General features: G+C 42.9%; 6 protein-coding genes across 15 annotated transcripts in view; 2 read left to right on the top strand and 4 right to left on the bottom strand.

The window, feature by feature from the left end:
• Nucleotides 1-13,425: 13,425 nt before the first annotated feature.
• LOC123764658 (very long chain fatty acid elongase 7) lies at nucleotides 13,426-37,201 on the bottom strand. 3 transcript variants are annotated; one of them, XM_069302573.1, is made up of 9 exons: nucleotides 37,181-37,201; nucleotides 34,956-35,591; nucleotides 34,018-34,313; nucleotides 32,901-32,981; nucleotides 30,228-30,284; nucleotides 29,463-29,568; nucleotides 22,849-23,021; nucleotides 19,132-19,266; nucleotides 13,426-15,349 (listed from the first exon to the last, which is right to left on the bottom strand). In XM_069302573.1, the coding sequence occupies exons 2-9, from the start codon at nucleotides 35,020-35,022 to the stop codon at nucleotides 15,188-15,190; spliced, it is 1,077 nt and encodes a 358-aa protein (XP_069158674.1). In that variant the 5' UTR covers nucleotides 35,023-35,591; nucleotides 37,181-37,201; the 3' UTR covers nucleotides 13,426-15,187. The 3 variants fall into 3 exon arrangements, with proteins under 3 accessions (XP_069158674.1, XP_045608589.2, XP_069158675.1); XM_045752633.2 differs by lacking the exon at nucleotides 37,181-37,201 and having other exon boundaries at nucleotides 34,956-35,888; XM_069302574.1 differs by lacking the exons at nucleotides 32,901-32,981; nucleotides 37,181-37,201 and having other exon boundaries at nucleotides 34,956-35,889.
• Nucleotides 37,202-51,024: 13,823 nt separating this feature from the next.
• Nucleotides 51,025-193,475, top strand: LOC123764749 (very long chain fatty acid elongase 7). Of its 6 annotated transcripts, none has more exons than XM_069302569.1 (9): nucleotides 51,025-51,142; nucleotides 181,458-181,590; nucleotides 181,809-182,104; nucleotides 182,833-182,913; nucleotides 183,524-183,580; nucleotides 187,554-187,659; nucleotides 188,136-188,308; nucleotides 190,040-190,165; nucleotides 191,486-193,475. In XM_069302569.1, exons 2-9 carry the CDS (start codon nucleotides 181,503-181,505, stop codon nucleotides 191,774-191,776), a joined length of 1,218 nt encoding a protein of 405 aa, XP_069158670.1. In that variant the 5' UTR covers nucleotides 51,025-51,142; nucleotides 181,458-181,502; the 3' UTR covers nucleotides 191,777-193,475. The 6 variants fall into 6 exon arrangements, with proteins under 6 accessions (XP_069158670.1, XP_069158671.1, XP_069158673.1 ...); XM_069302570.1 differs by lacking the exon at nucleotides 51,025-51,142 and adding an exon at nucleotides 115,673-115,780; XM_069302572.1 differs by lacking the exon at nucleotides 51,025-51,142 and adding an exon at nucleotides 118,411-118,431.
• LOC138351005 (serine-aspartate repeat-containing protein I-like) lies at nucleotides 51,523-61,160 on the bottom strand. Its single transcript, XM_069302477.1, has 3 exons — nucleotides 61,119-61,160; nucleotides 51,922-52,317; nucleotides 51,523-51,774 (listed from the first exon to the last, which is right to left on the bottom strand). Exons 1-3 carry the CDS (start codon nucleotides 61,158-61,160, stop codon nucleotides 51,523-51,525), a joined length of 690 nt encoding a protein of 229 aa, XP_069158578.1.
• LOC123764753 (very long chain fatty acid elongase AAEL008004) lies at nucleotides 71,073-80,041 on the bottom strand. Of its 2 annotated transcripts, none has more exons than XM_045752850.2 (9): nucleotides 79,945-80,041; nucleotides 79,119-79,177; nucleotides 76,770-77,065; nucleotides 76,501-76,581; nucleotides 75,226-75,282; nucleotides 74,416-74,521; nucleotides 73,766-73,938; nucleotides 72,079-72,186; nucleotides 71,073-71,464 (listed from the first exon to the last, which is right to left on the bottom strand). In XM_045752850.2, the coding sequence occupies exons 2-9, from the start codon at nucleotides 79,174-79,176 to the stop codon at nucleotides 71,435-71,437; spliced, it is 909 nt and encodes a 302-aa protein (XP_045608806.2). In that variant the 5' UTR covers nucleotide 79,177; nucleotides 79,945-80,041; the 3' UTR covers nucleotides 71,073-71,434. The 2 variants fall into 2 exon arrangements, with proteins under 2 accessions (XP_045608806.2, XP_045608805.2); XM_045752849.2 differs by having other exon boundaries at nucleotides 79,930-80,020.
• LOC123764750 (very long chain fatty acid elongase 7) lies at nucleotides 92,893-114,036 on the bottom strand. Its single transcript, XM_045752848.2, has 8 exons — nucleotides 113,895-114,036; nucleotides 107,837-108,132; nucleotides 100,792-100,872; nucleotides 100,460-100,516; nucleotides 99,056-99,161; nucleotides 98,218-98,390; nucleotides 96,811-96,936; nucleotides 92,893-96,468 (listed from the first exon to the last, which is right to left on the bottom strand). The coding sequence occupies exons 1-8, from the start codon at nucleotides 113,959-113,961 to the stop codon at nucleotides 96,184-96,186; spliced, it is 1,191 nt and encodes a 396-aa protein (XP_045608804.1). The 5' UTR covers nucleotides 113,962-114,036; the 3' UTR covers nucleotides 92,893-96,183.
• A 3,234-nt stretch (nucleotides 193,476-196,709) lies between the features above and the next one.
• The window catches only part of Dpit47 (DNA polymerase interacting tpr containing protein of 47kD), a 17,638-nt gene continuing 4,347 nt past the window's right edge, over nucleotides 196,710-210,000 (top strand). The window contains exons 1-7 of one of the 2 annotated variants that reach the window (XM_045752845.2): nucleotides 196,710-196,760; nucleotides 199,685-199,884; nucleotides 200,087-200,219; nucleotides 201,969-202,130; nucleotides 202,724-202,926; nucleotides 206,094-206,270; nucleotides 207,774-207,883. In XM_045752845.2, coding sequence (XP_045608801.1) covers nucleotides 199,708-199,884; nucleotides 200,087-200,219; nucleotides 201,969-202,130; nucleotides 202,724-202,926; nucleotides 206,094-206,270; nucleotides 207,774-207,883 — 962 coding nt within the window. In that variant the 5' untranslated portion in view covers nucleotides 196,710-196,760; nucleotides 199,685-199,707. Of the gene's footprint in view, nucleotides 196,893-199,684; nucleotides 199,885-200,086; nucleotides 200,220-201,968; nucleotides 202,131-202,723; nucleotides 202,927-206,093; nucleotides 206,271-207,773; nucleotides 207,884-210,000 lie in introns of both variants that reach the window. The other variant, XM_045752843.2, reaches the window with a different exon arrangement.

Here is a 210,000-nt window from a genome sequence, read left to right as displayed (position 1 = left end):
GTGGGAGACCTCGACACGTACCTATCTTGAGGTTATCTTGAGATGATTTCAGGGCTTAGCGTCCCCGGGGCCCGGTCCTCGATCAGGCCTCCTTTTTTTTTTTGTTATACATCTCCCAGGAAGCAGCCCGTAGCAGCTGTCTAACTCCCAGGTACCTATTTACTGCTGGGTGAACTGGTGCATCAGGGTGAAAGAAACTGTCCATTTGTTTCCGCCTCCACCCGGGATCGAACCCGGAACCTTAGGAATATGAATCCCGAGCGCTGTCCACTCAGCTGCCAGGCCTAAAGCATATATACGCAGGCGAGGAGCCACAATAACGTGGCTGAAATATGTTGACCAAACCACACACTAGAAAGTGAAGGGACGACGACGTTTCGGTCCGTTCTGGATCATTCTCAAGTCGATCGACTTGAGAATGGTCCAGGACGGACCGAAACGTCGTCGTCCCTTCACTTTCTAGTGTGTGGTTTGGTCAACACTAAAGCATATATATACACAGGCTTCCTGTCCCCGACAACGGGAATTTTTATAAGTATTATTGTACAGCTGACGTGCTTCGCTAGACACATCTGATGTGCTACACTTGCTACACCTCAAATGGTACAATAGCTGCTCTTCAAATGGCACACTGGCTACCACTCAGATGGTACACTAGCTACCACTCAAATGGTACACTAGCTACCACTCAAATGGTACACTAGCTACCACTCAAATGGTACACTAGCTACCACTCAAATGGTACACTGGCTACCACTCAAATGGTACACTAGCTACCACTCAAATGGTACACTAGCTACCACTCAAATGGTACACTGGCTACCACTCAAATGGTACACTAGCTACCACTCAGATGGTACACTAGCTACCTAATACACGCCGTTGTTCCAGTCTTCTACAAGCCCGAGTCATGGCTACCAGCTTAGCCAATCATGTTTGTCCTGGGGGGGGGGGTGTCCTGGCTAATTCGTGCGTTCTTATTGGCTCGCCTTAATACCCGTTATTTTGCGACATATTATTGGAAGCAGCAACAGTGTCTTCTGTCCGATGTTGACTTTTCGAACACCAAGCTTGGGGCGGGAATTTTTCTTGCCCAGACAGGATTCTCCATCTTAGAAATCCAAAGAATTAAACAATTTCAATCGTCTTTCTGCTCTAAGTATCAGTTAGTTCAATGCCTATTATGACGCAGCTGCTGCTGTTGCTTACAAATACTACGTCTACCGACGTAAATATTTACTAATTTAAACAAAAGCCGCCAAAGATTGAGGAAAGAGGAACAGGTTCGTAAGTGCTAGCGTAACTGCTTCGTGAACCTGGCCCCAGGTGAGCAGAGAGGGCAGAGCAGCAGCCACAAGTCCTTGCCAAACTGTCTTTTTTTCCGGGGGGGGGGGGGGAATTGAGGGAGGAGTTAGGTGGGAGGAGTGGCTGTACCAGTCATGAAGCTGGTGAATTAGGCCAGACCTTGAGGACTTCCATTTTTTCTTTGAGACTTGTTGGGAGCTGAGATGGTGGAGGCTCGCTATTGCTGGTGCATGTTGAGGTGGCCTTCATGAGGAAGTCTTGTACTCAGCAGGTGTCGTATTTTGACTCCGGCGGTGGAGCTCCTGCTGAGATTTCGTCGCCTGAGGAGTCCTTAACATCCTTTGTTGGTGGTTATGTGTTTGGTCTCACAGCCTGAGGTAGGCTCGGGTGTCGTGGATTACCGGTTGAAGCTTTTTCAGGAGCATTGGTGGTAGTTAGTAGTCGCTAACTACTCAGCAGTCTGCGAGCGTGTCTGCTGAGAGGGTGATGGTAGAAGTGCTGGGAGCTGGAGAGGCCTTGTGTGATAATGGGGTCCAGGCTGTTGGCTAGGTACAGCGCGGTGAGTGAGCACAGTACGTTGCTGTTTTAGATTCACCTTCTCGGAACAAAAAGTTTTCGAAGTAGCACGGGCTATAGTGAGCCCCGTAGTGGACTTACCGGGCACAGGAGCGGGGCTAAATATTCTCTACTGAAGACAGTGATTGATTGATGAAGATTAAGCCACCCAAAAGGTGGTACGGGCATGAATAGCCCGTAAATGGTGGCCCTTTTGAGCCATTACCAGTATCAATAGATAGTGGAGATCTGTGGAGGTGCGACTGCACCCTGCGTGACTCCCGTCAATGAAAACAGTAAGGGACATGAAGTATTTATACCACCGGGAGGTTAGGGAAGGAGTTAAAGGTAAGAGGCATATGTCAAAAACCTATACATACAGTTAGGTAAGGAGTAAGGAGTAAGGGTTAGAAGCATTTATCAATAACCTATACATACAAAGATTTGACGGGAGACATCTCCCGTCACGCAGGGTGCAGTCGCACCTCCACAGATCTCCAGTATCATTTCTTGATACTGATAAATGGCTCAAAAGGGCTTCCACTTACGGGCTATTCATGCCCGTGCCACCTTTTGGGTGGCTTAATCTTCATCAATCAATCAATCATCACAAAGATTTGTCATGTGTAGTGGGCATAGCGTTGACTCGGTCTTGTACTCACTCTCATGGTGGGTAGAGTGAATTGTTCCGTCATTTTAGTATTTATGATTGGTTGTTACAACTTTTATGTGAATGGTCTCAAGAATGTGTAATCGTCTTACATTTTGAGTTTTATCTAATAATTAAGTAACTCAGCATTTCTCTTCTTAGGGTGATGTCATGGGCTTGTCTCATATGATTTTTAGGGGCACCCAGTTGAATGACAAGTCAAACGCCTCGTCAGCTTGGTCGACGTCATACCTATGTACTTAGATTGAACGTTACATCCTCCGTGGAGGGGGGGGGGGGGCAGGTGTACATGTATAGCACCTTCGACTGCTGTAAAGGGTTCTCAGTTGGCTTCGGGGTATTTTTAATGAGGAGATCAGTGGCCTTCTTTGTTTTATCCTATATGATGATGTCATCATATATGACATCATATATGGGGAGCGGGGAGAGAAGATGGCGGAAAAGAGAGGGGTTGATATTAGGAGAGAGAGAGGAAGACAAGAAAGGTGGAATTGAGACAGACAAACATGCTTATATTGCTATGTATTATGTCTATTTCACCTCATTCTCTTCCCCCCATTTGGCCTTCTGAAAGTCTCCTTTACTCCCATACTCCAATCTTTTTTCCTATATTACTCCAATCATCTCACCTGTCGCTTCGCTCTCTTACATTATAAATTGACTTTATAATGCCACCATAAAGTGGCAATATAAAGTCACTCTGTTTACTTTACACTCCTTGACAACATCCAGGACCAAAACATTGCCACATTTATTAGTTCCTGATGTGTGGGTTGGGTGTAGTTCCAGATGTGTGGGTTCGGTGTAGTTCCAGATGTGTGGGTTCGGTGTAGTTCCAGATGTGTGGGTTGGGTGTAGTTCCAGATGTGTGGGTTGGGTGTAGTTCCAGATGTGTGGGTTCGGTGTAGTTGCAGATGTGTGGGTTGGGTGTAGTTCCAGATGTGTGGGTTGGGTGTAGTTCCAGATGTGTGGGTTGGGTGTAGTTCCAGATGTGTGGGTTGGGTGTAGTTCCAGATGTGTGGGTTGGGTGTAGTTCCAGATGTGTGGGTTGGGTGTAGTTCCAGATGTGTGGGTTGGGTGTAGTTCCAGATGTGTGGGTTGGGTGTAGTTCCAGATGTGTGGGTTGGGTGTAGTTCCAGATGTGTGGGTTGGGCGTAGTTCCAGATGTGTGGGTTGGGTGTAGATCCAGATGTGTGGGTTGGGTGTAGTTCCAGATGTGTGGGTTGGGTTGCAGTTCCAGAAGTGTGGGTTGGGTGTAGATCCAGTTATGTGGGTTGGATGTCTTATTTCCAGCCCCGCTATTGTATCTTTGCTGTACCCTGCTTGTGTCTCCATGGTTATCTTGAGGTTATCTTGAGATGATTTCGGTGCTTAGCGTCCCCGCGGCCCAGTCCTCGACCAGGCCTGATTTTGTTTCACACCTCGAGGAAGCAGCCCGTAGCAGCTGTCTAACTCCCAGGTACCTATTTACTGCTAGGTGAACAGGGGGCATTAGGGGGGTAAAAGAAATTCTGCCCATTTGCTTCCTCCTCCGATGGGGAAATGCACCCATGAACATTTTTATATAAACATTATAGTTATTAGTAATGTTTGTGTTCTCTAGAAGAGCGGACAGCAAGAGGGACATGACGGAACTACGTAAGTGGGTGTTAGAGTACAACAAATGGGATGCTAATATGGCATTAAACCCTTCAAAATGAAAAAAGTGCATTCAGAATGGTTATGAATAGATTCAAACCCAATTAGGTAAATACTGACGGTATAAAATAGGTTTGTAGGCCTATAGAATAGATTTGGTGGTAATATATTGAACGTGTGATCGCTATAGAGGGTTTCAAAGGCAGTTTAGACATGACATCTGAGCGAGGGTGTGTGCCTGAACTTAGACATGTTTCCAAGGACAGCGACTAAGGTAAGATCTATAAGACTTTATCCTTGAGATCATTTTCCACTAGATGTCCTTCACTATCCGATGACGCTTGAGAATTATTTTTTGTCGAAGCTGCAACTGCGTCTCCTAAGAGCTTAGCAGAATCATCATTACCTCGACACTGCTCATTGTAAAGCCTGATTTAGAGTGTTGATCAGACCTCACACTAGAAGTTGAAGGGACGACGACGTTTCGGTCCGTCCTGGACCCTTCTCAAGTCGATTGTCTTGTGTGTGGTCTGGTCAACATACTTCAGCCACATTATTGTGACTCATCGCCTGATTTAGAGTACTCTCTTGTGGCAGTTATGTTAAGGCAAGGTGAAGTATCATGACCAAACTACACATCAAGAAGTGGAAGCAAGGAAGAAATTATCAGGAGAAGGCGCCAAGCCACCACGACTATATAGCATTTGGAAGGGGACAAGATATAAGGATTTGGGATGAGCCCTTGGAAGGGGACAGGATATAAGGATTTGGGATGGGACGAGGGGGGAAAAGGAATGATACCTAACCAGTTGGACGGTCGGGGATTGAACGCCGACTTGCATGAAGCGAGACCGTCGCTCTATGTCGTCCCCTGGAGAAACGACGGAGTTTCGGTCGGTCGTGGACCAGCATCAACTTGACACGACTGATAATGGTCCAGGGGCCAGATTCACGAAAGCACTTACGCAAGCACTTACGAACCTGTACATCTGTTCTCAATCTTTGGCGGCTTTGTTTCCAATTATTAAACAGTTAATGAGCTCCGAAACACCAGGAGGCTGTTTATAACAATAACAACAACTGAATGGGAAGTTTTCATGCTTGTAAACTGTTCAATATATGTTACCAAAGCCGTCAAAGATTGAGGAAAGAAGTACACGTTCGTAAGTGCTTGCGTAAGTGCTTTCGTGAATCTGGCCCCAGGACGGACCGAAACGTCATCGTTTCTCTATCTTCTGACATTGTGGTTTGGTCATTATATCTACAGCCCCGTTGTTGTGACTCATCGTCTGTATAAGGAGAAAGCGCTAAGCCAGAACCATTATATAGCACTTGCGAGGGATATAAGAACAATGAATTGGGATAGGACAGAGGAAAGGAATGATGCTAAATCACTTAGACCATCGGGGATCGAACGCCCCGACCTACAAAAAAAAAAAGCGAGATCGCTGTCGTACCGATCTGCTCAAGTAGCTGCTTGTCTCACTTCCTTAAATTTTTCAGATGTATAGGTTGGGTGTTAATTCGAACCCAACAAACAAATTCGAACAAATTCGAATTAATATTTGTGAATAATATTCCCGCGTGAGTGGTTCTGGCGCGGGTTGGTTGCTTGCTGGGCTCGGGGATAGTAGGTAGCAGGAATGGGTAGAGGGACGGTGATTGGTAAGGGGTAGGGAGGGGGGGGGGGGAAGGGGCACATGCCTACCAGTCCAGTTGTTAGTTGGAGGGGGGGGGGGCGTTGGGCAGGTCTGCTGTCCGCACTTCAGTAGTCAGCAATGTAGAAATACGTCAGCAGACTTGACCTTCACTTTTTTCATTTTTTTTGTTATGGGTCTAGGATTCTGCACTGTCATGGTATAACTGGTTTTTATGGTGTACACAAAAACTTGGACACTTGAGTATTAGCATAGAGGTGCGCACCTCTTGTGGAACACTAGAGCAGAGTGGTGGTGCTCCTTCTAGCCTGTGGAACACTAGAACAGAGTGGTGCTCCTTCTAGCCTGTGGAACACTAGAACAGAGTGGTGCTCCTTCTAGCCTGTGGAACACGAGAGCAGAGTGGAGCCCCTTCGAGTCTGTGGAACACAAGAGCAGAGTGGTGCTCCTTCCAGCGTGTGGAACACAAGAGCAGAGTGGAGCCCCTTCCAGCCTGTGGAACACAAAAGCAGAGTGGAGCCCCTTCCAGCCTGTGGAACACAAGACCAGAGTGGAGCCCCTTCCAGCCTGTGGAACACAAGACCAGAGTGGAGCCCCTTCCAGCCTGTGGAACACAAGACCAGAGTGGAGCCCCTTCCAGCCTGTGGAACACAAGACCAGAGTGGAGCCCCTTCGACCGTGATAGATACCAAGGCGCATCACAGTTGGCCTAAATATTTTATTTACTCATAACAAGTGGATAAAAAGAAGTACATTTGAGAGGTGAGCTCATGTCTTCACATGACCCGCGCTTCATGTCTGAACCTGGCCTAAGATGGTCTTCTGGCGTCTTCATGTCTGAATCTGGCCGTTGTCTTACACATGCTCGAGACGTTATTAACATTTCCATTAAAAAAATCTATTTTCGTCCACTCGATACCCGAAGGTAAATGAGTTATGCCGCGCCCCAAAATACATGGAAATGGGATGATAATATCAGCTTCGTATGTTGGTGTAATGGCAGAACCTCATCCGCCAGTACCTCATCTGGCCCTCATCTTTTTCTACCTCATATCCCTCCATCTCCCCTCCCTCACACTGTTATCTCTCTTCCCTCTTTCATCCATCTCTCCTCCCTCCCTAAAGCCCACTGCAGGCTGCTCCCTCTTCACTGGAGTGTTTAATTAAAGATTTTAGATAATCCAGTACAGCATCAAAGCCGTAGTTATTCCTATGACCACCTGTCGGGCCAGGCTGTGACGAGGAATAATTCCGCGTCATGTAAGCCAGCTCCATCTGCTTGCTTCATCTCCTGCATCTGCCCACCTGCCCACCTGCCCACCTGCCCACCTGCCTCATTCTCACCTGCTTGCGACTCCTTCAAGACACGTTGCAGCACCCACACACACCTTCTCGGCTCTCTTCCATCTCTGGCCAGTCATCTTCCGCCACCTTCCATTCCATCTACACCGGCCATGGCTGCTCCTTCACTTCTTAATACTCCTTCCAGTTGGTGTGTGTGTGTGTGTGTGTGTGTGTGTGTGTGTGTGTGTGTGTGTGTGTGTGTGTGTGTGTGTGTGTGTGTGTGTGTGTAAGAATGAGAGACAAGGGGGATGTGAACCAATACATATGTATATTACGAAGGGAAAATGTATACATGCTCTAATATGACTCTTTGTGGCAGCTGGCGTGATGTTCAGGGCACGCTCCCTCACACCTGATGCCTCTGTTCACCTAACAGTAAAGAGACGTGGGCTGCGTAGTAGTGGGGAACGTCAGTGGTTTTGTCCAAGCAGGTGTTGTGTCCCCCGGGGGGACTTAGCAAGAGAGTGTTGTCACCCCCTGAGATTGAGAGAGAATGGGTGGTGATTGGACTCTTCCTGGAGTCGACTTTTGAGTACAAGGATTATTCATATTTCATTTTCTTTAAAGTATGTAGTGTCATACTGGCGAATATTCCAGGTATAAACGGGCTATAGAGACCTGTATATATGTATATATATATATATATATATATATATATATATATATATATATATATATATATATATATATATATATATATAAAATATATATATATATACATATATATATATATATATATATAAAATATATATATATATACATATATATATATATATATATATATATATATATATATATATATAATAGTCGAATGAGAGGTTGTAGAAATGTCGTGTGAGTTATGTACCCGCATCAGTAACTCACATTAAGGCGATGTGTCAACGAGAAAATCAGTAGAAGTCACGATACGGATATTAGACCCTGCACACTGGGTACTTCCCAGCAATACTCCTTAAAACAACTCAGCCAAGACATGCTGAAGAGCAATGCAATCTGAGATTCAAATGAATCCTCTCTAGGGTTCCTGAGGCTTCCACTGAAGCCCAATCAGGGGTTTCACGTATTGCCCCCCTTCTCCCCCCCCCCCTCCTGCACTCTGTTTTTTTTTCAAGCGTGAGTTATGAAATGCGGCGGGCTGTCCGCCTTGCTGACACGTTGCCACTTGTTTTAGCTGCGTGCTTGGCGTAGTTCTTCAAAATGTGTTTGAACACAGGGGAGGAAATGAATAATTACAAATGCTTTGAAACACTCATATTTGCACGCACGAAGGCCTGCGTGCATGCTTTGTTGTTAGTGTTTTGCAGGCACACACTGTCTATCTTTGTGGATAGATATTGTGACTCTTTTTGTTTATGCATATTTTCTTTTGTAGTGGAGAAATTGTGACTCTTTTTTTATGCATATTTTCTTTTGTAGTGGAGATATTGTGACTCTTTTTTTATGCATATTTTCTTTTGTAGTGGAGATATTATGACTCTTTTTTTATGCATATTTTGTTTTGTAGTGGACTTTTGTGGTCAACGTTTGATCTTGGAATTATGTTTTGTGGGTCTTGGGGTCCCCTCGAAGCCGCGTGTTCTGCCACAATTCGTGATATTTCTATCCATCACCTTCTCTATCCCCTATTCCCGCTCCTTCTCCCACTTCAGTCCCAAGTCAAAACCTGCTTTTCCACATATCCCCCTCCTCTCCCCTCACTCGTCTATCCAGCCCCTACCCCTACCTCCCCCTTCCCCTACTTACCTACCCCCACCTGTTGGCTCCGCCCACTATAACCAATCCTCTTTTTTTTTCAAGAAATGTCCTCTTCCCCCCCTCCCCCTCCCCCTCCCCCTCTTCCCCTACTCCTCTACCCCCCCTACTCTCTCAGCTACCCTCTCAACCCTTGCTCTACAACCCCTTTCTCACCCCACTACCACCCACTACTCCCCCAGACTTCAACTAACGTGCCATTATGAGTAACTGAGTGTCATTATGAGTAACTAAGTGCCATTATGAGTAACTGCGTGCCATTATGAGTAACTGAGTGCCATTATGAGTAACTGAGTGCCATTATGAGTAACTGAGTGTCATTATGAGTAACTGAGTGCCATTATGAGTAACTGAGTGCCATTATGAGTAACTGCGTGCCATTATGAGTAACTGAGTGCCATTATGAGTAACTGCGTGCCATTATGAGTAACTGAGTGCCATTATGAGTAACTGCGTGCCATTATGAGTAACTGAGTGCCATTATGAGTAACTGAGTGCCATTATGAGTAACTGAGTGCCATTATGAGTAACTGAGTGCTATTATGAGTAACTGAGTGCCATTATGAGTAACTGAGTGCCATTATGAGTAACTGAGTGCCATTATGAGTAACTGCGTGCCATTATGAGTAACTGCGTGCCATTATGAGTAACTGAGTGGCATTATGAGTAACTGAGTGCCATTATGAGTAACTGAGTGCCATTATGAGTAACTGAGTGCCATTATGAGTAACTGCGTGCCATTATGAGTAACTGAGTGCCATTATGAGTAACTGCGTGCCATTATGAGTAACTGAGTGCCATTATGAGTAACTGAGTGCCATTATGAGTAACAACATGCATTAGAAATATTGCCGGAACGAAGCTGGATGTCTCCAAGAGGCACTTGGGCAGGTTCTTGCAAGAAGTGCCGGACCAACCAGGCTGTAGTGGATATGTGGGCCTGCTGAACGCTTCAAACAACAGCCTGTTGGACCAAGTTATCACAAGTCGAACCTGGCCCTCAGGCCGGGGCTCGGGAAGTAGAAGACCTCTCGAAACCCTCTCCAGGTATGTTCCAGGTATGAGTATAACTGTGTGCCAATATTCAGGCAAACAGTCTCTATGGGGACTGTTTAGATAGTCCCCATAGAGACTATGTAGACCATTGTATATATATATATTGATGTAATGAATAATTAGAAAGTAGAATTTTGTACTATGGAATTTGGACCAACCAGAAAAAAGGTTTTGTATTTATTTTACTAATAAAACCTAATTTAATCTTTCTAGGCCTAATATACACTACCTGAGGCTTAATATAGTACGTATGTAGACTATATTAGGCCTAGGAATGTTTAAGTTTGCTTTTTAGCTTCCAATTTCCTGTCGCTATAAAGTGAATAGTACCAAAGTCTACTACGGGCTCACCATAGGCCGTGCTACTTGGAACTTTTTGTTCCTGGTAGCGAATCCTAAACAACAACAACAACCAAAGTCTAATAGTCCATATACGACTATGTATATGTGAATGGTTCACACAGTCACATAAAGTACTGTCTAAACAGGAGGATGGGTTGCCTTTATGAGTAACTGTACGCCATTATGAGTAATTGGACCCCACTGTGAATAACTGCATAATAATGTGAGTATAACTCATGTTATGAGTAAGTTATTACCATAATGAGTAACCGCACGCCGTTATGAGTATAATACATGACATTATTTGCAACTGCATATGCCTTTATGAGTAACTTCTTGCAATTAAAAATAACTGCATGACATTATGAGTATAATCCATACTAGTGAGTAACAGTATGCAATATTGAATACACTGTATGAAACTGTATACATGAATCCATACTTGAGAATGAAGGTCTCTGTCATACGCATCAGAATGAACAATAAATTCACCTGACTGACATATATATGAGTTTAGTGAATACATTTCTCTCTCCAAAATAGGGTGCAGCCAAGTCCTATAGACTAACTGCCTATAGGTCTATAAGGTAGGAAACTATGAGGAGAAAGCGCCGAGCCATTACGAGTATATATAGCACTTGGAAGGGATCAGGATAAGGATTTGGGATGGGATAGGATGAGTGAAAAGGTAGTTACTATTTTCATTGGCCAAAATGCATATGTAACTACCATTGTGGGAGAGAAAAAATGCATAAAAGGATTCGAACAGTTCAACTACTGAACTACCAACCAATTTGCAACCCACACAACAGCTACCTAAAACCCTTGAATATACCCATGTATATATATATATATATAACTACCAGCTAGGTGAATAGGTGCATGAGGTGAAAGTACCCGTGCCCAATCATTTCGAATCTGGCACGGAGGTCGAACCCTGGATTCTCGGTTTGTGGGTAGAGGACGTAGAGCACCGTTTTAGTTCCGTCTCTAAAAGGAGAAAGTTCTGAAAAAGAGTTTAGACAGAATGACTGGACTTAGACAGGGATGATAGTGAACTTAGACAGGGATGACAGTGAACTTAGACAGGGATGATAGTGAACTTAGACAGGGATGACAGTGAACTTAGACAGGAATGACAGTGAACTTAGACAGGATAACAGTGAACTTAGACAGGATAACAGTGAAGTTAAGAGGCCGGTAGGGAAGAGGACACATCATGGTGAGGCGGCAGTGATGTGTGTGCACTGTTTAACAGTGATATTTATACAACATATCGTTTATCTTTATTTGGTGGAATTTATCACGATACAATAATACAATACAGTATCACGATACAATAATACAATACAATATCACTATACACTATCCTAATATACAATATCACAAATACAATATATCGATACAGCAAACATGTTGTTAAAGCCTATGACAGGAATTCTGAGGCAGCTGAACAGTTTGGTTAAGAATGACTCCCGTTGTTCACGTACGTCCCGTTGTTCACGTACGTCCCGTTGTACACGTACGTCCCGTTGTTCACGTACGTCCCGTTGTTCACGTACGTCCCGTTGTACACGTACAACCCCCGTTGTACACGTACAAACCTTCGTTGTTCACGTACGTCCCGTTGTTCACGTACAACCCCCGTTGTACACGTACAAACCCCCGTTGTTCACGTACAAACTCCCGTTGTACACATACAAACTCCCGTTGTTCACATACTAACTCCCCGACTTGGGATAACTTGGTCCAACAGGCTGTTGCTTGGAGCGAACCGCAGGCCCACATATCTACTACATCCCGGTTGGTCCAGCAATTCTTGCAGGAACTTGTCTAAATGTTTCTTGAAGATATCCATCTTTGTTCCAGCAATATTTCTAAGGTTTGCTGGGAGGGGTGTTGAACAGCTGTGGACCTCCGATGTACAGACAGTGTTCTCTGATTGTGTCTATGACACCTCTACTCATCACTGGTTCTATTTTGCATTTCCTTCCGTACCTTTCGCTCCAGTATGTCGTTATTCTACTGTGTAAATCTGGGACCTGGCCCTCTAATATCTTCCATGTATATATAATATTTGATACCTTTCTCGTCTCCTTTCCAGATACATTTAGAAAGCGTTTAGAAAGTCCCAATAGTTTAGGTATTTTATTGTGTCAATGTGTGTCGTATATATTATCTGCGTTGCCTGTAATTCAGAGATCTATTTTGCTCTGAAAAAGGGAAGGGAGTACTGAGCAGTACTCAAGACGGGACAGCACCACGTACCTAATAGGCCAAGTTGCCTAACGAGCCAAATTTTCATGAAATTATCCAATTTACACAGTAGCACAAACTTACCTGGTTACAGTAAAGATTCTGAAACTTTCCTGCTTACAATACCGAGATACAAACTGTATTGGTTACAGTGAAAATATCCCAACAAGGGTCGACATACGGGGAAGTTTTTTCAAAGTTATCATCAGTTATCAGCAAGTACAGTTATCATCAGTTATCATCAAAGTACAGTTATTATCAGTTTTCACCCTGCCTCAACACGTATTCTCGCTCGAGACTAGCATCATTTTGTCTTTATCTAAGAATATTATGAGGTCGTATTCTTACTGCGGGGACAGGAAGCCTTTACTTAGGCTCGTAGAGGTCCCCCAAAAGAATGCAACCCACAACAGTGCCCTGACTCCCGGGTTCCAAAGGTTAGCTGAATAGAGGCATCAGGCGAAACATAACTTTCCCAAGAGTTTCTGTATCACCCGGGTATCGAACCAGGGTTTCTCAGCTGCAAGGCGAGGGCGTATGCACCTCTGTGCAACAGGTCTTTTATATAATGTCCTATAAGGGCAACTTATTCCTTACAAAAGCAAGATATTTTAATATATTTCTCAATTATTTCCATGGATACTGGCCCCAAAGTACACTTCAACCCACATCAACATTAGAGAGAATCATTAACAACAATTCATCACTGCTAAATAACAGAATCTTCTGATGATTCTCGCCCGAAAATTGGCTTACAGCAAAACGATTATTTACAAATATAATGTACCACAATGCAAAGTTAATTTGAATTCAAAACATATTAATTACAGGAAAACAAAGCAGTGCAGATATTGTCATCTAAATTTATGATATCATCATATAATTTTACATTTCTTTTCATAGATCTACACAATTTTGTGCCTGCATATAGGCCTACACAATGTTATACCTACACATATAATAATCAAAGTCTCAGGATTACACGGAACATATAAAAAAATAGATAAATATATTTGATCTTACTGAGACAGGTCGTTCCTTTAACACCATTGTCTTCAGAGTTAAGTCGCTGGTCAAGACATGTCAACATTCCCTACACTGAACCATAACAATACTTGCTAAGGACTCAATGAACAACACTCCTATGTAAACCTACTCGGACATAGATTCGAACCCTCGTCACGGCTCGCGTAGGATTTGTTTACTCCTATGTAAAGTTGGAATACATTTTGTATTTTAATTCTTGTAATCACAATAAAGTTGATGAATAAATTGATCATGTATAATACACTAGAATTTTGCAACTTTAGGTAATTACCATATATAGCAACAATGTAAATGCAGTTTTGCTTTATATATATATATATATATATATATATATATATATATATATATATATATATATATATATATATATATATATATATATATATATATATATATATATATGTCGTACCTAGTAGCCAGAACGCACTTCTCGGCCTACTGTGCAAGGCCAGATTTGCCTAATAAGCCAAGTTTTCCTGAATTAATATATTTTCTCTATTTTTTTCTTATGAAATGATAAAGCTACCCATTTCATTATGTATGAGGTCAATTTTTTTTTATTGGAGTGAAAATTAACGTAGATATATGACCGAACCTAACCAACCCTACCTAACCTAACCTAACCTAACTTTATAGGTTAGGTTAGGTTAGGTTAGGTAGCCGAAAAAGTTAGGTTAGGTTAGGTAGGTTAGGTAGTCGAAAAACAATTAATTCATGAAAACTTGGCTTATTTGGCAAATAGGCTGAGAAGTGCGTTCTGGCTACTAGGTACGACATATATATATATATATATATATATATATATATATATATATATATATATATATGGCTTCTGTGACTAATATAGCTTTTAATTGCATATTTTATATGATTACCGTTGTAATTCCAGTTTTGAAAAGCCACCATTCACTGTACAGGTGCAAGCATATAGTGCCACTATTCAGTTCACGGGCATCAGCATGAGAAAGCCACTAATCAATGCGCATGCGGAAACATTCGGAAGCCCCCTACTGAATGCGTGGAGAAGCCTCAGTGCGCAGGCGCGCCAGCATGTAAACAAAAAGTAATCATTCATTCTTAATACTGAGCCACACTGACAGAATACACAGAAACCACACTGACAGTCTTCACACTAGAGAACACCGACTTTCTTTATGCTAAGACGATGCTAAATACTACATCATATCAGGCATACAACTAAATATATATATACATATATTTATATATATATATATATATATATATATATATATATATATATATATATATATATAATATGCGTAAGTATAATGTGTTTCCCTATGTTTTTTATGATTATTTTTACACACACACACACACACACACACACACACACACACACACACACACATACATATATATATATATATATATATATATATATATATATATATATATATATATATATATATATATATATATATATATATATATAAAATGTGTGTAATATGTGAAAGAATGTCTGTCGGAAGTTGAAGGTCAGACGCTCTGGGCTAGCCTCACTCAAATATATATACTGGTAAATGCTGCTGGGTCTGGGTGGGTCTCAAGGTAGACTAGAGGGCTCCCGACGATTTTTGAGCGTCTTGTTCTGTCTCAATTCCGTCACCTTGCAGGTCATCTCGGGGACATCTCTGGGCGGCCCTCGGGGCGACGTCAGGCCGTTTGCGTAGCACCCCAGAAACCCATTCACGACTTTATTCATTTCCTGTGAAATAAAACACACAATGAAGATGGTTGTAGAGTCACGCTTTGATTCACACACACAGATCACAATAACGTGATGCATCAAGGTATCCAGTAAGTTCAGTAGAACTTCGGTTTCAACCCTTTTACCCTGTCGTAGCTCAGTCGATTAAGGCAGTGTCTGGGATGCTCCCGGACGCAGGGTCGAATCCTCGTCACGGCCTTTGTGGATTTGTTCACGCTTTGATTGTTTCAAGCGAAGATTGGGCCTATAATTACAAGAGTTTGGATGGATACAAACAGCTGCAAGCCTCGAATTGGCCAATTGTTTTTTTTTTTAATTTCATTCCTGGGAATAACGGAAGATATCAACCAGCCAAACACACACCGAAACTACGACGTTGGTACAACGTTCGAACAAGTTTTAACACCTCCTAACCAGTTATAACAACCAATATAGCAAGTTGTAACAACGTTCTAATACGTCATAAACACGTTAAGCCAAGATGTAACAACTTTATTACAAGTTGTAACAAGCTGAAAATAGAGACATTTACGGTTTGTGTTTCCAGGGATATACGCTTGATAGTCTGTTGACCTCTGTGTCTATCACGGGATAATGTGTGTGTTGGAGAAGGGTACATTATGTTCGTTGATATGAGGCTACTCGTTAACAACTGCTCAACACTTTAGTAAATAATTAAATGAAGTGAAGTATTTAAATAGTTTGTCGTAGTGTAGACGAGATTATTAATGCTCACAAAATGACAACTGAGTAAACACGTCTTTTTAGGCCTGAATCTTAGTTAATCTAAACACACACATACACACACACACACACACACACACACACACACACACACACACACACACACACACACACACACACACACACACACACATGTGCACAGGTATCATTTGGGAGATGAAATACTTCAAGAGTCAGAGAGAGAGAGAAAGACCTGGGGGTTGATATCACGCTAGACCTGTCCCCTGAAGCCCATATCAAGAGGATAACATCAGCGGCATATGCCAGGTTGGCCAACATAAGAATGGCCTTTAGAAACTTGTGTAATGAATCCTTCAGAACTTTGTATACCACATATGTCAGACTAGTCCTGGAGTATACAGCTCTAGCATGGAGTCCATATCTAATCAAGCATAAGACTAAACTGGAAAAGGTTCAAAGGTTTGCCACCAGACTAGTACCCGAACTGAGGGGTATGAGCTACGAGGAGAGACTACGGGAATTAAACCTCACGTCGCTGGAAGACAGAAGAATTAGAGGGGACATGATCACCACATACAAAATTCTCAAAGGAATTGATAGGGTAGATAAGGACAGACTATTTAACACAAGGGGCACACAAACTAGGGGACACAGGTGGAAATTGAGTGCCCAAATGAGCTATAGAGACATTAGAATTTTTTGTTAGTGTCAGAGTTGTTGACAAATGGAATGCATTAGGCAGTGATGTGGTGGAGGCTGACTCCATACACAGTTTCAATTGTAGATATGATAGAGCCCAGTAGGCTCAGTAACCTGTACATCAGTTGACTGACACTTGAGCTCTTTGGTCCCACCTCTCAACTGTAATGTATTCACCTAGTTGTGCTTGTGGGGGTTGAGCTCTGGCTCTTTGGTCCCGCCTCTCAAGTGTCAATCAACTGATGTTTATATTCTGGAGCCTATTGGGTTCTATCATATCTACATTTGAAACTGTATGGAGTCAGCCTCCACCACATCACTGCTTAATGCATTCCATCTGTTAACTACTTTGACACTGAAAAAAATTCTTTCTAATGTCTCTGTGGCTCATTTGGGTACTACGTTTCCACCTGTGTCCCCTTGTTCGTGTTCCACCCGTGCTAAAGAGTTTGTCTTTGTCCATCTTATCAATTCCCCTGAGAATTTTGTATGTGATTATCATGTCTCCCCTTACTCCCCTTTTCTGTCTTCCAGGGACGTGAGGTTTAGCTACCGTAGCCTTTCCTCGTAGCTCATACCTCTCAGTTCTGGGACTAGTCTGGTGGCGTACCTCTGAATCTTCTCTAACATTGTTTTTGTTTAACTAGATATGGACTCCAGGCTGGAGTTGCATACTCCAGGCTTGGTCTGACATAAGTGGTATACAGGGTCCTGAACGATTCCTTATACAGGTTTCTAAAGGTAGTTATTTTGTTGGCCAATCTAGCATATGCCACTGATGATATCCTTTTGATATGGGCTTCTGGGGACAGGTACTGTGTGATATCAACCCCCAGATCTTTCTCTCTATTTGACTCTTGCAGGATAACACCTCCCAGATGGTACCTTGTGTTTAGCCTCCTGCCCCCTTCGTCTAATTTCATTACTTTATATTTTCCTGAGTTGCTTTATAGTACCAATTTTCTAGACCATTCCTCCAGTTTGTCCAGGTCGTCCTGTAGTCTCTGTCTCTCTTCATCTGTCTTGATTCTCCTCATAATTTTTGCATTATCAGCAAACATTGAGAGGAATGAGTCTATAGCCTCTGGAAGATCGATTTGAAACAGGATGGGTCCAAGTACAGAGCCCTGTGGGACTCCGCTGGTGACATCTCGCTACTCTGATGTCTCCCCTCTCACAGTTACTCGCTGTTTCCTGTTGCTTAGATACTCCCTTATCCACTGGAGCCCCTTACCTTTTACTCCTGCCTGTTTCTCCAACTTTTGTAACAGTCTTTTATGGGGTACTGTGTCACTCATTCCCATGGGGGCTTCAGATTTGACTTCCCTTACTTTTGACTCATTCAAGGTGAATATCAGGTCGAGTCTAGCTGGTTCGTCATTGCCTTTCATTCTTGTGGGTCCCTTGACATGTTGGCTCAAAATGTTTCTTGTTGCCACTTCCAAGAGTTTAGCTCTCCATGTATCTGCACCAACATGTGGTTCCCCATTCTTCCAGTCTATCTTGCCATGGTTGAATTCGCCCATGATTAAGAGTCTGGATCCATTCCTACAGGCATTTGAAGCTGCTCTCTCTCTATTATATTATTGGTTGCCATGTTGTTCCTATCAAACTCCTGTCTATGTCTTCTGTCATTTAATGGAGGGTTGTAAATGACTGTTAGTATTATCTTAGGTCCACCCATTGTCATAGTTCCTGTTACATAGTCTCGAAGCCCTCACAGCCAGGAATTTCCATGTCTTTAAAACTCCAGTCCTTCCTTATCAGCAGGGCCCCTCCTCTCCTCCTCTCCCACCCCCTCTCTTTCCTTACTATATAGTAATCCCGAGGAAAGACCGTATTTGTTATGATGCCTGACAATTTTGTTTCTGTGAGTCCTATTACATCTGGGTTTTTTCCTGCACCCTTTCTGCCAGTTCACTTGCTTTATTAGTAATCCCATCTATGTTTGAGTACATCAGCTTAAAGTTCACTTTACTATTTCCATTTTCACCCACCCTCCCCACTGGTGTAGGAAGCTGTTCGATGAGCAGGGCTACGTGGGTAGGCTCATCCTCCTGTGGGTTGATACCAGGGGTTTGGAGGGAGCTGAGGTGGGGGATGGAGGGCTTAGATCTTGTGTGTGTGTGTAATTACCTAAGTGTAGTTACAGGATGAGAGCTACGCTCGTGGAGTCCCGTCTTCCCAGCACTCTTTGTCATATAACGCTTTGAAACTACTGCAATGTATGTGTGTGTGTGTCTGTGTGTGTGTGTGAGTGGAGACACGCCACGATACATAATTAATAATTTAATAAAAAAATAGTTATTTTCAGAATACTTCGATGGCGATAAAAAAAAATAACAGTAATCCCTGAATAACCTGTAAAAACTTACCTGAGTTCTGGCCTTGGTGCTGGCCCGGATATACGCCTGCAGGTAGAAGTTTGAAAACAGGAAAAGGAACATCACGGAGGTGCCAAAGATCCACCAAGTTATCTGGTAAGGCACAGGGCACTCGATGAACAGTAACTGCAAAATGGAATCATATCCGTTATGACGTTGTTCTTAAAAATATTTCGAGACTTAGAGGACAAGCGTATCCCTAAAACCCCATTGGCTTAGCCCCGAGGGTGCGCGCGTTCAACCTTGAAAACTCATTGACTTAACTCAAAGAATATTTATCTCAAAGAATATTTATTTGGTGACATGAACACGGAAAGAATTGTGTCATCTTGGGCTCTTACCAACTCCTGTCTTACGTGTTCGGAATAAGATGCGAAACTTACTCCTACGTTACGTTTGCTGAATGCTAAGTTTAGACCTGGCTTACGCCTGCTGAATACTATACTACGCTAAGCTCAGACTTGCCTCTCGCTTGGTGAATACTTAGACCTGCCTCATGGCCTGCTGAATACTGTGCTAAGCTTAGACCTGCCTCACGCCTGCTGGATACTGTGCTAAGCTTAGACCTGCCTCACGCCTGCTGAATACTGTGCTAAGCTTAGACCTGTCTCACACCTGCTGAATACTGTGCTAAGCTTAGACCTGTCTCACACCTGCTGAATACTGTGCTAAGCTTAGACCTGCCTCACGACTCGTGAACAAGACAGGACGCTTACAGATCCTGTCGGAACAGTGTGACAGAAGGCAGGAAGTGAGGGTTGTCGAAGAAATACTTGCAAATGTGTTTCTTGGAGTGGTTTCAAATGCATTAGTGTTTGCAAGACTGAAGTGTTTACAAGACTGATGTGTTTGCACGACTGTAGTGTTTGTAAGACTGTGTTGCCGCAGTCAAACATCACCTGAGAGTCCGAGATATTTGAACAGAAAATGGAGAGTTGATTAAGAGCACTAGTGATGATTGATGATGCTATGTGGTGATTTGGTTGATGATTCCTGCAGTGTGTCTTTCAAGCGGGGGGTTCCAGAGAACCTTCCTCAGGGTTACATTGGCTGCCATAGGTTCAAGGGACGGCGCTAATGCCTCTCACAGTTGATATAGACCACTATTACATGACCTTGGCTGCCATAGATGACAGTCACCTGGTCACTCACTGTCACCTGGTCACTCACAGCTCGTCACTCACAGTCACCTGGCCACTCACAGTCACCTGGTCACTCACAGTCGCCTGGTCACTCACAGTCACCTGGTCACTCATAGTCAGCGAGAGATTGTGTGAGGAAGCGAGAGAGTGTTACAAACCTGGTATGACGCGAGGTATGACGCAGGGTATGACGCGGGCTATGACGCAGGGTATGACGCGGGCTATGACGCAGTTTATGAGGCTGGGTGTGACGCAGGTTATGACTCAGGGTATGACGCAGGGCATGACGCAGGGTATGACGCAGGGCATGACGCAGGGTATGACGCAGGGCATGACGCAGGGTATAACGCGGGGTATGACGCAGGGCATGACGCATGGTATGACTCAGGGTATGACGCAAGATATGACGCAGGGAATGACAGTCGCCAGAACTAGACGGAATAAGGGGGTCAATATACACGTATATCATACACTAGTGTACCCGGCAGTGCCCGGGTCGACCGGGCATCACCCCACTGAGACACAAATCTTAGAAAATTGATAAGAAATAATGACCATAGAAACATATAGTCTTGCAGTCTCCGTGGTGTAGTGGTAAGACACTCGCCTGGTGTTCCGCGAGCGCTATGTCATGGGTTCGTATCCTGGCCGGGGAGGATTTACTGGGCGCAATTCCTTAACTGTAGCCTCTGTTTAACGCAACAGTAAAATGTGTACTTGGATGAAAAAACGATTCTTCGCGGCAGGGGATCATATTCCAGGGACTTGCCCGAAACGCTACACGTACTATAGTGGCTGTACAAGAATGTAACAACTCTTGTATATATCTCAAAAAAATATATTGCTCTACAGCACTGTAAACCAGCCCTTACGAGGAGTGGATATATACGATATCGTATGTGGTACAGTGAATATAAAAGTGAATGCAGTCAAACAATACAGTGATTGGCTTATCGAATAGACGTGAGATTAATTTACAGATTATTTAATAGGTTTTAACTCATTTTTTGTACTATTTTGCCGTGTTTCTCTGTCCTGGAATGCTGCCTTAAAAACGGGGAGTCTGGATAAGGATTGTGTGATGTAACCGAAGCACTCAATCGTAATGTCGCCCAGAAGGTCTTGTAGTACTGCAAGACAACCTCTGCAAAGCAAGGTGCTCGGCATGTGCAATATATTGAGATTAGTGGCGCGAAACCAAGGATACACACACACACACACACACACACACACACACACACACACACACACATTCAGAATCATTCAGAATCTTGTACACCACATATGTAAGACCAATCCTGGAGTATGCGGCCCCAGCATGGAGCCCGTACCTTGTCAAGCACAAGACGAAGCTGGAAAAAGTCCAAAGGTATGCTACTAGACTAGTCCCAGAACTAAGAGGCATGAGTTATGAGGAAAGGCTGCGGGAAATGCACCTCACGACACTGGAAGACAGAAGAGTAAGGGGGGACATGATCACAACCTACAAAATCCTCAGGGGAATCGACCGGGTAAACAAGGATGAACTTTTCAACACTGGTGGGACGCGAACAAGGGGACACAGGTGGAAGCTGAGTACCCAAATGAGCCACAGAGACGTTAGAAAGAACTTTTTCAGTGTCAGAGTAGTTAGCAAATGGAATGCATTAGGAAGTGATGTGGTGGAGGCTGACTCCATTCACAGTTTCAAATGTAGATATGATAGAGCCCAATAGGCTCAGGAATCTGTACACCAGTTGATTGACGGTTGAGAGGCGGGACCAAAGAGCCAGAGCTCAACCCCCGCAAGCACAATTAGGTGAGTACAATTAGGTGAGTACACACACACACACACACACACACACACACACACACACACACACACACACACACACACACACACACACACACACACACACACAATGACAAATGGAATGCATTAGGAAGTGATGTGGTGGAGGCTGACTCCATACACAGTTTCAAGTGTAGATATGATAGAGCCCAATAGGCTCAGGAACCTGTACACCTGTTGATTGACAGTTGAGAGGTGGGACCAAAGAGCCAGAGCTCAACCCCCGCAAGCACAACTAGGTGAGTACAACTAGGTGAGTACACACACACACACACACACACACACATACACACACACACACACACACTCAATATTCAATACACTGTGAAGGTAAACCCATATTGCTCAATCTGTGTTTAGAAAGAAATGGTTTAGAAATCAACGACTATGAATGACGTGGGAAGGTGTTTGTGTCCCCAACCTAGCCCTCCTGTGTCCCCAACCTAGCCCTCCTGTGTCCCCAACCTAGCCCTCCTGTGTCCCCAACCTAGCCCTCCTGTGTCCCCAATCTATTCCACCTGTGTCCCCCAACCTATCCCATATGTGTCCCCAATCTATTCCACCTGTGTCCCCCAACCTATCCCATATGTGTCCCCAACCTATTCCACTTGTATTTCCAACTTATCCCACATGTGTCCCCAACCTAGCCCACCTGTGTCCCCCCAACATATCCCACATGTGTCCCCCAACCTATCCCACCTGTGTCCTATCCCAGCCTAGCCTCACACAGCTCACCTGCAAGGAGTGTACCATGACAAATATGAACTGGACCATCTGGAGGGCGGTGAGGTACTTCTTCCACCAGAGGAAGGGACGGACTCGGGGCCCCATGGCCGCCAGCAGGTAGTACGAGTACATCACCACGTGGACGAAGGCGTTCAGGAACCCCATGAAGCTACTGTGGCCACCTGTAGAACAAAATAACATACACACAATAACAGGTTCCAATAACGTGTTAAATAAACATTTGATGCACAACTTAACCCATCGGAAAAAATGTGAAAGTGATGACATTTCAACCCCCGACAAGCATTTGTGTGTGTGTCCTCGTACGAAACCTGTACATCTTTCTTCGATTATTGCGAAGGGAAATGGTTGCTGTGGCAAACAGTTTATGAGCCTCTGAGGTTGTTTATAGCAATAATAACCTTGGGTTGTAGGGGGGGGGGGAGGTTTCTCTGATCGTACTCTGTTTAATAATTATCGTCTAATTGTAACAAACTAGGCTGTTGTAAGAATTATCCAGAGTGGTTTATCGACAAAAGAGAATGGGAAGCTGAGCCGCATGGTGACCTGACCCCCAGGGGAATTCGCGGTGGAAATAACCAACGCTTTGTTCATAGCTGCGTATAATGAATCATCCTATAGTATTCAGTAATTTAGAGAAAATTAGCCTTTATTCATTTTGCATTAAAATTGTATTGTATAATAGTACTGGATACAATATCAAGAGTATTCTAATTATTGAGTTTAAGTCACCATCAGTGACGTCACGAATCAGATCTAACTTCTAAAGCGGAGTGACCGGCGGTCATAGGTCAGCAGGGTTGACATGTCTAATATTTCTCAAAGTTTTAATAACCATTTTTGTGATCGGGAACAGCTTTGCCGTTAGATGTTTGTGTAATCTAATTAAAGTAAAATAATTCAACCAGTCTGGATCAATTAAGTACAACAGAGTTTAATTGTTATAACTTAAACCTGGCTAGTAACTTGGTAAAACTTTGACTATGCGGAAGGATACAAGGTTCTAGTCTGGGGTAGACCAGACAAGGAGGAGATCAGTGTGATCTGCCGAGCAGCTGGGAGAGGTCAAAACATCTTACCTCTCCCCAAGACCAGCCCAACACCGAGAGCTGGAAAACATAGAGGTATAGTTGCTATGGTTATGTATAGAAATAGTCTTCTCATTTGCCATTCAGGTCAAGTAGGGAGTGTTAAAGTGATAGGGAGTGAACACATTTAGATTTTGTTTTAGTTTTCTTTTAATAAATTAAATTTGTTAATAATTTGCATTTTTATTGTCTCCATTTGGTTATGTGTATACTTGTCCTGGTCACGTGGTCCACACGAGGCAGAGTTGCATTGGGCGCCGATTCTAACATCGAATCGGAATTATCATTACCGTGTAATTTATTCCACACTCAAGGTCATCGTTTATAGTGGGGATCAAGCCCCTAGGTTGATTAATTAGCGTGATCGATCCAGACCTCGATCATTGCTCTTGTATTACTGGTCTGGTGGTGGCAGCAGAGGTGACTCTAGGGTTTTGTTCAGAGCTTAGGTCACGTCATACTGGGTGTAGAATCCTAAGTCGGTCAATCGTCTTAGGACCACGTGGCGTGGAGTTGGCTTTGTTAAAAGTTTTGGAGTCCCTTGGTTTAGAAATAAAAGTAAGAATACGGGTAGAGGGAGTAGAAGGTAGAGAAGTACAGTGAGAGGTACTCAAACCCGTGTTACATAATAGTCGATTTGATCGAGGAAAGATGTAGAGGTTTCGTCAGTGAACACGAAACCTGTATATCCATAAGGCTATGGACCCTTATCAAGACTCGATTTGATAAGGTCACCACAATAACTTATTGAGCAAGTAGCTAGAATAATTTAGTATTTGTAAACTTTTAATTTATACTCAGAGAGAGGCTGGGTGTACTGTAGTGCCTCGCATCTCGAGGTATACCCTATAAAGAGTCTACTTTAGCCCTGGACGATGTTCAGGACATCAATAGGTTCTGGTGGTGACTTTAACAACCCTTAAGAGGCTAGGGTCAGATTCACGAAAGCACTTACGCAAACACTTTCGAACCTGTACATCTTTTCTCAATCTTTGGCGGCTTTGTTTCCAATTATTAAACAGTTAATGAGCTCCGAAGCACCAGGAGGCTGTTTATAACAATAACAACAATTGAATGGGAAGTTTTCATGCTTGTAAACTGTTTAATAAATGTAACCAAAGCCGTCAAAGATTGAGGAAAGATGTACACGTTCTTAAGTGCTTGCGTAAGTGCTTTCGTGAATCTGGCCCCTGGTTATCGACCCCTAAAGCCCAATACCAATCCAAATCCAGGTCCTCGAATTTCCACAAGAGGTCCAAACGTCGAGTGTAAACATGTGCGGTGAAACGTCGGTGTTGTTGTTATAGACTCAGCTACTCGGAACAAGTTCCAAGTAGCACGGGCTATGGTGAGCCTGTAGTGGACTTACCTGGCACAGGAGCGGGGCAAGTAGCACGGGCTATGGTGAGCCCGTAGTGGACTTACCTGGCACAGGAGCTGGGCAAGTAGCACGGGCTATGGTGAGCTCGTAACTTACCTGGCACAGGAGCGGGACAAGTAGCACGGACTATGGAGAGCCCGTAGTGGATTTACCTGGCACAGGAGCGGTGCTGTGCGGTGAAACGTCATCGGTGACGTAATATATAACTCGTCGACGTGCAATTTCGTGGTTTCAGGGCAGACTACACTATGCGCTACGTTATCCCGTTTTCCATTGAGAGAGGAAGCTTGTTAAGTTTACCTAAGAGTCCCCTCCTTCCCTCGCTCCCTCCCTTAGGTCAACGGCTGATCTTCCTCAGGATGAAACCCATAACAGTATTCTAACTCCCAGATACCGATACGTGTATTGCTAGGTGAACATAGGCATCAGGTGGAAGGAAAAATGACACCCCTGGAAACGTCTCTCGCGGTCCGGAAATCGAGCCAGAGTCCTTGCGGTCGTGAGCGCATTTGCATCAATTGTTCAATATCCCGATTTCTCTATAAATTAATGTCAAAAAAACGTTCGTAAAAAGACGATAGAGACTAATTGCGATAGATATTGATTTATTTTTCGTTCGACCAATCAGAATGAAGATAAATATGGTTTATCTTAGCGTTTAGCCAATCACTGTGAGGTGACATGACCGTTTGTCAACAGTGTGACGTCACATGAGCGTTTGTCAACAGTGTGACGTCACAGACAGTGTTGAAGGACCTTGTGACGTCACAGACAGTGTCGATGGACCTTGTGACGTCACAGACAGCGTTGACGGACCTTGTGACGTCACAGACAGCGTTGACGGACCTTGTGACGTCACAGACAGCGTTGATGGACCTTGTGACATCACAGACAGCGTTGATGAACCTTGTGACGTCACAGTGTCGATGGACCTTGTGACGTCACAGACAGCGTTGATGGACCTTGTGACGTCACAGACAGCGTTGATGGACCTTGTGACGTCACAGACAGCGTTGATGGACCTTGTGACGTCACAGACAGCGTTGATGGACCTTGTGACGTCATCTACAGTATTTCACTATAAGTCTTCCTATATTTTTGTTAACCCGCGCTCGTCCCTTCCATTGTTATGAATAACAAACACTTCTGTGTCAACAATGACCAACGAGGCCCTTATCTGTACCATGATCATTGACTTCTTGCATAAACAACAAGGTGTTTAGCCAAACCAAAGACGAAGATAATCTCGCGAGTCTGAAAACACTCACCATCTTGAGTGCTGCACTCCACCTTGAGGCGTCAAACTGCACACCAGGAAACACATGACAGAATCAACGTTGATTCAGAATCAGCTGAATTGACGTCGTTTTGATTCTTCAGCGAGGAATATTGAAGGTCTTGTGGGTTTGTGTTTGTGTCTATGTCAGCGTGAGGGTGTGTTCTTTTCTCTCTCTCCCAGTGTTGGAGGGAGGTGGTGGTCACATACAGTGTTGGAGGGGGTGGTCACATGCAGTGTTGGAGGGGGTGGTGGTCACATGCAGTGTTGGAGGGGGTGGTGGTCACATGCAGTGTTGGAGGGGGTGGTCACATGCAGTGTTGGAGGGGGTGGTGGTCACATGCAGTGTTGGAGGGGGTGGTGGTCACATGCAGTGTTGGAGGGGGTGGTGGTCACATGCAGTGTTGGAGGGGGTGTGGTCACACCCAGTGTTGGAGGGGGGGTGGTCACACCCAGTGTTGGAGGGAGGTGGTCGTCACACCCAGTGTTGGAGGGGGGGTGGTCACATCCAGTGTTGGAGGGAGGTGGTGGTCACACTCAGTGTTGGAGGGGGTGGTGGTCACACTCAGTGTTGGAGGGGGTGGTGGTCACACCCAGTGTTGGAGGTGGTGGTCACACCCAGTGTTGGAGGAGGTGGTGGTCACACCCAGTGTTGGAGGGGGTGGTCACACTCAGTGTTGGAGGGGGGGTGGTCACACCCAGTGTTGGAGGGAGGTGGTGGTTACACCCAGTGTTGGAGGGGGGGTGGTCACAAGCAATGAAGAAAATAATCTTTCAGAATGAGTCATTTGATGAATTTAAGATAATAATGTAATGTATTGCTCTCATATTCTACAAAAACAATCCTACCACAACAACACACTCCACCACCACCACCACAACACTAACACATTCCAATACCACAACAAGAACACATCCTACCACAACAACACACTCCACCACCACCACCACAACACTAACACATTCCAATACCACAACAAGAACACATTCTACCACAACAACAATACACTCCACAACAACAACAACAACAATACTCCACCACCACAACACCACCTCCACCACAACCACGAAAAAGCTCAGAGGTATACCATTAGACTAGTCCCAGAACTAAGAGGCATGAGTTACGGGGAAAGGCTGCGTGAAATGCACCTCACGACACGGAAGATAGAGAGTAAAGGAAGACATGATCACTATCTACAAAATTCTCAGAGGAATTGGCAGGGGGTAGTTGAAGATAAACTGTTTAACACGGGTGGTTCGCGAACAAGGGGACACAGAAAATGAGTGCCCAAATTAGCCACAGAGACATTAGAAAAAACTTTTCCAGTGTCAGAGTAGTTAACAGATGGAATGCACTAGGCAGTGATGTGGTGGAGGCTGACTCCATACACAGTTTCAAATGTAGATATGATAGAGCCCAGTAGGCTCAGGAACCTGTTCACCAGTTGAGAGGCGGGACCAAAGAGTCAGAGCTCAACCATCACAAGCACAATTAGGTGAGTACAATTAGGTGATTAGGTGAGTACACTCCACCCAACCTGTCCTCTAATAAATTAAGACTGAATTTGGCCGTTTGCCCGTATGGCCGAAAATGGCCGTACGAGTTTACGTCCTGTGAGTAACTCCTCACTCTCAGGGTGATGTCGTCCTGTCCTAAAATTCTCCACCACTGGTGGAGGAAGAAAGGGTGTTGGGTGTCGTCCCTGACATCCACCTATGTCAGGGAGACATCCACCTATGTCAGGGAGACATCCACCTATGTCAGGGAGACATCCACCTATGTCAGGGAGACATCCACCTATGTCAGGGAGACATCCACCTATGTCAGGGAGACATCCACCTATGTCAGGGAGACATCCACCTATGTCAGGGAGACATCCACCTATGTCAGGGAGACATCCACCTATGTCAGGGAGACATCCACCTATGTCAGGGAGACATACGTGCGAAAAGCGACACGTCATTGTTAGAGGACGGGTCGCTCCACCACCACCACAACAACACAGTCATCACAGCAACACACTCCACCACCACCACAACAACAACAATCTTCAACAACACACAACACACTCGACGTGTTATAGGTGGGTTGATCTAGATCCTTACACCATTGGCTAGGAAAAAGCAGCCGAAATCAGACGGCTGACAATTGATAACTTGTTTCGCACCGTCTTCAAATCTTTCTGTGTAGTTTGTCAGATAAATTACTTATTTATGTAGAAGGTATGTGGGGGGGGTGGGTGGGTGAGGGGTCAGTGAGTGACCGCACCAATGTGAAAAGGGAACGTGTTGGCAATGAGTGACCCCCCAACCATATGTAGAAGGGTCGAGTGTGGCCAGCAAGTGACCTCACCAACGGTGGGTGATGTCAATGAGTGACCTCGTCAACTTGTAGGAAGGTGGGTGATGTCAATGAGTGACCCCGTCAACTTGTAGGAAGGTGGGTGATGTCAATGAGTGACCCCGTCAACTTGTAGGAAGGTGGGTGATGTCAATGAGTGACCCCGTCAACTTGTAGGAAGGTGGGTGATGTCAATGAGTGACCCCAACAATACCAAAGCGACCTAACCAGCTCTCACACCTGAGGTCATTTCCTGTTCACTAAATTCCCCGCCTGTGGGTTGCTTCCCGGCTCCCCTTGTTAGGTTCCACGGGCGTCTGTTGACATTTAGGAGGTTCTGGTTCTTATGAAGTTCCTGAGATAACTACCCCACCACGACCAAGACAACAACACAGACGCCATCACCATGGCAACACAGACGCCATCACCATGGCAACATAGACGCCATCACCATGGCAACGCAGACGCCATCACCATGGCAACGCAGACGCCATCACCATGGCAACGCAGACTCACCAGGCTGGTAACGCAGACCGTACCACATGTTGACAGGCATCAGGGAATGGTGCACGACGTGCAGTGCAGAGATGTGTTCATATTTCTTGTTCAGCAGGAAGAACACCTGGGGGGGGGGAACGAACATCTTAATGAACATTGATGATGAAGTTACGACTACGACATGTTCTACAGTTTCTACTACTACGACTACATGTTGTGTTCCCCTTACTGATATTTCTATTATTTCTAATGAAGCTACTTATAACTATATTTCATTGGGTAATGTAGACAAAGTGAGGAAGTTTGCAGTGATGAATACAGTGAGTATTGAAGATTTTTACTGTGATATGGGGCAGACGGGGAGGGTTGCAAGTTACAAGGAGCTTAGAGCAGGTAAGCTGTTGCGAATGGGGTTGCGATGGTGGTGGGGAGGGGGAGGGGGGGGGATACCAACATCCGGACTGACCCGGAGACCGCCGGGTTCCCCATTTAGTACATCTACAGAGAAGAATGTGTCTATGCGAGGTAGGGGGAACGAGACGCTTGTGGCTAGCTTCATTAAACTCTACCGGATTACTGGTTATTTTATCGAGTATAATAGGGGCGTCGGGGGTCGCCATATTCCCCCATATGTATAACGCACTGATGTCATCAGGGGGTCAGACGCCGCCCCCTGCTATAGAGGCAGAGACGCTTGATCCACCGACCAGTCCAAGTGGATGATTTGACACGACAGGAGAAGGATGTATTATGAGGAACATTAAGAAGACCAGGAAGACTCACTGTGTCGAGGAAGTCCGCGAACTTGGAGACGTAGTACCAGTAGGCGGCCCGCAACATCTGGAGGGGGGGGGGGTAGGGATTACTTCTAGGGATGTGGTCTTGTTGCTGCATACACAAATGTTTGTGTGCATACGCTGGCATAAACATACGAACTCTTGCAATATGTGGATGTGATATAACACACCTTGTTATATATAACACACTAACACACACACACACACATACATACACACACACACACACACACATACTACATTAATTCCATCACCCAAGGGGGTTACCCCGACCAATATTACAACTAGGTGAGTACACACACAAACACACACTTTCACTGCTCCCTGCCCATCACTACCCCTCACTCCCCCCCCCCCTTCCTTATTCTTTCCCCTCCCTATCCCTCTGCATCTCTCTGTCCTCAGTCCGTCAGCCCACCACTCCATATCACCCCCTTCTGTCCCTCTCCCCCACAGCCACTCCCTCTCACAGAGCACCCCCTCTAAATTCCCTTATATCCTCTGAATCATTTTCAGCCTAACTCACAACTAATTCACAAGCACAACTTCATCCCACTCATATTTACAACTCACAACTGCAGATACAAATACGAACAAGTGTGCTCTGAGAACTCAGGAAACAGTGTGTCCAAGAAGAGCCTTTAAATATAATATACCAATACGGATGGAGTTACAAATAAAGCAGTGACATCAAAATAATAGATCAGAGAAAAAGCCTGATATTATTGCAATAGTGGAAATCAAGACCAATGATATGATATCATGTACAATATTTCAAGCACAGAATACCAGATAATAGGAGAAGACAGGAAACTAAGGGGGAAAGAGAGAGAGAGAAATGAACTCCTTGTGAAAAGACAAGGAAAGTTTGAGTAATTTGAAGATGTTAATATATATGTATAGACAGGCTACATCGCTGGAACTATGACAGCAGACGAAAAAAAAAGATATAATATCTCTTGGTAACATACAACTAGTAGACGCCTCAGATATCAATATAATGATACAAAGCATATACAGATGAGCTGTAAAGGGGGCAGCAACAGCACACAGAATGCAAGTAAAACTATTAATCATAGAGAGAGAGAGAGAGACAGACAGACAGACAGAGACAGAGAGGGAGGGAGGGAGGGAGGGAGGGCAGAACAGACAGACACAAACAGGCAGGCAGCCAGACAGACAGACAGACAGACAGACAGACAGACAGACAGACAGACAGACAGACAGACAGACAGACAGACAGACAGGGAATCGAGAAACGCCCATGTTGGTAAGAAAGATGTGGAAACACCTCACCATCTGGTGTGTGGGTTTAGTCTTCACGGGGAACAAGATTTGTGGAGGTTCTGGAGAGGAACTTTTTTACTCGACACGCTAAAAATTAAATAAGGGAAAGTGGGAGAAATGCATTTACGTTACTGGATCTGATCTTCTCCAAAATAAAGAAAATATATAAGACTTTGAACATGAAATACCACTAGGAGGCCGCGACCATTGTGTCCTGGTCTTTAACTTATCTATTTAAAAACAATGGATGTGATTCAAGGGTTCAGAGAAAGGAATGGAGGCTACAGGAAAATGAATTACACCACAGCAAGAGAAAGAACTTAGGAAACATGAAACGGAAGCAAGGACTTATGGAGAAAAGAGTCTAAGGAATAATAAGCCAGAGAGAGATTCATGCTAACAGTAAGTGTAAAAGATCTTCGAGGGAATACGACAAGTCATGATTCAATAGACAAACCAAGAAGCAAAAACGAAAATCACGAAGGAGTGGAAAAATACTGTGGACAGAGAACAGAAGAAAACCGCCATAGATGCAACAGAGCCAGGCACGAATTCGAAAACCTAAGAGTATAAATAATATTTTTAAAAAAATTTCATTATATCCAAAGGAAAGAAACAACCAAACATACGACATAATCATAAAATAAGAAAAAAAAGTCCATAAATGCCCAAGTGACTAGATATCACACGAGGGGGGGGGGGAGGAGAGCTGCAGGATAACTGCAGATGAAATAAACCTATGGAACCAGGTGTCATACTATCCTCGGTGAAATGTTATCTGCATAGACCCTCAGCATACTCAGTATTCTCAAGATCGCAACACTCAGTGTTGGAAGTTCTTGGAAGTTCTTTCCTTTGGAAGCTTATTTTTACACTTCTGCCAGTTCTTGGAAGATGGTGAACGTGGTGTCAATAAGGAGAGAGAGAGAGAGAGAGAGAGAGAGAGAGAGAGAGAGAGAGAGAGAGAGAGAGAGGAGGCACTAAATCACAGACCAGCACCACTAATAAGCATTCTCTACACGGTACTCGTAAGGATAAGAATATTAAAACACCTGGAGCGGCTCAGACATATAAACGAACACCCACATGGCTTCAGGGAAGGGGAAATCCTGCCTTAGCGACCCTTCAGCAGTTCCATGATAAAATCACGAAAATAAGACAGGCTGGAAAGACAGTTACTGCGCATTTCTGGACTGTTTTTATGTTTTGTGATTACACACGCCCTTATATAACTGTTTCCGTTTAAACCATAGAAGCACCCACACATATCCCGTTTTCATTTAGATGACACACGAACGCACAATGCTCAGACAACCGATTACTTTGGTTTATTTGCTGGTAATGGCGTGAGGGGGGGGGGGTAGCCACTCACCCTCAAGGCCTCTGGACTGTTGGAGAAGTCACATGTCTGGCAGCGGTAGCTGTAGGTCGTAAGCCATCCTGCCATTGCGACCTGTAGCCATTATGGGAGGTTAATATGTGGCTTATGATGAGAACAATGGTGATGACTTAGGATAGGGGAATGATGAATGAGACGAGGGGGGTTGTTCAGTTATACTTAGCACTGGATCAGTGGTATTGAATGAGTAAAGGAGATATTCTCATGGGGACAGAAGCCCTGGTTTAACCCTTATTAACAGAGATTAGCATTTAACATCATCACAACATAGGTTCGAATCCCTCTCACGGCTCCTACTGATTTTGTCATCGAAACATACGAATATCCAAACCTGTGTGGTGAGTGCACACTCTCCCGAACACCAAACTCTCTTCCTGTACGTGCGTTCGAATCTCTCTCTTATGGAATTTTTAGTTCCATTGGAAATAAATTGGGGGCCATACAGTGAACTCGAACTCGCGGCCCTGGACTCCCCCATACACACAGAAATCACAATAGCGTGATGCATCAAATGAACAAATCCACAAGGGCCGTGGCGAGGATTCGAACCTACTTCCGAGAACATCCCAGACGCTGCCTTAATCGACTGAGCTATGACATGATTCATCCACATTCATTACCCACTGTACCATGATGAGCGAACAGTGTCTCAACCAGACGTTATCACTGACTTATAACTTGATATTAAATTAGTGCCTAATACAGTTGAATCCACTTCCTGAAATATAGCCATAACAATGGATATACATTTCATAAGTTTACCATCAGAAAAGACCAGGATTGGTCTTTCCTGAAGGTAAACCTCCATTCCAAAACGTTTTGGAATAGGGTTCTTGATTCATAGAACAGAGTACCAGGATTCGTAAAAGACGAGATAGGCTGGAGTGTTACCAGAGCAGGATAGATATATGAGGTAGGATAGTTGGATATTAAGTCCATCGTCTTCTGAAGCGTCTCACCATCGCCACCTGACTCACCTCTCCTCCTCACCTGACTCACCTCTCCTCCTCCTCACCTGACTCACCTCTCCTCCTCACCTGACTCACCTCTCCTCCTCACCTGACTCACCTCTCCTCCTCACCCGACTCACCTCGTACAAGAGCCAGAAGGAAATAACGACCTGCAGGGCGTTGTACACCACCATCACTGGCCGGAGACCCGAGACGGGCCGCCTGTCCTCCATGAGTTTGGGCGCCAGGCAGGTGACGCCCAGGACGTAGCCGACGGAGATGATGTAGGTGGGTAGCGGAGACTTCATCAGGAGCCAACCATCCTGTCTGGGGTCAGGGGGCAGCTGGGTGGCCACCAGCAGGTGGCCATACACCAGACTAAACAAGGTCGAAAGCATACCCCATCTGGCGCATTCTCCAAGCTTGGCCAAATTTTCTGAGGAAGCAAGATTGGAACGAGACCGAAGCTTATTTGGCATACAAACATTTATAACCTTCCGCTCAGTTAACGTATGTTTAATATTATTACTAAGCTCTTGGGAAAAAGTTTCAAGGCCTTGACAATATTTTCAAACCCAGAAAAATGTGGTAAACATAACACATTCTTTGGGCGAATTTTCTCACTGCATATATTATTATAATATGTACGACGTGCTTTGCTACGGCAAACTTCCAAAAAACTCAGTGGATAACAATGCTTGAGACCAATAGAATCAATATTCTTAAACTCTTCATCTAAGAGTTCAGGACTAGTAACCCGAAGAGCTCTTAGATACACAGAGGAAACAATAGATTGTTTCACATTGTATCTATGCCCTGAGAAATAATGAACGTAAGAAAAATTATCGTTGGCTTTCTTTATTTGTTTATCTTATGTTCATTATATCACAGGGCATAGATACAACGTGAAACAATCTATTTTCTCCTCTATGTATCTAAGAGCTCTTCGGGTTGCTACTCCTGAACTCTTAGATGAAGAGTTTAAGAATATTGATTTTATTGGTCTCAAGCTTTGTTATCCACTGAGTTTTTTGGAAGAGGAAGTGGAGACAGATATAGACAGTCAGCAAAGTAATACCTTCATGGCCTTGTTGTTGGTGTGGGTGGTCGGAGAGGGCCCTGTGCGTGCTGGTGGAGGGGGCCATGTTGATGAAGAGTGCGAACCACGGCTGGAAGATTGACTCAGGCTGCTGGAACGTTGACGAAGGCGGCTGAAAGATTGACTCGGGCTGCTGGAACGTTGACTCAGGGGGCTGGAAGATTGGCTCAGGCTGCTGGAACGTTGACGAAGGCGGCTGGAAGATTGGCTCAGGCTGCTGGAACGTTGACTCAGGGGCTGGAAGATTGGCTCAGTCTGCTGAAACGTTGACGAAGGCGGCTGGAAGATTGGCTCAGGCTGCTGGAACGTTGACTCAGGCTGCTGGAACGTTGGCTCAGACTGCTGGAACGTTGTCTCAGGGGCTGGAAGATTGGCTCAGGCTGCTGGAACGTTGACTCAGGCTGCTGGAACGTTGACTCAGGCTGCTGGAACGTTGACTCAGGCTGCTGGAACGTTGACTCAGGGGGACTGGAAGATTGGCTCAGGCTGCTGGAATGTTGACTCAGGCTGCTGGAACGTTGACTCAGGGGGCTGGAAGGTTGGTTCAGGCTGCTGGAACGTTGACGAAGGCTTCTGGAAGGCTGATTAAGGCTACTGGAAGGCTAATTAATGCTGCTGGAAAGTAAGACATGTATGAAATTGGTTTCAATAATGGTAAACGGAGACAGAAAGGGACAGGCAGGAAGAAACAGAAAGCAGAAGGAAAGGAGGGGGTCGGGAAGGAATAGAAAAGGACAGAAAATGGAAGAAATCGGCACGAAGAGATAGGTAGAAGTACAAGTAGCAGAAAGGGCAAGAAGGGACAGAAAAGTCCTGAAAAAGCCGGAATGGGCAGGGTGAAGGAACAAAGAGACAGAAAATGATACGAAAGAACGGAAAGAACCGTCGCTAGAAAGAACCGTCGCTAGAAAGAACCGTCGCTAGAAAGAACCGTCGCTAGAAAGAACCGTCGCTAGAAAGAACCGTCGCTAGAAAGAACCGTCGCTAGAAAGCTATATAGTGTGATCTAGAAGTACACTCTTCCCCCCCCCCCTGCGCTCAATCTATGCTAGTATGACCATTACTGAATGTCCAACAAGGTTGACTTATTGTGTTTTTTTAAGATTCGCTACCTGGAACAAAAAGTTCCAAGTAGCACGGGCTATGGTGAGCCCGTGAGGATGACTTGTCTCCTACGAGCAGGAGCTCATGCTAAACGTATGCAATGACAGTTTCAATGCTCAACACACACTATATATGTGTCCTTTCACGACCAAATATCATATTCACTCCAAACATCTATCTATACCATTTATGGGCTATTCATGCCCGTGCCACCTCTTGGGTGGCTTAATCTTCATCAATCTGTGATGCCTTGGAGATGGCTGTTGACAAAATGGGTATTGTTCCACTTCTGCTGCATGGTTGACAGCTTCTCCTCCGTATCAACCTACCCTGGCTTTGCGCCCTGGAGAGGCCACTCCAGAGCGCAACTCCAATCTCCCTAGGGAGAACCCCAGGGAGTGAACCCTAGATAGTGAACCTCAGGGAGTGAACCCTAGAGAGTGAACCCCAGGGAGTGAACCCCAGTCGGATGTCCCGACTGGGGTTCACAAAGTGTCACAAGGTGACACCTTGTCACAAGGTTACAAGGTGAAGGCATATTGTGACAAGACAACCCCAACAGCCTGGTAACTCCAGGAACCCCCTTCTGTTGTGACGCATAACGTGAAAACGCTCAGATATATCTGTAATGTCTTGACATTTCTTGCAAAACATATACAATGCAATTCACATACGAGATACCTCCATAGATGCCATGTTTAAGTAGTCTATAGAGTCACATGTCAACAGCCATGTTCTATATTCCTGTCAACATTAGTCTAATGTATCCTTGTGCATAATTAACTCAATTATCACTGTGCCTTTCACCAAAATATTGAGAACATTGAATAGCATTTATATAAGCCCACTTTATGTCGGCGATGAGTCACAATAACGTGGCTAAAGTATGATGACCAGACCGCACACTAGAAGGTGAAGGGACGACGACGTTTCGGTCCGTCCTGGACCATTCTCAAGTCGATTGAGAATGGTCCAGGACGGACCGAAACGTCGTCGTCCCGTCACCTTCTAGTGTGTGGTCTGGTCATCCCACTTTATGTCGTCAAGAAACGCAATCTTTACCTGTAGAGAATCACCATACAGTCGGCTATAATACTCACCGGTTTGTGGTGAAGTCACAAATGGCTCGAACTATTCTGAATCTGTGGATTTATCTGATGTATGCTCTCTGAGGGGCGGCATGTTATGCGCTCTGAGTGGCGGCACGTTATGCTCTCTGAGGGGCGGAACGTTATGCTCTCTGAGGGACGGTACGTTATGCTCTCTGAGTGGCGGCTCTTTACGCTCGCTGAGTGGTAAACAACAAGGTCTGAACGCAAAGGGATACTTCCCCACATTGTAAATCCCTTCTGGCCTACTCTAACACATACACAAAAATAAATATTATAATCCGTAAATGTTTATTCGTCATATTGCCGAGAATCCGCGTAAAGAAATGCATTTCCCGTGTGAGCGGCGGAGGTGTTGTGCGACCCACTCATCTCCAGGGCCACAGCAAGAGCAACAGTCGTTATGTTTATCAATAGTATGGTCAAGGGTGAGCATCCTTGCAGAGTTGTGCAAACAGTGCATTACACTTCAGCCCTCACGACGCTTGCCTTCAATATGACGTATCTTGTAAAGAGGTACTTAAGTGAGGACGTAGATGTACTTGAAAGAGATAATTTACTGAGGACATAGATGTACTTGAAAGAGGTAATTTAGTGAGGACATAGATGTACTTGAAAGAGGTAATTTAGTGAGGACATAGATGTACTTGAAAGAGGTAATTTAGTGAGGACATAGATGTACTTGAAAGAGGAATATTAACACTTCGGGTATATGGATACTACCTCTAATACCCGGGGGAGTATAGTAGCCGTTCTTGGGGACACGTGTGTCTCTAGAGGACACGTGTGTTTCAGGCACACGTGTGTGTCTGTGTGTGTGTGTAATCACCTAATTGTGCTTCCGGGGGTTGAGCTCTGGCTGTTTGGTCCCGCCTCTCAACCGTCAATCAACAGGTGTACAGGTTCCTGGGCTTATTAGGCTCTATCATATCTACACTTGAATTATGGAAACTGGGAAACTGTGTGTGTGTGTGTGTGTGTGTGTGTGTGTGTGTGTGTGTGTGTGTGTGTGAATTCTGCATCAATGTACACAAAATGGGATACGCATCACATTCCATTTTCTATGAATAACGTAAACTATTATTTCAGGTGTCGGGGACAGTAAGCCTGTTTTTAGACCTATCCGGGTCACGCAAAGCCTATGCCTTTTTCCTAGGATACAACCCACAACACTGGCCTAAACGAACAGTAGCGTGAGATGAAAGGAAAAATTGCACAACCGTTTCCATCCTATCCTTCGTGACAGTAACAGCTCCATAGACGGCAAAATATACCTATACCCTGAGATGATTTCGGGGCTTAGCGTCCCCCGCGGCCCGGTCCTCGACCAGACCTTCTCCTACCGTATTGATTAGTGGCAAAAATAGACATTTTGATAATAAGAAAGTCATACCATCTTCAAGGTTTCACAACCACCTGTTTTTCGACGTGTTTGGCGTTCCACGTTCTCTGTAAATATCTATCTACACTTGTCCTCTATGTTCCTATCCTGCTAATTACTTCAGTCATCTTTCGTACGAATTGAGTTTATTTTTGGTTGGGAAATTCCGCTTCGTTCACAAGCCTCTTTTCCGCCTTTATGACGGGAATATATATATATATATATATATATATATATATATATATATATATATATATATATATATATATATATATATATATATATATATATATATATATAATGTGAGAAAGCTACATGAACGCGCAAGCCATATATCACTAAGAACTCTTTGACCCGGCCAGGATTCGAACCCATGCCGTCCAGGATCACCCCTAAACGTACACAGTACCGTGACCACCAATGACGATCATTGGTGCGGTGGTCACGGTACTGTGTACGTTTAGGGGTGAGCCTGGACGGCATGGGTTCGAATCCTGGCCGGGTCAAAGAGTTCTTAGTGATATATATATATATATATATATATATATATATATATATATATATATATATATATATATATATATACATATATATATATATATATATATATAATATCGTACCTAGTAGCCAGAACGCACTTCTCGACCTACTATGCAAGGTCCGATTTGCCTAATAGGCCGAGTGATTTTCTTTATTTTCAATAAATGGTTTCCTTTTTGCTTATTTTTAAATATTATTATTATATTATATTAACATAAATTATTGACTTAATTCTGTTAGTTTAGGTTCGGTTAAGATAGGTTAGGTTAGGTTAGGTAGGGTTGGTAAGGTCCGGTCATATATCTACGTTAGTTTTAACTCAAATTTAAAAAATATTAAGTCATACATAATGAAATGGATGGCTTTATCATTTCATAAGAAAAAAATATTGAAAAATGTATAATTCAGGAAAACTTGGCTTATTAGGCAAATCGGGCCTTGCATAGTAGGCCGAGTACGACGTTCTGGCTACTAGATACAACATATATATGATACTGAGATATACAACGTCTACAGTGGGCATATATATATAGGACTTACAGATATACACCGGCCTCCTTTAGGCACACATTAGGCTTACATACAGGTATATAAACAAACACCTGAGTGTATATATATGCCACCAACATACAGAGACACGTATAACACATGATCGCCACGAGGTCACATATATTCCAGCATGCAGAGAGCTGTCAACCTTACTTTTTTCCAGCAGTTACCTCGCCTTGACCACTCAGGTTATTGGTGTTGGCCATTTTAACGTCTTTGTTGCAAAGTGTGACTTAATTAGTGTATATAAAGTGCGTTGGAATCTTGAAGTGTTTAGCTGTCACAAGTAGTTTACACGTACTAGAGTATGTAACGCCGTTCAGGCGAGTACGTAAGGTAGTTCAGGAGAGTACGTAACGTCGTCCAGGAGAGTACGTAACGTCGTTCAGGAGAGTACGTAACGTCGTTCAGGAGAGTACGTAAAGCCGTTCAGGAGAGTACAACCGTCAAGATCTGTTATTTAGTAAAGTCAAACTATCTAACAAAGTTCCATTATATAGAAAAGTACTCTATAGTAACTTTATCTAGTAAAGCTATGAAGTGCCAATTTTTAGTAAAGTTCCATTATTTAGTAAAGTTCCATTATCTAGCAAAGTTTTAATAACTATTAAAGTTTTAATAACTAGTAAAGTTTCCTTTTATAGTAAAGCTCCACGATCTAGTCAAGTTAGATTATCTAATGAAGCTAGAGTATCTAGTAAAGTTAATTATCTACTTAAGTAAAAGTATCTGGCAAAGCTCAATTGTCTAGTAAAGTGCAATTATCTAGAAGAACTACCTAGACAATCTCCTTTATTGAGTAAAGTTAAATTATCTAAGAAAGTTCTATGTTCTAGTTAAATGAGTAAAACTAAATTATTTAGTAAAGTCCCATGAACTAGCAAAGTAAAAAATTTCTAGTACAACAAAATTATCATGTAAAGTGTCATTATAAAGTAAAAAGTAATATTCTAGTAAAGAATAAAGACTTATCCAATAAAGTCAAATTATCTAGTAAAGCTTCATTATCTAGTAAAAGTTCCACTATATAGTAAACTTCCTCTATCTAGTAAAGTTCCACTATCTAGTAAAGTTTCAACATCAAGCAAAGTATAATAATTTAGTAAAGTTTAATTATCTAGTAAAGTTAAATTACCTAGAAAATTTTCATTGTCTAGAAACCTTTCATTTTCTAGAAAAGTTCCATTATCTAACAAAGTTATTTAGAAAAGTTCCATTATCTAACAAAGTTATCTAGAAAAGTTCCATTATCTAACAAAGTTATCTAGAAAAGTTCCATTATCTAACAAAGTTATCTAGAAAAGTTCCATTATCTAACAAAGTTATCTAGAAAAGTTCCGTTATCTAACAAAGTTATCTAGAAAAGTTCCATTATCTAACAAAGTTATCTAGAAAAGTTCCATTATCTAACAAAGTTATCTAGAAAAGTTCCATTATCTAACAAAGTTATCTAGAAAAGTTCCATTATCTAACAAAGTTATCTAGAAAAGTTCCATTATCTAACAAAGTTATCTAGAAAAGTTCCATTTTCTAGTGAAGTTCCAGTATCAGGTAAAGTTCCACTATCGATTAAAGTTCCAATTTTTTGTAATGGTCAATTATTTAGTAAAGTTTTTGTAAAGATAAAACATGTATGTTCTCTATTGAGTTAATTAACATCCACGAGACTGATGAAGAGTCAGGCCATTGGAGGCGTGTACTCACCTAGTTGTGCTTGGGGTGGGGTTGAGCTCTGGCTCTTTGGCCCCGCCTCATGTGGTGATGAGTGAAAGAGTGTATATCATGGGCGATGTGAATATCGTGATGAATATATCGACACGAAATTGCAACACGAAACTGGTTCGAAATTTCTCATTCGTTTCCCTGTTTGTTTTTCTGATTTTTTTTCAATTAATCTCTTCACATAACTAATCGTAACTTATCATTTGAACTAATAATTTCATGTTTTTATTGTCTTGCTTTTATTTTAATTGTTGAAACTTCATTCTAGTATGTATAAGGATTTGTAATGAAAGTGACACGTATAACACATGATCGCCAGAGAACCAGAGAACCACTCCCTGCAGGCGTGGTTCAGGAACAGGCACTCACGCTAATTACACCACGGGAAGTAAATACAGACACACACGCTAGTCTCTACACCAAGGGGAGCTAAATACACACACACACACTAATCCCTACACCAAGGGGAGCTAAACACAGACACACGCTAATCTCTACACCAAGGGGAGCTAAACTCATACACACGCTAACTACTAAGCTACGGAGAGCCAAAGAGATATCTTCCAAAGGTGTGCTGGCCACGGTAGGCTCCGGAAGAGACCTCAGACGCCCACTGCCCCAGCGACGGGGGTCAACAGATAAAAACGGTCACAGAACAGGAGCTGGTCCTGTATAAAAAGTGGTCAGTGGGAGGCGAATAATGTCGCGTTCATCCTTCTCTTGTAACTACTATGACGTAAGGCAAATTAACCCATTCTGAAGATCAAAGGGTGCAAATGGGTCCTGCCTCGTATGGGTCAATATGGCTCTATACTGTATACAGAAATTGCGTGTATAAGAATACAACTCCATAGGGATTCTAACCACTATTATCTTCTACCTGGAGTCTTGTTTGCTTATTTAACTGCATGTTATCGCGATAAAAGTCGCCGTAAACACATCAATCTTATCAAAATTGTCAACAATCTTGTTAAAAAAACTGGGGACAATACAGGAAAACTTCAGCAAGATTCACCTGCGCCCTCCCAACTTAAAAAAAAAAAGTAGGATATAAAAAAATAATGTTGCTGAACTGACCTGCCTCACCTGCTTCACCTGAAATACCACTTATCTATTAAAGGTTTTTTATGTGATCATAAATTATTAGATACAGTTTTTCTTGATATAACTCGATTTTAGATTTAATTTGCTGTTTCCTGTAGTCACACATCTGCAATTTCCTATGTCATAGAACACTGCTGAGATCCGCCTCTTCTAATTTAGCTAACTGTAGGACAAATGTTTGTAAAAACAGACGTAAATATTCTTTCTTGTGTTGTGTATTTTATGATTTCCTTGTAGGTTAACTTAAAACTTCTCATTTTCAGTTTATGTAAAGAAAACGTCAATGCAACGCAAGAGCAGTTTCATATGCCAGAAAACTATTTCTTATTTGCCATTGACAATACCGAGGTGGCTGGGTTACCCGATCCTCCAGAAGCCTTTGAAAAGGCTGAACATCTAAAGCAGTTCACAGCATTTCTGAAGACCGAAGTCCTCATTCCACTGTCTAGACATTCTTCAGTCAGTGGGGCGAGGCAGCGAGCTGCTGGAGTCCTTCCTTTCTCCTTTTCGACCTACTAACTGTACGGAGTCGGTCGTGTGGGGCTGCTTCTTGGCAACATAGGACCTACTAACTGTATGGAATCAGTCGTGTGACGCTGCTTATCATGGTATAGATATTATACATTATTCACTCATTCACAAAAAATTAATGAGATTAATGTTTGTCATTTACGAAGAAAATATGAAAATAAATCCATCCTTGTTTAATCCAACTAGTATCAATTATTTGTCCCATTTTCGTCTCTGTCGCAGTCGACTCACAACCAAAAGGTCCCGGGTTAGATTCCCCAGGCAAGACGAGGCGTTTGGGCAAAGTTTCCTTTCACCTGCTACCACTCTTCTCCTATCGGTATACCCGTGAACCAGCCATCTATTACAGGTTGAATCCCATAGACTTAGACCATTCCGCATGGAAATAAGTATTCGGCAGAACAGACCTATCTGAATACACAGAAAACATCATTTAGATCCTTCTATGGAAGAATTTCAAATTTCTTGAGTTGTAATTTCTTGAGAATTTCTTGTTAATTGATATTAACAACTGAGAAGTAATTTCATTAGGAAGCAATTGAATAATCTTGAGACATGTCTTGACACTATTTTTCAGCCGTCACTGTCTTGGTTAGATGTGGTTGTGAGTTTTGTGATCACAACAAAATTGACAACAATTTCTCAGAATGGAGAAACTTCTTGAAAACATCGAGACGCTGTGAAATGCGTAGTGACATCGTGGGGGCGGCATAAAGATATCATGAGAGGCATAACAATACCATAAGAGGCATGACAACACCATGAGAGGCATAACAACACCATAAGAGGCATGACAACATCATGAGAGGCATGACAACACCATAAGAGGCATGACAACATCATGAGAGGCATGACAACATCATGAGAGGCATGACAACACCATGAGAGGCATCACAATACCATGAGAGGCATGACAACACCACGAGAGGCATGACAACACCACGAGAGGCATGACAACACCACGACAAGCATGACAACACCACGAGAGGCATAACATGAGAGGCATAACAACACCATGAGAGGCATGACAACACCACGAGAGGCATCACAACACCATGAGAGGCATCACAACACCACGAGAGGCATGACAACACCACGAGAGGCATCACAACACAATGAGAGGCATCACAACATCACGAGAGGCATCACAACACCACGACAGGCATCACAACACCATGAGAGGCATCACAATACCATGAGAGGCATGACAACACCACGAGAGGCATCACAACACCATGAGAGGCATCACAACATCACGAGAGGCATCACAACACCACGACAGGCATCACAACACCATGAGAGGCATCACAATACCATGAGAGGCATGACAACACCACGAGAGGCATCACAACACCACGAGAGGCATCACAACACCACGAGAGGCATCACAACACCACGAGAGGCATGACAACACCATGACAGGCATCACAACACCACGAGAGGCATGACAACACCACGACAGGCATAACAACGCCACGAGAGGCATAACAACACCACGAGAGGCATCACAACACCACGAGAGGCATCACAACACCACGAGAGGCATCACAACACCACGACAGGCATCACAACACCACGAGAGGCATGACAACGCCACGAGAGGCATGACAACACCACGAGAGGCATCACAACACCACGAGAGGCATGACAACACCACGAGAGGCATGACAACACCATGACAGGCATCACAACACCACGAGAGGCATCACAACACCACGAGAGGCATCACAACACCACGAGAGGCATGACAACACCACGAGAGGCATGACAACACCATAACAGGCATCACAACACCACGAGAGGCATGACAACACCATGACAGGCATCACAACACCACGAGAGGCATGACAACACCACGAGAGGCATGACAACACCATGACAGGCATCACAACACCACGAGAGGCATGACAACACCACGAGAGGCATGACAACACCACGAGAGGCATGAAAACACCACGAGAGGCATGACAACACCACGAGAGGCATGACAACGCCACGAGAGGCATGACAACACCACGAGAGGCATCACAACACCACGAGAGGCATGACAACACCACGAGAGGCATGACAACACCATGACAGGCATCACAACACCACGAGAGGCATGACAACACCATGAGAGGCATGACAACACCACGAGAGGCATCACAACACCACGAGAGGCATGACAACACCATGACAGGCATCACAACACCACGAGAGGCATGACAACACCACGAGAGGCATCACAACACCACGAGAGGCATGACAACACCACGAGAGGCATGACAACACCACGAGAGGCATGACAACACCACGAGAGGCATGACAACACCATGACAGGCATCACAACACCACGAGAGGCATGACAACACCACGAGAGGCATCACAACACCACGAGAGGCATCACAACACCACGAGAGGCATGACAACACCATGACAGGCATCACAACACCACGAGAGGCATGACGACACCACGAGAGGCATCACAACACCACGAGAGGCATCACAACACCACGAGAGGCATCACAACGCCATGACAGGCATCACAACACCACGAGAGGCATGACAACACCACGAGAGGCATGACAACACCACGAGAGGCATCACAACACCACGAGAGGCATCACAACACCACGAGAGGCATCACAACACCACGAGAGGCATGACAACACCATGACAGGCATCACAACACCACGAGAGGCATGACAACACCACGAGAGGCATCACAACACCACGAGAGGCATCACAACGCCATGACAGGCATGCTGCATTACAGACAGCATTAAAACACAGATTGGAAATATTTCACCAATGTTTACAGAATAGTTTATGCCCAAGGAATCCACCGTGCTAACATAGCATCAACTATTTGAACAGAAAAGGTGGATCTACTCCCATTTCCGGAACGTAATTGAACAGCTGCATCGTTAAACACAAAGGGGATCAACTCTCCTTGAATATCTGAATCGTTGAACACAGCCGGGGGGGGGGGGGGGGGGATATCTCATTTCCGGAACATCTAGATCTTTGAACACATGAGAGACTTACTGTCCTTGAAGAGCCGGATCGAATTAATGTTACGTTGCCGAGCGACGCAGTTTTCAATAACAAGGAAGTTACTTACAGTAACAAGAAAAATCTAGTTTAAGGAAGTGACCCCAAAAAAAAAATGGTTCTAGGATTGGGGCCTTTTCCTCGTTGGGGCGTGTCAGTCAAAGGTCACTCGTTCGGACTCAGACTTACAAAAACTTGAGAAATGGCAAAAGAAACATTTTATAAAAAAAGTGACACGATTATCATACCATTTGTGGATTTATATATATATATACAGGTTTGTGCTGTCTTATAGTAAGATTATATAACTGTCTTTCACCTGCGTCTGTTGTCAAGTACGTTTTCACTACAGCTTATAGGTAAGTTATTTGAGTGTAAGTTTTTTTACACAGAGGTCATGATTTCTGGTTAAAACATCATGACCAAGTGACAGGGTTGATGTTCCTTGTGATGTTGTCTGCCAACCAGGGTTGTCTCCGCATGATGTTGTCCTCATGATGTTGTCCTCATGATGTCCTCATCAAACATAGTCGCGTTCACTCCCATCAATTTTCAGATTACCATTTTAATTAATATAAGTAATTATTATTTTTATTGTTATTGTCATCAACGCAGTATTGTAATTTTTTTTTATGTTTTCTATATTTGTGGACAAAAATATCTTTTACGACTAAGTATTTTGGTCCATCATAAAATTTACGTATATAATTATTTAACGTTTGGGCAGCTGTTTATAAGGTATCAATAAAGTTCCTCGGGTTTATATTAAAATTAAATATGGGTACATAGGTTTTTAACTTATATTAGCTGATTTTGAGTGAAAATATTATATAAGATTACTTACTTGGATAGCGTCTTAAGGCAGTCACACATTTGTAGCGTGACTATAGTTACGCTATAGTCACGCTACATAGTTTGACGGGGCCTCGTAGCCTGGTGGATAGCGCGCAGGACTCGTAATTCTGTGGCGCGGGTTCGATTCCCGCACGAGGCAGAAACAAATGGGCAAAGTTTCTTTCACCCTGAATGCCCCTGTTACCTAGCAGTAAATAGGTACCTGGGTGTTAGTCAGCTGTCACGGGCTGCTTCCTGGGGGTGGAGGCCTGGTCGAGGACCGGGCCGCGGGGACACTAAAGCCCCGAAATCATCTCAAGATAACCTCAAGATAACGCCCTTAGTGTGAAAAACTTTTGAAGTGTGAAAAGCAATTTGTGTCTTTATATGTTTGGTTTTGCTGGTTTTTCTTGCTATATCCTCACATTTCTTACATATATAACTGAAAACTCACACCCCAGAAGTGACTCGAACCCATACTGCCAGGAGCACTCTGCTGGCGTACAGGATCCCTTAACCGCTCGACCAACACGACCGGACAAAACGTGTTCGCATATATATATATATATATATATATATATATATATATATATATATATATATATATATATATATATATATATATATATATATATATATATGCCTGAGTGAATGTATTTTTATAATAGACTACAATGTCTTCTCTTGGGGGCCGATTTTCCACCTCTTGAGCCTGATTATCATCAGTCAGATGGCGGCTTAGCTTCTTACTTACGATTTCGTTGAATTCTGCGTTGCTGTAATCGTTGTTCACGACAATTTGGCGGATTCGTTCAAGTTCGTGGTGCAAGAGCTGCCAAGACGAGCATGTACGTATAGCACGACCTACATATGCATTGCAATTCGTAAAATGCATTTTGCATTACACAACCGGCAATGTGAGACCTCTCCCACACACCTACCTTGAGGTTACCTTGAGGTGCTTCCGGGGCTTAGCGTCCCCGCGGCCCGGTCGTCGACCAGGCCTCCTGGTTGCTGGACTGAACAACCAGGCTGTTGGACGCGGCTGCTCGCAGCCTGACGTATGAGTCACAGCCTGGTTGATCAGATATAAAACATCCTTAGAGAATATGCCTGCTTTCGGTAAGATCGAAAAGATCCAAAAAGCAATTACAGATTAACCAATAGGAACCCAGCATTAGCAAATTAAGCAAACTGGTATTAGCAGACCTGCCACTTGCGGCAATCCATCACCATACAGGAATAATAAACGAAGCCGTTGCATCCGCACCATCCCCCCACCTGCTTCTAAAATGTCATTCTCAGATTAGTTCTTAGGCCACGTAAACCACCACCACAAGCAGAGAAATTTCAGACCAATTTCCTTACTCTAGATAAAAGATCAAATATTCAAAACGAGCTTAAAGTTCAGACTGGTGAATCACATGGAAATGGAACAAAAGTGTAACATCAGACAACATGGATTCAGAAACCACAGAGAGGGCCCCATACCTTATAGACCTGAATCTATGATCTTATAGACCACGAAAATAACGAAAATCTCTGAGCTTTATCTTATAAAAAGAAAAACTTTCGAGCTATAACGAAAAAAAAATGAGAGATTAAATATAGTGCTAAGAGGTGTTTCGAAAGCTTTCGACAAAGTCTGGCACACAGGTCTAAGATGCAACACGTCGGAATTAAGGCTTCTACAGAGACTTACTGCCACAGTATCTTCTCTTGAGGTTATCTTGAGATGATTTCGGGGCTTTTTGTGTCCCCGCGGCCCGGTCCTCGACCAGGCCTCCACCCCCAGGAAGCAGCCCGTGACAGCTGACTAACACCCAGGTACCTATTTTACTGCTAGGTAACAGGGGCATTCAGTGTGAAAGAAACTCTGCCCATTGTTTCTCGCCGGCGCCTGGGATCGAACCCAGGACCACAGGATCACAAGTCCCGCGTGCTGTCCGCTCGGCCGACCGGCTCCACAGTATACAGCTTCAGACAAACAGAACATCTAAGCTCAGCATTGGCCGCTACTTTGATGACATAATCGAACTGACAATTCCCTGGAAACCCAAACCGAAACTGACTCTTATTTCCCGCTTGTTACAACTTGTAAAAAAAAGTTGTTACATCTTGCCTTAACGTGTTTATGACGTATTAGAACGTTGTTACAACTTGCTATATTGGTTGTTATAACTGGTTATAGGAGGTGTTAACACTTGTTCGAACGTTGTACCAACGTCGTAGTTTCGGTGTGTGTGTTTGGCGGGAAGTGGAGTACAACAGGAAAGGTGCCTATCCCCAAGCCTACCTTGAGGTGCTTCCGGGGCTTAGTGTCCCCGCGGCCCGGTCGTCGACCAGGCCTCCTCAACATTGGGAATACATCACTTATGTGGATGATATAACTCTATCAGCCGACCTGGACAACCAGTGACGCTACTGGCCGACAAGACGACGACAACAAGACAAGTCTATGAATAACAATGGACAAGGAGCATCAACAAACAAATAATATACATTGTTCCAAATAATACACATTGTTCCAAATAATACACATTGTTCCAAATAATACACATTGTTCCAAATAATACACATTGTTCCAAATAATACACATTGTTCCAAATAATACACATTGTTCCAAATAATACACATTGTTCCAAATAATATACATTGTTCCAAATAATACACATTGTTCCAAATAATACACATTGTTCCAAATAATACACATTGTTCCAAATAATACGCATTGTTCCAAATAATACACATTGTTCCAAATAATACACATTGTTCCAAATAATACACATTGTTCCAAATAATACACATTGTTCCAAATAATACACATTGTTCCAAATAATACGCATTGTTCCAAATAATACACATTGTTCCAAATAATACGCATTGTTCCAAATAATACACATTTCACATTATACGACATTTCATTAAGACATCACATTTCACATTCACATTACACATAATAATACACATTATAAGATCCAAATAATACACATTGCCAAGCAAAGTCCAGACCCCGTTATCTTTGACACCCGCCCAGTCCAACATACGAATGTAGGCAGAACACCGGGACTCAAGATTAATTGAACAGGAATCAAAATCCACTTATATGACAGCACAAATAAAGCAAAAATAACCTTAGGAGAACTGAAAAGATTCCGTAACCTTGACAAGAACACCCAGGTACACTGCAACCCGTGCTCGCAAATTCGTATAGTCAATATTGACTTATTAGATAAGTGCATAGGTGATATACTAAACATAATAGATACCCTTAAAAAGCTTCATAGAAAACACCGACCTTACCTAACCTTGTTAGTATGTTAAGATAAGCATCTTATAGCTTCGTAATTACAATTGTTACTTAACCTATTATAGGTATAGGTTAAGTAATAATTGTAATTACGAAGCAATAAGATGCTTATCTTAACATACTAACAAGGTTAGGTAAGGTCGGTGTTTTCTATGAAGCTTTTTAAGGGTATCTATTATGTTAAGTATGTCACCTATGCACATATTTAATAAGTCAATATTGACTTATTAAATTTGCGAGAACGGGTTGACCAAACACACAAACATCGTGTCAGCAAGGCGGACAGCCCGCCTTGAGCTTGCAGATCATCTGTCTTAACTCACAACATTAACTCGCTAACATTATTAACGTTATGAGTAACTCACAACGTTGTAACTCACTCTTTACTCAAGTCCACGTCGTTCCACTTTGACTGGACGATAGAAGCGACGGTCTTGCTTCCTGCAGGTCGGCGTTCAGTCCCGCGACCTGCAAGAAGTGATTGGCCACCATTCCTGTCCTTCCACCTATCCCCCAATCCTTATCCTCATCCTCTCCAAGTTGCCATAACAATCGTAATAGCCCATAGTACTTTCACCTGAGTCCCTAACCTCCACATTTCCAAAAACTTTTCCTTCAACCGCGCCTCTTCATCTTCTTTACTACCCCCCCCCCTCCCCCCTCCACCAAAAAAAAAAAACACTGTAATAAAGATAGCCGGTGTGGGGGGGCAACATGATATCAGATCCCCACCCCCCAGGCCACTCCTCCCATCGGTCGACCCCGTCCTACCACCTCCTACCCCCATAAGAACACTTTGGAGGATACGAACTAATACGGAAGTCAGTAGTGTTTATGGTCCTTGTGAGGAAGCATTGAATTGGTGGCACTCCTCAAGACTGGTGATTCAGTGCCAGTATTCTGACATTTTCAACTCCAAGATTGCCCTTAACATCTCAGTGAGAAGGTAAATTTGTAAGGTTACTGTATCTGTTGTATATTGATTAGAGGGTAATTCTGATATACGTAGTGACAGAGAGAAAGAGAGAAGAGACATACCCGGAGAAGACGGCACCAGATATAGACAGAGAGACAGACAGGTACATACACACAGAGGGAGAGACAGAAGGAAAGAGAGAGACAGAAGCAGAGAGAGAGTGAGTCAGACACAGGCAGACTCACACAGAAAGAGATATGTTGACAACAAGAAGACAGGCACACAGAGGGAGGGAAAGACAGACAGCTGTGACAGCAAGATCAGCTGTGACAGCAAGATCAGCTGTGACAGCAAGATCAGCTGTGACAGCAAGATCAGCTGTCACAGCAAGATCAGCTGTGACAGCAAGATCAGCTGACAGCAAGATCAGCTGTGACAGCAAGATCAACTGTGACAGCAAGATCAGCTGTGACAGCAAGATCAGCTGTGACAGCAAGATCAGCTGTGACAGCAAGATCAGCTGTGACAGCAAGATCAGCTGTGACAGCAAGATCAGCTGTGACAGCAAGATCAGCTGTGACAGCAAGATCAGCTGTGACAGCAAGATCAGCTGTGACAGCAAGATCAGCTGTGACAGCAAGATCAGCTGACAGCAAGATCAGCTGTGACAGCAAGATCAGCTGACAGCAAGATCAGCTGTGACAGCAAGATCAGCTGTGACAGCAAGATCAGCTGTGACAGCAAGATCAGCTGTGACAGCAAGATCAGCTGTGACAGCAAGATCAGCTGTGACAGCAAGATCAGCTGACAGCAAGATCAGCTGTGACAGCAAGATCAGCTGTGACAGCAAGATCAGCTGTGACAGCAAGATCAGCTGTGACAGCAAGATCAGCTGTGACAGCAAGATCAGCTGTGACAGCAAGATCAGCTGTGACAGCAAGATCAGCTGTCACAGCAAGGTCAGCTGTGACAGCAAGATCAGCTGTGACAGCAAGATCAGCTGTGACAGCAAGATCAGCTGTCCCAGCAAGGTCAGCTGTGACAGCAAGATCAGCTGTGACAGCAAGATCAGCTGTGACAGCAAGATCAGCTGTGACAGCAAGATCAACTGTGACAGCAAGATCAGCTGTCACAGCAAGGTCAGCTGTGATCCTGTCTTGGCAAGTCCCAGCTCTACCAGTCCTCCTGGGGGACAAGAACAGGCACTGGGAACATATGAGAAGTCACGGTTTTAACAGAATTATGCACAAGGAAAATCACGATAACGTAGTGAACCAGTCATTAAATACTGAGGCTATACGACAGAATTACCACTGGTCACCTCAGGCACACAGTTTCAAAGTTTCAAAAGTGTCCCACTCGGACACTTAACACATGCCAACTGCTTTCTGCGGAATAACCAAGACCTAATCCAGCTTAGGATGATCTCTCTAGCACCCCTTGAGCCTCCCACTAATGAAAATATAAGACTGCAATCCATTCTTTTATCCAAAGCTAGAAATATACTAGAAATGAAAGAATCAATTTGGTAAACAAAAGAGCGTCTTAGAAAAAAAATTTTGTTGACATGTTGACTAAAATTAAATGTTGTGACACATTTATTAGACCTATGCATTTCAAGATGGCTTCTGCGGTTATCGATTTAATACATTTTCCTAACATGCCCAATTGGACGTTAAGCTAATTAGGCGAAAAGAATAGCAATAATGTTTGAATTTAGGGCCAATTTAGATACCACTCGAAGCCACCCCACCCGTTACCACCCGTCCTTTGCAACACAGCCGATGCAACTGCTCCGTTACCAATATGATGAAGATTCACACCAGGAGTCCGTCAGGCATCAACGCCATAGAGGTGACCTTCTCCAAGGTTAATCAAACTATCGTGCGTAGTGTTATGCATCTAAAGCAGCCAATAGCATGTGGCCGCTAAATGGCTCGGCAAACATGTTTCAGCTTCGCAGCACAGTGGGAAAATTTTTGAACAGTGTAAACCAATGAAAATTATCGTAATGGGATAGTTACACTGAGAGGTGTACTCCACTTCTGGGGTGTATATATATACACTGAAAGTTTACTCTAGTCCTGAACAATGTTCAGGACTAAAGTATGCACTTACGGATTGGTCACAAAGCGAAATGGACACTGAGAGTATTAATTGGGAGCCCCCCCCCCCCCCATCGAGGCATTAAGCATGAAATACCACACTTGGGGGGGGTGAGTGTTCATTGCGTATTAATCTATGATTTTGTGGTTGTTATGAAAGATGTGGCAAGAGGAGGAGGAGAAGAGAGTAGGAAACTAACTTTCCAGAAAGGCGCACACCGGGGGAATTCTTCAAGTTCTAATTTCCTTGGAAGCCTCTCTAAGACACCTCAAGGCGGGCTGATGGACGTCATGACTAGCCAATGCAAAGGAGTTGAAAGAAAATGTATACCTTCCCTGGTATAGGTTTAGGAGGCCTGGTCGAGGACCGGGCCGCGGGGACGCTAAGTCCTGAAACCATCTCAAGGTAACCTCCCCTAACGGATAAAGAAGCCAAGAGAAACAAAATGCCCATTTAATATACAATGTTTTAGAGACAAAATTGTGAAATAAAAGAGCTTGAAAGAAATATAGGGAGCACCGAACAGAGGAGAACCAGAACATATAAACAGAAGAGGGGAATCAATAGACAGGAATTGGAAGAGCAGCAGAGAAGCAGTATGAGAATGATATACCATACAAAGCCAAAGATCAACCTAAACTACTTTATAGCCACACGAGGAAGATGTCACTAAATGAACACGTGATCAGGCTACGCAAAAGGGGGAGGAAAGCTCCACAAAGAACGATAAGGAAGTGTGCAAAGAACTAAATAAAAGCTTCCAGGAAGTTTTAAGATTAAATCAGAACTGTCCCCAGATCTACGACTTGTAGTGGAACATGCGCCACCAGAAGAAACACTAATCACAATCGACTTGAGAATAGTCTAGGACGGACCGAAACGTCGTCGTCCCTTCACTTTCTAGTGTGTGGTCTGGTCAACATAAGGACATTATTTAGAAAAAAAGGGGACACAAGGTGGAAGCTGAGTACTCAAATGAGCCACAGAGACATTAGAAAGAACTTTTTCAGTATCAGAGTAGTTAATAAATAGAATGCATTAGGAAGTGATGTGGTGGAAGCTGACTCCAAACACAGTTTCAAATGTACATATGATAGAGCTTAATAAGCTTAGGAATCTGTACGCCAGTAGATTAACAGTTGTGAGGCAGGACCAGAGAGCCGACAACTCCCACAAGAACAATTAGATGAGTACAACTAGGTGAGTCCATATACAATCCCACACACACACACACACACACACACACACACACACACACAAACACACACACACACACGAGCTAACAACATAAAAGATTCTAAGGAGGATTGACAAATGAGAGAAATAAGCACTGTTCAGTGTGAGGAACAGTAGGAGGAGGAGGAGACACAGCTGGAAAACCAGATTAGTCACAGATATCAGAAGAAATTAGTTTAGTCTAAGAGTCGTAACTGAGTGGAACGGATTGGTTGGGGAAGATGTCCAAGCCAATTCGATTCACAATTTTAAATATAAATATGATAAGAATATGAGAATACAATTATTGTTATGATTCTTTTTATAAGAATAGATTCAAAGAAGCAAAAGGAAATATCAAAAGTACATGGAAAGCCATCTCTAACCTTCCAGGATCTAAACAACAATCCCATAACAAGCTGATAAAACTCTCCAAAGATGGTCACACACACTTGCAACAGACTTAGAAACTCTCCAAAGATGGTCACACACACTTGCAACAGACTTAGAAACTCTCCAAAGATGGTCACACACACTTGCAACAGAATTAGAAACTCTCCAAAGATGGTTACACACACTTGCAACAGACTTAGAAACTCTCCAAAGATGGTTACACACACTTGCAACAGACTTAGAAACTCTCCAAAGATGGTTACACACACTTTCAACAGACTTAGAAACTCTCCAAAGATGGTTATACACACTTGCAACAGACTTAGAAACGGCAACTGAATATAATAGATAATACATAATATAATATATAATAGAACTGAATATAATATGGAATCTAAGGCTTCGCTCTGAACTATATTTGATCGTGTCTTAATGACACTCATCAACATGTAGCCATCAATCACATAACCTCCCCACACTCTACCATTGTGCCACTGGGCAGCATATTGGAACCTCTCCTATTTCTTATATACATCAATGATTTGCCAAATATTTGTAACATTCTTATTCCTGTCCTATTTGCTGACGATACTACCTTCCTCCATTCACACCCCAACCCACACACACTAAACACAATTATAAATAACAAATTAAAGACAAAATCACTCATGGATGTCAACCAACCAACTCGCATTAAAAATAGGAAAGGCCCACTACACTTTAATTGGAAGTAAATCATCAAACCAAATTCACCTTCAGATAGACAAATGTTAACATTAGCAGTAAAAATGATGGAAAGTTCCTTGGCCTATATATAGACAAGAGACTCAACTTCAGCACCCACATACAACACATAACCAAAAAAAAGTCTCAAAAACTCTCAATAAACTTTCTAAAAATCAGATATTATGTTCCCCACTCTGCTCTCCGTTACTCACTAATCTAACCCCTATCTTACCTAAGGTATCTGTGCACGGGATCTCAACCATTGCAAATAACCTCAAGCCAATCATCACCCATAAAACTTCTCCACTATCAGAACTATAACAAACTCTCCAGACAACACACAGCCCCTCTGGTTAGTGCCCTAAACATGCTGAACATACACTCACTCCACACATTCTCTTGTGCTCTTTACATGTACAAAACCTCGTTCCTAAATGCTAATCCTGAGCTGAAACTCCTTTGCCTGTTAACTGTTGCTATTCTTCTTCTCCCTATGCGTCTCTCTTCCCTCTCTGCCACTCTTCTTCTTCTGCCTCTTCCCCCATCCCGTCTGTCCCTGAACCCTCCTCTGGGTTCAGAGACAAGCTACTGGGTGCATGGGCACTGGGTCACGGGTACTGGGTCACGGGTACTGGGTCACGGGTACTGGGTCACGGGTACTGGGTCACGGGTACTGGATCACGGGTACATAGAATCAAACGTAACTACAACCCGGCCAACCTGAAACACCAATCAAAAAATCATAACCAGGCCAACACGCTCTGATTTCCAACCAGATCAAAGTGCCTTCAAGGTGATCAGGTACAAGACCGGTACGCTAATATTGTATGCACGAAATATGACACGAAACCCGTTGTATTACATTAATACAACGCAGAGACTCCAGACCGATGATACCTGATTGGTTGCCGGCATCAAACCCGTGAGAAACTGCCTGAAAAGATTACTTAACAGTGGACTACGTTAAGGACTGAAGTAGACTTGCCTATCGGTCAGTAAACTATTTTGGTATCCTCAGTAACTCTTCCTCCTCCCCCATACGTTGATAAGCCTTAAGCTCATCAGTAAAGCAAAACAAAACTCGAGGTTTAAGGACATTATTGACCGTCGATCAATAAAGGGGGAGGAACGGGAGAGTGGTGATGCTGAAGGTGGAAATGTAAGTGTGGGAATGTTGACCACTTGACGCCTGGCTGTAAAGTGTTGACCACTTGACGACTGGCTCTAAAGTGTTGACCACTTGACGCCTGGCTGTAAAGTGTTGACCACTTGACGACTGACTGTAAAGTGTTGACCACTTGACGACTGGCTTTAAAGTGTTGACCACTTGACTGGCTGTAAAGTGTTGACCACTTGACGCCTGGCTGTAAAGTGTTGACCACTTGACGCCTGTCTGTAAAGTGGTGACCACTTGACGCCTGGCTGTAAAGTGTTGACCACTTGACGACTGGCTGTAAAGTGTTGACCACTTGACGCCTGGCTGTAAAGTGGTGACCACTTGACGCCTGGCTGTAAAGTGTTGACCACTTGACGACTGGCTGTAAAGTGGTGACCACTTGACGCCTGGCTGTAAAGTGTTGACCACTTGACGACTGGCTGTAAAGTGTTGACCACTTGACGACTGCCTCTAGAATGTCAGGTTACAGAGCACGATAAACTGGCGACAGAGTGACAGGGGGGCTTGACAGGGGGACGTGACAGAGAGGCGTGACAGGGGACGTGACAGAGGAGGCGTGACAGAGGAGGCGTGACAGAGGGACGTGACAGAGGGACGTGGTAGAGGGGACGTGACAGAGGGACGGGACAGGGGGACGTGACAGATGGGCGTGACAGGGGGGGACGTGACAGAGGGGCGTAACAGAGGGACGTGACAGAGGCGTGACAGAGGCAGCAGGGAGGCCCAGGCAGACAGTGTCACCTCACCCGACAGGTGAGACATAAACGCAACACCTTTGTGAGAGGAAAATTGACACACGCGAGGGAATTATCAGGCGAAATCGGCAAGCCATTACGACAACATGTCGCTCGGAACGGATCAGGATAAGGATGTGGGATAGGCCGGGGGGGGGGAAGATTCTGCTGATGTGGTTTTTGAACGCTAAAACAAGATCAAATCAGCTGAAACAGAACACTGCCAATGACAATGACATTCCCAATAACAAGGAAAACATTGGTCCTGTGATTGGCGATCATGATGCCATAATCTACCGTCAAAGTGATTGGGCACCATTCCTTCCCTCCGTCCTATCCTAAAGCCTTATCCTCCTCCTCATCCCTTTCAATTTGTATATACTGGTAATGTCTTAGCACTGTCTCTTGATACTTACCTCAGGACAGGACTCGGAAATAAGAGTGCCCAGTCACTTGGACTACAGGGGGATCGAACGCTGATATGCAAGATACGAGATCGTAACAGAAACTAGCGGCCACTACAACACTAGTCAACTAGTGTTGACTGCTTTGCAAGGATGCTAGACAATGCAACACGAGAGTGGGTGAGCTTCTAAGCATTGAGAAAGGTACGGAACGGTGTGAGGTTGTGGAACATAACTGTGGAACAGGAGAGAATGTTTAACAACAAATTTAGAAAAGGGGGGAACTGCTGGAACAGAGCTGAGACGTTATAATATCTCTGAGGACATGAGAACAGTTCAGGAGTGGGAGGGAGAGGTGGGAGGGAGAGAGAGAGAGAGAGAGAGAGAGAGAGAGAGAGAGAGAGAGAGAGAGAGAGAGGGAGGGAGGGAGAGAGAGAGAGAGAGAGAGAGAGAGAGAGAGAGAGAGAGAGAGAGAGAGAGAGAGAGAGAGAGAGAGAGAGAGAGAGAGAGAGAGAGAGAGACAGAGAGAGACAGAGAGAGAGAGAGAGAGAGAGAGAAAGAGAGAGAGACAGAGACAGAGAGAGAGAGACAGAGAGAGAGAGAGAGACATATTATACAGTCATCCTACAGTTTCTTTCATCAAAAACAATACTTTTCAGCGCGCTTACAACATTCTACAAGTATGGATGAACTCGGTCGTGGTGACAAGCACTTGTAACAACATTACTTATCACAATATTGATGTGCTTCTTGTGGGGGGGGGCAAGAACACAATTTAAAACATGTTGCGGAACTAGAGGTGCTTCTGCTGAACACCATGTTAAGGGTGTTTGGAGACGTGACGACTATTTTGAAAACCTAAACCCTACGACCAAGGTGAGAGGAAGCTCAATGATGTTTGCTAAACACAGCAACATTAAAGTACCAACCATATACTTATACAACCATATACAACCAGCACAACTACTCATGGGCTAGACGGTAGAGCGACGGTCTCGTTTCTTGCGGGTCGGCGTTCAATCCCCGACCTAATGAGAACTATTCCTATCAAAATTCCTGATCCTGACCTCCTGCAAGTGCTATATAGTCGCAATGGCTTGGTGCTTTCTCCTATACATTGCCTTACCTTACCGCATATACAAGACGGGCTCAACTTACCTCGTGGAATAACAGTGCCCAATCACTTAAGACTACCGGGGATTGTACGCTGATATGCAAGATACGAGATCGTTACATAACCTAGCGACCTAGGATGTCTTAGGCACTGTCTTAAGTCTTCATCTTACATTTCTTGCAAGTGACTTCAAGTGGTTTTGTAAGGGGAAACATATGCTTTTGTGTATGTAAATGTATTAAGTGGATATCTGTCTCTCTGCTAGAGATTGGAAGCCAGACGCCCGGGGCTAGTCTCTCTCACTTTGCAAGAAATGACAAATGACAATTTCGTGACAAGTGAGGTCGACAACAATGCTAACACGGAGACAGAGAGAGAGAGAGAGAGAGAGAGAGAGAGAGAGAGAGAGAGAGAGAGAGAGAGAGAGATTAGGCTAAACTGATGAGTATTTAAAACACGTGATGTCAGCGATAAGTTTCGTGTCTTACGGGCAAACGACACGAAAGCGTCTTGTGTCTTGCACAAAACAATGCAAAGTGTCTTACACTTTATTAAGCAAAAACAAAATTTCAAATGCATTTTCGACCAGCTACACAGTGTGTAAAGTTTAACGTAAGATGGTGGGTGTGAAGTTATCCCAGAGACAAGCAGCGGAGAGGTACAGACTATCCAATATCTTGCAGTAACGACCGTTCCTCACGACCTTGTAATGATGACCATCCTCGCGACCTTGCAATAACGACCAGACAACAATAACCAACCCCATAATGTATTCGTTTATCAAGTGTGTGAAAGGGAGTAGGGGGGGGGGGGTGGAGGAGGGAAGGCCTTAGTAGTATAGAGTGTGGCCCGCCCGTTGCCCGCCCGTTGCCCGCCCGAGTGTGGCCCGCCCGCTGCCCGCCCCTCCACAGGAGCGGGTGCAGGTGGTGGTGGTGAGTAGTCATGTGGGCACCTCCAACCCCCCCCCCCCCCCCCAACATATGTGGTACTAGAGCTCTCACCACACACACAGCAACATGCCTCGTGCTGGTTCACCCGCGTCTTCACCTCTACAGGAAGCACCACAATGACCACGTGTCTACACACACACCTCAAGACAGTCTCCGGGGTCCTGGCTGCCTGTCCCGGACACCGTCAGTGTCGGACCCACACACAAGGAGGCCTCCCCACGTGGCCCCGACCGTCCACAAGTGGTTGGGGCACCATTCCTTTCCCTCCGTCCCATCTTAAATCGCTATCCTGGCTTGGCGCTTTCCCCCTGATAATTCCCTCCCTCCCCAGTGTCTCCTGCTGGAAGCCCGAAGGTCCCCCTAGCTGTTATCGCACACGTCGCAGTATTGTAAGATTAACAATCCGTTAAAAATACGATAGCTTAGTACAAATTACAGCACCTTAATATTGACGGTTCCCACTATCGGCTTTGATAAGGTATATTGGCTGGTATTAATAACCTCGTAGAGCTTTGGGGCATTTAAACTGTTTGATGAAAGATGTACTGGTTTCGTCAATGGAAGCGTAAATGCGTTTCATGTTGGGCAAAAACAGTTGCATTGTTGACGGAGTGACTATAGATCATCCTCATCCCAACAGGATTACACACACAAGAACATAAGAATAGAGGTAACTGCAGAAGGCCTATTGGCCCATACGATGCAGCTCCTATTGATAACCACCCAATCCCACTCATACACGTGTCCAACCTACGCTTGAAACAATCAAGGGACCCCACCTCCACCACAGGTGTACAATTATTATAATAAATTATACTAAAATATTATAATTTACACAGCAATGTCGATAACAGTTTTGCCTTTGGTCACATTCGTAGATAATAATTACATTTGTAATTGCCAATTATTTAATTATTTATATAATTTTGAAATAAGAGAAGGGGCCAAGGCGTTATGATAGAGTGTGGGACTGGTGTAATAGACATTGGACTTGTGTCATGTTGTTAGGACTAACGTGACGGAAGGGAAGGGAATATTCAGGAGAAAGCGCCAATGTTGTTGTTGTTATAGATTCAGAGCTACTCGGAACAAGTTCCAAGTAGCACGGGCTATGGTGAGCCCGTAACTTACCTGGCACAGGAGCGGGGCAAGTACCACGGGCTATGGTGAACCCGTAGTGGACTTACCCGGCACAGGAGTGGTGCTGTGTGTGAAAAGCGCCAAGCCATTGCGACTATATATAGTACTGGGAAAGAATCAGTATAAGAATTTGGTATGGGACGGGGGGGGGGGGTTACAAGTCCAATTTCATTTGCAATTGCAAATGAAATTGGACTTGTAACAGCCTGGTCCTGCAACAGACCTGGACTCGTGCGATAGAGTTCGGACTTGTATAAAACAGATGGGATAAATCTGCTGGAACTTGGACTTGGATAAAACAGATGGGATAAATCTGCTGGAACTTGGACTTGGATAAAACAGATGGGATAAATCTGCTGGAACTTGGACTTGGATAAAAAGAACGTGGAGTCAAATGCTACATTGACCGATATAGCATTAGACTTGAGAATGGTCCAGGACAGACCGAAACGTCGTCGTCCATTCACTTCCTAGTGTGTGGTCTAGTCAACATATTTCAGCCACGTTATTGTGACTCCTCGCCTGCATTCAAATGCAACTAGACCCTGGGTGTGTGCAACAAGGCTTTGTTGCACATGCAACTTGTGCGAAAATCAATGAAAATAATGGCGAGGGGAAGACGTGTTGACCTTGAGGAAGGGCGCCTGAGGGCCCCCCGGGACTCTAGGGCCCCAACAAGGGGGCCCTCTGCCCCCCTTACCTAGCAGCAGGTGACCGGCAGGCGCTGTTAGCCTGGTAAGATCCGGGTAATTAACTCAACCCGTTCTCCCAATAGCACGCCGTATTTTGACGTATAATCTTTTGATTACGGGCTCGCCATAGCCCGTGCTACATGGACACTTTGTTCTGAGTAGCTAAATCTGAAACAACAACAAAGTATAATCTTCCTAAGGCCAAAAAAAAAAAATGGCAGCGGCTCGCGACATTGACATACTGTCCCGTTTTCTGTTTTGGGTTCTCTGGTAGGTTAAAATAAGGGGGCACTTTAGTAGGACAGTTTCTTGACGTTGGGAAAACGTTTAGGAGATCGGGTTGAATAAACACCCTCCAAACGCACGAACATTTCGGAGTGTTCGAATTCATTGGTTGACTTCGGGACTCGGCACCACACACAGGGTCGTACAGACCATCATTTATCATGATGATTCTGCAATTAAGTTCTGCAATCATTATAATTTATTATCATTATTGACAAATCAGTAGGAGCCATGAGGATTCGAACCTACGCACTTGGTTTTCTCGTTGACACATCTCGTTAATGGGATTTCTTAGCGATTTATTATTATTATTGAGAAAATTCATTAGGGGCTGTGAGGTGAGCTCGAACCTTAGATCACGGCATTGCCAAGCCGCATACTCTACGTTGTTGACAATGCCAAGGTCGTAGGTTCGAGCCCACCTCACAGCCCTAGTGGATTTTCTCATTGATATATCACTTTAACATTATTGTTTGATTATTATTATAAATACCGTAAGGTTGTTGTGGTGGTGTTTCACAGGAGTAGTCCAAACACACCACCCTGAGGTACATCACCATGAACCGTAGGGGGGGGGGGCAGAGCTGTATACCTCACCTCCGTAACATCAACCTTGGGTAGACAACAACAACATCACTCGCATGCCGGCAGGTACTGGTTGTGCCCAGTCATGCTACCAGGGATGAGCCACGGGACGCGTGGGCAATGCCCAACATGGGTAGCTATGGGAGTCACGGCGTAGTTTAGATCCGGCGTCATGAAACGTCAGTGACGCCCCGAAGCGTCACTGACGCCACGAAGCGTCATTGACGCCACGAAGCGTCACTGACGCCACGAAGCGTCATTGACGCCTCGAAGCGTCACTGACGCCTTGTTGGCGTTCATTGGTCACAAGGAGGGGGGGCGTTCTAAATTCACGTACCAGCGGGGGTACGTGAATTTAGAATTCTTGGGGATAAGGTACCAAACGATATCACCTAACGATAGGAATTTTAACGATATTTTGCCCTTAAACATTGTATATGATGTTACAAATGTGTAAACCTGAAATGTTTTCATCACGTAGAATGTGGTCTGTCTACACACGTTACATTGTGCATTCTTCGGAGTCATCTGTCCTCCCCAAAGCAAATCAGAAAAGCCTAAGAATTAAGGAAATTGCTTACGACCCAATGGTCCATATGAGGTATAGCCCTTTCCTGAGGCCATGAATATGAGGTATAGCCCTTTCCTAAAGCCATGAATATGAGGTATAGCCCTTTCCTGAGGCCATGAATATGAGGTATAGCCCTTTCCTGAGGCCATGAATATGAGGTATAGCCCTTTCCTGAGGCCATGAATATGAGGTATAGCCCTTTCCTGAGGCCATGAATATGAGGTATAGCCCTTTCCTGAGGCCATGAATGTGAGGTATAGCCCTTTCCTGAGGCCATGAATATGAGGTATAGCCCTTTCCTGAGGCCATGAATATGAGGTATAGCCCTTTCCTGAGGCCATGACGAAGCCTCAAGGAACCTAGAGGATTCAGTCGAATCCCAGGTTACAATTCTCTTACCATGTCGTGGTGTAGTGGTCTCAGACGTTTGCCTGGGAGTATCCAGAGCATAGGTTCGAATCCTTCTCACGGCTCCTACTGATTTTCTCAAAGAGATCAATGTTTCCAGTCAGGTTTGCTGATATAAGAGTCTTCGAGATATGTCAGACAGCGCTGTCAGTATTCCTGGACGCGTGTCGTAACTGCCAACTAGAGAAAGTGTGTACAGATGTGTGTGTGTATTTCCGGGAATAATGAAGGAGCTGGGTAGTGTGAGCGGCCCTCGGGGACTGGACTGTCGGCTCCAGCAAGCTCCTTGCAGTATCAACACTCCCATATTGCCAACAGTGAGGGGAAACATCAACGAGGCAGTTGCTGCTGCTGTCATATCCTCATTAAACACCGGTCTGTCAGCCTATAAAGAACTCTACCCAGTGGGCTCATTACCCAAAAGTAACGTTTAATTCAAAGTCGAATCGACAGCTACAAAGGACATTCTTGTCTAGACGCCCCACTGGGGGACGTTGGGCCAACAACGTTCATTCAATAGTGAATCAATGTCAATATCTCCGTCTCCACGTCACTCAACCATGTCCCCCTCCTCTCTCCCCTGCGACAGTAGTCCCAACTAGAAAAAAATATATAAGCCCCGTAGGCTGCCAGGAAGTCGAGACGGGGATCCGGCAGACTACGCTGCAAGTGGGCCAATCAGACGACGCTCTCCTTGTTCATCTGCCATGGTAGAGCGGCACGCTGACTTAGAGGTCATGGTCGCTTTAGCAATCCCTGAAATACATTGCGGAAGGACAGACTCTACCCACAACGCTACAGCTTATTTCCACAAGTCCCGGATAATGGACCCTGGAGGGTAAGAGAGAAAATAAATTCAAATTGAGAGAGAGAAACATACAGAGACACAGAGAGAGAGACACAGAGAGAGAGAGAGAGAGAGAGAGAGACAGACAGAGACACAGAGAGAGAGAGACACACAGAGAGAGAGAGAGAGAGAGAGAGAGAGAGAGAGACAGACAGACAGACAGAATCCTTATCCTCAAGTCGACGACCTCTCCCGGATATAACCCAGATCCAAATCCAGCTAAAAAAAAAAAAACACTTCTGCTCCGGTGAATGGTAAGCACCGTACACTATATACACAGAGACCAAAGTAACACAATACACAGGACAATGTGCTAATCACTACTAAACATCATGCTAGACAATGTGCTAAACAATGTAGTACATAAACAAATCATGTACCTTTACAGTCTACTAAAAACTTAGCTTGACGTGTGTGTTGATAATTTCTGCACCAGACAACCTATTACAGATAGAGAACGGGAAGGAGGAGGGTCCAGTAGCTGAAGCCCAACTGCCGCTAGCACTTATACATGAGAACATAAAGGTAAGGACACACCCAAAGGCAAACATACCCATCTGCAAGAATACATTTGAATACACAACAACCTGCTTGAGATGGATGATAGCAGAGTGATATCTTATTGACGTCACGGATGATAATGTCCCAGTGATATATATATATGGGATGCTGTTGATAGTCTTGCCTCATATTGTTTCCTGTGTCTCGGTGAGGCTGCATCTCTGCCTCTCAGCGCATCACCCATTGACCATTAAGTAATTATCAAATTAAGACAGCAAACCTGGATTTTAACACGTAAATGGAAATTCAGATCTATGAGAAAACTTGTGTTATTTTGGCAATGCCAGCAAACTTGACACGGACATATTACGTGGGCTTTCCCGGGACACGTTTGGGAAGCAATATGAACCTGATTCCGGATCCGGTAGGTGGTCATAGAGTGGACACTGCAAGCCTGAATGGACATTCAGATATACCAGTCACATCGTACATAAGTCGATTCGCCAACGGACTTTTGAAACCTACGTACAGAATTAGCTAGTACATTCTACAGCCCGTTCTCTAAACGAAGGCCCAAAGTCCATTCCATGCACCCGGCAAACCCCTTGTTTATGAATGAAAAACGCAGCACGTCCTCTACTCAAGTCCAGCGGTCGACCCCACAGACGCATTCATAATTTTTTTACATGCTATTCATTCAAAACAGGAATTTTCTCAAATATAAATTAATATTATAATATATTAGCATATTGTGCATATATAGCGTGTCTTTTTCAAGGTTAGGTTAGGTGTTTAGGTTCTGTTGGCGATTATTTGTATTTGTAGTACGTGGGTGAAGCATTTACAGCGTTGTGATTCGAACAAAATTCGTCAGTGAAGCAACTGTTCCGGAAGTGTTCGAACGTCATCAGTTGTGAGTCGTGTGTAAACCGTTTTTCATTCATAAACAGCGGGTTTGGCGGGTGCATGGAATGGGCATTGGCCTTTGTTTATGAGGACGGGCTGGATAGGGACAGGCTGCTTCCACAGACTTAAGGGCTTACCTGATTGAGCCTTAAGGAGGCTTACCGAAACGCCTGGATCCTGTTTGAACTAATTGTATTATGCTTTGAATCTCGGGAATGTTGTTTTTATAGATTCAGCTACTCGAAACAAGTTCCAAGTAGCACGGGCTATGGTGAGCCCGTAGTGAATCTCGGGAACCTTCGGAGATCAATATAAACCTTGGGAGGGAAGGAAATTATCAAGGGAAAGCGCCAAGCCATTACGACTGTATAGCACTTGTAAAGGGTCAGGATAAGGAATTGGGATGGGACGGTGAGGGGAGGAATGGTGCCCAACCACTTGGACGGTCGGGGATTGAACGCCGACCGGCATGAAGCGAGACCCAACAACCGTCTTGAGGTTTTGCAGCCTGTTGTGGGTGGCATCCTGGGCAATGGTCAAATGCTGCATATATCCCAGGGTATACTAGAGTTTCCCACAAACGCCGCCAGGGGCAGTACGAGGAAAATATCCGCAAGGAGACATGGAATTAAGAGAGCGACTTGCTTGTCGGAGCGGCGGTAAGTTAAGACAAATGATCCTGTCTTGCATTACGCTCCTTGCAACGCTGCTGATACCAGCGAGGGACACTAGTCATTGTGTCTTAGTGTGGTCTTATCTTCTTCCAGCATCTTCGTCTTCCAAGGCCAAGACACTAGCGCCGCAAGGCCACTACAAGGAGTGGGCCGGAAGGTCCCAGGTGTCCAAAAAACGGTTCACACCCAAAGTAACTACATTATTTATAAACCTATCCTTTTCTGCCTGCTATTAATCCGTTTTGCCGTCCTTCCTAGTCTTTCAGTACTGCAACTACTAGTTCTCGGGCTAATGAAACTAGTAGCCGCAGAATCTAGCGGTTATAATGGTGCATTGTTGGTAATGATGGCATCCTATGCAATGGTCAAATGCTGCATATATCCCAGGGTATACTCGAGTTTCCCACAAACGCCGCCAGGGGCAGGCGTTTGTGGGCTGGATTATGTGATACCTTGTTTGACCAAGCATTGGTGGTCGCTATTCTTTTTTCCATGGCTATTAACCTGAACTAGCTACTAGTTCTGGGGGCAACTACTTGTATCATTAGGTATGTATATCTGTCATTACTTTTGACGTCGTAACTAAAAGTCGCTTCATTCTCGAGTCACAATTGGGGGATCCCGGGGCCTATGCCCGAACTGGACAGAAATGGTTGGGCACTTTTCCTTTCATCCCATGCGTCTGTTCGTCTAGCAGTAAATAGGTTGTACCCGGGTGTTAGGCAACTGTTGTGGGGTTGCATCCTCTGAAGGGTCGGTAGTTCCACTTTGGGGGGGGGGGTGACCCCGATACACAGCCTATGTATACATATACACAGGCTTCTAGTCCCCGACAACGGGAATTATATTATTTCCCCTCCTAATGCCACTACCATTTGTCCCTTCCAACTCTAAGGTTCGACTATAGCCGCTTTGGCTATTGTGATGCGCACTCTCTTAACTGTAGTATTGTTATATCTATAGACACACCACGTGATGACGGCACCTGAGACTAAGACGGCAGTTAGGATATCGGTTAAGACAGCAGTTAAGACAATGCAGTTAATCAAATTAGTCAACTCCTGCTATCGGGGCATAGATACCCGTCATGATCTTCGGATTATCAATTATTAAACGAATGTGTATTTCTATGACAATGTTCACAATAATTTAGCGCATTTGCTAAACTAGGAACTTAAAGGACCAGCAGAAATCCCCAGGTAACTAGGAATGAAAAATAGGGTCTCGGGTAATCCCCAGAACTCTCCGCTACAAGTTGCTAGCCTAAGGCGGCCACGCCTAGCCCCCCCTCCCCCCCAGGTCTCCTCCTCCCTGTGTTCGAGCCCGAGTGCTGGACACGGCTTCGGCCACGCGAGTTGAGCGGGTTCCCTGATCCCCGAATTGGGAGCAAATCTTACTGTCTATAAGAAGACCCGTCGACAGACCGGTAACTGTTCACGACGATCTCTTAAGAAAGTTAATTGTACACTCTCCTGGAGTACAGTTTGGTTCCTTCTCGACTCATTCAGGAATTTCGGGTTCGAATCCCGGGTGGGATAGAAATGGTTGGCCACGTTTCCTGTCACCTAATGCACCTGTTCACCTTGCAGTAACTAGGTAACCGGGAACAACTGTTGTTGTGTTGCATCCTGGGGGGGGGAGGGTTAGTAATTCGACCTTGGCGGAACCTGGATACAAGCCTAATAAACATTATGTATTAAATACTTTAGTATTTAATACATCTTCAGGAACATGTATTCAGTTATTAAGAACAAAATTACTTAAGTGATTCCCTGTCTTAATCCTTCCTTCGTGGTCATACTTTGTCAAAAATACAAATATTTATATACATATATGCGAACAAGCTTGAATGGGTCCCAAGCCAATATGCAACTGAAAATTACACCCCAGGCAGCCCGACCTCCAAACAAAGATCCAAAAGTGATTCCATCCACCCGCCAAACCCCCTGTTTATGAATGAAAAGCAGTTTACACACGACTCACAACTGCTGACGTTCGAACATATCCGGAACAAGTGCTTCACTGACGAATTTTGTTCGAATCACAACGCTATAAATGCTTCACCCACGTACTACAAATACAAATAATCGCCAACAGAACCTAAACACCTAACCTAACCTAACCTATACCTATATATACACAATATGCTAATATATTATAATATTAATTTATACTTGCGAAAATTCCCGTTTTGAATGAACAGCATATTAAAATTTATGAATGCGTCTGTGGGGTCGACCGCTGAATGTTGTATGGATGTAATGTACTTAAGTCGAGGACGGGTTGATTTCTTCGTAAGTAGGTTTGCTACGAAGGTTCCTAAGTGCCCGCTAAGAACGCGCCAAAGAGCGATTCAGAGAAGTAAACTTACGAAGATTTCTAAGTTGTTCACTTAGGTCTCGCTAGATGTCACTAGGCTTTTAGTTTGGCCAATCAGAGAGAAGGTAACATTTTTCATCTTACAGCTGTAGCCAATCACGACGCTGCCATATCGGAGCTTATCCGTGACCACTTGCGACATATTTACGTCGAATTTTCTTATAAAATTAGTATATTTCGAAGTAAAACAATGTTTTTTCAACTTGTACAGTCAGCACCGACATTGTAGTATACAAATATGTTACATTTTTTGTTTACCTACGTAATTCTAAGAGATAGTGTATAGCTCCCCTTGTCGCTCCCAAGACTTGAGAAGCGATGGTATCTATTTACATATTTATTTACCTAAATTTACCCAAGGGTCACTAACTATCTAGTGGCCTCGACGAGGACAAAAAGCCAGGGGCTTGTGAAGTCCCGCCAATTGTCCTAATGATATTTTCTAGCTGGATTTTGGCAGGTACGGCTTCAGCGGGTAGGCGGTTCCATGGGTTTTAACCATCTGGGTAAAAAAAAAAAAAATCTGTTTTCAGTCCTACTTGAGAGAACATACTCTCCAACACTATGTGATTGTCCTGTTATCAGTGACTTCATACCAAATGGTATGAGGCACTTTGAGCTCTGTAATTACATCATACACTCAGGAATATTGGAAGATATTCTTGTGCTGCTCCCAGATTTTGCCCGTGGAGGCTATAGCCTGGAAACACAAACTGAAACTGTCTCTATTTTCCGCTTGTTACAACTTGTAATAAAGTTGTTACATCTTGGCTTAACGTGTTTATGACGTATTAGAACGTTGTTACAACTTGCTATATTGGTTGTTATAACTGGTTAGGTGTTAAAACTTGTTCGAACGTTGTACCAACGTCGTAGTTTCGGTGTGTGTTTGGCGGGTAATAGATCAGCCTTTAGTATTTTGTTCTCTCCTAATTCCATGTATGGTGGCCATCCTGTGAGGTGATGATGAGCTTGTAGCTGGTTTTTGATCTACACTGATCCTTCATACAGAATAGGGAAGCAGCACATTGCTGTGTATACCTAAGCGTGTTAAAAATATTGCTTGAGAGGAGTCTTTTTAGAAACTAGTAAGAGTAGTTATAATATAAAGTTTCCATGATTCAGTGCTTACCTTTTGTGGTTTCATGTTCAGTGTTTATTTACTTTACTGGTATAGTATCTTATTATAAAACTAATTCTACTATCATAAAAGACATTTACTTCAAGTTTCAAGCAGAGAATGCATATATAACCAACACGAAGGACTCTTCTTCACGAGATTCGCCAACTAATAATCTTGTTATATTAAAATCGATCCCAGTGTTATGTAGTAGAGAAAAATTGAGTTATATCCAGTTTACGTAAAGCTACGAGTGCCTGACAGCACACTTAGATCCCGGACCAAACTTACGAAGGATTTTCGACTTAGTGTAGCTACCTGAACACCGACGTAGCCGCCAAGAAGTAAAACATTCGTAAGTACCTTCGTGAATCTGGCCCATGGACGTTTGCTGGAATTTACTAAATTAATGTACAGTTTTGCCTAATCTTAGTAACTGTTTGGTTGTATTGTAGAGAGGATGCCGCTTTTATTCACAGCCACACAGGACGGAGGATCATACCTTACCAAATTGTAGGTTTACTCTATTTCATGAGGTCACAGTATACTACAATCATATTTACATTTTTAGCGAATTTTTAAATGCAACCGTTTACTGCCACACAGGACAGGGACAAGATATTCAGCTTAAAAAATTCTCCCCATTCTTGCTTGGAGTCTTTGATAATTACTTTGTTCCCCTTTCGTTGATATAGACAAGCAAATTTAGAATTGTTAGAATGTCTTCCAATGCACCAGATTCTATGACAGTATTGTACAATAGGCTAGGTCCAAGATATTTTACAGTTTGTCAATAATGTGTTCTAGTGACTGCCTTAAAGATTTCACAGTTTACGAGCTGAATATTGTGGTATTTGCTCTGCCTCATTAACCTGTTAGGTGTCTATAGCCAAGACGAAATTAGGGAATCTATAGCGCAAGTCGGGATTAATATCCAACATGTCTACCTTAACACTGATAACCCAACCGTGAGCGCTTTTTACCCATGTTGACGAAGTGCGTATTACAAAACTTTGTAAAATAAACCAAAGAATTTATTTGTAATCTTTATTTTTCAACAACATATGACCAGTTAATTTAGTCAGGAAATTTTTGGTTGACATTATAGATATCTTAAGTTTAATAAACAAAAATTACAGTTCTTTACAATTGCCCAAGGACAAATTTTCGCAAATATTTAACAAACTAAAATTTAAAGTGCACCGTAATAAAATTTAAGACCTAAAATAAATTAAAACTAGAAAACAATAAAACTGAAGCCAGTGGACCAAATTATCCAGACCTACCGAGGATACAAGACAACTTTTCACACTAGCTAATTTCAGAGAACAGTATCAGGGATAATTAACAAGTAATAGAAAGACTTAAGGCTCCATCGCAAACAGTCTATGCCACTTAGTCCTCCTTAGATACAGTCCCCATCGCCTGCAAAGAAGAAAGTTTTAGACTGCAATCTTAAGAAAGTGAAATAGATCTACATTAAAGTTGCATCAAGGTGACACCGGTTACCATTGTAGTGTAAAGGTTTCCATACAAAGTCAGCGTTGTATGGAAACTAGTACAAAGTTTCACGATGCTCCTACGTTGAATCTTTTGAGCCTAGATACTAATGGGCCACTTTAAAGATTACTTTCCTTCGAGGTAGGATTAGGAACCTTAGTAACTTCAGCTCCATTGAACTATTTATATAAAAAAAAAATTAAAATACCGGCATGAATAAATTGACAAACCAGTTTAGTATATGAAGCAGTTAAGACGCTTCAACACTGAATTTTATAACAAATGATTAGGATTCTTGCTGCTTTAAGGTTTAAAGATAACCAAGATAGTGTGGCTTCGGTTGCTAGTCCTAAAGTGGAAATTTAAGCTTTAGTTTTAACAAACTAGTACATTTCCTCCCCCCGTCAATTCTGGAAAACTTGAGACTAGAAGATTTAAGCTTGATAATTTAGTATAGTAAATTTGAGATACTCATTTGGCTACCAAGATCGAAAGCATTTCTACTTTAGGTAAGAGTTCACAGTTACCCTGGTGCTTACCGTGTAGCTGCTGTAGAAGAAGTCTGCGAATAGTGCCAAGAACCCTATAGCGACGACGCCGACCCAGTGGGCTACGATGAGAGGCGCCTCGCACTCTATGAAGAGCATCTGCAACACAACCTCGCACTCATTAGAGCATTCAAAGATATATTGCGTCATCCCAAACTTTAAATAAAGTATATAAAAGATCTTTTGTTCAAACAGGGGTCTCAGATTTCCCCCCCCCCCCCCCCCCCAAGTCATCTTCAGGTGATCTTTAGGCAAACTACATCTACCTCCAGTACCAAGTGTGAAGAAACGGACGTTACTGTTTAATAACTTTGTTTTTAACAAAATTCCTGTATTAATTACGTTGTTACAAGCTCTAGATTACCCCAATTACCCTTCCCCCAACCTTCGGGAGATGGGGAAGGGTGCCTAAGAGGGCAACCCGTAGTGGACCCCCCCCCCCCTCCCATAAATTGAGGGGGTGTGTCACTATGGAAGACACCACTACAGCTGACCTTTACGCAGTATAAGGGGGCCATTAATAAGGTCGCGAGGCAGAAAACTTAATCATTTGGGGGATCTATTGATCCCGAGTATAAACTATGTAATTTACCGTTATGACAAATGATAAATTATCTAGTCTATACCTAGAGGCCGACTGCCTTACAATCTTGCTTTAATGACGCGATTTTGCTTAGAGTTTATTCATGTCTAAAAGTGTCCCACGTCTTTTAGGGAAGACTTTAAAAAAAACTATGTATAGACGAATGAAGTAATTAATGGAGGGCGCGAGTTCCAGCTGCCCTCATGCCACATTATCAAGCTCTGAAGCTTTAAATCTGTAGTCTTTATAATAGCCGGACCAACCGGGCTGTGGTGGGTATGTGGGCCTGCGGGCCGCTCCAAGCAACAGCCTGGTGGACCAAACTCTCACAAGTCGAGCCTGGCCTCGGACCGGGCTTGGGGAGTAGAAGAACTCCCAGAACCCCATCAACCTGGCATCAACCAGGTAATAGGAAACTAAAACGTTAGGTACCATTCCTAAATTTTCGTATCCTTATTTGAAAATTTGTCATAGAAGGCTTGCCTCAACTTCATTTCCAAGCTTTTAGGGCGCCTCTACACGCTCTTCAGTGGCCTGAAGGACCTTATGGGTTTAAAAATTTTAGTCCAATATGCTTGTGGAGCGAACTTTCCAAATAGAAAAAGGAATACTAACGTTAGTTTAAAAAAGCAGAGACTGACCACTCTGAAATACTTAATCAAAGAAATTAGAAATATACAGAGACTAACAAGTTAAAATACGGTAATATTGAGGGGCGTTTATATCCAAGGAACTTCTGGTCTAGCACTTTATTAGTACAAAGTTAAAATAATTTGGACTTAAGAATTAACTTTAATCTAGTAGCATTAAAGAGCATCAGACTAACCAAAAGTCCGCCAAGTGTTTTGTACTAGCAACTTGCCAAGTTACCGTTATTATCCAAAAAACAAACATTGAATACCTTTAGGTTACTCACCTGTATTTAGAAGTTACACTAGTATGTAGCACCCCAGCCTTTGGGAGCGTAGAGTTTTAAAGGAGCAAAACTCATAACTGGACATGTAAAGTCTTAATTCCTTTACGATATTAATAAGACCAAATTTTGAACAAGAGTGAGCGTGCTAATCTAGTACTGAACTAGTATCAAACACTTGCCAAGAGAGCTTGTAGTATCACAATTATGAACTGGACAATCTGGAGGCCGGTGAGGTACTTCTTCCACCAGAGGAAGGGACGGACTCGGGGCCCCATGGCCGCCAGCAAGTAGTAGGAGTACATCACCACGTGAACGAAGCAGTTGAGGAAGCCGAAGAGGGTGTTGTGGCCACCTGTAGTACAAATTAAATCAAGTTTAATCTATTAGGTAGAGAGCTTACCGAAGGATTTAAGGTTTATATATATATATAATCTCTAGATAGGTTGTTCTAGAAAGCTTTACTATACTTCAAGTTAAGTTTCTGTACAGCTATGTACATATTAGTCAGTCTACGTTATGTGGTAGCGCAACAGTTCAAGACTGAGGTAACTTAAACAGTTGGCAAACATAAATAAAAACAAACCAATGTAATACCATACAAAGTTTTAAAAATAAAAAAATAAAAAAAAGACCAATTTATTCTGTACATTCTGCGTAACGGTATATTCACTTTCCAGAACTTTAAAAGTATCCGTCCTCAAATTCTGCAGCCAGTAGCTCCTGTTGTGCCCTCTAAGTCGGGTTGAGTACCAACTTCAGTAACCTTACCTCCAAAACACATCTGCACCTTTATGTTTTACATTTATACTCTGTACATGAAATAACTCACCTGGGTAATAGCGGACACCGTACCAGGTGCTGACGGGCATGAGGCTGTGATGGGTCATGTGCAACAGGGAGATGTGGCTGTTTTTCTTGTGCAACACGAAGAACAGCTATAATGAAAGTAAAGATTAGACTTTAAAAAGCTAGACAGTTTTCAGCAACATTCACACATGTTATGTGGTGGAGGCAGACTCACACACAGTTTCAAATAGATATGATAAGAGCCCAGTAGGCTCAGGAATCTACACCAGTTTCTTGACAGTTTAGAGGCGGGACCAAAGAGCCAGAGCTCAAACCCCGCAAGCACAATTAGGCGAGTACCTACTTATTGTATTTATGGCCGTCATCTTTTTATACAATCAAAGAAGATAATTTAGTAAAACTTTTCAAAATAAATGCGTGAAATGTTTATCACTTATAATCCCACTAGACAAATTCAGTTTAACTGAATTTACCACAATACGTCACTGCAAGAAAGTTACTGAACCTGAAGTGAAGACAAGTGCGGGTCTAGACCCGACAAATATTTTACCTTCGTAGAACAAGGCTTGGGAACTTTAAAGCACTGTTAAGGAATTTAAAGCTTTACTCGACAACTTTCCTTGGCGCCTCCAAGCCCGTGGGTTCTCTACGTGTTGTACGTATTCATTTATTTATACAATATATTTACTAGTAATACAACGTAGTGCCCGCGAGTTTTCCGAAATATGCAACGTTTAAATTTAGTACGAAGTACAGTAACTGTCACGACATTTAGACATTTCCAAGTCTGCAAATTAGAAAATGGGGGTTGGAGGGGCGGCTATGTACTCACAGTATCTATGAAGTCTACGTGCTTTGAGAAGTAGTACCAGTAACAGCAGTGCATCATCTGTAGGCAGAAAAATAAAAGGTAGTCAGTTTGATACCACCTTCAAAAAAAGAAGAAATTGAACGCCAGCCGAGAAGAAATTTTAGTATATAATCAAGATTTTCCAGGCTCGCCAAATGCTTTGTATTAATTGGGGTAACTAGGATAAATACAGATATATATATATAAATATATATATATATAAATATATATATATATATAAATACATATATACAGATATATATATAAATAAATACAAATATAAAATGCCTTTTAAAAGTTTAAATATCCCAAAAGTGGGAGGCACCAGTGCCGAAGACTTGGGTACAACTGCGATCTACAGCAGAATTAAGGTATTTATACTTTAATCTCACTTTAGTTTTTAATCAAACTTATGGTCTAGAGTAAATATTTCCTGGCTGGCGAGCAAGCAAATGCGGTAGTTCTAACCTCTAGAACTAAACGAGTCTAACATTGAAATATCTAGACCAACACGTCAGGCGTTTAGCCGCACGCACTTCTAATCTAAACCACGTTTAGAGTGCATGGAAAAAAATTTAGTCTTGCTTACTTGTTTAAAGTGAAAACATGCCACAACTTTTCTATGCAAAGTTTAAGAATTAAAATTACAAGAAAATTTAGTACAAGATAATACAAGATTTAAAGTTTTGCAACAGTTTATCTAATGCTCGTGCTAAAGTTTCTGCATAACACTTGTGGGCCTTATTTTAGTATTACTGTTATTCTGATTAGTCATAACTGTTAAGATCACCTTGACCAAGGCAGAAAGTCTTAAGCTTAAATTATATTACTAGTTTAAATGAAGGTCAAGACGGCAGGACCAATCTTTGGAAAATGCCTATCTGTTTACGGGGAGACTTTCCACCTTAAAACAAATTTGTTTATTCTATTTAAAAAAAAAAGTTTAAGTTACTAGAGAGGCATTACAAGAATCTGTAATTTATACAGCGTAAGAAAAAATCCCAGCTATGTACAGCTTTAAAGTAATATGATTAAGTTTTACAAATAACTAGAGAAAACGAGAAGTTTTGAAGATTTCAATTTTAGAATGGCAGTCTAAGACTACCTCAAGTTCTGCACTGCAAAATATTTTTTTAAACAGTTTTAGAAACTAGCTAAACTATCTTAGAAATTTTAAAGTTAAAGTTCCCCCCCCTTCTTATTTTAGCCGAACTAATTAATCTATATCTAATCTTTTAAAAGGGGCAAGAGACTCACCCTTACGGCTTTAGGATCGTCCGAGAAGTCACATGCTTGGCAGAACACCGAACAGTCGCCAAACCATCCGGCCATGCCACCCTGGAGAAGAGAATTTGGGGGGGGGGGGGGGGGGGGAGTATTTCACTTTCTGGTCACACAATGCAAGTTAAAGCCACTTTGTTTAAAGTCCTTATATATCACTTAAAATGCTCATTAGTTTATGTATTGAGAACGTTAACTCTTACGAACTAATACTTTACAAAGTCCAGACAAATACAGGAACTTGCCTCATAGAACATCCAAGCAGAATAGACGACCTGGATGGCATTGTAGGCCATCATCACGTTCCTGAGCCCACTGAACGGTGCCCTGTGCTTCATGTAGAGGGGTCCCCACCAGGTAGAAGCAGCGATGTACACAAAGGTAGCAAATAGCGTAGGCAGAGGAGAGGTCATCAGGAGCCACGACTCCTGACGCGGGTCAGGAGACAATGTTCTCGCTATCGTCATCTCACCGTAGCCGTAGCTTAATGCCGTCACCACCGCCGCCGCCATCCCAATCTTTTTCAGCTTTGCGAGCTCATCTGCAACGTTTCCAGGATTAGTATTTTAAGGCATTTAAAAATGGAGTAAAGTGGCCAGGTTACCAACGATCAGTATGGTACTAGACAACTGGAAATGCTTAGTGTAATAGCATGTCCCCCTGATGTGAACGCTGGTACGGATAGCAATTTAGTACCAATAAAGGAGAAAATGTCAGGGCCGTTGGACCCTGTGCCAGGGTGCCAGTCCAGCCACTGCTCGTGGTGGGGTGGGGGGGGGGGGGAAATGGCCCCGTGCAAATTGCTGCAAAGTTTGCAAGTCATGTATGCATCGTTTCAGTCCGTCCTCCAAATAAAGACCCAGAAGTGATTCTACGCACTTGCCAAACCCCGTTATGAATGAAAAACTTTACAGTACTACTGTTTACGTTCGAACACTTTCGGATCAAGTGTTTCCACCGTCGAATTTTTCTACTACAAGGCTACAAGTGCTTCACCCACGTAATACAAATAATAGCCAACAGAACCAAGACAATTTACCTATGCATAGGTATGCACAATATGGCATTTTAATTTGGGAAAATGCGTTTTGAATGAACATGTTAAATTTTATGAATGCGTGCGAGGTCGACCGCTGGATGGAATGTACTTTAGTGGAGGATGGGCAGGCTTTCCACCCTGATGCCACCGTTCACCTAGCAGTAAGTAGGTGCTACGGGCCGCTTCATGGGGTGGGAAGTTTAACAGGAGGCCTGGTCGAGGACCGGGCTGCGGGGACGTTAAGCCCCGAAATCATCTCTTTTAAGACGATGAGAAAGTATGCATATTAAGTTAGTTTGCGGGCGTTTCCATTATATAGTTTGAAATGGTGTGCCCTTTTTTTCCCCGTGGCAGTTTTAGATTCAGCTACTTTGAACACAAATTTCAAGTAGCCCGGGCTATGGCGAGCTCATAGACTTGCCTGGCACAGGACCGGGCCTGTAATTTGGGGATTGCCGTGGTGCTATGTTTATTTTTTGTACTTTTATACCTAATAAATCAAGCGTTTTGTTTAGAGGTCCATGTGTTGTGTCCCCGGCCTTCAGGTCTGGCGTTTCGTGTTACTGTGGCGAGTGTTCAGGCATTTCATTTTTGTAATTTTCTTCTACCGTATCCTGGTTTGTGTACTGTTGTGCGGGTGTAAGCCTCCTCCCTCGTGTCGTGTTCCCCTCTGTCTCATGTTAGTCATTTCTTTTTGTACCGCCTTTTTTTGCTCCATCTCCGGGTTGGGTGTCTGTTTCGCTGGGCATGTTCTAATGTTTTATTCGGACGCTTTGTTTCATATTGTACAATACTAGACTTATGAAAGTCTCGTTAAAACTTAAGGCTTTATGAGCTTCGTGTCTCATAAGAGCCAGTATCCTATGTTGAAGTAGGAACGCAATATTACATTACAATAAACTTGCCATTTATGAGTAGTTTAGGAATTAAAAATTTGTGGGACAAGTACAAATTGTAAGTACTTAAAAAAAAAACTTCAGTGCTAGCTTAATTATAGTACAAGTCGCCTAGATAACCGAACTATTACAGAGTTTTCAGCTGTCGATACTGCTAATCACTGAAGTTAAATTTTAACAAAATTGCCGTTTCCACCGAATACTAGTTAAAAAGATCGCCGTGAGCCCCAGAGCTTTTTATTCTTAAAGGAGTTTAGTTAATTTTTAAAACATTACATTTGTGAGCTAGTAAGCTTAATTGGTATTTAAGAGACCACGGCACGATGTGCTATAATTACTTATTGCAGTCATGGGTAAATTACCCGTTCTTCAGGGATTGTGCTCGACAAGTTCAGATTATCAGGTTTTAGTACACTAGTTTTAGTAACTAGTAATTTTCTAATTAGTAAAATTATTTGCTCACACGGTAAGCAAGACAGTCAAGACTTCATGAAGGTATAGAAGGCCTAGCCCCCCCCCCCCCCTTTAGTACCTGGTCGATTACTCGAACCAATAGGAAGAAATTTCGGGAACCGTCTCCAATCACTAAAGAAAGTCAATAGCAGCCCCTCTACTAGCAAGAGTCGGCAAGTAGACCACTTTATTTATCCACAACTTACCTTCACGTTGAAGGATTGCGCCTTTGACAGAGTCCGCGGTACTGTGAGAAGATGCCATCCTGGGAGACAAGAAAAGTTATTAATTTTCTTGACTATTCACCGAATTATATACTGGAACCTACTCCAGGAGGTAGGGGTGACCCTGTACCAAGCATAGGTCAGGTTCTTGGACTAGGCAAACTACTTTACACATCTACAGAATTTTATAGATATAGTTACTAAGGTTTGCTAGTGCTTTTTTTATTGCACCCTGCAACCGTGTCAACTATGCCTCTAATGAAGTATAATGTGCTAAATTGCTTCCGTACAGTGACGCCTGTAAGGTGTCATTTTGGGGAACTTTTAAGACATTTAGGCTTAAAATTCGTTTAAGTTCTTCACATTTATTTGGTTCTCAGATTTCTTTAGTAAGCATTTTTTTTTATTTTAATTAAAATTTATCATGTTCAACAATTTTCTAGGTTTATGAGCAAGTAGGCAAACCGCAAAATAGTTACTCCTGGCCTTGTACAAGAAGTTTATTGTACATGAATAACTTTCAGGCGGTTTTTGAACTATTCCAGTGGGAATGTTTAAGTAATAAATCTTTTGCCAAAAATTTAGAGAGATTCCACTAGCCAAAGGAACGAGAGAGTTAACTACCAACGCAAGTTAATAATTAGGGCAAACTACTAACTGAACTGAAAACCGACATTAAAGCCAGTTACTAAAGAACCCTACACCAACTGCTTGGAAACCACTTTCAAAACATTCACTCAATAACTTCAAGATCATGTCTATATACTTCCACCGCCTTGTTAAAAGCGCTCACCTTGCAGCGACTTACTTGATTACAGAAGGAGAACCGTTCTCTTGAAGATGACTGGAGGAACTGACCTGTGACCTCCGCCCAACCTCAAGATGTTGGCTAACAACTGGATGAAGTTCGAAGTTTTTTCCTCCCCCCCCCCCCCCCCCACAAACACACACACACCCTCCATTTGCTCAATTCCAACATTCGAAACACACTCTCGTAGTTCTCAGTGTATAAGATGCAGCCCCGTCCTCATAAACAATGGGCTAAAATCGTTAATACAGCCGCCAAATTACCTGTTTATGAATGATTAACACCTATACACGATTCAGAACGAATGACGTTCGAATTTTGAGCTAATGCTTTGTTCGCGTCCGCCGTTCGAATGGCAACTTCTCTAAACGCTTCCCTCACATACTTTATATTCAAAATAACTGCCAACCAATCCTAAGCACCTAACCTGCCCTAGGCTACACAACTCTACAATACAATTTTAATAAACATTAATACTCATTTCTTTTAAGAAAAAGTCGATTTTGAACACACGATCATGTTAACTATTGTAAATATGTCTTTAGAAGCGGTGGTTAACTTGCACAAGCCGAGCCTGAGGACAGGGGTACAACCCCCCCCCCCCCCCACCCACAACCTTGCAACCTATCCTCAGGCTCGGCTCGTTCAAGCTGTCACCCCAGTCCCCTAATATGTATTCGTCAATTGTACTTTGCAACCGAATCGGGGGTTGTCTAAAAAATATATAATTATTAGAGTTCTATATATATATATATATATTTAAGTGTATGGATGGTGTGTATTCTGAGTATGGATCGTGGCGTGAAACATCTTCACTTCTCACTGTATGAACTAAGTCATAACCTGGATACTGATTGTGATTAGTGATAATCTTTACGATAATGAAGATTAATCTAATCGACAATAGAGACCATATTGAAGATCCGTTTATCAGTCACAATGCCTACAAAGATAACTTCACTACTCACAAAACTCGGGTTCTGAGGTGACCTCGGGGGACCTTTGCTGGGTCCTTCATACCTGTTCTATACCCTCTTAGTCCAGACCACATCTGTTGATACTATAATAATCATCCATACTAGTAACAGCTTTATTACTAGCAAGAATACTATTAACGTTAATAACATTACTAGTATTATTACTAGGGCCAAGCATAATGGTACTGGAATGGATGTAAACAATAGCTTCACCTCTGTCAACAATAACAGACACGACATGAGTGAGACCACCTTTGTAAACACCTGTGAGGATATCAACTGTGGTGATAACACCTTCATCACTGATAACATCAACAAGGCTACCAGCAACATCACCAACACTACCAGCAACACCACCAACACTACCAGCAACATCACCAACACTACCACCAACACCACCAACACTACCACCAAAACCACCAACACTACCACCAAAACCACCAACACTACCAGCAACATCACCAACACTACCACCAATACCACCAACATCACCAACACTACCAGGAACATCACCAACACTACCAGCAACACCACCAACACTACCAGCAACATCACCAACACTACCACCAATACCACCAACATCACCAACACTACCAGCAACATCACCAACACTACCAGCAACACCACCAACACTACCAGCAACATCACCAACACTACCACCAACACCACCAACACTACCAGCAACACCACCAACACTACCAGCAACATCACCAACACTACCACCAACACCACCAACATTACCAGCAACATCACCAACACTACCACCAACACCAACATTACCAGCAACATCACCAACACTACCACCAACATCACCAACACTACCACCAACATCACCAACACTACCACCAACACCACCAACACTACCACCAACATCACCAACACTACCAACAACACCACCAACATCACCAACACTACCAACAACACCACCAACACTACCACCAACATCACCAACACTACCACCAACACCACCAACATTACCAACACTACCACCAACAACACCAACACTACTACCAACACTACCACCAACACTACCACCAACATCACCAACACTACCACCAACACTACCACCAACATCACCAACACTACCACCAACATCACCAACACTACCACCAACATCACCAACACTACCACCAACATCACCAACACTACCAACAACACCACCAACACTACCACCAACATCACCAACACTACCAACAACACCACCAACACTACCACCAACACCACCAACATCACCAACACTACCACCAACAACACCAACACTACTACCAACACTACCACCAACACTACCACCAACACTACCACCAACATCACCAACACTACCACCAACATCACCAACACTACCACCAACATCACCAACACTACCACCAACAACACCACCAACACTACCACCAACAACACCACCAACACTACTACCAACACTACCACCAACAACACCAACACTACCACCAACACCACCAACACTACCACGAACACCACCAACACCACCAACACTACCACCAACACCACCAACACCACCAACACTACTACAAACACCACCAACACCACCAACACCACCAACACTACCACCAACACCACCAACACTATCACCAACACTACCACAAACACCACCAACACCACCAACACCACCAACACTACCACCAACATCACCAACACTACCACCATCATCACCTACACTACCACCAACACTACCACCAACACCACCAACACTACCACCAACACTACCAGCAACACCACCAACACTACCACCAACGAAGATCCTGTGTAGAGGCAGAGAGCAGAAGCAGTTGTTAAACCCATTGCACACAAACTTACCGAAGGCTTGTTGTTGTTGTTATAGATTCAGCTACTCGTTCCATGTAGCACGGGCTATGGTGAGCCCGTAACCTCTCACTGTGTAGTATGGCTCGTTTATAATGATGATCGCAGTTAGGACTGCAGCTCAGGTAGTGTTCAAGTGTGATGAACTGAACAGGTGTAACAGCCAAAATTACTAATTTATTTCGTGTCTTCCATCCATACTCTTTTTAATTCACCTGATATATGTATATATTAACTAAACACTCTTCGACGTTTTTACGGAAAATCAAATTCTATACCAAAGACAATGTTTTAGCCAAAGCAGTATTACCGCCTTGACGAGCTGGTGGAGGAGGTCGAGCTTGTTCAGTACAGAGATCTAACTGAAGAGTTGCCACCCCTGACCGGCGCAAGTAAGGCGACCGAGGACCCCCTGGACCCAGGGCATAAGTCCAGTTAGGGTGTCTAGGGTTATGATGCGGAGGTGACGTTTCTTGTGGATGCTCTAGAGGGGAGTATGCCTACTCTGAAGCACGGCAGCATGAACCGTTGTCGGTGTGGCGCTGAGGCTAACCGCTATGGGAAGACTGGCGGCTCTTTCTACGTGTGCAACTTTTGTGGCAGGAAGTAACATATTAAGCCATTGGCTAGTCCTAATTCCCTACGTTCAAATTTGTAGATGACTACGATCTGTTTTGATCGCGTTAAAGTTGCGTTTATTGTCGATTTTGGAAACCCAAAAATTCTGAAGGTTATTAAGGGAGTAGTGTAAACATTTCTGGCCTAGAATACCAAATCCCGGCCTTTGTTATAAGCTTATTTGTTTCACAAGAACAGTAACAGCGTCAAAGTTATCAATGATCTGTACACATGTGACGTGAACGATTGGTGGCTCAGGAAACTTCGCCTCTGGTTCTTACTGAGGTCTTGCAAGTGTTTATCTCCGTCAGGATCTGCCTTGTCCCGGAGCCTCCACAAAGCCACCAATTGGCTCAGCTCGTCACCGGGGAAAATATTGATCATGCTCAACAGCGTCAAGCTACCAGACGATGCCATTAATGCCCTGAAAAACAAGAGTAGAGACTATAACATGTTCATCTATAATTGTCTTAATGACAGGCCCTTGGAACTGCCTAAAACTCTCGTTTAAACCTTGACAGAGACCGGCGGAGGCGTAACGAAGGTGGAAAGCCTGGAAGGTGTTAAAAAGAACCTTGGCGATTTACTGGGAATAACACCAAAGCGAGCGTATTGCTCTCGCGTGTAAATACAGTTGTCTGAGGACTGGGAGATAACTGACGTACTCGCCCCAAGGTTTTATCGGAAGAAAATCATCAGCCGACGAAGTGCATCATTCGTTTACTACGACGTTTGTAAAGCGAGTAAATTTTCTATATTTTGCAAGGCAGCAGCGCCTCTCGCGCCCGGCTATTGTTAATTGTAGGTCAAGTATTTCGACTCTGCCGGTCAGGAGTTTAAATAGGTTTATACTCAAAATATAGAGTTGGATGACATAAGCCAGGATAAGGAGGTGGACATAAGCTAGGGTGAAGAGGTGGACACAAGCCAGGATGAGGTGGACATAAGCTAGGATGAAGAGGTGGACATAAGCTAGGATGAAGAGGTGGACATAAGCTAGGATGAGGAGGTGGACACAAGCCAGGATGAGCAGGTGGACATAAGCTAGGATGAGGAGGTGGACACAAGCCGAGATGAGGAGGTGGACATAAACCGGGATGAGGTGGACATAAGCCAGGATGAGCAGGTGGACACAAGCCAGGATGAGGAGGTGGACACAAGCCAGGATGAGCAGGTGGACACAAGCCAGGATGAGCAGGTGGACATAAGCCAGGATGAGGAGGTGGACACAAGCCAGGATGAGGTGGACATAAGCCAGGATGAGGAGCTGGACACAAGCCAGGATGAGGTGGACATAAGCCAGGATGAGGAGCTGGACACAAGCCAGGATGAGGTGGACATAAGCCAGGATGAGGAGCTGGACACAAGCCAGGATGAGGTGGACATAAGCCAAGATGAAGAGATGGACATAAACCAAAATGCAGAAGGAGACACAATCCTGAAAGGTATTGATCGACTCTGTCAGCAGAGCGTTGAGAATCCAATGTGCAAGAGAAACAAGAATAGTCTTGCCAGAGGTGCAAGTGCCGAGGTGAAGTTTGAAGTAAAAATGTTGCACGAAAATGTTGTTCTATTGAAGAACATCGAGAGAGTCCGATGCAACTGTGGTGTAACGGCTAACCCTTACTGGGTGCTTGGAGTCGAAGAGTATTACTGTAATTTTTGTGGCATCCAATAGCACCTCTCTAAATAGGATAAATCAAACCATCTGCTTCATTCACACTTTAGGACTCCAACAGACCATAACAAAATAGTAAGATGTGCATTTGTTGTCGATTTGAGAGATCCTAAATTTGTTAAAATTGCTAAGCAAGTGCTAAAAAACCTCTCAACTTCGGAACGCGTCCAAAAGCCTATGTTCAAAATCATTCTGTGTGTCAGACAAATTGATGAAAAACTGGTAAAGAAGGAGGTATGTAAATATACCTAAAGTAAATGGAACTTGCATACATATGCTTCTAATAGCGATGCATTATCTTCAGAGATTTGGCGACCTCTGGCCCGTGGAATTAAGGAGGCTGTGAAGTGGGTCGGTGCTTCACTTGGCAAGGTAATTATCATGAACTAAGGCACGAGGCTTTCCGAGGATGTCTTAAAGGGAATTTACAACGCGGACCTTCTCATAACTAACGTAAATTATCTTGATACGAATCCCGAATCACCCGAAGTTATTGTGGAACAGTTGACGGAGTGCAACACAATGTGCTTTGAAAAGAGAAAAGAATAATTAAAACGAATCAGTGACGCAGTCGGCATTGTGAGAGCAATAGCCTATCGCCCTAGAATCACGATCAAAGTATCAAAGGACTTACAAGTGAGCAGGATGCTACTCACCAACAACTTGAAGTGTTCTGAACTCGAGAATAATCAAGTCTCCCTCTACTCCGATGGTTCCTTGACAGAAGTGACCTTCGGAGTTGTCTGCCAGATGCACAAGCCTACCAACAGGGCCTACTGTTAAATCTAAATGGAATATTTCGATTCTAAAGGCAACGAAATACTTGAGGTCCTCACTTAACGAGTTAGATGTAAACAGAATCGTCGTTGTAAAGAAGACATGTGATGTTCATTCCACGGAATCGAGGAGGAACTTCACTTGCTTGTAGGGTCGGCGTTCGAGCCCCAATGGTGGTGGTTGTTGGAGGTGGTTGGTGGTGGTGGTTGTTGATAGGTGTGGTGGTTGGTGATGATTGTTGTTGGTGGTGATGGTTGTGGTGGTTGTTGTTAGTGTTTGTGGTGGGGAAGGGTAGTGTTGGAGAGTGGTAGTGGTAGAGAGTGGTGGTGGTAGAGAGTGGTGGTGGTGGAGAGTGGTGGTGGTGGAGAGTGGTGGTGGTGGAGAGTGGTGGTGGTAGAGAGTGGTGGTGGTGGAGAGTGGTGGTGGTGGAGAGTGGTGGTGGTGGAGAGTGGTGGTGGTAGAGAGTGGTGGTGGTGGAGAGTGGTGGTGGTGGAGAGTGGTGGTGGTAGAGAGTGGTGGTGGTGGAGAGTGGTGGTGGTAGAGAGTGGTGGTGGTGGAGAGTGGTGGTGGTGGAGAGTGGTGGTGGTGGAGAGTGGTGGTGGTGGAGAGTGGTGGTGGTGGAGAGTGGTGGTGGTAGAGAGTGGTAGTGGTAGAGAGTGGTGGTGGTGGAGAGTGGTGGTGGTGGAGAGTGGTGGTGGTGGTGGAGAGTGGTGGTGGTGGAGAGTGGTGGTGGTAGAGAGTGGTGGTGGTGGAGAGTGGTGGTGGTGGAGAGTGGTGGTGGTGGTGGAGAGTGGTGGTGGTGGAGAGTGGTGGTGGTGGAGAGTGGTGGTGGTGGAGAGTGGTGGTGGTGGAGAGTGGTGGTGGTGGAGAGTGGTGGTGGTGGAGAGTGGTGGTGGTGGTGGAGAGTGGTGGTGGTGGAGAGTGGTGGTGGTGGAGAGTGGTGGTGGTGGAGAGTGGTGGTGGTAGAGAGTGGTGGTGGTGGAGAGTGGTGGTGGTGGAGAGTGGTGGTGGTGGAGAGTGGTGGTGGTGGTAGAGAGTGGTGGTGGTGGAGAGTGGTGGTGGTAGAGAGTGGTGGTGGTGGAGAGTGGTGGTGGTGGTAGAGAGTGGTGGTGGTGGAGAGTGGTGGTGGTAGAGAGTGGTGGTGGTGGAGAGTGGTGGTGGTGGAGAGTGGTGGTGGTGGTAGAGAGTGGTGGTGGTGGAGAGTGGTGGTGGTGGAGAGTGGTGGTGGTGGAGAGTGGTGGTGGTGGAGAGTGGTGGTGGTGGAGAGTGGTGGTGGTAGAGAGTGGTGGTGGTAGAGAGTGGTGGTGGTGGAGAGTGGTGGTGGTAGAGAGTGGTGGTGGTGGAGAGTGGTGGTGGTGGAGAGTGGTGGTGGTGGAGAGTGGTGGTGGTGGAGAGTGGTGGTGGTAGAGAGTGGTGGTGGTGGAGAGTGGTGGTGGTGGAGAGTGGTGGTGGTGGAGAGTGGTGGTGGTGGAGAGTGGTGGTGGTGGAGAGTGGTGGTGGTGGAGAGTGGTGGTGGTAGAGAGTGGTGGTGGTGGAGAGTGGTGGTGGTAGAGAGTGGTGGTGGTGGAGAGTGGTGGTGGTGGAGAGTGGTGGTGGTGGAGAGTGGTGGTGGTGGAGAGTGGTGGTGGTGGAGAGTGGTGGTGGTGGAGAGTGGTGGTGGTGGAGAGTGGTGGTGGTGGAGAGTGGTGGTGGTGGAGAGTGGTGGTGGTGGAGAGTGGTGGTGGTGGAGAGTGGTGGTGGTGGAGAGTGGTGGTGGTAGAGAGTGGTGGTGGTGGAGAGTGGTGGTGGTGGAGAGTGGTGGTGGTGGAGAGTGGTGGTGGTAGAGAGTGGTGGTGGTGGAGAGTGGTGGTGGTGGAGAGTGGTGGTGGTGGAGAGTGGTGGTGGTGGAGAGTGGTGGTGGTGGAGAGTGGTGGTGGTGGAGAGTGGTGGTGGTGGAGAGTGGTAGTGTAAGATAGGACTTTGTTAACACCAGGCGGAGATTTGTATTATGATATGCATTACTAACGTAACGAAACTTTCGTGTGTGTGTGTGTTCGTTATAAGTTTATTGAATAAACCCATATTGTTTTTGTTTTTAAATTTCACAGCTATCAATTACCCTTCCCAGACGGAAGGTTAATTGATTGTTAATTAACTACACCCTATGACATCATTGCCCTATTAAAAAACTTTCAGCCTTGCATCAATAAATCTGAGGTGAACACCCTTGTGTTCTGCACCCAATAGCGAAAGTCGTTTGGGTGGAAGAACGACCCGGTGGAGTGAGATGGGCTCACTCTTAACCCACCGAAATATCATGAAGAGTGATTGATAAAGATTAAGCCACCCAAAAAGTGACACGGGCATGAATAGTCCGTAAGTGGTGGCCCTTTGGAGCCATTACCAGTATCAATAGCTGGTACTGGGAATCTGTGGAATATCATGAATCTTGGCGGTGGCTTTTATACTTACGATTCAGCGCCTGTATTGTTTGCCTGTATAGTCACTCCCCGACGCACCCCCTTTGTTGCATGATGTTGCAAGTGCTCAACTGTATCAGTAGGCATCCATCAGTCTCAGGAGACTATGGAGTTGCGCTCTGGTTGTCGGTCTGGAGTGGCCTCACCAGGGCGTAAAGCCAGGGTAGGTTGATTCGGGGGAGAAGCTGTTACCCAGAAAGTGAGATATGCAGACTTAACCGTATATCATAATGCCTTATAGTATTGATGGTGGTTGAAGTCTTCCCGGATTGGTGCTGTCTTTTGAGAGTTACTTATGTTGATCTTGTTCTGCTCGTCGCTGTACAGATAATGTCTATATTTTTTTTATACTGATTACTGCGATTTGGATTCGTAGTAATATCGGGAGAATATAATTGCTACACAAGGGCTTTCTCCAACCACTTAGGATGGCTGGTTGGACGTCGGTGAACTGTCACTGCGGTGAACTTTTGTTAGTGGCCCTCAGGTAAGTAATTCAGGTAAGATAAACTGGTTTAGAGATGTTATTGATGTAGAGAATGTACAATGTTAAGGGGTGAGTGTCAGTAGACATTCAATTATCATTATACTGTTGTCTCAATAATTGCAGAGGAGTTTTGTGGTCATGGACGGAAGGTCAAAGTTTGAATTTGAAGCATAGTTTGAATTTTAAATAGTCATACCAAAACGTGTTAAATGCCCGTTTCTATGTCTTTTGCGATGAGTCGCCTTAGGTATTAAAGAAAACTGTCTTGAAGGGTAGACTCAAACATAGTGGCAGGGGAAACTGTCTTGAAGGGTAGACTTACACATCTTGGCAGTGATGGCTTTTGATGATAAGAGATCTCTTTTTCTATCGGGAAGAAGAAGCCTGCGCTATTTCTGAACTTCACCAGATTATTTACTTTTACTTTTATTTATTTATTAATATATATTATCAGAGTTATATAACTCTGTTATAGTTATATAGCTGCCCGAAACGCTTTGCGTAATAGTGGCTTTAGGCATTGCATGTACTAGCTCTATCTATAAAGCCAACAAACTTTGTAAATCTCTTTATGTATGTACCTTACCTAAATAAAGATTATTATTATTATTATTATTATTATTATTATTATTATTATGTATAAGTCATTCTTATACAGCCACTGGTACGGGAAGGTCCTTAATCCTAATTTTCCCCGGAATACGACCTCACCAAATCGTTTAACAACCAGGTACCCATTCACTGCTGAGTGAATAGAGGCTACAGTTAAGGATTGGCACCCGGTCAATCTTCTCTGGCCAGGATACGAACCCTGGTCAAATAGCTCGCAAAACACGGGGCGAATGTTTTACCACTCCACGGGGACTGCTAACCATTAATAGAACCAGAAGCAGTTGCCCCACATACTGTGTACCATTTATTGCTAGGTGAATAGAAGCATCAGGTGACAGGAAACATGGCCAACTGTTTCCATGCTGGCTGGGAACTTAACTCGACTCCCTCGATGTGAGCCAAGGACGTAGACCACTGTGCTACAGGATTAGAAAAGTTTCTAATTTCTTCGGATTATGTTGAACAGGCGCATGTGGCCTCCGAGCACACTGAACAGGAGCATATGTTGCCTCAGAGCATGTTCAGCCTTATCTTGCCCTAGTATGGCCCCGTTTAGTTTATGAAGTTCAATGTTGATCAATCATTCACTCATGCAAATATACCCATAAATATTTCCCCACTCTGGTCACAGTGATCCATATTTGTGATCGTGACCTTCTTACTTTTAATCAGCCAGTCATAAAACATGTAAATCCACCTCATTTCCTTCTAAACCCACCTCATATCCTTCTAAACCCTCCTCATATCCTTCTAAACCCACCTCATATCCTTCTAAATCCTCCTCATATCCTTCTAAACCCACCTCATATCCTTCTAAACCCACCTCATATCCTTCTAAACCCACCTCATATCCTTTTAAATCTACCTCATATCCTTCTAAACCCACCTCATATCCTTCTAAACCCACCTCATATCTTTCTAAACCCACCTCATATCCTTCTAAATCCTCCTCATATTTGTTAGTTGTTTGACGCTAACAAATATTCACGTTTTCTATGTAACGGAATCGATAGGTTAGGTGGATAATTGCTTGTATTCGTTCGTTTCTATTTGGGTTAAAAGTTTGGATTTTGTTTTTTACAAAGAGGCAAATCAAGAGAACTCTCATAAACCCAATGTACCTTCTTGTATATAAATAAATAAATAAATAAAAATGTTAAATGCCTTTTTCCACGTCTTTTGCGATGAGTCGCCGTTGGTATCAAAGAAAACTGTCTTGAAGGGTAGACTTAGCGGCAGTGATGGCAATATGACGATACAAGGTCCCGTTTTCTATCGGGAAGAAGAAGCCTGCGCTATTTCTGATCTTCACAAGATTATTTATTTTTATTTGTATTTCCGAGTGTTGCGCACTGAACAAGAGCAGGTAGACTCTCGCCTTCCTGCTCAGGCAATATGTCTGCACCTCCGGGCGCCAAACTCCATCAAATTTGCTTCACGGGCAACTTTTCCCTTCTAAAAGTCACTTTGAAGTGATGCTATTCACAGTGAATGAAAAAAAAAAGTTTTCCTGAATAATATTAATCTTACTTTACCTGAGGGGCCTCTAACACTCTAGTGACCTCGATGAGGACAGGAAACCGGCGGCTTGTCAAATATCTTCCCCCCCCCCTCCCATTTGTCCTGACGTTTTCTTCTAGCTGGTTCAGCAGAATTTTGGCTTTTACGGCTTCGGCGGGTAGGCAGTTCCATTCGTTTATAACCCTGTGGGGTGAAAAAGCTTCCAGTTTTCAGTCCAACATTGTGGCTTGTTGAGCTTGACAAGTATATAGATTATATGGATTAGGCCTCCAATACTAATTACATCACTGTTTACAAACACTGCGTCCCCTGAGCATGAGTTTAATCTTGACTAATTCTGGGTCAATGAAAACGGAAATGTTTAAAAATAGTCGATTTGCTCTAGTTTTCATCCAAGACGAGTCTTCAAGCTGTTTTGCTGTATAATGCGAGTGTATAGCTTCTTTTCATTTGATTATGCGGTCCATATGAAGAAAACTTATGACAACATATAATTGATTGTGTCGGGGTACAGGCAGCCAGAGTATTCATACCCCGTACTTATATCGAAGTCACCCCACATGGTTGAATTACTGAACCCGCCCAGAATGCAACCACACAAGCTGACTAACTCCCGAGTACCTACTTATTGCCATGTGAACAGCCGTATTAGGCGATAGAAAATGCGCCCAACCACTTTCGTCCCGCCTGGGATTCGAACCCGGAATTATCTACGAGTCGAGAACGAACCCGACTGTACTACCGGGGAACCTAGACCATTCTCAAGTCTATTGTGAATGGTCTAGGACGGACCGAAACGGTGTCGTCGTCCCTTCATTTTCTAGTGTGTGGATTGGTCAACATACTTCAACCATGTTATTGTGGCTCATCGCCTGCATATCGGGCACCTGCCTTCCCTACATGAAGCCGTTTTTGATTTGTATAAAGGTTGGCCAACATCAGTGGCAGCTTTGTGGCGACTTGAAGGTGGTCGGTGTGGGTGTGGAGGGCACACAGTACTGTTTTTTGAGATATATACAAGAGTTGTTACATTCTTGTACAGCCACTAGTACGCGTAGCGTTTCGGGCAGGTCCCTGTAACACGATCCCCGCCGCGAAGAATCGTTGTTACAACCAAGTACACATTTTACTGTTGTGTTAAACAGAGGCTACAGTTAAGGATTTGCGCCCATTAAATCCTCTCCGGCCAGGATACAAACCCATGACATAGCGCTCGCGGAACGCCAGGCGAGTGTCTTACCACTACACCACGGAGACTAGTAAACCAGACCCCTGTTGTTGTCTTAGTGAGTGGGATGGTCGTGCGAGAGCTTCCCACTATGTCAAAGACTGGCCACTCACGCCATTGGAACTCGGGTTAAAAAACGTTCACCATCCTCTATTTACTTAATTAAGCCAGGTTTTGTTACAACCCTGACAAACAAATGCCCAACCACTTGGTCTGGACGGTCTCGCTTCATCGCTTCCGTCCAAGTGGTTGGGCAACATTCCTTTCCCCCCGTCCCATCCCAAATCCTTGTCCAGACCCCTTCCAAATGTTATAGTCGTAATGGCTTCGCACTTTCTCCTGATAGTTACCCGACACTTAAAATAATAATCTACAATTTTAATTATTGTATTTGAATTTTGCACGTCAAAATGCATGATAAACAGCCTAATTAATCTCTAAAGCATATCACAAAAACAAATAATGGCCAAAACCGGAAATGATTAGGAGCCTGGAGGAACAGCGTTGTTATGTACTGCACTAGTCACTCCAAGAAGCCAGCCTAGACAAATGGTCATACTAGGTTAGTTAAAGCCGCCCCCACCTACCATTTGTACTAAATAGCAGTGATCGAGTTTCCATTACTTCAGTGCTATATATAGCTCTAAAATTCAATCACTAAAAGTACATCTTTTTGTTTTTAGGAAGATTCATTTTGCCTAGGCCACAACTGTGACCTTGTTCCAACCACGCCACAAATACTGTTACCACGAAGGACCATAAAATAAAATAAAGTATATTGTACATTTTACTTAGAAATTTCACACTAACAGGCATCTTGATACATTAGCGAGAGGGCACTTGCTTAAAAGTACACAAACTAATAAAAAATTAGAAAAATATAATTGTAAAAATTTATTAGAAATTGAAATGCACTCGCTAATTTTTTTGGGGGGGAATAAATAAACTATGTTTATTTTATTCCATAAACTATCAAGCCATTTTTCCACATTAAAAAAATTCACAGATCAATATTAAACTAAACATCAAATGAACGTAAAATTAACAATATTGGCTCATCTTTTTTTTTTAATTAAGCACTTTTTTTTACAAAGATTTGAGGCTATCCAACCAGCCCACAGATATGGAAAAGTTGTCATTTGGTGATGTATGGTTATTTACACGGCATTTTCAAATTATGCATTTCATGTACCAGACCCTTCTACGCCTCTAAGGACAGCGAGCCCGTAGCTCCGTTAGTTCTGTTGAATGAATTATTATAAAACGCAGTAATGCGAGTCATAATATGTAATAATATGCAAGAATAATCACACACAAAAAACATATGATTCAGTTATTCGCAATTATGCACTACGAATTTTATTCACCTGGACCGTAAATTTAAAATATTAATATAGTTCAAATTTTCTTGATCCATTATGAAGATTAAACGGAAATTCCCAGAAAATTTTGATTTTGTTTTCCTAGTGGTTACTTAAGCATATAATTATATATATTGTTTGCCCTACTTCATATCCATAAATGAAGCTGCGGATATATTTTTGGGGGGGAGGACCTCTTCAACAATATACTTCAAAATACAACCTTCCCTAATATATCCGTAATGAACTAGACCACAACACAAACCTTGGTACAATTTCATAAACAGTACAAATACTTAATTGATATAATTGTAATATGAATTACAACCCAAGATGTTATCCAAAAATTATACTTTTCTGAACTATTGGACAAACTTGCAAAACTGAGCTGTTGCAAGTAAAAGCACTTCTTATACAAATAATTTTGCAGATTGGGGGGGGGAAGGGAAGGGAAGGGAACTATCAGGGGGGAAAGCGCCAAGCCATTACGACTATATAGCACTTGAAAGGGGTCAGGATAAGGATTTGGGATGGGACGGGGGGGGCAGGAATGGTGTTCAACCACTTGGACGGTCGGGGATTGAACGCCGACCTGCATGAAGCGAGACCGTCGCTCTATCGTCCAGCCCAAGTGGTTGGACAGGGGGGGGGGGGAGAGAAAAGGCAGCTACCAAACTTTCTTAGGCTTATTACAGCACGTTCGTTAAATAATGCCTAAGATGGCATATTAGGCCTAAGATTACTTAAAACAGGTTAGATTAGATTGTATAGTTCCAATTTTCCGCAAGACATTTGGAGTACTAAAATGGTATGAAATTACATTTTTACCCCAAAAGCGTAAATGTTCATTTTCGACTAGTTAAAAATTTATTTTATTTGACGGTACAGAGGTCGCATGGTAAATACAGGCTCTAAGATGCAAAGCATTCTGGCCATAATTGTTACAAGTATTATCAATTTTGGAGGATGGGTAAAGGTTTTTATGTTGCATCTCAGCCATTAAAACCTCAGCTAAACCTCAGAGGTTCGGTTCAGTTCATCTCAGATGACCTGAACCTCACCACCACTAGATATGAATACAAATGAACACTTCCTTAGTCTGGTGAGAACCGAGTAAATATATACTTTTAATTTATGAATGAATTTTATATGACAAAAGGAAATTATTCGATATACTGTATGTAGAATACACGTCCTTTTGTATGTGGACGACGCTTCCAGGTGTATATTGCTTCACCCCAGAAAATAAAGTTTACATACAAATGTGAGACAAAATTATAGTTTGTTTCAAACAGACCCGCATATTTGAAAATATTGAATTAAAAAGCACACATGAAACCATTTGCATATGTGAACTCCTCTTGTAACAGTTTGGAAATTGTAGCAAAACATTGTAAAGCATGAATCTGAAGTATGCAAGTACTCGGCTACACGTACGTACATACACACACACGCATTGACAGTTGAGAGGCGGGACCAAAGAGCCAAAGCTCAACCCCCGCAAGCACAAATAGGCGAGTACACACACCCTTCCCTCTCCCTACTTATGCAGGCAAGAACCTCGTTACCCCCACTAACAAGGTGTGGAATCGTCTACCCGGAGAATAAAAACCGTGTAATGTAACAGAAGAGAAGTATAGGTTTTCATTAAAAAGCAATTTAAAAAAATATCACTAGTACATTCAGGACACTGTCCACGCCAAGAGGCATCACCACTCTCCAGTAATCATCCACTAGAGCGAACCACCCCTTCAGGAGACCCGGGGCCGGAGTCATCAAGTATATACACAATCGCTAACGAAACCTGTACATCCGTTCTCAATCACTGGCGGCTTTGTTTACAATTATTCAACAGTTTATGAGCTGCGTAGCACCTGGAGGGTTCTTATAACAATAAGAACATTTGATTGGCAAGTTTCCATGCTCGAAAACTATTATTTATGGCGGCATACGAAGGCGCCATAAAGATTGAGAAAAGATGTACAGGGTCGTAAGTTCTAGCATCAATGGTTGTCGACTCCTGGCCCAGGTGTACAGTGTTCCCCGTGCACCACCACACTCTACAACTTGCCATAATGATAGTGAGGTTTCAAGAGGTTGAAGGACATTATTAATGGTGTTGCCTCCAGGTCCTCGAAACCTAGACCTCGGAGGCTAGATTCGACCTCCCGGAAGCTTGACGTTTTAGAGAGTCAAAATTAATGTCAGCGGCAATAGTCAAGATCACATGGAGTGGGACCTTCTCCAAAACATCACCTGGGTGAGGAGCCTTAATACTGTTGGCTCACAGACTCAGATCAGAGAGCGAAGATCGCATCAAGATAGCCATCAATGCATGGCCAGTGAAAACATTAGGTAGTGAATGTGTTTGCGTATGGTGAAGATTGTGTGAGATGGTGATGTAGAGCAGATAGTGCATAGCTAAACACCACCCCCCCCCCCCATTTTTTTAAAGGACCTTGACCTTTTAATTCTCCATTCCCAACACTAGCAGCACAGCCTAGCCAAAGACCTGTCGACAGAGCTAGAAAGGAGACTAATGTCTGGCCTGAGTATATCTATAAATACACACATTATCAGTACGTGACAGTGTGATTTATATTTAAAATAGAGGTAGTTTTACATATTCTGATAAGCTCGATGTAAGCTAGAGACGAAGAAAAAGGTGAAAGAAAGGCCGCGCGATGCGGTGGCCGCACGGACCTACACACGACTTCGGAGATCCATGTCACCCTCGAGTCTAGAAGACAAATCCTTGAGCATCGAGCTTGAGACGTGGCCAGCTGCTGAAGTGCTTGGGATACCATTTGACCTGCAGCTACGGTTGCCATTTGACACGCCGTTGGAAACGCCATTAGTATATCCCTTTATAAAACTGTCTCCGGACACTCCCTTCACTGTTCTCTTGGAGACGTTGGTAGCCAAGTCACTGTTGTCAGAACTCTGGACGTAAACAGGGCTGCTCTCTGATCCGTTTGACTCTGTCTTCTGTAAACACGTCTTGGATTAGAATCCCACCGTTTTAATCATAATTTGTAATATTTTTTTTTAATTTCAAATTGTAAGAATTAAATATTTTTGGCTTCTGAAGCATATATAACTATTGAAATTTGATTTAAGTATTTAAAAAAAATGAACTTCTCTATTAACTATATTCTGTTTGGTGTGTACACCTAAGGGGCCCCGTTAGAATGTGCCAAGAACACCTTCCACGTGAGAACACATTAAGGAACCCGACATTAATGTATCGTAGTGTCTCTTCAGGCAAACACAATCACTACCTGTGGTAGGCTTCCGCGGCACCTCCACGACAATAGCCACTCAGCTCACCTTGCACTTGTCACGCTTCCTGTAGGCCTTGATGTAGAAGTCTGCGAAGAGAACGAAGAAGACGATGGAGACGAAGCCAACCCAGGTCATAAGGATCGGCGGGACCTCACACTCCACGAACGCCAACTGCAATATAAATGATCGTATTAATATTAAATATTTGTGAATTGGCATTGCGTGTGCAACATGTGCACATGTACCAACAAAAATTTAAAAAAGGAAGAGGAAAGGGTAACAGGAAGGATGAGAGAAGATAGATCAAATAGAACCGAATAACAAAAATATACAGAATAAATACAATAAAAATAGACATAACACTTTTGCAGATTATCAAAGGGTCAAGAAATGGCAAAACAAAAGTACTAGGAAGAGGATATGGATAGATATCCCACCAAGTGAATTGCGCCGAGTCAATACTTATGACTATACATTATTGGAGGGATAGGAACCCTGCCCCCCCCCCCCCCCCCTTGAGCTCCTGGGTACCTACTTACTGCTAGGTTAAGTAGGTACCTCAAATTAAAAAAAAAATGCCACAATACGAAGATTAAACATTTATATTAAGATGATCAGAAAAAATAAACATCAAATACTTAAAACTGAGATGCAGATAGGGATTGGGGGGTGCATGCAAGACCTCCCCCCCCCCCCTCCAAGAGTCACCCTTCAACACCCTCTACACCTCCCCTGCGCCAAATGGGGGAGTGTAACAGTCCCACCGAATTATCCATGTATAAAAAGGGGTTTGAAAAGGAAATATAAATAGGCTTCCACGAATGTTAACCAAAGTCATAACACAAGACCTTTTACCTTCCATTTCCCTGGGCTCTTAGGAGACTCGAACCGGGGACTCCACGCATGAGAGGTCGAAACTTTTACAAAACCTTTAAAGCTAATTGGACGAGTTTACAATTATAAACTAAAATAGGTAAACCTTGTTCGGAAATAGGGGTTGCAGAGCCATGGGACAAATTGGCAAGTAACATTGCAGAAGCACCCACTGAAACATTTAATGTGTAGGCTGGAAAATTGTATGAATGGGAGAGGTTGAGAATAGATGGTAACTGCCTCGCCTGGTTCAGTATACTTTTGTCGATTTGGGGGGGGGGGGGAATATTAGTAAGGGCGTTCAACATATCGACACAAACACTAAACACAATCCAGATTGGACAAGTTTAGATTAAGAAATGATCTGGGGTAAATTCTAGTTAGGAAACAGGGTTGGTGATTTATAGAATTACTGAGACCACTGGAGTGTTTCGAGGGAAGGTCAGACATTTGACTGTTTGGTTACGTCTGAATACACTTCCGGTACACCTATTTTGTACGTTTAAATTTTATAAATAAACAAGCATACACTCATTTCATTCGTATATCCCAAAATTAGCAGCACCCTTCTGAGCCTACTTGAAAGGAGTGGAAGAAGACGATTGTAAACTGGACCATCTGAAGGGCGGTAAGGTACTTCTTCCACCAGAGGAAGGGACGGACTCGGGGCCCCATGGCCGCCAGCAGGTAGTACGAGTACATCACCACGTGAACGAAGCAGTTGAGGAACCCGAAGAAGGTGTTGTGGCCACCTGCAACAGATGACACAGTGTGAACACGTTGAGAAGCCTACTGCGATACGTGGTGAATGAATGGGTGATAAGGTCATGCGGTGGGATCGCACTCTCAATCCCAAGATTCTCACTGCAGTCGCTAAAAAGATTACACGTCTTATAAATATTTGCTTATGTTGAATTTTTAGGTCAGTTCAGCAGAGCGTTACACACACTTAGAGCCAAACATATTAGTTTGTACCGAGGCAAAGAAAAGCTTAAGTAATAATATCACCAGCTTATAAGTAACTAGCATTGTAATGAATCTGAACAAAATTAGATGGTCGTAAATGAATGCATATAATCCATAGGAGCCACATAGAAAAAGAGATTAGCCTATCATTCGTCAAATTATCACAAGGATTCTTTCAGTCAAACCAGTTGGATGCAGGATATCCCTCCCAACCCACATGCTCTCGATTAGGGCCCCAGCAAGGTGCAAACGACGGGCCCCCATGTCGTCTGGACATCACCTTACCAACCCCCAGTGTGGGAGGTTAGACGCCACAGCGTCGCGTCGCTCGCTGCCGTATCGGGGCGTGTCCCGACTTCGAGATGTGCACCTCCCCATCTCCCCCAGAATCAGTGTCTGCTGGGGTGTTCCCCTCTGCCTCCCCACCTACCAACCTAGCCAGCCTACCCACCTGGGTGATAGCGGACGCCATACCAAGTGCTGATGGGCATGAGTCCATGATGTGTCATGTGCAACAAGGAGATGTGTACGTATTTCTTGTGCAACACGAAGAAGATCTGCAAAGGAAATGACCAATGAGTGGTTTTCCTGGAGCAAACCTTAATAATACTTAAATTTATCCATACAATCTGCAAGGCAAGAAACATGCTCTAAAATGATGAAAGCGATCTATGTCCATCCTATCGAGATACAATCCACAATAGAGTAACATTTAATTCACTCGAATCAGGGGGGAAAAGTAATTTGGGTACTGGTTATATCCCGCCAAACACAGCGAAACTACGACGCTGGCATTACAACGTTCGAACAAGTTTTAACACCTCCTAACCAGTTATAATAACCAATATAGCAAGTTGTACGTATAGCAAGTTGTATAGGTACTTCAGGAGATTCTTCCTTATTATGAGCACCCATAGCCAGATGAACAGGACACGTTTCAAACGTCCGAGGCCCGTGTTCGAATCTCCCTTAATCGTTAGGCTTTTTAAAACATTAAATTAAGGAACCTGGCTGAACAGGCTACCGATGTAACTAATAACTAAACTTTCAGTGAACAACTAGAGACAAAGCATAATATGTTTTGGAGAAAAATATATTGAATGCTAAACTAGTGCTTTAAGCTTCACTCAATTGCATATTATAAAGGGTTTTCGAAAAAGCCCAAAAAAAGATTGCAATATATTTACCACCACCATTTATCAAAACTAAATATATACATTTGAAAGACCAAAATGCAGGAACAATTCACCGAGCATACATTCCCCACGAAAAAAAAAAACACAAAAGAACTATTGGAGAAAATAAAAGGGAATGCTGTTGTACATTACACGGGAATGTTGCCTTAGGTGGCCCAGAGGTGCGCTGTAATGCTCTAAACTTCACACTTTACCTCAGTTTTACTTTAATATTGGATTTAAGTGTATCCCGATTAATGAGTTAAGAGTGTAAAGCTACAATTTGTAACTGGATTAACAAAAAGTTAGAACCCGATTGATATACAGTTATAATTAAAATCAATGACAAAGCTTATGAGAAGTAAATGTAAATATACCCATCTAAATCAGATTAATGACAGCTTATGGAGAGAACTGTAAATATAAAATTGTAAATGTAATTTTGTAAACCAAACTAATAATCTATAAAAAAGTCACCTATACAATTGTAAAGTAGAATAAGATAAATTAAAGTATTTTTTTTTAATAAACCTTGTAGAAACAAAACTGAAACGTTCAGAATTCCTAAGCATCCATACGATGTAGAGGGGATATCCCCAGATAACCTAAGCATCCCCAAGATGGGGAGTGGATGTGTGAGCATCCAAGATGAGGCACAAGGAGGAGACCACTTCACTCACCGTATCGATGAAGTCCACATACTTAGAGAAGTGATACCAGTATGCGCAGTGCATCATCTAAGAGAGAGAGAGAGAGAGAATCAGTTAATTACAAGTTATACTAAGGAGGTTCCGCACAGTTACCATGATACCGATTGAGAGCCAATTATATACATATTGCAAATCATGAACGAAATTTGTTACAATCTTTTTATACGAGTTGCAAAACGGAACAAATATTAACAAGATATTAGAGAGAGTCCAGACGATAAATTATGATAAGTGTTTATAGATACCGAGGACTGTGATCTGATTTATTGTGAATAAATGTGACGGTGAGAAGAGGTACTCACCCTGATGGCTTGAGGGTTGTTGGAGTAGTCGCACATCTGGCACACGTACGAGTAATTAGTGAACCACCCGCCCATTCCGGCCTGGGGAGAGGGAAAGTTAATAACACCGTAAATTAAAAAAAATAATAATACTAACTTGGCAGTAATGTGATGGTATAGTTCCTGTGATGGCAGAACTCGTTAGATGGTAATTTAGGAGATAAAAGTGTTCGTAACAGCTTATATAAATTACTACCCTTTTATAATGGCTGGATTAAATAGATGTACTCTTAGTCTAAACATACGTTAGTCTTACTGAAGTCTCTCTGAAGAGACCAATAGGCTTCCTGGCCCCGTCGTCAACTGACTCCTATATCACCTAATGCGTGAGCATGGAGAGTCCTAGCACGCAAGTTAGATCCCATAACGTGCCCCCATTGTCACCATATACATATATAGTCTTCCTATCAGAACTACTATGCTGCTTCAACCAAATATATATTTCTATTCATATGCAAAATGTCGCTATAAATAAATTCCCCCCCCCCCTTGCATTTTAATATTAAACGTTTAAATTAAATTAAATCCACTAGAGAAGAGGCGTTCAAAGTAGGAAAATCAAGCTTTTGGCGGGAAAATGATCATGTTTTCATCCATCCCAAGGGTGTTAATTCCGCCTCACATGGTCAGTTTTTATCGAACTTGCTGATTGTCATAAAAACTAATCTACCCTACTAATCGAGAGGGAGCCGGTCGGCCGAGCGGACAGCACGCTGGACTTGTGATCCTGTGGTCCTGGGTTTGATCCCAGGCGCCGGCGAGAAACAATGGGCAGAGTTTCTTTCACCCTATGCCCCTGTTACCTAGCAGTAAAATAGGTACCTGGGTGTTAGTCAGCTGTCACGGGCTGCTTCCTGGGGGTGGAGGCCTGGTCGAGGACCGGGCCGCGGGGACACTAAAAAGCCCCGAAATCATCTCAAGATAACCTCAAGATAACCCTTCCACCCCCCCCCCCCCCCACCCCACATGAGAGATCTGCGTTACCACATTCCCCGGGGTAGGCCTAACAGGGTGTTTCAGCATTCAAGACACCACTGCTGCATTACCCAGTTAACCCTAGTTACAAGCTTTATTGTGTCAGGATGGCTGGCGGTTGTTTGTTTCTTATAAAGTCATATCCGAAAACGCTATACCCGGGAAACACAAACCGAAACTGTCTCTATTTTCCGCTTGTTACAACTTGAAATAAAGTTGTTACATCTTGGCTTAACGTGTTTATGACGTATTAGAACGTTGTTACAACTTGCTATATTGGTTGTTATAACTGGTTAGGAGGTGTTAAAACTTGCTCGAACGTTGCACCAACGTCGTAGTTTCGGTGTGTGTTTGGTGGGATATGCGTTCTAGTGGCTTTACAAGAATGTAAAATAAACTTCATTTCTATGTTCTCTCTTAACCTCCAATGTACCTTCTTGTATATAAATAAAATATTGTCCCTCACTCCCTCCCTCTGTTTGATAATTATTTGCTTCGAGTGAACGGAGGCAACAGGCAGAAAATGCCAGCTATTTACCAGCGTCAGTTTCGTAAATATTGTGTTACTGCTGTTTTCAGCCTAGCCATGTGCCAACAGTCTACACAAATTTATTCTACAATTCAATCTTTAAAAAAATATCCCCCGGAACTCCGATTTCAAGTTGCACCAAGGCCTATGGAGCTATTTTAAATCTCGAACTTTACATTAGTTATATTTAAAGGGTTATAATATTTTTGCGCTCTTTGGGGGAATATCATTTTGTATACTTCTAATCCCGGCCAGAATTTGAACCAATCCTTTGTTATTGTCTGAAGTGGAAGCAGGTTTCAGACAGCAGTTTCAAACTAACGCACAAAAAGACACACGCTGAAGGAGAAACGCTTAAATATTTCCATAAACAAAATAAATAAGCATACCGCGCGCACAAAAACACGAAGCCTCAGACACGGACGCCCTCAGGAGACCAATTTTAAAACTAGTATAACCAGTTTGGACGTCTGGATGAGCATGCCACTGACCATTATAGAGAGGGTGGAATACCCTTTGAGGAATGAACTGTCGACATGAACTAGTCCCACAAGAGTCTGCTTTTTGAATATATTAGTCCCAATCAATCAAAATCCTCTCATGATGAGGTCCCGATACAACTCGCCGCTTGAAGACGAGAGAGTAGAGATAGAACCGCATTATACAGGAAGACTAACCAGTTTCAATACAAGACCCAACAAGTGGATACCAGATTTCACTCCATAGAATTTTCAACGTGATGAGAAACTGACCGGGGGGAAAAATGGCTGGCTGATAAATCTAGTGACTCGAAATATAAATATGTAGAACTGATAAAGAGGCTTGGAAATTACACCAAGATCTACCTGAAGTTATCTTGAGATGATTTCGGGGCTTTTTAGTGTCCCCGCGGCCCGGTCCTCGACCAGGCCTCCACCCCCAGGAAGCAGCCCGTGACAGCTGACTAACACCCAGGTACCTATTTTACTGCTAGGTAACAGGGGCATAGGGTGAAAGAAACTCTGCCCATTGTTTCTCGCCGGCGCCTGGGATCGAACCCAGGACCACAGGATCACAAGACCAGCGTGCTGTCCGCTCGGCCTACCGGCTCCCCTCGTACTTATATAGGTACGTACCTCGTACTTAAGTGTACTTATATAAACTTAAACCTTGTTGCATTTGCGAAAATGAAATAATTTTCATATGCATTAAAGCTGAACATTACTTTAAGCCTACTTTAAGCTTGCCACTGAGCTATATTAACCACCGGGTGTTAAAAATCTTGCGGGTCAACAACCTTAACCCGAGGGTATTTGAACGTTAAATTTATATACTTTACACTTGATAAAACACCTTACACAAGTTAGGAACTTCAGTTCTTGAGAATGTTCCTGGACAAACTGAACACACCTGACACTGACAGGTGTTGGGGAGCATACTATAAGCTGAACACAAGGCAGAGGCTCCGATTACGGGTTCACCATAGCCCGTGCTACATGGACATTTCGTTCTGAGTAGCTAAATCTAAAACAGAGGCTCCGAGCTAAATAGAACATTTATTAATACGAGACAATAGCTTCAGGTAATTAATGTATGACTACTTGTTACGCTGATGGGCACAAGAGTGCGGTGTAATAATCTCTATTATCAATCAATCTTAAGCCACCCAAGAGGTGGCACGGGCATGAATAGCCCGTAAGTGGTGGCCCTTTTGAGCCATTACCAGTATCAAGAGATACTGGGGAGATCTGTGGAGGTGCGATTGCACCCTGCGTGACGGGAGATGTCTTCCCCGGTGTAATAACACGGGAGGGTATTGAAATATGAACAAGGATCCTGTTCCTGATCCTTCCAAGGATCCTTGTGATCCTGTGGTCCTGGGTTCGATCCCAGGCGCCGGCGAGAAACAATGGGCAGAGTTTCTTTCACCCTATGCCCCTGTTACCTAGCAGTAAATAGGTACCTGGGTGTTAGTCAGCTGTCACGGGCTGCTTCCTGGGGGTGGAGGCCTGGTCGAGGACCGGGCCGCGGGGACACTAAAAAGCCCCGAAATCATCTCAAGATAAGGATAAGAAAAGGGATACACAAGTTTTACAATTATCTAAACAAAAAATCAGGAAAATATAGATACAAATTGGATGATTACAGATTCAGGAAAGAGCAGGGTATGTATTAGTTTGGAAATAGGGTTTTTTATTGGGGGAACAAGTTACGGGGTAACATAATAGACGAAGTCACTGAATTGTTTCAGGCGTAGGTTAGACATTTATACGAGTGAGTTTGGGGAGAAATAAATAAGAGCATCTTCACATGGGACAATAGGCCTTCTGCAAATGCCTATTTTTTCTTGTTCCTATGAAGGCTGAAATGGGAAGGGGGGGGGGAAGTTGAACGAGTGACTTGCATATTCTGAAAAAAATGTACTAAAGATAAATGCATGAAATAGGTGGTAAGGATTTGTCTATGTGGAGTTGAACCTCGAGAGATGAATGGTAAGCTGTGACTGTTATACAATATTAAGGTGAACACAATGAACGTAAGAACAATTGGGGATCTAGTTCACCGCATGTAATTGAACAAAGTGTTTGTGGCAGAATAATATCAGAATGATAAAAGATGCAACTTATACAGTCTTGAGGAAATATACCCAATGCACCCAAGTAGTTCGCAGTGAGTGAGTCCACAGTGGACTCACTGTGGACTCAGTGAGTCCACAGTGTGTACTCACAGTGAGTACACGTAAACAGTAGGACCAGGGGCTCCGGGGCCCAGGAAGCCTCAAGGCTGTGAAATATTCTTCATGGGGGGTGGGGGGGAGCAGAAACTCGATACAGAAATGTCCACGTACACAAAGGTTATAATAATGTCTTCGTGGTTGTTCATTGTACCATACAAGGAATCCATAAGGGTTGTAGAAGAAAAAAATATGTCGAGTATTGTTGCTACTTTTCCTTATCAGATGTATGGGTTGGGTTCCTAGTGTTCTACCACGTTATTGTGACCTTTATCATAATTACACATTTTTGATTTCCACTTAGCAGATGTAGTTCTTTTAGCAGGAAATACATAAAATACACTACATTAGTTTGCCATTATTGGGGCGGCGTTTGAGAACCGAAGATAAACTGGCATTTGTGGCAAAAGAAGCGACTGCTGGAACAAGAAAGAAATTGTTTTGTGAAATCTAAATAAATTAAGGAATGTTCACACAGTTAGCCGACCGTAAATACCAAGGATGCATGACTGGTTAAAGTCAAGTGTTGGGTAAGGAATAGTGAGAGCAGAGAGTCATGCAGTGTGAGAGCAGAGAGTCATGCAGTGTGAGAGCAGAGAGTCATGCAGTGTGAGAGCAGAGAGTCATGCAGTGTGAGAGCAGAGAGTCATGCAGTGTGAGAGCAGAGAGTCATGCAGTGTGAGAGCAGAGAGTCATGCAGTGTGAGAGCAGAGACTCATATTCAGTGCATGCAACTGAGCGCCACAATGAAAGCTCTGGTACACGAAAAACCTGGAGAGGAAGGGATACAAAAACGCTGCACGAAGCCTTATTTGCGGGGACACTAAGCCCTATTTACCATTCTAAAACCAATATGGCGCGAGCAAAACCATGTCGGGAGAGATAAATGCATTAAGGCACAGCTGTGTCAGGACGCCGACAACCCGCCGAGCCATGGCACCACTGATACACTGGAGAGTGAAAGTGACACCCCAGTAGTGTTGTTGTTGTTTAGATTTAGAGGGCGACGACGATCGTGGGATCTGATGCGCCCCGGCGTGCCCGGAAAGGTGAAACGCCAAGCCTAATCGCGAAACAAGCAACGCCAATCACTGGAAACTATGCCATGCAGCAAAGAAACGCAGACAGGGAGATGATTGGGGAGCCCCAGGAATCCCCCAGGGTGACGAGCACCGGCCCCGCCCCACACAGAAAACACCGGGTAGCAAAACCAAAAACTGGACCCCCAACTAAAACGCAGAAGTCATCCAGTGTCCTCCGGCAGAGCAGAAGCCAGCCACCCACCACGGCTGAGGGCACACACCAGGAGCCCACCAAGACCCGCCAACCCCCGGCACCTCTCGGCCAAGCCGGCCCCCGAACACCGTCACCCCGCCGGGAGAACCAGCGTCAAAAAAATCTATCAACACTTCCGTGACCCAAGGCGATATGTGCGTCAGGCGTCGTACAAACAGACCGTTGAACAGGGATGCCAAACGGCAGTAGCAAAGCCAGAACGCGTAAACAGAACGTGATCAGGCGGCCCCCAGGCGGAGGTGTCGTCCAGACGTCCGCTCGGCGTCAAGGTTGAACGAGGAGTCCTCGACATCCCCCGTGGATACAATATCCAAGAGCAACGCCAAATCAACGTCATGTACGTTAATTAAACGTCTAACCAACGCCACTCTTGACATTGCACGCACAGACGCGGGAGTGTCGCCAGAGAATACACAGAGGCCATATTGGCAGATATAATTGTGTTCTTAAATCATTTTTAAGCGAGACAAAAATAATGTGCAGCTATGGCGTGTGAAGCAGAGATTGAGCGGCTGTGAAGATGGACTCTTAATAACAACCGTGTGAAGCCAAAGTTAATGTTGAAAAAGTTAATGAACAAATCCACAAGGGCCGTGACGAGGGTCATGGCCCTTGTGGATTTGTTCATTTGATGCATCACGCTAGTGTGATTTCTGTGTGTAAAGTTAATTCCCTGGAAACACAAACCGAAACTGTCTCTATTTTCCGCTTGTTACAACTTGTAATAAAGTTGTTACATCTTGGCTTAACGTGTTTATGACGTAATAGAACGTTGTTACAACTTGCTATATTGGTTGTTATAACTGGTTAGGAGGTGTTAAAACTTGTTCGAACGTTGTACCAATGTCGTAGTTTCGGTGTGTGTTTGGCGGGAATGACCTCCGGGAAGGGTCATTAACTAACCCCCCCCCCCCCATCCCCAAACCCCCTCCACAATTCCACCTAGAACCCATACTCAAACTACGAAGCTAATGCTTAGTTTATATACCGACACAAACTAACAAACTTATTAATGGTATTTTTTTTATTATTCACAAGTTGTGAAACTAAAAGGAGCCCAATGGTAGCCATATTCCCCCCACTCCCTATTGATGGCTTATCTATTATCTCTGCTGGATATATTGGTACTGTGGGAGTGGGTGCGTCGAGAATACGTTGAGAATAGATTGTTAGTTTTTGTTGCGTGTAATTGTGACAAATGTCTTCATGTGAAAACAAAAATTAACAACAAATTATACAAAATTGTATTTTTTTAATTATTTAAAAATGTAAAGTCAAATTTAAAAAATGCATTTTATATTTAATACAGCCTTTAGTGAAATTTTTAAATACATTTGTATTTTACCCATATAAAACTGCTTAAAAATCTCAAATCTACACACAGAATCGAACTCTCAACATACCCCGAGAACCTCTTAAAAGATAAAACCCCATATCTTAACCCCAGTAAGACACCCAGACAATGTGTGGAGACACAGTAACATAGCACTTACCTCATAAAAGAGCCAGGCTGAGAAGACGACCTGGAAGGCATTGTAGGCCATCATCACGCTCCGCAGTCCCGAGACGGGCTTCCTGGTCCTCATGAGGGCCGGCCCCCACCAGGTGACCGCAGCGATGTACACCAGAGAGACGAGGAGAGGAGGGTAAGGGGAGTACATCACCAGCCAGGAGTCTTGTCGTGGGTCGGGGGGAAGCTGTCTGGCCAGAGTCATTTGGCCGAAGCAGAAGCTCAGTGTCGTGATCACAGCGGACCACCAGCCGTTCCTCTTGAGTTCAGAGAGGTCATCTGCAGGACGTGGGGGAAACGAAATAACTAATTATTTGTCTCTTCATAACTTATCGTGGGATAACTTGTCATTGCACCGCAGAATGTCTGCAGGATTTCACTGAATTACTGTCGGTTATTAAAATGATCAAATGTAATTATTTCATTATTATGACAAGAATAATGACTTCTTATATTAAATATCGGCAGAAGTAATAGTATTAGTGCAAGAAATACAAACAGGAAATCACTCCATAAAGAAGTGCATAACCTTGACCACAATGGGAGAAAGTCATTGAAAATTAATATTGCGAAATATGGGTGTGTGGAGGATTAGATTAACCCAAAGATTGGTTACATTGTTTGGTGTGTTTGCAATTAGCTATGTGTGTGTATTTATTATTTTATTATAATATATATATAATGCAACAATGATCACAAAAACACGACCCCTTAAAAACAAATTTTAAGGGGTTGTAAATAAAGAGGACCCAAATTGAAAGGCAATTTTGCGCGAGTAGCTCAAGAGCCGAGTGAAAGACGAGTGCATACACGCACTCCAGTACTACTCTGGAGTGCTTAAGTAGTACCAGTACTTCAAGGAGCATTTTCACTTTGGAACGATAATATGGAACTAGTGGGAAAGATATTTATAGTGACATGTAGACCATTGATACACGAGGTTGGCACTCGCGTCGTGGTGGCACTGGTGTTGCCGTGAAGGCCACATGGCAAGCCACTTGCCATGTGGGCTCTTAAACTAACATGGCGGACAATGTATGTCGATATATTTTGTTTTTCAGGAATAATATGTTGATATTATATATCTCAAAATTGCCTTCAAATGCGTTACGTAGGCCTATCGAGTCCACTATTGCCCTGCCTCAGGATACAATCTTTGCTCAAGTCGTTGGTACCTACATACTGCTAGGTGAACATGGGCATCAGGAGAAAGTGATACAAAACGCTTATGTCCTGCCGCGGGCAGTAAACCCGGGACCTTTCCGTCCGGGATCCGGTTGCACCACAGGACCTCCTGAGGTCCGCCCAAAGCCTCTTAGCATTTACGCAAGTAATGAAGAAATGTGACATTTACTCACAAATGTTGGTGCTGAATGTAGAGCAGGATTTATTTATTTATTTTTTTTTTTTGCGCTCCAAAATATAATTTTAGGAAATTTTACGAAACTAGGTAAGTGACGCCATAGGAAGCCGACGATCCAAGCGACAATGTTGAGGCTTTGGTAATTAGATGGAGCCCTACACAGACCTATTCCATACATCTACCCAACTGACCTATTAAGATTTCAACTTAGATTCAACAGAGCAGAAGTTGTTAAACACACATGACAAAATCTTACTGAAGCGACCATACGAGTCATAAATACTCACACTCCGCCCAAGTAAAACAGAAACAAGCAACACTTAGTGGGCCAGCCAGAGGCTTAGGGCCCGCGCAGGAATATATCCCTGAAAAAAAAAAAAAAAAAAAAAAAAAAAAAGTCTACCCAACTGTTCTTCACAGTTACTGTGCAACCTTTAAGCCTCATCTTCCCGACCTACCCACAAATAATAATAATGAGCAGAATTTATTTCACCCTGATGCCTCCTGTTACCTATCAGTAAACGGGTACCTGGGAGTTGTTACGGGTTGCTTCCTGGGGGGTGGGGGGGGGACTTTTTGTTGATTGACAGTTGAGAGGCGGGCCGAAAGAGCAGAGCTCAACCCCCGCAAGCACAACTAGGTGAATACGTAACCAGACCTACCACATACCGACGTCCCTCTCACATATCCTCTCCCCCCTCCCCCCCCAACACCTAACCAGTCAACCACTCCTAACTTTCGTCTGTCTTGCCTAACCAGTTCCACCCAGGCAGGAATTAGACACTGGGCACCTAAGAGGTCAAATAGAAAGCTAGTACAGTACTCTTATATATTTTTGCACTTGCTCTTTAATAAAAAAAACTGGTTCACACTACACGCCCTCCCCACCCCCCCCCCCACCCCCACCCCCCACACACACACACACACACGCGCGCGTGCGTGCGTGCGTGTCAGGAAGCAGAAGACAAGTTTGCTCCGGTCCAAAGGGAAAATAATGAATTACAAAGATCAAGCCGCGGGTTTTTCCCGAAATACATAAAGCAGCAAGGGCGAGTATTTTAAGACATGAAGACACTACACGATTAATAGAACACCGCGGAACACTGAGGAAGGCATCCGAGGGCCCGGAGAAATAATCCTTAAGGGAACAGGGTAGAGGAAAAGATACTAGAGTTAATACTACAAGATCTCGCCCTCCTGCAGCCCACATCTAAAAGGTTATTTTCAGCAGCAGATGCCAGGCTAGCCAACCTATGAAATGCGCTCAGACGTTCGTGTAATTAATCAACAATTCTGTGTAATCACGCAAGTCAGACCAATCCTGGAGTATGCGGCTCCAGCTTTGAATCCAATTCACAAGATGAAGTTCGATTAAAAGTTCACAGGTATGCCACTGAAGATTAGTCCCAGAGCTAAGAAGTATGAGTTACGAGGAAAGGCTACAGGAATTAAACCTTACGTCACTAATAGATAATTAAGAGTTTTGAGAATATAAACATGCACATGGCACATGATTACCACGTAGAAAATTCTCAGGAAACTTTATAGGGTAGATAAACCTAATATTATTAACTCAGGTGGTACTCGCACACAGGACAAGCGAAAACTTAGTAGCCAAGTGAGCCACAGAGAAAGAATATTGTCAAGTATCAGTAGTTAAATGGAAAGTATTAGACAGTGACGTGGTGGAGGCATGACTCCATACACGGTTTCAAATGAAGATATGATAGAATCCAGTAGGCTCAGGAAACTTGTACACCAGTTGATCGACAGTTGAGAGGCGGAACCATAGAGTTACAGTTCAACCCCCGCAAGCGTAACTAGGCTAGTACCCTCCCCCCTACACCCACTCCATACACCCCCTACATGCACTCCACACCCCACCCCCATACACCCCCACACTTGCACTCCACACCCACACACCGACCACACACTATATTCTTCTACAGTGTCGAGTGAAAATCCCAATGACCCGTTGCAATCCTTAATCAGTCAGTGCCAACAACTGGCCAGCATCAAATTGGAAGTGGCTTTTCCTAACCAGGGGGCCAGATTCACGAAGCAGTTACGCAAGTACTTACGAACGTGGACATCTTTCCTCAATCTTTGACGGCTTTGGTTACATTTATTAAACAGTTTACAAGCATGAAAACTTGCCAATCAACTGTTGTTATTGTTATAAACAGCCTCCTGGTGCTTCTGAGCTCATTGTTTAATAATTGTAAACAAAGCCGCCAAAGATTGGAAAAAAAGATGGACAGGTTCGTAAGTGTTTGCGTAACTTCTTCGTGAATCTAGCCCCCCCCCCCTGCAGAGGCGTAAATATACGCAGCCAACCCATCTATCCTAATGGTAATTACTCCGTAAAGAGTCACTATTGGAGTGCTTTTAATGTCTCTTAGAGCACCGGTATATTGACGATATCGGACGATAACATCAAAATTACATCACATTAAGTGGGAGGATAGTGTGCAGCAGCGCCTCACCTGACTGACATTACCTGTGAGATAAATCAGGTGGTGGTTTGAGAGGGATTCGAACCTGCTCGCTTGGTAAGCCCTAGCTAGCACCCTAGACCACCACGCCACGAAAAGCAATGCATCTTTTGGATCCTACTCATTCTTCTAGGATTCCCGAGGCTTACAACTGAAGCCTCAGGAGTATTCATCCAGTGTTCATCTAGTGCTCAACACACCTCGTTAATGTGACTTCATTGTGCATTTGACATTACCTGGGTTTCACGAGAGATTCCTCAAGCAGGAGAAAAAAAAAAGAGACATTTTTTAAGTGTTATCAAGAGTATTTAGGTCCATTTCCTAGCATTTAGGATCAAATATGCAAGATAAAATTACTATCACGCTGAGCGAACACAGTTCCGGGTCCCATTAGCATCACTACAAAAAAAAATTAAAACCAGCACAAACGTTTTCGTCTTTTTGGTTTTTTAAGCGCATATTAGGTGATTGTCGTCAGTCAATTCCTTAGTATTAAATGTAAGTACAGGAACTAGGGAAGCGATTTTGCACCAACTAGCAGAACAACATTTTATTTCAGCCGCCGCTCCTGTGCTAGGTAAGTCCACTACGGGCTTCACCATAGCCCGTGCTACTTGCCGCACTCCTATGCCAGGCAAGTCCACTACGGGTTCACCATAGCCCGTGCTACTTGCCGCACTCCTATGCCAGGCAAGTCCACTACGGGTTCACCATAGCCCATGCTACTTGCAACTTTTTGTTCCCAGTAGCTGAACACAAATCATCTTTTCTTGTAGTCCGCCGGTTCCCTGTGGTCCGGTATGCATTGTTAATGTTTTCACTTTGTGTACTGTACAGCTTTTGTTTGTGTGATGTTACTGTGTTTTGTTCCTGTGTTCCTTGCTTTGTTATTGTTGCTTTATATGTCTTTGGTGCTTTTTTTCTTTTATGACTTAAGTAAACAACTAATGTTTATGTTTCCATTTTGTGTATTATACGATTGTTTATGCGAGTTTGTTATACTGTTCTTGAGTTCTGTTCATGCGTTTCTTGTCTTGTTAATGCTGATGTTTATGTTTTTTGTTATGGCTGTATTTGTGTTTACAAAAAAATTCGGCAAACGCGTCTATGCTACAAGCTATATACTCTAAGCAAGGGAAGGAAGGGAACTATCAGAAGTGTTGTTTTAGATTCAGCTACTTAGAACAAAAGTTCCAAAATTGCACGGGCTATGGCGAGCCCGTAGTGGACTTACCTGGCACAGGAGCGGGGCAAGTAGCACGGGCTATGGCGACCCCGTAGTGGACTTACCTGGCATAGGAGTGCGGCAAGTAGCACGGGCTATGGTGAGCCCGTAGTGGACTTACCTGGCACAGGAGCGGGTCTGTCAGACGTGTCAAGCCGTTACGACTACAGCACTTGGCAGGGGTCAGGATAAGGATTTGGGATAGGACGGGGGACAGGAATGGTCCTCAACCATTTTGACATTAAGCTCAACAAGATCAAGCTTGTTAACAAGACAAGCTACATATATACGTAAGTATACACAATATATACACAAGTATATCCCACTTTTCACGAAGTTGATAGGCTCTTGTGGTAACCTGTAGGGGTGGTGACTCTACAATCTGGGATCCCGGGTTCGATTCCCGGGCGGGACAAATGGTTCAGCAAGTTTCCTTTCACCAATGTGCTGCTATTCATCTGGCAGTCAATAGATACCCGGAATTGGGCAACTGTTCCAATGTTTACAACCTGGAGAATGTATGGCTTTGTCCTTGATTGTCCTACAACTTTTATAAACACCTGCAAAGGTTACCTGATCAACCAGACTGTGACTCATACATCAGGCTGCGAGCAGCCCCGTCAAACAGCCTGGTTGACCAGTCCAGCAACCAGGAGACCAGGTCGAGGACCGGGCCGCGGGGAACGTTGAACCCTAAAAACCATCGCAAGGTAAGGGACCTTCATGCAACCTTGAAGTATATACATACACTGGCTTCCTGTCCCACCAAACGAATGTAGTATATAGTAGTTAACTAACGACCTTAAGCCCACACTTTGACCTAAAGCCACCTACTTAACATCAAGAGACAATGAACAAATCCACAAGGGCCGTGACGAGGATTCGAACCTGCGTCCGGGAGCATCCCAGACACTGCCTTAATCGACTGAGCTACGACAGGGTAACAAGAAGCACTTACCCTTTTCGTGGTGGAGAGAGATTGAGCGGGGCGGTGCTGGGGCCGGCGTACTGTGAGAGGGAGCCATCCTGCTGTTTACTGCTGGCCGGCCGGCTGGCTACTAATGAAGTACCCGTCTCGCGATGCTCCAGTGCTACCGAGACTAAAAGTAGAAAAAAAATAGTCAACTGGCATCGCAAGACCAACTACCAGCATTTACCAGACAGAATGATTTTTGTATTCAGCTCTGGTTCAGTGTATACACATGTATAAGCATATATGTATTTATACAAGCATTCCTCTGAAAGCATTAATATTAATTCAAGGAATAATTAATGGTTTGATGTGTTCACTTCTGTTTGAGTCACCCCCCTTAGCCTATAGGCATCCCTCCCGGAGCTTAACCCTCATCCCGTTTTCGTTTCTAAATCTCTTGTCACAAGTATAGTTCCCTCGTTTTCTTTGCTGGTTATACATTATAAACCAATATTTACGTTTTACATTTTGTTATATATATATATATTTTATTTATATATCTGCCCTCTATCTCACCGAAATATATAATCTGGTCAAGAAACTTGTAAGAATATAGCATCTGAATCCTGGAATCTTGCATCGCTTCGGCCGAAGAGATGACCTTTGACCTCTGTAGTGAAGAGTGGACCCCTGGGAATCCTTCCCTCTCATAGACAGGGAAGGTCTCAATTTTTGTTTGTCTTCCCACCATCTTCCCACTGGTAAAATATATATTCTTGTGCATGATTGTTTACTTGTAGCCACAGCATACGTCTTCCTACCTATTGATCCTGAAGCTCTATTCCAAGAAACGGGTTAAATGAGAAATATTAAAGCCGCGCAATCTCATATAATCTCATTTATCAATCTCATTTAATCTCATTTATCAATCTTATTTAATCTCATTTATCAATCTCATTTAGGTGCTCATAAGGGAAGTCGTATCTAAATGTGTTACAATGAGATCAGTCTTGTTCGTGCCCTTGGCTGGACGGTAGAGTGACGGTCTCACTTCATGCAGGTCGGTGTTCAATCCCCGACCGTCCAAGCACCGTTGGGCACCATTCCTTTCCCCCCCCCCCCCCCCGTCTCATCCCAAATCTTTATCCTGATCCTTTGTACTGCCAAATATAGCACTGCCAAGTGTTGTATGGTCGTAATGGCTTGGCGATATCTAATGATAGTTTCCCCCTCCGTTCCCTTATTAGTTCCCGTTGAGAAGGTATTCAATTCACGTTTCATAACGTTCACACTTGACGCTTGTCGAATTGCAACCCGTCATTCAGCCCGTCCTCCAAACAAAGATCCAAAAGTGATTCCATGCACCCGCCAAACCCCCTGTTTATGAATGAAAAGCGGTTTACACGCAACCCGTCCTCGACTCAAGTCCATTACATCCAGCGGTCGACCCCACAGACGCATTCATAAATTTTAATATACTGTTCATTCAAAACGGGAATTTTCTCAAGTATAAATTAATATTATAATATATTAGCATATTGTGTATATATAGGCATAGGTTAGGTTAGGTTAGGTGTTTAGGTTCTGTTGGCGATTATTTGTATTTGTAGTACGTGGGTGAAGCATTTATAGCGTTGTGATTCGAACAAAATTCATCAGTGAAGCACTTGTTCCGGATATGTTCGAACGTCAGCAGTTGTGAGTCGTGTGTAAACCGCTTTTCATTCATAAACATCGGGTTTGGCGGGTGCATGGAATCACTTTTGGATCTTTGTTTGGAGGACGGGCTGCGAGTAGGTATTCAATTCACGGTTCATAACGTTCACATTTGACGCTTGTCGAATTGCAACCCGTCATTGCAGACAAAGATCCAAGCTCAACAACAACAACAAGTGCTAGTTAGCAAAGCTACAGCCCCGCTCCTGTGGCAGGTAAGTCCACTACGGGCTCACCATAGCCCGTGCTACTTGAAACATTTTGTTCCAAGTTGCTGAATCTTAAACAACAACGATCCAAGCTCGTTAACCCAGCCGCCAAACCCCTTTGTTTCACGGGAGACATCTCCCGTCACGCAGGGTGCAGTCGCACCTCCACAGATCTCCAGTATCAGCTCTTGATACTGGTAATGGCTCAAAAGGGCCACCACTTATATATTTGAGAAAATTCCTGTTTTGAATGAATAGCATGTAAAAAAATTATGAATGCGTCTGTGGGGTCGACCGGTGGATGTAATGGACTTGAGTCGAGGGCGGATTTCACTCACTACATCAGTAACGTCAATAAAGCAATAGGTGTAATTAACTTCATATACAAACTCTGCTAGAACAACACATCCATTTTATTGGCAATCTTAGCCAGAATTTTAAAATCATATGACTCCAGCCTATGCTGTAATTGGAGAGAATGTGATCTAACAAGGCAATGGGGAATGGTTTGGTAAGCCTGTTTTTGCAGTAATAGTAGAGTAGCGTTATATTTAATAACATACTAACAAATAGCATGGGACCAGTCTATCAACATACATATATGGACAAGTATAAATACCCACCAAGACTGTAATTTTTTGTTGAATTATCTGCATGTCTCTTGCAAATTGTGTATACAGTATACCTAGGTCATAAAAGTATTTATGTATACGTCTGATACCATACTACTTGTGTAAAGGAGGAAATGTAGATGTTTATCTCTCAGAATGTTTGGTAATATGTTTATTGTTTGTGATGTGTGTCTATGTATGTATTAACACGATTGTACTGAACGGGGTGAGAATAGCTTGAGCTACCTCATACCTTTGTGTGTATTTTACCTCAATAAACTTATTTCAATTTCAATTTCAGTATAAATAGATCTGTTTAGGAAACTAAAGAAATGGTTGTAAACTTAGATTTATGTGAATCCCTTCACATCACGGCAGTGTTAAATGCAGCTGTTGGATCAGCCTTGTCCTCCAACAAACAACGTCACATTTCGCTCGTATGCGTTACATACGGCTAAAAATGATCGTACTAGAAAATGGAAGCAGGCTGACGAAAGTGACGTACTGTCCCGTTTTCTGTTTTGGGTCCTCTGGTAGGTTAGGAGAGGACACTTTAATTTGACCGTTTTCTTGACGTTGGGTAACCTTAGGAGGACGGGCTGGTTGATCTATAGAAAGAGGTCTATGGAAAGTAGTTTTAAATGTGATACATCAATTAACTTTGATATAAATTAATACAATGATTTAGTTGATGCAAGAGGATACAGGAAAAAAAAAAGAGATCTAGAATGGAAGGGAGTAGTAATACAGCACAACATTACTCACAGATAACCACTCGTCCTTCCCATATATATAAGAAAAAAGTCCACTACGGGCTCACCATAGCCCGTGCTACTTGGAATTTTTGTTCCAAGGAGCGAATCTTAAACAAGAACAACAACCTCCCATATACTAGGGGAGAAGGCATAGCTCCCTGTACTCACCTAGTTGTGCTTGCGGGGGGTTGAGCTTTGGCTCTTTGGTCCCGCCTCTCAACTGGTGAACAGGTTCCTGAGCCTACTGGACTCTATCATATCTACATTTGAAACTGTGTATGGAGTCAGCCTCCACCACATCACTGCCTAGTGCATTCCATCTGTTAACTACTCTGAATCTGAAAAATTATTTCTAATGTCTTTGTGGCTCATTTGGGTACTCGGTTTCCACCTGTGTCCCCTTGTTCGCGTACCACTCGTGTTAAACAGTTTTTTTTTTATTTACCCTGTCAATTCCTATGAGAATTTTGTAGGTAGTGATCATGTCTCCCCTAACACACTGTGTGAATTGTCTCTTAGGCAAATCAATACATTCTAGAATAACATCATACTTTATAGCATTAGAACATAAGGTACTCATATATGCTCTCCTATTATATTTTAGCATTGTTCATTACTGCCCACCTTTTGAACTGAGAGGATTAATTCATTAGCCCCCCCACCTGCTATGTAGGCAGAGGCTACATTAGCGGCTAGTTGCTTGATGGTCAGGTGCAGATAGGTTGACCCTCTTGACCTGTTTGACCCAGGCTGGCGACGAGACCTGACCTCTCACGGGTTGACCAGACTACTTTATCACCAATCTTCAAGAAATGCCTAAATACGTCACTCAAACTATATCTAAAAATCTTAGCCTAGTATCCCAAGAATGTCCAAATTGAAATTGAAATAAGTTTATTGAGGTAAAATACACACAAAGGGATGAGGTAGCTCAAGCTATTCTCACCCCATTCAGTACATCGTGTTAATACATACATAGAAACACATCACCAACAATAAACATATTACTAAACATTCTGAGAGATAAACATCTACATTTCCTAATGTCCAAATGGTTCCTCTTGAGGTTATCTTGAGGTTATCTTGAGATGATTTCGGGGCTTTAGTGTCCCCCTCTCTCAAAAATTATATATACTCACAAATCTAAGTCGAGAATCTTAGCTTCAGTTAAGCTTCATTTAAAGCGATGTATTACCAAATATTTTAACCAAGTTTTCCCCCCGGCTTGCTTACTGTGAGAAGAACATTCAGGTGACATATCAGGCTTCCTGTCCCTCCGCCGCACAATTAGGTGAGTACACCGAGCTATGAAGATTCGTGAGCATTATGTGATTCTTGTGTATTATTTCTTGTGTATTATTAATATGAATTCTTTTGTATTGGTGTGGTTACTGGACCTATCAAGTTCGTGAGTGTTATTAAGATCACAGCAACACCTTACCAGACAACTTAAAGTATTCTTTGTATATATACAGTGTATATACGCACCGAGAAAAATGTATACATCCTTCTCTTAGCTAAAATAAACATTTAAACCAACGTAGTTAGGATTAAAGTTTAAGATAACATGCAATAAATTTGTGTAATATTTTGTACACTATATTTATGATGTGTAATACGCATATTTTGATGTAATAATTAGGATTAGTGACCTGACCTGACCTGACTGAGTTGACCGGACCCGGCGAAGAATTGTAACGAGATAAAGGAGGGTAGAAATTGTCTAAACTATTCTATTCCTTTGAGATGTATTTTATTGTCTCAATAAACGTACTTGAACTTGAAATATGTCTTGACAGTCATTATTATTATTATTATTATTATTATTATTATTATTATTATTATTATTATTATACGGTTACCGGGATGGTAATTTTAGAATCAAATGATATTTACAACTAAAAATATTAGAGCAAAATAACCCGCTAAGCGGAGGCAGCTCAACAGATGCTAATCCTGGATGAGCTCTTATGGGCGCACTGAGGTGTTCTGAACACCTAGAATTTGTTTCTTAGTTTCTCGTAGCAACACAGAACACACTCTTCAAGTTCAGGTACGTTTATTGAGATAATACTGTATATCTCAAAAAGGATAGAGTAGCTTAGGCTACATCTAGGAGTAGGAGTATTTACACACGAGTATTTACACTACTAGGAGTATATATAATTTGCCCGAAACGCATTGCGTAATAGTGGCTTTAGGCATTGTATGTACTAGCTCTATCTATATATCAATCCATTAATGTAACATCACTTGTATGTATATACCTTACCTGAATAAACATCTAAATCTAAATCTAAATCTACCCTCGTCAATATGAGGCTCCTCGAGGGACTTTCAAAAACACATAATAAAAACACACTTTTGTCTGTCTTAATGTTTCTCGAACTGTCGCCAAGGATCTTCTTTTTTTGGGGTGGTCAAATGGTCAATACTTTGTGTATTGAAGGAGAATTACTTCTAATTAAAGAATTACATCACATCATCTTTCACCCTATGCCCCTGTTACCTAGCAGTAAAATAGGTACCTGGGTGTTAGTCAACTGTCACGGGCTGCTTCCTGGGGGTGGAGGCCTGGTCGAGGACCGGGCCGCGGGGATACTAAAAGCCCCGAAATCATCTCAAGATAACCTCAAGATAGCCAGAGTGCATGGGGAGGAGTTGTGTGAAACCCATGTTAGGTTTCAGTGGAAGCCTCGGGACCCCCGTGAGTGCAGTAGTACTCCAGGTTCCAATTCTTTTGACCATATCGTGGTGTAGTTGACTAAAGCGTATCTGGGAACACCCAGCGCATAGGTTCGAACCCTCATCAAGGCTCCTGTTGGATTGATCATCGATATATCAAGTTAATGTGATTTCTCGGTGTAGTGAACGACTTATTATTTATGCATTTATAATGTGTGTAAATCACAGCTGCGCCCAACTGCCAGGTTGACCAGACCACGAAAGGAGGCCTGGTCAGAGACCGGGCCCTGTGGACGTTGATCCTCAGAACTTTGGAAAGAAAAAGTAATTGCAGGGTTAAGTAATCCTCCCCAGGGGGCGATCGATCCCATCCTTAAGATATGATAGTACTTGACTATTTAGTGGAAAGTACCAATATGTAGTGATGGACAACTAGTAAACCAGTATATATATATATATATATATATATATATATATATATATATATATATATATATATATATATATATATATATATGTCGTACCTAGTAGCCAGAACTCACTTTTTGGCCTACTATTCAAGGCCCGATTTGCCTAATAAGCCAAGTTTTCCTGAATTAATATATTTTTTCAAATTTTTTTCTTATGAAATGATAAAGCTACCCATTTCATTATGTATGAGGTCAATTTTTTTTTATTGGAGTTAAAATTAACGTAGATATATGACCGAACCTAACCAACCCTACCTAACCTAACCTAACCTATCTTTATAGGTTAGGTTTGGTTAGGTAGCCGAAAAAGTTAGGTTAGGTTAGGTTAGGTAGGTTAGGTAGTCGAAAAACAATTAATTCATGAAAACTTGGCTTATTAGGCAAATCGGGCCTTTCATAGTAGGCTGAGAAGTGCGTTCTGGCTACTAGGTACGACATATATATATATATATATATATATATATATATATATATATATATATATATATAATTTTTTTTTCAGGGATATTCCTGCGCGGGCCCTAAGCCTCTGGCTGGCCCACTAAGTGTTGCTTGTTTCTCTTTTACTTGGGCGGAGTATGAGTATTTATGACTCGTATGGTCGCTTCAGTAACATTTTAGCATATGGGTTTAACAACAACTTCTGCTCTGTTGAATCTAAGTTGAAATCTTAATGGGTTTGTAACTGTGCACTGTGTTAGATAATGTTCCAGTGGTCTGTTGTGACTGTAACTGTGCACTGTGTTAGATAATGTTCCAGTGGTCTGTCGGGCATTTCTCCACAGAGCTAACAGTATAGATGAGTAGACGGGTATTGCCTGTGAAAAACATTTGTGTGTCTGTGTTGGATATTATAAAGCTAAACACGGTAGGATCCCCCCGGGTGGGACTGAAATGGTTGGGCACATTTCCTTTCAACTAATGCCTCTGTTCACCTAGCAGAGAATAGGTACTCAGGAGGTAGTCAGCCTGTTGTGGGGTTGCATCATGGCCGGGGTCAGTAACTCGCCCTGGAGGGGGGGGGGGGGAAGGAGGAGGGACCTCGATATATGTATCGTATATGAATACACCCTGGCTTCCTGTCCCCCGACACAATGAATTAATTCAAAAGGAAAACATTACCATAGTTTATGGAACTAGTTTCAATGACAAGCACTACCTCTGAAGCCTTTGTATCAACACTTCAAAGATTATTTTGGCTATACTGGAGTTGACTTGAAGCAGATTCTTGCACGGCCGGGTCAACAACCCTGTGTGGACCTCGCCTCTCACTTTACGCTGTGATGAACAAGGATATTCCTTGTGCAGGCGAGGAGTCACAATAACGTGGCTAATGTAAGTTGACCAGACCACACACACTAGAAGGTGAAGGGACGACGACGTTTCGGTCCGTCCTGGACTTGAATCGACTTGAGAATGGTCCAGGACGGACCGAAACGTCGTCGTCCCTTCACCTTCTAGTGTGTGGTCTGGTCAACAAGGATATTCCTTATTTGTTTCTTATCAAATACACGTCAGTTCCTTGCATTTGGTGGTTATCTCACGCATCTCACGAAATTACCTTCCAGCATCGACTTCAAGATAAGAGAAATCTACAGCTGGTTCCATAGATCTTCACTCAGGAGAGAAAGTTATCTAGAGATTCACAGACTTTTAAATGATGGATCCCATACAGTTGATACCTTTGTCAGGAAGACGATGGTTGGCAAGGAACAATAGACACACACAGACAAAAGGTTTCAACCCTTTTTACCCTGTCGTAGCTCAGTCGATTAAGGCAGTGTCTGGGATGCTCCCGGACGCAGGTTCGAATCCTCGTCACGGCCCTTGTGGATTTGTTCAAGGAACAATAGTGTAGAGCGGCTGTTTAGATCACTGGGATTCTTGAACAACTCCTTACCAAATTGCTTCTTCCTCTTGTGATAAGTATGTTGCAAATCAGCTAATTTTTCAATGTAATCTGATCCTGCCAATTAAAGCTTTATTTCACATTCCTCAAACCAATCCTAAATGATTTGGAAAGGATGACTTGACTTCATCAAAAAAAGATGAAGCAGATTAGTGTAGCTTTCACACTGAGTTAGAAAATTTCACTCTTGGAATACTCGGAAGATCCGTGCATCCTGATCATGCTTCATCAGATCAGCATGAAGCTGATCATGCTTCATCAGATAAGCATCAAGCTGATAATGCTTCATCAGATAAGCATGAAGCTGATCATGCTTCATCAGATAAGCATGAAGCTGATCATGCTTCATCAGATAAGCATGAAGCTGATCATGCTTCATCAGATAAGCATGAAGCTGATCATGCTTCATCAGATAAGCATGAAGCTGATCATGCTTCATCAGATAAGCATGAAGCTGATCATGCTTCATCAGATAAGCATCAAGCTGATCATGCAAAGCTTCATGTTAATTTGGACTTTAATTCCATTCATCTGCCCCCTGGAGAAAGTGGACTTTGGTTATGAACTTTCTACACTTCAGGCCACCAACAGGCAAAACAATGCTATAAACCCTTCAATAGCTTCAAAATAGCTTCAAAATGTTCAATTTTGTAAATTGTAAGTTGTAAATTATACTTCATGCAGCAAATATTAGTAAATTATCCACTTATTACATTCTTTATGATATACATGCGGTGATAATATTAATACAATCATTAAATCCTCTAGTGTTATTCTATGTTTCACAATATATTGCTCTGAAACCCGTATCGACCGCTAAATAAAGTATTAGGCTACTTTAATTACAAATTCGCTACTTTTAAACCGTCAGTTCGCTACTTTCAGCAATTCGGATCTGGCAACCCTGTACCCATCCCGTAGAGAGTAGTGGACCCCATACCCATCCTGTAGAGGGTAGTGGACCCCATACCCATCCCGTAGAGAGTAGTGGACCCCATACCTATCCCGTAGAGAGTAATGGACCCCATACCCATCCCGTAAAGAGTATTGGACCCCCATATCCATCCCGTAGAGAGTAGTGGACCTCCATACCCATCCTGTAGAGGGTAGTGGACCCCATACCCATCCCGTAGAGAGTAGTGGACTCCATACCCATCCTGTAGAGAGTAGTGGACCCCATACCCATCCCGTAGAGAGTAGTGGACCCCCATACCCATCCCGTGGGGCAGTACTGCGATTAATGACAGTGGTGGATTATATTTTTCCGTGGTGGATATGATGGAATCTGCTCTGTAACTGATGGAGTCGCTCTGTAACTAACCAGAAGCACTGTAATCCTGCAGCTAGAGGCTCTGTAACTAACCAGAGGCGCTGCTACTAACCAGAATCACTGTAAAACTACAACCAGGAGCACTGTTACTAACCAGAAACGCTGTACGTAACGTTACAGTCAGAGGCACTGTAAATAACCAGAATCACTGTAACACTGCAGCCAGAGGTACCGTTACTAACCAGAATCACTGTAACGCTACAGCCAGAGGCACAGTTACTAACCAGAATCACTGTAACGCTACAGCCAGAGGCACAGTTACTAACCAGAATCACTGTAACGCTACAGCCCGAGGCACAGTTACTAACCAGAAGCACTGTCCACACTACAACCAGAGGCACAGTTACTAACCAGCAGCACTGTCCACAACACTGCAGCCAGAAGCACTGTTACTGAAAGAGTGTATCCCGAAGCTGTGTATCGCTACTATAATAGCCACGGGGGTGTGGAAAGCATGTGTTTATACACACACACTGCTGGCGACCTCTTTACGCAGCGCTCAGTAACGCGTGGAGCATTATGCGCCTGCAACAGTTACTAAAGAGAAACTATTGTGTATTTGATTTGCAAGTTATTTATCTTACACGTGTGTGTGTGTGTTTTTGGGTCGTTGAGCATGACGCTCCAATCACAGCCTCACAATCACAATCACAATCCTCGAGCATATTAATCATGGCAGAATTGTTTACATTCGTTTAATAGAGCATTGGTTGGCCCAAAAGAGCAGACGTGTGAAAAGGGAGAAGAGGAAAGTGGCTTAGAGTAAAGCCAAAGCTAGGAAAGTTATCTGTGAACGACATTGCATGTGAAAGCCAGTAGCTCCACAGCCACATATGTACATAAGAACGTAAGCATAAAGTTAATTCCAGAAGGCCTGTTGGCCTATACGAGGCAGCTCCTATTTATATCCACCCCAAACTCATTCATGTAAATATATGTCTAACCTACTCTTGAAACAATGCAGCGATCTGATGTCTATCACAGAGTAAATTATTATATAGGCAAATATATAATATCACAGAGTAAATATAATAATAATAATATCACAGAGTAAAGTAGCAAGAGGCTGTAATAAAGAGAGATAATAATAAATTTTATTTACTAAAAAGTAATAAAGGTGGATTACAGATAATGGCAACAGCGTCCTGGTTGATACCTGGTTGATGGGGTTCTGGGAGTTCTTCTACTCCCCAAGCCCGGCCCGAGGCCAGACTTGACTTGTGAGAGTTTGGTCCACCAGGCTGTTGCTTGGAGCGGCCCGCAGGCCCACATGCCAATGTCGTACCCATCGCCAATATTTACAGTTGTGAGTGAAGCAATGTCTGACTTTCGATTTGAGACCATTCAAGATCTTAAGTTAAGGGGGCCTGACAGCTGAGTGGACAGCGCTCAGGGTTCGTAATGCTGAGGTTCCGGGTTCGATCCCCGGTGAAGGCGGACACAAATGGCCAGGGTTTCTTTCACCCTGATGACCCCTGTTCACCTAACAGTAAATAGGTACCTGGAAGTTAGCCAGCTGCTACGGGCTGCTTCCTGGGGGTGTGTAACTAAAAAGGAGGTCTGGTCGAGGACCGGGCCGCGGGGGACGCCAAAGCCCCGAAATCATCTTAAGATAACTTCAAGATAGGCGCTGAATGAGAAAACCAAAACCATAAGCAGGAAATGTGTTGCAATATACCGGAAACGAATTGAAACTAGAGAACTACCAAACATTTGGAAGACAGCCACCGACACATCATCATGCAAAACGTATATGTAGATGGATTTAGCCTACAGGCCAAAATCCATAACACACTTTTTATGTGAAAGAAAGCTTGAAAGGTCCCCAAGCCATAAATCACTTAAAAAGACTCCAAGACCCCGCCCAGGGTTCGAACTTGGATTACTACGGCTCACCCCCTGGCGTACATAATCCTTGAACCACTTCACCAGTGATTGCAGTGACTAGTGCAGTGCATATAGAACCCCTGGCAGCCTAGGTTCGAATCCTCGAGGAGTCATTAGATATCAAGAGTATAGACTTGTAGAGTTTATATTTGTATGTAAATCTACTATGTAAAATCACAACAAAAATCACAGTTATCTTCTCTCCATTTATTCTAAAACTTTTTAGAATAATTGGAGAGAAGAAATGAACACAAGGAAAAACTCCCCATTAGACACCAGAAGAGTTTGAGGACATGATCAGGACGTTTAAAATAACCAGGAGTATCGATGTGATGAAGTAATGCTGAGGTCGCGAATGGAAATGAAATGCCTCAAGCAGCCTTAGGGTTGTTGTTGTTAAAGATTTAGCTACTCAGGACGAAGTGTCCATGTAGCACGGGCTATGGTGAGCCCGTAAAGCCTTAGGGATGTCAGCCAATACGTTATTGCAAGAGAAGTGAGGCGGTGAAACAAGCTCAGAGAAGCTGGCATCATATTTGTTCGAAGGCTGACAGGATAGAACACGAGAAAGTGTCTAATCTTACCTTGAAGGTTAGGTTAGGTTGAGTTGCTTCCGATTCACGGGAGCAACTCAAAGGGTCAACTCAAGGATGAATTTCTGCCTCCGCGGCCCATAGTCTCAGACCTATGGGGCCAGATTCACGAAGCAGTTACGCAAATACTTACGAACGTGTACATCCTTCCTCAATCTTTGACGGCTTTGGTTACATTTATTAAGCAGTTTACAAACACGAAAACTTCCCATTCGACTGTTGTTCATGTTATAAACAATCTCATGGTGCTTCTGAGCTCATTAACTGTTTAATAATTGTAAACAAAGCCGCCAAATATTGAGAAAAGATGTACAGATTCGTAAGTGCTTGCGTAAATGCTTCGTGAATCTGGCTGGCCTCCTGGGGAAAGGAAAGGAAAGTCTGGTCGAATTCGGTTAAATTTAGCTGCTTACACATAATATCCTCATCGTCGGTAAAAAACCCAACTGACTCATGAAAATAGAGCCACACGAGGAATACAAACATGTGCACCAGCCGCGGGCAGCGGCGGGGAAGCCTGGAACGGGATGAAACGTACACCTCCAGGGTCACAGGCTGGGCTGCCCTGACTGGCAACCTCAGCCCTAAAATAGAAAGGATGGAAACTCCAACATTAATCCCCACTACGTACGCACCATCTCTCTCAACATCTCTCTACCAGCCCGCATAACCACTTGGGCTGGACGGGTAGAGCGACGGTCTCGCTTCATGCAGGTCGGTGTTCAATCCCCGACCGTCCGAGTGGTTGGGCATCATTCCATTCCTTTCCATAGCACAGGCTAACGTGAACTCGTAGTAGACTTACCTGGCACAGGAGCGGGGTTGTAACTGATGTTATTTTTATCCTGATCCCTTCCCAAGTGTTATATAGGGGTATAGGCTCGACTCGACTCTCTCTCAGCCGGTCCTCTGTACCTCAGCTCTCAATGGGCTCCTTCTCAACCCGTTCACACTATCATTACTTCTACTTCCATTTGGAGACACAAAATTCTTACAAGGATTACTGGACGAGAGACTCAATTTTCCCCTCCTCCTCCTCTTTCTCGTCCTCCTCCTCCCGGTCTTCCTTGTCCTCCTCTCCTCCTCCTCCTCCTCCTGTGTAAACAATAGAGGTTGTGCAAGCCATACAAATCATCGTGGATCCGGAAAATGCACGATTAAGATTCTCTCGTCGTATGCTACTGGCTACAGTGACGTACTTCATCCGCCCTGAAACGAAGCGCGTGATGCACTGGTTGATTAGCGCGTCATTCAGTTAAACACCATGAGGTCAGGGGCCAGATTCACGAAAGCACTTACGCAAGCACTTACGAACCTGTACATCTTTTCTCAATCTTTGGCGGCTTTGTTTACAATTATTAAACAGTTAATGAGCTGCGAAGCACCAGGAGGCTGTTTATAACAATAACAACAGTTGATTGGCAAGTTTTCATGCTTGTAAACTGTTTAATAAACGTAACCAAAGCCGTCAAAGATTGAGGAAAGATGTACACGTTCGTAAGTGTTTGCGTAACAGCTTCGTGAATCTGGCCCCTGGTAACTGGTTGGGTTACCACGCGGACAGCTGGGTTGGACGGTAGAGGGAGACGCTCTCGCTTCGGCGTTCAATCCCCCGACCATCTAAGTGATTGGACACCATTCCTGTCCACTGTCCCATCCCAAATCCTTATCCTCATATCTGCCTTTTGACTGGTCGCCTTTGTTTCTAGTTTAGGCCTATACAAGTTTGGCACATGCTCATGGGTGTTTAATATCGGTGAGTAGACGATGGAGGGTGATCCCGGGTCATGTGGAGTGATCCCAGGTCACGTGGAGTGATCCCAGGTCACGTGGAGTGATCCCAGGTCATGTGGAGTGATCCCAGGTCACGTGGAGTGATCCCAGGTCACGTGGAGTGATCCCAGGTCATGTGGAGTGATCCCAGGTCGTGTGGAGTGATCCCAGGTCACGTGGAGTGATCCCAGGTCATGTGGAGTAATCCCAGGTCATGTGGAGTGATCCCAGGTCACGTGGAGTGATCCCAGGTCATGAGGAGTGATCCCAGGTTATGTGGAGTGATCCCAGGTTGTGTGGAGTGATCCCAGGTCATGTGGAGTGATCCCAGGTCATGTGGAGTGATCCCAGGTCACGTGGAGTGATCCCAGGTCACGTGGAGTGATCCCAGGTCACGTGGAGTGATCCCAGGTCGTGTGGAGTGATCCCAGGTCGTGTGGAGTGATCCCAGGTCATGTGGAGTGATCCCAGGTCATGTGGAGTGATCCCAGGTCATGTGGAGTGATCCCAGGTCGTGTGGAGTGATCCCAGGTCGTGTGGAGTGATCCCAGGTCGTGTGGAGTGATAACAGGTCGTGTGGAGTGATCCCAGGTCATGTGGAGTGATCCCAGGTCACGTGGAGTGATCCCAGGTCATGTGGAGTGATCCCAGGTCATGTGGAGTGATCCCAGGTCATGTGGAGTGATCCCAGGTCACGTGGAGTGATCCCATGTCACGTGGAGTGATCCCAGGTCACGTGGAGTGATCCCAGGTCATGTGGAGTGATCCCAGGTCATGTGGAGTGATCCCAGGTCATGTGGAGTGATCCCTGGTCATGTAGAGTGATCCCAGGTCATGTGGAGTGATCCCAGGTCATGTGGAGTGATCCCAGGTCATGTGGAGTGATCCCAGGTCATGTGGAGTGATCCCAGGTCATGTGGAGTGATCCCAGGTCATGTGGAGTGATCCCAGGTCATGTGGAGTGATCCCAGGTCATGTGGAGTGATCCCAGGTCATGTGGAGAGATCCCAGGTCATGTGGAGTGATCCCAGGTCATGTGGAGTGATCCCATGTCATGTGGAGTGATCCCAGGTCATGTGGAGTGATCCCAGGTCATGTGGAGTGATCCCAGGTCATGTGGACTGATCCCAGGTCACGGAGGGTGATTCCAGACCATTTCCTTTTGTACAGGTGGATACGGGAGCAGACGACTTTTGACTCCCGTTCGTATGATTAAAAAAAAAACGTTGTCTGTGGTTTCCCATAGTTCATGGCAAACCGTACCCACCCGTTTTCCTTGACGTAACTTTCCCATCGATAAATTGCCAGAAATGCAGTTGCTGCTGGATAAGCAGGAACGAACAGATAAAGCTTGGTGCTCAGTCAATCCAACCCACACGGCATCCATAATGCCCAATAGTGTCTCTTCATTCCAGACAACTCTAATATTTTTGCTAGCCCATGATCTGTTAGTTTATATAATGTGATTACTAACTGTGGGAACTGCCTGACGCGCCAGTTCTTGCTACCAAGAAGAGATATTTTTACATTAAGAAGAAATTACCTATGTTCAAGGGGGGTCAGTTACCGGTCGAGGGATTAATTATATAGTTACTGGTGAGGCTTGTATGTAGAATATGTCAAACTTGGTACATAACTCAACGTGTAGGTTTTGTTTTTGTGTCTTGATGCTGTTTTTGTTTCTGTTTGTCGTCCTTTCTCTTTTTGCCCTAATCCGATCCTACCTCTTTGGAAGTCTATCTCTGTTTGTTTCTGTCTGATACTGTCTGTCTCTTTCTCTTTCTCATTTTGTCTCATTCTGTCTGTCTTTATCTTTTAGTTGACTTCATATCTCTCTCTCTCTCTCTCTCTCTCTCTCTCTCTCTCTCTCTCTCTCTCTCTCTCTCTCTCTCTCTCTCTCTCTCTCTCTCTCTCTCTCTCTCTCTCTCTCTCTCTCTCTCTCTCTCGCTATCTACCATTGGCGTGTGGACTGTCCACTAGCAGGAGGAGCCTAGCATTATAAAATATTAAAAAAATATAATAGTTACCCATTTGCTTTGAGAAAGGCTTCAGAAAACTTTTCAAGCTGTGGTTAAATTGACTATTTTATGCTAATACAGCCTAAGTATGAACAGCAGAATATTTATTTTATTTTTCTCGAGATCAGTGAATAATAGTGTATATTATTTTAAGAAAAATATTGTGGATTTTTTTTTCAAAATGTCTAGGTGTTGTAGAAAAGTACAGTGCCAAAAATCGAAATGGTATTCAGAATGAGAACGTAGCATGATGTTCCCTCTAGAATTCTGTTGACCCCCACCAGCCTATGTCCATCCCGCGCCTCAGACCATTCCCTTTGCAAGGTTGTTTTTTAGAATAACCCTAAGCGTCTGGGCTCCAATCTTAGACAAACAGACGTTCTCTCTTATAGATAGGCAAAAAATACAAGTCTACCGGTCGTATAAACCTCTGTGGACGATACACAAATCTGCATGAAGATTATTATGTAGAAGACATTGACAAACTGGAAACTGATATCAATAAAGTATTCGATTGGGGAATTTAAAATAATGTTAGAAAGACAGGCAGGATGTGAGGTGACTAAGGCCATGTGTGGTCAAGTTTGTACCTTGAAAATAAAATATAACTTGGAATATACCACATATGTACTTATTAATATGCCAAATATTGACGATAAGCTATAAGTCATATATGTACTGTCTTGTGCGAGAGCGGGTTGGTGTGGTGCCGACCGACTTCTGGTCTGATCATCCCTTCATCGAATCCAAGTGCAAACCTCACCTCCTGCCCATAAGAAGACCCCCAGGTCAGAGGAGTGTAAAGAGCCTCAATGTCTCCAAACTGAAGAGCAGAAAAGTAGCAGAAGATTTCTCCAACTACCTATAAGACAGGCTGCTAGATACTCCCCAGAATGGCCAGGACAGCACTGAGGTGAAGTGGACGGCCATCAGAGGGGCAATATATGCTGCTGCCCTTGAGCACCTCAGATCATCAACCAGCAGAAACCAGGACTGTTTCAACAAAAACGATGAAGATATACAGTCACTGCTAGAAGAAAATCAACAACTGTTCCGAGCATACTAGAATGACCCTACATCACAAGCGAAGATGTGAAGGAAACTCCGTGAGATGCAGGAAGCGTTGTTTAGTAAAAAGGGCGAAGAAATCCAAGGTTAAGCCACGACACCAAGCGTTTCTATGATGCTCTGAAGGCTGTATATGGACCACAGAATTCAACTGCTGGCAAGGAAGAAACAGATCTTGGACAGATGAGCTGAACACTTTGATCAGGTCCTCAGCCGCCCCGCCGCAATCAACGACGAGGCCATTGCTCGCTTACTTCATGTGGAGATCAACCAGGACCTTGATAATCTTCCCGTAGAAGAAGAAGAAGTCAAGAAGGCCATCAGTCAGCTTTCCTGTAGCAAAGCGCCAGGATCAAATGCAATCTCTACTGAAGTATTCAAAATACTATGATGGACCTGCATCATAGGTTCAGCTATAATGCAGAAACTGATAAAGCTCTTACAGTCCATGTGGAATGAAGGAAAGATACCACAACGGTAAAAACAAACCAGCATAGTTAACATCTACAAGAGGAAAGGCAAGCGGCAGCCTTGCGATAATCACCGGGGGTATCCCACGCCTGTCCATTGCCGGGGAGATCCTGGCTCGCATCCTGGATTGGATTTGATGTTCAAAGGGCTTGGAAAGGATGGGGGAGGAAGAGGGATGGGGAGGTGAAATTCTGGAAAAGGATTTGGGTGTGGAGAAAGGAGGCGTGAAAGTTCGGTGGTCTGTCCACCATGGGTTGGCATGCGGTTTGGGTCATTTGTTTGGTTTTGTATGAGTTAGTTTGGGTGTGTGTTGTGTAGGGTTGTCAGTGTCGTGGCTGGGGTGGCTAGTGTGGGTGTCTTAGCTCGTGTCTGGTTTCCTTTGAGCCGCTGGTGTTGGCTTCAGGATCTTAGCAACTTCAGGCTAGTTGCACCTCTTGCAGAACAAAAAAGATTTATATTGTTGGTTGTATTTTACCCATCATAATCAGGATGGAGTACAGGACTGACGGTGAGATGTTCAACCTCAGGCGCCTGCAGGCTGTTACAAAGGCGAAGGAAACTATCATAAGAGACTTCCTGATCGCTGATGACTGCGCCCTCAACAGAGCACTTGGACTGCTTCTCACAAGCTTGCGACAACTTCGGTCTCATCATCAGCACCATAAAAAACGAAGTCGTGTACCAACCCGCGCCCGGAATACCTTCCCAGCAACTGCACATCACTGTCAAGGGGCAGAACCTGTAGACAGTCGACAACTGCACCTATCTTCGCGCCATACTCTCAAGAGCCGTCAACATAGACCCATAAGTCAACAACAGGATCGCCAAAGCCAGCGCTGCCGTTTGGAAGATTCTTGAGACTGTCTGGGAGCGGAGGGGCCTCAGCCTCACCACCAAACGGAAGGTCTACAGTGCAGTGGTACTCACCACCCTTCTCTACGCCAGCACAACCTGTTCTGTCTACGCCATAAACGCCAAACAGCTCAATCACTTTCACTTGAGCTTTCTCCAAAGACTCCTACACATCAGGTGGCAGGACAAAATCCCCGGACACGGAGGTCCTAGAAAGAGCCGGAATTCCCAGCGTCTACACCCTACCACGGAAAACTCAGGGCGGGTGGCCAAGGCCTGATGTTGTCAGAATGCCTGAGAGATGATTGCCAAAACGGCTGATGTATGAAGAATTATATCAAAGCACGCGTTCACTGGGCGGCCAGAAGAAGACCTGGACATCGACTCCAGCACTTGAGAGTCGCTTGCCCAGGACCGCCCAACATGGCGAAGCAAAGTCACCACGGAGGGGGGCCGATGCAGCAGAGCATAGACGGACTACAGATGCCCAGAGGAAACGTTTTGCGCGCAAAGCTAGAACAACCTCCTCCTCTTCCTCCTCTAGAGCAGCACCCACCCACCCACATGTCCCCCATGTGTCTGGGGCTCATGTGATCTCATCCCCCATCATCCGGGTACACAGCCACCGACCTTCGACCTGAAGTTGAGGTCATGGTCAACTTCGACTCCGAAGGACGAACATCACCTATGTTTAGAACACATATATTTATTTAGTGTCACGATCTCCAATAATGATAATTGACTCCCAGGTCTCTTCCGAAGTCATATTTGATAACTGCAGTGTAAATCAGACGCTATCTGCCAGCTCTCTCATCATTTCTCAGGTTCAGTTCCCTTCATTTGTCAGCGGAAGTAGTTAAAAATAATTATATGCAATTAAAAAGTAAATATGTGGAAAAGGAGAGAATAATACATAGCGTTGTATTATTTTAAGTTCGTATGGAATTGGTGATTGACACTATATTTACATCTGAGTTAGTAGACTATGATGCTCCCATATCCCACAACATGATCTATGCTACAATAGTAAGCCACAACCTGGTTTATGCTGCATTAGTAAGCTACAACATGGTCTATGCTACAGTAGTAGGCTACAACATGCCGACATATTCTATGCTACATTATTAAGCTACAACATGATCTATGCTACATTATTAAGCTACAACATGGTCTATGCTACATTATTAAGCTACAACATGGTCTATGCTACATTATTAAGCTACAACATGGTCTATGCTACATTAGTAAGCTACAACATGGCCTATGCTACATTATTAAGCTACAACATGGTCTATGCTACATTAGTAAGCTACAACATGGTCTATGCTACATTATTAAGCTACAACATGGTCTATGCTACATTAGTAAGCTACAACATGGCCTATGCTACAGTAGTAGGCTACAACATGCCCAACATATTCTATGCTACATTATTAAGCTACAACATGATCTATGCTACATTATTAAGCTACAACATGGTCTATGCTACATTATTAAGCTACAACATGGTCTATGCTACATTAGTAAACTACAACATGGCCTATGCTACAGTAGTAGGCTACAACATGCCCAACATATTCTATGCTACATTAGTAAGCTACAACATGGCCTATGCTACATTAGTAAGCTACAACATGGTCTATGCTACATTAGTAAGCTACATGATCTATGCTACATTAGTAAGCTACAACATGGCCTATGCTACAGTAGTAGGCTACAACATGCCCAACATATTCTATGCTACATTAGTAAGCTACAACATGGCCTATGCTACATTAGTAAGCTACAACATGGCCTATGCTACATTAGTAAGCTACAACATGGTCTATGCTACATTAGTAAGCTACAACATGGCCTATGCTACATTATGAAGCACAATATTATGTTACAAGCACTAAGAAGCTACACGAGACAACAAAAGCTACAGGCTACAGCACAAGTTACAGGCTACAGTACAAGTTACAGGCTGCAGCACAAGTTACAGGCTACAGTACAAGTTACAGGCTACAGCACAAGTTACAGGCTACAGCACAAGTTACAGGCTACATCACAAGTTACAGGCTACAGTACAAGTTACAGGCTACAGCACAAGTTACAGGCTACAGCACAAGTTACAGGCTACATCACAAGTTACAGGCTACAGTACAAGTTACAGGCTACAGCACAAGTTACAGGCTACAGCACAAGTTACAGGCTACAGTACAAGTTACAGGCTACAGCACAAGTTACAGGCTACAGTACAAGTTACAGGCTACAGCACAAGTTACAGGCTACAGTACAAGTTACAAGCTGCAGCACAAGTTACAGGCTACAGTACAAGTTACAAGCTGCAGCACAAGTTACAGGCTACAGCACAAGTTACAGGCTACAGTACAAGTTACAGGCTACAGTACAAGTTACAGGCTACAGCACAAGTTACAAACTACAGCACAAGTTACAGGCTACAGTACAAGTTACAGGCTACAGCACAAGTTACAGGCTACAGCACAAGTTACAGGCTACAGTACAAGTTACAAGCTGCAGCACAAGTTACAGGCTACAGTACAAGTTACAGGCTACAGTACAAGTTACAAGCTGCAGCACAAGTTACAGGCTACAGCACAAGTTACAGGCTACAGTACAAGTTACAAGCTGCAGCACAAGTTACAGGCTACAGCACAAGTTACAGGCTACAGTACAAGTTACAGGTTACAGCACAAGTTACAGGCTACAGTACAAGTTACAGGCTACAGTACAAGTTACAGGCTACAGCACAAGTTACAGGCTACAGTACAAGTTACAGGCTACAGCAAAAGTTTCAGGCTACAGTACAAGTTACTGGCTTCAGTACAAGTTACAAGCTGCAGCACAAGTTACAGGCTACAGCAAAAGTTACAGGCTACAGTACAAGTTACAGGCTACAGCACAAGTTACAGGCTACAGTACAAGTTACAGGCTGCAGCAAAAGTTTCAGGCTACATCACTTTTCCTAAATGACTTCGCTCAATACAGGCTACGGTGAACTAAACCCTAAAATACCAAAACTAATAAAATACAGGACTACACCCACCTTTTGTCAGATGCTGTGAAATGTGGGAAGGAACTTTTAGGAAATGTCAAGCCACAGCTGTAATATCCACGGTCCTGGTGCACTAGGTCCTACTTTCAACTTTCTCTCTCATGTTTCACTGCAAGCTCTGAGTCCTTTTTCCTCCGGATTAACAGATCTTCACTGATATATTCAACAATTTGCAGCAAAATCACACTGGCCGGGCGCTGAGCTCGGAGGTGTGTGCGTGGTGGTCGGTGGTGGAGAGCGGTTAAACTCTCGGGTTATGGTGATACTGAAGACTCGGGTCTCAACCGACCTCCTGCTCCGCCGGGCTGCTGGAAAAGTGGGGCGGACCCCTGCAAGACACACTCACTCACACACATATACACACACACACGCTGCCTTCCTCGCTTGGCTGGGCTTGCAGCCGCGCGCTCCTCACTGGGCAGGTGGACCTTAAGTGGGGGTGAGAAGGAGCTGGTCCCGTTACAGCTTTTCTTGCTGCTCCTGTGCCAGGTAAGTCCACTAAGGGCTCCTCATAGCCCGGGCTACTTGCTGCTCCTGTGCCAGGTAAGTCCACTAAGGGCTCCTCATAGCCTGGGCTACTTGCTGCTCCTGTGCCAGGTAAGTCCACTAAGGGCTCCTCATAGCCCGGGCTACTTGCTGCTCCTGTGCCAGGTAAGTCCACTAAGGGCTCCTCATAGCCTGGGCTACTTGCTGCTCCTGTGCCAGGTAAGTCCACTAAGGGCTCCTCATAGCCCGGGCTACTTGCTGCTCCTGTGCCAGGTAAGTCCACTAAGGGCTCCTCATAGCCCGGGCTACTTGCTGCTCCTGTGCCAGGTAAGTCCACTAAGGGCTCCTCATAGCCCGGGCTACTTGCTGCTCCTGTGCCAGGTAAGTCCACCACGGGCTTATCACAGCCTGGGCTACTTATCCCGCTCCTGTGCCAGGTAAGTCCACTATGGGCTCCTCATAATTCGTGCTACTTGCCGCTCCTGTGCCAGGTAAGTCCACCACGGGCTCCTTATACCCCGGGCTACTTGCAACTTTTGGTTCCGAGTTACTGAATCTAAACGAACTACAACCACAGGAACCGGTGGCTTTCCTCTGACGGGGGAAAGTTGCTGCGGAGTATTGTGCTTGTGTGGTGAGCGTACAGCTCCGTGAATAACAGCATAGGTAATGAGCTTTGTGGGAGGTGACGGGACGTTACCAGTGGCCATTACCACTATGGGTGAGAGTTGGCATTACCACAAGTGGTGATGATGACTCGTGACCGTAATAACCGCAAAGCGTGACAGATGACATACTGTTGGTGGATATCACTTTCTACACGGAGAACATACTGGTACCGGAGGATATACTCGTCATATATATATATATATATATATATATATATATATATATATATATATATATATAGCATATATCCGCTACGATAGACATTAGTGTGGTGAGATATACCTCAACGATTGTGGCACTGGCTATGATTGACAATTTATAATATATAGCGTGGATGACAAGACCTTTGATGGATGATGGGTTGACTCCCCAGATAATGTCATACATCCATGGCTTACAACATCGAAATTCCATTTGAAAATCCCACTACCTACAGACCGGCAGAGAATATATTTATAACATACCCACTACATAAAACATCCATTCCATATTTGCCTGAATTTACCTGAGGACCAATATCTCCAGCAGCCACGACGGGGACAGAAAGCCGGTGGCTTGTCAAAGGTTTCTCCCCACCCCCCCATTCATGAAGATTTTTTTCAGCTGTAGAAGGAGATGTTTTGGCATTGCTGGCTTCAGCGAGTAGGTAGTTCCATGGATGTATTACCCTGTGGTGGACAACCATCTCTTGTAATCTGTCTGACATTGTGGCTGGTTGAGCTTGTTGTTAAGTATGTTGATGACCTCTTTGCGTGTCACCTGACTCCTATTAAATGTCTCTAGTATGCTACAGAGCGCCTTCAGGTAGCATACCCACGTCAAGAGATACCCGCAGCTGATACCCACATCAAGGTACCCGCAGCTGATACCCACATCAAGGTACCCGCAGCTGATACCCCCACATCACGTTTCTCTCTAACCATTACAAGGCCGCTGTGAGTGAGTGAGTGAGCGAGTGAGTGAGTGAGTGAGTGAGTGAGTGAGTGAGTGAGTGAGTGAGAGGTGGACGGTGAGTGACAGGTGAGGGAGAGTGGGTATCACGACTGAAGGGTAGATGACAGAATACCTCAAGATTGAGAGGGTTGACAAGGTACGCACCAACGAGGCACCCCCACAGACATCAACGAGGCACCCCCACAGACATCAACGAGGCACCCCCACAGACATCAACGAGGCACCCCCACAGACACAGACAGGCACTCCAGAAACACACTAATAACACCCCCCCCCAGCACCACAACACCCAGGTACCGTTAACCAACGCTGCCAGCATGACAGGCCCTCCCCCTCCCCCCCCATCCCCCAGCAACAACCATCTCCCCCAGGAAAGAGAAAGTCACTTTTCTTCTCAACCAAACACCTACAGTTGTGGTAGGTCTCTCTCTCTCCTCCCATAAGGGACCAGAGGAACACAAAAAAACGAGGGTTCGACACCCACCACTCTAACCTAGTCGTTGAGGGGAGGGAGGGGGGAAGGAGAGTTGATGAATTGATTTGGAAAGTCACATGAATGGAGTTGATGAACGTAAACTCACTTGACACGTGGTTGGAGGAACTGTGGTTGTATTGTTTGCCATGTCAATTTCTATAAGAGAGAATGTTCTGTCTGTCTGTCTGTCTGTCTGAGGTTGGAGAACAGGCGGATCTGGTAAACTGTGACTGCATGGCGAGTGTGACAGGGGTGACCTCATGCCTATCTGTAGGTAGGATCGACTCCTGTTGCGATGACCAACGAGTCCTGTGAACCATGACGTGAGAGTTTGGTTGTCCTTAGGCTGTGAGAATAGATTTTCTCAGCCGTTATCGATGTTGAATTAACGTTACTAGAGAATGTTTTGCCCATTGGGAGAGAGAGAGAGAGAGAGAGAGAGAGAGAGAGAGAGAGAGAGAGAGAGAGAGAGAGAGAGAGAGAGAGAGAGAGAGACAGAGAGACAGAGACAGAGACAGAGACAGAGAGAGAGAGAGAGAGAGAGAGAGAGAGAGAGAGAGAGAGAGAGAGAGAGAGAGAGAGAGAGAGAGAGAGAGAGAGAGAGAGAGAGAGAGAGAGAGAGAGAGAGAGAGAGAGAGAGAGTGTGTTAAGGAGAGGCATAAAAGGAAAGATAACTGAGGAGGAGGGAGTGAGAAAAGTAAGGAGAGAGGGAGAGACAAACAGCCAGAGACCCGGGCATCGCTGGGTAGCCAAAAAGAGAGAATGTCTGCATTTGTTTGGTTATCCAAGTGTTTAAACCAGACGTTTGTGGCTAGCCTCATACAACTTGGGCATGATGACTGGGGATTATTTGCAGTGTCTCATAGGGTGCTCGGGGGGTCAGCCCCTAGTACCACTCTTTTGGATTTGGTATCGGCCTCTGCAACCCCCCTTTACGAAGTAGAACATGAAATGTGCAATCAAAATACCGCAGATATTGTCTATAATTTAAACATTAATGTATTCAGACATGACATGCAAGACGACAGAGTTGCGTCCTGGGCACAACGTTTTGAGTGAAAGTGTGTAGTGAAAATGCTTATATACAGTGATGAGGGAAGGTTATCTTGAGGTTATCTTGAGATGATTTCGGGGCTTTTTAGTGTCCCCGCGGCCCGGTCCTCGACCAGGCCTCCACCCCCAGGCAGCAGCCCGTGACAGCTGACCAACACCCAGGTACCTATTTTACTGCTAGGTAACAAGGGGCATAGGGTGAAAGAAACTCTGCCCAATGTTTCTCTCCGGCGCCAGGGATCGAACCCAGGACCACAGTATCACAAGTCCAGCGTGCTGTCCGCTCGGCCGACCGGCTCCTCACTAGTGAGAATGGGGAGAGTGAGAATGTGTGCTGTGGGGCAGATGGGTAGGGCAGGACCCGTACAAACCAGTACGGGACTAGTTTTATACAATGTTATTACTGGTATGTACAAACTACACCCCGTACTTAAGCTTCAACATTACACGATAGTTTATGAAAATCCTTTGATAGAGAATGTTGCAACATTGCGATATTTCACACCCTGGTAACTTGCACTGAGTTTGTATCTTTAGATTATGTTCCACAGCTGTGAATATTGGCGGCTGTTAGAATTATAATTAACATCCCGTAATTTAAGTAGCATTTTATTTTTTCTGGCAGTCCTTCTGGGGAGGATAGTTTGTGAGTTTTCGTGAAGTTTACCATAGATTTAGATATTCCGTTTTCTTTGGGTCGAGTAGTAAAGTTTAGTTTTCTATTTTCCATTTTTAATTGTTCGTGTCCTAAAAAGTATATATTTCTCTAGTTCTCTTTCGTTATAAATCTTTACGTATGTCTGTTATTATGCCATTCGCAGCCCCATCCCTAGGGATGGGTAGTCTTTCCTAGGGATGGGTGGTCTTCCCTAGGGATGGGTAGTCTTTCCTAGGGATGAGTGGTCTTCCCTAGGGATGGGTAGTCTTTCCTAGGGATGGGTGGTCTTCCCTAGGGATGGGTAGTCTACCCTAGGGATGGGTAGTCTTTCCTAGGGATGGGTAGTCTTCCCTAGGGATGGGTAGTCTTCCCTAGGGATGGGTAGTCTTCCCTAGGGATGGGTAGTCTTCCCTAGGGATGGTTCGCAGGTTCGAATCCTCGTCACGGCCCTTGTGGATTTGTTCATTTGATGCCTCACGCAATTGTAATTTCTGTGTGTTATCAGTTATGTACAAGAGTCCCTCCCAGCCCTCTCTCTGGCCGTGGGGTGGAAATATTCGACAGATATATTGGACGTAAATATTCCCGTCTCAAGTTGTTCCACCTCTGGCGGGCTAAATATTCTCCTCCTTTATATTTTGTGACCAAGTGACGAGGTCACAGTCTTGTCTCACAGTTGTCGCATATATATATATATATATATATATATATATATATATATATATATATATATATATATATATATATATATATATATATATATATATATATATATATATATATGCGGAAAATCCACAGAGAAATATGAAATGAGGTGAAACACCTCATTTCATATTTCTCTGTGGATTTTCCGCATAAAATGATCAGTGTTTTGTGATCGTCAATTGCATATATATATATATATATATATATATATATATATATATATATATATATATATATATATATATATAATGAAAACTGTGACCTATCGAAGCGATTTCAATAAGATTAACAAAGTTTTGTTCCCACTTAAAAAAAAAAGTAAAAAACTAAGAAGAAAAAGCCGCCCATTGCATTGTTTTGCACACACGGCGTTTTATGTCAATTTTTTTGGTTGATACAACTTGGAACAAAGCCTCGGGAGTGGGTCCAGTTTTTCTCCTCAATAATGATAAGACAAAGCCATAGTCCAGAGCCCCGAGTCCGGCCTCTTGCTGCGTCCTCATACCTTCAATATAATAAATAATAATTACTAATAATTATACAAGGGACGGGATTTATCAGGGGGAAAGCGCCGAGCCATTACAACTATATAGCACTGGGAAGGGGTCAGGATAAAGATTTGGGATGGGACGGGTAGCAGGGAGGGGGTGGGGGATGGAATGGTGCACAACCTCTTGGATGGTCGAGGGATTGAGCGCCGACCTGCATGAAGCGAGACCGTCGCTCTACCGTCTAGCCTGCATGGAGTTGGGGGTCATCACTATACCGACCGGTTCAAGTGTTTGGTTTACTGAACACAAATATTTTTTTGAACTCAAATCAAATCATCTCAAGATAACACTTAATCACCACTGATTAAAATTCCTCACTGCAACACCTTTCTCATAAGAAAATGTAAGATAATAATGGGAGTTTCTGATACGTTTAAATTTCCAGATTGTTGAAGCCGTGACGAAATTGACTGAAACTGAGTTTTTTACTATTTGTTGTAGATTCGCTACCTGGAACAAAATGTTTCAAGTAGCACGGGCTATGGTGAGCCCGTAGTTTTACGATTTAAGAAAGAAGTAAAATAATTAACTTTCGATTTTGACAAACATTTATATTAATATTTCTGTCTTTGAGTCAAGCTGACTGATGGGGTCAACCCCTCTGGCAGCCACGATCGTTCTTACTCTAGAATCCCAATAAAAATCAGCCAGTCACGCCAGAATGGCCCCGGGTTCGACTCCCAGACAAGTCGCAACGTTTGAGTAACGTTTCATTTCAACTGATGCCCCTATTTACTTAGTAATAAAAAACAGGCACCTGGGAGTTAGCTAACTATTGTGGCTTGCATCCTGGGGAAGGTCCATTAGCCTTTGGGGAGGAATCTCGATAAACCTAACGGCTTCCTGTCCCCGACAATGGAAAACGAAATGAAAAATAGAGTTATTAATGTCTTTATGTCTTTAAATTGTCTTTCTAATAGCAAGAAATGGACTCATACGTAGCTTGAAGTCCCGCGGTCGGCCGGATACAACTCGGGCTCCTGTAGCCTAAACTATATATTTTGTTCTATAGTGACTCGGCATAGATCATCAACCCCCCATTTTTTTCATTTATTCGTCTTCCCTCCGCTCATCAACCCCCTTTTCATCTGCCACTTGTAATTAATTCACCTTCCCCCTTTCATTTATCATCTACCCATTTTTATCTACTCTCCTACCGCCTTTCATCTGTTTATCTACCTCCCCATTCAAAATTCTTGGCAAGGAATATAGCCGTTTCAAATTGTGACTGGACCACCCATTAGGAAATCAGGTAATGGAAACGGGCCAGCAGGCAACCCGTGCCAGCAGGCAACCCGTGCCAGCAGGCAACCCGTGCCAGCAGGCAACCCGTGCCAGCAGGCAACCCGTGCCAGCAGGCAACCCGTGCCAGCAGGCAACACGTGCCAGCAGGCAACCCGTGCCAGCAGGCAACACGTGCCAGCAGGCAACCCGTGCCAGCAGGCAACACGTGCCAGCAGGCAACACGTGCCAGCAGGCAACACGTGCCAGCAGGCAACCCGTGCCAGCAGGTAACACGTGCCAGCAGGCAACCCGTGCCAGCAGGCAACCCGTGCCAGCAGGCAACACGTGCCAGCAGGCAACACGTGCCAGCAGGCAACAGGTGCTAGAGTAACGTTAAACTGACGTACGATCAGCGTTAACTTAATTGATGCAAACCAGTGGGAGCAATATCCAAGAGGAACGTAACTTGAACGTTCCTCGTTCAGACAGCTCCTGCGACGGCGCGGGAAACAATCGTATTGGTGTTTGCCTTTCCATTGGAGACTTTCGGCGCCGTGGAGAGGGAGGGGGGGGGGGGGGGGGTGAGGGGTACCTGCTGCATGGGTGACAGCTTCTCCTCCATATCAACCTACCCAGGCTTTGCGCCCTGGAGAGGCCACTCCAGACCGACAACCAGAGCGCAACTCCATAGTCTCCTGAGACTGGTGGACGCCTACTACTACTGGGTATGATCAACGTAGCATCATCAACGTTCAACGTTCATTTATTGTTCTACCCACATCGTTTGAGCACCCTGACGTCCGGTTAACGTTCCACGATACAAATACATAGAATAACTTGCAACTGTCCGCTGAAGGTAATTATCAACGGAAATCACTAAGTCTTTGCTACTATATAGCACTTGGAAGGGGGGATGAGGGTTTAGAATGGGACGGGGGGGAAGGGAGGGAAAGAAGGAAGAGGAATAGTGCCCAACCACTTGTGGACGGTAGGGGGATTGAACGCCGACCTGCAAGATGCGAGACCGTCGCTCTACCGCCCAGTCCAAGTGGGTGGGCGAAGGAATAATCGGAATTCCGAAACGTTTGAGATAAAGAAACGTGAATGGCTAACAACCTGTGTGAATGGCCAGTTTTCCTGTTGCTGGTAATGAGGTCCGCCCCCCGCAGTCGCTCTATGCAAGCATACTTTCACCCCGGACTCGTTTTCTTTCAACAATGCAACTGAATGACCCCAAATTCAGGCTTGAAGTAAACCGGAATCTTAAAAGAGCACAAGAATAATACGAACACTGGCTGTGGCCTTCGGGGGAAAGAGCGATCAGTGGCGTTGAGCACTTTGAGGTATGAACAGGCTTCCAGGAGAGTGTTCAGCCAGCTCTTGTCTTGAACAGACACCCCTGTCGTTCTCTGTGAGAGTAGATACTGCTGTCGTTTTCTGTGAGAGTAGATACTGCTGTCTTTCTCTGTGAGAATAGATACTGATATCGCTCTCTATAACAGATACTGCTGTCGTTCTCTGTGAGAGAAGATACTGATGTCTTTCTCTGTGAGAATAGATACTGATGTCGCTCTCTATAACAGATACGGCTGTGGCTCGCTGTGAGAATAGTTTCTGCTGTCATTCTCTGTGAAAATAGACGCCACCCAAGCAAACGAGGAAATTTGTTTACTCAATGTAAATTACAGCTCACTGCGTCAGTGAACGAATGATAGTGAAGTGCAGCTCCAGTACACCAAACTTGGCAGTGCCCAGTGCCCAGTGCCTAACTGCCCAGTTGCATTATACACGAACATTTCTGAAGTGTAGGTGCAGCAAGCCTGAGAGTGTCCAGCCATATTAGCATTGGTATGTATATATTTGAAATCTCTAACTACGGGCTCACCATAGCCAGTGCTACTTGGAACTTTTCGTTCTAGGTAGCGAATCTTAAACAACAACATTTAAAATCTCCTGTTTTAATTTAGGGGGGGATTAAAAAAATAAACTTGTAAAACAATATTGGAACAATGCTTTCGTATCGCTGTTTGTAAACAGATTTAGAGGGAGGGTATGAAGCGCATGATCGAACTGTGTATTGATCGTGTTCGAAACCTCTACATCTTTTATAAATCACGGTGGCTTTGCTAACATTAATTAAACAGTTTATGAGTTGCGAAGCATTACCAGGTTGAATAATAATAATAACCTTGAGTTGTGAAGTTCTGAAAATCATAAACTGTTTAATATATGTACTTAAAGCCGCCATGATTAACGGAAGATGCAAAGGTTTCGCAAGTGGATGCATAAATGGTTGGGTAATCCTGGATCTGATCGCTACAGTATCACTAAAACTGACCTTAATCAGTGTATTGTGTCCGTTTTATATGTGGCAGATCGCTGCGCTGAGTCATATGTGTAGATCTTAAGTAGTGCAGTGGTGTATCACCTGTGTGTCCATCACCACTGTGTGACAGACACACACACACACACACACACACACACACACACACCAGTTGATTGATAGTTGAGAGGCGGGACCAAAGAGCCAAAGCTCAACCCCCGCAAGCATAAATAGGTGAGTGAGTACACACATCTCAATCCTACAGGTGTTTATGGGTTGTATTCTGCATATTCTTAAAGTAACTATGTTCTTTTCCATTCTTTCACAAGTTAGAATGGCGATAATTGTTATGATAATTGTTATAATATTTTGTTATGTTTCATAAATTAGTTTATATTCTCCTGTTATTAAAAGTATTATTTACGTAGCTAGAGTTAGAACTCTTATCTCCTGATTGAATGTTCTGTTATCATGCTTGGTGTCTCGTGACTCAGCAATGTTATCTTAAGAGGATTTCGGGTCTTAGCGTCCCCGCGGCCCGGTCCTCGACCAGGCCTCCTTTTTCGTTACACATCCCCCAGGAAGCAGCCCGTAGCACCTGTCTAACGCCCTGGTACCTATTTACTGCTACGTAAACAGGTGCATCAAGGTGAAAGAAACTATACCCATTTGTTTCCGCTTCCACCGGGGATCGAACCCGGAACCTTAGGATTACGAAACCCGAACGCTGTCCACTCAGCCGTGGGTACTCCCCACTGGTTATGACCTGCTGATTCTGAAGTGTAGATACGTCTGTCTTTTGTAACAATCATTTTTATGAAAGTCACTAAACGCGTCAAGTCAAATTTCACCATCAACTCTTGTATTTTTAAAATTATAAATTGCGCTAATATGACACAGTGGCACGGTCACTGCACCAATATGACACAGTGGCCCGGTCACTGCACCAATATGACACAGTGGCCCGGTCACTGCGCCAATATGACACAGTGGCACGGTCACTGCGCCAATATGACACAGTGGCCCGGTCACTGCGCCAATATGACACAGTGGCCCGGTCACTGCACCAATATGACACAGTGGCCCGGTCACTGCGCCAATATGACACAGTGGCACGGTCACTGCGCCAATATGAAACAGTGGCCAATATGACTGAGGACATATATATATATATATATATATATATATATATATATATATATATATATATATATATATATATATATATATATATATATATATATATATATATATATATATATATATATATAGCACTTGGAGGGATATGAGGATAAGAATTTGCGATAGGACGGAGGGAAGGAATGGTGCCTCAACCACGTGGATGGACGGTCGGGGATTGAACGCCGACCCGCAAGAAGCGAAACTATCGATCTACTTACCTGTAATATACGCGTATGCTTCTAAGGGATTATCAAGATCGAACACCAATTGAGAGATTAATGTGATTGTGAGCCATCACAAACTATTACCAAGACCCGGAATTTTGGGGGGATTAGCCAATCTTTCTCTAAGATTGAATTATGAAGCTTCACTTCACCGCCACCAAACCATATCGACTCACGTTTTTCAGATTTATTAAGGACCTTTGCACTCCGCGGCCTCTTCTACGGGCTCACCATAGCCCGTGCTACTTGGAACTTTTTGTTCCAAGAAGCGAATCTTAAACAACATCCGGGGCCCTCCAGTGTGTAGCCTAATGGGAGTAACATAAGTATGGAAAATCATCACCTCTGTCACTCCCCGTTCATTAACAGTAAATTCATTTACCTCGTTCTTAATCGTCTATTGTTCTAATTCCTCACATTTATTCTTTACATCATTCCTCTTTTCCTTGCCTCGTATTCCCCGTTTTATCGTGAATAAATTTATCGCAAACATTCCTTCTCTAAAGCTTTTTTGCCTCTCGTCATATTCCCATCAGTCATACAAGAGTGTGGTCAGGTTTCTGGGAGCCAGGTGCCAGATTCACGCAGCAATTACGCAAGTACTTACGAACGTGTACATCTTTCCTCAATCTTTGACGGCTTTGGTTACATTTATTAAACAGTTTACAAGCATGAAAACTTTCCAATCAACTGTTGCTATTGTTATAAACAGCCTCCTGGTGTTTTGGAGCTCATTAACTGTTTAATAATTGTAAACAAAGCCGCCAAAGATTGAGAAAAGATGTACAGGTTCGTAAGTGTTTGCGTAACTGCTGTCGTGAATCTGGCTTCAGGTGAGCGTATGCCCGCCGAAGCCGGTTGACGATATAGGGAACTAAGCAGCGGCAATTTCAAAATGCAAAGGAACTGTCACAGTACAGCTTAAGTTAGAAGGGGGGGGGGGAAGTTATTTCAACAGCAGTTATTTATACTTTTATAGCCGCTACCACCCAGGGCGTTGGTGGTAGCAGGCAGGAGTAGAGCGCTCACCACTACTTACCACTTAAGTGGCTGACTGCAGCAAGTTGAGCGGCTGGAACAGACTTCAAAACCAGGAGGCGCTCTCCAGGTGAAGGGCCGCTGAAGACTAACACGAGAAACGCACTTCTGAGACCTCAGAACGATGCGCTAAAGCCAAGAACCACCTCGACCCACCACAAAAACCCGAACAATATAGCAAGGACAAAAACAAAACAAAAAAAAAACGATATCTTCAGGCTAAGCGTGACTTCCACAAAGGGCAGAGAAAACAATGTCCTTGCGAGCGTTCAGAACGTAGTGCACTGTACTTGAAAACCAACTAAAAGAAAACGGGAATACAGCATGTAGTGCATATATATTAACAGGTAAAACTGTGTGTTACAAACACTTAAATTTTGATAATTTGCTTGGATGTGCAGACATTTTTATATTAATAACAACAACTGCATATCCTTTTCAGGGCGTCCATCCCTCCTTCACAAAAACTTGAAAAATAGGTAAGAAAAACTCTTATACTATTATTTTTAGTCTTGATCTCGCCGCTGGTGATGTCTTGTTGTTGGTGTTGTTACTCACTTACTTGTGTTTGCGGGGGTTGAGCTTTGGCTCTTTGGTCCCGCCTCTCAACCGTCAATCAACCGGTGTACAGATTCCTGAGCCTACTGGGCTCTATCATATCTACATTTGAAACTGTGTATGGAGTCAGCCTCCACCACATCACTGCCTAATGCATTCCATTTATTTACTACTCTGACACTAAAAATTTCTTTCTAACGTCTCTGTGGCTCATCTGGGTACTAAGTTTCTACCTGTGTCCCCGTGTTCGTGTTCCACCCGTGCTGAAGTGTGTCTTTGTCTACCCTGTCAATTCCCCTGAGAATTTTGTAGGTGGTTATCATGTCTCCCCTACTCTTCTGTTTTCCAGGGACGTGAGGTTCAACTCCTTTAGGCTTTCCTTGTAGCTCATTCCTCTCAGTTCCGGGACGAGCCTGGTGGCATACCGCTGACTCTTCTCTAACTTTGTTTTGTGTTTAACTAGGTATGAACTCCAGGCTGGAGCTGCATATTCCAGGATTGGTCTGACATAAGTGGTATACAGGGTCCTGAACGATTCCTTACACATGTTTCTAAAGGCAGTTCTTATGTTGACCAACCTAGCATATGCCGCTGATGATATTCTTTTGATGTGGGCCTCTGGGGACAGGTTCGGTGTGATATCAACCCCCAGATCTTTCTCTCTATTTGACTCTTGCAGAATTTCACCTCCCAGATGGTACCTTGTGTTTAGACTCTTGCTCCCTTCGCCTAATTTCATTACTTTATACTTTCCTGAGTTGAACTTTAGCAGCCATTTTCTAGACCATTCCTCCAGTTTGTCTAGGTCATCCTGTAGTCTCTGTCTATCTTCATCTGTCTTGATTCTTCTCATAATTTTTGCATCATCAGCAAACATTGAGAGAAACGAGTCTATACCCTCCGGAAGATCGTTTACATATATCAGAAACAGGATGGGTCCAAGTACAGAGCCCTGTGGGACTTCGCTGGTGACATCTCGCCACTCTGATGTCTCCCCCTCACAGTTACTCGCTGTTTCCCGTTGCTTAAGTACTCCTTTATCCACTGGAGCACCTTCCCTTTTACTCCTGCCTGTTGCTCCAACTTTTTTAACAGCCTTTGATGGGGTACTGTGTCAAAGGCTTTCTGACAGTTCAGGAAAATGCAGTCTGCCCACCCTTCTCTTTCCTGCCTAATTTTTGTTGCCTGGTCATAGAATTCTATTAAACCTATGAGGCACGATTTACCATCTCTGAACCCATGTTGGTGGTGCGTTACAAAGCTATTTCCCTCCAGATGCTCTACGAGCCTTTTCCTCACGATCTTCTCCATCACCTTGCATGGTATACAAGTTAGGGAAACTGGCCTGTAGTTCAGTGCCTCTTGCCTATCACCCTTCTTGTATATTGGGACTACGTTAGCTGTCTTTCAACTTTCTGGTAGGTCTCCTGTTTCCAGTGACCTGTTATACACCATAGAGAGTGGCACACTTAATGCTTCTGCACTTTCCTTTAGTATCCATGGGGAGATTCCGTCAGGTCCCACAGCCTTTGTCACATTCCCATTTGTTGGTGTTGTCTTATTGTTGGTGTTGTGTTGTGTTGGTGTTGCCCTGTTGGTGATGTCCTGTTGGTGATGTGAACATTCAACACAGGTCTAGCAGGTCTGAGGACAAACCGGCTGAGGTTTCCTCTAGTTTCTCCCCGATTACCAACCTGGTACAATGTATTCCAGGCCAACTTGCTGCTAATTTGGCTCTCTACCTCTCTTGTTCCCGCTACTGCAAGGTGTTCCTGCTGGCCCCTTGGCGAGGGGACCCGAGGGGCCTCTTCAACGTCCAGTGTAGCGAGTGCTGTTGGAGCAGTAGGAGGTGCTGTGCTTGCACCGCTTGTGTCAAGCGTACAATGTGTGTGTGTGTGTGTGTCATATTCCGTGTCATTTATTTATGTTTACCATCCGTGTCTTGTATATTTGTCACCCGTGTCTTGTGTGTGCGTGTGTATGTGTGTGTCATTACCACGTGTCTCTTATTCTTCCTTGTCTTGAATATCTATTATAGGAATGACCATTAGAGGGAATGGTATTTAGCACCTTTATGCCTGGGAGTGGAGTTGAGGTGCGTCCTCAGTCTCAACGCATTATTTGCTCACAAAATTATATGCTGTATATATATATACAGACCTCATACGGGCTCACCGTAGCCTGTGCTACTTGGAACTTTGTTCCAGGTAGCGAATCTTTAACAACAACAACAACATATACTGTATAGCTGAAATCAATTGCTAGAGCCTGCATTGAGATTGTCATTTTAATTTAAGGTCGTTCAATAACCAAATAGAGTTTGTTTTTTTTCTGACGAAGCAACAAGTACACGATAGAACTGAAAATAGTCCGAGAACTGAAAAAATATAATAGAATATATATATATATATATATATATATATATATATATATATATATATATATATGTCGTACCTAGTAGCCAGAACGCACTTCTCACCCAACTATGCAAGGCCCGATTTGCCTAAAAAGCCAAGTTTTCCTGAATTAATATATTTTCTCTAATTTTTGTCTTATGAAATGATAAAGCTACCCATTTCATTATGTATGAGGTCAATTTTTTTTCATTGGAGTTAAAATTAACGTAGATATATGACCGAACCTAACCAACCCTACCTAACCTAACCTAACCTATCTTTATAGGGTAGGTTAGGTTAGGTAGCCTAAAAAGTTAGTTTAGGTTAGGTTAGGTAGGTTAGGTAGTCGAAAAACAATTAATTCATGAAAACTTGGCTTATTAGGCAAATCGGGTCGTGCAAAGTAGGCTGAGAAGTGCGTTCTGGCTACTAGGTACGACATATATATATATATATATATATATATATATATATATATATATATATATATATATATATATATATATATATATATTTATACATAATAGAAGAAGGCAACATAGTCGGAGCGATCAGAGTCATCACCAGTGAGGACACAGTTGCCACCAGGGATGCCAATACAGCACAAGCCCTGAGAGAAAAACACCCACCCAGAGCTCCTCGTGACGACAGTGTTCCACTAGTCAGTGTCACCAGAGCTGAACCCCCTGTGTGTGGTCGAATCCATGGTGCATAAAGCAGCTTTATTCTTCCCACCAGGATCGGCAGGCGGGTTCACAGGACTAAGACATAACCACATCAAACAAATGCTCAACCCTGCACTGGGACACATTGCACAGGGCCTCCTGGTGGAACTAACTAGATTCTCCAACATGTCTAGCTGGCAACATACCAGAGACCATACGGCCTCTCTTTTTTTTACTCTACCCTCTATGCGCTGAGGAAAAAGGATAGAGGAATCAGACCGATTGCTGTGGGCCATTCACTCCGGCGCCTCGTCACTAAGGCTTCTGCTAGAACAGTTAGCCAGGCAGTAGCAGACATGCTGAAGCCAAAACAGCTTGGGTCTGGCATTCCCCAAGGGTGTGAGGCAGTGGTTCATGCAGCTAGAGTCTACATTACCAACATTACGGATGAAAAAAACACTGATAAAACTGAATTTCAAAAATGCCTTCAATCTGCTAAGAAGGGATGCAGTATTCAGTGCGGTTCATCGCCTTTTTCGTTCCCTCTACCCGTTTGTAAACTCATGTTACAGCAAGAATCTAACTCTGTTATTCGGGGAACATGAAATTGAATCACAAGAAGGTGTCCAACAGGGTGACCCCCTTGCTCCTTTTCTTTTCTGCCTAGTTATCAAGGAAGTCACCGATAACCTGTCCAGTGAGCTCAACATTTGGTTTTTGGACGATGGTACTCTAGCCGGCTCCCCAGCCTCACTCTTGGACGACATAAGAATAATTCAGGAGCAAGGAGCAAGCCTAGGCCTCACCCTGAACCCTTCCAAGTGCGAAATAAACTCCACCAACCAGCACATAATAGAGCAAATAAAGGTTGTTTTGCCTGATATTCATATAACCAACCCTGAGGACAGCACACTCCTAGGTGCTCCTCTTGGAGGGAATGCCATTGACGAAGTCCTTGGTAAGAAGATCACTGACCTGAAGAGAATGAACGAGAGGATTGAAGACATTGATGCTCATGATGCACTTTACCTCATCACCAGATGCTTGTCCCTTCCCAGGCTGACCTACTTAAATGTTCGCCATCTTTTAAAAATATTAAATTAGAAGAGTATGACAGCTTGCTGAAATCAATGCTAGAAAAAGCCCTCAACCTTTCTCTCAGCGACTCACAGTGGAAACAGGCCTCCCTTCCTGTCACACTCGGGGGCCTTGGCGTTTGCACAGCAACACAAATTGCTGTACCAGCGTTCCTGTCCTCTTCAGTGGCGTCTGACAACTTGGCGAAGGGAATCCTACCTGAGCACCTAGGTTAACAGGCAGGGGTACATAATCCCAGCTTTACAGACTGCACCACCAAATGGGTCTCTCTTGCAGGACCAGCACCCCAACCACCGCCTTCTGAAGCCGGGATCGCCCCATTGTTGACCAAGAAGCTGCGACATTGCTAGAAGCTGCGACAACACCACATGACATTGACCGACTTAGAGCTGAAGCAGCTCCCCATGTAGGTGACTTCCTATTAGAAGCCCCAATGTCAGCAACCGGCACTCGTCTCACACCGCAGGCCCTCCGAATTGCTGTGGCTCTCCGCCTCGCTGCCCTAATCCACACCGAATACAGGTGTATTTGCGGCGAGGCAGTGGCCGACAGGTACGGACGGCATGGCCTTCTCTGCCAAAGGACAGGAAGATGGCATGCAAGACACGGCGAGGTTAACGACATTATTAAGAGAAACCTTATCACAGCCGGTTGTCCAGCTGAGAGAGAGCCCCATTACTTAATGCCCCGCTACTCTGATGAGCCTGTCAGTTCCCCAGACGGGATCACGGTGAACCCCTGGAAGAATGGTAGACAGTTGGTGTGGGACTACACTTGCGTTTCAACTTTAGCCAACACAAATGTTGACTTCAGTGCTGCACAGGCAGGAGGTGCTGCCAATCACCGGGAAGCAGCCAAGTCGTGTAAATACAGAGACCTTGAGCACCACTACAATTTTGTCCCCATTGTCTCAGAGACACTTGGTGCCTGGGGTAAAAGTGCTGCTAGTTTTTTGAAGGAGCTAGGGTCCAAGCTAATTGAAACCACTAAAGACCCTAGAGCCGCCAGGTTTCTCTTTCAGCGCCTTAGTGTGGCGATCCAGAGAGGAAATGCTCACTGCATCCATGATTCCTGCCCGCCATCTGAGGAGCTGGAGGAGCTCTACAACCTGTGACAAGTAGCCTTGTACCCTGCATGTAACCAATGTTGTAACCCTTTTTTGTGTAATGAAATTTTAAAATAAAGTTAGATAAATATACACACATACAAAAAGAATAGGGGTGGTAGGAGAAGAAAATATCAAAGTGTTCAGTGAGGATCCACAAGGTCTTCTCTGAGTGCTCTTTATTTTATTCTCCGAGGCTATGGGTCCCTACACTTACACCAGAGGTGGTACCCTTTTTAGGTTTTATACATATATATATATATATATATATATATATATATATATATATATATATATATATATATATATATATATATATATATATATATATATATATTTTGGTAGCAGTCTTTCTTGTAAACATATTTTGTTGAATATGACCGAAAATGTAAGATTAATAATTCTAACACGAATTTTCTCAATATTTCTTATGTTTTTGTTTTTCTTCACTGTCGGTGGTAATATATATATATATATCGGAGCTGATGAGTTCCTGTGAGAGTGTGTGGACTAGGAGGCAGCCTAGTCAAGGGAAACAAGGACATGGGCGGCACTTAAGGAACGCTCCATTAAGTTTGACCACTTTTTGCTCTACTGCAAAACATTCCGGGATAGTCCTTGCCAGCGACAACATCCTGCTTTTATTTTTTGGACCCTGTATTTTTTTTTTTTTTTTTTTTTATAACTCTTGTTACAGTTTTTTTCAGATCCAGTCTTACCCGCTTCTCCCAACCCCCCCCCCCCCCCGCAACCCGTCCACTTACTGAACGCACTAAATAGTTTAACCAATCGACCAAAGCGTAAACAAAATGGTGGTTTAGGTCAATTAAAACCCCCCTTAGAACTGATGTTTGTTTAGAGGACTGTAATGAGTATCGGCTCCGGTTAATTAGGTTTGCCTCTCGAGCACATCGTCACTAAACCGACGTGTTAACTACACGCTCTAATATGTGCCTCTCGCTGTACCTTCCATTTTAGGCGCAGGAATTTTTATTTTTGCTTTGCAAAATATTTTTAGGTATAGCCCTGATGAGTTATAATTCATGGCTTTGTGGCCTTCTTGTTGCTCTGTTATAATTATTGGTGCTGTATTATAGCTCTCAGTGCTGTATTATAGCTCTCAGTGCTGTATTATAGCTCTCAGTGCTGTATTATAGCTCTCAGTGCTGTATTATAGCTCTCAGTGCTGTATTATGCTTACCGGTGCTGTATTATGCTTACCGGTGCTGTATTATAGCTCTCAGTGCTGTATTATAGCTCTCAGTGCTGTATTATAGCTCTCAGTGCTGTATTATAGCTCTCAGTGCTGTATTATAGCTCTCAGTGCTGTATTATGCTTACCGGTGCTCTATTATGCTTACCGGTGCTGTATTATAGCTCTCAGTGCTGTATTATAGCTCTCAGTGCTGTATTATGCTTACCGGTGCTGTATTATGCTTACCGGTGCTGTATTATAGCTCTCAGTGCTGTATTATAGCTCTCTATATAGGTTAGAGAAGCCATTATTTACTAGGATCTGCCTTACTCTACAGAGTTCCTCGTCGACCTGCTTCCAACCAGAGCTCTGAGTGAGAACTCGGTCGACGTAGGCGTTGACAACACTCCGCTTGTACCTATCCGGGCAGTCACTGATAGCATTAAGGCACATTCCTATGTTCGATTACTTAGTGTAGATTGCAGTATGAAAGCCTCCATTCCTTTCCGCGACTGTTACAGGTATAACAGGTATCGACAGGTATAACAACAGGTGACCGGACATCAGCGAAGCGCTACACATCAAAAAATCAAGACCAGCAATCAACAGATTGCCGGCGAGAAACAATGGGCAGAGTTTCTTTCACCCTATGCCCCTGTTACCTAGCAGTAAATTAGGTACCTGGGTGTTAGTCAGCTGTCACGGGCTGCTTCCTGGGGGTGGAGGCCTGGTCGAGGACCGGGCCGCGGGGACACTTAAAAAGCCCCGAAATCATCTCAAGATAACCTCAAGATAACAACCATTTAACTGTCATACATACCAACTCTACTCCCGAAGATCCCGAAATAGGAATTCAGGGCCAGGAAGGGGATACATTAAACAAGGAGCGGAGCCTAGAGGTCCGTCTATGTCTTGACCTATAGCGTGTAAAGAGCACTAGTCATATATGGAGGGCAGATATATCATTAGGTAACTCTTCCTTTGAGACACATCCAAGTTGTTAGGAAGTAATTTAAAAAGCTTTGAATGGATACTTAAGAAAAGAGCTAACTTTCTCATGATAGAGGTAGTGACGTTGCGACTTTCTCCTGCATGCAGAGGTGACGTTGCAACATTCTAATGCAAGAACTGATAAGGTCGGATATTTTTTTTTTCCTGCAAAACTAGGTGAGATTTAATAGCACAAAAACATAACATTAAGAATCTCTTGATAATGCTCTGAGTTTTAGGGTTGGCACTCTCGATAGCAAAGATTTAGGCCCTTTCTTCTTTCGCAACGACCACCCACTGCACTCTACGGCTGGGTGAAGCCCTGGCACTCTGGCATCCTGACGTCACACATCGTGTCATTGTCTTCACTTCTCAGAGCCTTGGCACTGTCACTACTCACGGTGCCATTGTCTTCAGTTGTCAGTCCGTGGCACCTGTGGCTACTCGCGGTGCCATTCGTTGAAGTTGTGATAAACCATGGCACTGTAACCTGGCATGGCACCATCACATCAGCTTCGTTTGCTGATGTAATGGTTCCGTACGAGGTTGCAACCTCTGTTGGTGTTGTGGCTGGCTCTGTACTTCCATCAGCAAATGTTTATACTGCATAGTATAAGGTATTACCGGTAATGTTTATGCAGTTCTTGAAAAAAAACTAATCCCAGGATTAAATTCAATCCTAAATAAACTAATCCCAGGACTAATTAACTCAGTCCTCAGTCAATTAATTAACTCAATAAACTACATATTTTTCTATATTAGTTACTTGTGTAAAGGAGGAAATTTATATGTTTATCTCTCAGAATGTTTGGTAATATGATTATTGTTTGTGATGTGTTTATATGTATGTATTAACACGATGTACTGAACGGGGTGAGAATAGCTTGAGCTACCTCATCCCTTTGTGTGTATTTTACCTCAAAAAACTTATGTCAATTTCAATTTCTATATTAGTGTTTATCAGCCGTGGGGGTGTGGGGAGTCCTGAGTGTGAGGACAGGGTGGGGGGGGGGGTGTTACGAGGGCTCAGGTGTGTGAGAAGTCTTTTTCAGGTGTAGAAAAAGTCCTGCGTGAGGGCGGGGGTGGGGGGTAGGGAGGACTTGTGTGGAGGAACAAGTCATGACCAACTTTGTTAAGCAAAATAAACACATGCTTAGAGCCTTAAGTACACAGGTATTATAGAGTTTTTTCCAGTGCTGGATTTACAGTGGTCCATGGGGGCCATGTTGCGGCTAAACCAGGGCCCATAAAAGGTGGCCCCACAAAAAATGCAAACTTATTAATATAATTATAGCACTGAAAAAAAGTGGATTATATATCTTATTCTGGCGAATACAACACAGCTGGAATCTGGCAACTGTCACAAGGTCTACGGGGGCAACCTTAGCTGGCTTTAGAACGTGTTCCGTACCACAGTACTTGTGAGGCCTCGTTTGAGAGTGTGGCGGCAAGCGGCGCTCAGTCGCTTACTCAGCATCGCTTAACACCCGTCCAACCATTGTGAGTAGTGTAAATGTGGACTCACGGCGGGTCAGAATCTGAGCAACCAGGATAAGTGCACTCAACCTGTGTTCTCGAGCGTTCACGACGTCACTAAATTGATACACTTAATTGTCCGTATCTAGCCTAGCCTAACCGAGGACCCCGCGGATAGTACACGGGACATTACGTCAATTTTGCGAGCTGCTCGGTGCACGGGGGTTAGGGTACTTCAGTTTAAATAAATAAACATTCGATGGAATAATTACCTGACAGTCAAATTTACCAGAATATCTTTACCGCATTCTATTTTTTGTTTACAATATAACGCTCAGGGATCAAAGATGAGTTTGTATGCACAGTTTAATATTTTAAAATGCCCCGCGTCCGAAAATTAATAGTATCATGTTTTACACGTTTTCAATTTATAGCCTATTGTCTTCGTTTTACAACTTATTCCATTTATATAACAATTATAAAAGAAATACACTGGTCAGTTTGTCAGCTGACTCAACACCAGAAAAGCATTTAAGCAAGAACTTACGAACGTGTACATCTTTCCTAAATCTTTGAAGGCTTTGATTACATTTATTAAACCGTTTACAAGCATGAAAACTTCCCATTCAATTGTTGTTATTGTTATAAACAGCCTCCTGGTGCTTCGGAGCTCATTAACTGTTTAATAACTGGAAACAAAGCTGCCAAAGATTGAAAAAAGATGTACAGGTTCGTAAGTGTTTGCGTAAGTGTTTTTGTGAATTTGGCCACAGATCTATCAAATATAGATCAGTTAGAAAATCCCTCGAGGCTGAGGGGACGCGAATCGGATTCGTTCTCGACTCAATCGAGAATTCCAGGCGAGACAGAAATGGTTAGGCGCGTTTCTTATCGCATAATACCTAATTCTACCTTGAACTATAAATAGATTCCCAGGAGTTAGGCAGCTTGTTGTGGGGGGTTGCATCCTGGGGAGGGGGTCAGTAATTCGACTCTGGGGAAGCCCTTAATATAACCCTGAAACTGGCTGCCTGTCCCGCAACACAATGAATTATTGTTATTATTATTACTTGTTTAGTCCTTAGGGCCTCGTATTGTCATAACTCGGCCCAGGTCATGCCAGGTTTGTTGTCAAAGAGGTAGATAATTGTACACACAAGCTATAGAAGTGGACCCGCGAGGACACTTCTATATTTTTAAAGAATTCAAGAAGGCTTATTTAACATAAACGTTTTCTCTCCTAAACTCGTGATGTGGGAATCGTTGGTTACGACGGGGTGACTTCTCTAAAAGTTGTAGTGTTTGGTCTTTATTTTAGTCTGTGAGTTTACTAACTACCGAAGCTAGGCTGATTCGGTGATCGGTTACAAGATTAGACGTGTTTTTATAAGTATATTTTTTTATACTGGTGTGATGTTGTCAAGTTTCCACTCCTGAGGAAGCCTTCCTGTCTGATTTTGAATTTCTTATTTAAAAGTATCGTCAAGGAATTTATTTATACAAGAATTTACTTCCTTTAAATAAATATTCGTGGGATGGAGTTTGCATGAAACTCTTGTTTAATTTTGTAATGCTGTACGTACATCCAATTCGTAAAAGGTAATAAATTGAAGATCAATTCAATTTCTTTCTTTATTATGCACCCCATACCCATCCCGTGGGCGGTGGTGTAAAGGATTATAGAGGCACATAATCGGTTCAGGAACTGAACCCTCTAGTTCGTTTAGCTAAGCAAATAAAAAATTTTGACGCTAGTTACAAAATTATTAATGTTATATATACATTGCTTATGTTTAGTAATAATCAGAGTAAAGTTATTTACATTTTCTGAAAGAAATATAGTAAGAAACTGATGTAAAATCATTTTCAACTCTGCTTCGTCATTAACGAGGCTGATATTTTTTGCTATTAAAGGATTAATAGACAGAAAAGAAACTTCAATTTTATTTTTTTTTATGTTAATGAAAAGTTCCTTTGAGTTTACTTATGTATTTTTAGATACTCGTAAAATAATTACATAGTTTCCTTTTAGTTACAGATAAACAGTTATTTTTTTTGTTTAGTAGTTTCTTATGTTTAGGTCTGAACGATTTTAATACATTTTGAAGAAGATAAAATAATGTATATGAAAATCATTTTAAGCCATTTGAGTGACTTGAACTAGCATTCTGGTGAGTCCCAGACGCTTGTCTTAACCGACTAGCGACCCGAGAGAGGCATAAGAGTGTGAACCGTGGGTCAGACTGTAGACGGGTCGACTGTAATACCCTGGTTGGGCTCCGGTTCAGGGCCACCAGAATTTCCGGAGAACTCATTAGAGTTCCGGGTTGGTTGTACTTTGTACCATAGTACAAAGAGTACTTTGTACTATATCCCAATTATCATTTGATTTATTTTAATATGGCGTAGACGACGCTCTAAAAAGAGGGGAGACATGATAGACACGTATAAAATACTTAGGGGGATTGACAAAGTGAAGAAAGGGGAAATGTTCACAATGAATACCAGTAGGAAAAAAGCGGAATTGTATGGAAGCCTGAGACTCAGATGAGTCAAAGAGATGTTAGAAAGTTTTCTTTTAATGTAAGAACAGTGGGAAAATGGAATGAACTAAAGGAGCACATTGTAGAAGCGAACGTCATTCATGACATGAAAATGTTTATAGGATTGGGAAATAGCAGGAACCAAGCTCGATCCTGAAGGCACAAATTGGTGAGTACAAATAAGCGAATACACACACACACACAGTTGTGGGACTTAACAAAAACTGGTCCGTAAGTTTTCTTTCTTTGCGCATAAACAATGCAACTGTGGCTTGTTTGACGGCCCAAACAAGCCACAGTTGCATTATTCGACGGCGCCAGGTATATTTATAGTCGCTCGGGTTAAACGTGGATGAGTTTGACCAATAAATGGATAACTACCCATTCCAAAAGCCTCGTCGATGGCCATTAACAGGCGATTTCCTGCTCGGAACAACAGGATGCTCGGATCACCCATTGACACTTGCTGTTGGAACTCGTTATGGTGGCAGATGCGCCCGAGTGAAGGTCACTCTGGAACAGCCTGGGTGAAAGTGACGTTGAAACAGGCAGGTGAGAGTGACTAGGGCAGCCGGGGTGAAAATAATGATTAAACAGGCAGGTGAAAGTGACGTAGAAGGGGGCAACTAGATGATGTATAGAAGAAGAATTTACTGACAATAGACAGCAAATGAACTACAATTTTTTTAAGTGATCTAAGAACCAGATTCAGGAACTCCTATGAACATTATCAGAAAGTTCAGGGACATTAAGACTTGTGGCTGGTGCCGAAGGATATCATCAAGAGGATCAAAGACACTAAAAGTCTTCTGAGTGGGTTCTTGCACAGCTGAACTATATATATATATATATATATATATATATATATATATATATATATATATATATATATATATATATATATATATATATATATATATATATATATATAAGCATTCGGCCAGTCTCATTACACACCTGTAGAGTACGTACTCCTTAAGAAGACCAGGTGGCGTGTTTATACTGTGCGAGAGATGAACTCCTGATGGAAACACCTGAGGAAACTTTCTCTATCTCAACCGAAGTCACGAAGTGGTTGACCTGTTGCTCTCTAGAGAGCTGGAAGAAAGTGTATATGTGAGCAGGTCACTGGGTAACAAAGACGATTTGCAATATATATATATATATATATATATATATATATATATATATATATATATATATATATATATATATATATATATATATATATGTCGTACCTAGTAGCCAGAACGCACTTCTCTGCCTAGTATGCAAGGCCCGATTTGCCTAATAAGCCAAGTTTTCACGAAATAATTGTTTTTCGACTACCTAACCTGCCTAACCTAACCTAACCTAACTTTTTCGGTTACCTAACCTAACCTAACCTATAAAGATAGGTTAGGTTAGGTTAGGTAGGGTTGGTTAGGTTCGGTCATATATATACGTTAATTTTAACTCCAATAAAAAAAAATTCACCTCATACATAATGAAATGGGTAGCTTTATCATTTCATAAGAAAAAAATTAGAGAAAATATATTAATTCAGGAAAACTTGGCTTATTAGGCAAATCGGGCCTTGCATAGTAGGCTGAGAAGTGCGTTCTGGCTATTAGGTACGACATATATATATATATATATATATATATATATATATAAACTAAATACCAAACCTATCTCAGTTTTCATTGGTCCAGTCTTGAGGGACAGTTGGTTTCGTCTCGATTCACAATCGAGGATTCCCTGGTTCGATTCCCGGGTGGATAAAAATAGTTGAGCACTTTTCCTTTCACCTAATGCCTCTATTCACCTAGCAGTACATAGAGGAGTTAGGCAACTGGTGTGGAGGTTGCATCCTTGTGTGTGTCTCAACCTATCAGTGCTGACCTGTCAGTGACTTCCTGTAATTACCTAAGTGTAATTACCTATGTGTAATTACCGTTACAGAATGAGAGCTATGCTCGTGGTGTCCCGTCTTCCCAGTACTCTTTGTCGTATAAAGCATTGAAACTACTGACGCCTTTGGCCTCCACCGCCTCCTTCTCACTTAGCTTGTTCCAACCGTCTGTTTGCAAAATAAAACTTTCTAATGTTTTTCCGCCACCTTTGTTTCCTTAGCTTGAATCTGTGTCCTCTTGTTCGTGATGTTGCTGGTTCCAGGAATTCCTCTTTGTCAATTTGGTCGATGCCTGTTCGTATTTTGTAAGTGGTGATCATATCACCTCTTTTTCTTCTTTCTTCTAGTTTTGGTATGTTTAACGCCTCTAGTCTCTCCTCGTAACTCTTGTTTTTCCGTTCCGGAAGCCATTTTGTAGCATGCCGTGGCACCTTTTTCCAGTTTCTTTATGTGTTTCTTGAGATTTAGGCACTATACAACGGCTGCATAATCCAAGTTTGGTCTCACAAAATTCATAAACAGTTTCTGTAATGTTTCACCATCCATATATTTAAAAGCAAGTCTGAAGTTGGAAAGCGACACATACGCTCCTCTCACAATGTACCTTATGTGTTCCTCTGGCGACAGCTTACTATTCTAAACCACCCCCTGTGTCTCGGTCTTTATTTGAGTTCTGTAATTCCTTTCCGCATAATTTGTAACTTGTGTGTGGTCTATTTTCTCAGATTCCATATTCCATAACATGACATTTATTTACATTGAATTCCATTTGCCACTTTACGCTCCAAGCATTTAATTTATCTAGATCGATTTGAAGGGCATTACAATCGTCTGCGTCTCCTATCTTCCCCCAGTATCTTAGCATCATCCGCGAACATGTTCATAAAATTCTATATACCTTCTGGTAGATCTTTTATGTAGACGATGAGCATTACTGGTGCAAGAACTGAACCCTGTGGTACTCCGCTAGTAACACTCCTCCAGTCAGATACATTGTCTCTGATTACTCCCCTCATCTGTCTGTCAGTTAGAATTTTTTTCATCCATGTCAGCAGTCTCCCTGTCACCCCCCCCCCCAGTATGTTCCAGTTTCCAGAGCAGCCTCTTGTGTGGGACTGTCAAAAGTCTTTTTTAGGTCCAGATAGACACAAACCCAACCACCTCTGTCCTGTAGTATCTCTGTGGCTCTATCATAAAAACTAAGTAGTTTTGTTACACATGATCTTCCTGTTCGATATCCATACTGTCTGTTATTATGTCATTACTCCTTAGATGGTCAACCCATTTGGCTTTAACTATTGTTTCTAGTGTTTTGACTACCACGCTTGTTAATGATAAGGGTCTATAATTTAGAGCTTCCTCTCGACTATCATTATAGATTGGATCTATGTTCCAGTCTTTTTCCATATATCTGCTAAGATTCCTGTGCACAAGGATGTCTGGAATATTAATTGGAGTGGAATGCTCCAACATTATCAGGTATACTAAGTAGATGATACCTAGTATCTGGGCCTCCTGCTCCCTACGCTTATCTTCATTACATTAAATTTGCTTGGGTTAAACTCTAGCAACCATTTGTTCGATCATTCCTTCACCTTGTCCAGGTCTTCTTGAAGCCTCAAGCACTCCTCCTCTGTCTTAATCTTTCTCATAATCCATGTGTATATTTGTGTGTGTGTGTCAATATGTGCGATGACAATTCCTGCAAGTGTGTTCATGTTTACATTCAAACCAGTATATTGAAGCTTTCCTCGACTACTCTCCCTCGCTAGTGTGTGGTCTCTACTCGCTGTGTCTGCTGCTAGTGTGAAAGTAGCACTGGAACAATGTGAAAGGCAAGTCTAAGAGGAGGTTAAGTGCAAGGGTGAGTGGGAGCTAGACACCAGCCCCGCCAAGCCACACATTCTACACACACACACAGGTCCTGTACGTCATGGCCAGCTCCACGAAGCAGTTACGCAAGCACTGACGAACCTGTCCATCTTTTCTCAAACTTTGGCGGCTTTGTTTACAATTATTAAACAGTTAATGAGCTCCGAATCACCTGGAGGCTGTTTATAACAATAACAACAGTTGATTGGGAAGTTTTCATGCTTGTAAAACTGTTTAATAAATGTAACCAAAGCCGCCAAAGATTGAGAAAAGATATGCAGGTTCGTAAGTGCTTGCGTAACTGCTTCGTGAATCTGGCTCCAGGGCTCGTAGCTACTAATGCCTCTCCCGCCTCCACTTGAGAAGAAATGGTAAAAAAAAAAAAAAACTTGATTTGCATCACTTACATTCTTGTACTTGTTGAGTTGTTGTTCTCTCTTATATCTGGTCTTAAAGGTTATCTTGAGGTTATCTTGAGATGATATCGGGGCTTTTTTAAGTGTCCCCGCGGCCCGGTCCTCGACCAGGCCTCCACCCCCAGGAAGCAGCCCGTGACAGCTGACTAACACCCAGGTACCTATTTTACTGCTAAGTAACAGGGGCATAGGGTGAAAAAAACTCTGCCCATTGTTTCTCGCCGGCGCCTGGTATCGAACCCAGGACCACAGGATCACAAGTCCAGCGTGCTGTCCGCTCGGCCGACCGGCTCCCCTGAGGAAGGTGAGGATAGAGATGGCTTCTACAACTTCTTCTTTCAGTACCTTACCTTGAGGTGCTTCCGGGGCTTAGCGTCCCCGCGGCCCGGTCGTCGACCAGTACCCTCCACTTGTTGACTAATCGTACAGAGGTCGAATATTTCCTCACATTTTTATGAAACGCATTTTCATTTATAGCTTCCTGGTTTACCTGGTTTATCTTATCACATTATCATTTACCTGGTTTCTCTTATCACATTATATCCTTTCTCATTGTCTGTTCCCTTCGGCATCATGTATGTTGTGAACATATCCCTACTGTTTCTTCTCTCCTCTGGGAGTGGGAGAATTAGCTCCCTTAATTTATCCCCGGAGCTTAATAATCTTAGCCCTATTGCAATGTCTTGTTGCAAACCTTTTGAATTGTTATTCTGTGCTTCACAAGGTGTGGATTCCAGACCGGTGCTCCATATTTAATTATTTGTCTAACAACGTGGTGTAGATTGCTTTGAATGAGGCATTATTTGAGTTATTTTTTTAAATTTCTGACATTCTAAGGTTTGCCAGCTTCTCATATGCTGCCGATGATGACCGGTTTATGTGTGCCTCTTGTGTGAGAGTTGGAGTTATATCCGCTCTCAAATCTTCCTATAATTTAGGTTAGTGTAACTACCAATCTATAATGTTGTAGATCCCTTCCTCTCTCTTCTTTCTCTCTCCCATTTTCATTACCTTACACTTCTCTGGACTGAATTCTTATCAACAGTTTGTCTGTCACTTCCTGGCGTTTTCCTCCTGTAATTTCCCGCAGTCGTCCTGTTTTTTCTTGACATTCCCCGTTAACTATGCATTATCTGCTAAGACTGACTTGGTACAGGTTCACTTCCTCGAGCAGGTTATTCGCATCAATTAGAAACAGCGGTGGGCCCAGCACAGACCCGGGGAACGCCACCCCCACTTCTCACATTCCTCCAGCTCGAATTTTTTTGGGTACCTTCTGTGAGCCTTTGTTTTCCACCCTGCAGGTACTCCGTTATTCAACTCAGTGAGCTTCAGTTATCCCAGCTCGCTCGTCTATCTTGTACACCTTCATGAGTAACGGTACACCAGCCGTCATGAGTAACGGTACACCAGCCATCATGAGTAACCGTACACCAGCCTCATGAGTAACGGTACACCAGCCATCGTGAGTAACGGTACACCAGCCATCATGAGTAACGGTACACCATCCTCATGAGTAACGGTACACCAGCCTCATGAGTAACGGTACACCAGCCATCGTGAGTAACGGTACACCAGCCTCAAGAGTAATGGTACACCAGCCATCATAAGTAACGGTACACCATGCAGCCATCATGAGTAACGGTACACCAGCCATCATGAGTAACGGTACACCAGCCATCATGAGTAACGGTACACCAGCCATCATGAGTAACGGTACACCATGCAGCCGTCATGAGTAACGGTACACCATGCAGCCGTCATGAGTAACGGTACACCATGCAGCCGTCATGAGTAACGGTACACCATGCAGCCGTCATGAGTAACGGTACACCATGCAGCCGTCATGAGTAACGGTACACCATGCAGCCATCATGAGTAACGGTATTAAATGTCATCTTACAATCTAGTGAGGTGGCCAATCCAGCCTCATATTTTCCTGCGTAATTTTATCAACCTAGTCATAGAACGTGATCAAGGTTGTCGGCGTACGTTTTTTCTTCCTAACTGCTCTCTGCCATTTCCTTGTAGCGGTTGTCCTGCTGTTCAGGTGATCTAGTATCCCTCTGATTACTTTTTTTGCAGCACTTCGCACAGAATGCTTGTCAGTAACTCTGGTCTGTAAGTTACCTGAGTTTACCTGAGAGCCACTGACACTAGTGACCTCGACGAGGACTGGAAGCCGGCGGCTTGTCGAAGGGGCCCCCCCATTTCCATTCATGATCTTTTCTTGTACTTTAAATGTTAACAGTTTTGGTATTTTCGGCTTCGGCAGGTAGGCGGTTCCCATAAATACCAAAACCCTGTTAGCTTTTATAGTACAGCTCGAAAAGTTCATCAAGGTAAATGGGGGGGGGGGACATTCGACAAGGCGCCGGCTTCCTGTCCTCGTCGAGGCCCCCTAGTGTCTTTGTCTCGCAGGTAAACCACAGGTAAACTACAGACCAGAGTTACAAATAAGTAAACTGTGTTAAAAGTATTTAGTGCCACTTGTCTGTCCCATTTTTTGTATATGTTGGGAGTTCATTTGACTTTTTCCAGAATTCTATGAGATTCCTTTTTTCGAGACTTTTATTTTAAATTCTAGTTAGTGGGAGAGACATTTCTCCCACTAACATCTCCCAGAGACATTTCTCCCACTAACATCTCCCAGAGACATTTCTCCCACTAACATCTCCCAGAGACATTTCTCCCACGAACATCTCCCAGAGACATTTCTCCCACGAACATCTCCCAGAGACATTTCTCCCACGAACATCTCCCAGAGACATTTCTCCCACGAACATCTCCCAGAGACATTTCTCCCACGAACATCTCCCAGAGACATTTCTCCCACGAACATCTCCCAGAGACATTTCTCCCACGAACATCTCCCAGAGACATTTCTCCCACGAACATCTCCCAGAGACATTTCTCCCACGAACATCTCCCAGAGACATTTCTCCCACGAACATCTCCCAGAGACATTTCTCCCACGAACATCTCCCAGAGACATTTCTCCCACGAACATCTCCCAGAGACATTTCTCCCACGAACATCTCCCAGAGACATTTCTCCCACGAACATCTCCCAGAGACATTTCTCCCACGAACATCTCCCAGAGACATTTCTCCCACGAACATCTCCCAGAGACATTTCTCCCACGAACATCTCCCAGAGACATTTCTCCCACGAACATCTCCCAGAGACATTTCTCCCACGAACATCTCCCAGAGACATTTTGTTACCTCAGCATTCTCCTTCAGCAGCTGTGGTGATGCTAAGTTCTGGTCTCATTGATTTTCTTACATCTAATTCTTCTTGGTGTTCTTTCACCTCTACTGCAGTGTCTTTGTCATGTGTCTTTATATCATGTGTCTTTATGTCAGTGTCTTGTCATGTACTGTTTCTTTTGTCCGACTTCCCTCTCACAGCCATGGTCGCCGCGTTGGTTGTTGTGTAATGACCTCTTGAAATTTCTTGCTGAGTTCCTCACATGCCTCTGTATTGTTCTCTGTAAGAATTCCTCCTTATCTACCGAACCTGATTGCATGATCTGACAGTGGTTATTATCCTCTCTCTCTCTCTCTCTCTCTCTCTCTCTCTCTCTCTCTCTCTCTCTCTCTCTCTCTCTCTCTCTCTCTCTCTCTCTCTCTCTCTCTCTCTCTCTCTCTATCTATCTCTCTCTCTCTCTATCTATCTCTCTCTCTCTCTCTCTCTCTCTCTCTCTCTCTCTCTCTCTCTCTCTCTCTCTCTATCTATCTATCTATCTATCTATCTATCTATCTATCTATCTCTCTCTCTCTCTCTCTCTCTCTCTCTCTCTCTCTCTCTCTCTCTCTCTCTCTCTATCTATCTCTCTCTCTCTCTCTCTCTCTCTCTCTCTCTCTCTCTCTCTCTCTCTCTCTCTCTCTCTCTCTCTCTCTCTCTCTCTCTCTCTCTCTCTCTCTCTCTCTTTTAATAGCATATTCTTATTCATTTACATCTCATGGGGGGTTATATAAAACACTTACAATGAAATATTATTTTTAACTTCATTTACTCAAGGAAAATGGGGTCAAGTTAGAATTGATGTTAGTCCAATGTTTACATCACCCACACAATACGACGCCTCTTAAATACACGTCCTCGCTGTTAAAGTTGTTAATTCCTTACACCAGCACCGTCCCAGGAGCTCACTGGACATAAAGTGCTACTCTAAGCTTTCCCTCTCTGTTCTGTAGCTCCTTCTAGCTCCCAGTTAGGTCCTTTAAGTGAAAGCACCAAGTGCCTTAGGCTACACACTCCCTCAACCCAAAGTAGCCTCTATGCTAAGGATTGGTAGGGATCAGTCACGTCATACTCCGTCTAATTAGTACCAGGCAGTACTTTGTCTAAACCCTTAGTACAATTAGTTAGAATTATGACAATTGTAAACATTTTTTAACATATTTTCTACCAAAAACATAGCCATTTGTTTATCCAATGGGAACTAGCATATATGCATTTTCTTCTGGCCTCCATGGACAGAGGTTCGAGCTCTGTTAGATGTTGTTGCTGTTGTTGTTATAGATTCAGCTACTCGGAACAAGTTCCAAGTAGCACGGGCTATGGTGAGCCCGTAGATCTCTGTTAGACAAAATATAGTGGATAAACTTAGTACAATACTGTAGTGTTTAAATGAAGGTGAAGAAAAGACCCAGTACTTGTGTAAGTGCAATGTTACACCAACTTTTCGGATGCAACTTGCATTCTTTATCAAGTTGCCGTAAACAAATGTTCTGAATAAAGGTCCTAGGTGGATGTGTTATACGTCTGGCAGCGGGCCTACGTCGCTTTTCGCTCGTATGCGTTACATGAAGCCAAAAATTGTCGTACTAGAAAATGGAAGCGGCTGGCGAAAGTGACGTACTGTCCCGTTTTCTGTTTTGGGTCCTCTGGCTTAGTCTGTTAGGTTAGGAATTAGCGGTTTTCATGACGTTTTGAAACCTTAGGAGGACTTACTGTCCCCCTAACCGACCAGAGAACCCAAAACTGGTTGTTTTGATCCACTTATTTTAGATTTTTTTGTTAAATTTTCTAGTATAACAATTTTTGGCCGTAGCGCACTCCAGCGAGAAGCGACGTTACTTGTAAGAGAACAGGTTGCTGCTGCACCCAAATCCTTTCCACGTGGAAGCTGTCTTTACTGTTTGTGAACTAAATGTGCTGCTCAAGCAACCCATCCTCAGGCTCGTCATAGACGCAGGGTCCAACCTCAAACACTATTCATCAGTTTTAATATAAATGTATGTAGCTGTTGATCTCGGCCAAGATTAGCTTAGGTGTTTAGGTTCTACTGGCAATTATTTATATTGAAGTGGGTGAACCACTTACATGGTTGTTATTCCAAGAGAAGTCGTCAGCGAAGCACTATTCGAGAAGTGTTCTAACGTCATTAGTTCTGAGTCCAGCCACGTCCTCCTCAACTAAAGGCCGAATGGTCGTTAAGCCAGGTGATAAACCTTCAGTTTATAAATGCCAAACGGGTTACACACGACTCACGACTGACGAAAACATTTCTCGAATTTTTTGTTTCGCTGTCGACCTCTGTTCGAATCGCAACGTTGTAAATGCTTCACCCATGTACTGTGTACTTGTACATGTTATGTACACCCATGTACACTCATATATACCCATGCACAAACAATCGCCAATAGAATTTAATCTAACCAACTCCCAAATAGGCAGAATATGCTAATATATAATAATGTTAATTTATATTTGAGGAACTTTCTATTTGGATTAAAAAAAAACGTGATAAAATTACTGAATGCATATTTGGGGTCGGCTGCTGCATGGAATGAACATAGCCTGATGACGAGTTGCTTTCTTACAGACACGTGGGTACAGCTGAAGACAACTTCTGACTCCTGTCACCAAACTTACAACTTTCCCTTCCTATATCTATATAAATGCTTTACTCTCAAAGTACAAATAATTGTAAATAAACCCTAAGCATATAACCCAACCTAACAACTGTGCACACAATTCTAATATATATAGTAATAATAATTTTGGGGGGAAAAACTCGATTTTGAATACCTTGTTTCCTTGTATGAAATATTTCGTTGTTTCCGGTTGCTGACGTCCCGAAGGCCCGGTTTCTGACCACGCCTCCTGATAGAGGTCTGGTGGTCAATCAAGAGGTTAGATTCAGCTGTTCGCAGCCTGACGAATGAATCACATTCTTGGTTGATCAGGTATCCTTTGAAGGTGTTTATCAAGTTTTGAACACCGTGAGAGGTCGGCTAGTTATGTCCCTTATGTGTAGACGGAGAGTGTTGTTAAGTCTTAATGCGCTCTAGCGCTTAATGCTTTTCAACGGGCTATTTTGCACTTCCTGCCATGCCTCCTTGTGTCACGTGCTGTTATTTCCATATGCAGATCCCTCTGATAAGTTCCTGAGTGCGAATTATTATGCATCTCTTCCACGCACGCTAGAAAAAAACAGAATTGAAAATTATAAGCGGTAATTTAGATGTTTTATTGAGAGGATTCGGGCAGGAAATGATCTTTGTACGTTCTCCAGGTCAGTAATTTATCCAGCTTTGAATGGGGTTGTTATTGTGTAACGATCTTCCACCCCTAAAGAGCACTACCAGGGCCGGCCTCAGCCCAGACGGGCCTAGCCTGAGGACGCCCTGTAAGATTAATCCCCAACGGAAGTCCATCTTCAGCATATTGACTAGCATCGTAGGAATTCTCAAATTGCACTGAATTTAAATAAACTAAAGTGAACTGGTATTAGCTGTTGCAAATGTTGCTGTAGTGTACTAGGAGCGAGAGTATGTTGTGGTATATACGTCACACACATCTGTACTGTAAATTATACTTGGCTGGATTTCTAATGTACTTATGTAAAGTGTGAAGATGGGGTCCATCTGGTGAAGACATCAGTCGTGTCGGCGGGAAATTGTCTTTGACTGAGAGAAAGCTTGACGCTAAAGTTGTACGCGGTTTAGGGAAAGCCCGAGGCTAAAGCCACACTTGCCGAAGGAAAAGACTGATATTAAACCCGCTTGCTGCAAGGAAGAATTGAGGCATAAACCCGTACTTAGTCGATAAAATGTTTGAGAAATATAACTGCTGTATCTTTTCTGAGGAACACGTAGAGAGAGAACGGGGCTGCAAGCCTGCGATTTTGGTCCGTCTGGCGCGTTAGTGTATAAACAGAAGGGAAATCTATAAATCATGCAGCAGGGCACTGCACGCCCACGGTGCACGATGTATAAATACAACTAGAAGAGCTGGCACCAAACCAAATGGAAACGAAGAACCTCCCGCGCGATATATAGGCATGGGAGAAAGTCTGGTAACTACTACTTACCTGGGTCAAGCTACACCTCTCCCACCTGGGTCAACTTCCACCTCTCCCACCTGGGTCAAGCTACAACTCTCCCACCTGGGTCAACCTCCACCTCTTCCACCTGGGTCAACCTCCACCTCTTCCACCTGGGTCAACCTCCACCTCTTCCACCTGGGTCAACCTCCACCTCTTCCACCTGGGTCAACCTCCACCTCTTCCACTTGGGTCAACCTCCACCTTTTCCGCATGGGTCAACCTCCACCTCTCCCACCTGGGTCAACCCACAATCCTTATCCAATGACGATTGATGACTCTCTACATCAGCAGATGGCTATCCCCGATGACTGTAATAGTCGCATCCGCTACTCCAGTCTATCCTCACATCCCAACTCCAAGTCCAGCCTCACATCATAGCTTTTAGTCTGTCTCATATCCATTCCAAGTACTATATACAGTATTCATATTGGCTGACCAAATGGAAGGCTCTAAGCTTCCTAACCAGAGTCAGATGTAGCCTCCTGTATCCACCTTTGCGAAAAAAAAATACATTCCTAATTCCTAATTATCTGTGAAGGAAGGACTATATACTGGCTAACAATTCAAGCAGGTCCTTGAAGTACAGTCGTCCACTGAGGCAGTCGTTCACGGTGGTGTCTTGCAGAAAAGGTCACACTTTTTTTTTTAGATATATACAAGAGTTGTTACATTCTTGTACAGCCACTAGTACGCGTAGCGTTTCGGGCAGGTCCCTGGAATACGATCCGCGAAGAATCGTTGTTACAGCCAAGTACCCATTTTACTGTTGAGTTAAACAGAGGCTACAGTTAAGGATTTGCGCCCAGTAAATGCTCCCCGGCTAGGATACGAACCCATGACAAAGCGCTCGCGGAACGCCAGGCGAGTGTCTTACCACTACACCACGGAGACTTACCTTCGTGAGTAGTATTGCTCATGATAAGGTCAGCTGTACCATTCAGAGAAGATCAGTTTCCACAGTCACGTCTCTTCAAAAGTCACCCCGACAAAGCCCACCTACTTTGTCTTTGATGTTGATGTTGTGATGTGAGTTGATGAATGAGATGAATCTTAGCTGAGAAGCCAGTGAGTCGCAGATATTCATCAACATTTGAGGACGACCTTCAGGGACTGTAGTATCGAGAGGATGTCATGAATTGACTAGCAGAAAAGGTAATATTTTATTAGTACAATTAACAAAGCAGTGTTGCGACTATGAGACGGGCGGGAGGCGACGTGAGTACATGATGAATGAACTCTTGAGTTATGAACGTGTTGTATAATATTGAATATTTCAATATATCCTCTGACTATGCTTGTCCATGCTGTCACCGTCAGCAAGTTCAGTTTGAACTTAATTAGGTCTAACTTAGGTTATATATATATATATATATATATATATATATATATATATATATATATATATATATATAGCGGCCGTTCCCCAAGACGGATAGAATGACGGAAAAAATGACGAATGCGTCATTTTTTAACGTGTGTGGTAATGGATATAGGAAAGTGAGCTTCAAGGTAATGTACTCAAACATCGATGGGTTACAAATAAAGTAAGTAAACTGACCGAAAAAGCACAGGAAGAAAACCCAATTGTAATAGGACTCACAGAAACAAAGTTGTCAGGCATCATAATAAACACTGTGTTTCCACACGCTTACTATGTAGTAAGGAAAGAGAAGAAAGGGAGAGGGGGAGGAGGAGTGGCCCGGCTGATAAGGAAGGACTGGAGTTTCGAAGAAATGGATATTTCAGGCTGTGATGGGTTCAGATGGCTATGGTCCCTCCATGTAGCTGCCGACCCCATGAGACATTCCTGAACTTCAATGTACTGTGCATTCAAAATAGGCATTTTCTCATTTGTCAGTTAACATCATATTTTCGAATTTGGTGAATAGTTAAGCCTAAACATTATTAGGTTAGCTGTTTAGGTTATGTTGGCAATTATTTGTATTTGAAGTACATGGGATAAACTATTCGCTGAGTTGCGATTCGAACAGCGAAGCACTGCTCGAGAAATGTTCGAACGTCATCAGTTGTGAGTCGTGTGTAAACCGTTTTTCATTCTTAAACAGGGAATTGGCACAGAAGAAAATGTATATATGCTGGTTAGCATTGTAAAAGTGTGGCCACGTCTGTGGTAGAAAATAATAATAATAAAAAAAAAACACAGGGGATTGGCGGATGGACAAAAGGAGCAATTGACAATTGTTTATGATTAGGATGAGTTGGTGTGTTAATAAAGAAGATTTATCCAATCACTATAGCCTGAAGTTTAGTCTCATTTGTTAACATAACATATAGTCTAGTTTCATATGTTAAGATAATCTTTAGTCTAGTTTCTTATTTTAAGATAGGGAAGGGAAATGAACTATCGGGAGAAAACACCAAGCCATTACGACTATATAGCACTTGGAAGGGATCAGGATAAAGATTTGGGATAGGACGGGGTGGGGGGGGGGAGGAAGAATGGTGCCCAACCACTTGGACGGTCGGGGATTGAACGCAGACCTGCATGAAGCGAAACTGTCTATCTACGGTCCAGCCCAAGTTAAGATAGAATGTAGTCTACTTTCAATTCTTAAGATAGTCCATAGTCTCGTTTTATAAGTTAAGATAACCTGTAGTTGTATATTGTAAGAGCCTAACTTGATGTATGTTAAATTTACACTATCCGGGGTGTACATCAATAGTGTACATTTACACTATCCGGCATGTACAGTAACTAGTCTACCGTGTAATAGAGGCCTGGTCGAGGACCGGGCCGCAAGGGACGCTAAGCCCCAAAATCATCTCAAGATAACCTCATCTCAAGATAACCATCTGTATATCGCATCACAAATTCTATTCATCTCATCACGACGCCACAAAGAGAACCACCACTTATAACGAGCACCTGATACAAGGGACCACTGCAAAACCACACCTGATTTTTTTGTTATGTATTCCATAATACATAACATAATACATACATGTATTTTTTGTTATGTATTTTACTGACCCATTGTGGTTTTATCAGCTGGAAACCTGCAAAAAATGATTTCCCTTTATCTTGTCTTTTGTGTTAAAGGTTTTGTGTTACTTTTTGTGTTTCTGGAGGGGAAAAAAAACAGCTCTTTTTCGCTATTATACAAATTGGAAATATTTGTCTAGACTTCTTTTGTAACCCGTTTCTAACCTCAAGAAGTGTGTGTCATTTTTGTATGTATTTACAGCCCGTTTCTAACCTCAGAGATGTGGGTAGTTGCCGGTGGTTAGGCCTTTCACGTGGTGAAGGGCCTAACCAAACACAGCTATATTCACTTAATTATGGTTTCATGCATTTTTTTTTAAAGATGTTCTTCCTTATGTGTATAGGGATGAAAGTAAGTTTTTATTTTTTCAAGTTGTATTTTGAATGCAGTACTGTAAATTAAAATTAATTTGTCTCTCACACACACACACACACACACACACACACACACACACAAACACACACACACACACACACACACACACACACACACACACACACACACACACCAGAGCAGACAATGTTGCAGAGTTACAGAGTGAAGGTGTGGATTACAGTTCCCTTATTGTAACGAAATTCTTGAAAATCAACTGAATGAAACTCTACTTGGCAGTCAAAGCAAAGAATGAATTATTTACCTGCGCCTCATTTCTCATCCAGCATGTTAATGATCCCAAGGTTATATTTCTCATCCAGCATGTTAAAGATCTCAAGGTTATATTTCTCATCCAGCATGTTAAAGATCCCAAGGTTATATTTCTCATCCAGCATGTTAATGATCCCAAGGTTATATTTCTCATCCAGCATGTTAAAGATCCCAAGGTTATATCTCTCATCCAGCATGTGACAAAACACAAGCATATACGATAAAACTCAAGGAAATATATCTCACCTAACATATAACACATCTAACGTAACGGAGGAAGCCTTTCTCAGCCACCCCGTGACTGGTCTGAAGGTACCGTCCCTCTTCTAAGGGTGTGACACGGTGCCAAGGACACGAGGAATGAACCTCTGGTACAATGTCAACACACAAGGGGAGAAAGGACCCACCAAGCTCATCCTGCAGAACAGTTCCTAGCCAGCTTCGGTCAGGAGCAGACTTTCACAGCTGTCGCTAGGGGCAGACGTGCCTAGAAGTGCTCCGCAGACTGCCCCAAGTCACTTTACACTTTTGTGAATACCCTGGAGCCAAATCCCCTGGATTATTCGCTTTTTTCAGAACCTGTTGTTTTGTGTGGTAAGTGTGTGTATGTATATATATATATATATATATATATATATATATATATATATATATATATATATATATATATATATATATATATATATATAAATATGTATATATATTTATCAGTCTCGGTGTCTTTGTTGATTGTGAAAGAGTAAAACTGACTTAAAATTATATTATTATATTAACAGGAAGTGATAGTGGATATTTTCTTACTAATGTTAAGGCTCAAAGGTGTATATTAACATTCGTTGAAATTTAGTTTTGCAAAAATTAAGTTATGATGCATTAGCAGGTAACATAGAGTGAGGTCCGTTCTATTAGAGAACGTGTTTGTGCGGGAGAGTGTTTGTAGAAGCCGTGCTTGCTTGCTTGGGAGGGTGCGAGAGAGCAGAGTGGAGGGTGCGAGAGAGCAGAGTGCGCTTGTTCTGCTTCTCCAAGCAGCGTTCTGGGGCAGAGATATGAGACAATGTAGTGGGTAATGCAATCTTTGTTTAATGAAAGCTGAGATAGGCTGCCGCTGAGGTCATTCGTCTGGAATTAAGTGGAAATGTGGTAAACGAAACTTTTAAACAATTTATAAAACTTTGGTTAATGAAGATTGAAATTTCATCTGAAGTAGAAAGCTATTTCAAACATTATTATTATTATTATTATTAACATCTTTATTGACAAAATAGGCAATTTTGCCTAATTCAGTTAGGTTTTATTACAGTGAGAAGGGTTTAATAAAACGTACAAGAGTGTCTAACTTAACACTGGCAGTGTTGGGGGTTTAATAAACACACAAGAGTGACATTAACAATATTGATGGTTTATAAAACAAAGTGACTGATCTCACTCTAGAAGTATTCATGATTTAATTAAACCGAATCGAATCAAACCCAATATATACGATGAGGCTATGAAAATATTGCAAAAAAAAACGGAATATTGTAACGAAACCTTAAAACACCTGCAACATCTTGCCAGAAAACACCTGCTGCATCTTGCCAGAAAATACCTGATGCAAAACGTCTTGCAAGACGAACACACACAGGTAATTGTTTCGCAAGTTATCGTGCAAATGCGTAATGAATCTTGGACCCGAACTTAAATGTATTTAATAGATCGTAAAACTTTTTTTTATGACTGTCTCCCCGAGACGGTTTTAAGGTTATGAATGTTTTATATATACGAGGTGGACAGTTGTTAGCTCGGAGCCTATCTGTGGGTAGGATTCTTGATAGCCTAATGGCTAGACAACCTCTATAGGGTTGTCACCCCTCTGAAGGGCTGTTGAGGTCTGTCAGTCTCTGGAGGGTTGTAAGGGTCTGTCGTCCTCTAAAGTAAGCTCTCCCTGTATATACCCCTTGACCAAAGAGTTAAATCAGTTCCACTAGAAATGATCCTCTTACCGAAGAGCAATAATTCTGTGAAAAAAAAACTACGTAAACTTGCTGAAAGTATCGACTTGAGATTTTAGAAACTATAAAAGCTTCCTGTTCCTATCAGAGTCATGGGATTATGTTGAAAGCTGAAGTGGCTTGACTTCCTGCTTTCAGTAAATGAGCTTTTTGTGCCCCCTCGAGGTATGCACTTAGCTCTGCTAGAGGGAGCATTACTGTAAGTACATGACGTCAACAAAGACATCAGCTGATAATGTCTTTGTCCTCATATCTCAACTCACAGCTGGAATATGAGGACAGGCTCTCAGCTGAGATATGAGGAATATGATATATTCATTATCCTCACGTAGTTGATATTGAGTTCAGTTAGTTCAAAATGTATGAATAAGACTGAATTATCATGGAAACTCTTTCTTCTTTATCTTAAGAAAGCATTGCACTTTCTCTGATGTGTTCGGTTGTCAAAATGTCAAGCACGATCACATTATTGTCGGCGATCTCTTTAGCACTGCTTGCAATCTTTAGCACTGCTTGCAGTCTTCAGTAGTGCTGTAAGCAGTGCTTACGAGCCCATAGACGAAACCAGTACATCTTTCCTCGGTCACGGTGACTTAGTCTGGACTTATCAGACAGCTCTGCCCAGGGTTCAATCCTTGAACAGAGCTGAGACGGTTGGACACGTTTCTGTTCACTCTAGCATCCAGATGTCGCTGTTCACCCCTAGCAGTAAATTAGGTACAAGGGGATTTAGGCAACTGTCATGGACGCATCCTGCACGAGGCAAGTAGGCGACATTTGAGGCAACTTGGAGAGGACTTAGAACAACAATAATGATATTTGGAAAAATAAATAAAAATCTAGTTATTCTCCCCAAAGCTTGAGTTTTACATTCCGTTTTTTAAAATCATTACTCAACACAACTCGTCTCCCAAAGCAGACTCATCCATGCGATGAGTCTTGAGTAATGAGGGAAGGTAATGGAACTATGAGGAGAGAGCGCTAGGCTAGTGTGAAGATGTAGTCCATGAAAGGAGTATGAAAAATGGTACCCAAATAATTGGACCTTCGGAAATCGAACGCCGACATGCAAGAACCCAAGCTGCCGCTGTTCCGAGCCAATAAGTGCACTTTGGTGGGTATTTAAGTGATTTAAAAGTGGTGAAAAATCATTCTACTATTTTTCCCTAACCTCTCAGGGATATATACTTCGTACCGACGCCAGTGATTGTGTTGGTACGCGTGGAACATTCGTAACAAGTGATTGTATTGGTACGCATGTAAACATCACCAAAGTGATTGTATTGGTACGCATGGAAACATAACCAAAGTGATTGTATTGGTATTCATGTAAACATCACACAAATGATTGTATTTCATAACTCATTTTACACATTACGCTTTGTTACTCAGCTTCCGTGTCTCTTACTGTTTCCTGTTTCCGTCTTACCATATAACACACAATTTGTTACATACAAAACATGTTACATATTATTTTGTCTTAACTTACAATAGCTGATTATTGTCCGTTGCTCAGGAACCAGGAATTTTTGTTTATAGTTTTGCTGATGCTCACAAGTTTTCTACATTAGGTACAAAGGCAGCCTAATGGATACTTCTTGTCGCATCACAAAGCAGAGAAAAAGACAGCGATCACCAATGGGGTTAAGTTATATCAATTTGTTTGAATGCTTCTTTATGGTTTAACCCCTTACGCTGCTCCCCAAACGCCATAATGTGATTTAATTTTACTCATTTGATTTGTTAATTACTTTTAAACATGCGCATCTTGATGTAGTAGTTTTAAAAAGTTGCGCAGTTTAAGGGTTAAAGGGTTCTTCCTCATTTTTAGGAGAGCTATTAATTTACATTTTAAGTCCAGTATGAAGGACGCACTCATAGGCTTGTCCAGGCGATGTGGTGGTCGTTAACACACGAGGAACTACTTGAAGGTTGTAGTGAGTATACCTCGTGACTTGACCAAGACGTTGTCACTGTTAAATAAGGCACGATGGAGGCGATGAGTCACAATAACGTGGCTAAAGTATGATGACCAGGCCACACACTAGAAGGTGAAGGGACGACGACGTTTCGGTCCGTCCTGGACCATTCTCAAGTCGATTGTGAATGGTCCAGAACGGACCGAAACGTCGTCGTCCCTTCACCTTCTAGTGTCTGGTCTGGTCATCAAGGCACAATGCAAGTTAAATATACAAAAAGCGTCTGCAACACTTGTATCACTTCAAAACTGCGGCACTTGTTGCACCATTTTCTGCAACACTCACTACCGTTCCTGTTGACCAGTTAGTTGCTTCCTTCACTGGAGATTTATTGTATTCAAGACACTCGTAGACTCTAATTACATGTATTACTGAAGATATATATTATAAAATGAAAGGGTGGCGATTAATGGTTGATCTCAGCACTTCTTTATTATTTGGTAATTGAAATAGACCTCCTAACTATACCCTACAGGCAATCCAGGTAGTTCTGGAGAAAGAAATCGTTTCTTACAATAAGTTGAGACGGGTTTTCACCTCTCTTTACAGAGCCTCGATCACATCCCTCCTTCTTGACTTGCGACATCTCACTCACTGTCTCTGTGCTCAAGTCCTCCCTGAAACTGGTCCAGTTGACTTCACCCCCCCTCCCCCATCACCCCCCCCTCCCCCATCACCCCCCCCTCCCCCATCACCCCCCCCCCCCCTCCCCCTTCACCCCCCCCTCCTCCTCCCCCATCAACCCCCCACCCCATCAACCCCCCAACCCCATCGCGGGGGGGTGCTGAGGGTACCGTGTTTGTTCTCTTATCAACTACATTGTGCATTACCATTTCCTGTTTTACAACTGTTTTACATCTTACAATAAGTCTCAATTTATTGTAAGTCTCAATGTATACAAGCTGCCACTCTTTATGGTGTTGCTTAATTTCCGCGTCCCTTACTGTTGCATGTTGTCCAGTTGTCATATAACACTTAATTCGTTGTACAACTTGTTATTTAACACTTTGATGCTCGTGGAACCCCCATCCACCACCAGTGATTGTATAAGTGCCCATGATTGTATTGGTGCCCGTGGAACCCCCATGCACCACCAGTGATTGTATAAGTGCCCATGATTGTATTGGTGCCCCTGGAACCTCCATGCACCACCAGCTAGTGTATAAGTGCCCGTGGAACCCCCATGCACCACCTGCGATTGTATAAGTGCCCATGATTGCATTGGTGCCCATGGAACCTCCATGCACCACCAGCGATTGTATAAGTGCCCATGGAACCCCCATGCACCACCAGCGAGTGTATAAGTGCCCATGATTGCACTGGTGCCCATGGAACCTCCATGCACCACCAGCGATTGTATAAGTGCCCATGGAACCCCCATGCACCACCTGCGATTGTATAAGTGCCCATGATTGTACTGGTGCCCATGGAATCCCCACCACAAGACACTGTAGTGACGTAGCGGCGGAGAAAGCCGCGCCGCCCGGCTGGGAAGGGAGGCGGCCGGGCGGACGGAACAGACTTGCTTCTTTTCTTACCTGTGTTTGATCACCTTTCTCTTCTGTAAATTTAAATTACCATCCGGTCAGAGGTCATGTTAATGGTGGTATGCGCGAGTGCTCAGCGTGCTGGCGCTGTACATATTTATAATAAGTGTAAGACTTTCTACAAGTTAATTTTTCTTTCAGTCAACCCTAAAGTTGTTTGAAGAAATCGTCTTCTAATTAAACTAATATGCAGGAGCACTCATTAGTCAGAGGAACTGAAGCCATAAACAAGAAAATAACAGGGAGTATGCAGTCATATTCAATAAAACACACACACACACACACACGGGCATTAGGGGGTGATGTGGTGGAGGCTGACTCCATACACAGTTTCAAATTTAGATATGACAGAGCCCGATAGGCTCAGGAATCTGTACACCTGTTGATTGACGGTTGAGAGGCGGGACCAAAGAGCCGGAGCTCAACCCCCCGCAAACACAACTAGGTGAGTACACACACACACACACACACACACACACACACACACACACACACACACACACACACACACACACACACACACACACACACGCACACACACATGTATATTACACAGTGTGCAGTAGACGCCAACCTCACGTTGTGTGCGTTAGGAAAGTACTGTCATATATAAATGCTGTTCTCAAGAAAAATTCCCCCATTTTGTACCCGCGAGATAACGTTAGTTTTTAAGGGTTGACACATATGAATCTTCTTGTTTGAGAAGCTGTTCACTTGAGACAGTCACTCAAACGATGAGTGGATCCGCCCAATAAACTCGCCCTTCGGGTCAAAACTTAAAAAAATAATAATAACTTCTGTCCCCAGTTAGCTGACAGAGAGCGCAGAAGCTCTTTGTCTGTCTCACCACCACTTTTTTTTCTCAAGTTTTCTTGCTGGAGAAGAAAAATTTCCCCATTCTTCTCATCTTGATGATCTGACCTATGACCCGTGACCTCACTGACCCCTCATCTTCCCTCTCTCTCTCCCCATCTTGTGCTTTTAACCTCCTCCCTGGGGCCTTGGTCTCATGACCTGTCAACCACTGGAGTTATTAAGCTGTGATACCGGTGTATGGCCCACCTGCATGTATGGCTTAGACCTAAAATACACAAACTCTCTCTCTCTCTCTCTCTCTCTCTCTCTCTCTCTCTCTCTCTCTCTCTCTCTCTCTCTCTCTCTCTCTCTCTCTCTCTCTCTCTCTCTCTCTCTCTCATTTTTACCATGAATTTTTAAAAGATAAATACTCTACTTTTTACCCACATAATGGAAAAAAATTTTGAATTCATCTTCGAGCCAAAATGTTTGCTTGATTCACTTGAATTTTGGATTGTTAGATGTCAAATATGCCAGAGGCTGAACTGATGATTGCTGACGGATTTATGTCTTGACATAATCGTCCTGACTAATTGTTTTGTGGTTTAAGGTCTTTTTGTTCCGTCTGAAAACGTTTGGCGTTTACGTTAACAGGTAGAGTATGGGGTGCACAACAAACTACCGTTCACTGGATGAGTATGGGGTGCACAATAAACAACCGTTCAGAGGATGAGTATAGGGGGCACAATAAACTACTACTCACATGAGAGTATGGGGTTCACAATAAACTAACCACGGATGGCGGTATCAATGAATGTTACGGGTGTAGAAATACATTCCAAGGTTTTCCAAGAATTTGGAACATGTTAATTCGATCGGTTCGACGTTATTCAAATTGTAACAACCCATTTGAGCAATCACCAAACTATATCCAAGAATGGAGAGCGTAGAGCATCGAGGCGTCTTCAGCTCTGCGTTTTCTTTAGCCAATGGCATACTGAAACCTGCTTCTTCTAAGAAAAGATAAATTTCTTCCAATATTTCAAGAATTACTTGAAACAGTTATAGTTTAGACTTAAGTAGAAATTCTTCAATTGCAGTACTCGGTCCGGACACTAGTTGACTGACTATTGAATCTCTTCTCTCCAGGTGAAGTGTTAAGAGGTCCTCTGGAGGATCAGGTACGTCCCTGACATGGCTCCGTCACACAGCGACCAGAGGACCCCCAGCATGGCGCCTTCCCCAGCCCCCCAGCGCATCTCAGACCAGGAACAAGATAAAGGTATTCTGTGTGTGAGCTTCGTATATTTCTCCTGAAGATAGCCATGAATATTGGCGCGTACAATGAGACCCCAATAATGTGATGTCTCTATGAGGAAATATTAATGCCGTACAATGGGATCGAACCCGCGTTCTTGAGCCATTGGGTATCCAAGAACGCTGATTCGATCAACGCACGTAAAATGTTTGTTTATATTCGAGATCACTGTTTTGACAAAGATGCCCTGGAGGAGCTACGATCCAATGGGAAATGGGCGGCAGGAATAACGATCCTCAGCTTCATGTACGGGGACCTGACGGTGGCGAGCCAGCTGCCCCCAGACCCCCGTCAACACTCATGGCTCCTCATGAAGTCCCCCTATCCGGCCCTCATCGCCTCCCTCCTCTACATCGCCGTCGTCACCTGGTGGGGGCCCCTCTACATGCGCTCCAAGCAGCCTGTCTCCGGGTTGAAGCGTGTTATGATTGTCTATAACGCGTTTCAGGTCGTGTTTTCTACCTGGATTTTTTATGAGGTAAGAAAAGCCCTCATTCATAAGAACATAGAAAATTCTGAGATCGATGGTTTCTTGAAATTAGTCAACATTTTTGAAGGATTTTGCCATAAGTGTAACATTTTTATTTGATCTGGTAATTCCAACATCCCGAAATATTGTTTAAACTACAAAGTCTGTGTTAGAGTTATCAGTTACAGTTAGAGTTATCAGTTATCAGTTAGCATCAGTTTTTTTTATGTTAACTTTGAGAACATTTTTATATACCGTCTTCAATAGACTTAAAACAATAAGAATGTAAATACAAACTATTCTAAGCATCGATTTAATATAATAATAAAAAATATATATTTCGAATTTATGGTAAAATGTATTTTTTTGTATTTTGACTTTGAAATTTTTGTCGTGTGATATGAGGTTCCTGGCGGACAAAATAGGTCTGCGTAACGTGAGATGAACGTTGGCTAAGCATTAAATCAACGTTGGTTCAGCATTTAATCAACGGTGCTTCAGTGTTTAATCAACGTTGGTTCAGCGCTTAATCAACCTCGGTTCAGCGTTTAATTAACGTTGGTTCAGCGTTTAATCAACGTTGGTTCAGCGATTAATCAACATTGAGTCAACGTTGAAAAAAATCCTCATTGGATCGATGTTTTCGACGTCCATTTATAATATCAACGTCATTAACTGCCCGTGTGGGTAGCGACAGTTAGGTATTTCCTCTCACATTCCACTGTTTGTGTGACCAGGGTGGCATGAGTGGCTGGTTCAACAGTTACAAGCTCTTCTGTCAGCCATGTGACTTCTCTGATAACCCACAAGCCACGCGGGTGAGTCTATGCTACGCTGAGTTCCGTTTTCTCTCTTTCTGATAAATCAAAATATTAGTTCACAACCGCTTGCTTCCCGGTTTGATTTTCGTTTTAATGGGCAGGGAGTCGTTTGAGCAGATTATCTTGCACTTAATACTAAACTGGTGGTTTGGGAGTTAGGCTGCTGTTGTGGGTAGCATTATTAGTGACGTCAGTCGTTGTTTAAAGGTGGGGGGGGGGGGGTGACCTCGATAAGTCGAACGGGCTTCCGGTCCTCTGCTATGGGGGAACCATGTTTTAAAACCTATGTTACACTTTATTGTTCTTGATGCACTTTGTGTCACCTTCTGCTGCACTTTCGCCCAACCACTTGGGCTGGACGGTAGACCGACGGTCTCGCTTCATGCAGATCGAGCGTTCAATCCCCGACTGTCTACATAAGTGGTTGGGCACCATTCCTTTCCTCCCATCCCGTCCCATCCCAAATCCTTATCCTGACCCCTTCCGAGTGCTTTTGAGTGTACTACCAGCTTTCTCCTGCCGGTAGTTCCCCCTTCCTGTCCCTTCAAGCAGCACAGCTGTCACCTCTACACACCTGTAATTGTTTAACACGTGTGGCCTCCTACAGATGCTGAACATCGTGTACTGGTACTTCTTCTCCAAGTTCATTGACTTCATCGACACTGTAAGTAAATTGTAACTTAACCCTAACTGGCCTTAACCTAAACCAATGTAACCTGACTTTAACCTAACTTAACCCTAACTAGCCTTAACCTAACCCATGTAACCTGACTTTAACCCAACATAACCTAGCCTAACATAAACTAACGTAACCTATCCTAACTTAACGTAACTTAATCTAACATAACCTAGCTATCCTAGCCTAACGTAACCCAACCTAATGTAACGCAACTTAACCTAACGTAATGTAACCAGATTTAACCCAACATAATGTTACCTAATAGTTTGTAGTTTATTTTATTTTTTTGAGATATATACAAGAGTTGTTACATTCTTGTACAGCCACTAGTACGCGTAGCGTTTCGGGCAGGTCCCTGGGGCCAGATTCACGAAAGCACTTACGCAAGCACTTACGAACGTGTACATCTTTCCTCAATCTTTGACGGCTTTGGTTACATTTATTAAACAGTTTACAAGCATGAACACTTCCTATTCAACTGTTGTTATTGTTATAAACAGCCTCCTGGTGCTTCGGAGCTCATTAACTGTTTAATAATTGTAAACAAAGCCGCCAAAGATTGAGAAAAGATGTACAGGTTCGTAAGTGCTTTCTTGAATCTGGTCCCTGGAATACGATCCCCTGCCGCGAAGAATCGTTGTTACAACCAAGTACTCATTTTACTGTTGAATTAAGTAGAGGCTACAGTTAAGGATTTGCGCCCAGTAAATCCTCCCCGGCCAGGATACGAACCCATGACAAAGCGCTCGCGGAACGCCAGGCGAGTGGCTTACCACTACACTACGGAGACTGTTCTAGCACTGACGTGGTCATCCTTTTGCAATAATGACCAACACTTTGATGTTTACTGCGAGGCCACACACTGTGTAGTGAGCACACAGCACTCACCCACACAAGGTGACAGTACTCACCTAGTTGTGTTTGCGGGGGTTGAGCTCTGGCTCTTTGGTCCCGCCTCTCAACCGTCAATCAACAGGTGTACAGATTCTTGAGCCTATCGGGCTCTGTCATATCTACACTTGAAACTGTGTATGGAGTCAGCCTCCACCACATCACCCCCTAATGCATTCCAGTACATTGTGCATTCCATTGCACAATGCATACAGTGCATTCCATTGTATACACACAGTAGTGTGTATACAATGGTAACCAATATACAGACAGACATTCCCGTCTGTCTAACATGGACAGGGTAAGAGATCTGTTCTCTCAACCACAGTAATTACTCAACCACAAAATGTGGTTAATATGCTTCAACAAGCTTTAATTATAATTACGTCACATATATTCAGGAATAATGGGAGGGGAACTTTCACAAGTCGCAGGCATCCTGTCCCCATTGAGGCCACTAGATATGGTGGCCCCTCAAGGTAAATTCAAGTAAATATTACATAGTTTTTACATTATATAGTAAATCTATTAAAGTTTTCGAAATTCTTTGCAGAAATAAAGTGATTAATAAAATTATCATCAAGCAAGCCAAGGGCCCAAGCTGAGCTAGGGGGAGTAGAAGAACTCTTGAAATATACCACAGGTAAAGTTGCCTCAAAAAACGCTGGTCACTATATCAAAAAATGATAATAAGAATAGCTACATGTAAAGTTTCCGAAGAGCTTCTGAGCCGCACGATGCAGCTGGCTAATGGGAGAGCCATATCAAATATATACTTTTCACAAGTATTATTACACATACCAGATCGAATATTATTAATGATATTGCCACTGCAATGGAACCCCTTAGACGGGGAAGCGGAATAATTGATGTGTATATGCAAATAGCAAGTTCTTACTCCAAGAGGCTCAGTGAACATTATAGTTTGTACAATAACAATGTCCAGAATCCCGTACATAGTTGTAAGATGCTAAAAGGCTGGTGATGGAGAGTGATGTTTCTCGAGGGGACTTGATCCCATCACAACATGTTAATGAGTGAGCATATTGTCGTGTACTCTGTTTCCAGTGTCATACGATCTGTTTCCAGTGCCATACGATCTTTTTCCAGTGCCATACGATCTTTTTCCAGTGCCATACGATCTTTTTCCAGTGCCATACGATCTGTTTCCAGTGCCATACGATCTGTTTCCAGTGCCATACGATCTGTTTCCAGTGCCATACGGTCTGTTTCCAGTGTCATACGGTCTGTTTCTGGTGTCATACGGTCTGTTTCCAGTGCCATACGGTCTGTTTCCAGTGCCATACGGTCTGTTTCCAGTGCCATACGATCTGTTTCCAGTGCCATACGATCTGTTTCCAGTGCCATACGATCTGTTTCCAGTGCCATACGATCTGTTTCCAGTGCCATACGATCTGTTTACGATCTGTTTCCAGTGCCATACGATCTGTTTCCAGTGCCATACGATCTGTTTCCAGTGCCATACGATCTGTTTCCAGTGCCATACGATCTGTTTCCAGTGCCATACGATCTGTTTCCAGTGCCATACGATCTGTTTCCAGTGCCATACGATCTGTTTCCAGTGTCATACGATCTGTTTCCAGTGCCATACGGTCTGTTTCCAGTGCCATACGATCTGTTTCCAGTGCCATACGATCTGTTTCCAGTGCCATACGATCTGTTTCCAGTGTCATACGATCTGTTTCCAGTGCCATACGATCTGTTTCCAGTGCCATACGATCTGTTTCCAGTGCCATACGATCTGTTTCCAGTGCCATACGATCTGTTTCCAGTGCCATACGATCTGTTTCCAGTGCCATACGATCTATTTCCAGTGTCATACGATTTGTTTCCAGTGCCATACGATCTGTTTCCAGTGCCATACGATCTGTTTCCAGTGCCATACGATCTGTTTCCAGTGCCATACGATCTGTTTCCAGTGCCATACCTCCAATAGATCTTGTATCATCTGAAAACAAGGACACGTGTGATTCTGTCGCCTCCGCCAGGTTGTTGACATACCTCTCACAACTCAAGTGTTGTTGTTTAAGATTCAGCTACCGAGAACAAAACGTTCCATGAAGCACGGGCTATGGTGAGCCCATTACTTTCTGTTTCCTCCCAGAGGGGTATTACCTCATCCATCCCAACACTTGCTCAGTTGTGTGTATGCGTATGTATCCGTGTGTTAAAAATATAAATATATTTGATAATGCATAAAGAACTCACATTAACGTGATGTATCAAAGGGAAAATCAGCTGAAGGCATGATAAGGATTCGAACGTGAATCCAGTGGTGTGAGGTCTGTGCTTGGGAGTACCCCCAGGGTGCTCATTCGAACCCTTCTCGTGAGTTCGAATCCAACTGTTTTTTTCTCATAATATTAATAATACTTGATTTAAATAAAATATTAGAGGTTCTGATTATACTGTCTCATAGTAGGTATATATGTTTTGTATAATTGAGTCATTCCACAAGCGAAGCATTAGTCTAGATTATCTGAACAATGATGACGTCTGTTTGGTAATATGTTTATTGTTTGTGATGTGTGTATGTATATATTAACACGATGTACTGAACGGGGTGAGAATAGCTTGAGCTGCCTCATCCCTTTGTGTGTATTTTACCACAATAAACTTATTTCAATTTCAATTTCAATGATGACGTCAGCGACGAGTGACATAAACGTAGCCGTTTATGATATGATGATAAAGATATGATGACCAAAACCACACATTAGAAGATGAAGAGACGACGACGTTTCGCTCCGTCAAGCGAAACGTCTTCGTCGTTTCATCATTTTCTGACGTGTGGTGGGTTACTCATCAGTGATGACGTCATCTGGAGTTTCCACCTGTTTAACACCTGTGGACAAGATCTACTAATGATCACTTACTATATCTTTCGGTTAAAGTGCAAACTTGTGTTGGCAAAGACACTTTAAACGTGGAAATACACCTCAAGTAGTTCGCATGACTCCCCTGTGTGATGTATGTTCTTCAGGTGTTCTTTTTGTGCTGAACATCTTAGATGGTTCTCATGACTCACCTGTGTGATGTTCTTCAGGTGTTCTTCGTGCTCAACAAGAAACATGAGCACATCTCGCTGCTCCACGTCACTCACCACTCATTGATGCCTTCGAGTGTGTGGTTTGGCGTCCTATATCAACCAGGTGAGTCTCTCCTTACTCACACGATGAGTCACATTAACGCGGTTGAAGAAATGAAGACCAAACCACAGCTCAGAAGGCGGAGACGCGACGACGTTTCGGTCCGTCTTGGACCATTCTCAAGTTGTGTGAGAGAAGAGAGGAAGGTGCTAGCAAATATATAAGGTAAGAGAGAGAGAGAGAGAGAGAGAGAGAGAGAGAGAGAAAGATGAGAAGTGAAATGCAGGTAAGAAAGTGATGTGAGGAGCAGGTAAGAATAAGGAAAGGATAGTCGCTAAAGAGGAGGATAGTACCGTTATCGAGGTTAGGTTGGCCCGGTCTCCTGCAGGGACGAGGTAAGTGGTTGTCAAGGAGCTGATGGATCCGGAAGCAGGGATAGCAGTGACTTCCTGGAGCCGTTGCGAGAGTATATATGAGTAATTAATCCCTCACCTGATGAGGGTTTGATGATAATAACAGATCCCTATATATTCCCCCAGGCGGTCACAGCACCTTCATGGGGTTCCTGAACGCCTTCGTCCACGCCGTCATGTACTCGTACTACCTGCTGGCGGCCATGGGGCCCCGAGTCCGTCCCTTCCTCTGGTGGAAGAAGTACCTCACCACCCTCCAGATGGTCCAGTTCACAGCCATATTCTTCCACTCTCTCTCGGTGAGGACAAAAGTGTAAAGACACTGCAGAAGGCCTATATGAAGCAGTGATTGTTGACTTTATAGTGGCATCTGGTGGTATACATTCTCAAAATTCCCACAGTCGGGGACAGCAAGACACCTACACATTAGAAAGAACTTTTTCAGTGTCAGAGTAGTTAGTAAATGGAATGCACTAGGAAGTGATGTGGTGGAGGCTCACTCCATACACAGTTTCAAATGTAGATATGACAGAGCCCAGTAGGCTCAGGAATCTGTACATCAGTTGATTGACGGTTGAGAGGCGGGACCAAAGAGCCAGAGCTCAACCCCCGCAAACACAACTAGGTGAGTACAGACCTTGACAAAAATGAGTTCCCAGTTGGGCTCTTCGTTGACCTGAGAGAGGACGTCGATACAGTAAACAATTAACTATCTCTTACTTAAACTTCACCATTATGGAATCCGAGGCCTTGCTCTGAACTATATTCGATCCTATCTTAGTGACAGACACCAATATGTAGCCATCAATGATATAACCTCCTCCACTATACCATTAACCGTAGGAGTGCCACAGGGCAGCATCCTGGTACCTCTCCTATTTCTTATATACATCAATGATCTGCCTAATGTCTCTAACATTCTTAAGCCTATACTATTTGCTGACGATACTACCTTCATCTAATCTGACCTCAACACCCACACACACTAAATAATGATGTAAATAACGAATTAAAAAAAAAGTCCACCGTGGATGTCAACCAACAAATTCACACTAAACATAGAAGAAATTTACTATATTTTATTTGGAAGCAAATATCAAATGAAATTCAGCTTCAGATAGACAATGTTAACATCAGCAATAATAATGATGGAAAGTTCCTTGGTATATACATAGACAAGAGACTCAACTTCACCACCCACATAAAACACAGCCCAAAAACTCTCGGTATTCTCTCTAAAATCAGATATTATGATTACTCCCTAATCTATCCCCCATCTTACATACGGTATCTGTGCATGGGGTTCAACCACTGCAAATTACCTCAAGCCCATCATCACTCAGCAAAAATATGCTATCAGAACAATAACAAACGGTGTCTTCAGACAACACACAGCCCCTCTATTTAAATCCCTAAACATACTAAACATACACTCACTCCACACATTCTCTTGTGCTATTTAGTGTACAAAACCTTGTTCCTAAATGCAAATCTTGATCCGAAACTCTTCCTTGACAGATGTAATAGAACTCATGATCACCACCAGACATAAATATCTCTTTGATATCCCCAGAGTCAAACTAAATCTGTGCAAACACTCCACCCAAATAAAGGGATCCAGTCTATGGACTTACTCCCTAACGAATTACAAAGCTGTCCAACCAACTGGTTAGCTATGTACAACCTGCGCCTTATTCAAAAGTAAAACCAAAAAGTACTTAAATTCATCCTCATAGTTTCCTACCTTGTGCTTCAAACTCGCACTGTATCATATGATATCCTCTTCCCTATTATTAGTGCCTTTACGACATGCAACTTCACCATTGTAATCAATGAGAAAATCCACAGGAGCCGTGATGCCTCCTGTACACGTTTATATATACATAGGGACATATACACTTTTCAGTGTGTATGTCCCTGTGCTCATCTAGTGGTGCTTGAGGGGGGGTCGTGCTTCGGCTCTTTGTAGGGAAGAGAGCGAGAATAATGTATGTTTACTAGTGATCGAGGCGGTGACTTATGTATTTCAGCTGATGTTCCTGGAGTGTGATGTGCCGTCAGTGTTCGTACGGTGGCTCTGTGGCTTCGCTGCTCTCTTCTTCATCCTCTTCACTGACTTCTACATCAAGGCGTACCGGAAACGCGGCAAGGACCAGGTCATGTGAACTCCCGTATTTAATATGTAGTTTATATTTTATGCTTTCAGGACTAAGTTACAAAACAAACAAGTTTAGTTACAAAAATAGTAAGTCAAGTTTAGTTACAAAATTCAATGCACATCTTCACATCAACAATGGGCTCGAGACCGACCACAAGTACAGTTTCTAAATTAAGCAACTGACATATGTGGAGAGCTAGTGTCACAATTGATGTGTTTATCCTGTACACCGCCCCCCCCCCATCTAGTGGGCAGCGGTGGATAGGTTACAGTCACTTAGTTACTATATACTCAGAGAAATGTGTTACACCTTTTTTTTGTTTATGTGTCTCCATTTAGGGAATTATAAAATAATTCGACAGATTCGTGAGTTATTTCCTTCAAAATAAGAATTAAAAACAGAGAACAAAAATTCATATTTCCTTGGATAAACAGAAATTCATATTTTGTTATTAACAAGCATAGGTAAACACAGTAATGGGCTTCTACCCTATTCTATATGAAAGATTACACAGTGTAGATCAAAAATTAAGTATAAGTTCATCTAATACTCCCATCTCACAGGATGGTTAGTCATACATGGAATCAGGGGAGAAAATACTTGCCTCATTACAGAAACAAACCAACTCTGTCTAAGCAACTAGCTATAAGTTCATCTACTATAATAATTACATTCTGATATTGACTTAATACGTTCTGAAATTTGAAGGGAAGAGTTACCCCATAATTTACAATTTTCTCTTATAGGAAGAAGTGGAGAGCACAATAAATATGGTAAACTAAAGAAAAAACATTAAGTTGTCCCAAATATAAATTTTTAATAACTATGTGCATGATAATGTCATGTGCTCTTAAAAAAAATAATAATTAATTACTATTATAACGCAATTTATATTTTTTGGCGCGAAAATAACCAGAGAAATATCAAATCTTCTAAATTCAAGGTACAGTATCTATTAGCCAAAACTAATTGTCATAAATTTATTTAGTGAAAAACATAATTGACATAAGCTGCACTCTAAGGATTGTGGTGTTCATCTCAGCCATACAAAGTTAGCTGCAAACTTTGTCAGATTCAATCTTATTCTCAAAATTTGGTGTTATGATTCCTAGCTATATTGATCTTTTGATCTATAGTCTCCACCAGTCATTGTAAGTAGTCATTATTTTATTTTGATACGTACTTATGTAGACACATCATTAATTCAGAGACTTTAGTGGCTAGTGACTGGACTAATTACATAGCTGCATGTTTTACCATAGACAGATCCGCATGCAAATTAAAACAATTTAATGTGACAAAAGTTTTATATTTTAGGGAGAAGCTCGAGGAAACGGAAGAAGAGACTACCTTACAAACATGTGTTACATTGGTGCGCCAGTCGGGTTAATAAATGGTATGTCTAACAACGTCCCAAAGCAGATGACCAACGATATCTTCCACAGCTCATCCTCGGATATTGCAAATGGCGTTACCAAGAGGTCACCCAACAGTATTCCCGAGGACTCAAGTAATGGCGAGCCTGTGGGTGCGTCCCTCTATGTTCCTCAACACCTTCCTCCACATCTTCAGGAAAACATGAGATTGCGAAATCTAATCAGACAGTAGGTGATTGGGTTCCTTTCGGTGCTGCTCATTCCATAAGGGACAAATCTGGGCAAATGACGTTGGTGTAACATTGAAACATCGTTGATTTAACGTTAGTAGAGCATATTGTGTCCAGTGGATTATATTTGGTCCTCTGGCAGCTGTGAGATGCCATTGATATCTGCTAAGACCGCCACCAGATGCCTCCGCAAACATAGGTGCCTGCTAAAGCCACACGCAGACGCCTACCAAGACTGGTTATGTCTTGTCAACCGAGACAAGACCACCACACAAATATCAAAGCAACATGTCGCTTGTCACAAAGATGGTTTATTGCGAAACTTTCTAGATCTCAAGATCAACATTCTAAACATTTGATCTTAAGGTCAGTTCACAAGGCACCTCAGATCTTAAGGTCAACTCAGGAAGCACTACATATCCTTAAGGTCAATTCACGAGGCTCTCTAGATCTCAAGTTCAACTGAAGAAGCACTCTTAATCTTAACAATTTACAATGTTGTCGTAAATGATTGTTTACTTTTCATTGTGAAAGCTTTACATGGATTTTCAGAATCAATGAATCGTTTCTGATTAAAATAATGTAATAAATGAAGGTTTCCTTTTGCTTGTACTAAGTAAACTATAAGCGAGGGACCACTAGGAACTGATATTATTAACATTTTCACAACACAGTTGCTTAGTTATAATTGTCTCATAATTTCTAGATATAGATACTAAGTTAATATCCAATCATAGAATAGATCTTAGTTGACAGTCTTTAATTACTTTTAGGTGAATCCCTTCAGTATTTTTTTTTATATTGTAAATCTATTTTAAAATCAATTCCAGACAGGGTTCACTTATATTATTAAGAAGGAACCTGTTGGATCTGACTGTAAGAGTTAATGGTTTCCCATAGTCGAGGATAGGAAGCCTGTGTAAGCTTAACGGAGTAGCGAACCTATGGCACGTGTGCCCCAAGTGGCATGTAAACACACGAGACACATGTGTGTTTAGCTCTCGGTACCCAACAGTCATTGGCATACTCGGCTCACAACTAATTGGTAATCGGTTCGATTCCTGTATAGGACGTAGCTTTTATGGACGTTTTTTTGTACATTTCGAAGCCTCTGTTTCACCCTAGCAGTAACTAGGTGCCTGAGAGTTGGTTAACTGTTATGGGTCATCTTGGGGAAGGGTGTCGTACACCCTTCGCGGGAGGGGCCAGATGAAGAGGCTCAGGAGGGGCGGGGGGTCCTCGTCGAACTTGATAGGCTTCCTGTTTCTTGATAGGCTATGATGAAGAAAACGATTACAGTGCAAAGCTCTTTGTGATTTCTTGTTAATTTTGACCACAATGCAGCAGTATTTTTTTAAACCCATTTATTGTCTCTTTATTATTTTCTATATACTCGCCTAACTGTATTTGTGGGAGGTTGAGCCACGGCTCTTGGGTCCCCACCTCTCAATCCATAATAGACTGGTGAATAGATTCCAAAGCCAAGGCTGTGTCATAGCTACATTTAAAGCTGTATATGGAGTCTGCCTCCACCACTTCATCTATGTATCCGTGCCTAAACACATTTGTTTAGTTAATATTGCCACTGTATTATATTTACGAGTTATGTTCCCTCCAGATATGTCTATAGCTTACAGGTACTGCGGTATTAAATATACTGTTTTATACATTGTAAATCTTATAAATATATTAGCAATGTTCCTGGCTGTTTCTGTTCCCTAAGAAATTATTTTGGAATTAGTTGAATACTGTTTCCCACCAAGATAAAGTGTGGGCCCTTGTAGATGTTATAAAATAATTACTCAGACTTAAGTAAAGTATTTATGTATACTTAAGTCTGTAAAGTGCATTAGATTATACACTGATCATAAGTGTTACTCAAGGGATATATACACGGAGAGGTATACCCCACTTGTCGGGGAATATAGTCAATAACTTGCTTATGAATAAGTGCATATGTGACATACTAATTTATTGTGAATATTTGAGTTTACCTTAAAAAGTTGAATAGAAAACACCGACCTAACCTAACCTTCTTAGTATGTTAAGATATTACAATTAGTACTGAACCTATACCTATATTGATATTATAGTTTTATAAAAATAATAAAACAAAACTAAAATATTTAAATAAATTGTAAAGTAACTCAGGATATTGTCAAATTTTGTATAAAATCTCTATTGTTTAATTAAACTGAGAGAAAAAGTTAGTGCTTTGAAAAAAAATATGGCTCGGAGTATGTCACATATATACCTATTTATAAGCAAAATAGGGACTGTAAGCAATAAGACATATATGTGGTGCGAGAGCAGGTTGCAACCTACACAGGAAGTTGACTTTAGTCCTGGACTATGTTCATGACTAAATTATCCTCGCTGGTTTTCAGTAAGGTATTGTGATGGCGTTAACAACCCTCGGGAGGTTAATAAGCTAATAACGGCAGTCTCCGTGGTGTAGTGGTAAGACACTCGCCTGGCGTTCCGCGAGCGCTATGTCATGGGTTCGTATCCTGGCCGGGGAGGATTTACTGGGCGCAATTCCTTAACTGTAGCCTCTATTTAACACAACATTTGGATGAAAAAACGATTCTTCGCGGCAGGGGATCGTATTCCAGGGACCATAGGATTAAGGACTTGCCCGAAACGCTACGCGTACTAGTGGCTGTACAAGAATGTATGTAAGGTTTAAGCCCAGCACTAAACCAACATCTCTACATCTGGGCACCTGCTGGTTATTGCAACATTTGCAGTAATGACTCAGTCGATGCCTTAGCCAAGTCGTTTATGGAGCTCGGAGAAGTCACTTTGGTACCCTGGGGGCCACTGCTCTCTTTGGGAGGGAAATCGTGACAACTGACAACTGTGGTGAAGCCAGTGGATTTAAGTGCCTTACGCACTTAAATGCACCTTCACTGACTGGTCGAACTCCAGTAGAAAAGGAGGTCGTCTCCACCTCAGATGTAATGTCTTCATGCACTTCCAGCCCTGCATCGTTTACTGCCATCTGCAACCACTGCAACTGCATCCCTGTCAAGCACTTTCTTGCCTGCCAGTACCACGTACCTCGCTTCACATCCTCCTCTTCACCAGTACCTAACAGTGCTCTGTGTGACATTCTCCTTGAAGCACCTGCTAGATGACAATCAAGATGTTGTTGACGCCTGTTATCATCTCAAGTAATCCTAGTTATCTCCTTCAGGTCTGGCACTCAATCTAATTTACATGTGAATAATTTAGTGTGTACTACATGTACACACTAAAACTTATTACTACATGTACACACTGAAACTTATTAACTTTTTCTACTAATCACAATTACTTTCTTTGTCTGAGTAAATAAATGAATAAGCAGTGGCATCACCTAAAACAAACTCTCACACACGGAAAATTCCTAAGATGAATGTGTCTAACACTACAACTTACATTATTACACTGAGAGCGTTGCATATAATTAGAGGACAGGGCCGGATTAAGACCTTAAGAGACCCTTAACACTTAACAGACTGTGGTGCCCCAATATATATATCTATTTCGAAACATAAACAATAATAAACCATAAAAGAACATCTCATTTTTCGAAATGAAATAGAACTTAGAGTAAGATGGAAATTAATGTTTAATTTTATACATTACTACACTTATTTATATTTCAAAAGTTTTCTCCTACTTGTTCTAATTGCAAAGTCTTTGATCAGATCCTAAAATCTAATTTATTTTATTTTATTTATTTATTTATATATATACAGGAAGGTACATTGGGTTTGTGAGAATACATTGGATAGTACAGTATTTACATTCTTGTAAAGCCACTAGTACGCGCAGCGTTTCGGGCAGAATCTTTCGTACGACAGCCGCTTCTGACATCAATCCTGCCTTGTTGCATAAAACTTCTGCTGAGATTTAAAATATACTTCAACTGAGAAAATGAACGCTCAGCTGAGCAATTTGTGACCATTAATGTGAAAAATGTATGAAAGCAACTTCACCATTGTAATCACTGCTATCATCTTATATCATGGTTCTTATATTGAACGAAATCTTGATTTGAAACTTTTCCTTGATAGGTGTAATAGAACTCATGAGTTTAGTTTAGTTCATTTATTATGCACCCCATACCCATCCTGTGGGCGGTAGTGGAAAGGGTTACAGAGGCACATAATGGGCTCAGGGACTGAACCCCACAATTCATTTAGCTAAGCAAGTTACAATCTTGATGAGCTAGTTACAAAATTCAGTATAAGTCGTCACATCATAAATGGGTTCGAGATCGACCACAAGTACAGTTTCTAAGTTAAGTAATTGACATATGTGGAGAGCTAGTGTCACAATTGATATGTTTGTCCTGCACACCGCCCCCCATCCAGTGGGCAGCGGTGGATAGGTTACAATCACTCTTAGTTACTACCTACAGTTAGCAAACGGAATATTTGGCTAAAATATCTGGTAGCAGATCATTTTGAATGAAATATTGACACATCGTTGGTACATTGGTTATAGAATTGTCTCTATAGGGTTGCTAAATAGACATTAAATAGATACGCTCTATAGGGTTGGCATAGTGATAGAGTAAATTTCAAACAAGTATTTATCGCTCTTAAAATACCCTTTACCATCGAGCATATATTAGGAGTAGTTGACCTCTCGTTACAGGAAAAATACCAAATAGTCAAAGCACTGGTTAAATATCTCCAGTCGACCAACAAATTGGGTCACATCTGACCCGCGCCGCATTTATACCTGGCGCCACCAACAGGGCGCAGGTTGGTGCGCCAGCGCTGCCCGAAACCTTATGCGTTCTCGTGGCTTTACGTATTGTATGTACTAGCTCTATCTATAAATCAATCAGAATATTTGTAACTGCAATTATGTATGTACTTTTCCCAAATAAAATATTATTATTATTATTAGCTAAACACAGAAAACACCACAGCCTCGTCGGAACACCATGGATCAGCTGACGCCATAAACACAACACACCGCCCTGAGGTGCGGCAAGTGTCTCCCTCTAACATACACCTTTGTTGTAGTCGCCGCTCCTCTATCTACAATACAACGCAACAAGCACCTTTGACACTCATATCATCCTCAACATAAAGGCGTCTCCCAACATCTGTACTGGTGAGGACAAACCCTTCATTCAAACTGCACCTATTATCAAGAAAAAGAAGAAGGGTTTAGCAGGAGCTCATCATCACCCATCGCGTGCACTATTTTTACCGAATATTCTTCACTTTATATACAACACGGTTCGCCAGCGGGTTTTGATGCCTACTTAACATGGCTCAACCCAACCTAGCCTAACCTAACCCAGCTGAGCCCCATACATCCTAACCTAAGCTGATACATTTCTGCCCGAAACGCTGCGTGTACTAGTGGCTTTACAAGAGTGCAATTACTGTACTATGCTATGTATTCTCACAAACCCAATGTACCTTCTTGTATATATATAAATAAATAAATAGATACAGCCTAGCATAGCAATATATACGCTTTTAACAACAAAACAAGCTTCTTCGAAACGTCTCGTGTCTCGAACAACCAGTCCCCATTTTTACTATTTCGGACACAAAATTTGTACGTTTCATATACATGGGATTGGTCAATATTAAAACCAAATATAATACAATTGACAGTTAAAGTCTATTACTTGACAGGCATATAGTTATTTTTACCCAATTTACCTGAGGGGCCACTAACCCTAGTGGCTTTGATGAGGACAGGAAGTCAGAGGCTTGTCAATGGTCCCCCCCCCCCCCTCATTTGCCTTGATGATCTTTTACAAGTATATTTTAAAACTCAACTTATGTTGAGTGTTGAACTTATTAAATGAAGCTCAGTGATATGGTAGACATAATCCGGGCTTTGTAAGAGCAGCGCCCGCTGATGTAAATGCTACACATCTGGATGCCCACAAAAATGATTAAACACAAAATTTACCTTAATTTTCCCGAGGGCCACTTACAAACTCATGACCTCGATGAGGACAGGAAGCCAGTGGCTTGTCATAGGTCCCCCCCCCCCCCATTTGCACTAATGATTTTTTCCAGTTTGATTTTAAAATTTAACAGTTTTGTTATTTATGGCTTCGGTGCATAGGCAGTTCCATAGATTTATAACCCTGTGGGTGAAAAATCATTTCCTGCTTTCAGTCCTACATTGTGGCTTGTTGAGCTTGAAACAGTTACTCCCTGATTGTGTTATATCTGAAGTTTTGAAGAAATAGTCTGGATCAGCATGCTCCAAATTGTTCAGTATTTATTTTAAAAGTTTCGATGAGATCAGCCTTATGTCTGGTTTGCAGTGTTGTTAGCTCTGCGGCCCGCAACCGTTCCTGGTATGAGAGTTGACTTAGTTCTGGAATGATTTTTATTGCCCGGTGTTGCATTTTCTCCAGAGCAGCTATGTCCTTTTGAAGATGAGGTCTCCATGCTTGGATATAGTAATCCAAATTGGGGCACTCCATAGGAGATTTATACAATTTAATCACTACCTTCTTTTCCTTAAAGTCAAAGGAACGCTAGATTTTTCGGTTAACTTTTTTTTTTTTTTTACTGCTGCTTCTAATTGTTCTTCAACTTTCAGTGAATGGGGGATTTTGATTCCAAGGTCTTTTTCTTCATCAATCTGCTGCACTTCTATGTTATTAATTTTATGGTTGTGATGTGGGTTGCTGTGCCCCACATGCAAGGTCTTGCATCTGTTGATATTAACAAAAATTGCCAGTCATTTGACCATTTGTGGAGTTTATGTAAATTTTATAAGGTTTCAATATCATTTTCAGTTCCCACTTTAACATAAATCTTTGTCATATGCAAATTTGATGATGTAGTTTGTAATATTCTCATCTATAGCATTGATGTGTATGACAAAATAAGTTGGCCTCAAAATGGACTGGCAGGCAGCCAGTCAGTGCTTTTTCATACACGTTAAGTTTATATTGAAGTCCCCCCCCCCCTTCCCCCCTGACTAACTCATGACTATCTACTTACTGCTAGGTGAACAGGGTATTAAGTGATAGAAAATATGCCCAACCATTTCTGTCCCACCTGGAATTCGAACCCGGAATTCTTGATTGTGAGTCGAGAACGAACCCGACTGTAATATCAGGACCCCATTTCGTGTGCCTGTAATTTCCTTGTCAGTCTTTCATGTGATACCTTATCAAAGGCTTTAGCAAAAATCCATATACACATAATACATCCACCGGAAGTACATTTGTCCGAGTAGCTAGTTACCATTTCCAAAAATGTGAGCAGGTTTGTAAGGCAGGATCTATTTTGAAGAAAACCTAATACTGTAGCTTGTCAAAGGTCCCCTGATTTTCATGATTTTTGTCCAGCTAGATTTTAAACTGCAGCAATGTTTTGGCATTTTCAGAAATTGCCAGGTAGGTGGTTCCATAAGTTCATAACCCTGTGAATGAAAAAGTATCTCTGGTTTTCTGTCCTACATATACAGTACCTGTACATGAATATAAACAACTACTCGTACTTTTCACACATTGGCTTCTTCCAAAATGTTGTTAAATATTGTTTTATTTCTAGGTTAATGTTTTTGGTTGGAACTGTTCATTAGTAACCTGCAGTATAAGGTTCCAGGTTTGATTAACAGGCAAGACAAACATTTGAATAGTTTCCTTTCACCAGATGCCTCTGTTTACCTAGCAGTTATTGGATACCCAGGAGTTAGACAACTTTTGTGGATTGTATTTCTGAGAATAGTAAGTTTTTGACTACTTTGAGAACCTCAGGACCTCAATAAATCCAACAAGTTTCCTGTCCCCGACAATGGAAAACTACTGTAAATAGAAAATAAATAATATGTTGGTTAATAGACCTTTAGTATACTGTATTCTATTTAGCTGCTTGAATTTTATCCAGTTTTATTTACAGTTTTATTTTTTTTTTCAGTTTGAACACTTAGAGATTCAACTATGGCAGAGGAATGGAAAGAGAAAATAATTAAGGAGAAGTTAGGTGGGAAAGAGGACTGGACACCTGAGGAACGTGCCGAACTATGCAAGCAGCTTGAACAAGACCTCGATAGCCACATCAGTGCTATGGGCAAGTCTAAATACGAAGGAGGATGGACTGAAGAAAACTGGAAGGAAGTTAGTAACTTTTTTTTCTATTGTTCCATAATATTGTCTATGAAAGTGTTCATGAATAATCATTATTAATAATTAATTGATTAATAATGATTTCATTATTAGTCATTAATTGTTTTTAATCTAATTTTGTACACTGCATTCTAATGCTTACATAAGTGTAAGTTAGAGCTTACTTTCCTAACATAACATATGATACCAACAGCAAATGGCAGAACATCCCCTGTTTGCACCGTATATTCAGGGTGAGGGTGTCACCGAAGCAGAGGCACCTATCAACCCACTCAGTGAGGGGTTGGCACAACTAAAATTTGACCCAGACCACAACTCTCCACAAGGTAAGGTAAATTCGGTGTTTCTATTCAACGGAACTGTGTTTGAAATAAAGATGTGTATAGAAGATAAGAAAATCATTTTGGGGCTATAAGAGGACTTGAACCGGCATTCTGGTGAGTCCCAGATGTCTGCCTTAGCCCACTCAGCTATTATAGGATAAAAGCTTATCAACACAGAACTCTACTGAGTTCACTGGGAGGTTCTGAAGACCCAAACTGGCCAACCAGGATTTTATGATAGGCCCTCCTACACTCTGGCCTGCGGGTAATGGTGTTCACACTCTTACGCTCCCCTTTTATCACCTTAACCTTGGGTTAAGAGTAGCTGAAGGTAAGAGTGTGAGCACCATTATCCATAGGCCAGAGTGTTGGAGGGCAATCATAAAATCCTGGTTGGTATCGGTTCAGGCCTCCAAGACCTCCCAGTAGAGTTCCGGGTTGATAGGCTTTTGTCCTATTATGGTTGATTGGGTTTAGGCAGGTGTCTGGGAATCATCAGAATGCTGGTTCATGTCAAATCATTGTCCGAAATGATTTTCTCATTGATATATCATGTCATTGTGATTTCTTTGTGATGTGGTGAAAAGACATTTATACTGTACTTTGTAATTCTAAAATGTGATGAACTAATATTTTATTATTAGCACAACTCACCATGCTTTCTTTCCCAAACTAGGTTACTTTTCCACGTTTGGGCTTTGACCCTGCTTGAACATTTGTCTTAACAGTCCTTTTATGACATACTTGCAATGTTTCAGACACATGCAAATAAATACTTGTGGATTTCCTTATTTAGAGGATGGTTTAGCCTGACTGATTTAAACATCTTGTGAGTCAAGTTCTCAGGATTGGAACAGGATTGGATTCTTGTTTGATTCTTGTGTTTTCCTAATTATGCTTGCGGGGGTTGAGCTTTGTCTCTTTGGTCCCGCCTCTCAACTGTCAATCAACTGGTGTACAGATTCCTGAGCCTACTGGGCTCTATCATATCTACATTTGAAACTGTGTATGGAGTCAGCCTCCACCACATCACTGCCTAGTGCATTCCATTTATTATCTACTCTAGACACTGAAAAAATTCTTTCTAACCTCTGTGACTCATCTGGGTACTAAGTTTCCACCTGTGTCCCCTTGTTTGGGTCCCACCCGTGCTGTGTGTGTGTGTGTGTGTGTGTAATTACCTAAGTGGAGTTACAGGAACTACCAGTAATTACCTAAGTGTGTATGTGAGAAAAATTAGGATTAAGGACTTGCCCGAAATGCTATGCATGCTAGTGGCTGTACAAGAATGTAAGAACTCTTGTACAAAAAAAAAAAGAGCTGAATCTGACTCCCAGAATGTTTTTTCATACTTACCAGGATGGTTCTTCAGTAGCTCTCTCTCATGAGGATCAGCATCTTGGCCTACTGCAGTAATTAAGTTCTCTGGTCTTCTAAGTCTAAGGTTTTACTCTTTGCCCAAGATTCTCCTCCACAGCAAACGTCTGCGAGTGCTCTTATGAAGCCATTAACCCCCCGTAATAATCGGTGATCACATCTGCTCCTTGGCAGGACTTGGTGGTCTACCCTCTACTGGAACCTTGCTTTTTCCCCCCTCACCTTCACATGGTTGAAACTCGGAGAACTAATGATTTACGGCAGAAATAGTATATCTACTTGTCTCAAGGCAAAGGCATAAGCTACTCTATAGGTTTGTCTATGTATGTACAACTTGGAGGGTTAATGCAGTATGCCACTTTGATTTTTTTTCAGAGGTTGCACAAAATTATAAGGAGGAAGGCAATTTACAGTTTAAATACAAGAAATACCGACTTGCAGTTGCCAACTTTTCAGAGGGCTTGAAACAAAAGTGTCCAGATAATGAAACAAATGCCCAGCTCCATAACAATAGGGCGGCTGCACATTGGCATCTTGGTAAGTTATCAGAGTATTTGTTGAAAAAAATTCAGTAGTTTCCTTATGATTAGTATCTTGGCAAAAAAAAAATTGATACACGTTAATATAAATTATCCTGTCTATGCAGTATTTTAATACTCTTTCATGTTGTTAACACAATCAACATCTTCAAAACATTTATTTTATATCTGTTCATTATTTCAGTGATTTCTCTTTCATCTCTTTTTATTTCATCTATATTGCCTTTTTTTTTTTAATTTCTTTTGCATTTGTTCTGTCTTCAAAATCTTTTTTCGTAGATGCCTTCAGGATGCATTTCCTGTGCTCTATGGCTAATTTCACTTAGTGAAATCTTCATTTCAACCAATAATAGACAACTACCAAATGAACATGTCTGCAAAAATATTTAACCACACCTAGTTTATTTCACACGTCCCCAGCCTCAAAACTCATTTTCAAAAGGTAGCAGGGCCGTTCCTGAGTGAACTAAAACCTTGCCAACTCAGAATGAAAACGAACCATAGAATTTGGTTTTAAATATCCTTGATAGCTTTCCCAAGACTACAACTGTTTCTTGTAATATTGAGTCCATGTTTCATGATTTATTTTAGGTAATTATCGATCGGCAATCAAAGACTGTGAAAAGGCTGTTGAATTTAAGCCAGACTATCCGAAAGCTATTGTAAGAGCAATGGACTGTGCTACAAAATTACAATCCTGGGATGAAGTCATCACGTGGTGTGATAGAGGCCTCAGAATTGAATCCACCAATCAGAAGCTAAAAACTAGCAGATTAACAGCAGTCAGAGAAAAGGTGAACCTTTACATTTGTTTGTGGGGATTTAATGTATAGTTGAGAGATTTTCTTGCTTACAAACATTTACTGAAAATTAAAGAGTACTGGCTATTGCTTATTTTCCTTACTAATGCAGATACAGTATATAGTTATACTGTATTCTACATTTGCTGAAATTTTGAGTACTGCATTGCTCAATTTTTTTTATAAATGCATATGTACTGAAAATTAAAGTACAGTACAGCACCATTTCCTTGTTGTGCTGTACTTTATCCATCTTCTATCCAATTAATGCAGATAGAAAATTCTCTACTATTCATGATATTTTCCTTAAAAGTTTCCCTTATTTCAGATTTTTCCATGAGTAAGAAAGTATTGTTTTGACCATTATAGGAAATTAAACTATTATTATATTGTGCACATAATGGAAGTTTTTTTTTTTTTTACTACAACTAGACATATGTAGAATAGAAATATCTGATACAAATTCAAGATTAAAGGGCATTATGATAGCTAAGTGCATTAGAGATAACAAAAAAACATAACATTTATATTTTGTTAGTTTTGAAAATGTGCCTTTTCTTTTCATTTTTGTTTACAAGAAATATTGTCTTACGGGGCTGAAAATTCTGTCAGTAGGAGGTCTTAGCAGTTCTATTCTGTCCAAAAATTTTTATTGAAATTGAACAACTTTTAATTTTCTTAGTTATGCCCCCTTATTCTCTGTACACGAATGAGGTATTTTAATATAAAGATAATTGCCATATTACAAAAGTAATAGAATGATCTGAATTTAATGAATTTAATGTTTCAAACCCTCCTTATATTTGCATAGTATTTTACTGTTCACCCTAGTGATTATGATAACCGTTGCAGCCTATTAATGCTGTACTATAATTACTAATTTCACAAATTATTTTAGTGCTGAGGCCCTTCAGATGCTCCCATAGGACACTCAAGATTTATATCACTTGCCAGGTTGTCAACACTTTTATCCCCATCTTTGCAAAGGCATCTTTGCAAGTGATACTATGAGGTGTCTAGGGAAGGGAGACAGTGGAGAACCTAATTCAAGCCACCACTTGAGAGTATTAGATCTCTATAATGCCGTGAAATGAATCATGACTATTAAATTTCCCCCTGCAAGTGAAAATTAGAAGTACGGTACTGTACCAAGACTACATGTTATGACTCTTTCTGTGGGGAACCCTTTCAGCTCCCTGGAGCTATCGGACTGATATATGCTATATTAGTCTGGGGCTTCAGTCAATGGAGTTCTGCCTACCAGGGACCACTAGCCAGAACATGGCCCCTAAGAGAGGTGTAGGGAGCAATGGCTCTAGGAAAACTCCCCTTGTATTTGGGGTTATTCTATCTGCTATCAACCAGGGCTAGGCACCCAGAAAGGTAGGCATCTCAAAACAAACCCCACATGATAGGAAATTGCAAAAAATCTAAGACTGAACAGAGAAACAGAACTCCCCAAAAGAAAACAAACGAAACAAGCAAACATCATTCACCGCCGCCGTGCCGCTTTTCCGCACAGCGCAAGGATCCGGGGCTCCCCCCACCCCGGGTGGGGGAGGGGAGAGCCCCGGATCCTTGCGCCAGCTACTCACACCTCGGTTCATAGGCTGAAGCGTTCTGGGGCGTCTGTCAGCTCTGGCTTCAGTTTCCTGCTAGATTTTGTGCAGGAAATCCATTGTTTCCAAAAATCTGGTGTTTTCCTACTGTTTGTTGAGTGGTTGCCAGGAGTAACGTAGCGTACTGGGACTGCATGAGCTGAGTGCTGCCTTCCCTAAGCGTCCTGTAAGTACTACTCTTGGGTTCTAGGGTTGCCTTCGCTTCCGTTGGGGTTCCTGCTGCTCTGCATTTACCCCATCCTTGGGGACCAGCTGGGGTTTTGTGGCCTTTGTTTGGCCCTGGGTAGGAGGTGGTGGTGGTGTTGCTGGTTGGGGAGCATTGGTGCTGCACAGCACGCATACTTATGGCAGCAGCCATGTTTCCTGTTCCTCCTGTTGTTGTTGTACTTTTGCAGAGTTTTTCTTTATTTGGTTTTTGCATGGAGGAGGTCTGCCTGGTTTGACTATTCAGTCTACTTAAGATATTGTTGGTGATCCTCCTCTAGGGCCCCCATGCTTGTACACTTCACAGGAGTTCAGTTTTTATCCCAGTTCCCTCTTTGTTATCGTTTTCTTGGGTGCAGGTTTGGTCTTCCTTTTGTGTATGCAGCTTAGATTGGGGGTTTACCATGAGTTGTACCTGGGGTACTCTTTCCGATTACAACTGTTAACATTGTGTCTCGGTAAACAGTTGGTGGACGTTAGTTTTTGGGTGTGCTTCCTCACTCGCCTTTTTAAGGCATCTTGAGGCTTGTGTTCCTCCCATGTGTATCTTGTTTTGTACTTCTCACAAGATCAGTTCACACTCTGGTCTTGACTGCAGTCCCTGTTTGTCCTTCCCAGGTGCTCACATTGGACTCCTGCCATTGTGGCTGCTGGTGGTGTTCTAAGCTTTTTACTATTGTTGAATTACACTGTCATTACTTTTTCCTTAAAGATTTAATTTGTATGCAGTGATGCTGTCCCAGAGCCTCTCCCCCTTTTCCCTTCCTTCCTTATTTAGGGGTTAGGTGGTGGTATTCTTTTCTTCCCTGAGCATGCCCAGTGCCTTGTTAGTGGCTGTTCTGAGTTTGCTCTGGTTGGGGGAGAATGTTCCTCCTAGTGCTCAGTCTGTAACATGGGCCCAGTAATTCTTCATTTGTTTCAATGGTGAGGAAAAGGGATGATCCTGGTTTTGTGCTGCCAGGTGTGTATCATGAATTGTGTCATATTGAAGATGAAAGAGAGCCTGTCAAGTGATACGAGTCCTGAGTGGATCGTATACATGTGCCGTACTCTATGTAGTTCATTATAGAAGGATCTGGGAGTTTTTGTTCAGAAAATAACATTTCACTATGGTCAGTCCTCAATAATTATTTTGATTGCTAGTGTGATTTTTAGTAGATAAGATGACTATGAGTAAGATCTAAAACATAAGTGATGCAACATCAGAAGTTATTGCTTATATTTTTGTCGCATTTTAAAGGATTCTCTGTAGTACATTACATTTTCCATTCTTAATTAAATTGAATGTTTTACAAAGTTAAAAAAAAAAGGTACACGTTATATTTTCTCCTAAAATAGAAATTGGTGGAGAGAGATATGCGGAAAAAAGTTAAAGAAGAAAATAGAAAATTTGAAGAAGAAGAAAATCTGATAAATGCCATTAAGAATCGTGGTATACGTCTTGGGACTGCAGGCTTGAAAGGTTCTTCCTCTGTTTCCCTGTCAGATCTGGAACCTTGTCATCCCACATCACAGGTGTGTATTATGCCAATTTGTTTATTTTACTGTGTGTCACGTGTTGAAAAGTAGTTCCTGCTACCATGTCAGTATGATACCTTGTCAGTACTGTTTTCTAAATGTTAGTATTTACCTAAATTTGCCCGAAAGCCAGCATCTCTAGTGGCCTCGATGAGAACAGTCTCGATTATAAATGTACAATCGTTTATCAAGCTTAGATTGATTCATTGGAAGCTTATTGCTTGATAAAGTTCCCGTCCCCTCATTATTTTTGGCAGTGTAAAATTGTGAAATTGCTTTAGTGTCCTTGATTCAAAATAACTGGAGCAGGAATTACGGTAATCAGTTTCATGGACAATGCTGTTGCTATCAGTGGAAACTTAGAATACTAGGATCCTGCCATATTTGATGCAAGTCAATAGGCCATTGCACATTTTGATAACAGGTCTATGGGGTACTGCCCCTAAATACAGTAAAGTGTGGCTTCAATTATTCAGATTAATAACAGTAGCTCTTCTGGGTGTCTGGAAAACTACAAATTTGGATAATTGAAGAAAAGATTGCTAGACATTCTTTTTCAGTAATTTTATTTTGGTAAAAATAGTGCTGAATAATTCATTTTCCAGATAATCTAAGAAACACAAATAATTGGGGTCCTGCTGTATAATAGAACATTGTGACCTATGTAGATCAAAAAGTGAGATGAACCAAATGTGAATGATGTAGATTGAAGTTTAGCAGAATGTCTCTTGTAGAACTTGTGCTGGTGATCAGAATGAAGATTGCAGCATTCTATTTTCTTGCTTTTGTTTAACATTTAATTAATAATAATTTAAAGTAGTTTCAAGAAAGTAGAATTGAGGGAAATTTAGCAATAGAAGGGATTGTATTGACTTCTTTTTCTTAGAACTAGATTGTGGTTTCTAAGAGCAGCAGCATGTTGACAGGAGAGTATCATGATAAACCAAGGAAAAGAAAAGAATCAAGTACTGCAGGGAATTTATTTATTGTGGAACAACCATATAAGGAAGTAATATACAGTACTTGTTACATATTGTCATTAGCTTTAAATGCAGATAATGAGATAGAGATAGGTTATCTAGAATTAACAGACCCAAGTGTTCCACATTCCTAGAAGTCCTACTAGAAGACGGGACATCACGAGCGTAGCTCTAATCCTGTAACTACACTTAGGCAGTTACTTACAATTACAGCCAAACATACGTATGTATTAACATGGAGACCAATCTTTTCATTGATTTTGGCTTTGAGGATACATTTGTACTGCAAATATCAGATACAGTAGTTCTATATAACAATTTACCTCGGATTTACTAAAATGAATATTTTTTTTATTTTATTTTTTTTTTTAATTTTGTGCATTACAATTATAACTTTCTATGTACTGTATTTGCTATATCTCTCACAGATATAGCATTTGCTATTTCTCTTCATGAAACGCCTTCTATTTCTTAATTTGTTTTAGTGTATTAAACGAAACCCAATGAATGTTTCTTCAAGGGCTCTCGTGTTCATTTGAATGAGAAGGGAGAGTTAGTGTGGCCAGTGATGCTCCTATATCCAGAACATCACGAGACTGATGTTATTCAGGAGTTCACAGAAAGTAATTGGTAAGTTGCCTTGGCATGTTGTTTAGCTTCATGTATGTGAAAAATTCTGTTATTGTATGACAGTGCATTATGTACATCATTTTTATTAATGCTAGAGTATCTGCATTTTTATTTGTTGATGTATCTACTTTACCTTGTGTAGCTTCTAGGGCTCAACGGCCCTGCGGCCCAGTCTCCGACCAGGCCTCCCGGTGGAGGCGTGGTCAGAGTGTACTGCATACACGTTATGTGTTTGTTTATTTGTGAGTTATTTTCTAACTAATGGTAAATATATTTGATTTGTGTTATTTGTTTTATGCCCATTTGTACATGTCCCTTTTCTGTATCAGGAGTTCGGGGCTTGTTATTACTGTGTGTTTGGCACAGGTTTCGGTATTAAATTTTCATGCTTACAAGTCTTTTACATACTGTATGTAGACCCACTTTTTCTTATCACTGCAGTATTTCTCAAATTTTGAGGAACAAAAATTCTGAAATGTCTTTTTATTTTAAATATTGCAAAATAAATTATGTTTAGAAAAGTGCTGACAATGATGCAGAGAAACTCCATGATAAGGGAAGATTTTTCTAGTGTTTTTAGATAACATTTCATTTGCAAGAGCTTTATTAAATGTATACAGTACAGTGGTCTAGTGCATATAAAGATAAATAATAGGGGTTATCTTGAGATGATTTCGGGGCTTTAGTGTCCCCGCGGCCCGGTCCTCGACCAGGCCTCCACCCCCAGGAAGCAGCCCGTGACAGCTGACTAACACCCAGGTACCTATTTTACTGCTAGGTAACAGGGGCATAGGGTGAAAGAAACTGTGCCCATTGTTTCTCGCCGGCGCCTGGGATCGAACCCAGGACCACAGGATCACAAGTCCAGTGTGCTGTCCGCTTGGCCGACCGGCTTCCTTTATTAGTAGTTCAGTTCAGTGAGGTAAATGGGATTAGGTCATTGAGGAGCCTATGAGGTGTGGTCAATGAGGTGAAGACAAAAAGTTGTGAAGGATTGTGTGTTAAATTTGATGTCTTTGAGGGAATAATTAAGCAAGAGAGAAAGCTATACAGTACTTCATTTTCTTTCATTCTTGTTGATACACTGTCTCCTAATGTTTTCTTCTTTGATTATGAGTACAACATATCTAAGGTTCATTTAAGGCATTGCTCCTGGTTGTGTGTGTTTCTGATGTAGCATTGATTGTAGTGGACATTTTGTACACAGTTCCTATCTTCATGTTTATGTTGCGTGCTCTCTTACCTGTTGGGAGAATGAGTTTTCACTCTTATTCTGTTTGGATAAACAACCTTAACATTAACCAATCATTCTGCCTCATTTTGTTTCATTATTGCAGTGAGAATGAAAGTGCACAAGATTATTTTTATAGGTAGGCCTCCTGTAGACTTTAACTTCAATATTGTATATAGCCATCTTTCATTATTACTGTGTCTACGAATTGGATTCTTTTAGACTTTTGAAAGGTTTTTGCCACCTACTTCATAGTTCTTCTTCACTATTTAACATTCTATCATGTTTATCATGAACCTTCCAATTTAGCCCTCCACCAGTATCCCTGCTGCTCTCCTTTTGAAAGAAGCTTCCATTTTTTCTGTGAATATTTTTATTGAATTTTGTCCCTATTGATTAATTTTTTCTGCTAAATAATTTTACATTGCTCTCATACTTCCATTTTTAGGGATACAAAGTTAGCCTTTGTATGCATAAAGCCCATTTCATTATCATATTATAAACTGTGCTACTTCCCCTTTCCACCAATCAATTTCTTTCATCCTTCTACTAATCTCTGCAACTCCACCCACTTCTTAGCTTTTTTGAACTAAACATTTCTTGTGTGCAATCCATATATGTCAATAAGATTTATTTCTTCAAGCACTATGGGGATCTATGGGTATGCTTCCCTATCGGGCTCTGAGGAGGGACATGTAGCTCTTTGGGCTCTGCCTCATAAGTACTTGCCCTTTGTGTAATTAATTTCTTGTTGTATCACATTTGTTTTTGAAGCTGTTAATGGAGGTGGCTTCCATTACTCCTTTCAGTGCAAGGAGTAATGATCAACAAGATCAGAATGATCTTGATCATTCTCATTGCTATATATATATATATATATATATAT

Source organism: Procambarus clarkii, chromosome 48, assembly GCF_040958095.1.
Source record: "Procambarus clarkii isolate CNS0578487 chromosome 48, FALCON_Pclarkii_2.0, whole genome shotgun sequence".
In the NCBI taxonomy this organism is placed as follows: domain Eukaryota; kingdom Metazoa; phylum Arthropoda; class Malacostraca; order Decapoda; family Cambaridae; genus Procambarus; species Procambarus clarkii.
The sequence above is the reverse complement of the archived record's forward strand: the minus strand, read 5'-3'. Positions and strand labels throughout refer to the sequence as shown.

Bases quoted from the DNA above. Each gene is read 5' to 3' on its own strand.
- LOC138351005 (XM_069302477.1), bottom strand. From the start codon at position 61,160: ATGGCTTGGCGCTTTTCACACACAGCACCACTCCTGTGCCGG. The intron at 52,318-61,118 runs GTAAGTCCACTA...ATATGTTCCCAG, and splicing joins CAGCACCACTCCTGTGCCGG to TGCCTGTTCTTGTCCCCCAG. The intron at 51,775-51,921 runs GTCAGCTGATCT...TTGCTGTCACAG, and splicing joins CTGTCACAGCTGATCTTGCT to CTGATCTTGCTGTCAGCTGA.
- LOC123764749 (XM_069302569.1), top strand. From the start codon at position 181,503: ATGGCTCCGTCACACAGCGACCAGAGGACCCCCAGCATGGCGCCTTCC. The intron at 182,914-183,523 runs GTGAGTCTATGC...GGCCTCCTACAG, and splicing joins ATAACCCACAAGCCACGCGG to ATGCTGAACATCGTGTACTG. The intron at 190,166-191,485 runs GTCATGTGAACT...TTTATATTTTAG, and splicing joins GGAAACGCGGCAAGGACCAG to GGAGAAGCTCGAGGAAACGG.
- LOC123764753 (XM_045752850.2), bottom strand. From the start codon at position 79,176: ATGGCATCTTCTCACAGTACCGCGGACTCTGTCAAAGGCGCAATCCTT. The intron at 75,283-76,500 runs GTGAGTCTCTTG...TTCTGCCTACAG, and splicing joins ACGATCCTAAAGCCGTAAGG to ATGATGCACTGCTGTTACTG. The intron at 74,522-75,225 runs GTGAGTACATAG...CTTTCATTATAG, and splicing joins ACGTAGACTTCATAGATACT to CTGTTCTTCGTGTTGCACAA.
- LOC123764658 (XM_069302573.1), bottom strand. From the start codon at position 35,022: ATGGCCCCCTCCACCAGCACGCACAGGGCCCTCTCCGACCACCCACAC. The intron at 34,314-34,955 runs GTATTACTTTGC...TTGCTTCCTCAG, and splicing joins CCAACAACAAGGCCATGAAG to AAAATTTGGCCAAGCTTGGA. The intron at 32,982-34,017 runs GTGAGTCGGGTG...TAATGGCTACAG, and splicing joins CCTTCTGGCTCTTGTACGAG to GTCGCAATGGCAGGATGGCT.
- LOC123764750 (XM_045752848.2), bottom strand. From the start codon at position 113,961: ATGGCTCCCTCTCACAGTACGCCGGCCCCAGCACCGCCCCGCTCAATC. The intron at 99,162-100,459 runs GTGAGTGAAGTG...TTTCCTTTGCAG, and splicing joins ATGTGGACTTCATCGATACG to ATCTTCTTCGTGTTGCACAA. The intron at 96,469-96,810 runs GTGAGCTGAGTG...ACGTGTTTACAG, and splicing joins GGAAGCGTGACAAGTGCAAG to AAGACAGAGTCAAACGGATC.